The sequence below is a fragment of the Achroia grisella genome, unplaced genomic scaffold (genome assembly GCF_030625045.1).
Source record: "Achroia grisella isolate CSIRO2021 unplaced genomic scaffold, CSIRO_AGI_Agris_v1 utg558, whole genome shotgun sequence".
In the NCBI taxonomy this organism is placed as follows: Eukaryota; Metazoa; Arthropoda; class Insecta; order Lepidoptera; family Pyralidae; genus Achroia; species Achroia grisella.
This window is the reverse complement of record NW_026712938.1, coordinates 1752674-2005933: the sequence shown is the minus strand read 5'-3', so window position 1 is coordinate 2005933 and position 253260 is coordinate 1752674. Positions and strand designations below refer to the sequence as shown.

At 31.9% G+C, this 253260-nt stretch overlaps 18 protein-coding genes across 32 annotated transcripts; 11 read left to right on the top strand and 7 right to left on the bottom strand.

Moving 5' to 3' along the window:
* Window positions 1-22481: 22481 nt before the first annotated feature.
* Window positions 22482-25740, top strand: LOC131848449 (fungal protease inhibitor-1-like). 2 transcript variants are annotated; one of them, XM_059198316.1, is made up of 3 exons: window positions 22482-22591; window positions 24263-24462; window positions 25546-25740. In XM_059198316.1, exons 2-3 carry the CDS (start codon window positions 24264-24266, stop codon window positions 25665-25667), a joined length of 321 nt encoding a protein of 106 aa, XP_059054299.1. In that variant the 5' UTR covers window positions 22482-22591; window position 24263; the 3' UTR covers window positions 25668-25740. The 2 variants fall into 2 exon arrangements, with proteins under 2 accessions (XP_059054299.1, XP_059054300.1); XM_059198317.1 differs by having other exon boundaries at window positions 22539-22591; window positions 24250-24462.
* Window positions 25741-33196: 7456 nt separating this feature from the next.
* On the top strand, window positions 33197-47207 carry LOC131848425 (sterol O-acyltransferase 1). Of its 2 annotated transcripts, none has more exons than XM_059198274.1 (10): window positions 33197-33276; window positions 35279-35510; window positions 36279-36430; window positions 38575-38711; window positions 41568-41710; window positions 43196-43325; window positions 43800-43817; window positions 44472-44609; window positions 46137-46314; window positions 46965-47207. In XM_059198274.1, exons 2-10 carry the CDS (start codon window positions 35287-35289, stop codon window positions 47120-47122), a joined length of 1278 nt encoding a protein of 425 aa, XP_059054257.1. In that variant the 5' UTR covers window positions 33197-33276; window positions 35279-35286; the 3' UTR covers window positions 47123-47207. The 2 variants fall into 2 exon arrangements, with proteins under 2 accessions (XP_059054257.1, XP_059054256.1); XM_059198273.1 differs by having other exon boundaries at window positions 43800-43946.
* Window positions 47208-49407: 2200 nt separating this feature from the next.
* Window positions 49408-53042, bottom strand: LOC131848489 (syntenin-1-like). The gene is made up of 5 exons (XM_059198370.1): window positions 52955-53042; window positions 52545-52796; window positions 51432-51763; window positions 50639-50902; window positions 49408-50277 (listed from the first exon to the last, which is right to left on the bottom strand). The coding sequence occupies exons 2-5, from the start codon at window positions 52773-52775 to the stop codon at window positions 50229-50231; spliced, it is 876 nt and encodes a 291-aa protein (XP_059054353.1). The 5' UTR covers window positions 52776-52796; window positions 52955-53042; the 3' UTR covers window positions 49408-50228.
* A 5846-nt stretch (window positions 53043-58888) lies between these two features.
* On the top strand, window positions 58889-64290 carry LOC131848416 (uncharacterized). 2 transcript variants are annotated; one of them, XM_059198260.1, is made up of 6 exons: window positions 58889-59048; window positions 59132-59328; window positions 59638-59748; window positions 60382-60582; window positions 60669-64099; window positions 64185-64290. In XM_059198260.1, the coding sequence occupies exons 1-6, from the start codon at window positions 59011-59013 to the stop codon at window positions 64194-64196; spliced, it is 3990 nt and encodes a 1329-aa protein (XP_059054243.1). In that variant the 5' UTR covers window positions 58889-59010; the 3' UTR covers window positions 64197-64290. The 2 variants fall into 2 exon arrangements, with proteins under 2 accessions (XP_059054243.1, XP_059054244.1); XM_059198261.1 differs by lacking the exon at window positions 59638-59748.
* A 4794-nt stretch (window positions 64291-69084) lies between these two features.
* Window positions 69085-117690, top strand: LOC131848524 (guanylate cyclase 32E). The gene is made up of 26 exons (XM_059198423.1): window positions 69085-69280; window positions 80668-80803; window positions 81534-81649; window positions 89155-89262; window positions 91274-91396; window positions 92915-93116; window positions 93652-93729; window positions 97063-97307; window positions 97753-97898; window positions 98151-98268; window positions 99522-99612; window positions 104833-105009; window positions 105797-106047; window positions 109406-109510; window positions 110878-110949; window positions 111346-111517; window positions 112012-112234; window positions 112747-112881; window positions 113136-113248; window positions 113802-113953; window positions 114453-114551; window positions 114842-114986; window positions 115467-115565; window positions 115633-115900; window positions 116337-116445; window positions 117093-117690. Exons 1-26 carry the CDS (start codon window positions 69257-69259, stop codon window positions 117360-117362), a joined length of 3777 nt encoding a protein of 1258 aa, XP_059054406.1. The 5' UTR covers window positions 69085-69256; the 3' UTR covers window positions 117363-117690.
* Window positions 117691-117778: 88 nt separating this feature from the next.
* Window positions 117779-146364, bottom strand: LOC131848522 (receptor-type guanylate cyclase Gyc76C-like). 5 transcript variants are annotated; one of them, XM_059198419.1, is made up of 25 exons: window positions 146175-146364; window positions 145737-145901; window positions 133319-133520; window positions 131956-132153; window positions 131594-131659; window positions 130919-131159; window positions 130182-130328; window positions 129691-129890; window positions 128928-129105; window positions 128126-128286; window positions 127282-127572; window positions 126981-127100; window positions 126283-126423; window positions 125824-125895; window positions 125177-125266; window positions 125026-125101; window positions 124438-124596; window positions 123924-124113; window positions 123424-123564; window positions 121646-121868; window positions 121237-121381; window positions 120489-120691; window positions 119985-120120; window positions 118891-119104; window positions 117779-118668 (listed from the first exon to the last, which is right to left on the bottom strand). In XM_059198419.1, exons 3-25 carry the CDS (start codon window positions 133490-133492, stop codon window positions 118122-118124), a joined length of 4113 nt encoding a protein of 1370 aa, XP_059054402.1. In that variant the 5' UTR covers window positions 133493-133520; window positions 145737-145901; window positions 146175-146364; the 3' UTR covers window positions 117779-118121. The 5 variants fall into 5 exon arrangements, with proteins under 5 accessions (XP_059054402.1, XP_059054403.1, XP_059054404.1 ...); XM_059198420.1 differs by having other exon boundaries at window positions 145737-145910; window positions 146206-146364; XM_059198421.1 differs by having other exon boundaries at window positions 145737-145910; window positions 146265-146364.
* Window positions 146365-146903: 539 nt separating this feature from the next.
* Window positions 146904-152427, top strand: LOC131848430 (corepressor interacting with RBPJ 1). The gene is made up of 6 exons (XM_059198279.1): window positions 146904-146967; window positions 147224-147411; window positions 147956-148050; window positions 150596-150846; window positions 151543-151798; window positions 152131-152427. Exons 2-6 carry the CDS (start codon window positions 147340-147342, stop codon window positions 152183-152185), a joined length of 729 nt encoding a protein of 242 aa, XP_059054262.1. The 5' UTR covers window positions 146904-146967; window positions 147224-147339; the 3' UTR covers window positions 152186-152427.
* A 96-nt stretch (window positions 152428-152523) lies between these two features.
* LOC131848480 (T-cell immunomodulatory protein) lies at window positions 152524-155745 on the bottom strand. Its single transcript, XM_059198359.1, has 2 exons — window positions 154256-155745; window positions 152524-154170 (listed from the first exon to the last, which is right to left on the bottom strand). The coding sequence occupies exons 1-2, from the start codon at window positions 155589-155591 to the stop codon at window positions 153740-153742; spliced, it is 1767 nt and encodes a 588-aa protein (XP_059054342.1). The 5' UTR covers window positions 155592-155745; the 3' UTR covers window positions 152524-153739.
* Window positions 155746-155864: 119 nt separating this feature from the next.
* Window positions 155865-158494, top strand: LOC131848426 (MOB kinase activator-like 4). The gene is made up of 4 exons (XM_059198275.1): window positions 155865-156097; window positions 156708-156871; window positions 157331-157540; window positions 157798-158494. Exons 1-4 carry the CDS (start codon window positions 156044-156046, stop codon window positions 158042-158044), a joined length of 675 nt encoding a protein of 224 aa, XP_059054258.1. The 5' UTR covers window positions 155865-156043; the 3' UTR covers window positions 158045-158494.
* Window positions 158495-158571: 77 nt separating this feature from the next.
* Window positions 158572-160079, bottom strand: LOC131848427 (ribonuclease P protein subunit p25-like protein). The gene is made up of 4 exons (XM_059198276.1): window positions 159954-160079; window positions 159681-159865; window positions 159051-159170; window positions 158572-158724 (listed from the first exon to the last, which is right to left on the bottom strand). Exons 1-4 carry the CDS (start codon window positions 160047-160049, stop codon window positions 158601-158603), a joined length of 525 nt encoding a protein of 174 aa, XP_059054259.1. The 5' UTR covers window positions 160050-160079; the 3' UTR covers window positions 158572-158600.
* A 2310-nt stretch (window positions 160080-162389) lies between these two features.
* Window positions 162390-168051, top strand: LOC131848494 (uncharacterized). Of its 4 annotated transcripts, none has more exons than XM_059198382.1 (4): window positions 162390-162820; window positions 165162-165340; window positions 166511-166680; window positions 167548-168051. In XM_059198382.1, the coding sequence occupies exons 1-3, from the start codon at window positions 162577-162579 to the stop codon at window positions 166670-166672; spliced, it is 585 nt and encodes a 194-aa protein (XP_059054365.1). In that variant the 5' UTR covers window positions 162390-162576; the 3' UTR covers window positions 166673-166680; window positions 167548-168051. The 4 variants fall into 4 exon arrangements, with proteins under 4 accessions (XP_059054365.1, XP_059054366.1, XP_059054364.1 ...); XM_059198383.1 differs by lacking the exon at window positions 167548-168051 and adding an exon at window positions 167404-167539; XM_059198381.1 differs by lacking the exon at window positions 167548-168051 and adding an exon at window positions 167404-167539 and having other exon boundaries at window positions 162391-162820; window positions 166511-166672.
* Window positions 168052-174227: 6176 nt separating this feature from the next.
* LOC131848441 (tyrosine decarboxylase) lies at window positions 174228-188096 on the top strand. Of its 2 annotated transcripts, none has more exons than XM_059198299.1 (10): window positions 174228-174617; window positions 181986-182037; window positions 182335-182405; window positions 183336-183572; window positions 184685-185224; window positions 185311-185500; window positions 185630-185694; window positions 186400-186608; window positions 187284-187364; window positions 187979-188096. In XM_059198299.1, the coding sequence occupies exons 1-10, from the start codon at window positions 174303-174305 to the stop codon at window positions 188091-188093; spliced, it is 1875 nt and encodes a 624-aa protein (XP_059054282.1). In that variant the 5' UTR covers window positions 174228-174302; the 3' UTR covers window positions 188094-188096. The 2 variants fall into 2 exon arrangements, with proteins under 2 accessions (XP_059054282.1, XP_059054283.1); XM_059198300.1 differs by lacking the exon at window positions 174228-174617 and adding an exon at window positions 181311-181367.
* A 1689-nt stretch (window positions 188097-189785) lies between these two features.
* LOC131848445 (methylosome protein WDR77-like) lies at window positions 189786-193231 on the bottom strand. Its single transcript, XM_059198312.1, has 6 exons — window positions 193119-193231; window positions 192862-193031; window positions 191795-191968; window positions 191128-191293; window positions 190418-190589; window positions 189786-190067 (listed from the first exon to the last, which is right to left on the bottom strand). The coding sequence occupies exons 1-6, from the start codon at window positions 193228-193230 to the stop codon at window positions 189860-189862; spliced, it is 1002 nt and encodes a 333-aa protein (XP_059054295.1). The 5' UTR covers window position 193231; the 3' UTR covers window positions 189786-189859.
* Window positions 193232-194983: 1752 nt separating this feature from the next.
* Window positions 194984-199698, top strand: LOC131848444 (probable cytosolic iron-sulfur protein assembly protein Ciao1). 3 transcript variants are annotated; one of them, XM_059198309.1, is made up of 6 exons: window positions 194984-195075; window positions 196686-196904; window positions 197392-197523; window positions 197753-197929; window positions 198823-199016; window positions 199491-199698. In XM_059198309.1, exons 2-6 carry the CDS (start codon window positions 196696-196698, stop codon window positions 199673-199675), a joined length of 897 nt encoding a protein of 298 aa, XP_059054292.1. In that variant the 5' UTR covers window positions 194984-195075; window positions 196686-196695; the 3' UTR covers window positions 199676-199698. The 3 variants fall into 3 exon arrangements, with proteins under 3 accessions (XP_059054292.1, XP_059054294.1, XP_059054291.1); XM_059198311.1 differs by lacking the exon at window positions 196686-196904; XM_059198308.1 differs by lacking the exons at window positions 197392-197523; window positions 197753-197929; window positions 198823-199016; window positions 199491-199698 and adding exons at window positions 195249-195525; window positions 195606-195793 and having other exon boundaries at window positions 195875-196878.
* Window positions 199699-199734: 36 nt separating this feature from the next.
* Window positions 199735-218713, bottom strand: LOC131848439 (homeobox protein 2-like). Of its 2 annotated transcripts, none has more exons than XM_059198297.1 (6): window positions 218343-218713; window positions 204282-204440; window positions 202601-203957; window positions 201665-202328; window positions 200125-201102; window positions 199735-200040 (listed from the first exon to the last, which is right to left on the bottom strand). In XM_059198297.1, exons 1-6 carry the CDS (start codon window positions 218397-218399, stop codon window positions 199989-199991), a joined length of 3267 nt encoding a protein of 1088 aa, XP_059054280.1. In that variant the 5' UTR covers window positions 218400-218713; the 3' UTR covers window positions 199735-199988. The 2 variants fall into 2 exon arrangements, with proteins under 2 accessions (XP_059054280.1, XP_059054278.1); XM_059198295.1 differs by having other exon boundaries at window positions 200129-201102.
* A 2040-nt stretch (window positions 218714-220753) lies between these two features.
* On the top strand, window positions 220754-221037 carry LOC131848447 (small integral membrane protein 4). The gene has a single exon (XM_059198314.1). It carries the CDS (start codon window positions 220819-220821, stop codon window positions 221035-221037), a length of 219 nt encoding a protein of 72 aa, XP_059054297.1. The 5' UTR covers window positions 220754-220818.
* Window position 221038: 1 nt separating this feature from the next.
* On the top strand, window positions 221039-221916 carry LOC131848448 (ubiquinol-cytochrome-c reductase complex assembly factor 6). Its single transcript, XM_059198315.1, has one exon. The coding sequence runs from the start codon at window positions 221039-221041 to the stop codon at window positions 221243-221245; it is 207 nt and encodes a 68-aa protein (XP_059054298.1). The 3' UTR covers window positions 221246-221916.
* A 44-nt stretch (window positions 221917-221960) lies between these two features.
* LOC131848440 (atrial natriuretic peptide-converting enzyme) lies at window positions 221961-250378 on the bottom strand. The gene is made up of 12 exons (XM_059198298.1): window positions 250040-250378; window positions 241734-241926; window positions 238540-238750; window positions 233156-233312; window positions 231394-231654; window positions 230070-230253; window positions 228765-228977; window positions 224512-224707; window positions 223984-224177; window positions 223396-223574; window positions 222573-222938; window positions 221961-222393 (listed from the first exon to the last, which is right to left on the bottom strand). Exons 1-12 carry the CDS (start codon window positions 250103-250105, stop codon window positions 222208-222210), a joined length of 2406 nt encoding a protein of 801 aa, XP_059054281.1. The 5' UTR covers window positions 250106-250378; the 3' UTR covers window positions 221961-222207.
* Between the last annotated feature and the right edge of the window lie 2882 nt (window positions 250379-253260).

Below are 253260 nucleotides of genomic sequence, written 5' to 3'. Positions count from 1 at the left end.
TTTCATTTCAGAAAAAGCTACATTGTTTAAATTTGTTTATATATTAGCTTATTACAGTAAAAAAATAATGAAGTAAATATGGTCAGTTTGTATATATTCACTCAATAAAAAAACATCAAATACATATTGATATAATCTATGGTTTAAGTGAGAATCTTTAAAGTTGAGCAAATACTTGCCTAACGGAATCGATATTTATATGAATACCTAGTATTAGTTTCTAGAGTGAGTTAAAAACAAACAATGACAAGCATCACAAAGAGAATATGTTCGTGACGGCGTCACCAGCAGTGAACGCAATAAATGGCCTTTGTAAGACATTTAATCCACTTAAGAGTTTGTAGCCCCTGTCAGGAGATGCTGACCGACTTGTACCCATTGTCGCTAAAAAATATTGCTTCCAATTGTGTACGCTCAAACCATTATCTCCCTAACTGTAATGACTTTAATATCTGTCTTTATCAGATCGTAACATGATATATGACTTCCTATCTATAAATATAGGTAATACTCTAATAAGTTTATTAGAAAAGCAAGTGATCTACGGAGTACTGATAATGCATGAAACATTAGATATTCAAGGTCGATCCTGATACCTGTGTACCTACTTATTGATCAGCTATAAAGATACGGCGTATATACTTCCTGAACATACTCTGTACAAAAAATATAAATATAAAACGTAAAACTTGACTTTTAGAGATTGAGTTGGGTTTTATTTTCTTGGATTATTGAGATGTCGGTATTTCTATAGTTAATAAATGACTGTTCTCTCTTTCTTTTGTGTTTAAAACTTTTCTATTTAATCTGCAACAAATCGATTATTGGCTAGCTACTTTTTAATATTACAATTTTAATTACATACGTTTTTGTGGAGTATGAAATATAAAACAGAAAACTTTGTTGTTTTTTTATTTGTATCCTCAAAATTATTAGTTATCAATTCATTCCTTTGACAACCGAATAGTATTCGTTGATATACATATAAGCCAACAACTATGAACTAATTAATATGCTTTATTGATCTATATTCGTGATTAAACAATCTGTAAAACAGATAATGTTTAAAAATATACGCAAAAAATATTCTGATTAATAACATCAGTTTTGTATAAAATATAGTTATAAGTGACAAAAGAATTGATGGATGAACAGAGGGTAGACAAAATTTTACAACAAGGAACTCTTGGTATTGATGTAGTGATTTCATAGAGGACTTTTGGTTCGGAACCCTAAAAATCTCTACGAGTAGCAGAAAAATATTTAAATTCTCCTCAGCGGTAATATTAATACCTGGGATTTATTTTCACACTGCGCTGCACGTAAGCTGGATTATGAGTCCCTCAATTCTAAAAATTACAACGTGGCAATTTTTAGATACTTAGATAAATATTTTTATTACAAAAATTTTAAATCTATTTACTATTTGTCGTCCGTAGATATAACACTTGTTTTATTTCAACATTTTTTTGTACTTGTGTATTACACTTTAGTACTTGTGTGTTATGATTATGTACTTGAAGTATAGTCTTCATTTTATAATAAATATATCATTCCATACGAAACATGTCAATTGAATGAACGTTGATGAATTAATTGAATCACTGAAAATTCGAGCACAAATAGAGCTCCTTCCATTAGCGAAATGAAAGATCGAAATACTCTAAATCGAATTCAGTCAACATACATACGTTGATGTCTCTGAAAATGTTGGAGTTCACTGTAACAGAGTACGCGACCTTTGCCATTTTACGAACCATGGAAGGGAACCAACTAAAACTTGGTACAGGCCGTACGGCGCGCGGCGCGGTGCTATGTATGTGCGCTCCTCCGTTTAGAGCCGTGTACCGGGATCGTATGCTCTGAATTATTGAAGCTCACATATAAATACTCAGACATTCTCCTTACTTTGCACTTATACAAGTGAATATACTTTCCTTTTTGACATAGATACCCCTTTATAAGCTAACTCAGCTTATAAAGGGGTATCTATATACCCTAGGGGTATCTAAAAGGGGTATTGGACATTAAAATTTGGTGTAAACAAACTTTGAGAGTAGTCTCTAATAATCTTAAGTATTCATTCCCGTGTTAAAAAATCTAACTTAGAATTTGTTTTCAAATCTGAATAATACATAACAAAGATAGATAAAGCTCTTTATCATCAACCGCTATTTTTTCCACCCAAAACCAATCTCACAAGAGAAATTTTAGTCCATCTGAAAAAGATTTATTGGTGACATATCGTTTATTTTTTATATGCAATAAGTGGTCAGATTATTGAGTCATTGTTTCGATACAGAATGAACATATACCATTTGTAAGTTTGTTGCTTTGAATAAAGTTCAATATTAATCTAATAAAACAATAACTCAATCTAATAAAACAAAAAATCGCAGCATAAATAAATATAACATATCCATAGTACTTAAAATTATTTATTTATAGCCCATTATTCTCAAATTTAATAAAAGCTCTGATGTATTTCAATAAATATTTCCTAAAAATTGCAAAATTTCACACCGCGTATTAAAAGAAATTAGATAACAAAAATATTGATGATTTTATCATTGTAAATGAAATAATTTTAAAACAATAGTCAGATTTATAGTGATCCACTAAAAAACTGAGTGATCGGTAATTTATAAGATTTGACGGCGAACTGCAAATTTCCAGTAGTGTTCAGACCTTTAAGAATAAATAAATCCAATATTTTGTACAGCGTGTTTATACTAATTACCACATTATCGTTGTTTGTATTAAATAGGCTCACTCATTAAATATTGGTACTTCTTACATTCACAAATATATACCTGTGCTTTTATAAATACCGCCTGTATTTATAAAAGTTTATTATTTTGTGGTAGTAAAGTAATAAAGGATTGGTTTAATAATTTACGAGTAAACACATATGAAGATGTATAGAAACTGAAAAAAGACTTTATTAAAATAAACTTAAATTTAAACACTCTTGAATAATTACTTTTTTAATATATCACTCATTATAAAAGCAATACAAGAAGCACTAGCAATAAACTTGCGTGATACTCTTTTGTATTATTTTTTTTTCGGTGTGTGAATACAAAGTAACAAATAGCACTAATTAATTAGAGTCAGAATAATAAATATTACGATAGCTACAATTTACTCCAAATAATATTAGTGCTCATTACATTCGGGTAGGAGCCTTAGAATAGTATAGGTATATATTGTATCTTTATAAATTATCATTAATGCTTGTCTGTTCCCGCTCGAAGCATTTCTTTAGAAATTATTACAATTTTGCGTAAACCGGTAGAGATTAAAATAAAATACTATTAAATTAGTGTAGTATCTTTAATTTGAAGCTAACTAACTATAAACAAGCACTAAATGCGTGTCAAAGTCTATTTAAAACTGTAACAGACAATATAAAAGACAGTCACCATTTAAATTACAGTGTATTTAATAAAATATAAATATTAAATTCCAGATTAATCCTTAATCTAGTAATACCGTTTTCGAAGCATCGACATTTAAGTCTACAGGCACAGACAGCAGAATTTATAGTTTTTACAGAGTAAACTTCATATAAAATCTGTGTGAGTACTTCTATTTCAACCATTTCAATATCCGTATATATATGTATCTCATAATAGCATGCTATGGATAAATATGGCAATAACATTTCATGGTACGGAGCATGACACCATAGTCCTCCAGAATTTCAATACACTAAAGGTACCGCGAGTGTTACCTGATGACGTGATGTTCAACAAAGCTGTTACTTTATTTAGGTGGCCGTTGTCATTTTCAATCAGGTGGGCCAAACTAGATTCCACCTAGATTGCCAAAAAACATATAGACCTCAATCGTTGTAGATGGATACCTATTAATGGTAGCACATTTTGTATCACTGACTATAGCATTAGCCAAACGAGTTGTTTGTAACGAGCTACGATATGGGCCATTAGACGCAGCTGTGGGAATAATAACCATTCGTAATGGCATGCAACCGTACCTGACAGCTTAAATTGATCCCGTAAATGACTTCACATAAAATAGACAAAAATGTAAAGAAGGATGGTAACTGACGCCATTCTCCTTGCGAGACTGACAAATTTGCTGTGATTAAAGTACCATCTCTTAGCTGAGACTGCAAAAGCTAGTGACGACAGTTTTATTCGTGTAATATATAGGTACCATCAAATTATTATCATTGATGAGGTAGTCATGGGTATTGTTAGTTATTGATATGGTGAACGCGACGCTTGAAATTGGATATATCTGATATGGCCTTGTAGGGTTGCCTCTGCTGCGTGGGATATATCTCAGAAGATTAAATTAGTAATGAGCAGTCAGAAACATAAATTGAAAATTTGGAATCTATCAATTTTGAACGCATTACGCCACAACAATTAATATGTGTCAATCTTATATGTAGAGTATACAAAGTACATATGTTCATAAAGGTTTAAGATAACTATAAATTTCAAGTAATATTTAGAAAACTGTAACATATCCTTATTTTTTAAGATATCGAGATGGAATACCGCGGAATATGTAGTAGATCAAACATGTTATAAATTATGTACGAGAAGAAATAAATCTGATCAAGAAATCTCATGTACATTACGTGTTCACAACATAAGTTACGCTACAGCATTCGGCTTTCGTAAAATTCAAAAGGAATATGTTTAGCAACGATGAATGATACGACTTCAAATCCGCTTGCCCGAAGACATGTATTTCATACAAATTATGGTAATTATGATGAGTATGTATTCTGACTTATCAGACGGAAATTTTGAAACCTGACCGGACAACCTTTCAGTGCTGTATGAGTTGAGAATGTGTGATATAGAATTAATAGTATTGAATTCAAATTTTATAATCATTATTACATAGTACTACTATAGTACTACTAGTAGTCACTATCGCTGCTTGTCCCTATGTATGCTTAAATCTTTAAAACTACGCAATGAATTTTGAAGCGGTTTTTTTAAATAGATAGAGATATATTTTAAATTTCAAGATGAAGGTTTATATATATATATATATATATATATATATAATACATGTATTCCCGTGCGTAGCCGGAGCGAGTAGCTAGTAATTATGTAAACATAAAAAATATTTGTGAATATTTATTCACACTAATCTTTAATATCGAATAATGTATAAGGATTCCATGTAAATTAAGTTATACTATTAGTATTATAGGTATGAGTTTGTATAGATATTATTTTGAATGTGTATTATGAAATAATAATATACAGATAGATCAACCTGTTGTAAGTATCATATCTTGTATTAACATCCATATTTTTATTCCGATTTATTCATGCGAACAAAGCTATCAATTGCAGGCAGGCATATAAAATTACTATGAACGTACGCTTTTATCAGTACGCGGGGCTCGTTTCTATGTTATTGAAGATTTATTATTGAAAGACCGATTCAAAATATCTTTTCTTATGGGATGAAAGATAATCACGAAGGATCGGCGAACAAATCTTTTAGAGAAAGAGCTGTAAATATCAGTTAATGTTAGGAAGATGCTGCAAATATTTGTCCATGCCAAAACATTCGTATTAAAAGCCCTATATACTATAAATTTGACATGGCAAACACACTATGTTACATCGACTCTAGTTTTGCTACCTTCACGGCCCTCAGGGAAGCGATCCATAGCGCTCCTCAACACTGCTCTGATATTGCCCCTGATTTTAGTTATCATAAATAAGAGAAGAGAGATGAGCTTTATGACGCTTTAATAGCAGAGCGCGAAGAAGTATATGCTATAAAAACAAATTTAAAAGGAATATTTTTGTCAAGTACGGATAAACAAATATTCAAAACTGCTAGTGAATCTCATCATATTTAAATTTATAATTAAATTTTGTATTCCGTATCACCAATTCCCTGTAAAGTCAGTAAAATGTAGTTGCCTAAATAGATTGATTGATTATAGTTGCATAAATTGATAACATTAAGAATATTGTATTAATTTATGATTCAATTGATTCAAACTTTCCATTAAAACTATATAATGAATGAAAAACTATGGTTCTAATTAAATTTAGACATATTTTTATTACTATATATATTTTTACTACTATATATTGTGAACTTATTTTTTACATTTTCACTGTAGGTATACTCGTATTCAGTAAATATTCAGATTAATTTTGATATCTAAATTATATAACTCTATTTGTACAACCAAATTTATAACTGTAATATATTCATGTACATGAGTAGATACATCTAAATAATACATAAATAATCTTGTAAAATGCTAACCAATTATTACAAGAAACTAGTTTTTATATCTGAAGTCTACGAACTGACAAGGGTTATAATGTAGGTACATATTCCTATGTTTAAAACTTTCAGATTAGCTACATGTCAAATACAGTACCCGCCTACGCATAACAAAATATTTTCTGGGCGTACTGGCGTACAGTGAATAACATAAGGTTGTACCTGTATCATCACACAAGACTACATAATACAGAGTAAAAATTTCAGGCACTGAAAAGTTTAAAATACCAAGAATTTAATTAATTTTACTTACTTAGGCCGATAGGTTGTGAGGTCAAATCTGACGCACCAAAATGCGTATAAATTTATATTTCAAACTAATACTGCGGTGATGGAAACTCAGGTAATGAACCATAAATTAATACGAGCAATGGCTGTAAATCCAAACTCTACACGCTAGTCAAAATCAAATATATACAGCGAAATATGAGTTACAAAGTCTTGCAATTATCAGAGATGTATAGACCATAATGGGGATATTGACGTTATTGATCAGTTATCGTAAGATAGAGACTAGTATCATCAAATAATCATTATCACAGTTTCATTGAATATAAAATATCGACTTCCCATTGTTATAAGAAGGTAATGTGAGCCATGTGAAAGATTAGAAGTTCGTATATTTCGGACCGCCCTGGACTGTTCTGGTCTAATGGGGTCGCCGCTTATGGACCTTTCTTCCCCATCATTTATCAGTTTATCAAACTATGTCCATCATATTGGTCATTTTGGTTCTACTCTGTATAAGAGATTGATTTATAACTTGGTATATCTTACTACATATGACCAATAGTTTCAGTTGTTAAGGTGACCTACTTTGTAAATTATGGACCAATGACCCCATATAGACCCTTTATCAAAAATATAATACATCCTATTTTAAATGCGGAAAAGGTTATTGTCCCATACATTTATTAGATACCTTTTCATAAATACGAGGAAATGGCTGAATAGATCTTAATGAAATTTGATGAAGATACATTGTACTACGAATATGTAGGATATTTTTTACCCGAATTACCGTAGGCAGCGCCACGGGATTCATCTAATTATAAGATTTCTCTCCTTGTTACATTTATCTTATATTGACCTAATACTGAACAGTGTAAATACTTACTTGTTTTCTTAGCACTTTTCACTACTAGAAGTGTGAATCTCTTGAAATAGAATTTCCACTATTGTCCTCTTGCCCCCTCTTACGGAGCTCTTTACACAAAATGGTGAAGCAGTAAAAAGATAAAACCCCCTTGAGCGGAAACTAATAAACCGAAACCATTTAGGTACTTTTCGGCCGGTTATATCGAGCGAATTTTATTACAATTCCGGGTTATTAGAAATTTTCATGTTTCAATTACCCTTATACGTTGCCTAATATTGACAACAAATATTTTATACCTCAAGTAATCAATATGATGGCCGTAAATGCATTAAATCCGTCTAGAACGTTGACTCTGGTATTAATTATTTCATTTGCTTACTATATCAATAAAACGTAATTGTTTTCCAATGTAGTAAAATAAATTTAACTTAGCATAATAGTATAATTTAAAAGAAGATTAAAACGACTTTATTCTATTCATGTGTTTGTCTTTATTTTTAATAAAATAGCCCTATAATAATTAATTAAATGTCTTCATTTTGTAGAGTACTTAGTATAACTTCAATTTGATTTAGATTAAAGACGTTTACAGTTCTGTTCCACACCTTTGTATGCTGAATGCATATTAGTGTGGAGGGGAAAGTTTTACTATGTAGTTATGGGACATATTATCTACAATGTACGATAAATTGTGATAAATATCTGGTGATTTCGTGACGAATTCGTTCGTTTGTCTTTCACCTGTGTCCCTCCAGCGTGTACCATTTAAACAAATACAGGCCAATATTAGCCCATCATTATTCAAAGAAAATTGTTAATAACATAATATGTATTTAAAAGGTATCACAAAGAAAACCTACTTATTTAACTCTAAAACAAGATAATAAATATATGCTATTTGATGCAACTAAATTAACAGAATTGAAAATAATTAATACGCGAATTTCACTGACCCATTCACCTCATAAATTGAAAATTATTAAATACAAATTTAGAGCGAACGTATTTGATTTTTATGCATTTAATCATTTTCAATTTTGTATTATCATCCGAATATCGTTTATTAGAAAATACAAAGATAGGAAGTAGTAACCCTTTTACTATGGAACCTTTTTTATTTTTCCATGGAAAAATCCTTATTTCCATTAGTCTCGAGGAAACGAATGGATTATGCCGGATACCTTCTATCAGCCAAAACCCCACGGGTGTTCCTCCTTTTCAGATTTAGGCTGTACTGTTATTACACACCTGTATCATTTATCCCTTTCGATTTAGGTGTCGTTAAATTTTACTTTTATTACTTCAAATATTAAGAGTATAATTTATTACTTTTTTAGTAATTTACTTCATTGTTACTATTAACACAGATAACATAATTGCTATTAATGAGAAAACTTAGAACATTTGATAGATATTTGTTTTTCAGTCACTAGTCAGATTCGAATAAAATTACCCGTATTTCCGAGCAGCATCGGGGTATATAACTAGCATACAATGACACATAAGTATCTGTGTTTAGGGTAATAACAATCTAATATTGCGGTATTTTTAGCAGGATGGTGCGAATAGGAACTTTGTAAAGAAACAATGTTGAATTTGAGCTCATTTGATTTGTAATAATGAGAGTTGACAGATCTTTATGCGATTCCCATTACGAAGCCTGTACGGATCATGGAGTCTTATAAGATTTCCGTATAAAAGGTGTTGTTTTTTATTTATTTATTATATACTCTGTATAATTACAACAATGTTTTTCACATTATCCAAATGACGGATAAAAGACTTCATATTTAGTCTATGGACGCCTGTAATACTAGATGTCGCGTCATGTCGACTCTTAAGAAAACTTATAAGCTCTTTTTGAATAACTCCATTCTTGTAGTCTCAAGGGAAAATCGCTGCACGAAACTCATTCCACAACCTGACTCTCTCAACATTTCTTATTATAAACAGTATTTCAAAGTTTTTTTAGCTCAGTGTTATTCAAATAAATATCTAGACTATAGTTTTTCTAGTAGATATTCCCACTACAAAAGGAATAAACTGGAATTCTCTTAGGATTCAACGTCTGTTTATCAGAATCCTGTTTATACCAGATAAGCTAAGATGTAATTAATTTGTATTTTAACTTTTCTGAAAATGTTGATAAAAATGTAAGTATCCCAACGTATATATATGCATATAACAACGTAATTATAAACGCATTGGTTTTTCAAATGTCTATATAATTTTTCTATAGTAGTTAAATCTTGGATAGATTTAACTACTATAGAAAAATGTGTCATGTGTTTTGATATCACAAGATTTCATTAATCTTGAAATCTATAATTATATTAATTATAAATAACTAAAATTTAAAAGTTCGTAATTTTAAATTTTGAGCTTTTTACTGAATGCATATGAAAGTATGTATATATATATATATATATATATATATATATATATATATATATATATATATATATATATATATATATATATTTTTTATCATACTTTTCATTATGCATTCAAAATATCTGGACCGATTTTGACGGGACTTTTACTTATTGTTACAAGGAGGTTACTTTAGGCTGCTAGTTGTAAATAAAGGAATCTCTGAGACGGAATAAGAATCGGAGACTAGATAAACAAGCTATCTTCTAAATATTTATAATATAAACGCAACAAATTAAACTAGAAACATTTTGTATTCAAATAAATCTAATGTTAATCACTTTTCAATAGTCGATTTGTGAAATGAATTTCATTCAGGATGCAGATTAAATGGAGAAGAATGTGTTAGAAACTTACCTAGACGTAAATATTTAATTTATTTTTGCATACGAGTTATTTACGAGTTCGTAACAAGGGGATTTTTCATAAATTCGTTCGTTATGTACTATAGTTGTTAATGACCCCAATTTTATTGGTAAGTAGCATGAAATTGGCCAATAAATATATTTTACGATAAACAGGACTGGAGCAAAAAGCTAAATCAGCTTGTTAACATATTTTTTACGTAAAGTGTCGACCTGCAAAGCCATCTTGGACTAGCGAGAGTGACAAGGGTCCCGTCGATGTCATCCGTGGTCCTTTTATAAGAGAAATTACTAGAAATGTGTTCTTTTTAGTAAGAAACTTTCTTAATATTGGTCGCCTGATAGATCACAAATTAATACTCTGAATAAATCACGTTAATCTTCATTAAGAAGAAAAGTAAATTAATTAGCGTGCCGTGAAATTTATTTAACATAAGATTTAAATATGTCCTTAGCTTAAGACTAGATTTATTATACTTGTTGTTTAAGAATTGTTAATCCAATACAAGTAAAAATTTTATTACATCTTTGAAAATTAATTAGAGCATCGTAGCGAATAATTTACTACCAAAAACTTAGTCTATTTAAATTTCTAACCTTCCGGTGAACTGTTTAGTTATCAGATACTTAAAATAGCTATCTTGTTTTTCTAAATTTATATATTTATATTAAAATAAAACACAATTTTGTATGCAATATACAAAGTGATATACCTATATAAAAAAACAACACTGCAAATAGATTTGTATTGAATAAAATGATCAACTTTATCGAATCTCTATGCGTATCTACCAGAATTGTTAGAAAGACATATTATTATTACATTAGCCTGGAATTTGGGAATGAATTTGATAAATTAATATAGTCGATTAGCCATTTTAATTTTTATCGTAAAATAAAAAATAATGATACCTACACTTATAGTCGTAATTTAAATATGTAATAAAAATCAATCGTCGAAAGCACAGAAGCGCATAAATTCAGAATGGCTACTTATTTTATTATATTATTTTTGTGTCTTATAATTATCAGAGCAATGTTTTAATATTTCAAACATATTTTTTTATTAATGAAAATGTTTTAAAAATTGTAAGTACAAGAAAATGAAAAATTTTTGATTAAAAATCTCCTAAAAAGAAATATCAAGAGAATTCATAGTTTGACATTGAGTTGTCCGTCCTGGAACGGCAAACTTTGTTCTTATTTTCTTTATTAGTTATACATAGTTTAATACTATAGTATGTAGTATGTAGTACTAATAGTACATAGTTTAAGCAACAAATTTTTAAATAAATGTCGAATGCGTTTTATTTGGTGAACTGTAACAGCTTCATTTGGTTGACGGGATCACACATCAAGGAGACTGTATTTAGATATTTAACAAAAAAATCTCTCTTGTCATTATTGTTAATTGTCGGATTCCAGATTTAAATAATTTGTATAATTGTATGACGTTGAATGATGAACATAAATAAAATGAACAACATGTCACAATAATAAATTATTGTTGTCTATAATGATAAAGTGCAAAATACTAATACTAATTTATTATGATTATAAAATTGATACTAATCTAATGGTATTCTATAATTTAGATGAATATATATATTTCTAGTCATTGATTGGCTGGCAAACTCCAAAATATAGTTGGCACAGTTAATAAACGAGGGAAGGGGTTGTTTAGTGATGCAGATCTTTATTTTCCCATTAGCTAGCTAGCTAATGGGTGTCAGGTAGACATCATTGTAATTAATTGTTTGTTTGTAATTTCGTCACAAATAGCTTATATATATTCTTTGTAGCCCAACAACAGATCTGATTTTATTGTCCGACACTGGTCACTCGTCAGTATATACCGATACTGCAAGCATGTCTGCCACTTGCAGTTACGGTTATTAAAAAAATCATAGACGATATTCATTCTAGACCCGATGAATGCAATATATCAGGATGCTTAATATGAAAACGAACGAGACTGAGGTCATGTCTTACATTACGCCACTTTCTAGTTAAAATATAGCAGTGATATTACTGTGTAATTTATTGTATTACAGGATATTATATCCTGAATCTATTTTTGCCAAACCAATCTTAGTAATATAAGTAGAAGTATTGTGTCTAAAAATATACAATAAAATAAATCGACGGGGCCACGCTAGGTAACTCAGATTTATCCTCTCATCTAAAATGATACAAAGTGGGAAGACAATAAATACTGCGTGGTCACATCTCAGATAACTAATACAGTCGTAGGAGGAAAAGTTCACCACCCCAAAAATGTTATTCGATGAATATTAATGATTTAAGATCATTCTTTGTAATAAATTGACCGTCCTTTAAATAATAGACGATGAATTAAATATGAGTGAATGTCGACAAATTTAATTCATGTACACCGCCTTATTTCCTTGCAGGATACAAGCATTTGTATTCATGATTTTGTTTGTATTGGTCTGAGATTTTTTTATTAACATGTTTATAAAAAATATTTCAAGTATTTCTATCAGTTCTTTAGAATCTGTAACACAAACTATGCTTGGCTTGGGTCTAGATGGCGCTGTGTCAATTCTCCAGAGTTATTACTATTATTCATATAACATCTTCATGCGTACTATTTCCGAGATCTACAGTTATGCAATCTGATAACTTAGAATTTGATGCCAGTACTGTTTACGAAAACTGGTAGATAATCGTACAAACTCCACCGATGCCTTGAGAGTAGAGAACATCTGTTGTTGTGTGTGTCCATTGTGTTTTCCCTGTATACAGAAATTATACTCAACTATATAGATAAAGCAACATCGCAGTTGTCGGTTGTTTATTTTTCAGCTTACTTCTTCTAAACCACACAAAATATTTTGATATGGTTTTCATGTTTTTAGGTTTTAGGTTTGATTTCATCCGGAAGGTTCATAAATACAGTGCTATAATAGAGAAAGACTAAGACTCATACTAACAATTGCACCAACGCGGAGGCGAGTAGGCCATCTTATATATATATATGTATATATATACATAATATATATGATAACAATAGGTTACGTATACTTTGATGATATAAATAGCGTAAACTTTTTTATTACAATTTTGTTAGGTTCTGTAATATTTATCATATAATGCTATAATTGGATATGTATAGAAAAATCAATATTATGCCTTTATCTTTGATACGCGTCAAATCAATCATCGTGTCATAGATACGATTTTTTTTTAAATTGTAATGATAATGCAGATAGTATTGTACTGACATCCAAATTTCTTTACTCCTGTGCAAATTGATTATGATAAAAATTGGTTTAATGATAGTAAAGCGATAAGTTTATCTTGGTTAGCATGTAGAATACTCGATGTAGGTACTAGCAACAGATAGGTATATAAAACACGGACATATCTGTCTTCTGACTCGAAGTGTTGTCATAAAAGCAAATTGTCCTCTTATGCCGTCTTTTTATGTATAATTCTATACCTACAGCACTATGGCTACTATTAAGTATACTTTAAGCACGGAGCTCTGAAACAGGGTTGCCAGTTGGCAACGTGTATCCTCGTATAAGTACCAGATGTTTTATATATAATACGAGGTGCGAGAACATCATGACTACAACCAATTTTGGAAGAGATTTTAAGTTTAAGTTAGTGTAAGTTTCCTTTTTAAATAATAGTGAAAATTATTCACTGCAAATTTTTAATGTTCTTTATTTATGATTTGTACATGTATTTTACATAGTGTACACAATATAAACTGTATCTATCGCATCGTTTTTATTTTTATTGGTAAAAATATGACGATGTCAAAGGTTAGTGTGTAAAATTTTGTTATTAACGAGATTTGTTACTTCATAGAAAGAGGCACAATTTTTAAGGTAGGCAACCCTACTCGGTAGTGACATGCTGCTTTTATACTTCATATCTCCAAACTCATTCCGCTATGATGTAAAGCTAACAGCTATTTTATGAACTTTACAATGTAGACATTTAATTAAAACGAAAAAAAGTACCTACTGGTTTAATTTTTTTTTAAACGTAGTATCTCCAGACAATATTAATATATCATGTATAATTTTGATATAAGGATTTCATTATCACTTAAAAAGCGGCAAATGCTTAAAGATAATCGATATTATGGGAAGTATAGAATAATTTAATACACTATACTGCTTTGCTTCGAGGATTAATGCGTTAATCTTTATCTGTCGGTACATTGTAAACTTATCTTTCAAATCGTATATGAGTGCAAACACATAGTTCCTTAGTGATATCTAGAAATAATAATGGGCAAGTATAAACAATTAAAATAGTTTCATACAAAAATACGCTTAGGTACATCGTGATAAAATTAATAAGGGCTTGACAAATACCTACGCACTACTGATTGCAAATAATCGCCGAAATTAGTACTCCTTATATCTCTTATTTTTTTCAACTGTGTCGTGTAGATACTTAATTTAGATAGACAGCCAAGTCCAATGATAGTTATACATATAGTTACAGCTACAACAAGACTGGGCAGCGGGTATACCTATATCAAATCATAAATGTACGGTATAATTAGTGCATTTACTTATTATTAACATATGATGCTGATGTGACCTACATTCACAATATTCACAAATCTGAGCTGGTCAACTGAATTCATAATTATTCCAAACGTCATAACTTCATCATCTTAATCGATCAATTATTTGGCGTAGGTGTCCTTTAATCCTCTCCATTTTATTTATTTTTGGCCAATTAATATCCAGTTGGGGCCACCACAGTAACTGTGTCATCTTTCCACCTCATTTGTGGCCTTTCTATAGTTATTTCATCACATGTCCTCCATCCCCAATAGCAATTCCAAACATAAGAAATTCGTGCACTAACTTTCACATTGGGGGAAGGGGATCGTTGATAAAGTGAACTTATAACCCCATTGCTAGCAATGTACCATGTTAGGTTGGTTCCCCCTAGAAACCAACATGATAAATTCATTCACTTACCAAAATGGGCTAAATGATCTGACCTCATACTCATCTTATTATCCTCCACAGGAGCCAGCGTGAACGCAAATATTGCTGAAAATTCTTATTTAATAATAGTAGTATACTTACAATACAGTATAAGTGTTATGTATGTAAGCATGGAATTTGATCGTGGTTCTATTATTAGACATATTGTGTCCCAATGCCCAACATTTCTCGTTTTTCCAATACTTAATATCCGTGTCATAACAAAAGAAACCACGAATTGGATTATTATGAAAATAGTACCTACCGCTGCTACAGCGTTTGACATGTGTGGTTGCTTTAGCCAACGACTAATATTGGATTGGAATTAACTTTTACCACCAACACTTTTTCCGAAGAATATCAGGTCGCGTGTGTTATGTATCACTTCTTTTCAAGCCCAAGATTTCTTAATAGACAAGTAGAGAAACAGAGTCGCATAGAATACGTATACGTAGCGGAAATTAATAAAAAAGAAGAAAAAGTCGAAATAAAACCTTATTTCAAATTTACTGACCAGTAAATAATAATAATAATAAAAACTAGTATTCTAGTATGATCTAATTCCTCCACTTACGAATAAACATTAATTCGCCAATGTGACGATAATGGGTTGTTATAATGTTGATGACCATTAATATGTTTAAATAAGAATACATATAATGCTTGAAAAACCACCTTATTAGCCATCAATATGAATAGGTACGAGTAGCTACTAATTTCATTGTCTTAACTTACTGTTTAAACTGGTATAAAGCGAACTGCTTGAAGGCATAAAGTCGCATTTATTCTCTACTAGCTGTACCCGCGACTTCGTCCGTATGGAATTTAACTTAATTTTTCTAAATCTAAAGAATTTACCTAAAATAAATGTAGCCTAAGTTACTCCTTATTACATTAGCTACCTGCCAATAAAAGTCCCGTCAAAATCGGTCCAGCCATTTCAGAGATTAGCCGGAACAAATAGACAGACAGACAAAAATGTTATTTTGGTGTAGCTACGGTATTTATATTCATATGTATGTAGTAAAAAACGGTTATTTCAATATTACAAACAGACACTCCAATTTTATTTGTATGTTCCATACATATATATGCAAAATAAATATTGTCGATATAAAATGTTTAACTATACTATGGAGTACTGTAATAATAAATCTATGAATATAATAGTCTTTACAGGGCGAAACATATTCAACCACCAAAATGTAATAATAAATCTATTGTATATCAAATCATTGTTACTATTTTTCATCACAAAACTGGAACCTACAGAGATTTGTTTGACAATTTAAGTTCCATGAATGAGATATAAATATAAATCAATATTTTATTCCACATAAAACTAAAGTAGATAACTTATTTGGATGGAGCTATCGTGACCATTAGTAACACACAACAACAAGTACCTAAAATCAATTCCATACATTCTAAAACCAAATTTACAATGTAGAAAGATAATATTATAAATGATGGCCTCTCCCCAGTTAAAATTAAACTACAACATTTTTTTTTCAAGAAGTACTCAAGAAAAATGGTTACATAAAGTTGATAAGCGCGTAATGGAATGGTACATGACTTACTTAAGAGGAATAACGGACAAAATGGAACAGCACTAAATAAATACTCCATTAAGACTGTATTTATCGCTCAAAAGTAACGCGCTCCAGGGTCTACACCAGTAGATATTGAAAACGATCAAGAGAGAGTCAAAGAAGCGGTTAAAAATCGACAACCACACAAATCAGGATCATCTACTGAACGCAGGAACAAATCACTGGATTGAACTACATGCCCATCCCACGAATGGTCAAATTCAAATTTCAACAGAGAGGAATTTAACATGATGGTTTAAATAAATTCAAGCAAAGTTCAGTAGCATCAATAGTCAATAAGTGTACGGATACCGTGAGTGCTGTGTGTCGCGAACTTTCGTTAAACAATCTAGTGACGGTAGATGAAGAAAAAACTGCTGTCACCTATCTACATTGACATCGCTGTTACTCCAGTCAGCTCGTGACCACGGCTAGTGCAACCTAGTCGAAACGTCGAGAGAGGTAAATACCTTTATTTGCCATAAAATTATTCGTGTTAAGACCCGGTTAATAATTTAAATAATAATAAATCTATTGTATATCAAATCATTGTTACTATTTTTCATCAGCTAGTTTGTTTGACAATTTAAGATGTAGATATAAATATAAATCAATATTTTATTCCACATAAAACTAAAGTAGATAACTTTCTATCGTGACTTAATTAGTATTGATTCAACAATTTTTCAAAGTACCCACACACAAATCAGTTTCAATGTAGTAATATTATAAATGCCTCTCCCCAGTTAAAATTAAACTACAACATTATGTTCACTAAGTTTTGATTGGTTTATGACGACGTGTGTTAAATGTACAAACTGATACTTAAATATAACGATCTTCATATGTTTTAAATTGTATTTATTTACTTGCGTTATAAAGTTTACAATTTAGCCAATGTAATTTAATTTACTTTAGTGTTTATAGTGAATTATATCCACTGTTCGTTATAGGTATAGAAAGATATTCAATTTGAAGGCAATTCGGTTTATTAAATAAATGTGGATCATAATATCGATAGAACTTTATGCCTTTCCTTTTAATATCATATCGCCCGCGGGGTTACTCGTTTAGGCGATATTTGTTCAGCTTTTCCATTTTAATGGAATATAAATGTTGTCATATTTAATTTATGATATTGACTAAATTACAGACAACATACATTTTAAACCAAAGAATGCATGATGAGTTTACGAGGTATACAGGTACAACAGCTGAGTTTTCCAAAATTGAAATTAATGAGGGATATCATGATCACGGATATCACGGTTTCCTATCAAGTTTTGTATTCAAAATTGTATAGAAACACGATGGATATATAATTGACAAGACGTCAATTACATATCCTATAGGTATAATTGACAATCTATACAAACAGTATATTTTTATTTCATTTATTATTAATATGTACACAGGAGATTAATTCTTATCTAATATCCATTTTATAGCTTAGTACTAATTTGCAAATAACCAAATATTAATGTTGAATGAAGGCAATGAAGTAACAGAATACTTAATTAAAACACTTAAAGTTTGCCAGTAAACGACTAGATAGATATTCATTAAAATTACTTCCAAAACTTCTAACTTTGTTAACAATTTACATACTCACCTCAAATATTATTAACACAAGCTTACCGTTTTATTATTACAAATAAGTATGAAGTACATATTTCATATACTACTAAGATAATCTTGGGAAAATTTTAAAAGGCTCATGAAATAACTACTAGTGTTTATTCTTTATATCTGTACTAATATTATTAATGCGAATGTGTGTCTATCTATCAGCTTGTCGGTTATCTTTTCAGGAATAATGGCCAAACGGATCGAAATTAAATTATTGATATATGCTATCTTTTAAATTACAACAAATCTGGAAGTCCAGATATCTTCCAGATTTGTTGGTTGATACAATATATGGGAGAAAATTTTGTGCAGATGGCGTAACCGATAACAGATGATAATAATAAAATAACGGATAATATAACATTGTGTTATAAAAAAATTCTTAAGTATACCTTCTTTAGGTAGATATATGAATATTGAATGAATTGTATTGAATACGATATGTCGATTGGTACTCTGTTGAGGACCGGTACACAATTTCATTACGAGGTACATAAAAGTCCATTAGGCTCCTGCGACACTATGCCAAGAATAGCAAGGGTCAACCTTGATAAGCTACAGATACGTTTGTTGAAATGGTCTCCTTACCTACTCATAACTCGAAATTACCTACTCATAACATAAAAATTTTTTTGACAAATTGTTGGTAAGTATTTACAAAAACTAAAACTTAAAGACTAAAAACATATAGATAACAATTAAAAAAATATTCTAAATACATATATTAACTTTAAATTATTCTTATTTCAAATTCTACTAATGTCATACACATAACATTTTACCATCCATTATACCTTTTACCATCGCACCGTTCGCCATCGACAGGGAATTCATCCCCACACACTGAAACCTAAGTGGTCTCGGACAGTGCGGTTTCAGAGGAGCTTCCTCCCGCGTACACTTAGATTGTGGAATGAACTACCTATAGAGGTTTTCTCGAGAGACTACAGCATGGGGTTTTTCAAGAAGGATATATTAAGGTTTCTTAAGGGTCGGCAACGCGCATGTGACACCCTTGGTGTTTCAGGCGTCCATAGGCTGCGGTAACCGTTTACCATCAGATGGGACGTATGTTTGTTTGCCACCTACGTGGTATAAAAAAATAAAATTGAACCATTTGTGTTGCTCATTCACACAAAAATTACTTAACGATTTTTATGAAACTTTAGAATAAATAATTTATACATCAAAATAACATAGTCAAAGTGAGTCGAAAAAATAATAAATCTTAATAACACACTTGGATAATGTATGGTGGAATGATTTCTCTAAACTGTTCTAAAAATATATAAATAAAACTACATGCATACATGCAAGTCAAAATACTGAAATATACAAAATAAGTCATACCTATAAAATAAGTCTCGAAATAAAAACTAAAAAAAATTCAAGCTAGCCAAGCTATTAGGCCTACAAATAATATACATAATTAATTCTTGCAAGAGATTAATAAAAATACATACACATACAAAGTTGCGTGCGTCAGCATGTATAGAGTGTTAAGTTCGTTTAAAAATGCACGCAGGCATATCTAATGGTTTCTGTTTGTGACATCTATCGCATAGGTACGTTGTGCTTGCAACAAAAAAATAATTAATATTTTTTTACTGAAATAATTTTTGCAAATTTATATATTTAAAACTAATATATCATTGATTATTAAAATCCAGTAAGACTTGCATGCATATGAATATAATGAAGATCCATATTAATATTATTATAAAAATAATAAATAGTATATGCTTAATAGTCTGTTACCTTTTCATAACTAGATTACTATATAGACCTTAATGAATTTTTATATGAATTGAAGATTGAATCGTTAAAACAGACGTAATTGCTATTTTTTTTATAGAAACTATAGCCAATATTCTCATCCTCGTAATATATACTAATTTCATGATATTTCATAAGGACCCGTGAAAAGGCAATAAACAGATAGACACTTTCACTTTTATAATATATATGTACCTAATATGTATAGTAAAACAAAAACTAAAAAAAAGTACGTTGCTATTCAAGTTTTACTTGTTTCGAGTACTCAGAGTGAATAATAAATGTATGTATAGTTTATATTGGAAAATAATCGCATCGCTTGTTGACACAAAATTAATCTACATTAACCTCTAGCCTTAAATATCTTTAGAAGTGGTAAATATTATTAAACGTACGAATATTACAAAATAGATTGGTAAATAAGTATACAATACAGTACATACTATATTCTTTATAAGTCGATAACAAATCTAAACGAATTTTTTATCATTATTTTGCATTTGCTAGTAATTACAATCGAATCGGTTCCAATGTACCAAATATATCATGATAAGGATCTAATTATACTGATACATTTAAAAATCATATGATAGATATATATTTGATAGAAACAGATATGCTTTACACTTTTTTCTTATATCTACAGTGTATATACCTAAAACTATTATAATTTATATATTGAACTACATTATATTAAAAGCCCAATTGTATTATTTTTATGTGACTTAGGATGCAAAGAACAAATTTAACAATACGTGGCTATAGCTGTTTAAACATGACATTTCTTCAAATTTAAAACTTATATTTTATCATCTTGCATGCTAACGTCATGTCCCAGATTCGCCCGGGTGCTCATAATTTTTTTTACTATAAATAATACTGTAATAAGTAAAAAAAAATTACTATATCACTTCAATCAAAGAATTAGTCAAATAGATGCAGTAGTTTACTTCTAGCAAAATCCATTCGTACCAAAATCCTCTCTTTACAATATTTAGTATCTATATTTTTTTTTTCTTAGCCGCAATATTTAAAGCGGTAAGAAATCGGCTATCTTATTAAACGCCAGAGCCTACCACGCTATTCCGTCCGATAAAAAGAAATTCTTCTCTTTGAATATTGTAGACCAAGGAGCCCTTTAACGGTCGCCTATTCATTCGGACTTTTTCATGATCGTTTATTTCCTTTTCCTCAACATCACAATTATATCTAGAACCTTCGATATTTACCTAGAAGGTTCAAACAAATTGAATGTATCTATTTGAAATATTGACTTCAATGAAAATGTCCTCGTAATTGGTTCCATTGATGGTCTATAAAAAAGTCCGAATGGAAAATAGTAAGTCTATCTTATGCAAACTATATTACTTTTAAAGACGTACTACTACCTACGTATCTTTAAAGTATAATTATTTAAGTTATGTACCGGCCATAATCATGTTCATATATATTCTCATGCTATTAAACTGACTAGAGTATACTTAATTCTTCAACTCCAATGTTACCAATATTAGGAGTAACTTTATTTTTTTATGTAATTGCAATGACACGCATGCTGATGGTAAATGGTAACCGTCGCCTACATACGTAGATTAGGAGTACAAACGTTCATTATCGCGTATCATTTGACTTCAAAAGCCACCAGTGCTGTTGTTGTTCGCTTTGAAAGTGAGTTAAAGCAAAAAAATTAACAGGAGGACGCCGGTTTACTATTTCAAATATCATAAAAAATGTTTACATTTTTATCAATTTTATTTATTATGACTTACATAAACTATATAATCGGTACGTTACTATTGTAATGACTCATCCGTCTAATCATGTAGTCTAGCCACATTACTACGGGTGACCCCCAATAATTTAATGTGACAATTATGTAACTATCTCTCTGTACAATACCAAAACAAATATATTACATTTAGATAGGTACGAATAAGTATGCTACGAAAATTTGTGTTATTAATATATATATTAAAAAAAAAACAAATTTTCAATAATATACATAATTGTTATATACATAAGTAAAAGTATAGAAATACACAGGGAATTCTTCTGCTGCGCATTCACAACCATACAAAGATAAGACAGTCTACAACATCTTGTACACCGCCGACCAAGTTACATTAAATACTTCCAAGAATTTAATTAATTAAAATTATATAGTCTTCATAATTAACACAGTACGTATATTAAACTCAGAAAAATAAATATTGAGTTCCTTTTCTATGTTCTTGACAACAAGCAGATAGCGGTGATAAAGCGAGCTCCGAGAAATCAGTAAATAAACACAGGTTGAGAGGTTATCTTTAGATATTCGTTTAATTGCTGTACTGTGCTTTTGCTCTCGACATTCCATTAGATAATTTGGATCTAGACGGAAACGTTTACTCTTACCCCTCTCAAGTAAGTACTGACATTATCATTAAATTTAATATTCATTTGAAATATAATATCGGCAATAACAATCATCACGAAATAACTCTTCGAACTGGCCTTTTTGTTAAATTTTAACGTAACATAGATTTTATTGATTACCCCATTTTTTAAGATATACTAATTAAGTTCCATTGGTTAATATCAAGTAACATTGGTTAATATCAAGTGTGGTATTACTATTTACCCTATATACCTGCAACCTATACTTTATGTCCTGAAAATTGATATATTTCACTGAAGTTTCAAGTTAATATAATACCTGACCTGTGCACAATGCTATGTCGAGAAAAGGCACAAAAGTGAATCGTGCATACAAAGTACGAGTATATAAAATACTTTTTTTATTAAAAGTATTTATATTGTAGTGGAGTAAGGTTAGGTAAATTATACAGATATCTATATTATGATAATAAATAATATTTAAAAAATCACACAGGACAAGGTTACAGGATAATGTTATAAAAAATCGTTTTGATACAGAAATTTCAACTATCACTACAATTTACTATTCAGGAAAAAAAATCTTATTATACTTAATATGCTAGTATACATAAATGATCATAACAGAAATCTACAGTTAATACGTTAATAATATAAGATGAATTGACATCGAATATCTATTAAAAACAGATCCTTTACAAATAGTTAAAGTTTCCAATATTGAAATTAAATTTCCCAACTCCCACATGATACAACTTCGTCAACAATTTTACTACCAAATTATTTACCTATCATGTTATAATGAAATACCTTTTAGCTAAAAATTATTTCTAAATTTTCGATATGAATATATTTTCACTTAAAAAAATTACGAAAAGAAATTCACAAATTGCAGTTCAAAATGCATTTCATTTACAAGCAACATATAGTTCTCAGATTTATTGAATACTATGAGATTTAATGGAAAATCTGAATAATTCTATAATATTTACGTTTTCTTTGAAATTAACTACAAAGACAATGGGTTATAGTACTAGGTAATCCTTGTCTATTACTAATGTCTGATCTTTAGAGAACCAATAAAATAAATCCATTTGGATAATAATAATTTTACAAAAGGAATTTACACTATTTCCTACAAAAGTACTACTGAGTCGCACAAATGTATTGATAATAATAAATATGTATTCGCAGTGATATCATCGTGTAACATACATCTTCCAATGCCAATCCGAAATAGACATGTAGTCATTGAAATTTATGCCAATATTGTCAAAAATTTATTCTTATTAATAAAGAATGATAACGTAGAAAGCAAAAAACTAACTTTCGCTTAATAATTAATATAAATTAAGTCAATATTAGTTAAGATATTGTGTGTCCTTACTAAACCTACCGAAACTAAAAATGTATCATTTATACCTTTGTTATAGGAAAATAAGTTTTATAAACGTAAAATAAATAGCATTCAAAGTCGATTTATAAAAAGTCGTAGTCTGCGGTCTCACTATTTCAATCGCCAAGCTGCACTGTTTGATAGAAATGTTTCAGTTGAAAAGTGAGATAGGGTAGTGAAATTACAGAATAAGCGAAATGAGTCTAAGTCTAAGTCCTCCGAAGTGGAAACTCATGGTATCGTAAGGTGGGTCGTAAGCTTGTTTACCATTCTAATTTCATTAAAAAAGTTAATACTTTCAGTATGAAAGCTGTGATAATACTGGCGCTATTGGCGTGCGTCATAGCTGTGACGTACGGTGATCTGGTCTGTGGTAGCAGTTACTGCAAGAGCAATCCCTGCAACACCCGCGTAGCCGCAAGCACCTGCCGTTCACCATCTGTGTACCGCCAGAATCATTCAGGCAAATGCGCTTGTTGTCCGGCTTGCGTTACTCTTCTACGTAAGTAATAAATATGACCTATTATAACGCTATACGGCCGTAGTAAATAAGCCATTTGCTTGTTAAGTTATGAAACAAAACATGAGATTTTTTAATTTATCTATATACCATAAAAATCCATAGTCAATTGGAAGACAAAACTAATGTGACTAACATGTTATTAATAAAAGCAAATAATCGTTAAATACTATACAGCTTCGTTTGTCGCAAATATAGTATTTGACGATATTTTTTTTAAAATATGTACAGCAAAAATTTATCAAATATAGAATATCCTATTTTTAGTCCGTTGAAAATTGCCTAGGAAAAATTGAATAGATCCAATTCAATATTAACTACAACAACAATAATTAGATTCAAAATTACGTATAATTATCCAATTGAGTAGATACAAGTGCCATTTTATAGATAACGAAGGGTTTGTCGCATTGTAAGAAGGTCCGTATGATATCGCTCATTTTATACATATTTATTACAGATTTACATATGCAGTTAAATTAGGCACTTTAACAATTATATTTTATTTCCTATAGCTGATTAAAAACAATATAGGTATCTAACAATAAGTAGGTATCTAATAGCCTTGACTTTTGTAACATAATTACTTATTTATTTAGACTTTGGGTAAAATTAGTCAGCCTAATGATTTTAGTAGTATGTAGGTAATACGTTTAAATTGTATTTGTATAGTATACAGTATCAGAACCTAATCAGCATCCCATAGAGCACTTGTAATAAAACAACGCTAGACAGATGCTGCCCAGGCTTAGCCCGAATGCTCTTCAATTTCTGAATTTTATATAAATTAACACAACCTTACCTTTTATTTTAGAGACACTGAAGTGAGAGAATATCTCAAATCGATTCAGTGGTTACTAAGATTACTTTTCTAATGACAAAATCAGCTTTTTTCTCTTTATAGTATGTTTCAGCTCATAAGTATTACTGCAGCATTATATATTTCTGAATTACAATCTATAAAACTATGTACCATATGATTATCACAAGTCACTTTCGAAGTATAAGGAAAGTTTGGAATTATATCGATACAATGCCATTTTATTGAAAAATTTGTGTTTTCAGCGGAAAATTCAGCGTGCAAAACTTACAGCAAGGAGCTGGGAGAAACACCATCAGCTGTTTGTAGTGATCCATTGAAGTGTGTAAATGGAGTGTGTATCAAGGTTACACCCAGATCCGGCTAGATGAAAAAAACTTTTTTTTATTAATTACAAATGTTAAACAATCCTCAGTGGAAATAAAAAACTTGCAACTCTATTACTGTAGAGAAATTTATTTTAAACAAATATCCCAAATTATATTATTTCCTTACTTTATTAATAAAAATTTATTAATCACGCTATTATGAGAGCTTCGTTGCCTAATTAATGGTTTACGAGTATAACTTAGACAGAAAGGTGGACTGAATGACAATTTGACTGTCAACAAGAAAAACATTTGTGTGTTTATTTACATTTTTTACTAATTCTCCGGTGATGCAAATACCGATAGCATAATTCCTGATACGGCGGTAAGCTATTTTGCCATGATGAATTCAAATATACATAAAATATAGGTGTGTCGACCATGACGTTGACATTTTATAATTAATCTGTCAGATGTGGGAGATATTCCATACTATATTGCGTATATACAGCCGTACCGGATCAATATATAATTATTGATTACATATTTTACATTATCACTAAATAACATATTACAATTGGTATACCGATATCTCGTCATTTTTCCAAAAATTGCCATTGTCGATGTATCAGACAAGTAATATGTAATTATTATTCTTCATCCTGAAGCCTGAAGATTATCTATATATACTAGTTTTTTAAAGATTTAATATATATTTAATTTTAATATGATGTCATTACGTTGTAATAAAACTTAATGCTGGTATTTTTTTAAGTATGATATTGGAATGGTGCACCCGCCTGCGCTAACGACGGGCACGAGTGGAGGGTGATAAGATGAGCATGAGGCCAGGTCAATTAGCCCATTACAACAACAAATTTGCCAAGAATTTATCACGATGCTTTCCAGGAGGAAGCCTGGAGATTAAACTGACATGGTACATTGCTAGCGATATGATATTAAACTGATATACAAACACTCACTCTAGCAACTTATTCAATAATGCTTAGTAATAATTACAGCAATATTTGGGAACTGGAATAATCATATTAATTAGTCAAAACACGGCGAGATAAGTTACAAACGAAACGTTAATGGCTGTTCGTAAGCGATAAAAGCAAACAACAAAACTCCTCGACTCGAGTGATTCTACTTCCATTCAAGTGCCTTATCCTTTTCAACCATTTTTCATCTTAGATATTCGTCTGTACAACGTGTTCGTCTATATAAATATGCTTTCAATGAGATTGCGAACGGACTAGTTCGAGAATACGTTGAATAATAATTTAATGGTATTTAGATATAAGACATTACTGTAATATTTATGTTTAGACGCATAATAAAAGATTTATGTCGTTGTCCATTTGTTTTGTCGCAAATTGATGAATAATTGTTTAGTTTAATACAGTTTAATCGACAACTACAACAACAGTTTTGTATATAAAGTTTTAGGTACTTTGGACTTTTCAATGTAAAATAAGTAGGTACACATTTTTTAAATTCTATTGAATATTAATTTAATTATTGCAAAACCGGTCTGAAAATTTTTCACAACACGGATTTTTTTACAATTATCTGCAACATATTTTAAAAAGACACATACAAATGTGAATAAAACCGCACAAAAATAATTTCACAATGAAATCGGTGTTATTCTACGTTTCGTTGTTACGGTGCGAATAAAATTGAACCAAATGTTTTGTGCAATACGTAGAAAATATATCATAATTATGTGTTAGTCATTATTTGTACTGATATCTATTTCCATTAGCATTAGAAGTAGGTACACTTACTAAAAACTAGTTAAAATAATAGAAAGATCACAATATATTCACAATGTAAAATAGTTATTTAATGACACGTAATCCTCCGGGATTTAAATTCGTGTAGCTATAATTTGTTCTCCACATTCTCTCCTACCTAGTTATCTATAACAAAGTGATAAATCATCATATCTACCTCTACATTGTGTTAAAATATTCCGAAGAAGATTGTTTAAAAGTAGGACCCTTTTTCTTCGCGTTGTGAGGATAGGATAATTCATATCAACAAAATTATTTCTTTTGACAATGAATGTAGTGAAACAGGTTCTTTGAGTCTGATCATTCTACATAAAGTAAATCTAACACAGAAATATATATATCGGCGCTGGCATGATTCGATAATTGTACTGTCATAAAATCTTTGAAAATAAGAGTTTTAATTATTATTATAATGTTTGCTATTACTGTGAAATGTAATTGTAGAATTAATGTTTATAGAAACCATTATGATTAATAACACGATGTAATATTTACCAGTGCTAGGTTTGTTTTAAAGCTGTTCTGTTAAATTGTAGTTACTTTCAAATATCGAGTAAGAGTGAATAAAAGCCGCATAATTAACACTGTATAGTTTCTATTACTTGAATAATTTACTGATTTTATAAACAGAAATTAAGACACACAATTGTCTGCCATAATTTATTAGAGAAATTAGGGCAGTTAATTGACTGATAACATTGTTAACATAAATACTAATTATACTAACAAAAACATGCAATTTAATAACTATCATTCTTAATAGTATTTTAGAGAATTATAACAAGCTCAGCTTGTTATAATTATGAAGCAATTAGGTAATTACGAAATCTATAATTATAAAGAGTTGTTAAACTGTGAGCGAGCACATGAGCATTTGCTCTGATTGGTTGGCACACTAGCGCCCTCTTTGAGGTGATATACAAAGTCTTCTTGTACTCGAACACGGTTGAGGTGGTCAGTCACTGAGTTACCAAGTTATCGAGTTACCGAGTTACGGAGTGACTGAATTACCGTGAAGCCACGAACAAAGTCATGTCTGCTTAGAAATAATAATAATAATAGTTAATTAAAAGAGCAACACACAAGTTTCATTGTTCTTGTGATGAAACTGCGTTCCGAATGAGTGGTAGAATCTCTAATACAATAACTATTCAAACGTGATTATATTAATTTTGTTTCATTTCGTTTAAATATAATAACCTACGAGTTAAACAATTGAGATTGAGAACGCAAGCGACGTCACAGTAGCTGACATAACTATATCTAAAACCTACGATAGTGCATCTGCTCCGACATATATCATGGTCCGATATTAAAAAGACAAATGTTCTAACGGTGCACGAGCAATACTACACATTTTAGATAGTATTTAATATACTTTTTTTCAAACAAACTCGGCATTTCACTCGAATATCTGTTCGAATATATATATAGCCAGTTTTTAATTTTTGAAGGCAATAATAAATCATTTGAGACACTTACTTTTAAAGTCCGTAGTACCTACATGTCAAAAAAACAAATCATCAATCATCATGTAATCATTCAAATGTAGTATTATGAAACTTAAAACTCCACTATCAACTTATTTTCAATACCACTGCAAATACATAATTACAGTAAGTTGGAACTATAAAACAAATCAATGGATATATCACACTCAAGTTTTTCTTTCTAAGGTGAAAAACCGTTTAACCGTCCCGGTTTTATTGGTGTAGACAGATAAATCTATTTATAAGACACATTTTAGAGCGAATGATAACAGCAACCTCAAAGTTGGGTACTTCTTAGTATGCAAGAGTGCATGTTGACTTGATTTAGTGAGTGAATTTCACCGCCATTAAGGAGCAAATAGATATTTTCACACCATGCACGTTTTGTCGATTGTTTTTGTCTAGACTACAAGCGACAGTAAACTCCATTTCGACGTTTGTCATTATTTACTCTTATGTAGGTATAGGTAGGTGTCGTCTGTTCTTTGTTGCATGTTTTATTTTTGAGCTTGAAAAAGCTGTCAAACTATAAGAAATTAATGTTGTATAATTATTAAATAATATATAGATATACTCTGAAATTGTCAAAGAAAATAAAACAAGTGGTAAATTAATCGTATTATCTTGTTATCATAAATATGTTAATCGTAATGTAGGTTATTTATTCTTATATAATATATATAGCCGTGATATTCGTCTAAAATACACCCATAATAAAGTTTCATTATCTCAAGAATACTTAGAACAACCCTCTAGGTATATTATCCGGCATATAGGGTGGAACAATGCCAGCTATAAAGTTTTTATGATCTCACTGTTTACAGTGGGCCACCGCTACAGACTTTAGCTTCAGCATTACAAAACTTGCAGGAGTGCAAACGAATATAAAATTTGAACAATTTCATAACATCAGTTATCTGTTTATTAAACAAAGTCAGTGAACACTGTATATGTATTTCAATTTTATAAACATTTTAAAAGTAGTCTGCAGTAGGTGCGTAGGACAATCCGATTGCGAAATAATAATGCGAATAGTACACATATCTACATGTTTCAGTATTTTTAATGAAATTTGTGTTAATAATGTTAATACATACACACATAATCAAATGGATTTAAAAAAATTACATGTTACGTTGATTGAAATTAAAAATGTAGTATTCATTTTTACAATTTACAATACTTTAAGTATATTTGATTTACGTTGTACTTATTATGCATAATGTTACATTAGTCGATGTCTATTGAGCGGTCAACACAAATCTAATACGAACTACAAGGTGCTACGTTATGCGGTTACAGTACATATAACTTTCTACTCCAACTTCATGAATTTATATTGATGTATGAGTAGATATGATAACTTTCTGTTGCTACATAGTAATTGATTCATTTGCAAATATTACTTAGAACTACAATCTAGTTCGTAAGTAAAATAAATAAACGTAAATAATTAGCAAACTCATTTATTGAAGAGTGTATTTATAATGCACCAGGTCAAGAGAAGGAAAGAAAAAAGTACCTACTAGATTTCAATGCTACGTGTTATATAAGCATAAAAGTTGTAATAGGAAAGCAAGATTGTTCAAATGCTGCACTGGGAATGTAAAATATACTTAAATTTATTTTTTAGACACAACACAATTACTTTTCACGTATACGTTGTAATTTAAGTCCTGAAAAATAAACTAAACACCACCACTAAACATTACCACTTATTGTAAATAGATTCGCAGAATTATTTGATTATTTTCTACAAGTTTATTATACTTTCAACGAAGCGCTTGAATCCAATAAATATAGAGAATATTGCGCATCCTGCGTAGTTGATGTGATCAGTTTTACGATATATCCTGATAAACAGACATAAAAAAGCCATGAAGCTGTATCTGCCATAGATCTGACACTTTTATTACGAACTATATGTTTATCATAGCAGCATAAGTCTATTGGATACAATATCTCGTCTATATGAAAAAGGCTATATATAATATGACTTTTTAGGGCTCAATCACACTTTGAAAATTATTAAACTGCGTAATTTTGGTATAAATGTTATATATCATAGTCATGGACCTGGCATGCGGTACACAAGTGCTTACACAGCCTAATAAATGCCTCCTTTTTTGATAGCTTGGCATAACTTTCTACAAAAAACGTTGCTATTGGATTCTGTTAAATCCTTAAATCATATCCTACTTAACTTATATTTCTGGAAAAATCCTTCATAATATTCAAACTTCATATAAACAGCAAATTACCTGAATTGTATTTCTACACCTATAGGTACTAGGTATTGTAACTTTCTGTTATATTCCTCTTAAATGATATCTCGTAGTTCTTGAGTTATTCATCAAACGCGTATTCAAACTCCAGTAACTCCTTTATTGAGTTAGTTTATTGGAAACCGTAAATAAATCGTAGATCTAAACGTTTATTGTCCATTTCACCGCCTTTATATTAAACATTTACGAGAGAATCAGGGAAAACAGTTATATAGAAACGGGTGTGCTGTTACTACACATAATTGTGTCTATCAACGGTGTATACATACCTCCTACAATTCTTCCCTTTCGAGCAACAAGAAAATTTAATAAGGGTATAAATATAATAAGTATTCATTGAGATGCCTCCTATCTTTATATCAGATAGCGAAAGGAAATAGACACATTTGGTATTCTTCTGAAATTATTTAACCGCATAAATGAATATAAAAGGTTTGGTTAAAGTCGAATGACGGTTTATTGGTTCTTTTATATTTTAATGCCCGTCCAACCATCGGACGAACTCATTTTAGCTTTCATTTTGAGTGAAAACTTGATACGGATGAAGACAAAGGACGGCAGGGCAAGTCCTTGAGTCCACAATTGCGCTTCCCTCCAAAATGAATAATTAACTGGACCCACTTTTCACTTTTTCCTACATAAAAACTTTCTAATGCTCAGCGTCCTTTAAATTATAAGTTTGTTAGGACCTAGCCCTTTTAATCCAGAATAACGCTGGAACATTGATTTTATTGATACTTAGAATATTTTTACTTATAATTTAGCAGGACGAATTAAAACGAATTTTAACAATTTAAGGCAGTATACGTCTACATCAGATTACATTTTATTAAGTTTTGGTGGCTCTTTGCTTATTTTCGATTAACTCTACCTACGATATCTTGATGAAATCTTAGCGTCTTATATCAAAGTACTAGAAGAATATAAAAAATATAGAAATATATATATAATATAAGATTATATATAAATATTTTTATATATCTACATCTCTTCGATCTTGAGAAAATTTGTCGGAGATCAACAAGAAAATATACCGCATCAATTGCAATAATATAATATTTAACTTACATACACACACATAACACTAAACATCCCTGTTTTTCTTTGTAAGTATTTACGAGTACATATTCCAATTTAATAAGCGTCCCGCAATTTCAATAGCATACCCAATAATTTTACTAGCATTAGCACTATTATGACATAAATTAAATATTGATTTTACTACGTTATTACGAAATATTTACTTCATCTATCTAATAAATATTTACAGTAATATCAATTCGGAGAATCTGAATCAGATAATGTGGTAATTATGTTACTCGTTGTAATATATAACTATTTTGCACCAAATCACTCACTTTTATATATATAATCATTTTAATAATAATAACGAATCATCGTTAATCTATAAAAACACTAGCTCCGCTGGCGATTTCGTATCGTACGTATGGTATTTAGAATACCTAATAAAAGATTTAAAACTTTATTGTTTGTGAATCAATTGGAATAAAACAACCACTAAATGTTACGAAAAGCTTTTTATATTATATCAGTGAAATTGAAATTCAAATAGTTTATTAAGTCATTTTTGAAATTAGATCGACAAAGGGATATAAAAATGAAAAAGTATCTAAAAACATTTCTTTATTCAGATATACTATTTTTTTTAAATACAGAATGTACAGACAGGGCGGATTTTAAAATTATTAATTAATTAATTAATAGTACTCTAGTGACAGGCGCACTTGTAACAATTTTTTTGAGATTAGATCAACAAAGGCATATAAAAATAAAAAAGTAGCAAAAAACATTTTTTTATTCAGATATACTATTTTTTTAAAATACAGAATGTACAGACAAGACGGATTTTATAATTATTTATTAATTAATAGTACATTGGGGACAGGCGCACTTGTAACAATGTTATATCGCCGTTTCCAATGGGGTAGATAGTGTGTAATAGATAAGTTTATGATATATATTATTATCATAATGTGTTGTTTAGTAGTGGAAAGACTAATGACTGGGTCGGGTGTGTGTAAACAAATATATAACTAACAAGAAGATCACACACGTTTCTATTCACGCTAGGTAAGTTTAACTCATTGTTGTTATTTTCCCGTATTTTTGGGTAAATGCAAATAAGAATCTCCTTGATACTGATCCACAGAACTTTAATCATAAACAGACTGATCGTAGCACGAAGATATTATCTACTCACTATAATATCTGATATATATAAGTACTATATACTGGTAGTTGAAGTTTAATTTTATCAAAGCACGTTAGTCATCATTAAACTAAAAGTTAATAAAACATTATTTTCCTATTGAGAATATGAATTACCTGTATATTATTAATAATAATAGTAAAATGTTATAAATGATTTTAAATACGAGATAAACTAAGTAAATGATATAGTTAAAAATAAAAAAATATCATCAACAAATGTTTGTAATTATCTATAATTCATATTTTGATTGTGTGCAATATGCATAGATAAGTTACAATGGGGAGAATGGATATACTATAATAAACGGGAAAGTAGATACGACATACGTATGATATGGACACAATACTTGAATAAATATAAGTATATTCCCTTACTTTTTTTATCCTTAATATTTTTTCATAGAAAGCTTCTTATTGCTAGCAGCTTGTCCACCATTCTTTTTATAAATGTTTATATTATATGTTACCATTGTTTTATATGTCACTTTTGACTGTCTTACGAGCCCTCTAGAGTAATATATACACGTAAAATTGCTCCTAGTTTCTTTTATAAATTCATTTATTCCAGTCACACTTGTCCTAGAAATTCCAGAAGGACTTCCGGAAGACTTAATCATGTCTCTATATCATATAATTTAATTGCATCACCTCACCCTCAACTGTAACACAAACAAGCTGTTTGGCAGCAAAATATATGTACTAGATTTACTTCGGTGAATAGGTACAAAAACGTACACAAGTACATTTGCACCTATGTATTTTGTGTTTCAACACTGTCAATATTACGATTACAATAGACAATCGATTTTATTAACTTAATACTATAACATGACAATGTACAGAGATAGTATTATATTTGCCTACTAACTATTTGCCCGTATGAATTATAAATCATAATGAACTTAGATATATATATTTGATACAGTACACAAAACTGCCTTAAATATTCGAAATGGGTAAAATATTCTATTGATAGATTCTGTTATAAACCTTAAACTTGCCTACCTAGGATTTCTTAATACCATTAATATCATTAAATTCTATATATTTACATTTAATTCTTTATAAAATACTAGTGGGTAGTAAACTAAAACTATGACATACCACCATTTTCCTTACTCAAGTCTTCGATTAACTAGTTAGTAAACACTGATAAAGTATTCTATTTCAAAAATTATATCAATTCAATTAAGGAAGAAGTTAACAAATTTTGATGTGAAGTGAGACTTTAATCGTATTACACGTATATGTGTAATACAGGGCGTTGTTACTTCTATCCGTTATTATCTCATGTGAAAGGTTAGTACGATAACTAATAATGTTATGTGGCGTGACTTTATCTGTTTCAACAATACCTCATTTTGCAGGCACTTTGATTGTTGTTTAATTAGCAATATTCTGCATTGTGTTTGATTGAAATATTAAGATGCTTTTCTAGAAACAGAAATAATCTTTATTCAAATAAACTTAATATACACTCTTTTGCTAATAGTACTTTTTTTTAAATTTATATTTTCGAGTCCGTCCAATAGAAGGTTAAGTAACTTTGAATTATTGATGTAATGTATACACAAAACTTAGGTCGTTTCTAAAAGCAACTGTAGTCAATAAAATACTTGTTGGAAAATAATAGGTACGTGTATTAGATGGATCGACGAATTTATATTAAAGGGCATAAAAATCTCATCTATGAAGAACTATACTACATTGCATGTAATATAGTCCATTAGATGTTTTTAATAAAAATAACAGTTCAGAGGATATGTTAAGATATTTACCATGATTCCATAAAATGCCTGAATGCCATCGCAGTATAAAGATAAGTTACAAAATTTATAAACCATGTAATATTTTCTTCCAGAGCCAAACATGACAGAATTACGTAAACGAACAAAACCGTCAGTGGACCAGACCGGATCGGAGAAACATGCAACTAAGGAGAATAAGAAACCAGCGTTCACACACCGGGAATCAACTCTTACAGTATTGATAGAAGACTCCCTTCACATACGTGCAATATACCACATATTTGTCGCTATACTTATCATGTTATTGATCGATACAGTCGTATATGACTTCATAGAGCGCGGAAAGCAAGTAAATTACTACAAATTTTACTCGTTGTAGATATATTTTAACATTAAAGTTAAAAGTTAACATATTTTAAACCATTGTAGAAATAAACACGCATTTTAATCAAGAATTATAGATAAATAGGAAACTGTATGTTAAATGCTAAACAGTCGCCGTATTGCTAGAATGAATGCTGTTAGAAAAATACTGGCATTCCCCGAAACTCTTTGTTCAGATACTATACGTAGATTCTGCCACAGATAGTCAAGATCTCATAAAAGTATCTATAAACAGTAGATAATGTATGCGAAAAATGTGGCATGAGAATTTTTTCAAAAAGTTTCAAAGCAAATAAAAAGTCAAACCTTTGTAGTTAAAATACCTTATAGACAAAATATTTCACCAAATATTCAATACATACTTATGTCTAATATAGCCGAATCTATGGCTTATCAATTTTGTTTGCTACCTTACCTATCCTTATAGAAATCTCGTTTAATTATGTTTCTGAGATGTTACAAAAACATAAAAAAAATCTGATACCGCCAAATCTAATATAAAATATGTATTCCGATATATTTGTCTTAGTTTTTTGATGTCATATACTTAGTACGTATTTATACATAGTCTGAATATAAAATTAGACTATTAAATTTCATTCAGTTTCCATTTCATAAAATTATTTCAACAAACCATCAAAACCTCGGAATTATTGTATTTCAAGAAATTTTAACTTTTTATTTCTTTGATTAAGTTTGCCTATTAATATATAAAATTTTATTTTACAGGATTAACATAGGATTGAACGCGATTAAATATGGTTTTGGTGAAATAAGTCGAGGCATAAAGCTATGGCTGTATGATTTATCTGTAGCTCTCGCCTTTTATCCAGCACTGAAATTTTATGGAGCTGGTGCAATATCATTAAAAAAATCACCAGGTATGGATAAAAAATAATATATATGTAATATCCGACTATATAAGCGTGCAACATTTAGAGATTATGCACTATTCAAAGATATATGTACTATGGATTAAGCTGAGATTAAGGATACAAATAAAGGCAGTTTTAGAGGAGTTACCTCCTGCGTACACTTCGATTATAGGATGAATGCGGTTTTATAAGAAGAATACATTTAGGTTTCGAGAGTCGGCAAAGCCCATGTGACACCTCTGGTGTTTCAGGCATTCATAGGCTATGGTAACCATCAGACGGGCCGTATGCTTTTTTGCCATCTACTTAGTATAAAAAAAAGTCATTATATTAAATAGGTTTAACAACATTTCATAATTTGCGCTCACAGACTAGCAGATTTATATGAAGAAGAAAGAAAAATGATATTATTCGCATTCTTAAAATTTATAAATGTAGACTTAATATAAGATATTAATAATAAAAATTAATAGTAATTTTATTTATTCGGATAACAAGTTTCACATAAGTTAGTAAATAGAGTTATTTAAAAATAAATTTATTTTAGTAAAAGTAAATCATTAAAATGATTTAATTATTTAATAAGTGCTATGCAAAAAGTTTTTTTATAAAATAACATCTAATGAAATGTGTAATTTATACAAAAAGGTGACTGTAGGTTTAATGGTATCAATGCTGAAATAATAAAAAAAAACGATGCAATAAAAAGGCTATCAGAGTTCCTATAATACCTACTGCCCTAATTATTCTGTCTAATAATTAATTCAAAGAAACAAAAAATGTTAGTAGTTAGTTATCCTAGCTATTTACTAATTACTCCTGTTATAATTAAGTGAATGTAACTCTAGATTTGTCCAAATATTACGTATATATGTATTTGGACAAGTCCAGAGTCCAAATATAAATATACGAGTATTATGTTATCTTTGCACGCATTCATATTATCTGTTTATAGTAAGTAGATATATCTGTGCTCCTTACTGTGAGTTATGTAGTTGTTGGTAGTAATTTTAAATTGATATAACAATAAAGATAAAAATAAGTAGGCTTTCTGTAATGCTATGTCTGCATTCTCTAGACATCTTGGGGTGTTACCATAAATCATGTTTTTATTAATTAGTTATGTATATACATGACTAAATTATTGCCGGTGGTTTTGTACGTTTGCTATCATAACATTTTAAATAATTCATTTATACATATTAATAAAATTGGAGTGTCTGTTTGTAATATTGAAATAACCGTGTTTTTACTATATGCATATGAATATAATTACGGTACATATATCAAAATAACATTTTTTACAATTTTTGTCAGTCTGTTTGTTCCGGCTAATCTCTGAAATGGCTAGACCGATTTTGACGGGACATTTATTGGCAGGTAGCTGATGAAATAAGGAGTAACTAAGACTACTTTTATTTTAGAACAATAAGGAATGTTACGGACTAAGTCGCGGGTGCAGCCAATTATAAATAAACATTACAACAATTATTTTCGCTTTAAATTTAATTAATCCGTTCAGTTGTTTTGTCGTGAAATGGTGTTTCCATTTCAACAGACAGACTGAAGGACTATGTCCCCTAATTATATTTTTCTATACGAGATAGTCTTGGTTATGCGTTGATAGTACATAAGGACAAATTTTAATATTTCATTTATCAATTACCAATATAAAATGACTAAAGTGAGGTGTTGAATAGGTAGCGTTTAATAAAAATTGAAATTATGCATTAAATATATAAAATGAAAGAAAAGAGGCACTTAGTAGACACAAGAGGGTGAATTCAAAAAAGTTTTAATTAAATTTATACGCTCTTGTTTCAGTCCTTTTTAACTGACTTCAAAAAAAGTAGGAGATTCTTAATTTATGAACATTGAATATTTTTACACATGTACAAATTTTCCTTTGTTACCAAATTTAATAGTACCTTCAACTACGATTGAAGTCGGTTATTTATTTTGTCAAACAATATTTATAAGTGATAAAATTGAAGTTCAGATATTGTTTGTATTACACAGACCTTATGCTGTAGCTCATTAACGGAGTAACAGACTAACTCTTGTTACGATGCGTCGTCTTGTATTATAAGTATTTCATATCACTAGTTTATCAATCCTTAATTTAATGGTGATTAATCATATTTTTTCAGGATTACGACGAATCTGGAGTGTATTGGGATTATTTGGACTCATTGGAATAGAGATTTTGTTAATAGCTGTACCAATATGGGATCTCGGCAGAGAGCACTTGGCAGTAGCATCTTCAGTCGCAGTCACATGTGAAATGGTTAGTTAGTAATCTATTACTCTACTATGTAGTGTACGGAACTGCTTCTCACAGGTTTTCTAGCGCACAAGTCAATGGTCCCTATTGAGCCGATAATTTTGGGTCATTTCCTATTAAACTGGAATGGAAAACAAGCTCACGTAGTAAGCCATAACCGTCTGCTAAACATTATGGCGACATCCTGTGACACCTGCGGTACGTCAAGGACGTATCCTGTAATTTCACAATGACATATATCTCACCTTCACCGAAACGCACCCTCCAAACTGTAACTATAATTGTAACCTCACACCTCACGTAAATCTTTTAGTTTTAGTTTTTACTTACATAGTATTCGGCGTCTATATGCAAAAATGTATGTATATGATATAATAATCATAATATTTATGCTTTCTTTTTTATTTTCTGATGGACAACCACGAAATGGTATACCCTTCTGTGCCAATTAATGAATGAATGATTATATTATGAAGATGAAGTCCGGTTAGTTTTTTTTATTAATAATCGGATTGCATTAGCTCATTGTGGGTAATTGCCCTGGAATTAACCACAATGGTCTCTATAGTTACTGCAGGACAGTCAACCTCACTCACACAATTTGAACATATACCTACGAGTACTCTCATAAGCTGGTTAAAATTTGCTATGGACTAGCTTTTATTTAACCAAACATACCAAACAACATATATTTTACTAAAGAGGCAAACCGTCGCTACCTACACTCATAATTCAACGTCAAAGTAATTTGTTACTGTAAACTGCTAACAAGTTTTTATTAAAACTAAGTAAAATAATGTGAATTTAAATCTGCCTCGGACAATATAAATTCTTAATATTAATATTATTAAATAGCTTTTTCTATTTCGTACCATATTTATTTAGCGATTTAGAGATAGTAATGGTTTCATAAAATGATTTAGTAAAACTGAGTACTATTAGTTTTACATACTGTCGGTTACAAAGTTCTTAAATATCTTATTCATGTTGTTATTTTTACAAGTCAATTTGATATTTTTTCTACACCGTCTGTTGGTTATTATAATCTTCACATATCTGATTATAATCTACGTTATCAAAAAATCATATACGTTGTCAAATATATTATTTGCAAAATAAATATCATATAATATTACAATATCCCAAATAAATAGGATAAGGAAGAATCAGATGATGATGATGATAATATTACAATTTTAGAACAGAGTAGGTATAGAAATACAGATAGGGTAGTAGAAAAAATTATTAAGCCAATAGAATTAATTATTCATTTGAAAGTTGCTGAATTATGAAAAAAAAAATTAACTTGTCACGATGTATTTTTTCCAATTTATATCGACGAACCTATGAACGACGACGACGACGAACCTAACCTATAATATATACGATATTATATTTATAAGCCAACAAAATAGGAACGGTACCAAACAAAGACTCTTTTTGTGTACCTTATAGATTTGATAGATGTACCTTATTTTTATTCAGTATAATAACCAAATATATTATATATAAACATTTTTTTGCCATAAAAGAATACATCCTATACACGCAATCCAGTGGCTAACTAATAATACCTATATGTTACCACTACTTGGATTTGGGTTTACCCATGGGGTTAGCCCTTGGACCCCAAGAGATTACTGAAAGCTACATATTGGAGAAACTTGTATAAGTCAGTTTACATCAAAAGTCTATCCACAATTGCTTTAATCTAAGTTCAACTCTACAGCAGATAACTAAATCATAATTCTGTAACTCAGAAATGAGTTATGTGTGATGTGAAATGAATCTAAATTCTATATGTAATTTAGTGGGATAAAATTGATCATTTGGTCAAGTAATTGAATATAATTGTTACTTTAAGAAATTTACTTTCATATGCCTTTGTAAATAAAAATCACAGGAAATAATCTCATTTCACTGTTGGACTTAATTAATAAGAGTACCTTTGCGAAAAACACTGGAGTTAATGTTTTAGAAAAATAGGATACAAGGGATTGATGTAAACGTTAAGGGCAAAACATGGTCGAAAGTGAAACATAACATAAATCACCTGAGACCCTCGTCAGGACTGGTGGCCGGGCTAGTAAATAACGCCATCCACCGCTTGACACTGAAATACCACAAGATATGGTCACCTAAATTAAACCATATTGTGATACGTTAAGGTTTAAAATTCGTTAAATATGTTATTCTACCATCTCGACACTCACCGCCACCTGGCGCCTGTCGCCTGCCGAACACTCAAGCCATTTGTTATTTTATTATTAATAACTATTGAACTTAACTATATCATTTTTCTTTGTATGCTTATTTTTACTGAATTTCCAAAATTATTAAACTAGTCATGTCTGTCCGCTACCTTCATTTTAGAATTTCATGAAGATTTGAACACCATTTCAACCTCATACTATCATATCTCTTGAAGACGGGGAGTCAGAGACGTCCATATCGACTACTACTGGCTCTGAACTACATAAAATTACTATACCCATATAAACGCTTTCAAAATCCAATAATATATTCTACTACTCTCGTTGTATGCGTAACAAGAAAAGGTATCACAGTATTATTGAGCTTAACAGTTAAATGGCTGGAAACGGTTGGGTGGGCCATAAATATTTTCTCCGAACGGCCATAAAATACTAATTCAATTGCGGGTACATTATTGTCATTGATGGTCCCATAATTTATCATTATGAAAACATTCTTTATTTATTTTATTACTCTTATTTACCTCCATAACTTTAACAGTTTTTTATTTCAACAAAAATATCAGTCCATTGAATTAGGTGCCTGATAGGCTAATTAAACAGAGCGCCACGCACATTTTTAAGTCAAATATTTTTATATTTTCAGTTCAGATATGTAATGAAAATTCACGCTGTTGCTGTTTCATGTATACCTCGCTTCAGTGATGAGAAAATACCTCTTCCTACATTCAAAAGTTACCTGTATTTCTTGTTTGCACCAACACTAGTATACAGAGACGAATACCCCAGGTAAGATTTACATAAACAAAAGTTGTGCATTAAGCATTTTTTAAATTCATTTTGGAATGTTATCATTTGTACTTGAATACTTTTAAATTTCGACTTATTTTTAATACTTTGGTGTGTACTTAAACTGAAAGGCAAAAGAAAATTTAAAATTTATCTTTTTCCATAAGTTTTTAAAAGGAAGATAATAAATAAGTAGGTATAGAGCTTGGATGTTGGCAAGACAGGCATGACAAGAGACACGGACACAGACATGTTTTTATATATTTTTATTAGTTATTATATTATATTTTTTAAGCTTTTTAATTTTAGGCTACAGTTGTACAATTAAATTATGTAAATGATATAATTAGTTATTATTTTTGGACATACATTTTTTAAATAATGTCATCTAAAGAGAGTGGTACGTAAAAAACAACCCCTCCTTGGACAATTGTAGAGAAATACACCTAACAGGCTTCAGGTATCCAAGTAAAGTTTTACTACAGCAACATTACCCTATTTTTGTCTATGTACTTAGTAGTGATTAATTACAGTTAGCAATCTAATATCAAGATTAATTAATATTATCAGATAAATATTAGATTAAATATTTTGTCCAACAAACTGACTAATAAATTATAACTTTAACAAACATAAAAATTGTGCAAGAAGTGTATCCCAAAAGAAGGAAGGTTTCTGTTTCGACCATAAGTGAAATAGAAGTCTTAACTCGGTATTACTTAGTTGTTAAAAACAAAAATACAACTATAATAATATCTGAGTATTTTACATCTTCTAAATATACATAGAACATTCAGAGAGGTACCTACTGTAGGTAATTTCGCAGTTAAGGAGAAGATAAAACGATAATTATGATTTAATAATGAGACTAATTAATCAGAGCGAACGTTAATGAAATGTTAATAAATTGAGTCAACAGAATAGGTGTACTAGATATTAGATTGCTGTGCTTAATAAATTATGGTTTTGGGGAAAACTTGGACAACATCTAGGATTTAATCATTCTTATTATTTTTACAATATTTATTTATTTCTGCTGCCATTATTGGCACTGATATCTTGGTCAGTCAATAATAATAATGTAGGACAAACATTATTATTATTGATGACAAATCGCGCTATCTAGTCTCAAGCTAAGCAGAACAAGTATTGTGGGTACTAGACAACTAAAATACAAATATTAGCACCCCACGAGGAATCGAACCCGCAACATCGTAAATAAGGCGATGTAAAAATACATCCATACGTCGTGTTCAACTGAGTCACTAAAAAAATTGTCTCAAATTTTATTTATGTAGGTACTGTATGTTTTTTTTGTTTAACAAATCAGATCATCATTATCGCCGATTAGACGTTTAGTTTATTGCATACTTAGTAGCTAAAAATTAATGTTCATTAACTATTTTATTTAACTTATTATTTAATTATTATTTAACTATATTATTGTAATGTAATAATTTAATATTAATATGATGCACATTTCAGAACAAAGAAAATTAGATGGGGAATAGTCCTGTTTCATATATTGGAAGTATTGGCCATTATATTTTACAACAGTTTCCTGTGGGAGCGATTTATCCTACCTTATTGGTCGGATTATGGAAAACAACCCAAAGTGAGTCATCTTTTTCAAAGATTACGTTTGCTTTAGTGTCGCATATGGAAAACCTAAGTATACAGGATTGAATAAATCGATGCCCTCTGTATGAAAAGTGACTGAATGTTAAAGATTGAAATTTTACCTAGAAAATATTCTTTATTTTATTGCGAAGTAGTTTTACGATTATATTGACATGAAATTTTCTACTAAATTGGCGATTTAAGTAATTTGAAAACGGGAGCCTAGTGATTTAGCACACTGCTTTGCTACCGATGGTCGCGAGTTCAATTCTTGTACAGTACAAATATTCATATGCATAAGTACATTGTTATTCTAGGTATATTATATATTTATAATAAAAATGTATTTGAGTATTTCTATCAGTTGTCTAATACTGACAGCGTTGTGTGAGTTAAAAAAACAGACAAGCAGAACACAACACAATAGATACGCAGGAAAATTAATTTACTCTAATCTCGCTTTTTTCAGGTAGAGGCCGGAACCGTGGTTCGTAGCATGTTTGCTTGTGTACTACCAGGAGTGATATCCTTTTTGGGTGGCTTTTATTGTCTCCTTCATGCATGGCTTAATGCTTTTGCGGAATTACTTCGATTTGGAGATAGACTCTTCTATGAGGTAATATATTTTATACTTGTAGTTTCACTTTATCGAAAGAATATCTTTCCATTGTTGTAATATTCTAGCTGACTCGCTCAACTTGGTCTGTATCACACTGCCTTGACATTTATCATTATATTTCGTCCAATTATCATAATATCTTTTTAAATTATAGCTTATATGTCATTCTGATCAAAATCCGTTCAGAAGTTTTTGCGTGAAATACGCACAAACTTTTGCGTTTACAATATTAGTAAGATTATATAATTAATTTTGTACATAAAGGCATTACTATCTACTTCAAAATATTTTTTTCGCCAAAATTATAGCCATAGTCTTTTATATAATTTTAATAATTACGATAAATTAGTATCTATGTATATATAATACATACGCTTAGGTTACATGAAGTGCCAATAAATTCAATGACGTAGGTATTTCCGAACACTGAACCATATATTATTTTACAAAACTAAAAGACAGTGACGTAGGCGTTTCTTAATAATTTATTGTTTACTCATAGTATAAAACTATATTATACAGGACTGGTGGACTACATCCCGGTTTTCAAATTACTACAGAGCATGGAATTTGGTAGTCTACTCGTGGCTTCGAGATCATATCTACAAGCCAGTTGCGCCCGCAACAGGAACTATGCTTGCCACATTTATTGTGTTCTTTGTAAGTGGGTACTTAAAGTTGTTATTAAATTATTATTTGTTAAAACGTCACCGAAAATAATTGTAGGTATCTTTACGTACCTAAGTATTTTCTACTATTTTCCAAAATAACCCAATTGTTAATTTTTTATAATTTCTGATATCTAATTATGTCTGCTACAAATTGAGTCCCGTACTAATTTTGCAATGATTGCACTTTTAATCGATCGTCTTTTTAAACAGAATATCTTTAGGTACATGCCATATCAATTTAATGACAACGTAGAAATGTAAAAATGTACCATTAATTACCAGAATTACCGTTACCATATAGGAGTATTATAAACTAACGTCAATCATAAGTAGTTAGATAAGAGGATTCTAAACACAAACGACTGACAGCAAAGAATGAACAGGAAAATCTACCGCGAGATAACACAAAAAGAATAGATGGTAAACAACATTCAACCAAGAACCCAAAGCCAATTTAGATAAGTTAATTTCGTAAATTAGCCCGATTCAGATTCATGCGCGTTTGCGTAATGCGACGTAGCTAGTTTTGGAGGACATCAGAAGAAATAAAGTAACCGAAACTAATTGAGACTCGGCCCACTCGATGTTCAATAATTATCAATAAATTAGACGTCAAACCGGGCCCCAGACTACCCACATCCATTTTTAATGTCGATATAATAGAAAACAGCGATTAACTTCACACTGAGAAAAGTTGTAATGATCCATTCTGCAAATTGTTATTATAAAGAATAGATGGATATTCAATTAATGATAATAGGTAGATGGATATCTAATGGTTATAAAACTTTTTACCTAAGTAACAATATAATATGATAAATATAATTTTCCATAACACTCTCCTGATTAAATAATTTAAAATTTATAAGGTCTCTGCTTTACTAATGAAATTTATTTCATTTTGAGAGAGTACCGTACTGAAAATTTCTTCCTCTTCAAATAACTTAGTTTAATCACGATAAAACTTAAGCTGTAATCATAATTAAAGAGACGGATAAACCTAAAGTTAGCAAAATTGACTAAAAACACGTGCGGTAGTCAGATACCACCTAATTTGAAAAAACTACCTAATTAAATTAATTTTGAAAGACCGTCAAAGACGTTAAATTTTTCCAGTACACAAAATACAGGTACTTTTATATACATAACTAGTAATAATTACCCAATGATAAGATACATTTAAAAGTAGTTTGATCTACCTATCAAAGTGAATATTTGGAATAGGTACGGTTCAAATTCAAATTCAAATTCAAAAGCTAGCTACTTTCAAGTAGATAGGTACAATAGTTTGATTTTAGAAAAGCTGCAAGTAAAGGAATGCTATGTGAAATATTACTTTATGATATTATGTTGCAAGTAAGGTATGACGAAAAAGCACATAACTTATTTCTGTCTAGTGTTTAATTATAAACTTGACAGACAAGACATGGAAGTAATAGGATAACAATAAAAGATAACAGGTGAAATACAACATACTGTACGTTCATTTCGGGTAATACCTATTTCAATTTTTTAGGCTTCATCCGTGGCGCATGAGGTAGTACTGGCGCTCTCATTTGGGTTCTTCTACCCAGTTCTTTTAATAGAATTTGGTGTTTTTGGAGTTCTGTTGCTACCTCTCACAGATGCTATAGGTCGTCGATTCCCCCACACCCTAAATTTACTCATGTGGGTGTCCTTTTTCTTTGGAAATGGTAAGCAATATATAAAAATATTGAATATAAATCTTATCTAGGTGTTAGGTGCTATTGTAAAGAGCATAATAGAGAATTTTTTAATCTTATCATAGTAACATAAAATTTCATCTTTCAAGTTTATTTCTTTATTTGACGACCTCGGTGGTCTAGCGGTCTAGCACACCGCTTTACGTCCGATGGTCGCGGGTTGGATTCCTCACACGGCACAAACATTTGTATTTTTTTTTTTTTTTATGGATGATCATGGAATGGTGCACCCGCCTGCGCTAACGGTGTACGCTGGCGGACCAGTGGAGGATGATAAGATGAGCACGAGGTCAGGTCAGTTAGACCATCGTGACAAATTCACCAAGAATTTATCACGATGGTTTCCAGGGGGAACCGCGTGGAGGTCGACCTGACATGGTACATTGCTAGCAATGAGATCATTACTCCACATTACTAACAATCCCCTTTCCCCCCAAACATTTGTATTCATGAGTATGATTGTTTGTATAATATGTATGTACCTATTTACGAAAAAAAAAACTTGGGTCTAGATGGCGCTGTGTGAATTGTCCTGAGATTATTAATAATTAATAATATTAATCTATCAACTTCATTTTTTTTTAATTATATAAGGTATTCACATAAGTCTATCATTTTAGGTCTATTATGGAGTTTGTATCCAATGGAATACTTCGCTCGTCAGAACTGCCCACCTACGGAAAATGACAGCTTTTTCGTACCAAAATCGTGGTCGTGTCCGGAGATCCAATTAAAAGCCAATTGGACATTCCAAAATCCATTCGATATTTTACATTAGTACTATGTTAGGTATAGATCAATTGAGCGTGAAAATGTTATCTCAGCGATAAAAATAAAAGAAATTCTTACATATTTGTATTCACTTATTTACCATTTATACTCATAAGTATCGATCGATACCTTCCTCTTTACTAGATACAATCTTAAAACTTACGCGGTTAGACTTCTTTAAACTACGCTCACGATCAACTTTGAATTACAAGTAGGTATAATAGGTATACCTACATAGAAATCGCTAGTAACAAACTACAATAGACTAGTTGCTTCTCCACAAATACCTAACAAATAAAAGAATACATTATTATTATTTGTAAGTTTCGCTTTCTCAGCCTTTTTGCTGGGTTTTTACGCTTTGTGGCGTATATATATTAACGCGCTAACGGTTTACGCTGACGGGGCACCAGTGGAGTATGATAGGATGAGTAAGAGGTGAGGTCAGTTAGCCCATCATGGTAAATTCATCAAGAAATTATCACGATGGTTTCCAAAGGAAACCCCGTGGAGGTCAACCTGACATGGTATATTGATAGGAATGCGGGGAGTATTGCACATTGCTAACAATCCTTCCCCTCCTATATACCTATACTTATATACTTTTTTAATAAAATTTCATGACAAAATCATCAGCTGTATGCCTGTACTCATACTAACTAAATAACTTGTGATTAATAGAAGTGACGAAGTCGTCATGGTATTCTATAGGATACACGATTAAAATACGTATGTAGATTAAGGATAATTGATGCCACGTAAATAAAATTAAATGATAATAATAAGAAGCATATTTATATCATATTCATATTTATTGATATTATGGAAACTCAGTATCTCGTCTCGATTCTATTTTAGTATCTACGTAAATAAACTATGTATAGTACCAGCTTCCTATTATTAGCATTTAATTTTTATCTACTTATTTCCTCTCTAATCCATACCACTGAACACATTCACATGGGTTTATTTACATAATACATGACTTACGCAGTGCCTTATCTGATATTTTCCTTGATTTTAATAATTTTATTTTTCTATGCTATTTATTACCACTAAATATTTTTTCTCATCTTTCTACTTTGACTGAAGGTTCCAATTATACTAGTAATCAGTCAAACACGCCTTTACTTTAAATAACATTTTATTCACATAAAGAAATATAAAAGTTCTCTAAGATAATATAAAATTGGTTGCTTTACAAAATAATTTTATAGGTTTTATTTTATATAGGTACGATAAAAATTAATAAATACTTAACGGAAGAATTACTTACCTATAAAAATAATTAGATCGTGACATAAATGCTTTAATGCTGGACAATAATTTAATGAAATGCAATATCCAACCTTTAGCCTTCAGGTACTAGACTAATGATGTTTAGCCAATGTCTAACTAAGAAGTTGTAACCCATACTTCCTGGGTAATTTTAGGTTCACATTAATCTTCTCTGTGTAAGTACCACATTGTCCTACAGTCTTTATTCACTCCAACGTAGGTAAAGGGATTATAAAATGGAGAATGTATTTTTATGATAATATCATCCTAAAACAAGGCTGGACAAATGACATGTATAAAATCTTTATGCTGTCGTGGATAAACGCTCGCGGCTACACGCCCAATTATTTTTGTAAACGTATGGAAAATAAATTAGAACACACAAAATTAAGTATATGGAATTAATAAGAATAGTTGTAAAAGTCGAAAATCCTCAACGATTTAAAAAAAGGATTATAAGTACACAAGTTACAGATGTTGATAAATATATTTTACTTGTGGACATACTTACGATATATCCATACATTTGACACTTGAACATTAGACCGGACGAATTAATGAAAACTTCAAATAATACCTATACCATTTAATTTTTCAAGAACAACTACTTGACAAGAAAAGGATGAAACATGAACAGTACTGAACATATATGATGATATTATTGTAGTCTTGTCGAGAGTATGAATCTCATATCTAGGATATGTAGTCACAAGGGTAATTAATATATTAGCAATTTTAATACCAAATTACTCCTTTCTAATTTAAATGCTGAAATTGTGTTAACTATACTTAATCCCACGTGGGCGGTGAGCTAAATCCCTACATTTTGGCTTACATTATTAACGTCCTATAAAATTACGAGTTTCTTAAGATACTATTCACATGGAAACAATTTATTAAACAAGTAAACTGTTTTGTGTTGTTAGTTTAATAGAATACCTTTTATTTCCATTAGCTATAATAATTCATTTCATTTTTAAATCTTAATTGTATTGGACATATATATATATATATATATATATATATATGATATAATACATAATTACTATATCGGTTTATCATATAGGCAGGAAAGCTACACTTGTATGTCTGTAAACAATGGTCTAAAGGGCCGATTGCAAAATATATAAAATTAATTGTCTTATTGCATACTCACAGCAGTGTAATATAAACTAAAGTAACTGTTGTTTATAACTAGTTGTATAGAATATATATATATTATGTTATTTAATTGAAAGTTGCTGATTACTACAAATGGGTATTTAACTTATAAGGTGCAAATATAAAAACATTTATTTCTTAATACTAGTTAATATTATTCTCTACAGTATGAAAAAATATAGTAATTAAGAGACTTTAATAACCACTATATTGATACATTCTCAGGGGTCATAAGATAAGAGTAAATAGAAATTAACATAAAAACCTAAAACTATAATATAATAATAACATACACATAATAAATTGTCCATTATTATAATACTATAATACTGGAGAATTTATTCCTTACAGCATTACTATCTCTCTATAGGATCTCCTGCTTTCCCTCAATTTTATGGCCATACAGTTTGGCACCCTACAATGGCAGAATTTGTATTTTTGGTCGTGACATATCAGTTTTACATTTCATCTTTCACAGCCCTTACTGACTAAGGTACATTTACGTGTAACATGAACCTAAATTAATAACATATGTAATAGTATAAAATTCTAAAAATCTTACTATAATAAAATTCAGTGCATCTATATAATAATCAATATAAAAGTGACAATTATGTGTAGTAAAAATATATAATTGCTACAACCATGTTACTGGATGCATATTTTATTAATGTCTATACTGCAGGTGTACGATCCTGTTCCTTAAACAGTGATGTGGACATTCTGAAACATGAAAATATGTGTATAAATATAAATAATTTCCATAAGGAACTCAAATATTATAGGTATAAATCGACTTGTCTGCTATTGATCAGACAACACTAAAACTTCAGAATACATTTTGAAATTAAAAATAAAATTGTTTCCCAAAATTTCCACAAGTAACACAGGATTGAATTTCCAGCAGACAATGTCACAGTTAACGAGATATATAATATATTCTTAAGGGTTGGCATATGACATTCTTGATGTGATTACTGATTGACAATATCATTATTACACAATGGCTTAGTGTACTCTTATTCATGTTATTACAATATCTAGGAAAATTATAACTCTAATTAGTCACAATGTATTTACTTACTTGCTTATCATGTGGTCGTATATGAATGTTGGTATAACAGTAACATTTACAATGGATGGACTGGCGTCAATTACTCTAGAAACTTCCTTATCTTTCATGCCTACAACATTTATCGTGTTAATTTCCAGTATTTGGTGCTCAGTCAGTAAACCATTGCGAGCAGCAGAAGAGTCTTTAACTAATCCAATAATTTTCCCATTCTTGAACTGAAAACCGACATGACCAAGGGAATCCTTATGAAGTGTCACAGTCCTCTCAAAGGGCCTAAAACAATAATATTAGTAATAAATAATTGTGTTACTTTATTAAAAGAAACTGTTAAGTTTCAATTGTTTTACACAAGTTAGTTAAAGCAAACACTTCAGTTACAGCATCTTATCTACCATACCTATAGTAGCATAAAGTAGGTTCTAGTACAATAGGTATATAGTATATAGGTATGGATTATAAAGGATCTGTTTTGTACACATTATTCTAAAAGATCTTATTCCATATTGAAACAGCAAATAAAATGATAGTACATTTTAAGGTAAATACTATTTGCTTCTAAACATAAATAGCACTATACACATCTCTTTAACAGCTATGATATTACCCATAATAGATTCCAGAGGACTAATAATTATATATGGCCAATAATTTAACCGACATATACAAGCTTACAAATACTATGCAAGTATTATATCATGATGTTCATGTATAATAGTTGACAATTACTGCTTACCATCAGGTGAACCATCAGCTTGTTTGCCATACCAATTACTTAAAAGTATATAAAATAAATTACATATACCTATCACGGATAGCCATTGTAATGCCATTAACTGGGGCCTTCTTTAATAAACCATGACACTTATCCATTGACATGCCAGCAACTGTAACATTATTGATTTCCAACACTTGATCTCCGAATCTCAGGCCAGCTAATGCTGCTGGACTGCCCGTGGCAACGTGACACACAAAGATTCCATTATTGACTGAATGAAGTCTCAAACCACATCTACCATCTTTGTCTTTGCAGAGCACCACTTGTCTGATAGCCTGTGTGACTGTTGCTTTTTGTATTGTCAGTGACTGAGATGAGATTGGTGCTATCAAATTTGCAACTCCACCACTGGATTGGACCTTAAATATGTAACAAATATGATAAGCATGCTTGTTGAAATAGTATTATGATTATATAAATTTTTTTGTCAATATTCTACTTCCTTTTTCAAATTCTAACAAGATACAATAAAAACTATAATTGATCACACTGATCTATATGGAATATGACTAATATGAATATGATTGACTAATATATGTAAGCTTCTCTTGAAATGTAGTGTTTGTTTTATTTTTATCAATTTAGAAACAAATAGGCATAAACTCTAGTTGCAAAACACAATAGAATATACTACTAAAAATATATATATATATCAACTATGGCAATAATATATCTGTAATGATAAGCTATCAAACTTTTTTATTACCTTTGGGCAGTACTTTTTCCAATTTTTTTTAACATATATGTTAACACATATTTAACAACAAATTCTGTTAAAATTTTGTTATTTTTGTTATTTGCGGCCTTTTTAAGTGAAATATTAACACACAGCAGATACTTTTTGTCTTGTTAATATTTTATGATTGCATTACATGAAAAGCATATTTAGTAAATAATTTAAAAGCCATATAAAAATTTATAGTTTTATATTAGAGTTTAAAGTTTTTGTAATAAATTAATTTAAAAATAATAATATACAATAATCATAATTGACATAAACATTTTTACATAAGCTTTATTGTTCTGTTCATGTACTGTTATCACTTTGCCTACAAGTCAAGACGAAAGGTAAACAAATTAATAACAGACAACAATCAACAATAAAGAATCACAAATGTCTATAAAACAATAGAGACTTACTGGTTGTAACTGATATTCAGGCATGTTGAGAGCAATCACATTAGATGATAGCTCAAGACCCATATAATCTCCAAGGGCTGGATACATGTGGTGAGCAGGCGGGTTTGCTACAGGAGCACGAGATACTACGGGTGGGTACGCCCCACACGATGGCTGCATAGACTCCTGACTCAGTTGAGCCCTAAGCATATTATCCACCTTCATGTCTTCCAATGACGGATACAAAGCCATTATTCTGATTTATTTCTGAAACTGATATATAATAATAAAATATTTTAGGAGGGCGTAATGTACAAAAACTGTAATTTATTGCACAATAATCACAATTTCTATATGTGTATAATTAATAAAGTTAATGCATGTGGTGTTCATAGATTATGTATTTGAATAATCAATGGTAAATTACTTACGTATATTATTATCCGAAACGAATGAGTTAGACACGAATTTTTGCAAATAAAAATAAACTAAAATGTTTAGAAATGAATCATAGAATCACAAACATTTTTTTTTTTTAATAATGCTTTATTCATGAAGAATCACAAACATTTTTTTTTTTTTTTTTTTTTAATAATGCTTTATTCATGACCATGGATACAAGTCCTTCAGTCGAATACATTTTTGTAATGAATTGAATATAAAACATAAAAATTAAATCATAAGAAATAAACTATTACATAAGCTTAGACAGTACAATTTTAGTAATAATTCATTAATATTAAATTTTTCCACAGTATGTACAATGTAGTTATATATTGGAATAAAATATGCAAAGTGAGATAGCAAATCTTGAACGCGGCGGGGAATACTTTGTGAGTGTTCCTTTGCGATGTCACTAATGTCACTGACAAGAATCAACCGTTGTATGTTGAAAACTTGGCATTCAAATATAATATGGTTTATGTCAGCATTTATCTTGAAACAGTGGTTGCATCTGTTGTCATTTGTGATTTTAATTCTGTTGAGATGAGATGGAACTAAACAATGGCCGAAACGTAGACGATTGATGATAGTGATAAATTTTCTATTGTAATATTTGAATTTGCTGTACCAAGGTGTCACTGGTAAGTCTGGCTGTAATTCTGCATACCATTTTCCTTTATTTTCTGTGCTTATGGTCCAGTACTCTTTCCACACTCTTCGTAACTTACTTTTAAAATATTGGTAGTAGTCGGTAAATGGCACTTTCAAAATGTCTGTCTGATCTTCATCATATTGTTGACGAGTTGCCAAGTCTACAACCTCATTTCCAGGTATGCCACTGTGTGAGGGTACCCATACAAATTCTACATTCTTATTTTTACTTAAAGTTATTAACCTATTTTTTATTTCATATATAATATAATTTTGTTTATATGTACAATTGCCACTGGATAAAGTCTCCAATACACTCTTCAATCAGTAACTATTAGTATATTTACATTATTTACAAGGTTATTAACATATAACAAAGCACTTAATATAGCATAACTTTCGGCTGTAAAGATGCTGCAATTACTTTTGAGTTTAATACATTTAGTATATTTCTTTTGTGGATCATAATAAGCTGCTTTAACATCATTTAAATTTTTAGAACCATCGGTATAAATAACATAAAATTCTGATTTCTTATTTAAAAATTCTGCAAAGTCATATTTGTTATATATTAAATCTAAATGAAATGTAGTGTCAAGGAAACAGATTAGTGAATCATATGGACATTTGTATACTGGCCATTTGTCATTTATATATATTCCACCTGTAGCATTTTTAACATGTGTCATTATTATTGAAATTTCAGGTAATGATCCTGAAATAATAACAGATGCTGATATGGGGGAACCTACAACTAACTGAGAAAGCTGTGCAGGATATAAAATATTTTTAAGCACAATACTATTACTGGAAGATAATTCCTTTATACAAAATCTTTCTGCCAGTTGCAAACGTCTTAGAGACAATGGAGGTATACAATTTTCAACTTCCATACTATTTATAGGCGTGGAACGCATAGCTCCACTAATGATTCTCAACCCTATATTTTGTATAACATCTAATTTCCTCAACAACGTGGTACTAGCAGTCATATAGGCTAAACTACTATAATCAAAATGACTTCTGACTATGCTTTTATACAGTATATTGAGTGTTTTGGGATCAGAGCCCCAGTAAGTTCCTGCTAAACATCTCAAAATATTTATGCTCCTCATTGCATTTTGACAAATGTAATCTATATGTTTATCAAATTTTAATTTATTGTCCAAAACTATACCTAAAAATTTGTGTTGATGGACAATGGGTATTATTTTGTTATTATACATAATTTTAAGATTAGTTTGTGTGAATGTATCTCTACTAAATACTAACACAGAGCTTTTTTCTGAACTGATTTCTAGTTTTAGAATATTTGAATAATACTTTTGTAATTGATTTAGTGCAGTATTTATATTATTTATAGCCAAAGGCAAACTTTGACTCTCAGTGTATAAAAGCAAATCATCTGCAAACTGTAGTATATTAACTTTTGTAGTATCCACATAATTGAGGATTTCAGATGTATACAAGCCATACAATAGAGGGGACAGGGTTGCTCCCTGCATTGTTCCCCTGTTAACATATTTAGGTCCATGTAGGATATTATTATACTTAACATAAACAGTTCTGTTTTTTAAAAAATTAAAAATCCAGTTTAATATTTTGCAGGGGAAATTTAAATTATGTAGCACATGAATTAAGGATTCTATATTTACATTATCGAAAGCACCTTTAACATCTAAAAATACACACACAACATTGGAATGACTTAATTTTGCTTTTTTTAATAGGGATATAAGAGTTACAAAGCTTTCAGAACAACTTTTGCCTTTTCTGAATCCAAACTGAATATCTGGCAACTTATTCTGTGTTTCAGTAAAGTAGTCCAAACGTAATTTTAACATGTTTTCAAATAGTTTGCCTAGACACGATGACAAGGAAATGGGCCTATAAGATGATGCACAGTTAATATCCTTATTTGGTTTCAAAATTGGAATAACACACTGGGTTTTCCAGGATTCCGGTATTATTAAATTCTCCCAAAGTTTATTGTATATATCTAATAGTATTTTAATTGCATTTGGATGTAGCTGTTTTATTAATTTATATGTAATATTGTCCAAACCTGGTGTTGTATCTTTCCTACTCTTAAGCGAAATATGAAGCTCGGCCAGTGTAAAGGGTCTGTTGAGAAAGGAGTCACTGTCATTTTTATCAGATTGATTCAATATATCAACTAAATTTGCATCATTGCATTGTGATGGAGCTGTCAACATATCTAAGAAACTTTGTACCCAGTCATCATTAAAATTTTTGTTGGAAGATGTACCTATCCTTTTAAACTTTTTAATGGAACTCCATATTTTTGAAATAGGTGTCATTCTATTGAAGCTACTACACAACTCTTGCCAGGAATCTATGCGTTGTTCCTTTAGAATTCTTTTTTTTTTTAGCATCAACTTTTTTATAATTTATGAAGTTAACAATTGTTGGGGTAACTCTATATTGTAAAAGGGCTCTCTTAGACTGTTGAACAGCATCATCACATGTTTTGTTCCACCAAGGCACTGGTTTTCTTAAAGTGTGTATAGTTTGTTTAAACTATGATTTTGGTACTGTCTTGTCTCTGATGTCATATAAAATATTAACAAAATTATTATAAAATTGTAATGGTGTGTCATTATTTACATTATTATGTACATTTAAGTGGGAAAAAATACTTTCTGATAAAGAAAAATATTTCGACCAGTCTGCTTTATTATATAAAAATTTTTCTTCTACAGGTCGGACCTCATACACTGATGGCCTCACATTTACACTTACCTGAGTTGGATAGTGATAGCTGCCCATCGGGTCATCATGGACTTTCCACTCACAGAGAGGAGCTATTCGGGGACTAACTAATGTTATATCTATTGCTGATGCCTGCCTGTTTGGTGATTGAATGGTGGTTGGACTACCATCATTTAACACACATAAGTCAAGTTCATCTATGAGATTGTATATGTTATTACCTCTACTATTGTTTGTATGACAACCAAACAAAATATGATGTGCATTAAAATCACCCATAATGAGACATGGCTTAGGAGCACTAAGTAGAACTTTTTTTCAGTTTCTTGGTATCAAATCTTCCATTAGGAGGACAATACACACATAGTATGTTTAATTTGCCTATGGATGTTTCTATTGCAATACATATATTCTGAACTGATTCATAAAAAGTAGTAGTTATGATATTATATTTAAAATGTTCTTTTATTAAAATACCCACTCCATTGTGTGTATTTACTGAGTTTTTGAATATGAAATTATAGGATGTAAATTTAGGAATTTTACTGTTACTTTTAAGCCATGTCTCATTAATGAGACAGATATCAATATTTTGTTCATTTATGTATTTTTGCAACAGAGCTTTTTTACTCTGTAAGCTTTGTATATTAAACTGGGCTATATTTAAGTATGTATTCATTAAATTAAATTTGACAACAATATTTCTTTTATTGTCTTATTAGTTATTGACATTTTCTCTTTGTTGTTACCGAGAGCAACAAGAGATTTAACTAATGCATTAATTATAATTTCATTATTTACAATTTGATCTGCATTGAATGCAGTATTATTATTATTTACATTTTGTTTAAATTGTGAATTATATACATTTAAAGATTTCTCTAAAGTGGGATATACTTTTGGGGTTGTACTACTTGAGGGCATACTCACAACAGCGGCATAGGAGTGATTGACATATTTACTTCTTTTTTCTTCAATTTTCTTCTTTTAATGGGACAATCTCTCGAAATTGCTAAGTGGTTACCACTACAATTGATACAAACGATTTCTTCTACATCACATTCTTTGTATGAGTGTTGACCAGCACATGATGAGCACATCTGTGAGCTACGGCATACTTTAGCTGAATGGTTAAACTTCAGACATTTGTAACATTGGACTAATGGTGGAATATAAGTGTGTACAGGATATCTAAATAATTGTATGTAGGCGTATTGTGGTAAAGTGGTAGCTGCAAATGTGACGGCTACAGTGCCCAATGGAGATAGTTTTCCCTCTACTTTTTTCATAAAACGTTTGATGGATATCACTTCGGTATCACAACTAATACTTTTATAAATATCTTCGTTGGACATGTCTGTCGGTACGTATCTTATGATACCAGTTTTTTCTGTGATATATGCTGGTACAAAAGCCTTAAATTTATACTTGTTTAAAAAATTGTCCATTTTTAAAAAATTATTGGCTGGTGCGGGCTTTCGAAAGGTCACACCTATTTTATAGGCGTTTACTTGTGTACACCTGCAATGCCTTTCACATTTTCGGTGAATAACTTTGTTAAAGTAATGGGGTTTTTATTCCCAACTTTTTCATTTTCTGTAGATTCTACATAGACAACACAATCTACACTATGATTTTCAGGAAACTGTCTTTTGTAATTGGGTTTTGTATACATTTTATAGTCCTCGGATATAATTAAATGATTCGGCGACATCTTCCGTTTTTTGCCGCGTTGATATTTTCCACGGTCGACGGGGTTTCCCCCGTCGCTACTATCACTCATTTTCTTTGCTTGATTTACTATTTAGGTATTTACAATAAGATATACAATATTTACAATAAAATTACAATTAAAATAAAAAAATCAAAAAGGAGAAAATTTAAAACACCCGCTCAATTTGACTTCCCGCCAAAAAGTCAATCACAAACAAAATTAATAGTGTTACCAAATGACTCAGTTGTCTCCTTTATTTTTCCCCAGGTTTTTCCTACCAGTGTAGCCATATGACAATTTTGCTTTCTAACCGAATTTTGCCAAAATCTCAATAATATTCAGGTTTTTAGAAAAATCTCCGTCACAAAGAAAGATATAGTGACAATGTAATTTCTCAACATACTGAGTATTGTGTCTTATTTTTATCGCTTTTAAGTTATTGTTTTTATACACCATATGGTTTTAAGTTTGAATTGTACGGGGGATCAATCGGACGGGTGTCCCCTGTTGTTAATTTGGCACCACTACATTGGAAAACAAATACAAAATAATTTGCCAAAAAGCGTTTTTTTGGATCGGTTTTTCCCGTTTCACAGATACAAAAAACTCACGATACTCAATAATAATTGCTGAAGTTGGAAAAGGACTTGTATCCGAGCTGAAAGGATAAAACATATTAATAAAAAAAAATTGTGAAACTGTAAATATGTCAAAATTGTCACTTGCAGTACGTCAGTTATATTTATCAGTTAAGTCAGTCTGTCTCAAACTGCAGTTCATTCATTAATCATTATCATTTTTTTTTAATATATTTATACATTCATATTATCTTTTTTACTATAATTTTTATTAACTTAAATAAAAAATGTATATTGCAGTGTTCTTAATATAATTATGCATTGTTCTATTTTTAAGATAATCTGTTATATGTTTCACTGAGTTTAAATGGCTATGGAAACCACTACGAAGGCTCGCACCCCAAGGTATTCCAATATCTAACATAAAATGTTCAAATTTTAAAATGAATATAATGTATCTAACTATTAATTTATACGTATATCTTTAGCCGTTGCCGTGAATGGGAACGTCAGCGACGTAATAAATTCAATGAAGCAATATCGAAACTTGGAGAAGTCGTGAAGGCCATAAATAAAGCAAATGAAGCCTCAGACCACGAAGCAGATATACAATATCCTAAAATTGAAATTATCCAGAAGGCAATAATTTGTTTAACAAATTGTGATCAAGAGAAAACTCAATTAAGTGAGTTCAATGTGTGATATTGTTATCTTAAACACAACATTAATAGAATTGCCTTTATTGATGTTTACCAATTTGAAGTTTACATATTATAACAACATAATTTGTTGTACCTTATTTTTAAATATAAACTAAGTTAACAAGAAAGTACATACCAGAGTTTGATTATGTTTTATATTGTTTTTTTTCTATAGCATATTCAATAATTATGTTATTAGCAAAAGTAAATACAACAACCGAACTAGTAGTTGACGAAATTTATTTCATATTAATGTAAATTGATTAATGGTATTAACATTTCATAATTTATAGAAGCAGAAATATTGGCATTGCAAGTTAAACTGGATGATTGTATAAATAAAAAACTGAATTTTAAGGATGCATCTACCCAAGTTTTTGTGGGAATCAATAAAAAAAACCAAAGTAAGTATCATTTAAGCTTTTCTATATAATAACTTGCCCATTAGTTGACAACTGATATCTTTTGTTACATATGCAATTGCATATGTATATGTTGATTTTTATAGTTTGTATGGTTGTTTGTTTCTATTAACACAAAATAAAAAAGTGATGCAGTCAAATTTCTCGACCTTCTGGCAAAACCTATTCTATAAATAATAATAGGATTTAATAAATCATCCTAATATTATAAAGAGGACAATTGGTTTGTTTGTATTATACATATATAACGATTTGAAATTAATTTCATTTGAATAATTTTTTTTATAGATTGATCTTAATTAAATTACTTTTTGTGGGATTTTTAATACTAGAGGTTTTTAACTTAAGTATATTGGAAATAAATGTTAATAACATTTATTTAATGCTATCTTTACTGGAAGTATTAAAGTGATTTTAATAGTGTCCCATTTTTTGATAAATTGTCTGTTTTATTTGAGCCTATTTTTATATGATTTATTATATTAAAACTAATGATTACTATACCATGTTTTTTTTTATTCAAAACCAATATTGTTAATTGCTACTATTTATTATAATTAAATTTATATTTAATACCTTTTATATATTTCAAGTAATTTTCCTCTTCTATTACAGGTAGTAAATATATGAAGTTAATGATGCTACAGAAATCTAAACGTAATGCATTAAAAGAAAAATCTACACTTACTACAAATGTAACTGTTAAATCTAGTTCTGAAAATACACACAAAAAGTTAGTGTCCAAACCAGTTACACCAGCTATTATTTCACATAATACACCAAAATTGTTACCAAAATTAAATATTGATAAAAAAGGTATTTATTTAACCAAAAAATATAAAAATAGTAAGGTAATTTAGTTTTTGCTAATTTATTTACTTTATTTGCTTCTCATTTTTCAGGGCCAGAAAATACAATTGTTGTGTTACCTGCGACACCATATATTTTTCCACAACGACCGCTAATATTTCCTACTGTTCCACCAGCATTTGTGATTGTAGACAATTTGCAATCACTAAATAAACCATCCGCTCCCGTTGTTAATAGAAATAATGGAGATATTACAAAAACAACCATGGTTAATATATTACCTATATCAGCTTATTCTCGTCCTTTATCCGCAATCGATATCACGAAAAATAAAAAGAATAATGTAAAATCAAAAAGCGATGTTTATAAAAAAAGTCATAAGAAAAAATCTACATCTAATATTGAAAAAGAAATAGCTGTCCAAAATACATCAAAAAGCCACAAAAGTGCAACTGATAGCAAAGCAACTAACAAAAAAAATACTGAAAAATATCAAGAATCCAAAAAAGTTTCTGAAGAAACATCTAGCAAAACTATTACACAACCTGCTACTAATCAAGAGTTATCCATTCCTGTTAGTAAAGACAATGAAGCCAATTCTAAAATGAAATCAAAGGAATCTGATTTTCCATCAAAAATTGTTGAACCAACAAAAACTAATTCAGAATCAGTTATAATGACAAAATTACCTGCTATTTTAGAAAAGAATACTAGTGAAATTCAAAATACAGTTGAAAATAACAAATTTACTAAAGTTGCGTCAGAAATAGAAACTCTTACAGAAGATAAAGATAAAGAAAATAAGCTACCTAATATTTTAGATACTACATTATGTGACAATGTTGTCGATACGGGAAACGCACGCCTAGAGCTCGCAGAAGAATTCTTAGCCGCATCACCGACAGCCGCATTTCTTATGTCTTTTCCATTAGTAAGTGGTAATAGAGCAGATAGTCCAGCAGAAGAACCACAAAGTACTGTACAAACTAGTATTAAGGATAATAGTCAAAGAAGAAATGATGCTACAACACAGCCTGTTACTTTTTATGAAAAAATGAATGCTACAGATATTAAAATGAAATCTACAAATAAAACTCAAGCACCATCAAATATTTTGAATAAACACAATGAACAACAAAAGTATACAAATACAACAGACAGTGGAGACAATGTCAATTCTAAGGAAGTCAATGTTACATGTAAAACTACCACTACTGCCGTTTTAAACGTAACTCATGAAAATCCTTTTTTAAACTTACCAATGTCTACCTTAATATCAACTAATTGTACGTTATCCGACTCTACATTTGGCTTAGATTTTGATTGTAATATTAGCAAATCAATTTCAAATCAACCGACAAGTTACGTTAGTACTAACAATTTTTTTTATAAAGGTGACCCTTTTAATACGGTTAAAAGTACTATTTATAGCACAAGTAATATTTCGTCTGGTCATGAATTTAATAGCCTTGGCTTGTATCCTTGTGCAATGGAAAAATATACATCTAAAAACAAAACGGATTATACAAATGTAGAAGACAATTTGATGAAGATTGGTTCATCGAGATTAACATATGATATAGACCTGGGATGGTCTCATAAAGGCTTCGATTTTGTAAATTGTACTACATCGACAAATACATTTAGCAAAGATATACTAACCACGGTATCCGCACCATATTCAAATTCTTATAATCCTTTTAACCCTGAATTTCAGTTCCCTCTAGTGACAAGTTCTAATAAGAAAGATTCAAGTAAACCAAATTCAACTTTTACTGACACAATAACAAGTTTTTACTCACAGCCCACTAATTTATGGACTGATGATGTACCATTTTATACCAACAATAACCATGTTCCTAAAACTTTGAATGCCAAACATCAAAACTATTTACCTTCAGAAAATATGCAGACGAATATCAGTTTGAAACCTAGTAATAAGCATTACGAAACGAAGCAAATTTCGGAAACTGTGGTGGAAAATGGTACAAAATGTTTAACCTTACCCCATCAAGCATCCGAGAAGTATACTAAAAAATCGCCCAGTAAAATGCACATTAATTGGATGACGTCAGAAACAAGACCAATGACAAATCATTTTATCCCAAATCATATGGATGTAAAAGAAAACCACAAGGTTTCTTATGGGCAACTGGATCCGTCTCAAATCACTAAAAAGCAAGAACATAATGACACCAATTACTTTCCTATTTCCATGCATAACTTTCCTATGCAGAGTGGATTAGAAGAATTACAAGTATGGCCCTCGACTAGACCGGTAGGACCAACGGAAATAAGTATTGAACCTCCACCCATAAATTTGCCAACTTTAGTTGGCGATCTGGCTTTAGGTCCTCATGATAAAAAGAAAAATTCTGAACTCGGAAATCGAGGAATACCACAAACAGATATACAGAATTGTAGTAATTTTCTGTCTGTTACACAATTAATGAACCGTTCATCAGACAGTATTCCGTCTCGTTATCAAGCACCAAATATTGATCTGTCAAAATCAATTGCATCAAAACAATCTATAACACATTTTACAAATGAAACGAATCGTAAAGCTATGTCTACGCGAATAGAGAGTCAAACACAGCCCTGTTATACATTCAATGATTCAAAGACAATGAATTCTTACGAGAATGTGGTACAATTTTCACATAACAAGCCTAAAACAAATAAAACTGATAAGACTTCTAAATCTCAAAAAAATAGTTATTCGGCAGAAGCCTTAATACGAGGTGGTTCTTGTACACAAAAAACCCAAGATAGCAGCGCCGTTAAATTTATGATGCCATCACAAAAATATAATAATTTCAATGGGCCGCAAGAAAATAGTATAGCACAAGTTTCACACTTTCCTCCTATTTTAGATTACACAGATAATAGTTACGCCGGTCAACAGCTTTCTGGGACCACGTTGTATAATAGTACCACAAATACGATATCAAATTCGTTTTATTCTAATTTTATGCCTGGCAGCAGCAATTTAATGTCTGGGAATTACACGAGTGGCCCATTTCATGGTGAATTTATAGATTATAACCAGACTCCAGAATGCAGTTACACTAATCATAAGTACGAAGAATTGAAAATGAGAAATAACCCGGCTGTGTTTCAGCAACAGGATAAAGTGCCTTCCAATTATAAGAGCTCGAGACGAGAATCCGCTGCTAAACATAAATTAGAGTGTCCTAAAAAAGAATCCAGTAAAAAATATCAAAGTAAAAGATCTAAACTGAATAATGATGTAGATGAATGGAATGACCCGTCTCATTCATTATGGCAGAATAAACCTCCATCTAAAAGGCATTCAAATTTGATGACAGATGAATTAGGTTTTCCCAACTATGTCAGTAATCAAGTTCCTACACAATACCAGTCCGATTTCTTTAACAGTCATTTGATGTCTTCAAGTATGCCAAGTGTAGGACACAATATTGAGCGATCACTTACAAGTCTACCAGTTACATCACGGGCTAACTTCAACCTTAGCTCAATATTTCCAGAAATAACTATGGTGAGGAAAATGTAATGTGTTGTTTTATACATTCTTGTTACTAATTAAAATTCTTAGCAATAATTAAACGTATTTTTTGTTTCAGAAAGTGCAATGAAAAATAATGAATATGAAGAGATAGGAGAATTTGCGCATCTGTGATTATGTTGTCTCTTATTATTATTATAAAGAAATATTTTATTGAAATTAAATTATTATTATAACAGAATATAAATGCTTTCTTTCATATCCTGTATTAAGAATAGTATTAATATTGCTGAACATATAGGACTTGTCACCGTTACATGCTTTTTTGCACTCATGATAGGAAGTGGTAACCTTTCCGATACCTATACATGAACAACACAATTGACATAAAGTTATTATTTTACACCCAAGGTAGTACTCATGCATTTTATATTACACTACACATTCCGAAGGACTAAGAGCATTTCTGCGCCGTTACTCATGAGGCATTACGTTATGTACCTGGTATGCTAGTATCTATAAACACTATGAGCTATCTTTTACACATTAAATTACCATCACGTAATGTGCAGCAAATAATAAGGTACCTATAGATTTTGTAAAGGCATCAAATGATGCATAGTGACAACACTATGGTTTGATAACCATAGTAGACTAGCAATCTCCTTCCCCGTAGCAGTGTTGTATTTCTAAAATAATACATAATATCGCAACTTCCAACAACATTATTATTTTATTTAGTAATTTCTTACATATGAAATAACGAATTGTGAACCCTTGTTGTTGGAAGTTGCGATATTATTTATTATTTTAGAAATACAACACTGCTACGGGGAAGGAGATTGCTAGTCATGTGGACTAATCATCCGGTTCATCATCAGGTTAACCTCCACGCGGTTCCTCCTGTAAAACATCGTGATAAAAAAAACTGGTAACTGTGTCCTGATGGCCTAACTGACCTGATCTCATTCTCATCTTATCATCCTCTACTGGTGGCCCGCAAGCGAAAACTAGGTAGGAGCAATATTACATTTACATCAATTAAAGAATATAGGTATACAGATACCACTGCTGTAACCTTTATCTACATAAACTTAATCCTTAATCGTTAACAATATTACCTATAAATGCAAATGTAGGGATGTTTACGCTTTCATGTAAAAACTACTGAACCGGTCATCATGAAATTTTTTACACATGTTCTTGGAGGTATTAGAATGAACACAGGATACAGTTTAAAAAAAGCCTTTTTAGCCAGTTTTATTTAATGCGAATGAAGCCGCGGGTAAAATCTAAACGCGAAAGTTTCTGAGTGTATGTTCATTACTCTTGCGCGCAAATACTACTAAACGGATTTTGATGAAATGCTATATTTTATTTGGATATGGATAAGGAAGGATGAAATTAATTAATTAACCTACATTGTTTTCAGTATCGGCTAAATTCGATCTTATGGCGATTTTAACGTTTTGTGTAAATACCTATGCTTGTTCATACATTCATTATGTTTATTCTTAGTAGCGTAATTTGGCAAGAAATAATTCTTGTCTATCAATACGCTCATGTATAAGCTAATTCTTATTTAGCATCTGCTTTAAAATCAGGAGCACGACGTAAACTGATCAACTTTAAATTAACTTGGAAACTTTCTATCCTTAAGCAATTATGTAGTAGGGGGTAATGTCCACATTCTTAACGTAGTTTACTTACAAGTTGTACAACTTCCAGTAAAGTGTAAACTATCTAAAAGGATAAGGGTTACTTTATTACTTACAGGACATTTATTTATCTTGTGCACCTGTTTACTCCGGCATCGACTTTTGTAATTCCATTCTCGTTCTGGCGATAAAACAAATGTGCTTTAAATAGACAAGAAAATAATGTATTTTTTTAGTAAATGATAATAGTACAGTGCACCAGGTTGCGTAAATGGTATAGGCTGGCTAGGAACCAGTGGAGGATGATAGGATACGTGACATCAGGTCAGTGAGCCCATCGTAATGAGTTCATCATGAATTACTAACGATAGTATCTAGGGAGAAACGCGTGGAGGTCGATCTGATATGGAACATTCCTAGCTAGGCATTAGTCCTTATTACTAGGAATACCTTTACACTCAAATGAATAATGAGGTCCGATTTCGTATTTTAAAATCTAATATAGGTATTTAAATTTAGATACAACATAAAATATGAATTTTAACGAAAATTGTTCAAATGATTAAATATCCCAACAGGAGGGGAATATTCACAAATATTACAATAATTTTACAAATATTACTGTGATAAGAATGTGGGGAAGAATTAAAAATCCTGAAAATAGTGTGATGTAATTTCTGGAGGACCTGGAAGGACTTATACAAAGATACCTATAGCTTGTCTTTGCGCGAACAATAAGTGATCATTGCTCATATGGTATACTACAATATATTATATTTCTAAACTGAAACAAATATTTACTTACCTAAATATTTAGATGTAGGTACATAAAGCCAGTCGAGATGATTTGTGTTTATAATACCTAAATTATATATTTAAGGCAAGAAATTGCTTCACAAAGACTAACGATAATTTTTATAATGGTTCCTGACTCGCACAGTCTTAGAACAATCCAGATAAAAACATGATTAATGATTGCCTCCATCTTCCATATTGTCTGAAGTTTTGGAATGAACCCAGCTAGCAGATAACGAGGTTTTTTGATTTACATCCTCTGCTAATCCACAATCCAGGAATTTACCACCACCACAGTTCACGTGACAATTTCACTAATATAAATAATTGTAGAGGAATCTTTATGACGATTGGTTGACCAGAATGCTAGGTGAGAAACACATTTACACCTTAATATCAGGCATAAAACGAAACTATGTTTGTTAATTAGTTAATCTTTCATGCCAAACTGTTATTATAGTCAGCAGATTATAATAACTAATCTTTTTGAAATTGATAAATATGGAATGGCACTCTGTGCTCGTATGTGTACTAATAGTACGCTAACAAAGCCACAGTAGAAGATGAAAGAATGTCGAAATTAACCAAAAAGCATAGTGGTGAATATACCAGTTATCAACGACAATAATTTTCTAGGGGGACGAGACAGGGTAGTATACTACAAACCAACAATTATTAACTCCCGTTACGTACAATCTATAGTACCATTGACTAGCAGTATACTAGTAGTATAGCATTGACTCGAATATTTGGCAATGCCGTGGCTCACTTTTGGTAATGGCAGTGTCTCTTGAAGACGAATCAATAAACTGAGCTACTGACTGAGACGCTATATGATTTTTATTTGTTTTGTCCATTAACTCATTTCAGTTGTATTGCATCTATTTTTGTTTTGGTGTATCTAACGCATTAATGTGAGCAGTTAGAAGTTAGAATTTTAATTTTAATGTTAAAATTATCCCTATCCCTATGATGGAAATTCTTAAATATTAACGTATTAATGAAAAAATAAGTCAAACAATCATCACAAAGGGTTGGTCAGTTACGTTGATGGACATATCAAGTGTTGCATTTATCATGATATTTACATTTGATATTGCTTTTAACTACTCCAGAGATAACAGTAGATAGGTATACAATTTTATTTCGTACCTGAATGATTTAGAGTTCTTATCATAAATATTTATCTATTTCTATAGCGGTTATATGATAATTCTATAGACCACATTAAGGTAGTATATGGTGATTAATAGAAACAGCATGAGGTATACCTCTTATTAATATATAGAGGTAGGTAAGTACTATATCTACAGGCTCCGTTTACGTTATTACTTAGTCACCAACTCAAACAAGTATCTTGCCTAATGATGCATATGATGTGTTTGTATGTATGTAGTGCAACAAGCATGTTTACCTTGACCAGGCTTCGTACTTTGTAATTCATTCATGCTAACTTTCTGATAATATTCTCTATCATGTCATTTTCCCGAAGGTGTCCTTAAGTAAACGGAAATTGCTAAATTAACTACATTCTTTGAACTTAACGTCTATATTCGATTACTTCATCTTAAATATTTTATAATAATTAAATAATTACTTTAGAATAATAGGTATTGCCTATTATTGTACCTACTTGCTTATTTATCTGTATATAAGTAATATAAGGAAAATAGTAGATGATAATAATGCATTAGAACTAAGTTTAACTTACCTATTTAAATATAAAGTAAAATTATTAAATATAAAATTAATTGTTATGTAGATACTTATATAGGTAGTAAGTACCATAGCAATATTATGATATTAAATATTGTTTTAAACACAACTAATAACTAACTAATTCTAAGTAGTATTTAAATATTGAAATAGGCTTCCACCAAATAAATAAAGTAACGTTTTGTTTTCATTTAATAGGAATTGAACCACCTTTTCATACCTACCTATTTTGCCACCCTTTCTTTCGTACAGTAAACAAAGTCATCCGGCATATGGAACAAATGGTATTAAAGTTACACTATACACTACATAAGTGATAAATCTTTTTTGATAAACAGGATTTATGACATTATGATATTATTTATATCATAATGTCATAAATCCTGTTATATTTTTAAAAGAAATTGTCTTCATATCAGGTTTCTTTCGAGGTAGGGACAATACCGGCCTAGGCACAATACCGAAGATCAACAAACGACGTTTATTCCTTACATTTTATTCTTTGACTTTACTTATATTCCGCATCCTACATCATCGGCTCTAATTCATACATATGGGTAAAATTCAAATAAAAATAAAATTCACATTTTTATACGTTTACAAATGTATTGTAAGTTATTAATTTTATTAATTAAAAGACACTTATGAAGTGACATATTTAGTACCACCCATATTGCAGGGTTAATAACTGACTGAGTCATAGACAGGTAGATCATTTTCGGCTAACTATCGTCACCGTCACCAGTCCGACCACTTCACCAGTCAGTAACCCACACGCACTCAACACTCGGAGTGGAGTACTCCGACAGTCAGTCGCGAAATATCGGCAGATGTTAACAGTCGCCCGCTGAAACTGAACATACACGCCGCGATCGCGGTCTAACTTACGATATGGCGGGAAAGTAATTAACTAACTTTTCAAAAAATTCATGGTCGTGACACAGCATTACATAAGTTATGATTTAAATAATGAACTAATTGTTATTGTTGAGTGAATTTGGAGCAATATCTTTGTTAGAACATGAATGTTTCGACTTTGAAAAAGGTAAGACTCAAGAAGTACAGATGCCTAAGTAAATCTATACAAGCTCATAAAAATATTGTATTTAAAAGATATAGATAACAAATTGAATGGAATAATTGAACTAATTACTGAAGGATTATAGTTTAAGATTTATAGGTAGGTACTGCAGAATTACTAACGTAAAAAATTAATTATTCTGCCAATATTTACTTAATCGACAATACACACATCGATATACAAAACATAAAAGGGCAAGAATTAATGTTTTGGACCATATATAATGCATTTAATTTTAAATAAGACAAAATTTTAATTATTTTCACCAAAGCTTTTACTTTTAATCAATTTATTTGGAAATATCTATGACTTTATCTGACGCTTATTTACGAAGGTATTAGGTAATGCTTTATAATTTATACAGGCCTACATCATATACAAAATATAACATTCATAAAAATCCCTTGGTGATTAAGATGAGAAATATTATTTATATTTCTCATCCTATTATAAGTAGGTACTTCATTCATTCACATAGATATTTAATTTCGAATGTTGCTTTGTTGCATAACAATATCAATAAATCAACTAAAACTTGCTCATTTGTACAAAATAAAGTGATCTGAGCGAGACCTCATTGATTTATAGTAGTCATCTGTTACCTACGACTACATTAGACATGGCAGGTTTTAAGTTTAACGAAGACTACTTAAGTAACTTTACTAGGCTTATGTAACTATATTTTCCATATTGGTGGCAAAAAACATACAAAAAGAAATTAGATACTTTCATGTTCTGTTAATTGTTTTTTAGCAAATTATTAAATTAAGTACCTAAGTGAATAGTTAGGTAATCAATAATTGTCATATTATACAATAAGGAAGAAACAATAAACTTGCTCTCTGATGGCGAGTTGTGTGATAAAAAACTAGATATAAAAGTAGACATAAGCGTGTTATGAAATCCAAAGGACATTTTATAGAAAAATAGGACTCAAATATGACAAATAGGAAATAAGTAAAGACTGTTAATTATTTTAAAAGAGCGCCGTTATATATACATATATATATATATATACACGTATATTAATATGTCGTAACATAAATATTAGTAAATTCAAGCATCTTGTATTAGTTCAACGTATAACAGAGATACATATGTGTTCATCATATGATGTCAGTAAATCATTCATATCTCTATAGGATTTATTCCAGATAGGAAGTAATTGTTTTTATTCTCTGGAAGGTCAATATTTATGTTATTCAAAATCGGTTGTAAGGGTGTTTTATTATGTAGATAAAAATACTTAGATATATTTTTACAGTCTTTATTCAGACAAAAATCTAAATTCAATTAAATTGTTGATTTTTAGCAAAAGCGTCTAAAGTACAGGCCTGTCATTTGTACCTATACTGCTGTTGAAATATGCTACATCAATTCTATACGATTTTAAAAGTAATTAAATAATGTATTTACACAATTATTTATATCAATATACTTACTTATATAATAGATATACGACTAAAAGTACCCACGGTTATAGGGATATATACTAACCCACTATCTGACCCGCGCAACTTTTTCTGCATGACACCTACTAGACATTAACATTATATTTCACCCAATTTAGTTTCATTAAAATTCGTTCAGTAGATTTGTGTAAAAGTGTAACAAACGTCAATCCGTCCATCCATACTCACAAACTTTCGCGTTTATAACATTAGTAAGTTAATAATATGGTACTTAATCTAAAAACATCTAATATCCCACTCCAAAACATGTATATAATTACTACGCCCTCCTTTCTATGATTTATTTTAAAGTTAAACGAGTTCAATATTGGAGAGATATATATAGTTTCTCAATATGTAAATTGATGAAATGAAACATGATTCTTATAAAAGAATAATGGAATTTTTATTTTAATTATTATTTGTTGCAATGCTATTAAATTAAAATTAATTATATATCGAAATATCGTTTTTCATGTAACTACCTATACGTAGCTATTAAGAGATTCATGATAAGTAAAATCTATCGTCAGTTCGAAATGTACATACATTTTGAAATATATACATGTATTTGCTTTATAAGTAAATTGTGAAATTTTACAAATAAATTTACTATACCTTTGTGCTGAAATTTTGAATACTTAGGTATAAAATTTAAAAGAGATAAGTTGTCACAATAATTACTTACATGTTTTTTTTATTAACCTAACCTACATGGTTGCTACTACATTTTATAAAACGATAGAAATGTATTAATTAACTATCGCTAAAAAATATTTATTTATTTAAAATCCCCGTTGCCTGATGTTAAATGTTTCTAACCTATTTACACCATTCTCCAACTCCTTAACTGTAAACTTTAGTATATCTCGGACAAAATTACTGAGACACATAGTTCTATAATATAGAGTAAATAAGTACTATGTGTCTATACTACTATTGTACGTGCACAATCATGTAATATCTAAAACAAGTTAAGGCTACATGTCCCAGATCTCTCATACAAAACGTTATACCAAAAAAAAAATAGACATTAACTTAATGAACTCCATGAAATTTGTCCCTAAGATAAGGCACTAATATCAACGTTTCACTTTAGTCAGAATTTCTTTAAACGACTTGGTTTTAGATATACGCGTAACTGAAAACTAAAGATCTTTACTAAAAAATATATGTTTTTACCTCATAATATGATTATGTAATATTATATTATCTGTGGTATGATTAATCCAATACAGTATAAGTATTTAAAAAAACGTGCGAGATATTGTAATTACATTTTTTTTTTAATTTAGTGTAATAAAAAAATTATCCATGTAGAGCCGGCAAAATATCTATTCAAAATATTGCTATCGCGCTTGTGTAAGGGAAACGAAAGGTCTGTAAAGGTCTGTGAATAAAACATTGTAATAGTATTGTGCGTACACACTCCTCTTAACATGCATTAATATGTATCAGGCGAGGTAATACAACAAGAAGGCTGCGCGGGCGCCCGCTATCTAATACAACTACCGTCATCATACGAATACATTGTTCGTTCATGCGGGTCCGTTCGATGGTACCGACAAGTGGAGCTCAGCGTGCATACAAATGACGTCTTTTCTCTTGCCAAATACCAAAGCGAGTGTAATTTACCTTTAAATTAACATTTTTGCCATTATGTACTTACGTGTTGTCATGAACCGGAATAAAGTATCACTTTTTCTATGTCTATGTGACAAACTACCTCGGAGCCGTGATGATCCAACAACGGGTTGTATTAATATTAAATTTAGTCTGATTTCTCTGTTTTTCAAAAAGTATATAAAGTGTATAAATAAAAAAGTATAAAAAGTATATAAGTAAATAAAGTGAATAATTTAGAAGTACGAAGAAAAGTGACAAAGCCGTCAGCGGTCTCACCTATTTTAGGTCCTAGGCAGCTTACTTCGTAAGCTATATTTCGGTTGTAGGTTGAGATTAGGCAGTGAAATTACCGGATAAGAAGGACGACATCTTCGTCCTCTGGAATAGCAATTTTTGTATTACGAGTCTCATATGTCTGTGGTGTTGTTCGCGTATATAGGCGACGGTTATCGAGTACCATTAGTTGGGCCATTAGCAGTTTGATTGCCATTCACATATAATAAAAAAAGTTAGAACTGTAACTGTGTATAGTCGGCTCTTATAAACATCTATTTCTTTTATCAACTAAACTTAAAATATTACAAATTGTGACGAAAGTCGCTATATAGCACTTACCTATAATGTCAAGATATAAAACTAAAATTAGGTATAAGTAAGAAATAAATCATAGCGATCAGAGCAGAAAAGTCCTTAACAAGAGAAAGGATAGAAAATGCAAACAAAGCTCGTGCACGCTGTTTGTCTTTGTCTACGTAAGTAAATATAAATATAATATCACAGTCATATGTATAGTCATAGTCATCTGAATTTTGAAAATCGCATCGGTAGTAGGTACTGTAGATTATTCCAGTCAACCAATCCAACTCCCAATTTTACTTTTTCTATTATAATAGTATAAAATATAATTCACATAGTACTCTTTATAATTACACTCGAAATATTATGAATTACATTTTCCTCTTTGGCGAGTCTTATTTGTAGAAACATAATAAAAAAGTATATTTTTATTACGATTCTACAAACTTTCTCCAACTTTTTTATATTTCCACTCTTTAATTTAGATGCTACAATCACGTGGTGGACATCTTTGGAACAAAAATAGGGTTCTGTGGAACTGTAGAAATGGTTGAGAACTAGATAAATATTAACCTACTTATTAATGTATATACATATATAACTGTATAATATGTAGCACACACATGTGACCTATCATCAGGTATTATCTATTATGAATGTTATCTACTTACAGACTGACTCTGAATAAATTAAATTATTTGTCTAGGTTTCGCTCTCGGAAAGGGTTTTATCTATTTCGATATACAAATGGGTCAATTGTTGTCATTGGTGATATTCTCAGTAATTGTAATCAATATAATAAATCTATTATGTCATGGTCTAAAATCTAAATAAATATTTATTCCTTTAAATCAAAAAATATTTGTTTTGGCCTCCAGTTACACCTGATATAAGCTCTTATGCTTTTTACTAGGTAGGTATTTCTTTTAAAACTATATATACATACAAATTTTATTGACATTTATTAAGAAGACCTAATATTTGATATTTAAATACAATAAACCGACGGGTATACTTACATTTTAATTACCGATATTATGTACCTCTATAGGCAGCTATAATACATATGGCTGCGCAATATGATTTGTTCCAACAAACTTGCTTTATTTAGAAGAAAATTAAAGCAAGCTTGTTTCTTGTAGTCAATATATACTGGTTTTTGAAAATATTTTTTAGATGACAGCTACATTTAAGTTGAGATTGTTCACTAGCTATCTATACCTACTCACACGGCTGATTTAACTCGCCTAATTCCACTAAGTCTGGGCGTCTTCTGGCCCACATCTCTTACGCCAGTTTAAGAGAAATTTAGCAACAGGAAATCGATCTTGTTGTATAATATTGCATATAATTTCATCTCACAACAACTTACTAAGAATGCAAATTTCTAAAACCACACATTAGAAACAATACATGTTATTTTCACAAAACTATGTAGCTCATACTTTTATCGGGTATCGTGCAATGTAGAAGTTCGCGTGCGTGTGCGCATGTTGTGACGATGCAACTATGTCAATGCCGCGCTTGCGGCGAACACTATCGCATAAACTCTTATCGACCTCTTCGATTATTGGAAAATTACGTAGGTAGCTACTAAAACTCCACCAACTAGATTTAGACCCTGTAAATTCATGTCAACAGCAACGGTTCATGTGCAGCAACAGATCTATTATTGCATACGTAGCTAGGCTAGTTAGATATATTGATTACGTAAAATCCTTATACATCTACATGATAATACAAATATTTAGATAATGATCCAAATAATCTCTACCACTGCTCCGATATTGTACTTGATTTGAGTGTCTTGTGTAGAGTGTGTGCTGTTTAAAATTTGTTAACAAACGTGGTAATATACACAATATTAGGTATACGCACAAGGCAATCAAGGAAGTGATCCAGGACTATATCCATCACTACTCCGATATTCAACCTTACTTTAGTTATGTGTGTACATAATTTTATTAATCATATACTTATTAATATTACAAAGATTAATAATCTATCTCTAAGTTGTTTACCGTAGTTTAGTTTTATAGCATGTAGTAGTAGAAGCTTGCGGAATATAAAGTGAAAAATTAGCTACCTATATTTTATTATATCTATATGTGCTGTAAATAATTAAAAATATGACAATATTATAAGGTGAATGTTTTCAGAATCAAGAATCAAAACGAATATCTTAAAAATACAAAAAAACATATCCTCACAAAATAAGACAAATAAACACGATTAAGTGTAAATGTTTCGTAATTCTTATATGAATGAAACAAGTTTTATCTTCGGTCATTATCTATTACGAGATCCGTATCTAACTATATTCCAAGGCGTGAGTCACATAAATCTTTAACAGGCAATTGATTGCGAATTCACTCACTTATTCTCTATCCATGTGACGGAGCCTGCAGGCTTTCCTTAATTGCTTGTTAGATACACCAATGAGCTACCAATTAAATACGAGCTTGAGCAATTACTTACCTTGAGAAATATTAAAAATGTCCAAGTCAAAAATCCGCCTGAGGGAAAAAGCTCTTCAGGAAATTGGTCAGTTAAAAGCAATTTCCTTCTACCTGACCAGTGCAATTGCTGCGTTAATGCAATCTTTACCACTGGTTTTTTATGTACCTACAATATCAAGAACAATAATTTGAATTTGAACTTTAAACATGATTGATAAAGAATCAGTTTAAGAATAACAATGTTAGAATGAGAATAGTCATACCTCATTACATGCAATGAAATTTTTATGTGAGAAAATAACCAAGGAATTTCCTTCCAATTGAACAAAAAACAGACTTCAGTAGAAGTGCCACGACGCTTGTCGGCTGTCGATGGAAAATTAATTCGACCAGTAGATTATCACGACTGTTATATAGTCCTGTACATAATACGTAAACACTAAGTATATTTTTTTTATAGTCTTCTACACTACAATAGAATAATGATATAGGTAAACACACTAAAAAGTTAGCACTACTGTTGAAACCATTAGAAAAACCAATTACTTTTATTCCAATGATCTCTGATGGTTGTTACTACTCTATGTTGAATACCATTTAGTAAGCTGAGAAGTAATAAAAGTAAGTAAATATGAAGCAAAAACCTTATAGAATTAAAAAAAATAGATTATAAATTAGAAAAAATAATTATTGTATTACATACTACTACATATCATGAACAATCCTAATAGCTCAAAATCAAATTCTTAATTACACAATTCTAAATTCCAATTTAAATTATCTCAAATACATTTGACATGCTCAGAATTTCCTTTATCCGCTTGAAATTAGTTAACGGCCCCCCGCATAACTAATTATTAACATAAGCCTTGAGCATCTGCAACAAAATAAATGTCATGTGTATTGCTGAAGAAATGTAGAGACATAGACACCATTTTTGTAGACTCCCATGGTTCATTCAGTTCAGTACATAACATCGCCGGAGGTAACTTCTCTGAAGCCGCCAATACGCGCTAATTACATTAGGTACATTTGGTAAAATACACAATGTTTTAAAGTCGATGAAATGCGAATTAAAAGCCACTGAAGTTTTTTATGGGAACGAGCAGTAAATCATTATACACCACACGCTATATCATGGTGCGTATGATAGCTTATATTTCAGCATTTCCTACTATAAAGACTTGAATTAGTAAAATTTTTCGAGTTAAGATTAACGTAATAGTTATTATATACCTTTTAGGATAGACAGTAGTTTTAAGGAACGCAGTTGACGTAAATAATATACGTACTTATATTTGTGTTTTAAATACCTCATGGTGTAAAGCGTAATGTATATAATAGGTAGATAAGCCGCAATATTTCACTAAAAAATTAGGGTCTTTTAATAAAAATTTAGTTTAATGAATTTCATCAACGGGGACGTAAAGTAATAAAAGTTTGTAACTTAATTATTTGTTTACCTTTGCGAGTGCATCCAAAACAAGACACGTAACCGTAATTTGTGACACCCGTCAATTTAACCCGGTCATAGACACAAATATCTCCCACGGGCACTATTTATAACAACATTGTACAAATCTCACGTGTAGAGTGCCACAGCCGCTGCCGGTTCAATATACGATGTCAACCGTACGGTGACATGTTTCATTTCCATTTCAACATGTTTTAAATCTTTTATCATTTTATTATATTGCAACATCTGGCATCAGTTTCCTTTTATTTTGCAGCTATAATTTACGACGCGTTTTACTATGATACAACTATAATTTATGTCTCTATATGCGATTAGTAAAAAAATTAAACATGTTTTAATTTGAAATTATAAAAACCTATGAGCGTTAGTGAAAAGAAGTTCACGAAAGGCAACACAAATACAGTGAGAAGCAACTTCTCAGTTGATGGAACGACTACATGTATACGATTATAATGTTTCTAGGAGTCTATACAGACTAGGTACTGGTACAGGACTGTTGTTCATTGGCGTCTATTCTTAGATATCTATTTACATCTCTTCCTTCGTTTACTTTAATAGTTTGTTGTACTAAATCTTAAATAAATAACATGAGTCACTGCTATTAGATTAAATATATAGAAAGAAACTATCTTAAAATCTTTCTTTAGCGTGTCTTATCTAGAATTTCAATTATATAAAAAAAAGTAGCAATGTTATTCTCAAGAAATAAGGAAATATAGATACCTATTTAAACCTTGCTAGATAAAGTCAATAAAACAGTTTTGTAAACGACATTATGAAGAAATTTAGGTTTATTTATTTAATCTTATTTTATTAATCAGTTATAAAATATGTTATTACTTTCTTAACTTAATCAGCACCCTATTGCTGATTAAGTTAAGAGAGACATACTTTACTACCTACTATCTATCCTATAAGCCCATGCTCTACTATATTTATTCCCTAATTTATAAAAACTTAAATATCCTAAGAACCCACAGGTGAAGATCCTTGATTTCATATATATGTATGTCTTTGTATTGAAAGTGCAAAGACAGATTGCCTATACAACACTTTCACATACAATAAAACAAATTATATGCATATAATTGTAAGTACAATTTCGCACTCGTGATCGTGAACCTGTCTCCTGTCAGACGAGTTTCATTCGTTACCTAATACCGTTGCGTAAGGATTTGGTTTGGACGAGTATTCACGTGGTAGACGGACTTGAAAATACGATGCGAAGTTCCCACACATCAATATGTATGTATCTATCTGTGCACAGACATGTTTCATTAGCATGACACGCCGTGTATAACAGCGCAGTATGATTGTATTGTAATACCAGTTTGGAGTTCCTTCCTTTAAAGAACCTTCGATTCCCTATTTTGATAGTTGGCCTACTTAGATAACTTACATTTATAAGTAATATTACTGGTAACACAAACAGGCTAATTATTCCACCTGACTGCATGACAAGTGGTATGCAATCAATAATCTTTTTGGGATTTAGTACTAACAGTATATGCTGGCGAGGTATCAGAAGAATGATAGGATAAGCCTATTAAATTGGTGTTAAATAACTTTCCTTTTTTATTTCTTTCTTTAACAGATTCCATTGTATATTGATAAGCCAGATAAGTTAATTCTCATTTTGAGAATTTGCCTATCCAAGTAATTTACATAGCAAACAGATATAAGGTATATAATTTTGAGGCAATAAGTTTGGAAAACAATAAGGTTTTACATAGAAATTTGTTACAGCTGTACCCAATTTCTTGTTCATCTATCGTAGTTGCATTGCTTATCTCTGAAATATTACCCACTAAAATATTACACAACACAAACTAAATATACAGGTTTCCCTGACTTTACATAGAAGCATTGTGTTTAATTAATTTCAAGACAATTCACACAGCGTAATCTAGATCCAAGTTAAGCTAGCTAAAACCTGTGTGGTGGGTACTAGATAACTGATACAAATACATAGACATTCTGTTTTCGTAAAACTTACATATTATACATAGAAAACACCCAGAAGGACATAAAATACAAATGTTTGTGCCATGCGAGGATACGAACCCGCGACCATCGGAAGTAAAGCGGTGGGCTAAACCGCTAGACCTTCTAGGTCGTCAAATATACATTCTTATTTTAAATAATATGAGTTAGTGATTATATTAAACTAATATTATGTTGACGTACCTACCTACAATATCAAAATACAGATTGCGGAATATAATGCCAATAAAATGAAAAAGGAAGTATGAAATATATACGTGCAATATTATTGCAATATCAGACCTATTTGGATGTCAGTGGTCGTAAAAACTTTGGGGATAAATCATCAATTTTCTCTAAGTCTCCGTCTTTTCCGCCTTGGACTTCCCGTAATATTTATATGGCAAACAAAAAATATGTTACTAAACGCGCAACTCTGTTTTCTTATTGCCATAAATACATGCGTTTCGCTCATGCAACTGCAATATACTAGTATTTCTTATAAATGTTGATATTACATGCGTTTCGCTCATGCAACTGCAATATACTAGTATTTCTTATAAATGTTGATATTTTGTTTTATATCTATAGAAAAAAATCCTAAAATCAAATATTTACGTTTGACTTATTAATGGTAGATACAGTAAATTTTAATTCTTTCATTCCGTGGTACTAGTTTGTAATCTGAATACTTTTTTATTCCAGTTTATTTCCATTTCGTCATGTCATAATTTAAATAGTAGATACTGAAACATAAATTCGATTAAACTTTGGTGATTAACAAATTTCCTACTAGTCATTATCAACGTAAATAGTTTTGAACATATTTAGGCACTATAGAAGAAACCGTATAAGCTTACTAAATGTAAATTACAAAAACATACATCGAATTAAGTCATCGATTAAAATATAAGGAACATAGATTTTGTATTTCTGATAATGGATTACAGTCCAGGCTAAAAAGCTTTAGATAAAAATAGATTGCAATATATCTATATATTATTTTTTATACATAGTCGCTATACCGTCCAGCTTACGGGATATTCATTCCCCCTTCCCCATTCATATCGTAATCGAAGAGAGATAAAGGATTGTATAGATAATCTAATGGTTCACCATCCATATAGATTTTGTCTTTCTTTTAGATAATAATATAACAGTTGTCATATTTTATACGGATGGCATGGCATAAAAAATAATGCTAAAAGCTGATATGATATGATATGTATAGGTACTTTTAATAAATACCATTTAAGGAAGTATAATACTTATATCAATAATAGATCCATTAATTTAAATGTTGTATGGACATAATATTATATGTTACACGTAGGTTACACATATATTATATGTTACATTATTTTTTAATAGGTTTTACACACATAGACAACAAAAGTTTTGTATGGATCTGAGAGCGTGTATTAAAATCGCTAAAATTTATTACTATATACAGTAGGTATGGAACAGCAGTAGGTATTGGAAAAGTGTTGGCCACACATGTTCCTATAAGCTATAACTTATAATACGTACCCACTTAGCGACTATATGAAACCAGCGGTTAGCCACCATGCGCAAGTGTGATTAGACGGATAATCATGGTTTTTAAAATAGTTATGTACCTACATGTTCGTGAAACTAAAACAAAAATATGAACATTCAGTTCAGATTTTTCGTTTCCCGCGAATAATCTAGTAATACTAATAATTAATTACAAAACGAATCTTCATGCAATTTAGATAGATACTTTGTTAGAACTGATTTAGTTAAATTGTTTTTCAGTGGCACTGGTGTTGGAGCATGCTGATATTGGCGCTAGATAGTTCACAAGGCGAGAAATATACACTAGGATACCTGACTGGCTCGAAGCGTAGGCCTGGCGACTACAGTTATTCACGACCAGGGCGTGTTATTTCTGGTAAGTTGGTATAAAGTAATAAAATGTTTTACACAAATTCCGTCATTTAAGGTTTTTTAATATAATGAAATTAATTTCATAATGAGTATTTAATTGATTAAGTTAATAATGATAAATAAACCACATACAAGTGTGGTAATCGGCAATCGAATGGTTTTTATCGTCTGTGGCGATATTTTTTGGGCGGGAAATTTATCAAACATATTTTTCAATGAATTTCAAAAACACCTTTGATAATTTCCCGCTTTCAAATAGACTTTTACTATACTCTACAAATAGACTTTTCTGAGTCTTTTTCTAATAATAACATTAAAATTATACTTTATCTTCATACTGGTAAATATTTACTTCTTCAATTAAATTAAATAAGTGAAATATTGTTACTTAAATATAGCAAGCTGAAGTAAGCTATTGTTTTTAAAATAAATTGTGAATAATTAAGAATGAACCTCGTACAATACCGAGGTTTAAAATTGTCATTTAGCAATAAATTTGACGTGCCTACTTCATTTAATATTAATTAATTATTTTACAAGAATGTCTCAAGCAAACGTATTAAGTCTAAAATACTCTATGTTTAACATTTAACTGCCAGAGCGATCTAGACCATAGTAATTAATTCTTGACGGCACTTGGCGGCACTCGTGGCGTTAAATGATTTCAGTAGCATGTTACGCATACCTATAACAAATTAATTATTTATTTAATCATTTAATCTCCTTGTTCACAGGGGCGATATCAATGGCGGTAGAAGAAATTAACGACAAATTACTAGGACCAATGGGCCATTCTTTAGATTTTGTCGTCGCTGAAACGTACGGACAAGAAGAAGAATCTATAAAACAAGTACATGTTTTTATATTTATTTTCCTCTTTCGAACAGTGCTTCAAGTAGTATTGTATAGAAGTTTCCTAGACTACTACTTTACTTTGTTAGAGTTTTGCTTTCAATTTTATCTATTTGTCAGCAGTCTTTTCTATAAAACTTGTTTATATGTAAAGAATAATAAGTAAAAATATACAATAGCTAGTATAAACAACATCATCTCATAGAAGATCGGTCATATACTACATATGCGAATGTCTCAATAATTATCGAATATATCTCATATAAAAAACTATTTGACAAGAAAGGGAAGAAATGTACGTCGACATGTGTAATATTATTTAATGTACGCGCACCTTTGCGATGTCTTCATATTAAATTGCTGACATGATATTACAACTAAAACAATATTTGCGTAGACGTCCTATATTAATATGAAACGAATTTAATTCAAATGTATCTTTGAGTATGTTATATTATGGAATTGCTAATTATTTCCAAAACGCTCATTCCTAATCTCGATTGTTATTGCTTAAAATTCATGGCTGATCTAACCAAAAGTTCCAGCCCAATTTAGAAAGTTCCTTAATCGTCACGACCGAAAATCATTTTCGTCTACGTGACACAAATCCTCAATGCGCTAAAGACAAACAGTAATAAATTATGATGAAAAGAGCTTTCTAAACAATCATTGTTATCAAGCGTTAATCTTATAATGATCCTACATTATCTGTTAGTTAATTACTCATCGAGACAAATCTAACGAGTTAAAATTCTGCATGTAAATCAGAGGAAATCCTGTGCTTATTTTTCATGTAGGTACATCATAAAATCTACGTTAGACCATTGTCACTGTACTACATTGTCACTCAGACAATAATACACTTATTTGGATTATTTTGATAATATGAATTATAATTAAACATTTACTTAAACAATAAACGAACAATCAGAATCAAATAATACTCTATCGATAACAATAAGAATTACAGTATCTGTATATTGTATATAATATTCCAATATTCAGAATCAATAAAATATTACATAAGATACAGTTGAATACAGATCCCCCTCCCCTTTTTAAGGTAGACTTTCAAATCCGTACAAACAGATAAACGATTTATTACAACTATCACTCAGATACGACAGTAACGGTATGCGTGGCTAGCGCAAATTTTATGGGCCATAGACCGAAGTTTACAGTGGTCATAACTTCATGGAACAGAATGGGAGCTACATCCCGTATATAATAACAGATGTTTCATAACAAATCTAAAATTGGTATTTTAATAGTATTATAATAGTTATTTTATTTCAAAGCTTTTATATTGAGTATTCATGTATATAAATGAATAAAATGCCTACAGATTAAAAAATGAGTTAGTGGTTTGTTATTAATAGATATATAGATTGATCAGGAATATATAATAATAGTAAATATGTCCCATTGACTATCTCAGAAAATAACAATTACCTACAATTTGTCCCATGTTGATGAGATATGTGATGTCAGATATTCTATTTTTCACATTTTTAATCGTAAGTGTAATGAATAATATACCGGCGGCCCTCATGATGATCACAAACACATCTTACAAAGCAAGCTGCTTAGAAGCTGAAATAGGTGAGACTGAGGTGTAAATACCTATAGTCTGCTTTTATTTATCTCGAGAACTAAATTAATAGCTGTAGCGGGGTAGTGGTGTACCTGCAAGAACGATTTGTTAAATCGCACACGACTTGTAAATTGTACCTATTTAGGTATTTACCCACACTGGCCACTATTAACAAAAGTCTTCTTCGATAATAATACTACTACTGAATTTATGTACTTATGATATTTGTTAAAGTCTAATAACAATTTATTCACAATATAGATAACAACAAGTACATATGTTTCCTACAATATGGCGTTTTATCGCATTCTATAGGTAGGAACCTGATGCATTATGTAGGCATTGCATTATTGTGTCATATAGTCATAATAGATGCAAAGAAAATTATCAATTTACCTATATTATTTAATAAGTGTATAATAAACTACTGTGTTATACCATATACCTACTAAGTACTAAATAAAGTACATTGCATAATTATTGCTCAATAGGTACAACTTATATTAATATAGGTATAACCACAGATAATATAATATTACATAGTATAACATTAGATTCCTGTAATGTATTGTGTTGTAGTAATAACAAGACGACTATCATATTCGCAAATCAAATATCATTAGCATTATTCGCAATTAGTTGTAATAAGAACAGATATATCAACTTTCACTCGGAGTAAGTTTATTTAATTTATATTAACCTTGTAAACATCTTTTATATGCTGCATCAACCATTTAATAGGTTATAGTAATGTCACTTTAATAGATATTACTAAGGTACCTTTGCACCATCAATTGTACCGGTTTGAACTTTGTCATTTCATAGGTATCTGTCTCTGTGTCATCTATTTCAGTATTTATGCTTATGTATATAGAAGCGACGGTAATTACTTACAATCGTGTCTTACCACATACTACTTACATTCAAAATATATTTTTAAAATAATCGCTAAGATATACTCTCATTTTGTTCTACTGTCCTATTCTGCTGTAATGATACCAGTTGTCTGTTGGATTAAAGGGCTGAACCAAATATGATGAGTGCTGTATAGATATTGATGAATTGATGTTTGTAGCTTCTTTAAACATGTATAACTCTGTAGATAAAATCACAACTAATAATATAGACTATTATGGGTACTATATTGATGTTAAAAAATCTTTCAGTATGATTTAGATTATTAAAAAATAGGAAAAAATACTAAATGAATGAATCAAAAGTCGATCGGCGAAAGATGTTATAGTAAAATAGTAAACTTATGTAATTGGTCAATAGTGACAGCACAGTGGATTATGATGGTGACAACTCTTGCATAAGTCAGTCATATTTACATTCGCAATTAATAAACTAAAACTGTCTACGTACCTACGTCACAATTTGGCACACGAGCGAAGAGATGCTCATTAGAATCGATATCTCTACATATCAATCCAACTCACCTACTAACTTTCCTGTTACATGACAATTAGAAACTCTACCGAGATAAGCTCCGCCGAGTTTATGCCAAATCGTATCTATACAGGATCACGGCAAAGGAGGAGTAAGATTTATATTTTAAGTTTAATTCTAAAGGTACCGGTTTTTTTACAAATAAAATAAAACAAAAAGCATATTACAAATAAAATTTAAACTATAAGAACCATGTTGAAAAGAGAAAAATGTAGAATAAAGTACAAAATATTAAGTAGGAAATCGATAGTGGATTAAATAGTAGTTGATTAATTTCCCAATTAGTAGTATTGCTTCCGATGTTTATTGGAAATCCACACATTCCTGAGAACTAAGAGATACGGGTTCGAATTCTCGAATAGGATTGTCGAAAGTTAAATTCCTCTACAACAATTTTACTCGTACTAGTACTGGTTGTGAAATATTTTTAAGATGTTTAAAAATCGGAACATATTTTATATATATGACTTCGTTTTATAAAATACACAAACACAAAAAAAATGATAATTTGTAAGATCGAGATTCGACATCCTCCTCTTTGAGATTCTCTATAAAGTTACGATATGATTTAAAACCAAAGTAAGTCGATTTGACTTTACGGGCGCAATGGTTTTATCCTGCCTTAATTTTAATACATAAAATTATTTTATTGATACTACTTTCCGGTGTTTGAACAGTATTTCATTACTTTTATCGAAGTAGAGCACATTTAATATTATTCACAAATATAATGAATACTGGTAAAGATTATCTACATTTTTCTAATAATAATTCTTAATTATATACATTGTATTGAGGTTCTCAATTTGAAAAATCAACAGTAAGTAGCAGAGTTAATGTGTTCTTCAGAACCCACAATTAAAATTGACAAAATATTTCCTCAACATCAATATAATTGCTTGGTCGTTCTAATTCAGTTATAGATTGCACTTACAAATAATGTTTTCTTATGTATCTATAACATGTTTATGTTCTGGTAACAACCGTAATTGCGAAATATTGTAATTATATCAGTACCTCATCTGTGGAATATCAAGTGCATTATTATTATAGTTGCACTCCAGAAATAATCTAACGCGCATTCGTGCGTTATTCCTGAGACTTACAGTGACCTAGTAATGACGGCCATCAGTAGCCACAGCACGTTCTACTGTAATTTACTACGTAAATGTCTTATTAGTTAATTCACTTGCGTAATTATAGTGTACCTTCTTTTCAACATCACCGTTACTGAAATTAATTAGACATAAATTAGTAATTGTAGATATTGTTTTATCTTCAGCCGTGACATAATTACAATGCGACCTGTAAAGGTATATGCGTTGCATATAATCCATTGGAAAATAAATCACCAAAATTTATATTTATAACATCAGATAGTATATAGATAAAAATGTCGTCAAATTAAGAACTCGGTCTTCCATGGAAATATATTTCCCAATTACTTTTCATTTTTATCACACTTGCACTAAAGGCTCTTGAATTCTGCTTTGTACAAAATAAACATAATATACTAATCACATATAAATGACCTACATTATCTTTCTCAATTATACTTAGACCGTAAAGAAAGTGAGTTTAAAATCTGAACTGTACCAAAAACTTCTTATTTCTGCATGATTCTTTAGTGGTGGAAACACTGACGTCAATCTAAAGTAATCCCAAAGAAAGCAGTAGGTTTTCTTCTTCCTTCCACATAGAAACTACATCTTATAATGCTCCAAGAGCTTTTCTAAACTGAACTTTTATACATATTTAAAATTATGTAACTTGACAATGGATCGGATCCTAAAATGGACACTGGACTTAGTGTTAATCGCGTTCATAAATCTCCATAACCCAGAACCACGAACTAAATTTTCAAGCGTTTTCAGTGATTCATATACATTATTCATACGAATTATTGACTTTTACTAGAAATGTTTAAAACTATTGAATTAACGAAGAGGAATTGAAGAATTTCCATTGCCATTCGAAAGGTTTGCTTACCACACTAATTAGTATGTATTTTATTATCATACCTAAATAATTTATATTATGAGTTATCCGTTACGTGGAATTAGTTTCTTTTATTTTGACTTCTTTCATTAGAATGCAGTTGCTGTAAGACAATTTCATCAAATTTATTATCATTTCCTCATCATTTTTCTTACTAAATTTATAGAAATAGATGTGTATGTGTGTGTATGTACTTTAATTGAAACGTATTTAATTTACAGTTTAAAGAAAACTGTACATATTATGTTAAATGTATTAACATAATATGTACAGTTTTTTTACTATAGTGTAGTTAATAACGAAGTAAAAAAGTAAATTTTTATCGCGTGATATAGCGAAGTTTGATCTTTTTTTCTAATCTTGGTCTTGGAGAATCTTTATGAGCAATGAATATCTGTTTGCTATCATCTATAATGTAAAATCAAACCTTCATAAAATCAACTTATTATATTAAGAAAATAAACCAATTTCAAATATTTGTTCGGGACCCTCAGTATTTAAGTGTAAATAGCAGTTTGCCGGTTCCTTTTATCAAAACAAACTACACTTCTCCTTAAACATGCAATAACCAGCGCCATTATTGTCTACTACAGTAATTTTTCTTACGACACAAGCAGGAAGCGAGGGACATAAATTTTTCCTCTTGCTACACGTTATCCGTAAATACAAACTTTTTATCAAGTAAAGAATATTTGTCAGAGTAATTGATGGTGTCCAAAGTTATTTTAAGATATAAAAGCTGGAAGAGGGGTGTACGTAAAAGGGTGCATAAAAAAGCGAGCATATCAGTCGCTGTCAGCCGCAAACGCGTTGGTATTGTTGTTTATAATTACTTGTAACAGGCGGAAAATGTTATAAGTATAATACAGTAGTAGTATTACAGTAGTAATATGAGATATAATAAATAGTATATATTATTTTATTCGATCAGGTACTCAAAAAGAGATTAAATCATTAGACTTCAGTTTACGAATGACTTCCCAAAAACCTTTCTTATTGTACCCTATATACAAGTACCTAATCGATACGTAATAAGGAAGTTATCTTTGGTCACGCTGGTCATCCATTACTGCTTTAAGAACAATCCGGATGTACACATAATGTGTACAAAGCCAACAGATGCCTACGTTGTAGAATTGATCTGTCTCGAGTGTGGAGGCTTTGATACATGATGAGTGAGTTGAGACGTGAGTACGTGCGTAGAAAACAATTAACACAACTCCAAAGCTGGCTACAGGTACAAATGTGTAAACCACTTCAACATTTTATATTATTTTAATTCTTGTTTGCAGTTCGTCTTATTTGTCAATTATAGGATTCATATGAATTTCACTACAAGAATGTGCAGATGTCACGTTTCAGAAACCATTACTGTAATACTTATACATAATATACATAGAATGCAAAAGACTAAAATAAAAAATTATAAACAAAAACCTTAATATGATCATACTCGAATTTTAGATGATGCCAGAATTTAAAAAAATAGTGAATATCTAATATTATGTTTAATCTTTTATCTAAATAATTTGTAATAAATTGTCCAAAATATTACGAATATCAGATTCATGCCGGCGAATGCCGATACAAATCCACGTAAATTAATGTTGCTGTGTGTACGTTATGGATTTGAGATTTATCCACTAAATAATAGCATAAAACATAAATGGGGCATTATTCTTTTTAGGCATTTTCGCTTTTGTATTTTAGCAAGTCCACATAATAATTATCACTTACTGTACCTTTCTGCTCTCTTTTCCTTAGTCAGTCGGCAAATCAAACTAAAACAATAAACCAAAGTTTTTCAAATCTCGCTTGTGAACATGTACCTATATACATAAGAATATTTAACATTTCAGAAAAATAATGGAACAGTTAATTTATTAACAAGTATTTTGTATACAGTGGATGTCTTTAAGTAGACGACAAATAGCTAAAAGAATATTGTGAGCATCCTACTACTCAGCCGTGCATCTTATTAATTTTTCTCCTCCACTTGGTGGGAGTTAAAGGAACTCGAGTACTGATGTTTATTCATTTCCTTTGCCTCCTCATTACGAGTCGCTTAGTATACAAGGAAACTTCCACATTCCGATGTTGATTGCATTTATTGTTCGCAAAGGGGTTGCAAACTGGCAGAAAACCAATGAAGTTATTTAATTAGAGCTAAACACCACAATATTGTTAACATGAAATGCGCAAAAGTCTATTAAACATAAAGTTAAATGACACTTAGCACGTAATTGTAGTTGTTTCCTGCTGGACTTAATAATTAATAATAAATTCTTGGACGTAATGAATATAAAAAGTTTCATAAGTTTTTATTTTCTCTTTGCAAAATAGATTGCTTATCTTATGTCTGGGGATATACATATACATGTAATGTCTGTTTATTAATAGAAACTTAAAAAATAATAATACAATTGTTACATTTTTATTAAAATAGGTCATACTCCTAACAGGTGGCGGCTTTGTGGGCAGCCAACGTGTCCGCATTTATAGGCCCGCAAGAGACATGCGTCCACGAGGGTCGTATGGCAGCTGCCTTTAACTTGCCAATGATCAGCTACGTAAGTAATATTTTAGTATCAAATTTTACCTGCAAATTTGTCCATGTACTGTATATTGTAACAGCAATGAAAAGAACTCGGTATACTCGGTGGTCGGGTAATATCTGTGCTCTCTGCCTACGTTCAGTACTACGAGGTAACAAACAAACTGATTAGACAATATATAATAATATTTCAGAAGAAATGATATTTTGAGAAAATAATACTCCGAATAAAGGTCTTCAAGGTTTTTACTAGGATTATACTTGAAGAACTATTACTAAAATAAACACTTAGTGCAAGGTTATTTTCGTTCTGATTTATTTGAATCATGGAGAATGTCTAAAATAGTTAAAGAAAGAATAGTCTATTGCTTGCTACTTCAGAGGTCATCTTTACCCACTTATTTTTCTTATTGTCCAAAGTATGAACGAAAACGTATATTCCTAATATATTCATGTTCATGTCTCAACTCCCCATCAGGTGGTCTATTTACTTTTGGTATTACTGTGCAAATACTCGACAATATCAATACCAATAAGTGGAAGCGATCAAATCACTTACTGAAGAGTAAATATCATTTAATTATAATAGTTACGATTATTATTATTATTATAGTGAACTTATATAGCATTAATGTATTAATTCATTCAACCTACCCTACTTTTAACTGATTTGTATCAAAATATTGCAAGTTATTTATACTAACTATATACTAAAGTAATTGAATCAATATTTTTATTCTACAATCCATATTCATAAATTCAAATAAGCAAAGTCGCCTTCGTTATAAGAAAAGCTTTGCGCTCCGCTAACTAATTTCTCGTTATCTTTAGAATTTCCAACTTTTTATAAGTAATTGCATTTTCATTAATTTTTACACTTAATTTTTATTTCATATATATTTTCAATTTAATAGGCACTATTAATAAATTTTAAGTTATAATTGCTTTTCTACTGACTTACTTGAAACGGAAAGTTTTCGTATACCTAATTTTATGCAAGATCAAGTGGAGATAATGTATCATAAGGCACGTAGGTCGATTCGAGAAACTTTCAGTAGAACCGATTATAATAAACTATCTGTTACCCGTGAGTTTGCGTATCTGCAAGAAAATTCAATAATTAGTTTATTAAAAAGTAAATAATTAGTTTATTAGCATACAACGTTATAATTTTATTTTCTCATTGCTTTCTTGATTTAATTGATTGATTTTAGAAATATGAAAGCGTAGCGGTTTTTGTATTAATTGCCGCATGCATTCTTATGTAAAATGTGAATACTATAACTATCAGATGGCAATTGTGAGTAGCTTTGACGTGGTCTAGTGTTTTGAGTAGTCATGCTCACTAAAACGTCCAGACTTGTGGCGGCGTGGTGGGCCGGGTCATTGGGCTCCCTAAAATATGGTCGAGCGCAGTGATGGCTGGCTCATCCGTCATACTCGTGAACGGGTGCTGCTTGTAGGGACTGGTCTGCTCTAATCACTATGACTGATTTCATCTTATTAATTGTTTAACCAGTTGGTTATGTATTCAATATTTTTTCTTTTTGAGTATTTAATTGAATTAGTGCTAATTGGTGGTTTGTATTCACACATTTAAACTTAAAAATGTAAAGTAATAATAATAAAATTATTTAAAAGAGCAACACGCAAGTTTCTTGCTCGTTCTTCTTGAGCTTTCCGAACGAGCGGTAGATTAAAAAAAATGTAATGACTATTCAAAAGTGCTTCAATGTAAGTTTATTTGAATAAATGATTTTCTATTCTTATTCTATTCTATTCACCCCTTTCTAGTTTATGTTTTGACATAATTTTGATATTCGAGTACGAACATAGGTTTTTCACCTATTTTCGTCCTCAAATCAAATTTCACTATATATAGATTCGTTTAGCAACAAATAGACACTATTGTTACTAAATGAATATACAAGAGATTATTACACTTTTTTTAATAATGTACTTAATTCTAACTAATGTATAAAATTTAATATATTGTCTTTATTCTATATTTAAATTTTGTCCCACAGTATTGCCGAGACGTGGCCAGTTCAAACAAACGGGTGTACGCGACGTTCGCGCGGACCCGTCCCTCGGACATCGACATCTCGCGGTCGGTCCTCGCCGTGCTCACGCATTTCAATTTCAAGCATGTAAACTGATTTATCTCTAATATTCCTAACTGTTAATTTATTTGCATAATCTTCACGTCCTATTTATTTTTTTATTTTGTCAACGGTACAAATGAAAGATGAAGAAAAAAGGTTTAATTTTTCTATAATCCGATGTAGAACAGAAACGCATGTAAATACAGGGCTAGGCTAGGCTAGGCTCCGAATATGATTTTGTCCCATTCGGCATCGAGACCCTTGATCCGTGGGGTCCTGGCGCTATAAGACTTTTCAAAGAAATAACGAAAAGGTTAGTCGACATCACAGAAGACCGAAGAGCTGGCACTTTGGGCAAAGAATTAGTCTAGCTATTCAAAGAGGGAACGCTGCCGGTATCTTCGGAACTTTGCCTAAAGGGACCCCTTTTAATAATATATTTTAGTTATTGTATTACATTTTTTAGGCTTTTTAATTTTAGGTTGTAGTTGTACAATTAAGTTATGTAAATGATATAATTAGTGAACAAAAATGCAGTTATATTTTTTAAATAAAACTTTTAAATTCGGAACACAACAAAGGCACTGTTCTAACCGGTTAGTTAGTTGACTACCGGTGGATATTTTATGTTATTAAAATGAAATAATGTTCTATACATTATTAGCTAACTTTCAACTTGAAATTATTAATTTCTTGTAGTTTGCATATTATTTACTTACTGTGGTATGTTTATCTAATTCAAGTTTAAATGGATATTAATAATGCCCTGTCTCTCACAAATAATTAAGGCAAAGCACTTAACGTGTCAAGATTTATGCTTCAACTATACATTGCTTTATGTTTCAACTAGTACATTTATTTAATAGACTAGAATATAATAGAAATAATACACTAGATACATTTAATAAATTTTAAAGAAAAAATATTAAGTGCTTATGATTAAAGCATGTAGGTATATGAAGATATATCTAATGGACTCTTAATTCTGGTTATGATCATTACATCAATAAAATTTCGGTTGATTACTGGATCGTACTCTACTAAACCGCATATAAATTAAAGTGTGGAGTACATGAGAAGTAGGAACCTTGAAAAGCATTTCGTCAAACATATAAATATCACTCTTATTTTAAATGTACCACAAAAACTCTTTTAACGATAACATTTAAGTGCTTTAGTTTTAATCAAAAGAGGAGTGGTGATGTAGGTACCAATCAGAAATTTCCTGTTGATTTGAGCGCTATAACTATGAACCTCAACTTCATCTGCTTTTTTTTAGATAAAAGATATATTATATATGTCCTCACATCAAATAAATCATCACATCAAATTTCATGAACTTCGAACGGATCCCGTCCTGAATAGGTAACAAATGCAATACGCAGACGCACTTTCGCATTTTAATATAGGTCTAGGATTCTACTATGTTCCTTAGGAAAACTTGTTCAGTTTGTAACAATAATTTTCAATAGTTTTATGCATACTGAGCGTTGGTTTTGTATCGGTATAAGTTAGACCGTACATCAAGTACAAATAACCCAGTAGGTATAATGTTCTTTACAGATAGCAGTAGTCTACCTCAAAGCACCAAATCATGACTTCTCTCGATTGGCCCTTGCTATTATGTCGGCGGCAACTGAGAAACAAATATCAGTACGGAAAGTACAAGTGTACAGGCAACCATATTATAACGAGAATAGAAGAGAAAACTTCAGTCGTAATCCCTTCCTGGACATTGTTAGAGAGACTTATAAGGACACTAGAAGTAAGTACTGGGTTATAGTAATGCAGAAGTAATTGTTATTAAAGTAGTCTCTGTATTACACTTTATTTTTGTAAGTTACGTGATATTTTTACTAATGTTAATACCGAAAAAAAGATCAGGCGACGTTGTGGAAGCTACGATGGCATATCTCTATGAATTGATTAAGAGTGTAATGATATGAGTATATATGCATAAGTATCATATTCCTGATTGTAAATTTAGACAAAACTAAATTATATGTCTTACTACAGTTACTAAAATATATAATCTCTGACCATAACTTTCAGCCGTTTGCAACTGAAAACGGTGGCTGGTTTATGATTAACAGGCATATACTTATTCTGTACGTTAATACGAGTAATATATAAATTATGTTATCTGTGGCAGTAATTAAAATGTCTTTGTTTAGGACTATATGCATAGGTATAGAATTATTTTATAAAAGTATTGAGAATAATAATTAATTATGTATTGTTTGGTATAATTATATAAGTATCTCTTATCTGTGGTATCCTGTAACTAAAGTTTTTTTTAGTTTATGTATGCGTGGGATATTATCACGACCACATCGGGTTAATGTTGGCCTTGGATGCTATGCAGCTGTTAGATTCAGGTATGTGTACAATATAAATAATACATACATTTAACATCAATTATTTTGTAATGAAAACCTTCCACGACATCATGTGAATAATGTTATATTAATTTACTCTAGTTTTGATGCGCAAATCAAAATATCCAATATGTATTGTTATATCAATATATTTTAGTTTGCTACTTCTTATGCAAATAGTAGTGAAAATATATAGTAATAGTTACACTCAGTACACTCAAATTCGAGGAATTGGGTTCGAATTAAAATATTGTTTTAATTGTAGAACAGGCACATATAAGTAAGAAATTACCATTAAAATAATAAGAATATAAATAACAAATTACAAGTAATAAGTCCAAAAATATCTGATACTCCTATCAAACCCCCACCTTTCTACCTATATCTCTTTGTTAGACAAAATTTTCTACACCGTTCTGCGCTGTCCAATGAAGATTCCACGAAGTAACGTTAACACACATACATACATACACGCCTAAACAAACATTCTGTACTTAAAGGTTCAGAATGGCTATATGATGGCGAACATATAATTCAGATTATGTGAACATAACGATTGTAAAATGTAATGCGATGACATGATAGCATTAATGCGATAATAACAGAAAACGTATGCCAATAAAACATTTAGTCAGTACGTAAAAATTGCAGTGTGCGAATAATGCCTTCGAGCTTCTTCAATCTAGATTCCCATCGAATTAACTTTTTGGAACACTCGTGCTCGTATTCCGACCTCGTGAATAAAACATTATCCAATATCGAGAAGGAACAAAGCATGTATTTTTATCCTTGGATAAATCAGAAGGTTATTTTACACAGAAAAGTGTTTTTGTTAATCTGATCCCTTTTGGTACCCGTACATTATTCTGGGTCGTTACTTATTATTTTATGATCATATTGAACTGTATTGTAAAGGTCATTTTTATTTCAAATTTCAACTTATTTTATTGTATCAAACTTAACTTTGTCGCTAAAATAAGCATAGGTACCAAGTACTTATTTATTCTTTTATATTCGTACTACAAAACCATGGTCATATATTTTTCAGATACTGAATCTTTGAATGGGGTTCGGTTCCTGAATAATTCCTATAACCCAAGAGTCATAAATAAAATCTATCTACGTCCTTTTAATGTCTCTCTATATCCTTTTATTGATAAATTATCTAATTTCTATCATAATATGATTAGAATGGAAACCGTTTCACAAGTTTAAGAAAAAAAGCTTTATATTTTAAGTCAATATTAAACGACTGTTCTTTAATTTTATATTATAATATAATCATCGTCTTCATTTGTCTCAAATAATGAAATGTTACAAATGCTGCGTATAATAAAATTAAAAGTTATTGAACAAGACAAAACGGTATACTACTCAGAGGGCGAGACCAACATCGCTTCTATTATAGCCTTTATCGGTAAATTATTAACGATTTATGGTTTGTATTAATTTGTATATTTATGTATCTAATATCGTTATTGTGTGTACTTTGCTGTTACCATAATTACCTCTCACATGAGTGAAGCGAAACGCCATCGATCACGTGACAAGCAAATACATCACGCCTCAACACTCAATGACGCATTCACTTGCTAATTTTCGAAGATTCAATAGTTGTATGTATATATAATAAATAATAAACACCTACTATTAGTAACTTGGTAGGTAATAATTTACTTAAATATTTTTAATAAAAGTGCTCTTATTTCTCAATGACTATAATAGGAACAAACTTAACTTTTAAGTAGTTTTGAGTCTTATTCGGAATGCCAATTCAGGTTAAAAGAGAGAAGCTGATAACAATCTCAATAGCATCAAAGTATATATAAGTATACATAGATGTCATCAATAGAAATTTGTTTTCGATACCCATGAATACAATCACTTAATTCTGCACCGCATGAAATACATAAAAATTACTAATAAGTGGCATATTATAGATATACAGATAGATGGCTGCTGTCTTTCCATTTTTATATCTTTTGAAAATAAATACAGCAACCTACTTAATACCATTTTATGTATTCTCTTTTCAATTACTCAGTCTAGATATACGTACACATTCCAAGCAACGACCCAATTACCGAGGAGTTTTGATCTCTCCGGATATGTATGAGTTTTCCAGAAATATTTGTGTTATTTACATTATATTATATAGTTTATTATCTGTTACTGTGTCACTCACCAATAAAAAGAAGATTTAATTGTAGTAGCAGCTTTATTAAAAAATCAAGTAGTTTAGGAATTGTAAAGATTTTTCGTATTAAATTTGACATTGTACATTAATTGTACACTCTCTTTTAAAATGTACATAGCTAAAACGTTTTACCTAATGTACATTTTAGAAGATTTTGTTGTAGATATCTTTTGAGGTATTTTCTAATAAATATAAAAAAAATAAAGAAGGAAAACACTCTAATAATAAACATAGGTACTTAGAAGATTTTTTATAAATGATTGTGTCGTGGTTTATATAAAGTATTACATACCTACATTGTGCATTTTTAATAGACCTTTCCACTCAAACTTACTTTAGTCGTTAATTGAATTCGCAGTAGTACCTATCTAATAGTAGAAAACATCAGAGACATAAAAATAACATGCCATATTTAGAAAATACTGCTATTAGAAATCGGTTGAAAAGAATTTTCTTCAAAGAAATATAGAATACCCCACAATGATTAATTGAACATGCTTGATCGGTTGGGAAAATTTCTCGGATAATCACAATACAACCGCTCCATCCAAATATATTACGTCTAAAGGGCTAAAAGTAGGTATTAACACTAAGATAAGAAAATGTTTATTTGTCTACATCTTTAAGGTGTATATATGACGCCAGACAGACTAATTTATCTAACGGTTATTAACGTTTTATCTATTATATAAGCTAGTAATCTGAGTTTTATTAAATAGGTACTAGCTGACCCGCGCAAATTCGCATGCATCACACTTACTTGATATTTATCATTACATGTCTCCCAATTAGCATAATAGCTCTTTAAATTATAGCATATGTATATTATTCTATTGTATAAGCTATATTTACTGTAAAGGTTCAACGAAATCCGTTCACTAGTTTTTGCGTGGAAGAGTACCAAACATTCATCCATCCAGAATCACAAACTTACGCGTTTATAATATTAGTAAGACTATATATTTTACATATCTAAGTTGTTTTAGAGAATAAGTCTCAAATACAACTGAGATATATAGCATAATAAGTTTTCATATAAATTACTGTCTCTCTAAATACACTACATATATGTATATTTAAGGCTACTATTCTAAAAATGATTATAGTAAGTATTATAGCAATTAGGATATCCACAGGGGAATATGCAGCAATCGGCGTGGACGTAGAGAAATATGAATCTGAAGAAGCAGTCCGGTACTTAGCTGGTCCTCTCCGTAAAACACCTTCACTGAGAGCTATCAGAGCATTTCGCTCATATCTGGCAGTGGCCCCATCCCCTTCTCCTTCTTACCCAGCATTTGCCATAGAAGTAAACAAAAGATTGCAAATGCCACCATTTAATTTTACGAATCCATTACTTGTGTTTGGGGCTGGGAAAGTGGTAAGTAAAGTACATACGTAATATACAAACACACATGTCAGAAAAATAATTTAATTAAAACAACTGGATTTTTATAATTAATGATGATGTACGTAGAAGTTTATACGATTCACTTATGTGGAGACTTCTTTGATATTCTGCCTTGATTCAGCAATAAATTCAGCCTTCAGAGTCGAATATCACCATTGATGCCACTCCTAGGCACTTTCTATGTATCTGGGTATTTTGTATGTATAATATACTTATATGTATTTACGAAATATATGTGTATATTTGTTTCATATTTGCATCAGTTATCTAGTACCTATAATACAAGCTTTAGCTAGCTTATCTTGGGTCTAGATGGCACTTTGTGAATTGTCTTGAAATATTATCCGGCGGATCCGGATGTTTATTTAGCTCAGACTTCGGGCAATCTTGTTAATCATTTATATTAATAATTCAGATTCCAGTAGAGGCAGCGTGGCTCCATGACGCTGTGTGGGTATATGCACGAGCGCTAGCCTCAGTTCTGAGCAAAGGTGAAGACCCACGCGACGGTCGGGCCATTGCTGCTCATATGAGGAACACCACTTATCACAGTGTTATGGGGTACCTATCACTTACTTATCGAATCTTTGTATCTCTTTATTCTTTTCACCGATTAAATTTGATTGAAAATAAAAGTCTTCAATAATAATAATACTCACAGAATATGATTATTAATACAATTTTCTGTAAGAAATACATTTTTCTGCCACGTAATCATACTAGATCTCGTATACTCCTAAAGGTTGTTTTTGGAAGCGGTGTATTCTATTTTCATCTATTGGCTTGTGTATGTAATTATAGAAAATTGTTTAGGTATTGGGTGCATATGGATGAATCTGGAGACGCAGAAGGAAACTACACTTTGCTGTCATTTGATCCAACAAAACCTCCTGGGCTCTATCCAGTTGCTGTACTGCACAAATCTGCTCCCGTGAGTTGGTCAAGATTCCATATTTACAAATTGCGATTTTTTAATTTACTTATCAAATTTATGAAATTTGAAACGTAATCTTAACCGTTGTTATTTAGAGATTTACCGAGGTAGACTTTGTAAAACAATGTCTGTTTGAGTATCTCTGCCTCACCTATTTCAGCTGCCAAGCAGCTTAATTTTTATTGAGGCATGATATCATAATCCGCCGGAATGGCAAGGCATGAGTAGTAGGTACAACGGACAGCACATAGTTACAAGATATCTTAGTGCTTTCTAACAATTGCCACATACTTACGTAAGCCAATGTTTTCAGTCTAAACAAAAAACAATCTGTTTACTCTTTTTAATTAAATAATTTAAAAATCTAGAATGCACTTTACATAACAGATTTATTCGTTTCGATTCACGTGTGCACTATTTGTTGGCGATTTTATAACATGACATGTAATTCTATTTACAAAATGCTTACGAAATGCAAATGTATATATGGAATTAAACAGGCGATACGCGTTTGCATAGCAAATCTGGACGTGGCCCGAATATATTGTGTCCCTATAACTGTAGCCAGAGAGTTTACGTCACAAGTTGGCGTGTGAGATATACTCATGTGCCAAATATCATATTGAATTTTAAAATTTCTTACGTTACTAGTTAGGATGATAAAATCCTGTAGGTATAGTATATATTGTAGGTTATAGATAAAAGACTAGCTGAGATATAATAGATGCAAATCCTTTAACCCCAGCATTTGAAACAATTTTCAATATAATTTTATCTCGATTATACTTGCGTAATTAATAAAAACTGGCACTTATTCTAATTATTAATAAAGGTAGGTATCATAAAAAATGCTAGTTTTTTCACATATAAATGCACAGAAATAATTTGCTTCCACACTGATTTTATCTTAGCTTTCGCTGTATACATATATAAGGATATACATACATATATTACATTGATTCAGAACAAGATACTTAACATGAGTAACTCAATTTATATGAGAACCAAGAGCACTGCGTGCTACAAAGGCTAAAACGACTCTTTTTGTTAACCTTCGTTATTTTTTCAGTAATTAACTTTACACAAAACTTCAAATATTTTTATAAAAATTTAAATGATGTATTAAAATATTTGTCTACCGTTCGTTTTTAAGTTACCTACAATATTTAATACATCTTAAAATGATTTCAATATTAAATTCATTTATATGTTTTCAATGTAATCACTACTAATATTATGTGATTATGTAGGAGGTGAGACTGTTACGGGAATTGAAATGGCCTGGTGGGCAGGTTCCCCTCTCTGAGCCACCGTGTGGCTTCCGGGGGGAAAAATGCGTCAGTAAGTAAAATATTTTAATTAAATTCCGCTTTGCATATACGACCGTGGCTTAACACTATAATTACTTTTTTAATGGCGCTGTGAAATTTTGTATACAGTTGTATATCTCTTGCAATTAGTGATGCACACATGAGCTGGATGAGTGGTATGAAGTGGTGAAATGTTTCTTTTAATACGTTATCGATTTCTTATTTAGAAAATGTATTGAATTTATTTATGCTTTTTATGTGAGTACAATTGTACAGATTACCATTTGTAGTTATTTATGTATTTAAAATTTAATAATATTTGATTTGTATTGTTAAACTATATATTTTACAACTATTTCATACACATTTTGTTTCACAAGTAAATACTGTCAATGCTAACAATTTTTAAAATGGTCTGACACATTTAATTTTACCGAATATAGAGTATAATATACGCTCACAGAAAATAAGTGGACCTAATTGATAAGCAGCTCGTTTTAGTTGAACAATTTTCAACGTAAATAAAATACTTTTCGATAAAATAAATTAAAATTAAAATCTTCATTTTATTATTTAAATAGATTTATTTTATTTCAAATCTATCTTAGATAATAGAAACGGCGAGTGTGTCGAAATGTTCCATTAAAGGCGGTCGATACAACGGACTGACACATTCTGTTTACTGGCGATCTAAAAAACTAATATGTTGTGTTAGTGCTCGAGGCGGCATTAAGCGCAAGGTTTGTACGCGACAGTAAGTGGGGTGGGTCGTAAAAGTGTCGTAACGGGACCGGCGACAAGCAATGCGCAGCAGCCAGCCATCGGCCGCACGCGACACCCGCTGCGTCCGCAGTCCGCACCCGCCGACATAACACGCTAATACCACTTACAGCACTACATAGCCTGCATTACACTACATATACCACTGAAGTGTATAGCCTGCATTACACTATGTATACAACTCAAGTGTAGCCTGCATTACACTACATATATCACTCAAGTGTGTTCACAATTTCAGTATAAATATAGATGCTGAAACTGAAACACTTCAAATAGATTTTTATGAAGAATTGACTTTGTATTAAAGTTTTTAAGCCCACCGTACACTAAAACTAAAAAAGTTTTAATGTTTCATACTGTTTAAACTTTAAAGCAGGTTCTATGGTTTTTACTTATTTTCTACATTAGGTACAATGTATTATATGTACTGCTTATTTCGATAATATCTTGTATTGTATACACGATATTATCGAAATAAGCAGTACCTTTTTTACCAGATAAACCACGTAATTACTATTTCCAATCCCCGAAGTACAAATTTCTGTTAAATTACTAGATTAAATAAAAAAATATTATTAAATTACGAGATTATAATTATATATATATTAAATTAATGAAAATGAAATAGAGCATCCGACTGGGCTAACGGCAGATTAGTTAGCCCGTTTTAATTGGCTAGGAATTAATTACTGTGGTTTCTGGAGGAACCGTGTGGAGGTCGTCCTAACTTAATGCGTTGCAAATAATGGAGCCACTAGTCCTCATTACTAACAATTATTACATTTATATGATCTACAATTACAATGACTCCGGTGCTATACAAGTAGCACTTGTGCATGTACGAGTGTATATCTATGTATAATAAAGAATAGTTGTCCATAATGCCAACACGAGAAAAGCTTTAGAATCATAAATTGCTCTACTATATAATAAATCTGAGTAGTAGGTACTACATACACATCGTTGCTTGAGTGAATTCTGTAGATAAAACTTATAAGTTTTACTGCCACTGAAAAATGGGGGTACAATTTATTACAAAATAACACTTATCGTGGAGGAGTAGAACCTTTTAAGGGGAGAATATAATCAATAACGTCATAGTCTCTATACACATAAATTTATATTTGTTTACAAGTATGATCAATTACCAGTTTAGTTTTTATTGCTTAATTTCTGGTACATAATTTATAAATTTAATAATATATAGGTACTTTAAAATATTCGTATTGACAAAAAAACTATTAGAATATTTGTGTTTGACAATTGAAGTTTTTTTTAAGAAATGAAAATGGAATGGTGCTGTCGCCTACGCTAACGTTATGTTACGTTGGCGGGGTTACAGTGGATGATGATAGGATGAGCAAGAGGTCAGGTCTGTTACTCAACGTGGCAAATTCACGAAGAATTTAACATGATGGTTTCCAGGAGGTACTGCTTGAGGGTCAATGTGACATGGTGCAAGCAATGGGGTTATTAATCCACATTACTAACAGTCCCCTTTTCCCTGATAATTACGTACTTGACGTTAAAAATCATTATATACTCTGATCATTCTATTATGCATATCAGATTATTAGGTAAAGCACAAAACTATTAAAGAGAACATACTACAAACAATTTATTGTAAGTACGTACTGTATACATGTACATAAAGATATAGCAAGTCAGTGATTTACTCGACTCACTATATAGGGGGATAGCACTCTTGTTATTCTATTACACTTTGAAAATGGTGGATTTCCCGAGTGTATGGCTTTGTTCCACGCCAGTTATTCCAATTTAATGCTTCGCCTTGTCTCTACCCACTTTATATCATTCGTCGTCGAGAATCCTTTTAACTATATAAAATTGAATACAAACGTTTAATGTCTTCGACACCAAACTCTACTATTGTCGAGTTAAAAAGTGCCGAACATTCTTTTGTAGAAAAGAGAAGTGAATATACATGACATGGACATTTATTAGTCTAACACGATCTTAGCATTTAAAGCGGTGCTATATCTACTGCCTAGCTTCATACTATTTACTTATATACATATCATCTTAGATTATCAAACCGAGAGCCGTGATAATTAGTAATAGCGAGGTGAAGAATTCTTGAAAAAAAAAAGAACTATATTCTTAGTTAGTTCCTGTAAATCGTTCTAGCTACTTCAGATGATGATCTTTTTATACTTAATTTCAAACCCCAGACTCCTTGGTTTACTTTGTAGAGACTATTAACTATTAACGACCTTCCTTGTCACAAAATCTAGTATATTAAAAGAAAGTGTTCTGTAAGGACGAATATTACAAAATATGAATTTTGATGTTATAAATTAACCCGGTGTAATTAAAACTATTGTAAGTATTTAAAAATGATATCATGTAATGTATGTATGTTGGACTCTATTTTCTATATTTTGCGGCGCTTTTGGGCCTTGCGATCGTGTATCTGTTTTGACTAACAACGTAACATATTATTAATATAGTGCCATATCTGTAAAATGTGATGCAATTGCAATACTACATACATACAATATTTAAAAATAAAAATAAATAACCTTTTTAATTTTATTTATCATTATTAAGTAAAAATAGTGAACAAATTATATCAGTATTTAACAAACATTTTACACTTTGACTAAAAGCATAAACATAAACATTAATAATTAGTTATCTACGTAGGTATATTAAGATTATATGTAGTTAATTATTATTTTAACGGTATTTGTATACCGTTTTACTAATGTATTGTAATCATTTTTAATAAGGTACTAAATCTGTTATGAACAACATTGTTATTATCGTGTCCTATTCGCAAAACGGTAGCAGGAATGTAGGTAACATTTTAAGATTTGATGATTCGATACATGGGATAAACCTATACTGTATTTATAAACATGCAATCTACGGCTTTTGAAGTATGAGTATATGAGAAATACCGTTACTCAAAGGAACGTAAACAACTCATAATCATGAAAAGATCAAGTGTTTTGCCCAGTGTTAGGTACTTTTCTATATGCCCAATTTAACGTTAGGTGCCTATTTCTGATGTACAGTTATTATCCCCAATACATTTCTGAACAAGCTGGTGTACTTAATAACTCCTTGTTTTGATACTTATTAATTATTAAAAATGGTCAGAACGACCTAGCAGTATGATCTGATAACTATTGAGGTCAATTCAGAATATTTCGCGTAACCGACTTATTATATCGTCACATTTTCGTTATCCTCACGTACAAGAGTACACGATTCCATCCTAATCGACGACTAAACTTCACCTTACCGTATCATCACAAATCTGCTTACAAGTCATTTAATTAACAACACATTCTCACATTATTTTGACCTCATATAGATAAAACAAATCCTGTAGAGCTTAGTAATTAGTAAACTGCATCTGTGGTAGAGCTTTGTGTAACTTTCCATTTTCTTATTAAATTCTCTCTACTTTAGCTGTGTAGAGGTAACGTTTAATTTTATAAGCTCTTCAACTGACTTTTAGAAGAAGCGATTGTATCTGTATTAGTGACATAGGTAGTACTCGACTGTCATTACCGATATTTTCGTTAAATCTGTAGTGATGAGTCTTTTTGCAGCGAAATAAAGTTATAACATCTCGAAACGAAGTCTAGTTACTATTAGTGGAATAGACTATACATAGTTATCTATTTCTCATATAATTTCTTATTAATATATTAAGTCATATAATTTATACACTAATAAATATTGCCGTACAGTAGTACTACCTGGAAAGAGTTGGAATATTATTATTTATTATTATTTTAAAAAGTAGTGTAGTTAGTTCTTTTAAAAATGTAAAAATAACAAACAGAGAAATATAGATAGTGAAGATTATTTTACACTCAGTATTTTTAGTCTAAAAATGAATTCTATAACCATAAAAATATAATGCTTCTGTTTATATTCGATGCCGGTATTACTTTTGTAATAACGATACCATAAAGCCATAGAAATCTATTGGTAATCTTCTGAGATTATCCATTACCGCACCCATAAATAAATTCATAAACTTATTTTGCCTTAAAATTTGTAAAAAATTTATAATAGACAATATCAAACCAAAATACAGATATTATGATCTATATTCGAATAAAATATATGGCCACGGATATTTTTCCACATAGGGTAGTCAGATATACATATTCTCAACTGTCGATATTAAGGTGACATTTGACATTGCATTTTGCTGAGTAAACTTGCAACTGCCGTCTCTCAGGCTTTTTTGTTTTATATCAGCGATTTCTTCATTGTAGCGTGAATGAAAAATAGAAATTGACTTAATCATTCTTTGATATCGAGTACATTCGATCTCACAACCTCTTGGTTCTAATTTAAGGTAGTAAACTAAGCCACGATATCTATATTTTTTTATATAGTTTAAATGTAATACATACGTATTGTATACCAAAAAATATAATTATATCTTCCCATACTTTATATGATATTATTGTGTCTCCATAAGGTCACATAGGTGCTTGGGCATTAGGAGCATCAGGCGCTACATTGGCACTTCTAGCTCTAGCAGCGTTGGCGCTGTACCGCGGCTGGCGATATGAACAAGAGCTAGACTCGCTTCTATGGAAGATAGACTTCCGGGACCTTCACTTGCCGGAAGATGAGCAACCTACCAACAAACTGAGTAGGTAAACTGACTTTGTAATTGATATTATTAGTTAAATAAGATCACGTTTATGTAGAAACTATATTTGGTAACAGTCATATTTTCTAAAGGTACAATTAGACTAAAGTTTTTATAAGTTATTCAAACTTTTAGAAGTATTTAAGAATGTTGTTGGGGACTTAAAGAATACTGATTAATCGCTTAGTTATTACTTAACACATTAGCTGTATTAAACATTAATATTGCATTCATGATACTCATCTTAGCCATTAAAATATAGATAAGTTATTACAGTGAACTTAACTACTAAGAATTGAATTACAAGTACGAAGACGACTTAAAATAGATGTAGGTACAATAATAATAATAATAATTCTTTTATTCCAATAAAAGAATTATTATTATTAGTTCCAACTAAAAATATATAATATTTTACAAAGTAGGGTAGTGTAACGATAACAGCCACAAATAGTAAGTAGATATACTTACTATTTACTTTTATCATTAGATGCACTTTTTTATGACGAGTTACTGAAGAATGAATATACCCTTTCAAATCTTTTTCCTTTTCCCTACTGTTATGTTAGTAAAAAAATAGTTTTTCTAGATTAATTACAATAAATTAACAGAATGTAAAACTGTTCCAAAACAGTATTACATACCCAAATATGCAACTAAGAGATGGGTGTACAAAGTATTACTAGTACATTTTACATGCATTTTAGTACTATCTGAAAAAATGTTTCTATTTACCATGTCATATTTTTATGAAACAAATTGGTCAGAAATGATTTCTTCCAGCAAGATAGCAGTACAGGCGCCAATATGAATACTTCAAGTAATGCCGTGGGATCGTCGGAGAAGAATGCCGCAGGTGGGAGTACAGGAGGAGTCCGCTCCAGTCAAGTGTCACTCAGCTCCAACCCGGACCTGGATTTCAGATATTCCGCCATCTTTACGGAAGTGGCTTTTTACCGTGGACGATTACTCGCCGTGAAACGCGTCCGAAGACATCACATCGATATCAACAGGGAAATAAAAAAGGAGCTTAAAATTGTGAGTAATGTAATATATTTTCATAATTTCATTCATTGTGTACTGTTCATAAGCAATAGGATTATCTACTATACCTAAACTTCGTAACTTAGTAAGAGACTCTATTCATCTATAGTATGCCTAATGCTGAAATTGTGGTCATTGTCCAATACACAGTGTATTGTAGAATGACCACAAATTCAATTTGCTGGCCCGGCTGGTCGGCTGGTCGCAATTCTCTTTTTTTAAATGTAAGATAGTACCGACTATAGTTATTTTTAATTAATGTATCACGATATGAAGCTCGTCATCCAATTCATGTTAAGAAAAAATAATCGATTATATTTTTATGAAATAAAGTCTAAAATTACCCACACAAACTAGTTAATAAATTTAAAACATAATACATATATGTCATAACATAACACAGGATATAAAATATCCCCATGTATGAATATAGATACGTATTTGATAGAATAGTAGATTTTGTAACATTTACTTGCAAAGTTTGCAATAAAGGGGACATGGCACGATACCCATCGTTCCATAGTTCAATTTATCAAGTGATATTAGGGATCGTTGAACGATGTTCTGTAGTTGGCAGTGTAACGTGAGAAAAGAATATCGTATTCTACAATATGAAACGTTCTTATGCAAATACGATTTGCTGTAAAATGTACAATAGATTTATTGTAACATAATATGTACATGTAGTAAATCTTTATAAACTCTGTCAAAATGATAACTTTGATTATTACCATAGTTTTCTGAGTTGCCTAGGTTGCCCGTTGAGTATGTTCTATTTACCATTAGATCCAGGTACTATATTAAAAATGTGTAGTAAACTATATAATATATATTTATCATTTATCTCCGCTAGTTCCTTCGTCATAAGCGAGGTTCTGGAATATTTGTTGACTATTTGCTATATATATGTGTATTTCAATAATAAGCTATATGTTTTTTTAGAATTAATAATCTAAATAATATTTTTTCTAAATCTACAGCTACGAATTATGCTTTTTGAATTGATTTATCTACTACAAATATTCGTATATACACAAAAAATAAAATTACCATAGTATATACATAAATAGAAGAAAGTACATAACAAATAAATATATTAATATTATGAGTACACCTATAGGATCTATACGAATTATATCTCATATACTACCACCGTAGCAAATAGTCAACAAATATTTCAGAACTTCGCTTATGACGAAGGAACTAGCGGAGATAAATGCCTCCCATTCATTCAGCTTTACTATGCCGCAGGTAAAAATAAAAACAAATAACAAGATTACATTGCTCTTTTTATCCCTAACTCAGCTCTACACAATCCACACAATCAGCAAAAAACACAAGTTAATTTTGTGATTCCGAGCGTCTTTCAAAGATTACTTTGAGAGCTGTCTTTAGATTTCTGATTACATATATTTAGGTTATTTAGTTATGTACGGACGGACCGGATTGAATACAAAATAGCTTTATCTATTCGTCCGTACAAGGAGAACTGTAAATTTGATAATTGACGATGTTTTTATTGTTATTCATTGGAGACGCACTACTGTTCTACTTATTTGCAATATTTTTTTTTTATTAATTTGAGACAGTCGTGGTGGATGAGAACTGGTCGAAAAAAATAAAAGAAATAACGTGATTAGGTCGAAACCAAAAAGTAACAGAAACTGTTTGTTAATTTATATTTATGACTGACTGACTGGTAGAGGAAACACGTTTAGCTCACTCCTTGCCAGATTAGATTAATGTATAAGGTGTACATGAATCTAACGTGGCAAGGAGCAGCAAAATGTGTACTTATCATAATGTTTCTAACTACCCTACATCTAGAATAGTTATTATTTTATTTATGAGGGTATGTTTATTTTAGTTTCTTTTTATTTCATTCATACTTATACTTTATTATTTGATGAATGATATTTGTACAGTAAAATAAAGATTGAAATTCAAGTAAATATATTATCTACAATTAAACATTACTTACTCAAAATCTATTGAAATCCGAAGTAAAACATTTTTTCAATAAAATAATGTTAAATATTTTAAAGAAGAATAAAATTTTATATATTCTCAAGTATACTTTAAACGTTATTGAAGCTAACCTTAATGACATTAAATAAGTTGCGTATAAACTTTCAATATGTGGTACCAATTACCGGATGGGAAAAACACAGTGAAGCTAGGATAGGAGATATTGTTACCGACTGCAAAAACATCGTTAATTTGTTCAGCTGCAGAAGAACATACACCTACGCGAGTTCGAACAAAGCAAGCAACTCTATACCCCTTTCTTTAGACGAGAAAATTACTTTCTCTAAAACCATTTAAGTTGTAGGTATCTACAGATAATACATAGCGGCTATCTATTATTTAGTTATCTGTACAAATAGCTAAACAATTGCAAGCTATTAGTTTCATAAAATGTCATTGCTTATAGGTATAAACATTTAAATTGTTGGTATATAGGTACATACTGTTGATAGAATTTCGGTATTTATTAAATATAAATTTATATATTTAAATTTAATAAATACCGTAAATTAAATTAAATTTGGAACTCCTTTCGCCGTGTATTGTCAAGGCACTTCATTAATCATCAATTCAAAAGCTTACTTAACTTTATTATAATTTTGACGGACTCTTTGAAGATGAAAGATTGTCTATTAAAACAAACACGATTCCCACGATCTCGCTTCATGGTGAAATTTCTATTTCATTTAATCGAGTCCCTAATAATATAGTCGGGGTACAAAGGGACAAAGTCCGTGATATGTCATTTACTTTGCCTTTGCATAGGTACTCGTACGTATACTACGGAGTGATATTTTCATACAGAATGTTCTTATGTTTCTTTTACATGGGTATATATACTACCTGTGCCCGCGGTTTCACCCGCATGAAATTTATAGCCTTTATATTATTCTGATGTATAAGCTATATTCCTGTAAACTTTCATCAAAATCCGTTCAGTAGTTTTTGCGTGAAAGACACACACATTTGTTTTAATATTAATAACATACATAATAAATTATCGATAATCGTTAATGAAGTTCACGGAGTAGTGTTGTGAATTCCATAGTCTGTTAAAAGTCTGTATTTTATAGTTTAATAATAGCCTGTCCCAACATCATCCCAGTGTTCATACGTTTGTGAATTTTGTATTTTTGTAACACAATGTATACCGTACATCACTTTAATAATGCATCTTTATGATAGAGAAATTTCTTAAATCGGTGCAACGCGCTCATAACAAAGGGCGCTCTCTCGCTTTATACGTTCTATAGTATACGTTCATAATTGCTCTACTTACGTTAGGTGACCTAATTTCGCTATAATTTTATGTCATATTTCACAGATGAGAGATCTACAACATGACAATGTGAACGGCTTTGTGGGCGCGTGCATTGAACCACCCAACGTATGCGCTCTCTCCGAATACTGTACTAGGGGCAGTCTTAAGGTAATATTTTAACCCCTTTACTTATAAATAGCAACCAGCGTTGGCTTTGACATAATTACTAGAGGGATTTTTCATATTTATGAAAATACAACAATATTATTTATTGAAAATGTACCTTTCTATAATTAAACTTTATTTTATAAATCATATAAGTGTATTTTAAAATAGTTTAACGATTACAAAAATGTTTATTATTTCTTTAAGAATATTTTAGTTTATAAAACACACGACTATTATGTACTAGTTTATCTATTAAATTATTGTTTGAATTTAAAATAAATACGAATATAATATTTACATCTGGGTTTGTTGGAGGTTTTATTATAATTATGCATAAGGGGAGAGGCAGCTTCAAATTTCACAAACGGCGATGCATGCGATGGAAAATGATATTATTTTCTAAGTATCGATTGTGAACATGAACATCATGAATATTTTCCGGTACATAAAATCTCTATAGACACAAAGAGAATGATGTAGCACCGCCTACTGTGTAGTCGTAGCAGTTGATTTATAAGCAGGCTAGCGACCCGCCCTTACTTCGCACGGGTGTTTCAGTATATTGTCATAAGTGTATGAGACAGAGATGATATATCTACTATTTAGAGATCTAATACATGCATTTTCATGTAATAGTAGTAATTTCTTCCGGAAATTATATGTACCTATGGGTATACATAGAATTTCCTGAAGAAATTCTCTAAATAGTGTCTAGTGTGTAGTCGCCAAATAATTATTTTTAGACTTTATCCTTTCGAAGTTTTAATAAGGATTATGATGATGATATCCAAATATGGATAGTCTCCAAAAACTAAAACATAAAGGGTATCAATATCTTTTACGTAGTTTAGAATAAGTAGGTATATAATGGGCCCTTATTAACCATATTCTCTGTTTTGGATAATTTGTGTATCTTAATAAACTGAAGATAATATACAATTATATAGCGAGCGTGGTACATTTTTAACGAGTTATTGTGTGCTCACCATCTACTACAACTATCTTAAGTATGTGTGTCTACTCTACGTAGATATCGATGTCTAGATCGGATTACAGAAAGTACACAGTAGCATCATTAATTGCCTACTTATTTCATTGTGTAATACTATTATTAAAATGGACTGTCTATAACTTTGAATTTATAGGATAGGCAATATACGGAAATATTCATACGCTTTCAAATATTATTTCATCAACATTTATACATTAACCTTAGAGATACGCTTAATAACTAAATCATACGGGCGAATCCCCATGCATAGCCAGTATTTAGTATATTAAATAAGAATGATGATGAATAGGCATACTTATAAATATGTTACATATATATAGAAAACAAAAATAATTAGTAACGTGTATCTTTCCAGGATATTCTGGAGAATGAAGATATCAAACTAGATAATATGTTTCTTGCCTCCCTCGTTGGTGACATTATCAGGGTAAGTTACTATGTACCTGCCTTGCCCTTACCTTACATTAAGCTTACCTGCTACCGCCTGACTAAGTCTGGCAGTACAGGGTCATAATGCAGGCACAGCCCGAAGAAGAAGAATGATCCACTAAAAAAATATCTTCCTGTTTAGTAGTCTTCAATCTTTTCATTCATTGTATCTCAGCTCTAGTAAAAGAGAATATTTCAATTTTGGACTAGTTACTGTCATTAGAATTAATGACACAGACGGTATGAATAGTGATAACAATTTTCATGCATAAGTGCCGAAAGAGTCCTATACAGGAGATATCATACTGTCATGTACATGTCCTTACATGAATATTATGAAAGATTTCAGCACGTATTATCGATTAACTGAAAGTATGTAGTGCCAATGTTCTAGGGTATGATATTCATCCACGAGTCACCACTTCAATTCCACGGGGCACTACGACCGTCCAACTGTCTAGTGGACGCGCGATGGGTGGTCAAACTAGCCGACTTCGGACTTAGAGAATTCAGGAGAGGAGAACTTCCACCCTCTGAACCCAATAGTTTGCGATCTCATATAGAAAGTAAGTTTCAGCTATAAACAAGTTTTGTTTAACGCTTATTTAAACAAATACAAAGAACTATTCAGTTCAAAGTTCAGAACTTGTTTGATATTCATAAACTACTAACATTGTTCTAATGTAACAACTTTATCTATAAAACTAACAAACATTTTAACACTATAGTGTTGTATATTTAAATTACTAGTAGATATATATTTAATATCCTTTGTTATTCGGCCCAGTCTTTCTTCATCAGGTTTTCTGATCCAATGATAGTGGATTGCGCAGTATAGCACCATTTTATATTCTTGCTTTATACACTAGCGATTTGATGTCATTTTATACGGTCACTGAATTAACTAAATACCATTATTATCTATATATTTGGTTAAGTTCTAATGGATTTTTTTATAAGATTTAGAGATTTTAAAAGAACAGACTAATTCTAAGTTACCTATCAGTATAGGCGGTATAATCGGTGTAATTAATTAAGCTATTAACTATTTTATATCCAGATTTAATGTACTTATCGCCGGAGCTGCTCCGCTCGGCGGGCTGGGGCAAAGATGTCTACCCAATGTCCGAAGAGCATCAGGACGGTTCTCCGGCTGCGGATGTGTACGCTTTTGCGCTGGTCCTGTATGAGCTGCATACGAGAAGGGGCCCATTTGGTCCGGACCCCCTACCCACACCCACGCTGTTAAGACGGATAGCTGTTCCCGACCAAGCACCTTACAGGTAGGTACGTGTCATCCTTTAGGTTGCATTACAAATTGTAAAATCATATTCATTATACATTACACTCATTTGAATAATATTAGGATTTCATATAGGTAACTCAAATATTGTATCCTGATTTAAATATTTATCTTTGAAGGGGTTGGTTTTAAAAGTAATGAGTATATTATAGATAAGGTTGGTATCTTTGTCAATTGTAAACCTATTTTCAAAATTATTTATTTGTTATGTAGGATATCTCTCGAACTGGACCCACTATCATCAAGTCCGGATCTGGTAATGTGATCTTAGGGTAATTAAGGAAAATACTCAAATATTGACAGTAGATATTGTTTGTATGCTTTATAATCAAGTTGTTCAAGCATTTACCTATGAGAAATATTACATATTAATTAAAAAAAATTTAACAATTGAAGTCGTTTTTTCGTAGTTTCAGCACGCATATCATTTATACGTATTCACAAATACCAATATCACAGGAAATAATAATTGGACACACACTAATATTTCAGGCCGACATTGGAGCCACTGTCGGGACGGTTTGATTGTGTGCGTGAATGTTGCAGTGATTGTTGGGCCGAGGATCCTAATACTCGGCCTGACTTTAAAGCCATTCGCACTAGGCTTCGACCTCTACGAAAAGGAATGTATGTATTAAGATCTTATTATTATATAAATAACAATACTTGGCTACTTCTATATCTACTAATTTTTAAGTTTTATACTTAAATATTAGTAACTTTTTGGTATTGCCAGAATGATATGCAAGGTTATATGCCATGACTAAAAGCAGTAGGTAATAGTATTTATCCATAAACTTTCCTCAAGAAGTAATATGGTTCTTATGGTGGAAATATTAAAGTCGGAAATACTCATACTTATGAATATGTATTTTTTTCAGGAAGGCTAATATATTTGACAATATGATAGCTATGATGGAAAAATACGCAAATAATCTGGAAGCACTTGTTGACGAACGGACAGACCAGTTGCAGGAGGAGAAAAAAAAGACTGGTGAGTTAGACAAACTAAATCCAATAATTAGTAAGGTCTCCGATTTAGAAATTATTTAAATTAATTATTATAATCTCACCTAACTCGTCCTAGACGACTAGACCGCTTTGGATAAAATTTTATGTGTGTATTCTAACTGGTTCCTGGATGATTTTAAACCACATTTGGACCCAATAGGTGACGTTGCTTCACCAGGTAGGATGACGTCTGCCGGGTCCACTAGTCCATATGTAAAATATTGTATCTATTAATAAATCGTTGCATAATGTATGTCAAATGTCAATTGACAATTATTAAATAAGATATCTAACTAGAATGTTCATTTCACGTTATCTTTAATAATTAGATTAAAGTATTTTTAGAGAAAAATATTTTAAGGAAAATAACAAGAATTGGTAAACATTAGTAAAAGTGTAATTCAAAAAGTACAGTGATGATGAACGTCATATTAATAAAAACCTACAACGCAACCATTGAGGTTACATATTCCAAAGTATACCCTCTTAAAATCCACTGGATGAATGTGTACGCCAATATTTGACATCTTTTACAGAGGCATTATTAGAAGAAATGTTGCCAGCACCAGTAGCAGAACAGCTTAAACGAGGGCGACGAGTGATGCCCGAGAGTTACGATTCCGTAACTATTTACTTCAGCGATATCGTAGGATTCACAGCCATGTCAGCGGAAAGCACTCCGCTTCAGGTTCGACTTACTATTTATTTTAAGTTATACATACAGCAATTTTTCCTAGAAGTATAACTCTTACATATATCTTAATGATATAGATATGCTCTACAGATCATTATAGGGATCTGTGCTTAATATAACATAAAAAAGTAGTACATATATTATTAAAGTAATAATATTTATGGACAATTCACACAGCGCCATCTAGTCTTAAGTTAAGCAGTGCTTGAGATATGGTATGGGGACTATTGATATAAATACATAGATCCCTTTTTTAATACATACATACTTTTTTTTACATACAAATATATAGAAAATACCCAGACTGACACAATTTGTCACACTGTTTGTGCCGCGCGAGAAATCGAACTCATGGACATTACATGGAAGTAAAGGGCTGTGCTAAAACGTTAGACCACCAAGGCCGTCGTTATATCATTCTGTTAGACATAATTTCCTGTTTAAAGTATTATATTATAATTTTATCTATATACTATACCTACTTTCATTGCAGGTTGTGGACTTTTTAAATGATCTATATACATGCTTTGATTCTATTCTGGAAAACTTTGATGTATATAAAGTGGAAACTATTGGCGACGCTTACATGGTCGTAAGTATACTTTCGATTTTAAATGTAGACATGCTCAGATACTCTGCCGGCTTCTTTAGTACCATTTAGCATTTCATTAGAATTTAAAAATACTGATAAATATTTATCTAGAATTTATATTTGACATTAATAATAAAGTACTGAGATTTTATTTCTATTTCATTATACTAGTATATTATTATTATATTTCATTATAATAGAAGGGTGTCGAGTCTGGATAAAAATATTACAAGCATAAGCACAGACTTAGTTTTGGCGAGCTGGCGACCCTAATAGTGCGACATGTGCAGGTGTCAGGATTGCCAATCCGCAACGGGATAGTGCACGCGGGCGAGGTGGCGTCCATGGCGCTGGCGCTGCTCGCCGCCACGCGCGCCTTCCGCGTCCGACACCGCCCCGACCAGCGCCTGCTGCTCCGCGTCGGCATACACTCCGGTAACAAACTCATAGATACGTCGAGAAAGGATTGTTAGTGAAATTTACACGAGTAATGCTGAAAATGACAACCACTCCACATACTTACCCATATATATATTTTTAAGAATGGTTATAGTATTGTTCGATGCATTCAATCCATCATGCGGTCAGGTCAGGTATAACGTGAGGTCAGATCAGTTAGACCATCGCGGCATCGTGGCGAATTCTCAGGACTTAATAACGAGGTTTTTCAGTAGAGATCTCCATGAGATTCTCCTGGACACCGCCTCATGCTAAAATATCAGGTAACAATAGAACGCTTAATCCCCAATCACTACTACACACAATTACTAACAAAAACTCGCGGTTTGTTAGTAGATAGGTACTCGGTCTCTTGGGCATAAAATAATGATTTGCCATTATTATTATTATCATTGCGATCATATGTCTTATAGTTTTCAAACTGTACATGTAATTAGTATTATTCGTTCTACCTAGGTCCAGTGTGCGCGGGAGTTGTAGGTCTGAAAATGCCAAGATACTGTCTTTTTGGGGATACTGTAAATACGGCCAGCCGCTTCGAATCTACTGGAGCACGTAAGTTTCAACTGTCTATATATAAATATAAGCATCTTGGAAATACTTATATTTCTTTCAATTTCAGCTTTAAAAATCCATTGTAGCGCGGCGTGTAAAACTTTACTTGATCAACTGGGAGGATATGTTCTTGAGGAGCGTGGTATAGTGTCAATGAAAGGGAAACGCGATCAGATCACATACTGGTTGCGAGGCGAGGAACCAGCTGCGGCGGCAGCACGAGCCGCGCGCCGCACTCAGAAGGAAGATGTACAACCCACGCCCACCGAGAGACGCGGCCAGCGCAGTTCACTCAAGAGTAAAAATTGGAAGAATCACGTTGGAGGATTACACAGGTCAATTAAAACATCTATTTCACATTTATTTACGACCTCATTGATCTAGCGGCTTGGCACACCGCTTTACTTCCGATGGTCGCGAGTTCTGTTCTAGCACAGAAGATTAAAGAGAGAAAAAGTTGCCATTTCGAAAAGCTGAGATGTTATGCCTCTTATATAACTACCGAACTTACTACCGAAACAGTCTACAAAGCAAGATGCTTGTCAACAGATTAGACAGAGGTATTTATGAATGAAAGAATGAATGTCTCTAAAGTTCACTGCCTTAAACCATCTTTGAGGGGGGCTAACTGACCCTGACCTCATACTCATCAAGTCATCATCCTTCATTGGTGCCCCGCCAGCAGCGTAAACCGTTAGCGCAGGCGGGTGCACCATTTCATTATCATCCATAAGAAAAAATCATCCGTAACAAAGAACAATTTTGCTTCAGATGCTGTAGTTTAGAATCTCCGAAGAAGTTACGATTCGCTTCAGGAAATCATCTAGAATCACACACAGACAGCGTATTACACCACAGAAGTGACGAATATCTTATGGAGGTAATCCTGACCATATTATATTAAATTGTAAATTTCGATGTTCAGTTAGCAGGTAAAATTCGAACATCATTAATAGACATGCTGAAGATGCCCTACGCAACACTGCCCTAAAACAAATAGAATAGAAAATCATTTATTCAAATAAACTTAATTTAAGCACTTTTGAATAGTCATAACAATTTTTTTTAATCTACTGCTCAATCGGAAAGCCGTGTCTCATCACAAGAAGAATGAGCAAACTTGTGTGTTGCTCTTTTATAAGTTCACATTTTACAAGTCGAAACGTGTGAATACAAACTACCAACCAGCACTAATTTATTAGGGTCAAATACACATACACAATAAGATAAAATCAGTTGTAGTGATAAGAGCAGACCAGTCCTTACAAGCAGCACTCGTTCACGAGTATAATGGATGTGCCAGCCATCACTGCGCTCGACCATATTTATTTGTACTATAACTTTATTTTATTATATTATCGTGTGGATGTCCAGCATTTTTGAGAATGTAAATATTACTATACATCAGTTCAGATAAATAAAATTGACAATAGGCGCAAACTCAACTAAGTTTGCACCTATTGCTCTATATAACTTTTGTGTAATTGTATCACTGTACTATTGTTTAAATAGTTTATTTATTTTCAGGTGGTCGGCGAGGGTCGTCTGACTCCGGCACAACGCGGAGACCTACTGGAGGCGCCCAGCTTGCGGCACGAATACACGAGCGTGTCTTGTCCCATTATAGAGCAAGCAGAGAGTTGCGTGCCGCGGTCGCCGCCCCCGCGGTACCCGTCACCCGCCGTTCCCGAGCATGACTCCGCGGACCTCCCCGAACCCGACGTCAAACTCGTCATCAACGGTTGCACCTATGATGAAAGCGATGGAGCGGGTATACCCCTTCTCGCTGACACGTGAACGGATTCCTGTACTTAATTAGCGACCCACACTAGTCAATGATTTAGTAGATCTGTAAATTATATATGTTTCAACTAGTTTACGCTCTCTATTTGATATTACTGCCACAATAATTATAGTGAGCGACTCTTCCTCTCGTGAAATTAAACGTCTGAACCACAGATATAGATAGAACTCGATAACAGAAGTAAATATTTTTTGGTACAATCTATAATATTATCAATAACGTTGTTCTTGTCATTCCTTTAAATACTTTAAACAAAATTAAACCTGAATAATCTGGCACTAAAGCGTCTTATATAGACAATAAATGACATACGGGTTTGATTGTATTTATATCCATGTCTGTGGTTTAATTCGTTTGGTATGGATTTAGCATTAATGTGATCTATGTCAGTATTATTAAGAGACCTATATTCAATAGAAATTATTTAATAACATTAAACTCTTATTTCACAATTCACGGTAACATCGTTTTACTTACACATATTATATTTACAACATCATTTCATATACACATAATCTAATATACATTTATATGGAGTTGGTCGATTAGGCCATAAAGCACAATTTTTAGAGCCTCTCGCATCGATAGTTCAATTTGATTAATTTGTGCCTAGCGACGCACTATAGACGTCACACCGATATTATACCAATGCGGTACAGTAGTTGCGGTCGTACCAGCGGCGGCGATCACACTGAGCCATCGCTAGCTAGATACGACGATCACACCGCAAACTCGCGGTCCGGCGGCGGCGGTCACACCGCAGACTCGCGGTCCAGCAGCGGCGGCGCGCGGCGCAGCGACGAGCTGCTGCTGCGAGTGCCGCCGCCGAAGAACCCGAGCAGCCACGAGCGGATCGTGAACCGCGAGTTCTTGCGCACGTCGGCCTTACCGTCGGCGACGTTCTCGAGCGAGCGCCACTTCTTGTAGAACTCTATATAGTTGGCGTCGTGCACCTTCCGCTTTGGGCGGTCGAGTTTGCCGTAGAGACCGCAGTCGTGCAGCAGCGGGCTGTCCTCGGTGCGGGAGTCGTCGGTGACGATGCCGATGATGGTGCCGTTGAAGATAGGGTCGCCGGAGACGGTGGAGACGGGCACGTCGGCGTCGAGCGAGCGCGTGGTGTGGTGGCGCGCGATGCGCGGCTCCCTGCGCGCCGCCAGCACGTCCAGCGACTGCGCGCCGCGCAGCGCGCCCGCGCGCTCCGACCCGCACCCCGAGCCCGCGCCGGAGCCCGAGCCCGAACCCGAACCCGAGCCCGAGCCCTCGCCCGCCGTCGACGACGCGATAGAGCTCAACGCGTTCCTGCATCACGAACATATTTTTGAGCTACTCGACGGTCACGACGTCAGTATTCACTTCCAAATTTCAAATATACATAAATAAGATCTCCTCTGATTAGTTGAACGCAAATGTAGCTGCAATTTCACTAGTTGTGAAAAGCATTGATTAGCTACCTGTGATTTAAAACTAAAAAACCTCATTAACGATTTCGAACAAGTTGCAATTAATAAAAGAAAGATGAACCTGGTACGTGACGCGTGGTCGGAGCGCGCGCGACGAGTGGTAAGGGCGTCGTCAACAGCGGAAGCGGGAGCGGAAGTAACAGCGGACGCAGACGCAGGCGCGGCGAGCGAGAGGCGAGATCCTCTCGCGCCCGACGAGCCGCTGGCCGACCTGGTGGCACTGGCTACCCGCTGCCGCATCACGCCACCGCCGACACTACCCCCGCCGGCGCCTCCTAACCGAACAGTGTGCTTTTTATTACTATTCATGAATGATGATGGAATGGTGCACCCGCCGGTTTACGCTAGTGGGTCACCAGAGAGGATGATAAGATAAACATGGAGTTTTGGCTAGCCAGCCCATTGTGACAAAATCTCAAGGAATTTATCATGGAACTGCGTGGGGGTCAACATTCTATCTTCATTCATTCTATCTTCAACATTCATCTAATTACACCAATAATGAGTGCGTAGCGATTTCTATGTTGATTATCGCATGCCTCTTACTTGTTATACTGTAATTATTTATATAAAAAAAACCATTTATTAAAAAGAGCAACACACAAGTTTCTTGCTCATTCTTCTTGTGATGAATCTGCATTCCGAATGAGTGGTAGAATCAAAATATGACTATTCAAAAGTGCTTGTAATGAGTTTATTTGAATAAAGATTATTTCTATTTCATTACTAACAATCCTCTTCCCCCCAACAATGTGCTTTTATCATCCGCAGTCCACATGTCAACTTGCGACCTATGCTATATACTATAAAAAAAAATGACCTTCAGGAAAAATTCCATCCCCACCTTAGTGAGCCGACAGTATTAAACAGCGAAAGATAACTGAAAAAAATTACTTCTAACAAATTTATGACATTAGAATGTAATCAATAGACCATAGACATATATCATAATCAATGCATAATCAGACATATACAATTGCTATTATAGATAGAACTATATATAAATAATATATAAATACTTACTTTTATCACAAGTATTATACATATAGACATCACTCAGATTAATACATCTATAGTAGTCAGAATACTTGTTATGTATTTAACTGCCAAAACCTTAACTATATACCAAACATAATGTAATATGTAAATGTTAACCTGAAACCGATGGATGTCGCGAATCTGCCAGTCTTGGACTCCTCCTTGGTCGACAGAACAGAGGTCGTTCCTCGCCTTCTACTGGCCTTTTCTGTATCGCTTTCTCTGTAGCGCTGACTAACCAATATGTTTGTAACTGAAAATGAAATTTATTTTTCATTACCACTCTTATTATGGATGAATGTAACAGACAATACAAAAATAAAACAGTGGGATTTAAAAATATACTTGAAATTGTATATGTAGTACATAAAAAAAATCACAAATACATCAAGACTAATAAGCTATTATCTTAAGTATTTGTGTAAATAGTACTTAAATAGTTCCATACTGATAAGTTGATAGATCACATTATTTAATTAGGACTAGGGTTAGTAATTCTATAGTTCATATTAAAAATTCAATTCAATTCGACTACTTTGTACTTTATATACTAAACAAAAAAATATTACTCAAAGAAAAGAAAGAAAATTAAAATACTTTAAATAAATCTTATTTACTTACTTGTCCCTTGCCCTTGATAGGTATACTGCCTCTCGGTTCGACGACATACCCACCGATCTTATCAAGCGCCTGCTTGCAGCTCGGTGATATGTGTATACGTAACGGTTCTCCGTTGGATTCCATTCGGGATGCTGTGTTCACAGTGTCCCCAAACAGACAATATCGAGGCATTGTCAGCCCTACTACTCCCGCTACAACAGCTCCTACAAAAAAATTACACCTGATATAAACTACAAGTTACTATATTCCATTATTGGGTATTCTCTTTTGAGATATCATTTAAACAATAAATTATACAATATTTTCATATTAGTAATAGGATATATTACAACTATACCATTTACAACTATAATTGCTATGCTACATACATGACAAATTTAATCATATACGGATATAATTAAATTTGGCATTTATTACAGAAATGCAATGCAACAAACGAAACAAATAAATACACTTTCATATCTATAATATTAGAACAGATTACATTAACAAAATTATTCCAGTTATATAAACACTTTTGACCAGTTCTATAATAGTAGTAATTCTAGTTATAAAAAAATAATTAAAAATTGAAAAAGAGTAAATTCTATTATAATTTTAAATTAGACAATATTATGTGTTTTCTTTTCACAACGGTCTTTCATTTGACACAAAACTTGCCCAAACCTCAGGTTTGTATATATTTGCAATATTTTTAACATATCTATAATAAATTATACTAATAGATCCGTAAATAAAGATAACATACCGGTGTGTATTCCTATCCTTAATTTGAGAGTTTCATTTGGTCTGTGTGATATTTTGTGAGTTTTTACAGCATTCAACAGCTCGAGCGCCATTGATGCAATCTCGCCAACGTGTCTATCGTTGTTTCTTATAGGCAGCCCCGATACCTAAACGGAACATAATTAAAAATTTAAAAAAAAATAGCTATATTTAATATACTTAGACAATTGTGTCCACACTGAACTACACGAATAAAATTAGAGAGAGAAACCTTTCTCTGAAGTGTCTATAAAAGTGAAAAAATGAAACAAGTGGAATGAATTAGGAAAATTACTTTTGACTGTTGTCTCTCTACTAAACTCTACAAATATGTTATTCTGATAAAAACAACTCTATTGTTCTCGAAATCATGTATAGTATATAATGCTTACCACCATGTAGGCATCACCGATCGTCTCAACTTTGTAAACATCATAGCCTCTGATAACCCTGTCGAAAACTGTATACAGGTCGTTGAGAAAGTTAACGACTTGCAGCGGCGTGCTCTCCGCAGACATGGCGGTGAAGCCCACGATGTCGCTAAAGTATATAGTCACCGAGTCGAAAGACTCCGGTTCCACGCCCTCGCCCGTCGTCAGCCGCCGGGCCACTGACCTGCAACAATTCGTAATGATTCCTCCATAGACTCGATATCGCCCTTCATCGATCTACGCATTTAATGTTGAGATATGTTAACAATATATTATAAAAAATACAAATGTCGTGTTAAGCTATGGAATGCATGCTTATATTTTCAGTTTATTTATTAATAATATGAAGGTAGGTATATTTTTAAATCATACAGTATACAGTGCAATAATAGGACACAAAAAATATTGAATTAAATAGTTCCGTAGAAATTAATTCCTCTCCGCCGACGGGCTCTCCTGATCAATTAAAAAACATAATTCAAATAGGAAACTCTCATTGCAGTGTATTAGTTTTACAGAAATTTTCTACAATATACATATCCTAACTACAGAAAAATGTATTAAAACAGCATGCTTATTCACTATTCGTAATCAATAAAATTACAAAGTGCAATAATAAATACAAATAAAAAAATATAATAAATAATCGGCCGATACAACTGTCGAATAGCATGAAGACGCAAAGGAGTCGGTTGCGATAAGCAAAAAACTGTGACTACGTTGATAGAATCGCCATCACCTTCCAGGACGCGAAACACCATAACCATCACAATATCCCAAGCAAGCTCTACTCTACTAGTAACCTGTTAAATGAAATAAGTTGGTTACTTATATCACATTGTCTTAACATAAGAAAAGGCAATGTGTACTCCTAAAATAATCGTGTAAGGCAAACCATATTAAACTACAATCACCAGTAGAGAGTTAATTACCTCAAGACATTTTCACGATATTTCTATAATGGATTCAACCTCCACATCTGTAAAAGAACACAAGTACAACAAAGTGAATACATTTACATTTTTAACAAGAGAATGTACCACTGTTTTACATCAAGTCCATGTCGATAATTTATAAGAGTCCGATAAACAAACAACAATGTATTGTTATAAATGATACATGTTTTATATATATATGTACAAATTTTCTATATTTAGAAAGATTTTCTTTAATATTCTTAATGTCCTGGACGCGAACTATACTTTGCCTAAATTAAAATTTCATGTAAGCAAGTGTACATTCCAATATCCGAATCCATAATAACAATTGACGTTGAGCAGGATCACGTGGAAACATAGAAAAAATTGGACTAAATGTAAAGCAGCGCACAATACAGCGTCGTCCAGGTAATCGATAGCTTGTTGTATTTGTGTCTTTCTCTATTGTGCTCACATTAACATTAATTCTACTAAGTACGGGTTACACACCTTATATTAGTGACGGAACAGGAAGACAGCTTACACATAATACTAACTTTAAAAACATTTAAGGATTGCTTACATATTGCATGCACATATCATTATATTCCTAAATTTTATGCTCAGCTCATAATAGACACGAATTTCAATAGCCTAAACAGTTTCAAATCTAAAGGGGAAAACAAACTTATTTAATAAAACGCATTAAGGTCGAACATAAACTTGATGTCGTGGACATAACTCTCTTTAAAATTCTTCTCTGGATGACTGAAATGTATCCATGTTGTACTGAATGAGACATGATCAATTAACCGTACTCACTTTGGCAGCATTCTGTGTAATAGGTCTTCTGTCTTCTGTTTTTCTTCTATCAACAGCCTCGTTCTCTCTGTGACTAGTTCTTCCAAATTGTTCGCATACTTCTCCATCATATCCATCATTTGATCCATTATATTACGTGACCTGAGAATTCATCAAATAATGTTTATCCTTTGGCAGGTAATAACCGAAACGAGTATCTGCTATGATAGCCGCGCAATCTGCACTGGTTTACTGTGCATAGGCTTCTTTGGATTCCATCGGACCTTAACTTAATAAAATTATAACAAAAACACAATGCTGTCACATAAGGAAATTAGAAGAAATAAAAAACTCAAATTTACTATTAATTTAAAAAGATGCTTAAGTAAATAGAATAAGCAAGCAACTTGATAAGTCGTAATTGTCATCTACATACATAAACAGAACAAGGACATTCATAATCATGTAACGTCCATGTCTCCACTCATATTTTCATATACTCCATCTTTTTCGATACTCACTTGCCAGTTTTCATTTTCTTCAGGCGGCTTCTTATTGTAGGAAAGTCAGGTCTGAGATTCGGATCTTCGGCCCAGCAGTCCTTCATAAGCCCGATCACATAATCATCACTCAATTCCTGAATGATACTAGTGTCAGGTCGAAACACTTCTTCACCGTCCAACTTTGGTCTTTTGACTCGCTCTACAATATCTGTGTAAGAAGACATCGTAGATATTCAGATGATTTTACTTTCATTATAAAGCATGTAAGTAGGAAATGTAAAGTACAAATAGGCCATAGCTCAGTGTATTTTTTTATCCATGTACCAAAACCTGAATTTTTAGGGTATTATATTTTTTAAAGTACAAAATTTATTGATAAGATACAGAACAATATATGAATAACCATGATAATGTAAAAGAAGAAATATAATATGCTATTAAAAACTATTTAAATTAAACCAATTGTAGGATGAGAAAAAGTGAGTATGATTAACATAATCTACATTATTATAATAAAACAAAATCATTATACCTTTAGGTTCTAATGGAGTCCCACCAAAAGGTCCTCTCCTGGCTATTATTTCATACAGAATTATGCCAAACGCATACACGTCACCCTTTTGCGTACCACCGACAGTACCGTTGGGATTATCTAATTCTCTTAATAATTCTGGTGATTTCCACAACAAACCTAAAATATAGAATTATTAATTCATAGGAGGATCTTACTAAATTAATCTTACTTTTACAAGGTAACATATTATGCAGTTTACAATGCTCCGCCAAATAGACGATGTGTTTGGTTGAATGTTACTTTTGTTATATTTTCTTCAAAACTTGAATGATTCTACTTGTGTTCTAATTGGTGCTACTCCCGTGTAAGTCCCATACTTTTGTCATGATTATCTTTTTTTATGTAAAAGTAATCAATCTGACAGCTTACCTGATGGTAAGCGATAACCACCGCATATATACGTGAACGACTATATGGATCGCGTTATCACGTGACACCCGTGACATCACTCCCATTCTAGATGTCTAAGATGTAATGCCTCATATCCTGTAGTTCACTATATTTTTATATTAAATGAAAAATAAAATAATATAGGTAATTAATTACCTCTGTAATGTTGATGCTCGCCTATGTATTCGTTTTCTGCACTATAACGTAATTCGTGAAGACCAAAATCTGTGACCTACAAAAAGAAAACAGTTGATAAACTGAAACTCAATAATTAATTTAAATTATATTTATTATTTCTCTATATTACCTGCAGCATCCACCTGGACGTGACTACACAATTCGAGGATTTAAGATTCCCGTGGAATATTAATGGCGAAGTATGAATAAAAGTCATACCCTGCAACAAATTTAACAAAGAATCAGTATGTAAGCCTGTCACCCGAAAGTTGTACACCAAACACTTAGGCAAATAGAATCACAGTAATGATCGCGGTTCTTTTATTCTTTTATTTAAGTTCTGACGATGATTATTATTTTAATAATTGGGTTGATGCAAAACAATTTTTTCATACCATAAAAAACATACAAAATAGTAAGCAATTTATTTTTTACAGGTGCCTACAAAGTCACGATACATGATAAGGGTATTTGAGTTCTATATGGATATTCAGACATTTGCATTTCCCATCCCATAGCTATTTCCTCATCATAGAATAATGTTCAGAAATGTGCATAGTGTGCTCATTTGGCAAATGTCAGTACCGAGGGAAATTATAAGCATGCTTTGGAAACATGTTTCCAAAGAATGTTAGGCACTCTTCTGTTTGTGGTATCTTGTTTTTCTAATCAACATAAAAGTATAAGTATGAATTCAAATTTTTATTCATAATTTAAAACAAACTCGGGCTCCAGTCTGAAATTATATAATATAATAATATATAAATGATATTTTACCTTTATGAGATCATGAACCAATGACGATATAAACATCTTGTCTAACTTTATATCTTCATTTTCTATTATATCCTGGAATAAAGACAATTTTCATTCATTTGTACATTAAATAATAGTCTAGTAGTTGACTACTCCGACTTAGATACCAAGGGTTCGAATCTGGTCGATATTAAAAAAAATGTGTAAATTTTTATTCTTACTACTCTTCGGCGATGGTAACACCGATAACAAACAAAATTATTTAGTCATGCTGCGATAGGATTTAAATATGCCTGGTTTTCTCTATTGGACAAGTCAAGTTGACAATTAATAATGACTACCTCCTCTGGGATAAAAATCGTAAGGTACAATTAGGAAAAAATCACGTTTTATTTATTTTATTAAAACAGTATATAAAAATTGTAAGGATATATCGTATTAAACTTTCTCAAGATCGAAGTGGGTGTTTGTTACACTTACATACAAACTTCCTTTGGCACAGTAATCAGTAATGAGTAACACCCGGACGGGCTCCACAACCGCGCCGATGAACGAGTTGAGATTATCGTGGCGCAGCTCTCGCAACAGACGCATCTCCTTCATCACGTCGCGGGAGATGTCCTTCAAAAAGTACTACTATATAACACACCATCTATTGCTTATGTAAGGTGCTACCAAACTATCTACAGTTTCTATGCTGCATGGTACAGTTTACATATTATATTCATAAAGGAATTTCATTTTGTGGTTGTATAATTTTTTTTATAAAAATTACAATTATTCTATACCTAAAATTTATTTACTGTATGTCAACAGGAATTTACTACATTCATTCTATATGTACTATAGTAGTAATCAATACGCTTATAGTATTGTGACTGCAAATAAGAAAATAGTAAATTTCACAAAACAATAAGGAACCGTCGACAGGCATTATAAGAACAAAAAAATAATATATTATTACGGAGTGTCTAAAGAAATGTCCACATTAATGTTTGTGTTTTAACAGTTTCTGAAGGACGGACTATGCGCATTATTCACTTGCCATCAAATAGGTCGTAAACTTTTTTTTAAATGTTTGCTGTATAAAATTATTAATATACAACATTAGTAAATATATATATATATATATATATATATATATATATATATATATATAAAATATTCTAATCACTTACCTTCTTTTTGGAGAATTTTAATTCCTTAATCCTAACTACATTCCCTTTGTATTGTGCTGTGGTTGTAAAAATTTGTGTACAACATCTACTCTCATACGACAAACCACTTGCTAAGCTGAGCTAAAAATATAAATATACTTTGTTAATATTTAGATTGTAGACACTGACAAAGACACTAACTCAAGAATGTAAAAGATACAATCTGATTTAAGTGTTTTTCAAATTTAGTGTTTTAGTTTATAAAAACTAAAACCTACGTATGTCTAGTAGCAGTACCAAATTTTATGATAATATCACTTACTTTACTGGGAGACCACACCAGGCCGCTACCAAGGTACCCCGCTATTTCATGAGGATCAATCTTCCACAGCAGCCCCTCGATTTCTTGTTCAATCTTCCACTTGCGATATATACTGATTGTGACGACTAAAGCGCAAAACAGCGTGACCGCCAATGTGCCAGCTACCACAAGCGACGTAATCTGCGAGTCATCTTTCGGACATTTCTCATTGAGAAAGCCGCAAGACGGTTCATCTTCAGGTTTAACATTATCCGGCCAGTCAATTTGTAGCCGTGGATTTAATTTGTATTCCTAAAAATTACAAAATAAAAATATATTGTTCTATTCTATTATTTGTTTTACTAAGATTAACCAATGCATATTAGAAATGACAGATAGTTATAGAAAAAATAGGATAAACTATTACTACTTAATAGTCCAACATTTTAATAAATACTTAATACCAACAAAAATAATAAACTAGAACATGGAAAACTATTCTACCAGTGAATATTCTGTGAATTTAATGCACATATAAACTACTAGCTGTCCCGGCAAACGTTGTTTTGCCTTAAAATAAAATAAAAAAATTTAGGTGTGGACTACCCCTAACATATAGGGGGATAAAAATAGATGTTGGCCGATTCTCAGACCTACTCAATACGCTCACAAAATTTCATGAGAATCGGTCAAGCCGTTTCGGAGGAGTATGGGAACGAAAACTGTGACACGAGAATTTTATATATAAACTATAAAGACTAACTATCTGTTGTCGTCTAAGTAAAGTCGATGAAGTAATGAAACAGCTTTGCCGGCTCTATTTTGGAGAAAGAACAATGTTTATGTTTTAGTATGTAAAACTTACAGGAAACTGTCGGGAGCTCTGCTGGAAATGACCGACGGGTATCATGGTGTGCGAACAGTTCATGTCTCCGTCGCTGAAAGTAGTCGGTTTGAACGCCAACACAGAAAAATTGCCCTCAGAGTCAGCGCGCTCGTCCAGTCGTATCGACATACCTGCCACACCTATGACAAACAATTACAAGTATTTAAAACTAGCCGTGCCCCTGTTTTGACTCGCGTTAAATTTATAGCCTATGTGTTGTTACGATAAGCTACATTAATGTAAAGTTTCATTCAAATCCATTCTGTAGTTTCTGCATGAAAGAGTAACAAACATCCATCCATCTCAAACTTCCGCGTTTATAAAATTAGTAAATAAGATAAATTTATATTTAATTAAAACATACATTATTATGGTATATTGTTACAAAAACAAGGGATTCTTTGTTCATTGTAATATGGATGGTATTTTATATGCGAACATACATGCATATTACATTATATGGTGTTGGTGGGGTTACCACAAACGCCACTTAAAAAAGACCATTAGAATTAGTTAAATCCATGGTGTAAAACATATATTTATTCAATTTTTTTTTATATATTTTATACTATAATAATAATAATATAGTAACTCTTTGTTGCACAGAAAAAATATTTAAAAAAAAGAACTTTATATAAATGTGGTAAACAAAACTCGTCCTTATCCCTTAAAGTAATCTCTTACACACTATAGTATAATATAATGTAATATTAGTATATAATACAGTAGTAATTCTACTTTCATACAAAAAGATTCTAAATGCGAAATCTTTGTAACTTACTTTTAAATGGAGTGCTCTCAATCATTTTAGCGACTATACGAGATCCATTTGTGGCGATGCTCAATAACTTAGTGTATGTCAGCTCATCTTTCTTAGTGTCCTCTCTTATTAATTTATCTAGAGCCGTCGCATATAGTTTTACGGAGTCATATAAATAAGCAGCATATATGGACACAAACTGTAAAAATATATAAAAAATATTACAAATTAAAAGTGAGCCTGCAAAATCAAAAATGTCTAAATCCAAGCATATTAAGTCATTCAGGAAGCTATGAAAACCGATACATTTGTCAAGATATCCAAGATAGTCCATGTTTAATTAAAATCATATTGCTAAGAAACACACTCTCTCCATATTTGATTACGAACTGAAATTAAAATCATTTTACGACTTGTATTCTACTTGAGGCTAATAAAATGAAAGACAGCTCAGGTATAATGTAATACCGTTTACTTGTTCACATAAGAAATTCTTTCTTTTCTTGTCTTTCTTCTGTAATGTATTTATTTATGTTATTCCATGATAGATCAATTAGTCTGCACTCAAGGGAAGTCAAGTATAATTTAACACGCCAAACATAAAACTGAAGTACAGTACTGCATTATAATTTTTTTACAAAATATATAAAACCAGGAATATTGTATTATACTTACAGTGTAACACAAAACCTAGACTTAATCAAACTTAAAAAAATATATGTCATAATGAGTCACCTTCCTTGTTACAAAATCATGTTGACCAGTATAAATAATAATAGAGTACCTTATTAAATTTATTCTCAAAGACAGCGGGTAATGGGAACTTGAACGGCTTCAATGTGTTGTAAAGGCGCACTTTAGCTGTGAAGTGTTCGTAACTGCCGGTGGGCTCCGACGAAACCACCACCAGCAGTGACTGTGAACGTTTGCGGAACTCGTTCGTGCTCGGACATGCCATTTTCAATGAACCGCGATCTTCAGTTTCTATAAAAAAAATATACATATACCATAAACAAAGATATACAGGAGTAATAAGAGTGAGTTAATGAACTTACAAAAAATACGGGTCATTATAAATATACATAACGCTGGATAATTCACACAACGCCATCTAATTACAAACTAAATAGAGTATGTACTATAAACACTTTATTTTGTAAACACATAGGTGGTACGTAATATACATAATAATACTTGTTAATATCTTACATTCCTAATTTGACGTGTAGGTAGTATAATAATGTTATATGATAATGCAATTGCAAAAATACTCACTAATTAAATATTTCAGTGAATCCTTGGGGGAATAAGTCATCATATCGACGAATATGACCATGTACTTTCCATTCACAAACAGTTGCAATGACTCCATAGCCGTCATCATGTCAATAAGACCAGATGTGGATCCCAAAAACACATAAACTAAAAGAAAAATACTGCAATTAAGCACATATATCTTTGTTTAGTTACAAAATCTATGTATTTTTTAACAACGTACGAGCCACAACACAAAGCTGAGTCGAAAAAAAATACGAATATACGAAATAAATAAAATGCTAAAAAGAGCATGGACCTTAAGTCTATGGACAACAAGACTTACTACAACTTACTACTTTTAAAAAACGTAGTAAGTTGTAGTAGGCGAAATACCATACAAGTTGACGGCCAACTTGATGAAAAGTGGCAACCGTCGCCGTCGTCGTATATACATAAACAATACTAATATTAGGTCCTATGGTGCCAGTAATATATGCGTTGCCTATATACCTTGTTTTTTTTTTACTGTAAACCATAGCACAACTTGCTACAATAGCTGTTTAACAACGGAATAAGACAAACAGGTGCCCACGAAGAAGTCTATAAGATATACTCAATTGTTGATTCTCTATCAATAAATAAATAAATAAATATATATTTCTATAAATATGTACCTACTTTATAGAAATTAGATTTGTATACTAATATTAACATCTAACACTCTACTTTCAAATAAATTTGAGAATTAAACTCACTTCTAGTCCTATTTTTGGTATCTTGTATAAACTGATACCAGAAACCGGGCGCGCAGCACGTGAGCTTCTCCTCGCAGCACTTGAAGCCATCAATGACTGGCCGCTGGTGATTCACGGTCATATTATTCCTCTTCGCATGGTTCTCCAGAGTGAGTGCCACCGTCACCCATGGCTCTTCATATAATATAGAGAATTTGTTCCATCGATGATAGCGCAGAAGTGATATTACTGATTTTGTAGCCTGTAAATATTATGCGTATTATTTAAACACTAGAGGCCCACTTCGATTTCGCACCGGAGTGCAGTATACAAGAAGAAGGTCGTATAGCAACATACAAGTATTATAGATATAAACTTTCCGGAAGAAAGTCTTGATATGTTAGTGAAACCCGTAACCATCATTCAAAAGAATTAAACGAAGCAACGGACAGACCGACGGATACAGTAATAATAATAAAAGTGACTTTCTTAGATACCGATGATAAATAGACATAAACCTTTTGATTGATATATCTCTGGAAAATTATAAGTTTTACCAATAGATATGAAACAGCATATTGCAGAAATACATTTGTAATAATAAACTACATTGTAATAATAAATACACAAGAGAAAAGTGTACGGGTATATTGTTTCTTAAAATAATATTATTAAATAGATCAGCAATATTGTTACCTGCGTATCCGGAGGTTCCAGTCTAGCAAATGTTGATAGAGTAGAAATTTGGTAGTCCGAACATTTCTGAAAATATAAATATATAATATTTATTATATTATACTTTAAACGTCTAAACTGTGAAAAATTACTTTTAACCTTTCATAAAAAGTTAGTGAAATCGATACTATATAAAGTAGAAGTTAATACCATACATAATTAAAGCAGAATTACAATAAACAATAAGCTATTTCAGTTTTCTTTCTGACAGAAAAAGATCCACTCAAAAAATGTATTATTAACAAGAGTAGGGTCACTATAACTTACGTAAATGATATAGACTTAGAGTAAGGTACAATAAATTTAGTATAACAATAACTCACATAGGAGATCATCGGTAGGTTCCTAGACTGAGCAATTATAGCCTCAGTGTTGCAGCGTCCTTCGGGCCCGAAGAAGGCGACCACGCCCGAACAGCTCATGTCGGTGAGCAAGCGGGTAGCTGTGATTGTGTCGAACTTTGTGTCGTTCCATTGTAGCATAAGTTGCACATCTGGAAGTATGTCTGTACTGTTGTTGATCTGAAAGCATACAAATAAATAATTTAACAAATGGCAGTTTATTATAAGTCTTGTAACATAGTTTAGCATAAAGAGCCTAATCAGGTCAGATCATGGAACACTGTTTATAGATAATAGACGAGGCTAAAGAAAATACGCAAGAACAATTACAAAATTGATTGACATTAAAAAACAATTTTCTTGAATGAAAAAGCAATGCTCACACCTAAAAAAATTTTTTCAAAATTATATTATTAGCTGTACAATTTCATTAATACTTAACAGTGTATGCACTGTTATAGTAAAAACATGTAAAAAGTTTAATATTTCTTCTAATTTAACACTATGACCTCTATTTTTACTTAATTTCGTATATACATGTCGAGATTTTCTTATAAGTATGCCCAGAACTGTGTTAAATTGTAAACACAGACAATAAGCACGAAAGCGACCAAAATTTCCACAAACACGTTGGTCACACAAACCCAGTTTCTTATTCACACAAAACGTTAGGTGAAAAAACATAAATATTAGTTCCTCACATATTTTTCATTAAAAATACTCTTTATCAAGATGGTCTAACTTGAAAGTAAATTTTATAAACATGCAATTTGCAAAGATATAAGATACTTTGTATTAAGTTGTCTATATGGGTATCCCAATCTCAGATATTTCAGCTAGACAAAGCAGTATAAGTTGTGTTGTAGTTTAAAAGATATGGCAATGAAATTACATGATACGCAAGTATGACAACTTAGTCCTCAAGAATGGCAACGCATGAAGGGTACGACGGGCGACGTAATGCCATTTTCCATCTGGTTGTCCGTCAACTTGCTTACCATTCCACTTGAAACAAAAAAAAATAAGTGCGTTACTATTTTTGAATTTTGTAGCAATCGAATAAATTATCCATGTGGATAAACAGATAAGATCGCACATCTATGCCACTAAGGCTTCGTTTTAATTCGTGCCAGACTTCGATGGAACAGCGAATTATTTGGAGAGAGCACTCGTCCTGTCGAGTGATAATGAACTATCGCTGTCTCTATCGTTCGGTAGCTTACAACATGAATCGCAATATAAAAGTTATATTCTTAGTTGTACACCAATACCCTTTTTCCTGGCCATATGAAAGACCGTAGTGTATATTTCTTTACTTTTAATCAAGGTACTTATCAACACCAACCTCCTCGAGAGCCATAGACAGTGCTCCGGAAATAGCGAGGCCCTGCCTGTCCCGCAGTTCGCCTTTTATCGAGGGCAGGTATCCGATGGTGATGTTAAACTTCTTGGTGGCATGCGAAGGCCCGGCCAGTAGGCCCAGCGCCACGAGTATGAGCACCCGGGCGCCGCCCCACATGCCGCCGCCTTCACCGTAGCACCCTCACCTAATGGCCAAAACAATTACTATATTAAAAATAACAACCAGTACCTCCTCAATTCTAATCAATCGTATCTTATCATTTCTGATCACAAAACAATACATAACATAATTAAAAAAAATATACTATTTAGAATTTTCAACAATCGATCGAAATCCGTTGTGTAGTTTTAAAGATTTAAGCATACATAGGGACCGACAGACAGCCACAGCGACTTTGTTTTATACTATGCAATGATGATGTATTTGTTAACCAAAAGATTTACTTACACTTCATATTTCGTTTTAAGTATATATTATTACAACCTAGAGATGTTAATATAATAAGACATATCTATCAATAATATGTACTTTTTCTACAAGGTCGACTAGCTTATAGCAAGCTAAAATAAAGTGAAAATATAAGAACAATTCTTAAAACTTCCTAAATTGATCACAGCACCGCGTGGTTTGTATGAAAGCTTGTATAACTATTCTGATATTTGATTTCTACTTCTTGGGTAGTGTAATACAGCTCAGTTTCAGAAAAAAACCTGACCCATACACAAATACAAAAAATATAAAGGTACAAATATCAGGTTAATTCCGTAGTTTAAATGCTTTCCTTCCAGTTTATTGGTTACTTTACTTTAACTGTGTACTTTATATTCAACACTTGTCGCAAAATTACCCAACGAGAACACGTGGAAATACGTTCACGTCATTGGCATATTATGGTTTAATTTCAATACTGACGACTGACGTCATGCCTATCTTGTCTCCTTGACTATAATATGTTATATAATACGTTATAATATGTATACGTCACCTTGTGTAATTGCAATAGCAAACTTAAGAGCAAGCTGGGGAGGAAATGCCGCTGGTGGTTGTATTACTCTTGCAAAAATTAAATATCTCTTTTGGAAAGTATACACTATAACCTGAGGACATGAAGAATATCATTCAATTCTTATCCCTGACGGATCTAGGTAGCGAACTAGCGAATACACGAGCCCGAAGACAATAGCCCAAACCCCTCAAAATATCATACTTCTGTACACTATACTTTTTTGTCATATCTATCCCCTGATAGTAGATATACTCTAAAAATCAAGTCGCCTTAAAAATTACCCAATGAGAAAAAATGCGACGTCATTGGCATATTATGATTTTAAAACAATATTCTGACGATCAATCTTGTCTCCCTGACTATAATATATTACACCTCTAATTCTATAATACCACAACTCTTACTTTTAAACTTATTTAGCTGTGACTATATCATACCTATTCATCGGCTATTTATTAGGTACGTGCTATTATAATAAGTAAATACAAAGGTGTGATTTGTGGCTCGGATATTCTCGTATACATACTAGAATCATATCAATGCATTGTTAGGTAACATTTTATTCATAGTGCCTTTATATCAAGTGGCTTATGATAAATATGTGGAAAATTCTATTGTTTATGCATTTGCGTTTCATTTGGCTTAATTATAGTAAACTGGCTATTACCTGTTTTATTTTTTGTTTGTTTTTTTTTACACACACAAAAGATAGCCTATCTCCACTTTCGTGATGCAAACTATGTTTAAATCAAATTTCATTAGAATTTGTTCAGCCGCTAGTTGTGAAAAGGTAACAAATAGATAGACCAACTTTCGAGTGTGAGTAACTTAGGATCGTAGGATAATTCCAAAATTCTATACAGTTAAGTAACAAAGATTTAATATAATTATATTCATTGTTATTGGGACACTCTTAGTGTCTGTTCAGAAAAAGTGGAACGAATGAATAAATGAAAACAAATGATTCAAGTAAACATAAATTGTAAATTAGTTTTATAAATTAGCAATGTACAAATTATCCGTCGTTATATTTATATTCCTACTCGTAAATAACACATAGTATAAAAACCTAGCAAGACTCATATATTTTATAGCTTTATTATTACTTATCTAGGTGCTCACGTAGATCGTGAGCAAATGTTATAGTAATTATAAATATAATGGCCTATATATGCATTTCCGACATTACCAATTCTATACTTAGATAAGAATCGTGAGAAATCCTATAGATTTTTCAGTACAAGTCATTGTCCTATTGCGATAAGAGGATAATCGGTTGATAACAACAATTGTTGATAGTGTATACATTGACGACGGTATGCCGTTGCAAGATCATCTCATTCACTTAGGTACTCATCTATTTTTAAGATCGACCCAATTGAGGGTGGAAAGGCGGCCGGTGAGTAAGAGAAGGGACAACACGCGAACTACACAAGCCTGTATTGTAACAGGCCTGCGCAGTTTGCGAACAAATTATAGTATGTTTTTTTATCACAAAGATAAATTTGACATTACCTATGTTGCCAGCTTTTTGCCATTTTTATTGTTATGACACTATCGCAAATTAACATGTATTACTTTTATAGATATTAGATTTTATAGGTAATTCAGAAATAACTTGTGTGTGTTTATTTAATACTCTTTGACAGAAAATTAATTATGTATAGGTTTTAATAAAGATAGGATTGATGTATCAAAATAGTTTTTTTAACGACATATATTTCCCTAAAACACAGCCTGAATGCCTTTTTTATAAAACAAAAAATGACCCTTGTATAGTGTTATATTTCAAAAAACATAAATCTATTTAAAATATTTAGCTGTTGGAAAGAATAAAATAGATAGTTTGTATTTTACTACCGTAAAAATTACAATATGTATGGAAACCACATGAAATATATTTTACTGTTGTTTAATTCAAAGACAATAATGGAATCACTAGTGTAAGTAAATATGTTGTGTAAACTTCGTATAAAAATTTAAAACTAATCGTCTAATATAAAATATTACGATTCAACAAATCGATTTTGACATTTACACTTTAAATTGAGTCTCCTAGATTAAAAAACAGATTATCGTAGACCGGTCACAAAACGAACTTTGTAAAAGAAGTTCGAAGAAATAAAAACATTTAGGAACAAGAACAAGGCTTAAAGGTTGGCCAGCATATTGCCTTTCTATGACTCCAGTCGTTCAATTGGGAGAACTGAACGACGAAAAGACGAGCTAGTTCGCAATAGAACTGCGAACTAAATTGAGCGTTCCGAATGGCGAACTGTGTATGCACACAAACCTATATGCAAGACTATATTGATAACTATATGTATACGTGTAGTATACATCTAGTCCTTTTGGATGTAGTGTATACTTTATATTTGGATTTTTAGCTCCTTATTGAAAATAACAATTTTTCGACAAATTAAAATTTGGTTGGTTAATTTGTTGTGCTTTTAAATAAAAATAAATAATCGTATAGTCACTTCGAAAATTCTACATCTAGAACACTAGGGATGAATACAAGTAATAAAGTGACATCATATTGAAAGTGAATCCCATAAAACTGGTACTTAAGTTGTCAGATGGAGACTAAGAAAGCAGTTTTTAAGAATTATTAACAATTACAAACAGGACTATCTTTAGGGAAGTGAAATAAGAGGAGAATGTTTACAAAGTAATACATTTTCTTCACAGGACAGTCGGAAGTCTTTCAGCATTGGACAACAGGGTGAATTAAGTTGATGGTCATAATAATAGCTCATTATTCTATAGTCAATACTATAGTAATTTAAAGGAACTGCTAAATTATTCAGTTTAAAGTTTATATTCATATTATTAACCCATACCAAGCTCGAACTGATCAGTTTAGTGAAAAGAGGTAACGTCGGCAATGGTAAATTTGTCTCAATGAAGATTGGTTGAAATTTTTCTTTAAAGTCATCTAAACTCCATATATGAAAAATACTATATAATATTTCTTATACCTATATTATTATGTGTACTCAACTTAGGTATTGTGTACACAACGTTTACATTGTAATTTTATTAAACCGATTAGGTAACATTTGCTAAACTGTGCTTATTTATAGCCTACAAACTAAAAAATAATCTAAGATTATAGAAAACCGATAAAAATAATATATGTACATTGCTTGTATATGTATGGAATGAAAAGTACTAACATTTCCTATCTAGCAAAGTAGCACCAACTGGTTGTGTCGGCTTGAATGTTTACTAGTTATATAGAATATATTGAAGATTATAATAATATTACAGTTCCAGAAACGTACAGACAAGCACATATAACATAATTAGCAATAAAATAGTGAAAAATAAACACCAACATTCGGTTAGGATATTGCTCCTGTTAAAATTCAAGTAAAAAGAATACACAAAGCAGCTATATATGTCTATTATTCTTATGATTATAACTCACTGATGTACCACTTCTTGTTTAGATTCATGTACATACTGTCTATCAACTTATGAATAAAAATTGTAATATAACTTTGGTACTACTGAATATAAATAGCATACGAGTTCACGGCGCTAAATAGTTATCAGGCACACGATGGCGAGACTGACCTTCTAAAATCGAAAAATCACTACAAGTAAACGCTACAGGAAATATATATATATATATATAATTGTAGAGAAATCGTCAAAAACCATGCAAATAATTATGAAGTCCGATTTAATAGTTATACATATCGCCTAAACCAAGTAAATACTAATTGCAGTGTATCGTATATTTCTTATACTTGTAAAACTATTGTTACATTATTTGAACGAAATTGTGTATGTGAGAATGCGACCAGTGAAGAGCTCACTAGTTTTATTTCATTACGTCCATCCATCTAGTTCTCGACCTTACTCTGGATCTCGATCCGAGAACGGACAGATTTTACACTTCATAACCGATGGAAGTGGGAGGTCAAATGTATTACAGACGTATTGCATTGAAGTTCGGTTTTAGCTATTTGAATGCAGAACACAAGACTTCTTTTTTATCTGTGGAGATAAAATAAATGATTTTATCTGTATAGATAGATGTATATGTATATATAAATAAAATGGAGTGTCTGTTTGTAACATTAATATAAACATTTTTCATGAAATACACATATTCAAAAAATGTTATTGTGGCGTATTCATTTTTTACAATTTTTGTCTGTCTGCCTGTTTGTGCTAATCTCTAGAATGGCTGGACCGATTTTGACGGGACTTTTTTTGGCAGGTAGCTGATATATAAGGAGTAACTTAGGCTACTTTCGCTTTTTAGGAAACTTCGCGGGAACAGCTAGTAGTAGATAAAATCGGACAAGTAGGAGATGTAAGCAAAGTGATCTAAAGAGATATATGTACATAATATCAGACAACAATGCAGACTGTTTATTTAACGTTCTATCAGACAATTGTTTTATGTTGAAATTGTAGTACGTAAACTGATTTAGATTAATAGTATTTTTAATAAAATCTTAAACAAACTACAACGTTTATTTCATTAATAACTTATTCAAATATCTATAAGTTATTCTTCATAGCAATGTTGAACATTCTAGGAAGATCACATTTACTCATGAAGAAATATATATTATATATTGTCCCTACATATAGTGATATAAATTGCAGACCTAACCAACTCAACAAAGACAACTCTCTATAATAAACTACATAGATATGTATAGTATTATATGTCTAGTCCTAACGACAAAGGTAAAAGACGAAGGCGACAATGAGCGTATCTATTTCTGTTACTCAAATAAAGGGAAGTCTTCCTGCAGTGCGCTTTCCGCCCTCAAATGTAAGAATTGCTTCCATGCTGTCAACTAAGTAATTGGCTAGCAGCCGGCGACCGATTACACTAATTGACATACCGCTGTTTTGACAACACGCTCTGCACCAGTTATATATATATATTTATGTATGTACATGTGTGCATCTGTTCATTGTACTTTATAATGCGAATGCCCGAAATTTATAAATTATACCGAATGACTTCTTGCTATAAAAAATTAGGTTGATGGTAATGCTACACAAGCAAATTAAAGACAAAATGGGAGTCGCGTCATATTATCATTTAAAGAGCATGACGAAAGATCGCGGAAAGTGACAAGAGCTCCACCGACAAGAGCGTAGCTCTTCAATTATGAATGAAGTACTATACATAGTACAACTAGAATTATAATTTAATCACCAATCGTGTGACAATAACAATGATAGCAATGGCGGCCTATGTGGTTTAGCTGTTCAGCGCACCGTCTAACTTCAGATGGTCTCGGGTTCGATTACCATACAAAACATTTGTATTCATGTGTGTTAATCTTTATATTAGTTTGGGCGTATACTATGTCTTTTATATATAAATTTACAATAATAAATAAATATTACTTGTTTCATATCCATAGTACAATCTCTTCTTAGGTTGGTACTAGATGGGGCTGTATGAATAGGTATGTGTTTTAAAAAATATACTGATAAAAATAAAGATTTTTTCTGAAATTATATTAATAAATCCAGCTCTAAAGACATACAGCAAATTATCATATTTTTTGTTATTGTTATAACCTAAAATAATAGCTAATTTTAAAATCGTTTAAATAATGAATTAAAATCGCAAATAAATATAGTAAAAAAAGTTTCAATATTTTATTACCAATTAGATCGTCTTGTTCTTATGCCATATTTTTTTCCGCAAAGTAAAGTCATCCGGTATAATAAAATAAGTTCTTTTACGATTTCGTATTAAAACAAACATTTGTGCAAGTTCATTCCAATCAGTTAACGATAAAAAAAAAATATTAATTACCATCCGCAGCACTAATCTTCATCCCAGCTAGATTAGGACATATTTAATCTATAAGATAGTTTATATCCATGGGTAATTATGTACTAGGTACCTACTCGTAGGTACCTACTAATTCGCGGGCTCAACTAGTTTATACATGGAAATATGCTATTTTTATATTATAATACACTTATTAATCGCGTTCGGGGGCGGGCTAAGTGGCTATATATACATATATAGATAAGAGTAATTGTTATATAACTAAAATTAATAAAAACATATTGATTCATATAAATAGTGGCGTTCGCGACTTCCTGGGCGTGTATATTTGTGGGTGGCGTATTGAAAATATTTAAACTATTTCTTAATCTGATTGAGTGCTAAATTAGACCAGTTTAGCACACCACTGGTTTCCCTCGAGAAGGCTGAACATATTCTGAGAAAAATTCTTCATCATCCTTATTCTTCGAACCGTTTTTATGTGAAAGAGTAACACACACCAACAGACAAACTTGTCACAATTCTATGATTTAATTATATGATTATTCATGGCAGTACGACAGCTTATTTTACTTTATTATAAATTCAGTCTCAATAAAAAGGGTATCACTTATAGAAATTAGAATAACTTGCCGATATTTTATTAAATGAATATAGAATTGTGTCTGCCTGCCTGCACTAACGGTATGTAGGTACAATTGGCTTAAAATAGTGGTCAATAGGATAAGCATGAAATCAGATCAGTTAGCCCATCGTGGCGTATTGTCCAGGACTTAACCACGACTAGGGAGGGGAATTTGTAATACATTAATATCAATAGGATCACCCGGGGCGAAGGGATTTTTAATAACGTGAACTAATTACTCCATCGCTAGTAATATACCAAGTCAGGTTTTTTAGAGCCAAGATTTTGTAGAGCGAGCGGAGAGTTACATACTCATCCCCAAAGTATAATAATATTATAAAATGCCTATTAATTTTGTTTTTACTTTGCTCTCTCGGAAATACAAGTATTACAAAACCACAGTAGAAGAATTTTATCAGTTTTAGACCGTTTATAACATTTTAACTGACGATAGTTACTAAAAATACGCAAATATAATATGTACATCTATACATTAATAAAAATGTAATTTGCCACTGTCTGTACATGGTAGATATAAGAAAACTATTGTTGGAGGACCTTATCAACGCAATAGACCGCAAAACAATGATTGTTAGAATTTTTGTCCGTTTGTCGTAAGAGTTCATTTGTTTCATTCCAATTGGTTAACAAACATAAGTTATACAGGTAAGGGTAATTCAGCTAGTATATTACTTATATTACAATAAGCCGATGTTCAGAGTTGATGGGTGTCGTCGCTCTACAACTCTACACATCACACATGACGAGAAGTGGCTACAACGCATGCGCCGGCGCGGCGTGATCTCGCCTTGAGATAACGTCAACGATAACGCTCTCTCAGTTTATTTTTAGAATTTAATAAAAAGGTAATATGATTATGATTACATTTCGCGCAATCACAAATATTTCCGTCAGTCACAGCGACCAAGGGAGAAAAGTTAACTAGTGCGAAACGCGGAGCAAACCTGTCAACATTTCTATTAGCTTTTGACCTAAAACATGTTATATTCATTAGCTCTATTCATATACTTAGGTTATATTTAATAATTTGATGCTGTAACATTATTTCAACAGCGATAACACTATTTTATGTACACTTATGGACACATACAAAATAGGACTTATAAATGACTACGTACAGAAACAAATAAAATATCTACTGCTGGTAAATGTATACATAAAACGTTGCGTCACACATATACAAATAAATAACTTTAAGTTGGAGTAAATAGTTGTAACCTCGTCTTTGGGCACATATTTACTAAGTTATTAATAGCAGTCTGAGTAACTACACATACAGGAAGGTCGAACAGTGGTCACATCTACAAAAAGGTAAAACATAAAACTATTCATAGATTTAATCCATTTTTCATATTCGACATTTGTCAGTATAAAACAATCTCGTATGGTTCGTAAAGATCCGGTAGTTCATGCATGACGTAAATATTTATAAGATGACACCGACTATCTATGTACCAACCTTTTTCAGTAATTAAAAATAACTAATACCTCCCAATTTTGGTTATATATAAATTGTATGTACCTAGTAGTTCTCTTATCAGTGTGTAATGCGAAAATACGAATCCTTATCTGTAAATTCAAACTATAAATAAAAGTGTATATGTGGTATTTTTGTATTTTCAGATTCTAAATCATTTTTCCATTTGTTTATTTGACGTTTAACTACAAGACAATGTTTATTATTCCTCTAGGCGCAGTTCAAACGCCAAACTTTTGAATTGATACATATTAAGGCAATAGTCTCGTGAAAATAGCTATAATAAACAAGTTTACTCATAACTACGTCTATTTATTTGCCCAATTCTACTAATAAAAGAGACCAGCATCGTGAGTACAAATCTAACCGACACAAAAATCTTTATTGGTCAGTTTACATAATTGACTTATTTCTCTAGTGATGGTAATACCGATAACAACCCAATTTAATCCATAAGACCAGTAGGCTCGCCGCTCTGCTACGTTTTGTTGGTAATGATGGTGATCTAACTGAATTTACTTTATCTTCGTGCTATCCCCTCCATCAGTTTCATTTCTTATTTATCAATTGAAGAAAAAATGATATTACTCCTTCCCTATCTCGTCAATTCTCTATTCCGAAAAAGTTAAGATTATGGACCAAAGTTTTAATTTCAAATATGCAAACTGTACTAAATATATCTCCCATTTAAATAGCTTTTACTTAAGATGATTTCCAGATGTAGATCTTATTTGACAATCAATTTTCCATAACTCTACCTTTAATATTTACATTTTGGCTTTACCAAAAGCAAAAAACACTTTTGTCTTAGTCTGTTCTTTGGATGTTTAGATATAGGTAAGTAAGCGGAATAGTTCGTGGATAATATCGATCTCCTTGGCCAATGTTTGGCCTGGCACTCCCGACCGCACCCACACAACATAATAAAAATCGACCAAACTACAACTCACACCACAGCCACAGTAAATAATATTGTACAAAAAACTTATAAGTATGTAGGTACATTATGCAAAATCAATACAAATATTACACATACGAAATTGTGTCTATTTGTAACCTATTCATGACTAAACGGACTTTAAAGAAATTTCACATGAAGATAGGCTGTCTATCTGACTATCACGAAGACCAATATCGACTATTTTTATCTCGAACACTAAGAAAAGGAGTGAAATAGTAGGTGAAAATCCGTGCAAAGAAATTCTCGGACAACAGGTTTATCAGTTATAGATTATCAACCACAGGATTGCCATAAAATACCTATTTTAATCACTAATATTGCTCACAGAATTGTACATAAATATAGAAATAAATATTTTTGTATTTTTTTGTCTACGTTAATCAATTCTTATACGTGAATCAATTTTATAACAGAAAATGAATTATAAAAATATTTAGTAAGTAATTTACATATTTTGTCGCTGCATTTGCCTTAAATATAATTTGTAAACAAATATTAACAATTTAACATTTGTCGAAATAAATTATTTTTGCTGACAACCAAAGACCATGATTTGGTCCGCACATGGGTGCGTCTATTTATTTGCTTTGAACAGGGCTTTACTTAGTACCTACGCAATATTCCTCCTCGACTACTTTGTTGCTAATCTGGGACAATATTTAAAGCAACTTATAATTAGATCACCAAAAAGCAAAAAGAATATGTACGTGATTTCAGTCTTGAAAAAAGTAATAAAGCTGATCCCTTATTCATTTCTTCAAATCACGATAATAAATGTAACTTTTCTGATTTTTAGATATGTAAGTTCATACATATCTAAAAATCATATTTATCAATAGTATTTATTGTACCTGTTCTTTGTCCCTAAATTTAAATTTTAGCTTGAAATATTCGTCAGACCAACTCTATGCGCTGTGATCATGATGTCTATAGAAAAACACTAAATAAAAGGTTGATTTAATAAATTAAAAACTTTTAGCTAATAAAATGCTTTTTAAAGAAGGGCCCTGTGATGTCATTAGTGTGTGATGTTTCCATGGATTCCACTACAGGATGAAATGAAATAAATATATAACATACATTACATAATGGATGATTTAAAATAGCTAAAAATTTTCGATTTAGATCAATCTATGGTATGGTATCTATTGTATACATGTAAATAAAATTGGAGTGTCTGTTTCAATATTGAAATAACGGTTTTATTTACTACATGTGACCATATTCATATCCATATGGAATATAAATATGGTCCATACACCAAAATAACATTTTTTATAATTTTTGTCTGTCTGTCAGAGAAATTCTTATATTTTAGAAAAATAAAGTTAAATTCCATGCGAATGAAGATGCAGGTGCAGCTAGTATGACTATAAAAGCTAAGGGTAGAATAAATTCTATTTGAGGTGGATTATTCAGGTTTCCCAAAGACTATGGTAGTTAGAAAATGTTCATGCAATGATTACAAAAAAAAATTATGTTACAGTATTCAATTCACTTTAAAACTAGAGGGTCGGGTGGTGTATAAATTGTTACATTGTCCATAATATAAAAACTATGAAAATTTTAGAAATAAGTCTCTTATAAAAATATAATCTCCTAAAACATATTTTTTCATGGATGATAATGGAAATGTGCACCCGTCTGCGCACAATGGTTTCCAGGGGGAACCTCATGGAGGTTGACCTAACATGGTTGCCATCAATGGGGAGACTAAACCCCATTACTAACAATCTCCCTCCCCCCAATCCAACCAAATATGAATGTAGGGATTTATTTTATTAATGGTAATGGAACTGTGCACCCATCTATGCAATATTATATGCTTACAAGGCTCCAATGGATGATGATAAAATAAGCAAGAGGTCATGTCAGTCAACCCTCTTTATATCCTGCCCATATATGGTTGTAACGGGGGGACGAACCTTAGTTGTTTAGTAGCACATCAGTTATAAATACTTCTCTTTAACCCTGATCTAGCATTCATTCCTCATTTTGTGGGTTGTTCAGGTCTATATATTTATTTTTGTTTATTGTTTCAATTAAATTAAAATACCTACCATTTCCATTAATTTTATGACAATATATCAAGTTCATCAATTAAGTAAAGTTATTATATACTTACATTGCATTAGTAATACAGACACAATAATATTTCAATCCAATATGTATCAGCTGTACCTATGATCAATGTTGCTTGTTATTGGTGTTTTATATTATTAAAGTGCTACTTAATAAGACATTTTAAATGAGACAAAGTTTAGTATTGACCTAACTTGATGTCACAACCCTGTGGTTTCAAAGTACATAAATAAGTCACTACACTTCAACACTCTCTACGTCGTAAATTTATTACATTCTAGGCATACTTCAGAAAACAAGTTGAATGTATATTTAATTAAAATTATAGTAAGTATGTGAATCCAAAATTTTTGTTTTAAGTTAATATAATGTTTATTGCCATTGACCCAATATTGTCTTATATTTAAAAAAATATATCTACCAAATTAGTTAAATTAACTTACCATAAATCTCCAATTAACTTTTTTGAAGTGTTTTGCACTATATTTCATAAGCTCATAGTTCATCACAGTAACAATTGTTATACAACAACAAAATCACTTTGTATCAATACAATAAAAAGCTCTGAAGTTAAAAAACATCAGGCTTCAATACCAGTAAATTGAATTCTAAAAATACTTCACGTGATAAAACAGTATCAATGTGTTAAAATAAAAGGCAACACAATAATGGCAATAAGGAAATGTGGATTGAAAATCCGGATTAACCACTTTGCAGTGCGTCTACAAATGCTTTACAATATACACAAAAGAAAACCGCAAAAAATTACATTAATTAAGTATATAAAATATTAAAACACAGAAAGGAAAATCAACAATGTTATCCATTACTGAGCGAACACTATTTATTGGAGAGACACTGCAATTATTTTAAAAACTAACTCTAGAAAGTCTTATGTACGTAAAAACCGACTTTTAACTACGCAATTAAATCATTCATATACAATAGAAATAGAAGCAAATGGGTATCACTTTTAATAATGAATTTAATATGTAGGTGGTTTAAAAACGTATTTAACTTGTTGCTTTTGAAAAACAGAAATAAGATTTGTAGAATTCCAATTGTCCAAGTACCTAGGTCTGAATGCTCCTTCTAATTTGACAAATTGATTTACTTGATTGACTTTTTTCGACAGCATGATTGACATAGTATTCATTCACTCATATTTTTTTATTTCATTTTATACTTGATCATGGATACAAGCGTTTTAGTAGATAAACTGCTCGGAGTTTAGTCAATATGTTGCCAGATGACTATCTTTTACTATATACCTAAACTTTGTTTAGAATCCCTAAACAAACTGTACTAGGTACTTGCCGTTATAAGTATATAAATAAGGGCAATACTCCCGAATAGGAATACTCTACCTGTTCTTTAGTCTTATTTATAGTGCTAAAAATTGCGCCCAACTTCTAAATTAAAGTCATATATTTAATTTAACTACTTGACTTTTTTTATCCCAAAATAAAGCCAATTAACACTTAAATGCAAAGAATATACTACTCAAGAGCTTAAATGTAACTTTTAATGAAAAGAACCATAGATTATAGTACAAAGTATAGTGTAATTTTGTGAGATCTGTGTATCTATGTTGTGAACTATCTTGTCTATTATGTTGTTACTGTGTTTCAAGGAGCGTAATAGTGTTTGTGATTATGTGTCGCATTTTGTAATGTTAGTAATTTTTAATATCTCACTAAATAGTTAAAAAAAACCCTTATATTTAGTGATTGATTCTAATCAATCACTAAATAATGTCCTAGATAGACATACTTGCTACATATTTTTTTATTACCACATACTTTTTTAAGGAGATAATCACCACCTTTTATTTGTTTATCATCTCTTAGGAATGAAAAACCAAAAACCAACAAAATCTTTACATTTCTTCAGTAACTTCCTGTTTTATGTTTTAATTTTATTTTTATAGATTCCGAGTCTACTTGAACTTGACGTATTGAAGACAAAAACAATAATTGTGAACATAATCTTACTATTCTTTACTTGAAGGATATATTGTTTTTAAAACAAATTTTAACTCTCATCATGGGTAAAGGATTTAATAATTATATGTGTAAGAAATTCTTTCATCCTGCTTCAAGAGATAACTTGAAACGGGTAAGTAACAGTATAAATTCGATATTATATGTTCTATATTAATAATTAGTAATATCTACTTACATATTCATTAATATTTCATCATTTACAAGATTTTAATCACAGGTGGAACACCATCTACATTATGTAAAGCAAAAACAATGTAGATGGTGTTTGAAAAAACGAAAGTAATTCTGTTTACATGGCCTATCTAATATGTGATGGAAATGATTATAATTAATATTAAATGATGGTGTTTAGATTGTTGCCATCCATTTTATTTTTCATACTTATAATTTTATAAAATACTAGGTGCTCGCCCGGGCTTTGTATGGATGTAGATGTATTATATATATAGGCCTTCCTCTAGAATCACTCTATCTACTAAAAAAACTGCTTCAAAATCCTTTGCATAATTTTAATGATTTAATCATACATAGGGACAGACTGCAATTGCTACTTTATTTTATACTATGTAATATTGATGCTGGAACATTAGCATTCAACATATATCTAACTATACCTTCTTTGCTCCTTTGTCTAATTTTTAAGTATTCTTTTTCAGGTATGGATGGCAGAACAGAAAACAGAAGCATACAAAAAAAAACAAGAAGAACTAAGAGTCCAGTATGAAAAAGAGCAAGAATTACATGAAAACAAGTATGTTTTATATTGATTACATCAGCACTATTCTATGACACACTTAATAATAAATGTTATATACTATAAAATTTCAAATGTTATTAAAACTTTAAACAATATTTTTTTATTTAATAGGCATTCAATATACTTTTCGCATTGAGTGTTAGGTTAGGATCTTAAATTTGATATGCAATCAGAACCATAATAAAAGAATCCTCGATACTTTTACCATCTACATTGATTCTGAATCGGGTTTCTAGTATTGCATTATTAGATATCTGTGCCTAAAGAAAAATAAATATTGTAACTACATTATTTATTTTTCTTTGGGTACCAATTACAAATATAATATTCAAATTCAAATTCAAAGCCTTTATTAATTGACACAAAATAATATAATCGATCATAATATTTGATTACAAGTTTAAAATATAGAAGAAATATTAGTTACTTATATATACATTTTATGTTACTTCTAATTCTGCACATCAGTCTCTGAGTCAACGTGTCCTTTAGACACAAAGGCCTCCTCCAGCGTTTTCCATGCGTTCCTATCTTTTGCCAATCTTTCTAAGGTCATCAGACCATCTCTTGTACTGTCTTCCTCTTTTTCGTTTCGTTTTATGACGGGGAATCCACTCAGTTACAGTTTTCGTCCATCTCATATCTCCCCTTAGTGTGTGACCTGTCCATTTCCACTTCAACCTTTTTATTTTAGTTGTAACTTCATCCCAACCTGTGAGAACTCTTATGTCCATCGCTCTCTTTCTATCTCTCCTGTTATAACCCAACATGCTTCTCTCCATACTCCTTTGGCATGTTACCAGTTTTTGCATATTTTTCCTGGTCATTGCCCATGTTTGGCATCCGTATGTTAGTATTGGTAAAATACAGGTATTAAAAACTTTCTTTTTTAAGTTAATGGGGTATTGTTTGCTTTTCATTATAGTTTTCAATGACCAGTATCTTTTCCATGCACTTGTAACTCTTCTTTCTATTTCCTGTTCCATTTGGTCTTTTATTGAGATGAGTTGTCCAAGGTAAATATATGATGTTACATAATCTATATGTTCGTTTTCTAATTTGATTGGTACTTCATTTTTGTTGGTCATTATTTTAGTTTTTGTCTTATTTATTGTTAACCCGACTTCTTTACTCACTTTTATAAGTTCTTCAAGCATCATTTGTAGAGTTTCTGGGCTATCTGTCATGAGTACCAAATCATCAGCGAATCGTAAATGATTGAGTTTTTTTCCATCTATTTCAATACCTGCATTGTCCCAATCAAACGTTCTGAAGACCTCTTCCATGTGAATATCTTGGGAGATAAAGGATCACCCTGTCTAACGCCCCTGCTAATTGGAAAGACTTCCCCTAGTGATTCAAGTTTGACGCGTGCTGTGCTGTTCTTATATACGTTCCTTATGAGTCGTATGTATTTATTCTCTATTCCTTGGTTCTTGAGGGCTTGCCATATAGCATTATGTTCGAGAGAGTCAAACGCCCTACTATAGTCTACGAAAGCAAGGTACAAAGGAAGTCCGTATTCTTTGCATTTTTCAATTATTTGTTTTAATGTGTGCATATGATCTACAGTGGAGAAACCTGACCTGAATCCTGCTTGTTCGATTGGTTGATGTTCATCGAGTTGTTTCGTAATACGATTCAATATGATTTTGGCAAAGACTTTATAGATATTGGACATAAGGCTAATTGGACGATAGTTAGCTATGTCTTCTTTATCTCCCTTTTTGTGGATAAGTATTATGTTGCTTGTCATCCATTGTGAAGGAATATACTCTGTCGCCAAAATGATGTTGAAGAGGCTCGTTAGTTTTGGTAAAGTTTCAGACAATGTCATTTTTATAGCTTCATTTCTTATGTTGTCAGGTCTCGCTGCTTTTTGATTTTTAAGCGTATTAATAGCGTATTCTACTTCACTTTCTAAAATAGGCAAGATGTTTACTTCATTTTCTACATCTAGACAGATTTTTTTTTTTTTATATACAAATATAATATATGATATGTTAAATATGGTGAAAGAAATTTTCAAATATGTGCAATGGCTGCATAGAATATCTTTGACATTTGACTTATAACTTATAGTGATGTATAATGTTGTTTCTATTTATTGATTTATTTTAACCAACTTTAAGACCCATATGATATATAATTTACAGACTCAAATACATATAAAATAATAACAAAAATAATTGTTTCTATGGTTACAACACTGTTGGCGGCAGTCTTCCTTTATAACAGTGATGCATCACTCCCTTGGGCCAGTATTCATCCTTCATTAAGAGCTGTACAAAAAGTAATAATTTAAGAGTATAGTGTGTAGAGAATTATTGTATCAATTCAACATGTAATGTTCTCTGCTGAATTGGTCTTTCCAATGTTATTGTTTAATATATGGTCCTCCAACCATTAGCGCCCATTGATTCCATAGAACAGTATAGTATAACAACAATAAATTACAGTATATTAAAACCATTATTACCAGCTGCTTACAGGGTGAGACTAACAGGCTTACATTATATATAACCTTTTTTTATTGCAGAGCATTATTGAGCAAAGATAGCAAGGACAAACTCAGCCTCAATTTTATGTATGAACCACCACCTGGTGTAAAAAAAGAGCGTGAACGAGAAGATAATGAACCAGAGTATAAATTTGAATGGCAGCGAAAATATAATGCCCCAAGAGAGAGCTATTGCAAGGGTGATAATGAAATTCGTGATCAACCATTTGGTATACTTGTCAGGAATGTAAGATGTATTAAGTGTCATAAATGGGGTCATATTAATACTGGTGAGTAATAAATGTAACATATATTATTCATATAAAATACAAAGTCCTGTGTTTTTTTACCATTAGGTAACAAAAAAGCATATGGCCTATCTGATGGTAAATGGTAAACCATAGCCTATGGTCGCCTGAAACACAGGGGTGTCATGTCTTACCTGTTTCCTATATTCTAAAAAACTACTGAACTTATATTCATGCAGTTTTCACTTATCCTTAGAGTAGCTGAAATGCTGCATAATAAATTTGTGATATAGCATATATCACAAATTTATGTATGTTTATGTTATTTTTATGTATGGTATTATATTATTGTTAGTTCTATAAAAAAAGCGTAATGGAATATTTCCTTTTTTTTTTTTGATAGCCTATACACCTCGGTATAGTCTCAGAATGGGTAGTGTGTAACTTCTGAAAATTATCCCTAAAACAATATTAATCTTCAAAGTAAATGTTACTTAGCTTAAGAATTTCATATACATTACTCTTACACACATACACATTTATAGTAAATTAGAAACTGCTACTAAAAATCAGTCTTACATTGAAGTGAGGACTAGACTTGCTCACATCTCTGTCTGTTTAAGCATATAATATATGCTGTATTGGCCGTCTTAAACTTTGCGGGTTGCTAGTAGTATTATTAGTATATATTGCTTTTATTATAACTATTTATGCTCCCTTTGTCAATGTAATCCACAGATAAAGAATGTTCAATGTATTCACTGTCTATGAGTGAGGCTCGTGCCTTACAAGCCTCTACATCAGCACCTGAAGAAGAAGAAGCCAAACCTGATGTACCCACACTCATGCAGCAAATGCGTGATACTGGATTAGTGATGAAACCTGGGGCTATGCCATTGGCTGCTACAAAAGTAGAAGATAATGATGCATCTAACTTCACTGAACTGGATCTTATCAGCCAACTAACAAAAAAACAAAAGAAGAAGCTGTTGAAGTATGTACTATTATGTTTTTATTTTTATGGTAACATTAATATAGTTACTCTGATAGTTTCAGATCAACAAAAAAAACATATGTATAATAAATGTAAAATGGACTGTGATTTGAGGTAATTAGAGACCATTTAAACGTGTTGAACATATTTGAATCCAATGAGTTAGTTGTTACCATGTTAAAAAAATATGTTTCAGAAATATAACACAAAGGTTTTTACATACAACAAACCACAACCATATTTGAACTTGTAACCTTTATATATTTTGTACTTATTTTTATATTTACTATATACATTATTAAAATGAGCACTAATTGAAAATATTGTTTCAGAAAACTTGAGAAATTGGAAAAGAAGAAGGAGAAAAAACACAAGCACAAGCACTAAAGAATATTTTCGTACAAAAGCTAAATATTTGTTATATCTTTATTGTATTTGAAACACTGTGTTTCTTAATATTGCGTTCTAATCCTTTTCTATAAAAAAGGAGTTTCCAATTATATTGGACATTCTTGCATGTATGTGACCAACTTTGATTGGTTCTTTTGTAATATAAATTATATTTAATTATTATATTTATACTTAACTGTATTACAAACACAGGTACTAAACCAGGCTATAATAAATAATACAACATTAAAATTAGTTTTAAATACGTTTTGTTTTATTGTCCACACCTTTTAATAACATTATCAAATCAGGGGCGTAACATAGTAGGGGTAAAATCGGTGTCGATTTCACAAGACGTCGTAAATCAACTTGCATGCACCGAAGATTGAACGAAAGCCGCAATGTCCCAATTTCAATATAGTAGTTGGACAGTTTTAACAGGAATATTGTTAAATTCGTGACTTAACAATATTCCTATTAAAACTCCAACTGTTAAATATTTAAAACACTATGTTTTTGTGGCAACTATGATTTGCGTTACAAATTCTGATGTATAATTGTTCTAGCATCGAATGGTGTCACACCTACTTGAGTTATAGTTTGTTACTAAAAATATATTCTATTAATAAATTAACAACATTAAAACTTCCGTAATTAGCATGAAAAGTTGTATGTTAGGTTAACCTCTTCACAATACGGCCTGTAAACCAACCTGATAAATTCCTGGAATTTGCCACGATGGGCAAATAACCTGATCTTATGCTCATCTTATCATCACCTGGTGTCCCGCCGACATAATCCATTAGCACAGGCATGAGCACCATACCATTATCATCCAGTAAAAAAAACAACTATACAGTAATATACCTACATACTATCTAAACAGAGAGGAAAAGAGTATTCACAAATATAAAAAAATAATGGTCTAATAGTAATCGAATCAAATAGTATGATCATGTAAACAGAATAAAATTTAGTTTAGACAAAGACAGTTGATACCGTAACAAAATAGTACAAAATATTAAGGACAAATACATGCAGCTAGACTGATTTGGATAGAATTTTCCATGGTTTAAAAAAACAAATGGTCCATTAGGTATGGCATTTATATACACTATATTACAATTTTTATATCTTTCTTTACAACATTTAAATTACAGCATGTTTATAATTATGAAAATCATTATCAGACAAAAATTATATCACATATATTATTAGATATTCTATATTACATATTTATAACAGCCTCATTATACTTCAATACCTTAAATACAAAGTTTTTATAGATCACAGTTTGACAACATCCATATACATTAAAGCTTATTTATGTACAATATATGTTATTATATTTATTTAATTTCACTAAAGTATTATAGCTTTTCTCAACTACCAAATCATAATCTCCTGAATAATTACTTGGACTTGGAACAATTTATCTTCAATTATAATACAATACACATTTAATATAATTTATGCTTTAGAAACAAAAAAATCTGTAGTAATATAGTAACTAGTGAACATAATTTAATGTAAATGCATACTAATTAAGTGTTATATTTTCACATATGTCTTCTCATCAATTTCAATGATATCCTGGCGGTCATTTCGCTCTTTCCAGTGCAGATAAAGTACAAGAGCTGTTATTACAATTAAAATAGCAGATAAAACAAAAACACTTTTAAGAATTACTTTACTTGGAGTAACAAATAGTTGAGCTTTCCATTGCGAAGAATCAAAGGGTGGTGATGGTATTACAACTATTTGAGAATTTGGAATGATTTGAGTCCAACTTTTAGAATAACCTGAGAGACCTACAGATAAGGTGTCAACAAAATTTGGTGTACGGTCTAGTCCAAATATTGAGTATGGAAGTTGGAGAGCAAAGTATGCAGACTGGGGCAGTTGTGCACACACTCCTGTTCGGTAGTTGCCTTCTTGTGACCAAGTATTGTAGCCAATTTTGGGTCCTGGCAAATTGGTCCCTGAAAAAAACAAAATTTTTATAAAATAATTTAGTGGAATCATGATAATCACTACATCCATCATAATTACTTTATATAGTCTTACCGAATGTAACTTTTCTGTTGTATAGGGTACCATTTATAACTGGTACTCTAGCATTAGTCAATCCAGTTACAACAATTACTTTTATAAAGTTTGTATCATATTCTAGCTCATTCTTAAAACCGTGCATAGTATAATCTTGTGATGTGCTATTTTTTTTAACATATATCACATCAAGAACTCCATCCATATAGAAATCATAAAATGTAGCCATAACTACATCTTTACCAAAAGTATCAAAGTTATGCCATTGAACTTCAAATGTTCTGTAAAATTTACACCATGATTGATCACATGGGATATTGTGAAGTAAGAAAACTCTAGTATCATTATTATTTACAGGACTTAACGTCATCAATATATCAGGATATCCATCCATATTATAATCACCACTACGCATAGTTATAGTATCTAAGTATATTTCATTTCGTGGAGGTGTGAATCTCCATAATGTTCCTTCGCCATCATTGAAGTCTATTTGCAAGTCATGCCATTGATTATTGTCATAAATAAATACAGTACTATTCAAACATTCAGGATCATAACACACAGGTATAACTAAAAAGAATTGACCGGACAGTGCAACATCAATAAAAAGGGCTTGCCCATATATCACAGGATGACCAACTAATAGTTCTATGCTATTGTTGTACTTGAACCCAGTAATTTCATCATTCAGCCACACTTCAATATCTAGTGTTGTGGTCAGTAACAAATCAGCAGCATCATCAAAATTAACATCTAAAAATGAGTGTGAATGTGGAAGTTTTATTTCTTTTTGTATTCCATCACCCATTTTAATCTCTTTGGGTAGAGATCTTGATTCATCAAATATCCAAAACACACGTTCATTATTAGTGTTAATACCAAACAAATCTAATGTCATATCACGATTATAATCCATTACTAGTGGTTGTCCCACACTTGTAGCTTTGACAAGGAGGGCATCAGTGCAGTTCAAACTAGGCATGCCACCCCATATTACTCTCACTTCATGTAAATTAGAAGTCTTATTTTGTATCTGAGTGGTCAAAAGAATATCCATGTATGCATCGCCATCATAGTCCCCAGGCACAACGCTTGTTATTACAATATTGCTAAAATTACATGCAAATGACGATGGCCTTAAAAAGGGTTCTTTATCATAAGCTAAAAAGACCACTATGTCTGAACTATTAGTGATAACAAAGGCATCTGTTAATTCATCCGAGTTAAAATCACCAAATGCAGCTATGACTCCCTGTTTAAATTTACCAAAAGAGCTCTCTGTCATGTCACTTGACGACCAAACATATGCAAAGAAGACACTCAGAATAACAAAACATATTTTTATATGCATTATGTTTTATTTTGTCCGAAACGGTAACGAAACAAAATAAAAGTGTTGGAAATCATTAAAAGTATCTGTTAATTGAATCTCAGATCAATTAATATTTAAATTAATCTATAAACTTCACAAAAACATTAACATACAAAAGCTATAATAACAAAACAATGACATTCTTACTGAAAACTCAGTCTGTGAAACTAAGACTGAAGGCGAGAACTGTAGTCTGTACTAAGATTCGACGTCAGTCTTTTGAGTTTGTCATTGTAATGTGACAGTTTTATTACTTACAGTTTGTCATTTAGTTGATTTACGCTAAAATTTGTTGTAATATCTGCTTCTTTGATTTACTTACTTTTCTTTACAGTATTCATGTTTTTCTGATTCGTAAATTATTAATATATATACTAGAATTTAAGAATACAAACTTAACATTCAGTGTTTATATATAAATTACTATCAAAATGACTGAAACTGTACAAATACTAAGGCGCAATCGCCCAGGATCGAAAGCAAAGGTAACGGGTATTTTATTTATTTTTAATTCTGGTTCAGTAAAATTATGTATGAACATATTATAGCCAGATGTGTTAATATATTATAAAGATTACAGTAAACTAAACAATGTCCCAATAGTCCAATATCTAAATAGTACACTCCATTTGTCAATGTAAATTGTAAAAACATGACCATTGTAGAATGGTCTTCTTTTATTATTATTTATTTATTAATCCGTTTACTGGTTGTTATCTGCGATCATACGCATGAAATAGACTAAGTAGGTAAAATAAATATAAATATATTGGCATAAGTATTAGTAGTTGTGTGGTTGATAATGATATAACATTTATCCTGCCTTTGTGAAATGAAGATAAAATCGGGTTACTTAGCCAACAATGGCAAATAGATTACAATTAGGTTTATACCTAATTGCCAGCAGTAACTTATATTGCATATATGAATGAACAGAATATCTCATTCTCTTGTTATATGTTACTATTATCAGATAGTCAAAGATAATAATTTAAGGTAGGGGCCTTTAGAACTAAAGATATATTGAACATAAGAATGTTGTTGAAGTATATAATTAATACATGGACTGCTGTATACATTATACATTTGTTTTAGGATTTTTGTCGCTGGCCAGATGAGCCCTTTGAAGAGATGGACAGCACATTGGCAGTACAACAATTTATACAACAAACTATTCGACGTGATCCATCCAATCTGGAAGCTATACTGAAAATGCCTGAAGCACAGGATGAAGGAGTTTGGAAATATGAACATTTGAGGTAAGGTTTGAAATATTGATATTAACAAACATTGCTACTTATATATAGTTTAAACTTATTTATATCCCATGTCTGATTATTTTTGTACATACCTACTTTTATGGAAGCACCATGGTATGCTTTCGAAAAAGTAGATTACATTTTAAGAAGAGAAGGTAGGCGAGTTTCTACATAGTTACTTACATGTTTCTGGAGATTTTATGTACTATATCTTTGTTCAACTTGGAAGTCAGAATAAGCTTCATTTAGATTTATATCATCACTAATTGAAAATAACTACAACTCCAATGTTTTCTTCTCATAAAAAAATCGCACAATTACATTACCATAAATTTGGCCACTGAAAAATATAGATGATATTTTACAGATACATTTGAAATGACATTATGATGCTTAAAAGAAAGTTCAAAAACTTAGCATTTAGTAGCAACTGAATATTCTGTATATTTTTACTTTCAGACAATTCTGCATGGAGTTGAATGGATTGGCTGTCAGGTTACAAAGTGAATGTAAGCCTGAGACATGTACACAGATGACTGCCACAGAACAATGGATATTTCTGTGTGCTGCTCACAAGACTCCCAAGGAATGTCCCGCTATTGACTACACCAGACACACTCTTGATGGTGCAGCTTGCCTGCTGAACAGCAATAAATATTTTCCGAGCAGGTATTGAATGTTAAGCATGTTCTATATATAAATATGGTGATATATAGAACATTAAATTAACATTTCAAAAGTGACATCTTTCAAGCAACCATATATGTACATTATGACTGTAAGAAAGTTATTTGTTTTCTTACAAAATTTAGTGTGTGGCTGATAATGGTGTATTAGATGTGATTAGTGAAATATCACATCAAATTGATAAAATCATAGTATTTGTTGATATTTGTGAGTTTATTTCAATATATTTTTTATTTCAGGGTCAGCATCAAAGAATCTTCAGTGGCGAAACTGGGATCAGTATGCAGAAGAGTATATAGAATATTTTCGCATGCTTATTTTCATCATCGGGCTATATTTGATGCCTTTGAAAAAGAAACACATTTGTGCAAGCGATTTACTTACTTTGTTACAAAATACTCTATAATTTCGAAAGAAATATTGATTCTACCTAAACTTGATGATGAGACACCAATAGCACCACCTGTTGGTGAATCAGAAGCCTGAGATTTAAAGAAATAATTTATTTTTTGTCTACATAATATTCTTATTTATAGAATTTATTCGTACTATTTATAGTCATAGTATCCACTAAGCTCATAGAATCTTACCCTTACTGTTAGGTAATGAATATAGATGTACCTAGTAGTAATTATATTTCTATATCAGTGTGTGTCTGAATAGTGTGTTATTTGAGTATTGACATAGTATGTCTATTATATGCATCCTAAAGTACTAATATTTTGCATACTACTGACTTGAGAATTCAAATAATCATAGCATTTAATAACTATCAAGGCATTTGAAACTTATGGATAATCAGGACTCACTGTTATATAAAACTTGTAATAAACCTTGCACTGTAATAACTCATTGAGTAATGCTGATTGTTGTTTGAAACTGGTAGATTTACAATGTATATTACATTTACAAAAATATATAATTGTAGTCCCACAAATGGTTTTATTTCATATTTATTGATATATATATATATATAAAAATAACAAAATATATTGAATAATATAAAAATAAAGTCAAACTAAAAGTATTGTTTATTTACATTCTATGAATTCATAACAGCTTTCTTGTATTTAAAAGGTTTTTTAGATTTATATGATTGATTTGGCTTTGTATTACTAGTAGTAACCTCTTTATGCCAAAATTTCTTTCCTTCTATAGTTTGATATCTGAAACATAATTATATAGAAATAAATTAACAAAGTTGCATAATACAACTTCCTCTGACAGAATTGGAGTGGAATCTAATTTGTACATCAATTAATAAAACAAATTACTTTTCAATTTAAATGATCATGAGCATCATTTCTAATAGCCTCATATTTTAAGGAATAATATTTCAGTATTAACCTTCATGAAATTTTAACAAAGGCATTCTAAAATATCAAATATTAAGACTAATATTTAGATACATCTGCATGTCATAGAAGTTATATCACATAAAGATTATTTTAATCATGTTATAAATGATATACCTCAAATGACATATACTTACCCAAGTTCAGTAGTATCAGTGATTGGAGTGACAGACAGTAATATGTGTATTACAGGTATTTTCCGTTTGACTATAATTGTTTCAAGTCCATCTAATTTAGGTTCCCAATATTCTTCTACACTGAAAGCATTTTAAACCATTTCTAATCTGCATATTACTTTTGAAGAAATAACTTTTTTGTTTAAAGGTGCAATTTTACAATTACAAGCATACAAGTACAACAAAAATAGGTAAAGAACTTTTGGCTAAGAATCATCATAGTTATTTCATATACAAGTTCAAATGAACATTGAATAATTTTATGTTAATAAATAATAATTTAATTCAAAGTTAATGACATTTAGAGTGCCTAAATTTTTTTAAATAAAGTAATTAGGTTTTAGGAGGTTGGCATGAGACTGGTAAAAATACATAGTTTTTTTTAATTAATGGAGGAATATTGAATGATCTATCCATAACAGTCCAGAAAGAAAAACATGGAATTAACCTGATAATGTCCAAGGCTAGGAACTGGGTTCCCATTATTGACATTCTTCAACTTTTAATTATAGGATCTAGAAATTATTTTTAAAGGAATTATCAAACTACAGAGCCATAACGATAAAATTATGATTATTACACTTTGTTTACTTTTTATGTGTCAATTTGGTAATTTGATATCCGATTGAAAACTGTCGTTTTAAAATTTCTGCACAAGAAATAGCCTTTGGGATTCCCACTCCTGCAGCACTCCAAACAATCGCTGTTGTCGTTTTATCCTCCAATATACCGGATGCATGTGCAAGCAAATTTCCCATTTTACTTCCACCTTTAACCTGTTAAATAATATTTAGTTTACATTAGTATCAAATTAATAACAAAAAAAAAGTACAGATAGTCCCAGAAAACACCTTAATATCTTACTTGCATCCAAAGAAAGTTTACCGGCAAATCTTTAATTGGTATCTTGTCTCTCTCTAAGTCCTCCTCAACATTTTTCCCTTTATAATAATTTTCCATTTTAGTTATATATAATTAACAACTATTAAAAAGTTAAGTTATTACAGTATTTCATTCTTTGTATTATTTTTCGTCGTTACAGGACAGGCTCTAAACTTACAGCACAGACTAATCTGCCATTGCAGATGCATGAACGATTGTTTGTTTCTGAATAAAATACTAAAATCTGTCTATCTATGACAGCTAAGAAACTATCAAAAAGCTGTCATACGATAGATGTTTAACATTTCAGACAGCAACCCTTGTAAATATCGTTATAGTTTTATTGAGTGGAGTAAATATAAATTTATGTTTCGTTACATCCAAATATATACAATTCTTTTAAAAAAATACAATAATTTTTTTGTGTAAATTATCTATTTTAATAAGAAATATATATTTAATTTTATGAATATGTTTTATATTACAGTGTTTTTGAGTGGGTACTTTAAATTAATTTCTATTGTAGTATGTATGTCTTTCTATTGTAAGTAATAAGTCCGATGTTATATTAAAGTGGGCAATCTATTTAATATGACACCGGCTGCTTAAATAAATATTGCAACGTAATCTCGTAGTATTATTTATACATGCTTTAAAATTGCGAAGAATCCGAATCTATAGACTTCGCGACTCTTTTTTCTTGACGGAAACAGCGTGCTGGATTAAAAAAAAAACGTTAAAGTGGTCGTGGGAAAATATTCGTTTATTTGAATAAAAATTCCTGGGACAATCATTAGGATGAAGCTAAGTTATAAAAATTGAAACACTATAGCGTCTATTCTTTCGGAGATTGAAGACTAGCCAAGTATATGCATCCTTCGCATTGCAACCTATATATTTTTTAAAATGTCTAAACTCTTCTAGTACCTCCATCATTCACCATCTGTGTACATATTGATGGCTTTAAAATAATTTAAACATTAGGAATCACTAAGTGAATAAGGAATATCCCGTGTTCACTTAGAGATTCGTGAATCTTGAATATTATACCTGAAGTTTTACAATATTTTCAATTCAGTCTTCTTCACTGGAAGAACTTTACAGGCCTTTGTACAGTTTGGTTATTTGTAGGTAAGGTATTTCTTTTCAGAATAAGATATATAATCTATTAAATAACTATCAACGCTTCTTATTTGAAGTTTAAAATGCAAAAGTTTTAAAAGTCACCACAACGTCCCACGTAGATTTAATGAGTTCAACCCTCAGCACGGAAGGAAGTGGTTGTAGATATATTCCACATCAGGTAGACCTTCACACGGTACCTCCAGGAAACTGGGAATTCTGCTGAGTTAACCACGCTGTTTATCACGCTTATAACTGTCCTGACTTAATGCTCATCCAATCATCCTTCAAATGTGCCCCGCCAGCGTATACCGGTAGTGCAGACGGTACCCCCGCCTGCACTTCCATTCAAGTGTTACCCATTAAATAATATCCTACCACGGGTCATATTTTGAAGTGAATATACACAATAATTTTACTTGGTGTGCAGAAAACCAAGTAATCGCTGTTAACCTGTGTGCCTAGGTTGACTATGAGAAAGATCACTGACTCTACAGAAAGTTTATCTGCTATGGAGACGTTGCGGCAATGTCGAGTCTTCTGGCGATTTCCTGGTAGGTATGTCGTACTATAGAAGTAAAAATATCTCTACGATGCTGCAAGACGAACCGTTTAGGTACGAGTTCACATATTCCAAGCAATGCAGGAGAAAACATTTAGTATGCTAATGAAAATAATGGCATATCTTAGATGCCTCTGCAAATATACTCAAACATGCGCAACTAGATTTTCTTATAGCCCAAACTTGAGAGCAATTGTTTTGGTTATATCTCCTCTTTTAGAAATTTTAATGACAGGAATAGACTCTTAAATTAACAAACTGATTCAAACTGTGCCATTGACTAGTAAATACAACACAGTATGGTGCGAAGAAAATATTACATCAGTAAGAAATTCTCGATATTGATGTAATTTTTTATATGAATTTATTTATTGTAATAATTACCCTGGACAATTCACACAACGCCATCTAGTCCCAAGCTAAGCAGAGCTTGTGTTATGGATACTTGGGTACTAGACAACTGATATAAATAGTTAGATAACTTTTTTTATAAATATATACGTAATACACAATTTATGAGATTCTAATTATGTAGTAGGTTCGAAATATTGTTGTTAGTGCTGTAGATGTTTATATTTATGATTCGGTATAAATAAAGATGTATAAATTTCGTATCAATTTTGCTATCAGGTTTCTTCCTCGGAATAAAATTTTTCGTTTAAACTATCTACTCTGATACACATTTAACGTGTCTAAAATATTGTACTTACCTAGAGGTATGTGAGGTTTATTTTCTATCGATTTATAGAGCTGATTTAAAATGAGGACATTTTATTTACATTATTGCTAAAGTACAGCATAGGGGTTATCTATTGCGATATAAATATGTCATGGTTACTTGTATCGGTTACAAATCAGTAGTACAGTGAATATACACATATCCATTAGTAAAGTGCCCGTTTGGTTAAATATCAAATAATTATGAAAATGTTCTTAATTATCTTTAAAATTTGGTTAATGTCTTTATACGTAACGCCAAGTTGGACTCGCAATGCGTTCGCTATCGATGAAAGTTGGGTGTGCAACGTAAAGAAATCATGCGTGGACTGTTTACGTTTAAGTCAGTGTTCTTGGTGCCCCACAGATAACAAATGCTTTTCAAAGAAACTACCTAATTTCGATGCTTTTTGCATTAACGATGCTATAGAACACAATGACTTCGGATGTGAGTTATTATTGTCCCTAATTTTGCACTAACTAGATGAATAATCATAGAAAACACATTTTCTATAGAATTCCCAGTTTTAATTTAATTAGAATGGATTTAGCGTAGGCTAACTCTCTACCGTAGAGTTGTCTCTAACCATTAGATAATATATTATATAATAATAATGTATTTAATATCAGGCTTAATTGCCCACTTTGTTAGTATTACAGATTTCTTATAATTAATGTTAGTACGTACAGACTACAGACACAAAATACACACACAAAAATAAAATACAAATAATATCAAAAATTAATATTAAATTAAGTTAAAATATAAATTAAAACAAAATATAAATTAAAATACATTCACCTATAAATATAAAAAATCAGTATAAAAATCAATTATAGCACCATTAAAATTAATTCAGAATTGCGAAGTTACCGTAGGATACAAACATTTTTATATGTTTGTAAGCAGATCTACTGAAAACTATCTCAATTTTAATTTAATTTAACTTTACATAAAAGTCCTGACTGAATAAATGATCTATAAATGCACAGCACGGCCGAAGCGGGTAGTCCCTTAAACTTGAAATATTGTGAATTGAAATTGAACATTATATTTTAACAATTTAGTTTCAAAACATACTTGACATAGTATTGTTTGCTGATGACACATCACTTATTTTCAAAGTGAAAAGAAATACAAAGGATTTTAATAATATAAATATTGCTCTTGAGGATGTTCTAAACTGGTTTACATCAAATAATCTAGCGCTTAATTCAATGAAAACAAAATGTGTTAAATTCTCTTTACCAAACGTAAAACAAGTAACGACAACTGTTAGTATGAATCATCATGTTTTGGACTTTGTTGATGAGACTTCGTTTCTTGGTATTGTAATAGATAATAAATTGCAGTGGGGTCCACATATATTCACACTAGCCAAAAGACTAAGCTCGGCTGCTTTTGCTATCAGAAAAATTAGGCAGTTGACTGATACTGCAACAGCAAAACTAGTGTATTTTAGTTACTTCCATAGTATAATGTCGTATGGTATTATATTGTGGGGAAGAGCGGCTGATGTAGAATCATTTTTTATATTACAAAAAAGAGCAATTCGTTCAATATATAATTTACCGTGTCGCGAATCTCTTAGAGAACGCTTTAAAGAAACAGGTATCCTTACTGTTCCCTCTCAATATATATATGAAAATATTATGTATGTACGCAAAAACTTAAATTTATTTCCAAAAAATAGTCACTTACACGCTTTTAATACAAGGAATAAAAATAAATTAAATATGCCTAGTTATCGTCTCAAAAAAGTAAGTACAACTTTCATGGGACATTGTATACGTTTTTATAATAAATTGCCAGATAGTATTTTAAATTTAAGTGAAGCCAAATTTAAGATACATGTAAAAAAAACACTTTGCTCTAACAACTACTTAAATGACTATACAATGTGTGGACTTAATTACAATTTTAACTTTTGTTATGATATAATTTTTCCCATTGACATGGATAATGTAATAACATTAAAGAAACTTATTATAAATTTTGTAATGACATATTGTAAATTAAATAATGTAAATTTAATATTGTAATGGGTGAAAACTGTGATCGGTACAGCCTATGCTGTAAATAATATAATTGATGTAGTGGAGTAACCTGAAACAGTCATGCTCGCTATAAAGTTCAAACTTGTGGCGGCGTGGTGAGCCGGGTCGATGTGCTCCCTCAAATATGGTTGAGTACAATGATGGCTGGCTCATACGTCATACTCGTGAACGGGTGCTGCTTGTGGGGACTGGTCTGTTCAGGTTGTGAACACTGATTAAATTTTTTGTTCTTTGCGATAGCATATGCTGGTGGTCACTCTATTCTCCCAAATTTGAATTTTAATAACTGTATTTATCATAAACATGTTCCATTATTATTTGAAAAAAAATACGAGCTGAGTTTCTTGTCAGTTCTTCTCATCTCAATATCATTCCGAACTGACGGTAGATTTGACATATCATAAGAGTCTGTAATAGACCTACATGAATAAAGATATTTTGAATTTGAATTTGAATTTAACAATAATTAATAATTACTAATACAAAAATTGCGACCTACACTTGCAGGTATCATCAGTTGTACATTAGTTTTTTTTATAGATCAGTTTAGATATAAGTATAAGCCTAGGTAACTACTTAAAAAAAATATTTGCATATACTTACTTATATATTCTAAACCTTCAGTAATATTGGCTGAAGTGCTTACTTAGACTTACTAGCTTGAAATATAGATCAAATCGCCTATTTTTCGAAGATTGACACATAATATTCTGATAGAATAATATTTCCAGTTAGCTTGGAAGAGAATGCAGTATGCGCGTGCTCTAATTCTAATGAAACTGAGTTAGAAGTACATCAGAATTGCCACCCGCCGGGAGTATCTGAAGGCGAACAATGTTCTGGACGCGGACAGTGTGTATGTGGACGCTGCCTTTGTGACCATACTCCTGATGTTGAAAATCCCACAAAGGTATATTAACTACTAATTATGCATTATTTCGCAGTATTCCTATTGGTCTATACAGTTTCATTTGATCTTCATCTTCATCAAGAGTATATCGATATTAGTCAATCTTCTCCAATTAAAATTATCACTTATACTTAGAGATAGCAATTTCTTGTTGTTCTCATCCTATAGTATTTTATGTCACAATTGTCTTGCCATTTTTAATGAAATTTACTCTGTTTTTATATAATGAATAAATAATATTAGGCACTAGATAATTACTAAAAAATAAGAAGTGCGGTGAAATTAGAAACCGTGTGTTTAACAAAATTGTCGTTACTTAATGGCTTTATATTAGTTTGTTTAATTCGGTTACCATTAGCATGTGTGTGACCACACTTATTCAGAGCGGAAACTTGACTACCGCTACTGAAGCATAACGACGTTATTGGTGATTAAATTCCGATCGTTATTAAGTCTAAAGCCATATTCTTATGTCTACGACATCTGTTTGCCTCTAAACGAGACATCATCAGGCATTGAATATTGTTGATATTTCGGCGACCAAACTGCGACCGAAATGAAATGAACTTCCACAAAATAATACCCAATTAGAAGAAAAACAATAATGTCGCTGTTTAACTATACAAATTGCAAAGTGTTGTTACGAATTACACATTACTTTCTGTCAAACTATAGTATTGTCCAAACTACTACTAATTTGTACTAAACTACTAAAGTGTAGTATTGTAAAAAATCGTGTAGAGATACATAGATGTGGGGTATCTACACCTCATTCAGTAAGACACAAATTTCAGCTACCATGCAGGTTGCTTTGTAAGATATGTTTCGGTTGAAGGCAGTGATATTGCAGGATAAGAGGCATGGAATCTCAGTCCTCCCGAATGGCAAAATGCGAGCGATATGCCAGGTGCTACAGGTTAAGGTTATATGGTTATACGTGTAGTTACATATATGGGCACCAGTTACTACTTACCACCAGGTACGTCTTCCCCTTGTTTGTCAAACCAATGATTTAAAAAATACTACGAAACTACGTAGGTAACCACTAATGAGTATTGTGTATTTCCGAAAAAAATTATAGGACTTGAGATACATGGCATTTCCACTGCGACAAAATATATCTGTTTATTACAATAAGTACATATGGGTATACATTTGTTTTTATTTCAGATGGTGTTAGGAGAATATTGTGAATTCGACAATTTCTCTTGCGATGGGCCCAAGTGTAACGAAGGTCCTTATTCACTGGTACAATCAGGGATTGACGACGATGATATTCCTGAAGTTGGTGCAGACATCGAATTTGACGAGGAAACGACCAACGAGCAATAGGTTAAATAGTATGAAATTATTAATCTTGGTTTAAAATAAAGGTTAAGATTTAGTTAGACAGATATATACAGTATTGGTGTGATTTATAGGTAAATGTAAAACTATCTGAACATATTTGGATCACATGCAATGAAGATGAAATAAATAATTACGTTATGAAATTACTACAATATTTGTGCTATAATGTAAGCAGTCATAGCTAATACCATTAATACTTATGAAGCTTTTGCCCTACGCGTACATTTACGTATAAAACTGTTTTTAGTAATAAGTATGCAGCGATTCTATTCTTGTACCTACTCTGGCAGATCACGCGGTACACTGTTAAACTGTCCTGTTTATAATGAATTTATCACAATGGGGTACTAACCATTTATCATTTTATCTTCGTCCGTCATGTTCTACTACTGGCTGGCCAGCGTATGCAGTTAGCGTAGGCAGATTTTACTATTCCAAAAATAATAAAAAATACAGTATTTAAAAACGAAATACAGAAAATATAAATACTTACCATTTTCAGCAATAGTTATATTCTTTGAATAATGAAGAAAAACTAGAAATATTTAAATATTTCCACGTCTAGGTATTTACCTCACGATGTTCATAACCAGTCCTAAATATAAATCCTTTCTTTAATTAATAATAAAAATAAATCTCAAGTCTAGGGTAGGTCGCTTTCAACAGTGAGCGATAAAGAATTCTTAAAGATTGGTAGAACTGTATGTTTTCAGAAAGCTCGCTCGAGCGAAGGAGCCATGCCTCAATTAAGGAATTGATATAAGCTGGGCGTCTGCCGCGGATGGCTCATCGCTCTCAAGTGTCTGCCCGTTATGGTTACGCGAAATTAGATTTCAACGAGTCTATTTTCTTCACAGCTTCACCTTTTATTTCCTTCAAGATCCATCGAGAACATCTACTTCAATCCACGCTATCATGTCGTAATCGATTGCGGATGTCGTGAGTGGGCGATGCTGTTTGCTTTTTACTATTGGACCAATAAAGATCGACCTTTAATGTATGTATAATTTAACAACAAAAAAAGACTTAAGTTATGGAAAATATAACAGTTCTTGATGAGTATTAACATGTACTAGTAGGTACGTAAAATCCGCGACTTTATTCTCCTATTTTTTTTATAATATCACCTCATTACAAAAACTAAGTAATATTACATACTTACATCTTCATTATGCGCTTAATTGCTATGTTATATGTAGTATATAACCATTACAACATTATCTATAACTAGTTTGTAGTCTCTGCCTGTCCTTAGGCTATCTTTACTGATTATTTTACAAATAGACATAGATAAATTCATTGAAAGTATGATTTAGAAGAAGATTATTCAATTTCTTTAGAAAATTATGTTAACCGAATAAATGAGAATAATTAATTAATTTTTAGATATATCCATACATACTAGAAATAACGATTAATTAGGTATAGTTTATGTTTCTAATTGAGTGAATTTAATTACTTAAATACCTACCTGTTAGTATAAAATTATAACTTACAAAGTAATGTTGTAAACTTTTTCATTTTACCGCTCTCCGCCTTATTATACCTACTCAAGTTTGACTTAATGAGCAAGTAACCAAATAATTGAAGTTATTATTATTCTTAGGTTAAATCTATGAGTACCAAATAATCTTATAGCAATCCCAACAAAGCAAAGTCGGAATTGTGCTCTAAAAATACATTTTGGTACTTTTATAATTCAAATAACATTTATCTAAATAAAAAATACTGCACAGTAAGTCAATTTGCGTCCAATAATTGTAGCGAAATGTCGCCTCGGGAGCAGAAGCAAAGAATTAAATTATGGAAAGAGCACCTAAATTGTTTTAGTGTTGACGAGGTAAGCAAGGCCTTCCCCCACAAATGCCGCATTTAAAAAATGTGCACAGAATATATTACTTGCAAAAAAGACGTACGTTTATACCAATTGTTAAGTTTTTTTATACTAACTATATATTCACGTTAGGTTTTTAAGAAAGTTATTGTATCTGTGGTTTTGTACATGTACAAGAACTGTTTAGTTTTCAAAATACCTATTGGACAAGTCTACTGTCATAGATAAGGTAATAGAATACACATATATACATTTTTTTTCTCTTCAGATAAAAAGTGGTCTGAGTTAACTTCACTGGAAAATGAATAGATAATTACGGCTAGAAACAAATCTTGCGAAGAAGAAACACAAAAAATAATCAATTCTCAATACGAATTCAAATTATTATTTTATAAAACATATATATAGAACATAATTCGATGTTTAAAAACTATACTAAAATTATACTAGCGTCTAGGTATATAAAAATTTAAATACTATTGAATAATTCTTACGTACGTGGGCTGCATCGCAAGGTCTGAATAAAGATGTCAATAGAGGAGTTTCATAGATATATATCCAACAATAGGGGTGGATATCAGACATAATAATATGGCATTGGCATTCTGGAGTGCGGAAGAATGTGCGTTCCGTTGCGGATGGCGACTGCCTGGCGTGCCGGCGCACCGTATTGCCCGGAGCGTAGGACCCAACTCTACGCCTTAGCTATTACGTCTCACATTGCCCGCTTCACTGAACACAGTATTTTCTATTAGACAGTTGATTTTTCAGTATTCATATCATTTTTACAATATTTGACATAATTTAAAGTACACAGACACGTACGCGGCTTCGTCTGCTAGTAATGCGATATCTTTTGTATTTTGGTCTTATCTTTTGTAAAATAGTCTCAAGTAAGGACTTTATATAATAAATTTTATAGTTTATATACAAAGTTTTAATTAAAAATGTTAGATTTGAATTTAGTAATTACGTAAATATTAGATATAGACTGAATCGACTAACACTGCCTGGCTCTCCTACTTGTTCTCAAAAATATTGTATACATATATTGCTGTACCTAAGATAAATTGGTAAATAGGAAATAGTAAAATATAAGTATAATATTAAGAAAGTTCAGAAAATACGATATATTCGTTACTTTTAGTTACATTCATTTTAGCAGTAACCAGTAGCCAAAATTATTGATAGAAATTATCCTAGATAAAGAAAAATTACTTTGAAAAAATATAATTATAACCTAATTCATGAAATTATGCTGCTTAATTTATTTTTATCATACACATAAACTAAACTGAAATAAGCATAAAAGCTGCTTTAAATATTTATTGCCTGTTTAATAGCATCATGTTTATTCGATGTGAAAGGGTTTTTATTACAGTATTGACTGCAATTTATTTGATAAATGTACCTACAAGATAACAGATTGTTGAGTTGATTCATGTATATATATATATATGTTATATATATAAGTAAGTATAATACACGATACTTCAAAGAAATATATAACCAAGTGCCTAGATCGCATATGGTCATTATATGCTAGGTATTTCAATTATATACAGCGAAAGGTCCAAGATTTGGTGGTAAATTGTTGGTCTAGATTTGAAGAATACGGATTTTAATTCTAGATTATTATATATTTTTTGAGGAATGTTCAATCTACTATTCAAAAAAATATATTTGTTAGACTTGAAACTTCTTTCCAAAAGTTATTCAATTCATTTAAGGAATTAGATTTCGGATAATGAATACAATATTAATTATTCACATAGGCATCGATTACCACTTTGTATCAGAAAAGTACTTACAAAACAATTATAATAATCGTTTAGGACTGACTTTACATACTTAGTAAAATGTTAATCTATGGATGATCATACCAATGAAAATTGACAGGCCATATAACTCAAATAAACGATAAAGAAATGGGAAGAGGGTTTCTCGAGTGGGTCTCTTTATATTCAAGAGCAATGTTGGATCAGGATCGTACTCATTTACAATATGTGAGACATATAAATATGATCAGCATTGAATAATCTGTAATTTAAAATAATGAGACCAATAATTAATTTGGTAGGGGTGTATTTTCGTTTGAAAACTAGTAAATTTCTTAACTTCCAAAACAATGAGAGTTTTAAATAAAAATGTAGGTAAATGTGACCGAGCTAGTTGAGCCTGCGACTTGTGTTTGTTAATAAATCGATTGGAATTTAACAAACAGAAAGTTTTATGACAATATATTAGAGAAAACTGCATACTGTTAAGCTGTTTCTGAGATTAGCGAAATATTAAATATTAGAAATATTTTAAGAACCATTGCTTCACCAATGGGTTCTATTAATTACGTTAACATAATCTCACAATTATAGTTTTTCTTACATCTTCATGTATAGACAGCGATCTGTTACATTTTTATTATATGTAGGTATATACATACCTATAGTAAAAATGTGACAAATATTATTTAAACATAGTAGCTCACGTTGAAATTAAATGTACTGAAATAAAAAATGTTTGTTCAAATCTACCAAGCCATCTTTTATAAACACAATTAAATAAATTGTCTGTGGAGGTATTATGTCAAGTGTTCATTTTAAGTTAAAAGGGCAATTCATGTCCATAGCTCCAGGTTGAATATTCATGAACTGTCTAAAGAACAGGGTACCTCCTTCACTTTCAGCAATGGTTAAATATATAAAATGATCGAGGTATTCAATACCTAACTAAAAATAGGTAGATATTTGGCGAGAATTCCTCATTTGACTAGGTATGCTTTTTCTAACCGACTTAAAAAAATCCTTAATGCTCTTTTTCGAGGACCTACAGTTTATGTTATATCTTTGTGACTTGTACAAGGATTGTGATATTCTTTTAGCAAAATTGTCTTTTACGTGTATCAAAAGCAGTAAGGTGTCTATATATTAAGACTTACATTTTATGAAGATTAAAAGGTAGTTCTGGTATCTGGTTGATATTACCTACACCAAAATAACGTATTGCACTAAATCCAAATAATTATTTCCATTTTTCGTAAGTTAACTACTGTACTGACTTTAATGATGGTTGCAGTTTATTCTCGTCGTAACCTATAATTTTCTATTCTATTTTCTTTTGAAAACTGAACGAAGTCGATTATTATTTACACTACATCTTAAAATTATTGATTTTCTATTCACTTTTGCACAGCACGGTATAAATTAAAATTTGAACCTGTAAAATTTTTCATGACATAAATGATGAGACGCATTCAGCTGACATAATTAAGTGGCATCGAGGGCGGGCGATGTACATGTAGGTACCATTGACCCTGCGGCCGACGATGACGACCGACTGCTATGAAGATGCATACCACAGATATATTATGTAGGTATTGCATATAGTAGCGAACGCAGCGTTGTTGACAAAAATAGACAAGTCACAGCTTCAGTTTTTGTACCACCTTATTACAATAATAATACCGTACTATAAGTACGAGCCCCATCCGGTCCTCGAAAGCGACAGCGTCAGGCTCTACTGGGACCGATCCATCATCACGGACAGGACCGTTCTTGCGAACAAAGCTGATATCGTGGTGATGGATCGGGCACTCTCGAGGGTGTTTTTGGTGGACATCACGATGCCGCATGACGAGAACCTCATGAAAGCCGAAACTGAGGAAAAGAGAAAATATCTCGACCTGGCTCGCGAGGTGACCGAAATGTGGGGGTGGTGTCCACCGAAATCATTCCAATCGTTATATCGGTGAACGGTCTTATCTCAACCATATCTGGAGCTGTTGCTCCAGACTGGTTGACATCTCAGACGGTTGGGATTCCGAGGCGGCTCACTCCCGGGAAAGATGCAGAAAGCGGTGCTCTCCTCAGGGCTCCAGCCCTGAACCCCGGCCGACTGTGCTTCTGCCGGGGGTAAGTTGCCATCTCCTCTCCTTAAGAGGGGAGATGAGATTTTTTTTTGAAGTTTAGAAATAATAATAATAATATACCGTCATGCCTGTTATGTCAGACGAGGTAGTCAGAACTGTCAACTGTCGATATTATGTTGAGTACAATACTTGCCATGCCCACATTTCGATTGTTATAATTAAATCGAATATGGCAAGGGGCGAGCCAACCATAATTAGTAAGGGAAATCCGGGAGATTTGCTCAGGTGGGAGAGTTGAACCATCTTTTAAAACTCAACTTAAATTAAGCTCTAATGAAACGTCAAGACGGTCATTGTTGGGGCACGGGAGGCCAAACACATTTTCGAACCTGAGAGGCGATTTAAAAAAATGGCGGTATGTTGGTCATACCGCCATTTTTTTAAAGCCGGTTTGTTTGACTCTCAGGTTCGAAAAGTTAGTAGTAAGTTTTTGTCACAGCGGAGTAAGTTTTATTAATTTATGTAATTTTGAGTTTTCGACCCTATTTTTAGAGGTATGTATTGTGTGTTATTACTATTGTACTGCCTGATTATTGAAGTTAGACGTGTGCTAAGTGTTTTTCTGCTAAGACTGATTGTTTTTACTGGGAGTAAAATTTAATATCAAAGTAGTATATGCGGGAGGCTTGCACCATGGCGGGTGCGGGAGATATGCTCAGTGGTATTAACAGTATTACATACAGTTATAGTTTTATTTTATAGATGTAGAAAATTAAAATATATTGACTATTCGGAAACCTTAACAGGCGAGTCCTATTTGTATTTTGTTTCTTTTTTTTAATGTTTAATCTTATTTTATCTCACAGGTTAATTTTAGCCTTTTTGATATTAGCCTTCTGAAGTAACACGCAATTTTTTTTTCTTTATAACTGTGTTTCTTTATAATTTTAACATCATTTTGGGATGTTTTGTTTAATATATCTGTAACTTATGCTGCAAAATGTTTTTCCCCTTTAAAAAGCAATGTTTAACTCTCCCCAGACCCCGGTTCAAGTGTTCCTTGGGGTGGAGAGAGTTGACTCATATCCCATTTTTCATTAAAATGTATGTAACATGTTTCAGTATTATAATATAGAAAACGTAATTATGCTTAATAAATAAGCTACTGTTTATTATTATAATTGAATCACTAAGCCTCATTTATAAGAAAATACGATACTTTAAACTAAAGGCGGTTCAACTCTCCCGGACTTCCCCTAACTATTTGTTAGATATTCACAAAAAATTTTGGTGAGATATTTTTTATATTATTCTATTCTGTGTATCCTTTACTACAAAATCAATCATAAACATAAAACTGTCAAATAATTTTTAGTGTCAACCAGTTTTGAACTCTCGACCTATTGTCTGTAAGACGGGATAATAAACCTAGAGCACCCGTATTTCATAGGCGAGTTATAATTTTTGTATAAGTAGTATTAAATAAGTAAAATAATAAGATTTTATTTTATTTACTTATAAGAACCTATTGAGCATATTATTACTTTCTTTTATGTATGATGGTATAAAGTAGCAATAAAAACAAGCAATCTCACTTTCACATATCAAAAGCGAGGATTTAAACTGCATACACCTAAGCCAATGATTTGACCATTTACGTATTAATCGCTTATCGCATGCAATAAAGTGATACCTTTATGATTCGCCATTCGCGGCCGTTCGCGATGCCTTCACGCCCGCCTTCATCCGCGCCGCCGCGCGTCTCACCACCCGCCCTCTTGACTCGACCAACCGGGATGGTGGTTACGTTGCCGTCGAGTCAGCCGGAGGCCGTCGCGGCGCTGACACTGCAGCTACCGTAGCTACACGACAAAGTTAATTCCTAATATCACTTGTAACGATCAAACTATACGATGGACGTAGAAGAGTTTCGAGTAAGAGGGAAGGAAATGGTGGACTATATTTGCACGTACATGACTACGTTGCGTACGCGGCGAGTCACCCCATCTGTGGAACCGGGATATCTGCGGACAGCACTGCCGGCTGAGGCGCCTCATCATCCCGAAAATTGGGATGACGTGATGAATGATGTAGAGAATAAAATCATGCCAGGAGTCACGCACTGGCAGCACCCACGTTTTCATGCGTATTTCCCCTCGGGTAACGGCTATCCGTCCATTCTTGGGGATATGCTGTCAGCGGGTATCGGATGCATTGGATTCTCATGGGTAAATTTTATTTAATCGTAATATAATTTAATTTAGATTGCTGCACTTAACTTTAGCAATAATGAGACGTATTAAAAGTTATTTTTTTGTTATTGTTACTTTATTTTAATACCGCTACGAGGATAACCTACGATAACTTGCGCTACGATGGTGTACTTGTATTTTATTATATTCATGGGCTAATGCCCATGAATATAATAAATATATGTTATCTGCCTTATTTAAATTATTCCAGAAGTTTAGTAGTATACAGACTCACTCTTCCAAATATATAATATCAGTGAAGGTTTATTTTACAGAAATATTCGATACTACTTAGGTATATACTATGTTAATAGCGGATGCTCGTAGCTACAAGTCATTTGTAGTAGGTTACAGAATACCTGCATTACCTGTAGATTTTAATAGTTATACCTGATCAAATTAAATCAAATAAAATCATTATTCCATGTATTCCATTTTACCGGCTTATCTTTTTAAAATGTATCAGTATAATCAAAAATATTTACGTAATTACTTATTAATTTTCATTATTAGAACTGGCTTGTTATGTTTTAGGGTTTAAATATAGGAACAACAAAAACAAATAAGCTATCAATATTAATAAGGCATCTAACAACTCTTGTTCGTTCGTACAAACATGGCTTAAACTTATACAGATTTTCAGATGAGATAAAATGTTTCCATAGAAATATAGGAAGGTACAAATTGATATGGTAAAATTTTTTTTTATAGCTCCCGAGTCAGAAGCTAATTTAGTCATTTATTTCTTCCTAATCGAAATATGTGAAGGTGAAGAAGGGTGCTCCAGGGTGGGTTTAAGGGCAGCACCCTCGCAAACATCTAAAAAAATTCTGCCGTTTACTCCCGGTTCAGAATGCTGTGAAATCTTATATTGAATATAAAATATAGTCAGCTGGCTATGGCGTGGATTATATGTTAGCTGTTAGCATGAACATGTAAAAAAATATTCTATGATTTCCTGTCACTCCAAAATTCGTCCGATATTATTTTATTGAATAAAAAAATTATCAGCTGGCATAAACGTAGTGGAATCTCTACCAGCTGAGGTTGTTAAGTCATAAACGTAACAAAAAAATAGCTTCTGGATGTGATACTTCTTTGTTCAAAAGATCTTTATAGCGATTGAAACAAGCGGGAAGACATATATTAAACTTGAGAAAAAACTAAGAAGTATGGAGTTAAAGGAGAGTTTAAAACTATATTTATATTTTGAAAAGGTGGGAAATGTAATTTATTGGTTTTAATATAACAATTTGACGTTTGATAACCTTATAAGCCATAAGTTTTTAGTCCATTTCAGTTCGTCTTTAGGCAATTTATTTTAACAAGTAACTTTGTTCAGGAACCACCAAATGAAGCCATACAAAATATAGATCACTCTATCAAGTTGTTGTTTGCTTTGCATAGAATTCTTATTTAGACAACAAATCATAAATTTTGGTGAACTAATATTATATAATAAATGCGTATCCATTCGCATTTAGAATATTAGTTTCTCAAAATTTAAAGCACATTTGTCTGTTTTAATGTAAAACAAAATTTGTTTGTTTACATAAACAAATCGTTAAAATGATTATGATGAATTTTGTTGTAGTGATAGATGGAATTCAAGACATTGTTTTGCAGAGGCGCAAACGGCTTAAGGTATAGGCGACGTAAGCCCCAGCCCCAAAAACTGCGACAAATTAAAAATGCTCTTCATAAAGAATTATAAAATGGCAAATATGTATATTAGTATGTATATTAGTATGTATACCAACATTGTTGATATTTAATCATAATTTTTGTATATACCTAATTGTTTATTATGTCGTCGTATTTTCTTTATTTTTTTATTAATAATTGACAGAGAGGGAAACTAGGAATAAATGTAGTTTTCGTTCGATGTATGTAATTCAATGTTGATAATTTATATAAATTTAATTCATTTCATGTTCGTTATATCACAGATAATATAAAATTACATAGTTATATATAGATTTTTTTTAACAATATCTCAATCGCCAAATTTTTAAACCTATATAGAATTTTAAATAATATGAACATTTTTTTTCATATCAACTTCATATCAAAAAGACAAAACTTTATTTTTTGCCAAGAGTTTATAAAACAAATAAAGGCACGAAGTGTAAAGCTTAGTCGCCCCTGAGTATTTGTGTAGGAAATTTTTGAATCTGAAATGTTTTACTGTTTGATATAAAAGTTACATTCCAAATACATAGCTGCTTTGAATGTTCTCTTTGCATTTCTCATTGCCTCACGAATTATTACAAATCTGTAAAGCTAGAGGAATTTATTAATTCAGCAAAATAGTTCATTGTTCTCAAAGAGTTCAACTTCTAAGATTCTCAAAGAAAAGTCTGATAAGAGACGTTGTATTCTATTTGTATCTAAATGTTTACTTAATTTAACTAATTTTGTTAAGTCTCAATTTTCATGATTTTGTCTAATTTAGCATATAAATATCCTAATCATGAATAAAAATATATTATATTTATTTGAATAAAGAATACTTATACTTTATCTACACTTCACAATCTTTGATTTTTAATTATTATTTTCATATATATATAAATTACGGTTTAATGACGAACATATCACTGTGATACACGCTGTGATATATAGATATATTTCGTTTAAAAACCCACCTCTAATTAGCATAAAATAAGACCATAGGATACCTACATATTCGATTATCAAAATTAAACCCTATTTATTATGTAAATAAGGTATTCAACAAAATTAGAATTTTTCCTATAAGCTAATAAACGCATTACTAATTGTTATGTTTATCTTTAAAAATCATTGAGCATGATACAATAATATAACAAGCCTGCGCTAACGGTAGAAGTAGGCTAGCGGGTATCAGTGGAAAATGATACCTAATAAAAGAGGAGGAGATAGATTGACTTGACATTCATTGTACCTGATATGGTAACTTCGCTATAAACCTACCATGGTAAATACATGATGATTCGCTAATGCACATCATACGAATTCAGCAGGACTTTTCTTGTTAGTTGTTACTCTACACTGTACCGTACTTGATTCGCTGGATATTAACGATCTACTTTACTTATAGCTGGATTGTGTCACGGATATGATGGATAGACATTACAGATACATAAAATATTATGGACACATTAGGAATAGGTAGTGGGGTGATATGATAATAAAATTTCAAATAGGTTTGTGTCCTTAATGTCTTTCCGAAATTCTAACACGGGGAATTTGTCACTAACGCATAGAGATAGATCTCTATTATGTAAATTGTATAGATATTAGATGTTAGGTACATTAGATATATATAATGAATTAAGTAACTTGCTTACAACAAGCTGAACATATTACAGTACGATATGTAAGTATAGTAGGTACTACTAGGTATTTGTTAAATAAAATTTCTCTGGTCTGAGGTCTACATTTTAACTATTTATTTATATACTCCTTTCTTCCATATATTAATGATTTGCCTGACATTGTTAACTGTGAGTGTGTATTGTATGCAGATGACATTACTTTACTTATTCAGAATAAAAACGAAATATCTTATGAAACAAAAATAAACAATCAACTAATATCGGTAATAGACTGGTTAGTAACAAACAATTTGAACATCAATATGAATAAAACAAAGATAATTCAATTCCAAACTAAAAAAAAAACTGATATAGATTTGAATATATCCTATAAAAAAAACAAAATTGAATCAGTAGGCTCCACAGGATTTTTAGGAATAGTAATGGATAAATACTGTAGTTGGAATGAACATATTAATGCCATATGCAAAAAGTTAGACAAATTTGTATACGTTCAAAATCGTATTACAAAGACAGTAACACTTTCAGCAGCACTTTCAGCATATCGAGGCTACGTTGAATCTAACCTGCGATATGGAATAATTTTATGGGGCAACTCAGTAGAAATGCATAGGGCATTTAAGACACAAAAGAAATGCACAAAGCAGCTCAGATCTCTTTGTTGTGCCAAGACGCGGGATAGTTGCAAGCCATTATGCATAGCAAATAAGATATTACCATTACCCAGTCTATATATTTATCACATATGTGTATTTGTTCATACTAATACAAATTCATTTCAGAAAAGCACGACACTGAGCAAAAGGAGCACTAATCAAAATCCTAGACAGAAATTGACCGTTTATTCAAACAATGTATATTGCATGGCGATCCGTATTTATAATAAATTACCAGACAATTTTAAAAGTCTCAATACCACATTCTTTAAAAAACGTGTATATTCATGGATACTGGAAAAATGTTATTATTCAATTGATGAATTTCTTAATGACAAGTAACGGCTAGTAATGTGATTGTGATGTATTTCGAAATAGTATCAATGTATTGAATTATTTAGAATTAAAATAAAATGTTGACAATTAATGAAATATTGACACTCTATTATATTCCATAATGTTTTTAAAGTAAGAAGTTATGGTGAATGAGTAATATTTAGAATTTATAATGACTTGATTGATTTAATATTTGTACGCTGGAAACAGCAGAATATGATGAAACATATATTATATATACTTACCACCATTGTACATACCATATTCTGACAAATAAATATATTATTATTATTATTATTATTATTCCAGTAACTTCATCGACGTGCCTATGCATACGATTAACTTAAAAAAAGTGGTACTTTTTCCTTAATTTCATGATGATTGCTTAAGTGAATAAGAAGTACGTAACGTAACGTGGTACGTAAGTCGCTTTTCTCCCTAGATATCCACAAGTCCGCGTCTTTGCCGGTACTGCTACTCTACAGGTGTAGTCCCGAAACTTTGGAAGACGGCTTTGGTTCATCCGATCCCTAAGAAGGGAGGACGCTCAGATCCAGCTAACTATAGGCCCATAGCCATCACCTCCTTATTCTCAAAGATCATGCAGTCGATTGTCAACCGTCAACTCCTACGATACCTAGAAGTGAACCGCTATTGCAGAGGCTATTGAGAGTAAGGGGGAGGCCCTATCTGTTAGTCTGGATATTGCGAAGGCCTTTGATCGGGTTTGGCACAAGGCTCTTCTTTCAAAGCTACCTTGGGTTGCCTGCGAAGTTATGCAAATGGGTCGCCAGCTTTCTCGCTGATCGGAGCATCAAGATCGTTGTCGATGGTGCTTGCTCCGACCCACACTCTGTGAATGCTGGTGTTCCACAAGGCTGTGTGCTATCTCCGACTCTGTTCCTTCTGCATATCAAGGACATGTTACAAGTCAACAACATTCATTGCTATGCGGATGACAGTACCGGAGATGCCTTGTACAGCGGCCATGCTAATATGTCGCAGGCAAAAGTTATAAAGTACCGGAACAAACTTGTGTCTGAAATCGAAACTTCACTCCATCAAGTTTCGGTTTGGGGTCTGAAAAATTGTGTTCAATTCAACCCCAAGAAGACACAAGTTTGCGCGTTTACCGCTAAAAAGATTCCATTTATCGTATCTCCTCAGTTTCAAGACACTCTCCTTGATGTGAAGCCAAATCTCGAGGTCCTTGGCGTTGATATATCCAGTGACGTTCAGTTTTGCGGTCATTTGGAGGACAAGGCTAAATAGCCTCAAAAAAGCTTGGTGTGCTCAGTAGAGTGAGACGGTATTTCACGGCGGCACATCGCTTGCAATTATACATGGCGCAGATCCGGCCGCATATGGAATACTGTTCTCATCTCTGGGCGGGAGCACCACAATACCAGCTACTTCCATTTGACCACATTCAGAACCGAGCAGCCAGAATCATTGGTAATCAACGTCTATGTGGCAGACTCGACCCATTGGCTTTGCGGCGAGATATTGCATCTCTGTGCATTTTCTACCGCATATATCACGGGGAGTGTTCTGAGGAATTGTTCGGATTAATACCAGCTGCTGAGTTTCAACACCGTACCACCCGCCAGAAACTGAAATACCATCCTGTTCATCTGGATGAATGGCGGTCTTCCACAGTACAGTTTTCTAGAAACTTTTTGCCCCGCACAACCACATTGTGGCATCACCTTCCAGCAATGGTATTTCCGAACCGATACGATATTGAAACCTTCAAGAAAAGATCTTATTCCTTTTTAAAAGGCCGACAACGTACTTGCAATTCCCCTGGTGTTGTGGGTGCTCATGGGCGGCGGTAATCACTTACCATCAGGTGAGCCGCATGCTCGTTTGTCCCCTGTGTTATAAAAAAAAAGTAAAACTATGTTATATTAAAGTGCCATAAAACCAAAGTTCACAGTGAACTTTTTGGGATTTGTAACACACTTCAGAGAAATCAATCGTGGCTATACAACATTCCTCTTTAAAGAAAGGATAAATTAAAAAATTCCTTACTTCCTTACTTATTCAAATAAATTTAAATTTATGCACTTTTAAATACACTGTATGTATATTTATAATTTATAGATTCACTTCATCGTTTTTTATTTAATACACTGCTAATTGGTTGGCATACGTAATTATAACTATTTTACGTAGGTATCTGTAGTAATTGTATAAATCGGATAGTGTATATTGATAAACATTTACATTTCAAGTAAATCGACATTCATAGATTAGTCGACTGTCTACTACAATTTTGCTTTGATATTTATCTATGTTAGTCTATTATTGACTACCTAGGAACTTACTCGTATTTGACAGGCATTGATGGATCGGTCACTAAGTATGAGTGTATTCATAAGATATCGGCTCTATTCTTCATCCGAAGTAATGTAAATATTAAGTACTGAAGTATATTCAGTAATCTATGCTCGTTTAGAATAATGTACATATGAATTAATAAAAGAATATTTCAAAGAGGTGTAGTGGTAACAGGCGCTGCGATAACTCAAATAGGTAAATAAAGGTAAATCCCGGTTGAGACATGGAATATACTTGGCTAAAATTATGACGTAAAATTACTATATTTATAAATATTTTTATATGATATTATCAAGTACCTACATAAAACATCATCTGCATATTTTAGGGACATGATGTTTATTTTAATATTAGTATATTATATTTTCTTTTAATTATACATAACTCGTCAAACTGAAAGCCCTGTTCACCCCCAGGGTGGTATAAGATGTAGATTCTTTACATTACATGTACGGTATTTTTGTTAGTTTCAAATAAATAAAGAAAGCATTAGCCAGATTATGACGTGCATGTTGGAATAATATTCCAAAGTTACAAAATGAGTGATTTTTTCTACGAATAGTATATATTCTTAGTCACACATAAAGAAATGCCTGTATGTATAAACGCAGACGTTACTATTTAGTCTTACCTACTTAGGTACTGTTTACTGTAAGATACGTGTACTAAATCTTTTCGTATATTTACAGGCAGCGAGTCCTGCATGCACAGAGTTGGAAATTATTATGTTGGATTGGATGGGTTAGTAATTTTTGCAATTTTCAACAAAAGAGGCTTTTCATTTGATTACTTTTTATGTGTCCTCTTTTTTTATTCTCTCATTTTCTTCGCCGATTTGCAATCGATGGATGTTTTTCTCATAATAGCGATATACTAATTCAATTGGTACCGTTGTTATACTGATTATATTGTAATATCTAATAGTCAGTGTATTTTGGCTATTACTCCATTAATTAAAGATTGTACTAGATACTACAGAGTAGCATAATTGTACACATAACCTTATTAATTATGAATAGTTAGTATTTTGTTTTGCAGGCAAAGCAATTGGCCTTCCTCCGGCATTTTTAGCACTTGAAGAAGGCAGTAAAGGTGGCGGAGTAATAGAGGTGCGTACCTCATAGTGTTATTAGACTAAAACTTATTTTGGCAATGCAAAATCAGATTAGAAATTGTATTTATCTAATACTCAAAGTTTTTCCATTGCTTTTTTTATAATTCTTCGATTATGCAGATAGACACCTATATGAGCATCGCCGAAGAAATCATATCTATATGTGCCCCTGCGTAATTTGTCTGCCATATTCTCACTCTTGAAACCAATACGTAAACGTTAACTTGATGGAGTATTTGCGGTATAGTTTTATAAACACAATTATTGAATTTATTTATAATTTTATGTGTAAACGAACTCGTTGATCTAGCGGTAAGAATGGTCATTTTTCACGCATTGACCGCGCAGATTGGTATGATTGCTTATTTGCTTCGTTTTTAATATATTTCTAGAGTGTGTGTACCTACTGATAATTCATAAGAAAACTGACTTCAATGGACTAGACTTATACTTATGATCTACTTAACATACAAACACACGGCAGTACAAAACCTACGAATTGTAATGTTAATCACCAACATTGGTTTACTATTAGCGATCATGTATTATCATGTATCATGTGTGATCTGCAACTACATACATCCGACCCGTAAACGTCATCCCACCCAGAAAACCAGCGCTGCCATTCCGGATCCAATTATATTTTACAACCAATCCATAGAAATATATTACTTACTAATTACTACTACTAATTACTTAGGTGACAAACACACGTACAGAAGAATTACATAAGATTGACCATTAAGTATGTAATCGTCATTCATAATCCCCAATGCTCTACCTAGCGACGTGGATTAATAGGATAAATATACCCACCCGTCTTAATAGGCCTCAAGATATACTAATAGGCATAATTTGTAAAAAAACTATTTTAATTAAAGTTAATATTTAGGATACCTACCGCAATAATTAATATTATTTATAGGGATCAGCGAGTGAATGTGTTCTTGTCTCAATGCTGGCAGCTAGAGCAAACGGCATCAAAAGATTAAAACATCAATTTCCAACTGTGGACGAGGGGTTGCTGCTCTCAAAACTTATAGCATACTGTTCTAAAGAAGCCCATTCGTGTGTCGAGAAGGCTGCGATGATATGCTTCGTAAAATTGCGAATTCTGCAGCCTGATGAAAATGGATCGCTCAGGGGAGAAACATTAAAGGAAGTATGTGGTACTTAAATTTAATAAAAAGAAAAAAATACTATACCTAATATATAATAAAAATAGATAAAACTATACAAAATCATTATGTGTCATTCATGTAGGTACTAAAGAAAGAAGAAGGTTCTTTTTTAAATAGGGTAAATAATAAATAATAACGGCGAACAAATAAAACATTTACCTACTCTAAAGATATTTTTGCGGTATTGCATAAATCTAAGTTATTATCGATTATTTATTTATGTTTCGTATTTTGTAATTGATATTAGAAAATAAGATAGCGTAACATGGGGTGTAGATAATTAGACGGTAATTGAATGGTTAGCTGCTAGGTGGTGCTAAAGCCTAAAGTCATCCAGCTACGCCGGCGCGCGTCGGGCGCCGCCATCCTCCGTTTAATGACTCGGGCTTGGATGCCGGAAATACGTGGCGAGCCGAGCGGTAATGGACCGGCATTGTGTGCCATTTCTATGCTTCAAATATTGAAATTCGCGACACGACCCTCTTATGAGAAATCTTTAATTACAAACTCGAAATGAATTAGAAAAATTTAATACAAATTATAAAAGACCGTAGCGTACACATTCTTTTTGTATTTATTTATCTAAGCATGTTGTTATCCGAAATTTTACTCTCCTGGTAGTTTAATACGCAGCCTCAACTTTCGGTATTGCAGGGTCGATTCCTACACAATGTCTACAAACATATGTATTAATTGGGTATGGCTGTTTATATTGGGTAGAGTGTTTTTATACGTAAGTAGGCATCTACCTATATATGGACTGGAAACTGGACGTCATTCACACAGTAATTTTGAGATAATTAGGGAGTAATAATTGATAAATAGATCGGCAGATATGCTTTCATAGTTACAATATATACATTTAAACCTACATATAAATACAGTGTAATTAAACGTAGGTAACTATTAGCTGTGTGTGAAAGATATATAAGAAAAAATGTAATTTGGAGACTATTCATGTAATAGCATCCGAAACAATGATTGTTAGAATGTTTGTTTGTTTGTCTCTGCGCACTACGGTACGGTTTTCAGTTTGTTTTATTCCAATCGGTTTGAACTTCAGAACATAATTATATTACGATTTCTTTTGCAGGCCATGGAAGAGGACGAGGAGGCCGGACACGTGCCATTCTTTGTTTCAATTACGTTAGGCACGACTTCATGTTGTTCTTTTGACAACTTACCGGAAATAGGGCCTGTTGTAAGAAAATTCCCGTCCGTATGGCTCCACGTAGACGCCGCCTATGCCGGTAGCTCCTTTCTATGTCCAGAACATAAACACCATTTAGCAGGAATCGAGTATGCTGATTCTTTCAACACTAATCCGAATAAACTGATGCTTACTAGTTTTGACTGTTCACTATTGTGGGTTAATAATCGGTATCTATTAACATCCGCACTAGTCGTAGACCCCCTCTATCTCCAACATTGTTATGACCACACAGCAATTGACTACCGACACTGGGGTGTGCCACTGAGTCGCCGTTTTCGATCATTGAAGCTTTGGTTTATGCTGAGAAGTTATGGAATTAGTGGTTTGCAGAAATACGTGCGTCGGCATTGCGAATTGGCAAAATATTTCGAGCAACTCGTCAAAAAGGACGATCGCTTCGAAGTCTGTAATCAAGTAAAGGTATTTATTTAATATATAATTCAATTATATAATGTTATTGCAGTCCACTCTAAGTAAAAAATATTTTCTTCTGTTACGTTATCCAGTTGGGTTTGGTGTGTTTCCGTTTGGTTGGAGGACCAGATGAGACGAATGAGCAGATTGATGAGATGAACAAAAAGCTGCTTACAAATATCAATGCGTCGGGAAAGATCCATATGGTCCCGGCATCGGTACGTGACCGATTTGTGATTCGTTTTTGTGTGGTTCAACAACATGCTACGCGGGAAGACATTGGTAATATATGATTTTTAAATTACATAGGCAATATATATAATGAAAATGTTATACAAATAAAACTTATAATACAATTAATATTAACATGTTATTGAAATCATTTGTTAACTAGAGTTTTTTTTTTAATAGAAATAGCATGGGATATCATAACGGACTTTGCTACAGAGCTTTTAGAGGGTCCAGATAAGGAACGGGTAAGTCTATAAACTTATTCCAAGATCGCATAGTCGCTTCCGTAATTAGGTAATATCTGTTTTACTACTATACTTTAATGACTGACTTAGATTCACGACGGCCTCGCATATCGTCTTACTTCCGATGGTTTTTCGAATGGCGAATTCGATTCCTCGCACGGTACAAATATTTGTATTCATGAGTAGGATAGTTTGTATTGTTCTGCATTTTTTCTATTTATATTATGTATGTTATATCAGTATAACACTATTTATATCAGGTGTCTAGTAGCTACCCATAACACAATCTCGGCTTAACTTGGGACTAATGGCTCTGCGTAGTCTGTCCAGGGATATTGTTATTTATCAATATCAGTTGTATTTTAATTAAATTATAGGTATATATAGTGGACGAGGTGTGGTCAAGTGCTTAGATACTCGGTCTTAGACATATAGCTCTAGAATTCAAATGTTGCCGAACCAAAACCCTTTGCATGTCAGTTTTATAATCTACCTAACTGTCCGTTGATAGAAACACCATTGACTATCCAAAAATAATCAGAGAGACAGCGATAAAATCCTTTTCGGGAGACTGTCGGCATAACGGCCAAATGCGGGTATCGCAAATTGGTTCCCTAATAACAATACTTACTTGTAGGATTACCTTTATACCATAGTTTACATGTCTACCGTTACCAACACTCCTTTTTTGTTTTTAATTTGCAGGATTTGAACGAAGAGCGCACTCGAAGACACCGCGCGGCGTTGGCTCACAAGCGTTCATTCTTCGTGCGTATGGTGAGCGACCCCAAAATCTACAACCCAGCTATAAACAAGACACCACCACCGGCTCCTACGTCGCCCTGTTCCCCTCCGCCCGTCGTGCCCACCACGCCTGATACACCATCTGAAACGGAATTGCAGCCAACGACACCGTTAGTGTTGTTATATGTATTCTATTCTACTCGGACTGTGGTTATCAGTTCCTCATTTCTTCATACTATTCTTAGCACAGTGGTCGAAGTTCGACCACAATTTACCGATACCGTTCGACCACACAGTAAGACTATTAATATTGAAGACAAATAATATTAATCTATTCTCAATTTGACCACGGACTAACAATAAAAAGAGTATGCATATACTCTTTTTATTGTTGGATTGTTGGACTAACAATAAAAAGAGTATGCATATACTCTTTTTATTGTTAGTCCGTGGTGTGTGTGTAAAATACATGATAGTGTAATTTTTTTTTAATAATACAATAGAATTTTATGAAATTTTCATAAATTAAAAAAATATTAGCATTTGCTGCTTCTTCTCTATATAAACTATACTTGTTTGAAATTTAATACCCACTGTCCGCGCAATTTTCATAAAAAGAAGTAGAAAGTTCTAGCCGCACCTATTTTAATTTCTTCATTCTTCAAATAACTTCCAACTTAAAAGTAAGCGGTCAATTTTGTCAACTTGAAGGTTTTTTTTTTCAAACTATTAGTTTGTCTTTTTAGCTCTATTATAGAGTGCTGTATTTTTCCCCCAATTTTTATTGTTCAAGCAGGGAAATGCTATAATACTTAATTTAACTTATCTCTTAATATCATTTTCAGAAAACAATCTTCTTGGATCAGCTGGCCACTAGCGTTCTTCTTCCAGAGCGTTGATCATGATCCGAACGATTTACCATTGAGGTAAGTTTCTATTAAATACTAATAAGTCTTTAGTGATATGGATATACAACTACGCGCACTTATTGTTACCTGCGTACTAGCAGGTGGGAGTTCAGAATTCAGAATTCCAGTGAGCTTTGAGTAAGGGAGGTGATTATATGTAGGGTATATACACTATATACATATTATCTAACGTCATTAATTTCATTACTGTATTAAGTCATAGATATGTCATATACTTTCAAACAGATATTCTAAAGCATGAAAATAGTAATATAGACCGTAAAGCCCATCAGAATTTATTACGGGCTACTAAATTTTAAATCTATTTATTACTGGCTGTTATCCGCGACGTGATCTTTTTAAGATAGCTATCTATATACCTATCTAACTTTATTAAGATCAATGTCAGTTATTTAGCCGTGAAAATGCAAACGAACAGGACAGAAAATTCATACTTATATTATTAGTATAGATTCATTGGTAAACCACAAAAAACTTATGACACAAAAAGTGAACTTGTCAGTTTGTACTAAACTATTGCCACTTTATGTACTTCGAACATCGAAGGGCGCCATCCGCTTACTAGTATTAGTAATATTACAACGAATTATAACTTCAGCTTCTATGTACAGATTCCGTCATTTGGATACGATGGTGCGTCTGAAAAGTCCGGGGACATCCAGTCGCCGTAGTTCGTCGCCATGCGCGTCGCCAGAACGTCGCGCGCCTTCCCCCTCCGCACACTGATACTCAAATGCTAATACAACTCCAATATTCATAATATGTTCTGCCAAATAAAATAATAAATACCTCCTTTAAGCATTGAACATGTTTTATTCATATAACTAAAATAATACATGCTAGATTTAAAATATAATTGGAAATATTTTCCAGTCTAAGAGATGAGATTAAATCCTATTGGATAGAGCTGCAAGATTTTTTATTTTTATTTTGGCTATTAGATGATTAGTTTCATTTTTTTTATTATTTGCGCACATTTTTTTATATTTTTCCTTCCAATCTTGTCCAAGCTTTTTGAGAAGATACTTCTGCGAAGAATCCATTCTCAACTTGCACAAAAAAAAATTATTCCTGATCACCAGTTCGGTTTCCGGCATCAACACTCAACTGTGGAACAGGTTCACAGGGTCTGTGATAGAATTCGAATGACTCTCGAAAACAAAGAATACTGTTCGGCTGCTTTTCTTGACATACAGCAAGCGTTCGATCGGGTATGGCATGAGGGACTACTATATAAAATCAGGAATAACCTGTCACACAGTTATTACCTCCTACTACGATCTTACCTGCTACAAAGACTCTTTCAGGTAAGGGATCTGGAGAAACATCATCATTCTATGAGATCAAAGCTGGAGTGCCACAGGGGTCAATTCTCGGTCCTATGTTATACCTCATATATACAGCGGACATTCCGGAAGTGAAAGGTGTCACTATAGCCACCTTTGCGGATGATACTGCATTGCTAGCTAGTAATAAAACACCTGACATGGCTTCAACCATTCTCCAGAATGGCCTGGATCACATCTATAGGTGGTTGCAAAGATGGAAAGTCAAGACCAGCATTACAAAATCTGTCCAAGTCACCTTTACTCTAAAACGTGGAAATTGTCCACCAGTAAGATTGGGAGATTATGCTCTACCACATAAGGACAATGTTAAGTATCTTGGAGTACACCTTGACCGCCGTTTGAATTGGAGGGAACATATTAAAACCAAGAGAGAATGCTTAATGATTCGCTTTAAAAACCTTTACTGGCTTATGGGTCGAAATACAAAACTGTCTATTGACAATAAACTACTGATTTATAAGTCCATTCTAAAACCTGTATGGACATACGGCTTACAACTTTGGGGAAGTGCGTCAAAGTCAAATGTTAACATCATTCAAAGGGCCCAAAATATTATACTGAGAACAATATCGGGTGTCCCTTGGTACATCACCAACAACGAAATTCACAAGGAACTTGGCGTACTGACAGTAAAGGAGGAGATCCTCAATTGTAAAGAAAAATATAAAAAGCGACTATGTGACCACCCGAATCAACTGGCTGCTCAATTACTACAAATACTTTACCCCAAGCGACTAAAAAGAAGCGACATTGTGTAATGTTTGCAGCATGCTTAAGGAGTAGATTCGCCCGCTGGGGTGGACACTCCATTCTTAGATCCCACACCCAAAAAATCTGCTCATAGTTCCGGGACTGATTGCAGATAAGAAAAGAGAAAAAAAAAAAAAAATTATTTGCGCACAAACAAAACAAACGTGATGCATTTAATTTCAGATTTTTTCTGTAATTTGGGAATAAATTCAACAACTCATCAATATATTATGTATTTTTTCCTGTGTATTATAAATAATAAAGAATAATGTAAGACAATTGAGAAAGGATCCGGTGTTTGATCCAATCTATCGGAATCATGATTGAAACAAATAGAATGGTGGGATACTTCATTTATTACTATGAAAATATATATTCCCCAAAAAGGTGCTATTATTCCCATACTATATTGTGTGTTTGTATTGTTCCATCCCATCCTAATGTGTGTAATACATTGTCTTCCTTAATATCCCATGCCATTCCTCTTACATAATTCTTGTGCATGTGCCTGTCATGGTACACAACATTAGCTATACAATCTTCACTTACTGAACACACTGATACTATATTATTATCACAACATACTCCCATTTTATGAGATCTGCAAATGAAAATAGGAAATAAATATTAGTACCATTAAAATGTCTTACAAAGGTACGACTACTAAAAATATTTAACAGCATCCTGAAGTATTATATATATACATATATATATATAAGTAGTATAGAAGTAATATATATATATATATATTATTTACGACTCTGAAATACTGGGTGTATTTACTGTGAGATCCTGTGTTCATTTCAGGATGAGACCAAAAATATACTTTGTGAGTCAATTAATATTTCTGACTGCACATTTCATTCATATTAATGACCCAAAAATAAAAACCAATTAAACTGAGACAGATATTTTTCTTAACTTAAATACTTACAAAACGAATATACTTACTCTCTATGAGCAACCAACTTATGAACAGCAGCGGGAAATTCTGTTAATTTTGTAACTTCTTGAGGATTTCTAGCATCTACTAAACTTAACACCCCAGCCTCATCGCCAAATACTAGTCTATTTTCATCTATCCATTGTAAGCAACGGATGCCACAGTTATTTTGTACTAAATCTGAGAAAAACAAATATACCTATACATAAACAAATATAAATATACCAATAATACTAATAATATATATAAATAATACTAACACATAGCATTATATAGTGAGAGAGTTATACTATTATAGTTTTGACAAATATACAAAAATATTTTTTCTCTGTAACTAGAGTAGAAATCAAAGTGACATTCCACCTGGAGAAAATAAGCCAGATCAATGCTCTTTACAATATGGTTGAGTGCACTGATGGCGGAACAAGCACTTGTGAACAAGTGCTGTTTATAGGGATTCGTCTGTTCTAATCTATTTAGTATTTTAGCCCTAATAAATTAATGCTAGTTAGTAGTTTGTATTCACACATTTTGACTTAAAAATGTAAAGTTACAACGATTATTTAAAAGAGTGACACACAGGTTTCTTTCTCATTCTTCTTGTGATGAGACAGATTCCTGGATGATTAAAAAAACTATGACTATTCAAAAATGCTTAAATTAATTTATTAGAATAAAGGTTTTTCTATTCTATTCTATAGCAAAACAAATAACTTACCCAGGACTGGTTTGGAAACATTTTGATCCCACAAAGTTATAAATTCGTCTAATGAACCAGTTGCAAAAATAGTGTTGGAATTGGACTTCACTGACACACTGTATATGGCTCTGCTGTGAGCAGCGTTATAATTTGTCATACATATCATTTCATTTATATCCCATATCTGTAACATTGAAATCAATGATAATAAAATAATGTACTAAATTTACATTTTATATTTGACATCTATATTGTGCAATATTTAGAACATTTATGGATTTCATAAGTACAGCATAAACACAATGGCTCAGATGAGGGTTAAATGTGGAGATTAGAGTCCATAATATAAGTACAACAAAAAATATGTTTGTCTGTTTGTTACAACACTAAATTTCAGAAAATATTAATGGCCTTGACACTACTGTAGACGACTACTGTACTGTACTGTATTTTACAGGAAAGAATATATTTACACCAAATATATTTATGATTTAACAATTATTATTGTTATATCCATCCATACTCACAAACTTTAGTGTCTATAATATTAATAATAAGATTTACATATTCATAATCACAAAACTTCAATTTCTATATTGTTATTTTATTTATAGATAAAAAAGTAGAAAGCATAAAAAGAAGTAATGTATATAATACAGCGTCTATGCATGTGTACATGTAGTACCTTTACATTTCCATCACCTCCTACTGTTATATATTCTTTTTCTGGAACTAAACACCCAACAGCCAATGCAGCATCATCATGTTCAGCTGCAGATATATCTTCATTCCAGAGTTTCCATGCATCACATGTAGTTGACCATATACTCACTGCACCGCTGTCTTCACATAATAATACCTAAAAAATATGAAAAAGATATTTCTATTATCTTATTTATTACATTCAGTATATAAGTAATAGTAAGTACTTAATTAAAATTAATGTGAACATAATAAATAACACAAATATTTTCCCTATAAAAGAAGTAATAAAGTCCAATGTAAAACTACTCAAATACCAGAGGTAGAGTGTAAAAAGTTGTATGAGTAGGTCTCTAAGTCTTTCCTATCTTAGCTGCCAAGCAGTTTGCTTTATAAGCTATTTTGGTTGTAGGGTCAGATTAAGCAGGAATTACATGATAAGAGGCATAATATCTAAGTCATGGGGAATGGAAACTCATGAATGGAAGCACAGGTGTCATATGATATTATCATGTCCATAGTTCTGTTCATGTATGTAGTTACCATTTACCATCATGCAAATATAAGCATCCGATAAATATAGTTTGTCACCAAGCTACCTAAGAAAATAATTTTATAAATTTCTTCGCTAGTATAAGTATAATAATTATTTTATTGACCACTATAGCATACTATATTTTCTCTTACTCATGTTGATGTGTCCTTTGATTTCCCATTTCTGTTATGTCACCCTAGGAATGAAAAGGAGAGGTCACATATTTTTCCACTCTGTCAGAACACAGAGAATTTATATGAATTGACAAATTTTACATAATGTAAAAAGAATGCCATACTGACAGTAGATTTGATATATCATAAGTCTGATAGACCTACAAGAATAAAGATATTTATATATATGTATCTAATTTCTCTATAAACCTATAGCAATTGCTTACTACTGAATCTAATAATACTTACAATAATTCTTTTAAAGAAAATAAGTACCATGTGGATATAGATAAATGTATGATACATGCAAGTGTGGACTAATCTCTGAAATTACAACCTCACCTTACTAGAATTACCGATAAAACATCCATCTGCAGTACCACTTGTCAAATATATACTACTTTTTGTACCATTGTGACATTTCAGGGCATCTTGAATGTCTGTGTAAACGCTAGCACCCCCGTTCCAGTAACGTCCAGTTAACTCTGAGCAACCTATAAGCACACTGCTATCTGCAATAAAAAATAATACCTAAAATGTTTCATACCATTTATCATCAAGTATTAATATTAAAATAAGTTAAAACTGTGTGTACATACCTTTCTGAATAAGAATATAATCTAAATAAGAGACTGTGGTGGTACCGGTAGTGTCTGTTCTGTAAACTTCTGCATTGAGATGCGGTGGAACAATTTTATTGCTATTCTCCATATTAAGGACACCACTTTGAATATCACAATTTATATTCAAAAACAGTAATTAGAACTAATAAATTTTATATTAATTTGGTAATATTTACAGTTTGAAAAAAACTACATGTTTGGTTATGGCATTAGAGGTTGTAGTTTTTTTTTATTTTGTGATTAGTGTTGCCAACTATGTTTAACCAGGCCCACTAGACAGAGCATTTCAATGCAATCATCTTAAGTTTGTCATTGTAATTATTCTTTTATTTGTACTTATAACAAATAGTATAATTTTTGCGTGTTTATAAACCATATTCTGGTTACCCATTTAATATTTGCCCACTAAAGTAACCACAAAGCGATAGCACAGATAACATAATATTACATAGCGATAGAAACAATTTTTATTAAACATTGTGGTACAATTTTTTAATTAATTTCATATTTTATGGTGCCATGGGGTTACCACTGATGTTGTTGATTCTTGTAAGCAAACTATATAGTTATATTTTAAGCTTCGATTATTAAGGGGGTCTTCCTATGTGATGGGTTGAAAAAATCGATTTTTTTTTTCATAAATTGCTCCCTTAACATGTCTAGAATACGGTAGTAAAGCTTCCGTTTTAAAGATGTGATGGGTTGAAAAAATCGATTTTTTTTTATATTTGTTTATACAAGTTTAGACACGTTTCTAAGACTTAAACAGGAAAAGGAGCAGGTAAACTTACTGATAAAGTTATCCAAGAAATTGCAAAATTCTACGGATTAGCAATTCGACGCCATCTAGATTCGCTTGAAGATATGAGAAAGGAAGTTTGGGCAACGTACTATCACAAATGTTCTTCTGATGAAAACCCTCAGCATCAATTTTGTCATTGGTGTAAATGGCTAAGAATACGGACCAATTTCATCATAAACCACCTCTAATTCCGCAAGTCCAAGCAAACCGGTTTTCGAAGATTTATTTTTAGAAAATTCATTCTGAAGTCGTTTTAAAGATACAATGAAGGTTTTCAGGTATAAAGAAAGAGCGGTTCGGAGCGGTGAGTTGTCGTTAAACAAGCCAGGATTGACTCAAGAGCTGAACAATCTGCTTTAAAAGAGTTTCACGACTCTATGGACCAGGCATCGCCGATTGAGAGTTTGATATTTTAATAGTTTTTAACGACTTGAAACTTTAAACGCGTTTTTCTCAAAACTGTGTTTTTCAAACTTTCCTCCATTGTATCTCAGAAACGGCTATTGTGTTATATGTAAACGCATGCTGAAAATTTTCATCTTTTTTTAAAACAAAAAACAAAACGCCTAATTTGCAACTTTTATTTCAAATGTCTATCAAAAATCCAATTTTTTTTATATTCATTTGATTATAGGTCATTCCGTGCTTAAGCCTACAAATTAAAACGCCGTTTTTTTTTTTTTCAGATAAGCCGATCTCGTGGAGACATGTTAACTCTAGTTTGACTGAATATTTTTAGCTGAAATTTTATATTTATACTGTCCAAAAAAAAATGAAAAAAATCGATTTTTTCAACCCATCACATAGGAAGACCCCCTTAAATTTATCCACATTCCTACAAATTTAGGGAGTAAACCCCTAATCTAGGATTGGTGCATTCCATTACCATCGATTGTCAATGTCATTTTATTATTATTTATTACATTACTAAATTGACTTGGCTGTATGAATATATACATTGCCTTTCTGAAAAGATGAAGATAATTTAAAACAATATTACATGACATATTGATTGACTTAACCGTACTTTGCAGACGACAGTCAGTATTAGTCAGTAACATTGACTAAGTTTAAATAAGTCTACTATATTTCATTAAATTAACCTCTAAGTCTAATATAAACATATATTTGGTAAGTATTATATTTAATTACAATATATTTTGTACCATAGAAGATTTAAAATTATAACTTATCTTTAAAGAATATCTATAAATAGATGTTTATACTATATCAATAATAAATTAAGAAGATTTGTCGACTTAAGCAATAATTACTTAAAAACTATTTAATATTTTGATGAACAGAATACCATGGCAAATTTAGATTTGTTGCAAACATTACATGGCCATAAAGGCATCGTTTGGAATGTAGCATGGCATCCATTAGGAAATATATTTGCATCTTGTGGTGAAGACAAAACAATAAAATTATGGAGCAAAGAAGGACTGGAATGGACTGTAAAAACAGTTCTTGTGGATGGCCATCAACGCACTATCAGAGAAGTAGCTTGGTCTCCATGTGGTAATTTTTTGGCATCGGCAAGCTTTGATGCTACTACTGCAATTTGGGACAAGAAAAGTGGTGTGTATAACAAATTAAATAACCAATCAATAACATAATGATATAAGTTGTTTATTATTACTTGCACTCTACTTTAATAGGTCAATTTGAATGTAATGCTACACTGGAAGGCCATGAAAATGAAGTTAAAAGTGTGGCATGGTCCCCATCTGGACAACTGTTAGCGACATGTGGTCGAGACAAATCAGTCTGGGTGTGGGAAGTTGCAGGAGAAGATGAATATGAGTGTGAATCAGTTCTCAATGCCCACAATCAAGATGTTAAAAAAGTTTGTTGATCTCTATATTTGTATGTTATACAATTTAAATTTAAATGGAATTTCAATTGATAAGATATATTGTATTTATAGGTTGCTTGGCATCCTTCACTAGATATCTTGGCATCGGCTTCATATGACAATACTATTAAATTGTACAAAGAAGATCTCCTAAACAATGATTGGACTTGTGTAGCTACACTTATCTCCCATGAGTCTACTGTATGGAGTTTAGCTTTTGATAAGACAGGGGAGCGCCTAGTTACTTGCAGTGATGATAAAACTGTTAAGATTTGGAAAGAATATAAGCCTGATAACCAGGAAGGTGTAGTGGTCGCAGACAAAGAATCCGTATGGAAATGTGTGTGTACATTATCAGGGTATCACACAAGATGTGTGTATGATGTTGCTTGGTGTCACAAAACAGGATTAATAGCTACAGCATGTGGGGATGATATTATAAGGATCTTCAAAGAGTCTGAAGACTCTGATCCTAATGCACCAACTTTTGAACTAATATGTACAAAATTAAATTCTCATTCACAAGATGTCAATTGTGTCACTTGGAATCCTACAGGAAGTCAAGAACTGTTATCTTGCAGTGATGATGGTGAAATTAGAATATGGAAATTTTCTGAGTAGGACTAATGTGGTTAAGAATTATGTGATAAAAATTATGTAACAAATAATTGTATAACTAAATTTAGTTGTTTGTAAATAAGGTTTTTGATTCCTTGAATATATATAAGGGAACAGATATTTTAGAAATAAACAAAATGTTATAGTCCATGTATTTTATTTATGCAAAGTTATTTAAAATATTGTTTTTCTATGATCACAATGATTAAAATTGCTATCTCAGTACAAAACATGAAAACCGTGAAAGTAATCTCTTAAATTTCAGTTCATATCTGATGCTTTTCAAATTAGGAAGATCAGTTAGTTCAAAGAAACTATTACTATTAAGTAACTTTTCATCTATTGTTACATCAAAAATGTCAAACGGCAAATTCCCTGGAGTGTCACTGGTGGATGTTGTATCGGTTCTTGAAAAGTTCGCACCCAAGGAGCTGTCAGAGAGTTGGGATAATACGGGCTTGTTGGTAGAACCATATTCTCCTAGGTAGGTACTATATGAAATTATATATGTATTTGGAAAAAACACATCCTAAATTAAGAACTTCTAACAGTTTTTGTGTACATAAAATAAATCGTTCAGCTTATCTTGTGACTAGATGGTGCTGTATTATTATTGGGATGGGCTTATCATTATCATATTTAAAGTTTAAGGTTAATAAAGTAAACCTTTATTATGACGGCCCCGGTAGTCTAACGGTTTAGCATACTTCACTTTCGATGGTCGCAGTTTCGCTTCCTCATATGGCGCAAACATTTGTATTCATTATGATTGTTTGTATCAGACTGGGTGTTTGTATGTATTTACAAGAAAAAATATCGTATTTATATCGTTGTCTAGTACCCATAACACAAGCTCTGCTTGCTGACGCTGTATTAATTATCCAGGGTTATTTATTTATTTCTATTTGTTTAGTCATTATATTATTTATTTGAATTCTTGAAATAAATTAATAATACACTACTTATTCCAGACCGGTAACCAAAATTTTATTGACAAATGACTTGACTGAAGATGTGGCTCTGGAAGCAGATGGTAAAGAATGTGAAATGATTATCTCATATCATCCTCCAATATTCGCGCCTCTTAAATCTGTTGTACAAAAGTGAGTAGTATTAACTTAAAATTTTACAAACCAGTAAGTACTACATTAATTATTTACAGATACAAATTTCTGTCTATTCTACAAAAATTTATACAGGTATTCAAAATTCACTAAGCTATTCCTAGTATACATTTTTAATTTGTGAATAGAATAAAAAAAAAGTACTGAAGAATTATTCACATTCAGTTAATTTTAGTGCATTATGTATAAATGTTTAATATTCTTTTAGGTCATGGAAAGAACGCGTATTGTCTTTACTGTTAGAAAAGCGGATATCGTTATACTCACCGCATACTAGTTGGGACTGTGTTAAAGGAGGTGTAAATGATTGGCTGGCTAGTCCTTTCTTGGTTGCAGAGTCTGCACCAATCATAACAAGGACTGACCCCTCTGTGGGTGCCGGAAGGTATGTAGTGATTTTATTATATATATATTTATATTTGATTATATTATAGTATTATCGAAGGCCTAAATTATATTTATTATGTCTCCAGCATTTTTTTATTCTTCTAAAAATAGAGTACAAGTAAAAAAGGCCGCGCGAAAACGTTATTTTAACGTTAATAAGTACTTGCAAATGTCATTTCTTGATAAATTGTAAAAATCCCTTAAATCTTAGAATGAACTAACAATTTATGTACAATAGATCACTGTGCTTAACACCCACAGGTACAGGTACAGGTCTTAACACCTGACAATAGCCAAAAACCCTCAAAAAGCAGCAACAATTCTTATATAGCTAAGATTGATCAGGTGCATCTTAAGTCTATGGTATGAATTCCTGCTCCTTAAGTCTATGACATTATGTATCTTGTTATAAAGGTTTCTTATCTGATACTTTAATACAACTGTCACGTATTTTTGCAACACATTGAAGCATTTTTAAATTTATTATGCCGACAGCTTTTATTGAAAACAAAATAAAATGAGGCTTTTTTTGGAGAAGTAAAGGAAAACGTGTAAAGCGGTTCACCACACCACTGTACATGTACCGCATAGTGGGTTTGATTCCTCCCATGGTGCAAACATTCGTATTCATGAGTATGATTGTTTGGCCTGGTTATTTACTATATTATGTATTTATTTACAAACAAAATAATTTAAATACTTCTATCAGTTATCCATAACACAAATTCTGCTTAGCTTGTAACTAGTTCACGTTGTCTTGATTATCCTGAGTTACAGAGAGTCCAGAGACATCAGTCAGATGTTAACTCTTCAATTCCTGGACGATATAGAAAACATAAAAAAAAACTTACTTATTAACTAGCAAATTTGAAAGAATTAATTTATTTTTAGGATATTGAAACTACAAACAGGCATATCGTTATCTGAAGCTATTTCGAAAGTGAAGGAAGTCACTGGTCTGCAGTACGTGCGTTTTGCTATAGGCAGAAATAAATTGTTATCTGATGAAGTTCGAACCGTAGCACTTTGCGCTGGCTCGGGCAGTTCCGTTTTAAAGGGAGTTGTTGCTGATCTTTATTTAACAGGTAAGAAATGCAACTTAATGTTAAGTAAGTTTATATCAGACGGAATCTATGGATTTGTTTTTGTTTACTTCTACTGATATACTGATCAATCTCTATGTTATAAGTAAATGTTCCTGTAATAAGTACCTAAGGCTCGGAAGACTATGTCTTCTTAACAACAAGCATAAATTACTTAAATGATTGATAAAAATATAATTGGCACATTGAACTTCCTATATCTAATTAATTTTTGTTATTTAATATGAAATAAAAAAATATTGTTCAGTAGAGAAAGTAAGAAAAGGCACAGAAATATAATCTGCCGAGTTAAACCAAAGATACTGGTCCAAACAACAAGAGCAAGTTTACCGATGGATTAAAAATAAACTATATATCTTGTCTAGATAAAATCCCGAAAAATATAGTTTGTTTGATATTTGTAATTATCATTAAATTGTCGAGATAAATGACAAGAATGTATATTGCTATTTTTAGGTGAAATGCTCCATCACGATGTCCTCGATGCTTCTCAAAAGGGAATATCTGTTATTTTAACAAACCATTCAGATTCCGAAAGAGGTTTCCTACGCATATTTTCGTCAGATCTACAAAATAGATTAGATAAGAAAGTACAAGTGCTCGTGAGCAACTGCGATAAGGACCCCTTAGTAACAGTGTAAAAATTACTCATTAAATTATGGAAAATAAAATTATAAACATTTATAATGTTGTAGTTTGTTTATTATTTCTATTACATATTTATAAATATACGGAATGTTATATTGTTAAAATTGGTTAAGATTATTTGACTTTTAGAAACTAACTCAATGTGAGATCATTGTTAACTAACCACACTAAACATAATACAATGCGTTCTACACAGTATACAGGATTCCGATGAATACAAAGATTCATAATTTGCTAAGACTAGTAACCTTATTACGTTACAATAGTTGGCAAGATCTTTGTATATGTATTTTTTTCTTCCATTTCTTATTTTCGTAATTCAGTCCATTTCGGTTCCATTGTCGATCTGGAAGCTGCACTGAAATTATGTTCATTTTTAATCAAGTAATATTTGAAGGCTTTTGTTACAATGTTTAATAAAACATGCATGCAGACGACTTACTTACGCAGTGGAGTTTTATCTAAATGTTTATTTATTGTTTTATATTCTTTCGGAGTTTCTTTATTATTTTCACTTGAAACTATCTTTCTTTTTGATGAGTTATGTCCAGATTTGATTTTACATATGGAAGATACAGTTCCTTTTTTATCATCGTAATTAATTACGTATTCGCTGCGTTTGGGCGTTTTATGGCTGCCTTTTTTTGGACTAAGATTTTTGTCTGGGCTATTTCCTTCTGTGTTATTAATTAGTTTCGTATTATACACGTTGGATGATTTTACATCAGATTTATGATTAGCTCTAGACGATTCTTTATTGACTTTATCTTGTGATGATTGTCTTGTACGATATTTGGAGGTATCTTTCTTTGTTTCATTATTTGTGTTAATGTTATTTGTAATATCATTTTTTATTTCTGCATGTGTTTTTTCAGGCTTAGATGGTTGATCATGAGAAGGCCGGCTTCGATTTTGTTGTCTCATTTTCGTTGAACTTACAGAGTCACTTTTGCATTCGGTTTCTGTTAGAATTTTATTAGAGTCGTGGTTGTTTCCATTTTGATTGTCAGTTTGATAATTAAGTGAATGCTCTGGCGTGACAAGTTTTTTTGTTCGGCGTGGTTGATGTTTCTTAATTGAAGATTCTTCTTGTTTTTTTTGCAGACTGTGAGTTTGATTTTCTGTTACAGATTTCGGTATTTTTGCAATATATTTTTCATTGGATTTCTGAGCGCATTGCAAATTTGTTTCATCTAATTTATGTTGTTTCCTATGTGTAGTAACATTTATTTTAGATGTATTTCGTCGTTGTTCTAACTGTACCTGTCGTTCTGAATCTTGAGTGCAATTGTTTGTTTCAGCTTTAATTTTTATATTAACATAATGTGGTATCTCATCTTCTGACGTGCTGGTTTTAGGCGTAGGTTTATTCCCTGGTGATTCGTTTCGTTTTCGCCCAATTTCTCGATTTTGTTTCAACCTGCAATATAAAAGGTTAATCTTTAATTTCAAGAAAATCTGATCGCATAGTATTTAATCTTCAAGGACTCTTCCACTTGCATGTGAAATTTTTGGTCGTTTGATACCCAAGCTTAATCGATAAAAAACTTTTAAGGAAGTTTAGTACATAGATTCTACTACATATATTTGCTCTTTGCTCTTGGAAGTGGTGCATGATCAGCATGTAAGGTGCAGGACCTTACATTATGACCATGCAACACTGCCAAGAATATTTCGTTTGCATAATAAGTATCTGTAATTTTTCCACTTCATATATTTCGATGTAATGCCACAGAAAGCGGTAACAAATTTTGTAGAGCACAGTATTAGAGTGGTATTCGTATTTAGATTATTATTCTCATTGTAATATGTATAGTTGCTGTTTTCTATTTTTATATTACTGTTGTTGACGCAGCATAAAATCGAGTCGAAATCCGATCGTCCATTCAAAATATATAAATAGCGCTACTACTGGCTTGATCAGACTATTATAATTAATAGATCATAGAAAAAATGTATATATGTATTATTTAATGAAATACCTTGGTGGAGGAGAATTTTTTCTTGTACTGTGCGAGTAATATTCTTGCTTATTTCGTGCTAAAGGTTCATGTCTATGACTCTTTGCTGGTTCCGAGCGACTTCGATTTTTATCGGAGTTTAAATCTACCTGTTTTCTGATCTTTGAACGCCGTGATTCATGATGAACATTTAATGGAGGATCAGATTTTTCTATTATGGGCTGTAGTACCGTTATGGATTCGGTTTCTTTAGATTTGTCGTATTTTGATCTTGGTCTTGGGGTGGGAACAGGAGCCAAGTTTGTTTTGAAGGGAATGTTTTGGTATTCAGCCATATCATCAGACTCTGCTTCGCTGTTACAAGCACTACTCGATATTTGTTTTATTAACTTAACAGATTTGAATATATTATTAATTTCATCAATTTGTGTAGTCAATGAATTTTCTGTAAACTTCGGTCTACTTTTATTTCTAGTCTTATCATCAATTCCAAAGTATGTCAGGTCACTGTCTCGAAGTTGTCTTGTCTTAGGTTTTGGAATCGGTGACATTTGCAATATATGCAATTTGTTGTTCATAGAACTACCTGGGCTGCTAATAGGTGGTTCTCTTTTAAGTACAGGCTCACTCGTCTCGTACTCTGAAGTATTTTTTGATATAGTCGAGCTATTGTATCTCGATGAACCTGAAATAGTAACAATTAGTAAATATAACAGACGGTACCATATTATGGTTATAAAGACATCTATTAGATATTGATTTGTGACATGATATATTACGATACGTATTTTCTGAATAATATTTGAGTTAAAAACAAAATGTAACATTATCATAAAAATCATAAACGTAAATGGGTATAAAATAATTAATGTAAATGTTAAAAAATAATTTATCACTATAGTACCTATTTAATTTTGAGTAAGTAATTTTAAAAATGCTTAAATCTATGCTACATACCTTTATTGATAGCTCTAAATGAATTGCTTGTATAGCTCGTATTAACTTCTCGAGAAAAATCTACGTTTGTTTGGTTGTTATATATTTTTTCTGATTGCAATTGCCTATTTATCAATGAAACACCCGTGGGAACACTTACATTACTACTTAATCTATCCTTATTTGAAAGATTATCCGTGATCCCAAATGGCATATTCTCTCCTAAAAGATATGGTTTGGGTTTGGGAATTTTGTTTTTGAGAATACTTTTTGTAGCTGCTGTATTCTCAAGTTCTTCAAATTCACCGATCTCACTATTATTACATATCAAAAAATCTGGATTTATTGTCGCAGAAACATCAGGCTTTTCGCCAAAAAGTGTAATTGGCTTTTCAAATGTACTTTTTATGGGCACAAAAGCGCTCCTTCTTTTCCGAAAATCATTTGAAGGCGGAGGTTTTTCATCTGTCGCTATTATATTTACTTTTCCTGATTCAGCAGCAAAATGTAATTCGGTCTTACAAAACTCAACCCTTTTTACTTTTCTTTCACCGTCGTCGTTACTGCTTACATTGTCTTCTTTTTCAATAGTTATAGGTACTGTTATTGATACCTTTCCTGATGATTGTAATGTAATATTATTTCCCATGTTTTCATCCATCACTGTGTCATATTCTTTGCATGGCTTTAACTGTGTACCTTTATACAACATGCTAGGTCTATTTTTAGAGAGCCAGTCTTTAAATGTTTCATCTTGATTATTTTGTTTTTTATCTTTTCTTTCCATAAATGCCGAATATGTATTGATTTCATCTGCGTGGTCGTTAACTCTTTCTGATGATTTACAAATACCGCTATCTGTAGAAGATTCCATAGCTAACGTATCGTTTTCATGCAAAATGGTTTCATTTAATGGACATGTGTCTTCAAAACTGTAACTCTTTCTTCTATTATTCCAATCATTACTTCCATTCAAAAGAGATTTGTATTTGAGAGTACTTAATGTTACCGGGGGATCTAATAGCGGTGATGCTCTGGACTTATTAGTCTTGTGATATTGAATATCACTGCTTTCTGAATCGTAAGAATATTTTCTATTAATATTCTTATGCGGTGATTGAACATCAAGATCTATTATACTGGCATTGTCTGTAGATGAGGATTCTTCACTTGGTAACCGTATTGAGCTGCCACTAGCTGCTCCTTTCCACTTAGACGGTTCAGATATTTCTGAATCATCTGGCTCTGTGACTTTATAATTTGTAGTTTCTAAATTTGAATCAGCCGCTAATTCTAGTGGAGTTGATGATAATTCTAAAGGTTTGGTAATTGTGGGAAATGATTGTGAATCTAAGAAATTGAACCCGGAAGAAAGTACCTGAAAAAAATATCACAAATTACTTATTATATAGTCACATCAGGGAATATATATCTATGTTTAATATTATTATGAACGAACTGCCCGCCCCGCCTTCCGACAGATGTAAGGACATGTAATATACTTACATATAAACGTTCCTCACGTATCACTTTTTCTACATATTGCTAAAATGTGTTGCTTAGATTAAAAGATCAAAATGTGCAGAGAGCAAGAGCGACTTTATTATATACTATGTAAAAATGTTTTTTGTCAACTTGATTATTCTTAACCCAATATTAAACACTAAGTACTCAGAAAATAAAAAAAAAATAAAAATCATACCCTCCGAGAGGAGTGAAGCATGTAAGAGGAGGCTGGTATGCCCGGCCCGGCGGAGGAGTGGTAGGCGGCGCGCATAACCCGGACGTGAGAACCGGGTCCGTTCGCCTGGAGAACCTCCATTGCACGAGCTACTCTACGTGTCACGCCACCTTCTGTCACCTATAAAGAGAATAATTAAGATCATTCTATGTATCATTATGACTACCTATCTCGATAAAGGAGTCTAATATATACCTTAATTAATAATATACCACATCAGGTCAACCACACACGCTCCTCCGTGGAAACGATCGTGATTGAATAGACACGATTGCTAATTGATCTGACTTCATGCTAATTCTGTCATCCTCCATTGGTGCCCCGTCGGAGTATATTCTTAGCACTGACGGGTGCATCAAATAGTATTCATCCATCAAAAATTATTTACGTTCCTTGGTCTTACTTGCCTTGGTTTCGTTTATAGCAATGCCTCTGAATATTCCGTGATAAAAAGTAGTTCTGACTTGGTCAGTCAACACATAACTTGTTTCACCATAATGATGGTTGCTACATCTATTGCATATCTTGAGAAAACTCAAAGCAACTTTAAACGATTTTTAAATTTTAGAATCTATTTTTATTTCATTCTATGTTTATGTAATATTTTCTAAATATTTTGAAAATCGGTGTAGGTCGTACCTATCTAAAAAAATTAAACGTAGGATTAGGAGGATAATAGGATAGGGAGTAGGTGAATTTTTCTACCCATATTTTAATACCGCGTTACTTGAGCTGTTTCATATATTGTAAATATTTTTTTATTTATTCTTTATTGCACTTTTAAAAATTGTACAATTTGGCGAGCTTAATGCCATATGGCATTCTCTACCAGCTAACCATTAGGTAAGAACAGAAAGCGGTTGATGGTGCTTGACGGCAATAGTGGGAAAGGACTAACCTATAATTTTACCTAACATAATATTTAAATATCTACCAAATTAATAGATAATATTAATTTACAATAATATAAACGCTGTGATCTATGCCCGACTGTATCGACCTTCATGTCCCTGGAAACCATCATGCATCATCAGCCCAAGTGACCTAATTTCATGTAAATTCATTCATTGACACTACCATCGCTCAGAAACCCTGTCTACCTACTAACGTGTTTACCGCCATTTAAAGTCGCTACAGTTATCCCACTGATATTCTTATGTAATACTCATGGTTCAGTAAATGTTTGATTGTGGTATATGCCATTTTATAAAAAGTTAAGTATACCCTAAGGATATACAAACTGTAACTACCAGCTATTTATATGACATAATGCTACAGTTAAAACGAGGACAGCATTTTTACCGCATGTTAAGTGTAGATAAAATACTGTACCAGAGTACTGGACAGTTATAATAACAGTTTTCTGTGAGTGTGACCATCAAAAACTCACCGTCATGAATATTTCATTATGCGATATACATTACCTATGTACCTACCTATTGTAATAAAAACAAACTCATTCATAATTTATACATTTCTTAAATATTTGACTGATGTTTCTAGGTTGTCATTATTGAAATGTACAGTTATGTGTAAGTACACTTATTATATCTACTAAAGCAGGAGAATGACACAGTAGCCAATTTTTTATAATTGGTATGTTGACATTAATTATTAAAAAAAAAACAGAACCGCTAAAGTGCGAGCCGATCTCTCACATCGATGGTTCCGAACAAAAATGATGCAGGTATGAATATGTAATGGGTAATAATGTTACCTACAAAAACAAATTTTATTATTGTACCATATATATGTATATATGGTACAATAATAAAATTTATTTTTATTTTATGTACTTATCTATTACAAATAGATGCTTGGAATTAACGCCAATTATTAAAATTTCCTTGATTTAGACCAAATATGACTATAAATATAATCTAATAAATAATATAATAAATAATCTAAGTTTGTAGAAAGTTTATTATTTCTCAAAAACTGTGGTAGTTAGAAATGGTCTACTTTCTGTAGGTAATATTTCTATATTACGCCTACTTTATCAACAGTAAGTGTTATATATAAAATATCTAATCATATTTTTGTACGTTTAAGTGAATAGATTATATTGCTCATTTTTATGGATATTATCACTGAATTTCGGCTTCATATAGTCCTCACTTAGCATTTTATAGGCATATACATGCAATGCTCTTTACGTAAAAACTGATCCAGGGATAATAACCTCTTTAGCGTTAACGGTATGTACTTTGCAGTAGGCATTTATATAATTACAGGCATTTTAAGGAAACGAGAAGTAATTCTCTTAAGGTCGAACGTTATTTAGTGATTATAAAAACGGATTTACAAAGTAAATGTAGCAAGAATACGTATATATCCGTAATAATATAACAGTGTACGTACGTATGTATATCTGATCTGCACTAGTCGCGGCCTTCGTATTAGCTATTGTATTTATTTGTTACAGTGACGTGATCTCAGATGTGGGGGCGAAATGAAATTGCAATGTGGAGATTGTAATCTTTCCAATGAACGTCTCACTTTTGTGGTTTTGAGTGGGTGTCGAACATATATCAATGTAATATTTATGACATTTTGAGAGGTTTCTATTAAATAAATATGTTGTTAGTGAGGTATAGGTATACGTATACCCGATGCAAATAATGAAATTGAACAATGTAAGATGTTGAACAAAATAACTAGTATCATTTGTAAATGAAACACAGATTAACGACTATTGTTACAGATATAACTGTACAGGTAAAGATTTAAGCGATCGATACCATTGACACTACCTCTCTCTCTCTAAAAGTAGGGTGGTGAAAAAAATTAGTGTTGACTGAATAATATTTAAATAACTAATTACATATTTAAATAATATTACGTTATCCTGTTTTAGTGCGAACTGTCAAACGTGGAAAGTTAAGTTAGTTGTGCAATTTTATTATCCTTTCGTTTTATCTATACCTTTAGAAATGTGATAAAGTTGAATGAAATCGGTTAATCGTTCTAAAGGTAAGGTCAAGTAAAATCTTACACACATACAAATATCCTTATATAAGGAAGATTTAGTATATGTGTAAGATAATGAGAGGGTTGATACTACTACTACTAATCATATGTAGGTATCTACTACATATGGTTTTAGTGACATACAATACATTCCTTCTTTTTAGTGTTATTGTTTATTTATTGGTGCACTACAATATTAATTGTAGCTACTACCGGCAGCCTTTTACCAACTATAATATTGGATCAAGGCGAATTATTTTAGTAGATATATAAAATGACGTCAGCCGTATTATCGAACGCCGACCAAGACCAGAAGTAAGGTCGCTACCGCAACCTACTGCCTCAAGATCTCACTTCAGAAGTTGATGGTAATAGACGTTTTGACCTCCTCGTTTAGGCATAATAGGCACTAATAATATAATAAATAGTTGATGCGATAAATGACTATCAATAATATGTATAAATAAATTAGTTTTCAATAAGTTACAAAAAAATATAAAATCATATTGACTGTTCTTTAGTGTGTAGATCATATTAATACCTGCACAATAGTTTCGACAATTCTGTACAAATTTTAACGGATTCTTGATAACAGTAAAAAATATTGTCTAATGTCGATTCCGAACTAAATAATTATATAATGAAAGATGTCTTTTATTCTAGAATAAAATTAGAAAATATTTAAATGTACTTTAATATTTGACAATAAAGTTTTAAACTAGGCCGTTGTCGGCATATAATCGATTAAATTACAATATGTAAATTGAAATTTAAAATAGCATGTTATGACACGTATTGTACATGGAGTGGGGGCCTATGACGTGGCGTATATATGCGGTCGTCGACACGTACATACAACCTTCGAGAGTTCGAGAGCAAAGCTATCATGCCTACTGATTTTTCATTAGAAACTCCACGGGAAAATACTAATTAGGTGCCTACGTATACTCTGATTAAACATGATTCATCAAAGTACCTATATGGCTATAATTTATTTACCTTGATTTGATATAAGTAGACAGATATTTAATGGAACCATAGAAAAAATTTTTAACGTTAATACTTAACTTATCATCATCATTTCTATGATGAAACTAAACAAATAAAGATAGTAATTATTTGTTTAGTGGGAGTCAATAAGTAGGTAACTCTTAACTTTTGAATAAATGAGATTACCTACTATTCGAATACGGCATATATGTAGATAATAATTATACCAGTTCGAAATTTTAATAACTGGAGATTTCAAAAGAAGTTTGGCTATTATAGCCATAAAAATAAATAATACTTTTTAACAAAAAAGCATCTAAATTGCTAGAAATAAAATAATAAAATCTAAAACTACGAAATTGTAAAATTTTCGGGGTTTTGTTAATTGTTTGGCAATGATTTTTCAATTATAGAGCATTGATCTCTATTACCTCATGACCAACAGAAAATCAAATTTTGAAATTCAATGCAATTTTATAATTGTGTAAGTATTGAAATCTGTATTCCTGTGATACAGTTTGAATGCTGAATTGCATGAATTCCCGAATATATGTAATTGTAATCCTTTTAGTCATAGTCGTACTATATATGTCGCATAAACAGTTAGTAATAAATATGTTTTATTTAAGCATAGATAAGGATAATCAATAGAATCAACGGTATTGATTCATCGCACTGGTTTATGACGTATACGAAGACGTACAAGACTTGTTACGATTCATCAAAAGACCAGGTTTTCTTGCGTTCTTAGTATAATCAACACCGACTCAGCGTTTTTTCCTCAGCACATAATTTATTGGCGAGGAAGTGTAGAAGTTAATAAAGACTTAAGAATTATAAAAGAATCTTTGTTACATAAGACATATAGCTTAACTCGTACCTTTTGTGTTGATCAGAGACTGGACCGCAAAAGTTTTTACCAATTATTATATTACAATGGATCCCAATTCATAGAAATAAATGGCGGGATATGCTAGTTTCATTTATATTTATACTTGTTTTATTAGTTAGGTATATCTTTGGAGGGGTTAGAGAATTATATATATCATATCACCCTTGTCATTTAGGGGTACAAAATAATCTGCGACCTATTCTCAGATCTACCATATATTCAAGAAGAATATTGGTCTTGTCGGGAGTGTTGGATCAATTCGAATCCAAAGACTATTCTCTGTACCACCTATGGTTGATTTGTAGAAAATAACGCATGATGTTAAGTTAATCAAATGTAGGTACTATTACTTTTTGTACTGTTAGCATTAAAGTTAAATAAATAACCAAATCCTCTGAAAACTACAGTGATAATTTCTTAACTTCATCATTATTCTCTGGTACCCGCTAGCATATACCGTTAGCGCAGGTGGGAGCACCATTTCATAATAATCCATAATAAAAACCTGTTATCCATTGCAACGTAGTGACTTTTCAGTGTGAATTTAGTAGATGGGCAGTTGTCACTTACTCAAAGTTACTTATTTTGCAATGTGAAATTAAGATTTCGTTACGGCACGCAATTAAGCTTAAAACAATACAGCGGAGGTAATCGTAGGTGTCATGACCAATTTAAGTAACCGACGTCAAAAGAGAGATATGTTTCTGAAAAAAATCGATAAGAACGTAGATTAAGGGTTCTGTCTTCCAATTCAATCACTTAAATGACGGATGCTATGTGTATATTTTGTGGATTTAACAGGAAATTTCTACATAGAGATTTGCATTGGTTCGTATAGATACTACCTATACAGATAGATAGATCGATAGATGCTATAGGTAATTACACAGAAAAGTGCAAAAGATATCTAAAATGTTTTTTCAAAAAGTTTTCTTTCCATTAAACCTGCAAATGAGCGGATATGCGAGAATCTATTAATTTAGGTTTCTGAAGTATATATAATACTTCAGAAATAAAAAAAATTCATAACGAGGTGGGTAATCCACAAGAATGGTCATGGGTGTCACACAGTATCTACTGTTATAACAAAACCATGAAACAAAAAACATACTTCAGTTATCATGGTAAGAACAAAAACCCATTATCTAAATTTTCAATTGCACGCGAAAGACACAAATATAGTGTTGATTTGTGATTGCTTTTTATGTTGATTGAAAAGTTTTCCCTCTTAGGCTCTTACTAAATATGTTGCTTAGTGAAATAACAATAAAAGTAACTATTTATTAGCATAAGAAAGTTGTATGTACTACCAAATATTTATTTACATTGATTGATTAGGAATCGCAATGGGTATATTGCACAATTAACATGAAATATTGCAAGCAATGAAAAAATTGTTAGCATTATGAATCATTTGCTGTAATTATATTCACTGGGTATCTTAATTTTTAGAGTAGGTAGGTAAATGTTCTTTTATTTTCAATCCTAGTATGTTAATTTTATGGTTATACCTACCCCTTTTTACGAAAATTGCACCGACTCAGGAGTATGAAATTTCAGGAATTTTCAAGGAAAATGCTAGTATTTTTTAAACATTATGCATAAAAATACGATAATAAAAACAAAACACGCTACCATGTATTTGACACACATACGCATATAGCTACTTTATTGTTATTGTTAATTAGTGATCAAATTGAGATTAGATTAATATTGTACAGACAAACAATAATAATCTAATCTCAATTTGACCACAGTCTTACTGAATGTTAAATTTCGAGCACTAGTAGTATAATAATAGAAACTTCATAGTGATGAGTTCATAGTAGGTAACACAAATAAGAGATACAGCGCAACGGAAAATGCGCTGAAGGTAGGGCGCAGGCGCGGGCAACCTCGCGGCGCGGCGTGGCAGTACGGCCTTAGCACAGGATTTCCGGCAACTTGCACATGAACCGCGAATCCAAACAGCAAAGCCGAGCCAACAACCTCTCGCGAATAGTGAAGTATCACGCTTCGTTAATTTAATAACAGTATGATTACCCCGTTGCCGGTGACGGAACTAGCTATCTGAAATTCTTGTTTGGAGCTCTCCGAATTTAAGTAATTTGCAACTAACAGGAAATTAAATGAAGATAATTTAGTAGATAGATGATATGACAGAAGGTTCTCTGCACTATTTTTTTATTGTACAACATGACTAGTACCTACTGTACTAAACCAACTTGATATGAATTTAATGAATAGCCGAATAATAGTTTCAATGTTCTGTATCTATACAGTAGATACAGCTCTACTAACAAGAAAATACTATCACTGTAGTGTTTTTGCTGCGATAAGCAACTCAGGTTATAGATTAATGTATATGTCACAATTAGTTAAAATCTAATGTACGTCGGTACTATGTTGCAATGGCTACTTGTAGTGGAGGATCTACTTTTAAGGAGATAAGAACACTCTCCTGAATTTATGTTACAGATCACATGATTTACTGAGTAGTTATCCGTACTATTCATGAATTTGAACATTTACTGTGATGTAGGCACATGTTTATGTTCGATGTAGAATAGTGTCGATAATCAGTTAGTTTATGCAGTCTTGAGTAAATTTTTAGCGCTATATTTTCTCTATTCCGCGTTATCGCGACATTGAACAACTGGTTTCTAAATATCAGGGGGAATGAATGTGTATTTTTTGCACAATCAGATTATTTAATAAATTCATAAGTCGTGCCGTTGCATTACGAAGTAACTAAGTATAGCTAATGTCACCTGCGTAGTTTAGTTATCTACATATATGTCAAATACTACCGCATTATCTATACAGAATTCCGCCGTAAATCCTAACTAAATATAAGAATATAAAATAATTGTACCGTTAAAGGTATGTTCTAACTAGCACAAGTTGTGAGAAATCGTCAAAATCTTTCCTCAATCAAATTTAGTTTTGCTTTTGGATTCGAAGCTGTATTTGATTATATTGATAGGATAAGGAAATCCTAGGTTATTCTATGCCTTTAACTAAATTAATTACTTCATGGGTACTTATCATAATAAGAACGTAGCAAGCAGTTTAGGAGTAGCTCTTCTCTAGTTGTATGTTAGTTTATACTTACATTACATATGTACCTACATACTGTGAAGATAGGTACAACGAAAACTATCGTAATGTATAAATATCAACAACAACTATCATAATGGAAGAAAAAAGACTATAAATACATCTAGACACGCGGCAGCGTGTCAAGCCGAGTTTCAAGTAAACTGGCCTGCAGCACCGTGTGTATATTTACACGAACCATTTGGAGCCACTTTTGACCCCCTCATAACTCAAAAACTCTTTCACACAAACCTATCAAATTTGGTTCATATATTGAGACTTGCGAGATAAATATGTGTTCCAAATTTCATAAACATATCTCAAACGGTTATTTAGATATTAATGTCCAAAAATCGTCATTTTTATCACTGATCAACTATAGATCAAAATTATAACCCACTTCCAGATGACCTAGGAAGTTCAAATTTGGTATGCAGATAGGTAATTAGGTGAATATAAAGGAAAAAATCTGAAACTGGTAAATTGTTATCATTTTACTACAATTTTTCACTTTAATTGATTCTATTTCAACTTATACTGGACGAATACTAAAATTCTATGAAAACGTCGATAGCCACCAATTGACATTGATCCCTGGCGAAAAATCTCATCTTGTACTGGACCGAAAGTAATATTGTATGAAAACGTCGATCATTACCAATTTACGTTGACCCCTTCACATCAGTGTCGATAACTAGCAAACTTCAAATATTGCATTGAGCGGTAAACACTAGTTGCTATAATTAAGATTCTGTCTAAAATATACTCGTACTTATAACTAGGAGTATAGTCGAATTTCGTATTTATTATGTTATTAACTGAGATTTGGTATTAATTATTGTTTCAATATTTAGCGCACATCGATAGTGTAAAATCATTATTTTTATAAATAATTATTAAATAATAGGCATTTCGGTATAGGGCGCCGCGGCGGCGCCGTGTGGGGGCGGTGCGATAAAACTCAATGTTTTGTTTCTGGATATCTAACCTATAAGGTTGCGATTTATGCTACGAAATTTATAGCTTTCTTAAATTATACTTATATATTTGTGATTATATTATTATTACATTATTTTAGTAAATACGTATGGTATAGACAATAGTTTAAACCAAAAATTAATAACAATTTTAGTATAGTTATAAGTAGGAATGTACAGTTAACTCGAGAATGAGAACTTATTGGTAACAAATTGTTTTCTTGAGAATTCAATAGATAACAGTCAATATGTTACATAATCATCTTTACGAACTATAACGTGTCAATAACAAGTTTCAGATATTAAATAATGTATATGTTGACAGGGAACAATTCCGTATTTGCTTAACATATGCTATTACTATCCACAAATCACAAGGCCTTAGTTTTGGCAGTCCTCTTCTCAACATAGCCTCCTCTATATTTTATAAAAGGCAGGTTTACGTTGGACTCTTCAGAGTTAAAACCTTAGATGGGGTACGTCTTAACAATTTTGATCCAAGTCACGAGAGCTCTATTGTAGAGTACAACCATCTGTGGACGTTATACCGCCCCGATTTGCCCAAAAATTCCTGATACTGAATTGGCATTGCACTTGAACATTTAAAAGTTACAAGAAAATATAGAAAATAACACAAAAAAAAGACAATTATACCCCGTAAATATACGAAAATACAGTAATTTATCAAAAATAATTTGGTATTAATTTAGTTATAAATAAGTACCTCGTATAATTTATGTACAAAAAGTAATGATATCCCATCAAAAACATAAATGTGAAATGATAGCCGAGTTTAATATTATGATATATGCCTTGATTGTTGACTTCTACGACAAAAGAGATGAGATCTAAATGGGTGCCAAGTTCAATGGTCTGTCCTGAAATGTATTTATAACAATATAAAATATCATTTCTTCTTATAACTTAGGATAATATACTGTAGCCTAAGGTCTAACTTGGCCAGTTCTCATATACCAATTATTACTTTCTATTGCTAGTTACTACTAATATTAAAATAGGAACCGACAAGTAACATGTTTAGAACTTGCGAAGGCTACAGTATATTATCCTAAGTTATAAGAAGAAATGATATTTTATATTGTTATAAATACATTTCAGGACAGACCATTGAACTTGGCACCCATTTAGATCTCATCTCTTTTGTCGTAGAAGTCAACAATCAAGGCATATATCATAATATTAAACTCGGCTATCATTTCACATTTATGTTTTTGATGGGATATATTATACACGACTGTACCTACATACTTTTAAGTAACACCTTCGCACTTAAACAAAAAGCACTGATCATGACTTTTTGTCACGGTCGGTGTTATTTACTTTTTTATATGTAGGTTGAACCTATCTACTTAGAGCAGGGATTCTTAGTAATAATCGACCCCCACGCTTCCACCCTTAATTACCATCGCTTGTGAATTTATCACGAAATCTTGAATTGGCCTGGTGCCGAAACCGTAACGTATATGAGACCAAATCTAGTTGAAAGTATTTCCATTAAAAAATCCATCCTCCATTTGAAAATACATTCGAACTCTGTTTACATTTCACGAAGATATTGATTACCACACCTACATATATCTAAATAAAAGTGCCAAATGACAGTCACAAAAAAAATCTACTATTTTGATAAAAAGATATATCTATCTACTAAAATGATCTAGTTTGAGTACCTGTATGTATACTACTTTATATCTACTGTTACCGGTAAATTATAACTTCTAATTAAGCTGTCGATTATCTTGTTTAAACTTGGCAGTCATATAAAAAATAATATAAAGTTATACATTAATAGACGATAGATATTAAAGTTGTAGTTCGGCAAGCTTTGTAATTGAATTCATTGCAACGTTATAGGAAGTGGTTTCACAATATAATTCATTATACAGTATATTTCATTTTGACAAAGACCAAAACGTAAGATACCTAATAACAATCTTAGTGACGATATACTTCGAATATGTGATGTAGACATGTATATATCTACGTATCTATATAAATGTGTGTGTAATAACTTCTATGTGGATATACATTAAACAAACCTATGTTGATCAAGGCTGAAATATAAAAAGAAAATAATAGCACCTACGGTCTGCCAAAATTGCATAAACAAAAGAAACAAATAAATGCCAGTTTCTATAAATCTATTTCAGAAACGTAAATTAGATACCAACTACATAAGAATATCTGTAGGATTCTAATCACTCTAATATTATTTACACTACTGTTATCTTTGTGTAAATCGATTGAATTTAGAAATTTACGAAGAGACTTATTATTACGAAGCTTCATTTCAATTTGAAACCTACATACCTATAATGTATTTATTATTTATTTACACATATAATCAGCAGGCAGATAATATAATTCTACCTGCATCCCGTGGCTATGCCCACGTGAATTTAGTTTTAGAGTATCTTATGTCATCAAGGCTGAATGGTCCAGTAGTGTAGGTACCAAACAACGTATTTGAAACGTTTAGTCGTTAACGTGTGATTGAATAACAAATATACACACATATTGCGTGTTACAAATATTTAATTTACATTTATACACACTTTATAATACTAGACGAAGTGCACGCTAGAATACCTAAACTAGGTTAAAATTGATTACCTCTGTTGTTGGCACATTTATATTGTAATTTCCTAACATAGTTTATATGTTGTTTACTAATATAATATGAATGGATATCTTAAATAAATGAGTTGAAATTAATTTAGCATAGAATCCCATGTATTAATTAAATTATTGTAAACTTAGTAAAAGTTTAACTTCACGGCGCTGTTGATTGAGATTAAATTAACAAGTATTCTGTGTCACAACACCGCCAACTTGGTTGGATTAAATTTGGTACACATATAGATCATATTCTAGATGCCACAATAGTACCTATAGTTTTACCTCAATTACAGAGAGATGATGCGCGGAGAGATGACAACCAGCAGTGTTTACGTGAAAGAATATCACAGACGTCTATCCTCAAAAAGTTAATTTTTATTAGCAGTAAGAAATAGCAAAGACGGGATTTCTAACTATCGGTATTCTGGATCTACACTCACTACATAGATATCATATGCCGAAAGTGACAGAAAAGTGGTAATTAAGGTTTGTAGTATATAAAGATAGTATTACAGAAGTTACTGTGATGTAATTCTACATTCAACCAAACAGGAACAAATAAATATGTAGGTACATATCGGTAGCTTCCTCACGTCTCACGGCTTTCACCGCTCGTTAAGGTAATTGAGATTGCTATTGTGTCTACAGACAGAATCAGTATATTTCCTTCCTGACAATAATACCACCAGGTACTAAAATCTACTTATAAATGTTACCTCATAGTACATTTTACAAGCTAATTCGTCTCACGTCTGGTAATATATTTGTTTTAATATGTAAAATAACGGTTTTGTTATATTGTGAGTAGGTACTGACAGTTAATATAATATAAAATAAATACCTACGATTTATATCTTATACCAGAATAGTGGCTAACACTAATGTGGCACGTCTGATGGTAGAAGATTATCGTTATCTTACAATTATTAGATATGTATATCGTAATGTTGTGATTCCAAAAATGCATACAGACTGAAAAATTTGGTATTACTAATACACTATCTAACAACACTGAAATCTTGCAATATGTAAGTTTGCAGTAACTAGATACGTATAACTTTAATTATATTATTGTAGATTATATTAGAAACGATGCTATAAAAGACATCAACGTGCAACAAGGATAATGGGATAGCTTCATGAATGGATTTGTTTGTTTGTTTATACTACCTACATTCAGTACAACGTATAGAACACATAATTACATAATAAAAAGTAATTTTATTATAAACGTGTAAGCTTAGATAATGTTTGTAATAATTCTCCAAAGAAATTTGTTGAATTTCCCTATGTAAACAGTAGCGTATGGCAATATGCGAACACTATAAATCTTTTTATTTTATGAAAAACCTTTGTTTGGTACATATTTATCTATATATAGTAAATGTAAATGTTTAGTAAGATTTTCAGACTTTTGTTATACCGTCACGGCGGGATAACTTGTGATAGTAAAAGAGTAAAAAGTAGTGTCATACAATTTATATTGATAATAGATTAAATACCATAATAAATTAATATAATTATGAAACAGAGGAAATAAATGGTGAGCAAGGGGACATAGATTTTCATAAACACATCGATATATTTCATTTAGCAATGGTCCAAAACAAATTTTAAGATTTCAATATTAATCCATTCTGTTTCTCTCATATCATCAGAAGAGTACACAGTTTAGTAAGTTATTAGCGCGAATAAATACCTAATTTATTTTATGTATTAAGTAATGTGTTAGTCGATGATATTTTTACCCAAATTATAAAGTAGACATAGGTATTTTTAAATGCTGAATGTAGTCCCTATTTAATGAATTTACGACATGTTGTGAAAATTATAAAAGTATCAATGGCGATCGCATATAACTGCAAATCCCCGAAAAAAATGAAGAACAAAGAAAAAACTGGTGAACCGGACTAGACTGGTTTTGGTAAGAAGGTTCCTTTCCACATTGAACTTTACTTCTGGGATGCACAAGTGCTATTTTCGACATTCATAAATAAATTTAAACCTACAGCAAAAGAAGGCATGACGCTTAAGTTTTAACACCGTATAAGGAAACGACAAGTTCATTCTTTTGGCAATGACCGCTTGTTTAATCGGAAGACCGTAATACCAGGAATAGTTCGCGATAGCTACACACAAAAATCGACAGCTATATATATACTAAGAACTTACTGTAGGTACCTACTAAATCACATAAATGCAACAACGGCAATTTTTATGCAATAGTCATAACGTAGAAAGCTCTTGTATATGTCTTGTTCATTGTAAGTAGGTGGGTACGTATTTATAACTGAATACACATAAATAAATTAATTTGAATAGAAATATTTTGTACATTATTAAATAAAAATTATTATATTACAATAATTGATTTTGTGTACAAAATATTTTTTGATTTATTATTCGGTAAGGTGTGCTGTGCTGCTCGGAGGGGTAGCCGGTGGATGTCCTCACCTTTCCATATTCGGCAGTTCCAGCCCACTCCCGCCGCCATTGACCTGCTACTTCCATTTCAGTGAGTGGTGTCGGTCGTGCGATCGCTGCAGCTACACTCGGGTTCGCCGGTGTTCGGTCGCCGTCGCGCGCGGTCACGTCAATACAGTGTGCCGGCTCGAAGCTTACTAATGCGCGAGCGCAACTCACCCCACCCACTTGTCTTTTAGGCCACAAAACAAATTTGAATATCGTTATTGCCTTCCGTTGGCAAAAAACTATACTTGATGTCAACGCCCACTCTCGATTTTAAGGTACCTATTACTTATCCTGCCACCCAGACGCATGTGTTCGCGGCCCACGCTATACGTGACGATTGCATCAAGAACCAAATGGTGATTAGTTTAGCTTAGTGCAATATGCTACCTACTGAAAACATTCAGGGTTATAGTGTATAAACAAATAATCAATGTATTTATTAAAGGTTGCTCATTTCTAGAATGAATTGCCCAATTGTTTGTATATTCACTCCACACCCTTGTTTACCTTATTATTAACACAATATGAATTGATATTTTAAAATAAAAATAAAATCTTCAAGCTTACACTTGGTTGGTTAAATTTTCAATTATTTAATATATGGATATGCAATTATTTTTATTTGGTAATAAAGAATAATTGCATAGATCAGATAAAAACAATTATATCATTTTATTATTTAAAATTTATTTGGTAATTTGATACATAACATTAAACAATAATTGAATACTACTAATACTATACATCACCTATATTAAGAAAACAAATTAGCAATGAATATATGCACATTTAATAAAAAATTAAGTTTGTGATAGTCAAACTGATTTTTATGATCAAAATATTCTTACATACAATTTTAATTCATTTAATATCAGCAGTTAATTATAATAGCCTGTTTTTTATTGTAATTAAACATAGTAAATTCTTATCAAAATGAGAAATCTTAATAGAAATTGATTGCAATTGAACTGTCATAAAGTGCCATGTATTTTAAATTGCATTTTATATAATAGTATTTTTGATATGAAAATATTAGTACTAATAAATCTAATAATGTCAATAAGACCTTTTTAGATGATCTATATATATATCTAAAATGTATGTGTTACACTTCCTTAGTTCCATAATTTCTAGTACAGGATGACTCTTGTCTTTGCTTCTTATATTTCTACATCTTTGAAATACCGCTACAAAAACTTCTTTCTTTTGATTGCAAAGACAGAAATTATAGAACAACTTTTCTTCATAGCTGAATTTTTCATTTATACCATCTTTAAAATATCTATAAAACAATTGTTGGTCATTGTTGCATAATTTTTCAACATGAAGCCATTCTTCAGCAGATAAACCAAACAATAAACCAACGGTTGGTCCTCTCACAATGCACACCACTTGACCTGATACATCGCCAATTTTCAATGTCGCAACTGTCGATGCTATTCCATTTTTGGAACAATTGATTTTAACCGACTCTAAATAATAATCCGATAGTAATCCCCAACTTTTTAGATGCAGGTTTAGTTTTCCGCTTTCAGTTAATTTTATAGGCTTTATAGTTTTGAAAAAATCACTATAAATTACTCTCAAGGTTTTCATAACATTATATTTGCAGTCATAAATAAATGTAGGGCGAAATATGTTCTTCATAAAATTAGGTACAAATTCTTGTAAATTCAAGAAATTTTATACTCACAAATTCACTAATATTTTCAGAAACTGTAGTAGCCTAACAAATTGATAACTGAGTCTTGTAGGTAATTTATATTACAGAATTGTATATTTACAAATATAATATTTATATTGTATATTTACTCCAAATAATATAATAATTCTCGCGCCTAAGTAGAATTCTGTTAGTTGTCTTGTTGACATTGACAAGTAACAACTTGTCACTTATTAACAATAAATTCACATTGTCAAGTAAAAAATGGCGAGTAGAGTCTATCGATCAGTGACAACAAGCAAAATCGTTATATAAAATGTCAGTTAATAATAATAAATAAACACAGTTTCACAATAGAATTTCACAATTTTTTAGTTTTCTTTCCGTTCGCATCACCAGCTTGTATTGTCGTTGTTTGTTGACAAAAACAGTATCTGAAAATAATTTAGTAATCGATTTTTTAGGGAATAATAATATATGTAAGTTGAAAAAGTTTTCGTGACAAAAGATTCTATCTTGTACTGTTAGTCAATCAATCTATGTCAGTAAATCATATAGTGACATTGACAGTTGGTTAGGATCAATCAGTATATGATTTACTGACGCGGCATATAGATTGATTGACTGACAGTACAAAATATAATCTATTGTTATATTGTTGTATAATTGTAATTTTATTTTTTATTTTTTACGAATGCAACTTAATTTCTATTTATATAACTATTACCTGATTATGTAAATAGAATATATTTCAATATTTGTTCGTTTCTATTTTATATAAATAGGAATAATGCAATGAGGATCGGCTGGATTCATAGACTTGTTAATAGATGGCCTGGAAAAAAAACATTCGGTATATATAGATTTCTTCCAATGTTCTTTGTATTGGGAGCTGCTTTAGAATTTTCTATGATTAATTGGAAAGTTGGAGAAGTAAATTTTTATAACACGTTTAAGAAACGTCAAGCTCACGATATTGTAGAAGATAAGATCAAAAAGTACGCAGCCTCTTAAGATGCCAGCGGGAGTCACCTGGGGACAGTATATTTCATTTTCAGTAGCAGCGATGGTGTCAATGCTTATGGGTTCACAAGTTGTACATTTATATTATAAACCACTACAGGATTTAAATAAGTACATTGACAAGGAACTGAAGAACTTTCCAGATAATATACAGATAAAAATTAAGGAGGAATTGAAGGAGGAAGGTGTTTTAAAATAGTTCTTTTCATATTTATTTACTGTTGATCATAGTAGAAATCAAGTTTAATAAATATGCAATTAGCCTAATTCATTTGTCTTTATTTATTTTAATTCTCCAGCACAGTAAGAGTCCCGGCAGTGATGCAACATGGAACAAATAAGTTTGTGCAAGTCTGAAAACATGAAATCAACAACAAATAATTAAAAATACAATACAACATTGTAATAAAATTTATTTCATAATTTGGTAGCATTCTTAAACTTATTATTATTTACAAATATATTTATCCAATTACATTGTACATTCAGTTTACAATAAATTATCTTATGTCTAAACTAATGTGTTGTAAGCTTATATTTAGTCTGTGAAATTTGTGAAAGATGTTATTATTCCAATGACTGAATGATTGAATAAATAAATAATCAGAACATTAATTAACATTTATAGAAAAATAACTAGGCATATGACAAGCATAAAGAAGTATATATTGTACATATACTTAATCATTCGTGTATCTGTATGTTGTATATTCATACTTTTTAATTTAGGTTTTTTTAGCTATGTAAATACAGTAATATTGTTTCCCTAACATTTAACTTGAACACTTAGTATTTTGTTGACAAGACTAAGCAATTGTGTGAACTTAATTTCTGGCTCATGTTATATAAAGTTAGTAGAAATAGCCAGCAACTGTCTAAAGAACTAACTATGTTGATAAAAACCAAACAATAAAGTCTGTTACACAATATCATAGTTGATTTACTTTTTGATGTGGCTGAAAAAACTAATTATATTTTATGATCATCCCCACATCTTGTTATTTTAACAAATTATTAATAGCAGTATAATAAAATTTTATTAAATAAGTACATTATTTGCATCAATAACAAATTTTTATCATGTACAACTGTTACACGATCGAAATAATGGTGTCTATCCATTGCAGTCTTTGTTGAAATTCAAGTGACTTGAAAATTCAGTCACCTTGCGGAGTTAGAAATTGTTCGTCGAATCCAGTCAACATGCGAGGCGACGGCGTCATAGATGCGGGGTCTTCCGAGTCCTATTTTCGAACATGCTATCCGCCAACCACTAACACCTGTCAATGACCATCGTTTGTTTTTCTGATCGAAGCACATCATTGAACTGCCTGCATATTCTTCTTCCTGCATAAGAAATTAAGGACATATTTATTAAGTAATTGTAATTTACATAGTTATGTAATATTATGATTATAATTATTATTAAACCAATCATTGTAGGAGATCACAACACACCTGCCACCTACAGTTAAAATATATGATTTGTTTAAGAAGATTTGGTATTAGACTTATTTAATACTTACATCACAGTCATCTTCGTCATATAGAGGCTCAGCACAGATACCATTGACGGTAGCTATACTAACATTTTCACACGTGTTCATAGGACTAGAAACAACATGTACTCTTTGTAATTGGTCTCGGTTCCTCGTCCAACCAAGCGTATTACATACACTACTGTTACTGCTACTGGAGTCATCTTCCGGCAGACACAGTGGTCGTACGAAATCGGTCATTTCAACGGACTCTTCAAGTCGAAGCAACGCTAACATACTTCCTTCTACAGGCGACCGTACCATGCCCACAATACGTTGCTCTTGTTGCCATGGTGTAGTGCTCTGTATTCTCACAGTTCCTAGTCTAGCCGTCCATTCAGCTTTGGGCTGACCCTATAAATATAAAAATCAGATATAAGTAGGAAAAAATATCATAAGTATATCAACTGACTATGTTCCTACTGTTCGGAAGAAATCTCATAAGATGGTTCAGGCTATAGTTACCACACTGGCCTGGAGGCTTGATATAACGTTTTGTTGTCTACAAACTTAAAAAAAGATGGAGCTTTTGTGCTACTGCTCCTTTTTCCACTGTATTTTGTATGTGCTGGCGCTTCTCTTGATTTTTTATGAATTGATATGGGACCATATAATTTAAAACAAGATCTGATCAGTAGTTTTTCATTTTTTATTCTCTTGCACCATGTCTTTTCTTTTAGTTACGTCTAGCGATATTCTTGAGTTGAAAATAAATAAAAATGTTGAAAAATAATAAGAAAATGGGAAAAATAATGAGAGATCGAATTAGCTAAATTTGGCAATACCCTACCTACTTTAAACGAACACTTACTTGAAAACAAGACGCAGTAGTAATAAGCCACGACGGATGAATAAGTGTAGCGTCACACGCATGAATGTGAGATCTTAATAGAGCCGCATGCCACGGCCAGTCGCCGGGCAGTGCTGACCGAGACAGACCTTCCACGCCCTTCCTAGCACGATCACCTCGCGCTGATGCAATTCCACAATCTACCAAAAATATATGTAGATAATACAAATATAATCGACACACCGGTGGTAAAGTTGTATCTTAAATTTGCATATGATGACTTGTCACCATACGAGGAATCTGATAAATGTTTCATAATAAGTATCATATAGTTTGTCTGTCTGGTTCGTCGTATTAGATATTTAACGTAAAAATAATATACAAAATATAAACAATTATAGTAGACTAGAAAGAGGACACAGGTTACCTAATACGCTACATGTACCTTACACACTTGAAGTCATCATAACACCTTAAACGTGTTCAATTGGAACAAATTAATATACCTACCGTCTTACGTTCCAGATATTTTTACCACCTGTCATCATTTTTTTTTCTTTAGTAAATTATATACAGAATAGTAATAATATTACGAGGACAATATCTTACCTAACTGATCACAAGTTACTCGAATGACTTTACGCTGTGGGCATTCGCTTTTGACGAACGATATTTCAGGTGCGAAGGGATCTACTACTTCAACATACTCCGGCGTCTCCTTTTTATTCACAATATTTTCAGTCGTGGTCTCGTTTTCAATTTCTTCTTCACTATCAAGTACGGCCTCTGCGCTTGATGCTGCCCTATAATAAGCAGAATGATATATAGCGTATTACTATACGTATACCTACTTATTTATATCTAAGTAGGTTCCACAATCGCGAAACTAACAGTAAAAATTGAATACGCAAATGAATGAATAAAAAAATTAATCTAAATAAAAAAAAATTGCTAAACTACGCTATAAAAATTTTGTGAAAACACATTTTACTGTTTTATCTTACTTTGTCGTCCATACAATATTTTTTTTACATACCTAGTATAGTTAATTGATAAGTATCATAATAATGATTATACTTATCAATTAACTGTAATGAATGAAGGCCTCAAACAAATTATGCTTTGACGTTTTCTTACCTAAATGTTAGCGCCCTACAGAGTGATGTGGCGACGCTGGCGAGGGCTCGCTTGTCGTTCTCGTAGGGGGCGGCGCATATTTTTCCGTCACGACCACGTTCGGCCCAAACCGCATAACCAGCACGGCTGCGGACCGCACCTAATGTAGTTTCTGCATTTTCTCGTCTCCATGATGCTAATGAGCGAGAAATCCACACTAAAAATAGATAATTTAATCAATATATAATTCATGATTGTTATCTCAGATAGGGTAATCAGAGGCACTGTCAACTGCGGATGTTGTAATGAACGCAACACTTAACATAATCGTAATTCGTCAACTATTACGTAGAGTGTATTTAAATCCGAAGTGGCAAGTTTTGAGCCTAGCCCCATAAATCTCAAGTCTAGACTGTTAAGCTAGATAAAATGTATGGTAATACATATTTAGAGCGATGTCGTTATCATATTTCGTGCCAGAACCTGATATGCTTAGGATCTGGAACCGTCTGCATCGCCCTGACATCTTCCCTAACATGTTAAGGTAACAAATGGCGATAAAATTGCTGAATTGTAGACTTGCGATCACCTTATTAACCTCTGACGCATAGAGAATAGGGTCGGACCTCATTAAAACTCATCTTTCTAGTAATTAGACATTTCCGGCCAGATATCTAAAATAGAATGGACCCGAAACACAATACTTAAGCAAGTTATTTTGTGGCAGAAACAGGTAATTAAGATACAAGCACCGAAGCAGATTTTTACTTTTATGGTACCCGGGGAGGAGAGGAATATTAATCATTTAATTAATGCCATTTCCATATCATGTTGATATTTACACGGTACTCACGACATTTTATTATTTTCAAATGAGCTTGTACATGTTTACGGAATATAGTATCTATGTATCAGTTGGCTAGTCCCCATAACTCAAGCTCCGCTTACTTTAGGTCTAGCTGGCGATGTGTGTATTATTCTGACATATACTCGTAATTAGTAACTGATATACATTTTTTTATGCGTGTGGTGTCGCTGTAAGAATAGCACCACCCCCTCTCTTCCCGTGGGTGTCGTAAAAGGCGACTAAGGGATTCATCGACCAGTGGACGGGCAGCAGAGTCCTACTGAGTAGCTACCATCATACTGCGATCGCCAACCCGCATGCCAAGCGTGGCGATTATGGCAATATCCCCCCAAATGGATTTACACCCAAGGCTCCGGCCCCCAGTCCCCGGCGGCCCCGCTAGTCTTGACTATGGTAGCGGTCATGGAAACGGCCGGGCAGGGGGTGCGAAGAATCTCCGGGTAAGACCAGGCTACCACACACGACGACTACTGGCCCTGGCAACGTACAACGTTCAAACACTGCGGACCGACGAAAAGTTAACTGAACTGGAGGAAGAGTTGAGCAGATTGCACTGGCATGTCGTGGGATTATCTGAAGTCCGAAGAAAGGGGGAGGACTCGATAGTCCTGAAATCCGGCAATCTGCTTTACTTCCGGGAGGGCGATCAACTGTCCCAAGGCGGTGTCGGGTTCCTCGTCCACAAGTCCCTTGTGAATAATGTTATCAAGGTCGAGAGCGTGTCGACTAGGGTAGCGTACCTCATACAGAATTACCAAACGGTATTCGTTGAAGGTCATCCAAGTGTACGCTCCAACTTCGACGCACTCCGACGATGAGGTTGAGGCTATGTATGAGGATATCTCCAGAGCCATACATAGTACAAAGACTCATTATAACGTTATCATGGGGGACTTTAACGCAAAATTGGGCAAACGAAGCGGTGATGAGCTGAGAGTGGGGCAATTTGTTATCGGTGATCGGAATTTCCGAGGTCAAATGCTGGCCGACTTCATGGAGAAGGAGAGCCTCTTTATGATGAACTCCTTCTTCAGGAAGCCGGAACACCGGAAATGGACGTGGATTAGTCCCGATGGTGCCACAAAAAACGAGATAGATTTCATCTTGTCAACGAGAAGACAGATTTTCAATGATGTCTCTGTGATCAATGCCGTCAAAATTGGAAGTGATCACCGGATTGTAAGAGGCACATTGAATCTGAATCTGAATCTGAAATGAAATGAAATCTACGCTCCGCCCTACACCTATACAGATCCAAAACCCCGAAAGCTTTCAGCTAGATTTGCAAAACCGTTTCGAATGCCTTGGTGACTGCGTTGACGTGGACGATTACAACAACAGGTTCGTAGAAACTGTCCGTGCGGCTGGGTCTAAGCACTTCAAAACCCGCCGCGCAGAAAGAACCGGAAAAATATCTATCTATCCTCAAACTGATGGATGAAAGGCGAAGTATGGTCCTGCAGTCTCCGACTGACGCTTCCCCGTATCGGCAACTTAGCAGGCAGATCTCTAAGTCCTTGTCTCGTGACTTACGCCACTTTAACACAAATTGTGTAAAGGAGGCTATTGAGAGAAACAAGGGGGACTCAAAAGTCTTCAACAGGGATCTGGCTGCCGGACAGAGCCAGCTGACGCGACTTAAGACAGGCAGGATCGTATCGTCTAAACCCGAACTTTTAAGGGAAATTGAGAAGTTCTACAGTTACATACGACAACACGGGCACCTGTTAACAACACGGCGAAAGACTCTAAAGCCAAATTAACCCGACACTATACCGAAGATATCCCGGACGTCAGCCTGTACGAGATTGGTATGGCTCTTAAACAACTTAAAAACAACAAGGCGCCGGGCGATGATGGAGTTACTGCTGAGCTTCTGAGGTAGACCTGTTTTACGAATCCTCCAGAAGCTATTCAACTCCGTCATCCTCGAGGGCAGAACGCCTCAAGCATGGCAAAGGGGTGTGGTGGTTCTGTTCTTCAAGAAGGGAGACAAATCGCTTCTGAAGAATTTCAGACCCGTGACACTGCTGAGCCATGTTTATAAGTTGTTTTCGAGAGTCATCACAAATCGTCTCGCGCGCAGGTTTGACGACTTCCAGCCTCCCGAACAAGCCGGGTTCCGATAAGGCTTCAGTACCATAGACCACATTCATACGCTGCGGCAGGTAATTCAGAAGACCGAAGAATACAACCTGCCACTTTGCTTGGCGTTTGTGGACTATGAAAAAGCCTTTGATTCGATCGAGACGTAGGCAGTGCTACAGTCTCTCCAGCGGTGCCAAATTGACTATCGATATATCGAAGCGTTGAAATGTTTGTATGAAAACGCCACTATGTCAGTTCGCCTCCACGACCAGAATTCGAAGCCTATCCAACTGCAGCGAGGTGTCAGACAAGGCGATGTCATATCGCCAAAGCTGTTTACCGCTGCGTTGGAAGATGTCTTCAAGCTTCTGGACTGGAGCGGGCTGGGCATCAACATTAACGGCGAGTACATCAATCACCTTCGATTTGCCGACGATATCGTGGTCATGGCTGAGACCTTGGAAGACCTTAGCAAAATGCTCAAAGACCTCAGTAGAGTCTCACAAGGAGTAGGTCTTAAAATGAACATGGATAAGACGAAAATTATGTCAAACGTCCATGTCGTACCTGCTCCCGTAAAAATCGGAGATTCTACACTCGAAATTGTCGATCACTACGTATACTTAGGGCAAACTATCCAGCTAGGTAGATCCAATTTCGAGAAAGAGGTCAATCGTCGAATCCAACTCGGATGAGCAGCGTTCGGGAAACTCCAATATATCTTTTCGTCCAAATTTCCGCAGTGTCTCAAGACGAAGGTTTACGACCAATGTGTGTTGCCAGTGATGACTTACGGAACAGAGACGTGGTCGCTAACTCTGGGCCCCATCAACAAGCTCAGAGTCACTCAGAGGGCAATGGAGAGCTATGCTTGGAGTTACTCTGCGTGATCGAATCAGAAATGAGGAGATCCGCAGAAAAACCAGAGTGACCGACATAGCCCGAAGAATTGCGACTCTGAAGTGGCAATGGGCAGGACACATAGCTCGCAGGACAGATGGCCGTTGGGGCAGTAAAGTCCTCGAGTGGCGACCACGGACCGGAAGACGCAGCGTGGGAAGGCCTCCAGCAAGGTGGACCGACGATCTGGTCAAGATCGCTGAAAGGCATTGGATGCGAGCAGCGCAGGACCGATCGTCGTGGAGATCTTTGGGGGAGGCCTATGTCCAGTAGTGGACGTCTTTCGGGCTGCGATGATGATACATTTTTTTATAACACAGGGGACAAACGAGCATGCGGCTCACCTGATGGTAAGTGATTACCGCCGCCCATGAGCACCCGCAACACCAGGGGAATTGCATATGCTGCGATAACTTACAACATCCAGTTTCGTCGCTGCCGTCGGGACAGTCCGGGGTGCCGTCACATCTGAGGTGTGCGGGCAGGCAGCGGGCGTGTAGTGCGCACCGCAGGCCGCCACCACCGCCCCCGCAGTGCGAACAGCCGCGCTCGTCCTCCGCGCCCGCGCAGTCCGGCACGCCGTCACATGCTCGACGCGATAATGCCAAACGCTGAAGACCTCCGCTACAATCTGTTGTTAATATGCGCAATATAATGATGTTTACTGTTACATACAATAAGTATATTTAATATAAAAGGTATGATCGCTCAAACATATTAACGATCCTCGGCGGTTGCAATCTAATTGTAAATATACCCTAATAGTGATGTTTACTGTTACATGAAATAAGTATTTTTTAATATAAGAGAAGTTAACGACTTAAACATATTATTGTAATACTGTTAACCAGGGGCGGTTTCGAACTGGCCCAATATTTGAGGTTTTTCTTTTATTAAAACTAAGATATATCCTAAAGTGTTCGTATGTAAAAGTATGTGAGGGATTTTGTTCAAAATGAAATATTTATAATAAATAACGTATTTATTTGGATAAGGATTAATATCATGTTTATAAAAACACCTTCGCAAATAATGCGTTCACATAAAAGGTTACTATTAAAAAGGTTATATATTTCTTTTACAGTATGCAATATTATCTTATCTATGGTTATAGTGAGTTAACCTTAAAATAGACAGACATATATAGTTACGGACTTCTTATTAGAACTTTTAGAGAAAAACAATTCCGTTGTACATATTTTTTAGGTAACTTTAACCGTAAACACTCGAATTCACGCAGCGAAAGCATTCCATTTGTTTTTTACTACATTTTTTATGCTGCCTAGCCCCTATTCGTCGTAGCGTGATGTATATAGCCTATAACATAATATACCTTTCTAACAGTAAAATAATATTTAAAATGGATACAGCAGAATTGTTAGGAGATTACCTACTCCTAACAATTAAACATACAAACTTTAGCTCTTCATAATATTAGTATAGGCAGTATAGATAATACTGAGTAAAGGCTACGAGAAAACCGATATAAAACTTGTTATTAGAGACATCAAATTTCGTTTACATAAAGTTAATGTCTTTGATGGGTTTTCGTTTCTATGGGAATGGACATTATATCTATAATTTACTCTACATTATATCTATACTATGACAACTATAGTATGGTACCGTTAATAAGTTCACAAATTTTATTTAGATATAAACTTATTGAATAAAACCTATTAGCTACATCAATTAGTAGTAATTAGAAGTTATTAAGAATTACCTGGTTCTGGTGCACAGGAGCCGGGTCCAAAATAATTAGGAAACCGCGTGCAATCGAAATGTGGACGTAGTCTGTCAGGCAAGCGGGCGCCGCAGCCCGCGTGGAAAGCTCGGCAATAAGCGCGACACGGCCGCACCAGGCGATCATCAACGCATCGCGGTTGTAACATTTGACAAACGAAATCCTGTACATGGGAAATACAGACGTATGAGAAAATATATAAAACATATACTACTTACGTAGATCGCTAATCATAATAGATATTTTTATTTATTTATATATATGTATATGTATCTATGTAGGTGTGTGTATGTAAGAATTATTATGTAGTTGTACATAATATGTAATTTATATTTATTTAATAATACTTATAGTAATTAATAACTGTTATGCCTCGAACAGATTCTGTCATCACTTCTCTCCAACCTAAGGTTACCTGGAAGAAATCGCTATTTAGCGATTCCGCCCATTATTTTTTTTATTTTTTAATTTATGTAAGTAACTGTTTTTTTCTGTGAGAGGAACAATAAAGAGTTTTTTAAATTTAATTTAATTTCATAAGTGCTTAATTCAATCTAAACGGCGCTATATTTGCGTAGGCGACTGTGCATATATGCATATCAGCACAGTCGCCTACGAAACTATAGCGCCGTTTTCTAGTTTCTCAGGTATTAATTTAAGAATTACTATCACATTTTATGAGTTGTCTATGTTGCGTAGGCGACTGTGCATATATGTTATATCAGCACATCGTCGCCTACGCAACTATGCCTATAAGCCGATTTTAATCAGGTGTGCGTTTTAGCTTACAGATATATAAAATACTCAGGCTATTAATTTAACCAGAATATATAAATTACTAAATAGCAACATTTTATTTAATTACTATCACATTTTATGAGTTGTCTATGTTGCATGGTGTATTGCAAATAGTAGTAGTAGTGGATGAGTAGTAATTTGTTATACTATACCTATATTAATTATCTATTGAGATTGCTTTTATAACCAATTATTTATATGATCACGTGATGTTAATAGCGCTGTTACCTATCAACGGTCCATTAAGATGGGCCGTCCGCTTGTTTACCATTATAGTGCTATAAAAATCTTTGGTAATTCGTGAATCAAGTCATGACGTAACCTATGAATATGAAAATATAATTATATATCTCATACAGGAACTTGTAATATGTCTAATAGATCTCTAGACGTATGCATTATTACTTTCTAAATAAAAAAAACGGTCGGCTCTACCTACACCGATAACAGGTTTGTACATAAACATATTTTTTATTTCGTCTATTCGATTTGAATTCGAGGTTACCTGCGCTAGATGTGAGCATTCCGCATCAAGGAGTTCTCTGAAGGCGACCAGATCCCTCAATAGTGCCTCTTTGTTTGCGTGTCCCACAAGATTTGGATAAGAAGTCAAATTATATGGCAGATAGGAACACAATGGCAAACTGACTGCCAAACATTCGCGTAATTCCTCCTGTACTTCTGCCACTGTCTCTTCCGTTGTTGTAACATCCACTATAGTTATTTCACTTTCTTTTAGCTCTAGAGACGATATTGCCGAGTTTTCCTAAAAAAATAGATTTAGTATTGAAATAGGTATGTGTCAAATATTTTCTTGAACTAAATGTAAAGTATATAAAAAAATGCATCAAAATTAATTCATTTATAGTAGTAGATACCTACTCATACTAGCGTTTTCCTCGATTTTACGAGAGTTAATTAATATGTTAAATGAATAGAATGAGTTAACACGATTATGTATGCGAATTGTCATTCAAATCCATTTAACAATACATATCTACACAAATACGAAAGAAGAAATATTTCTAAGTTCTTTTAATCCAAGGCAAACACCTGTTTGAAAATATTTAGTATAATTAATTTATTATTTTCTTTAATTAAAAATAGACTTCATAAACAGACTAAATCAACCAATAATATTGATAATCTTGAAGCAAGACGTTACCGATACCTCATCTTAATACATTGCTGATATACCTATATCTTGGATGAAAAAAATAATCACCTTCAAATTTGAGTGAATATTCACACGTATTTACATTAAGATTTATATTTCTAGGCCTATTGCGTCTTTATTTTCTGTTTGAGGAGCGTATTCTCACGTCTAATTAATAATACTAAATATGTATACAATTACGAATGTAATAAAAGTAATTGGGCAGGTATATATTAACTAATATAATTAGATGAAATATTTAAGTATAACAAAATGCATTTGGATACCAACCTATTGTGAAAATATTTCATAAAAAATAAGTATTCTGTGAAATATTTATATTACGACATACGAACAATCTAAATAACAAACTGTTGTTCTGTTCGTGATTCAAGTTACTATATTTAGTTGTATTTAGTTAGTGTAATCGTGTTACTAAACCGCAATTTTTGAAATCGCATTGACTATATCAGAGATATTGCTAAAATAACCACAATAGGTATTAAGCCGAAAATGGAAAATTAAAATTGAATTTCAAATTCTAATCTACCTGACATTATAGTCAGGTGATTTCAATTCAACAAGTTCCGCAATATTTGCCTTTACTTTCGAGTAACACAATCTCTGCTAATTAATTAACTGCACATTGCCTTGTATAAATAGATATAGATATCAGATAACTGTACTTATCCGTCAAGTTTCTCTAATTGGCAGTGAATTTTAGTTGCCTACATGCTATTATGCTATCATGCTATTATGCCTGCATATAAAATTATTATTATGAAAGTATATAAAATATGAACAAGATAGATAATCTATTTTATTTATATAATACTTTTCGCTAACAAAAAAAATTATAAGCCTGTGGTAACAAGTATTTTTACTAGGCTTTCGTATTTATATGCAAGTTGCTAATTTCGTTTCCCCTTATAGTTTGTAAGTAAAATATATTGTCATATTAAAGACGAAATTTATTGTACTATGTAATTTTATGTTATCTGTGTATTATTCTTTATTTAACTATACTAAATACACTAGATACAATAAGAAATAGAAAAAATTAAATCTATAAAGAGATACAAGTATTTACATAATGTATTCGTTTCTATACCTCAATGTGTAGGGTGTCTGGCATCACAGTGACATTTAAATGACCAGCAGGAGCGTTGATCTCTCGAGCAAGCACCGCCTTCACCTCGCTTGTGCTTACTGCTGTAAAGATCGGCTCGAAAGACACTTCAAAGTGCACTCGCATTCCGTCCTCAGTACTGTAACGGAAACAATAAAAATAAACCATTAGTAACACATCACTGTAGCATTTAGTGTACAATTGCAATTGCAACACCTTAAATGAACGAGATGAAGTTATTGTTAGTAATGGGAGCTTATTTACCAATGTTAACAATGAAGCCTAACACTAGGCAGTTCTCCCTGGAAACAATCGTGTGGTCTAACTGACCTGATGTCATGCTCATCCCATCATCTTATAGTAGAGTATACATATAAATATAGTATAATCAGGCAAGGTAGACAAACAATAAATAAACTTTGCTACAACGCAACAAATAATAGATACCTACCTTTTTTTAAGTAACAACTTGCAATAAATAATTGTAATATAGAAATTACTGTAGCTTTCAACAAAAAGTAGGACAAAATATTCGTAAATACAAATTAAGAGTATGATTTCATTTCTGTCAATTTAAAGCCTCAGGTTGGTTGGTGTTTTTTGAAATTAGAAAGGTCACAGTTGAAACTGACGGCACAACAACAAAAGTTGAGTTATTAATAATTTTAGCCCCGTTAATGCATGGATAAGAAATAAGTAGGGATTTATTATCATTCGATTATTAACTGTTGTTTTAGAAGTAATGTATATTAGTATAAAGAGGTAAAATTTGATAGTTTGTGAGTTTGTCGGATCTATGAATCTACTGAACTGATTTTGAAAATTCTTTTAGGTAGCCTTTTTATTATGCAATCTGTAGGTAGGTATATATAAAATCACACTACGACCGCGAGTGTATAGGAGGCAAGTTAGCAATAATATGGGAGCGGAGGTGCTATGAAATTTATAGCCAAAAACGATGTAAAAGTGAGGAAACAAAATTGCGCAGATTAGCTAGCAAACAATAATTATAAACCACTACAGTAATCTAAAAATAATATCTATCATCATCTATAATAATATAATATTGCGGTCACAAAAAATAGTACTTTTTTTTATTGATTAAATAAACTTATTATTTTTTACAATAAACATTTAGATACACATCTTAAAAAGTACCTATAGTATGAAATGTAAACAGGATACATCCGACACTAAGTAGGTAGAAGAAATTTCTCACAACAAATTATGCATTTAGGTTTCCTATTTAAATTCATCGCTCATGAATGGAGAGGTTCGGAACATGGCCGGAACCTTCCGACAACTGCATGTACCTACAATTGACGCATCGGCCATAGAAAGTTCAGATATTAACTTACAAACAGAGCACGTATTGTAACTTTCTCATGTCGGTATCACACAGGAATCAATACATGGTTATAATAACTTCGTGTTACAGGGCTTAATGTCGAACTATTTCATTGTTGATATTGTTCTCAATAACACAATATGTGATATAAGATTATCGATTAGGTATTAAATCTAAATTTAAATAGAATTAACGGATTCAAATAAAATCGTATATATTTTAAAACTTTTAAAATAAGCAGACGGACGAGTACGAAATTTTGTACACAATTTTTACATAATTATTTTTATAATAATACCTAGAAATACACTATATTAATATATGTATAAACATGTATAAAAGTACGCATAACAAACACACGTATAAGTCTTTGAGAATAAAAACTTTATTCCAAATAAAACAAAAAATTATGGCCGAATCTCAATTAATGGACGACTATAAAATTATATGAAATAGTGAATGGTCTACTTCATACATAAATCATTAAAGTTAATACTATCTTTTTACTAATTGAATCTCTATGTAATTCGATAAAGTGCTGCATGTAACATGCATATGATTAGTCTAATAGTTAGTTACGAATTCTATTCAGCTTTAGAGTATTTTCACGTAATGACGGATTTCATGATCGACAAATAGGCGCGGTATGCTATGTGCAGGTTTCTACTAAAAAGAATGTTGAAAGTCATTCTAAAATCCAATAAATCTGTATGATTGAATTATGCGACCGTTTCTGAACTAACTACTTTGTGGCTTTTAATAGGTACTTAGTTAGTATTAGAAATTGTAAAGTAATCGTTTGTTTCTTGCTGCGTCATTCTAAAAATACTCATATAGATTTTATAAACAATTCAGTGAGTTCCAAGGGCATACTTTTTTTTTATTACCCACAGCCTAGAACTCTGGAAGTATGACGACGTAAAATAATTGTCTCCTAGCGTATAATTTAAATGGAAAGGGGATAATTTAAAATATAAATTACGAGAGAGCGTCGTGTAGTAGTCTAGTGGTTTACAGGCTGAGACCAGAAAATAATATACTGTCTCTCCGATGAAGTAAACACCGATAACAAAAACAGACATTATTTCGAGGGCTAGTCCCGTGGCTAGTACCACGTTAGATGATAATATACTCAGCGAAATGTAGGCATGTTAAACATTGCGTTTACCATGACGTCGATAATTGACAATGCCCCGTCCGGGATGACAGTCGTGACGGCAGGTATGTTAGGTTGTGTGTTGTCTAAATTACGAGTGACACCCGTTGAAATCTTTTGTTTCATCCACACAACTCGTGAATTCTAAGCAAGTAGAAAGGTTTTTAATATTTATGGAATGTCTAGGTTGTATTTTGTTATTGGTATATAAAGGCTTCGCAAATATCGTAAGAAGTATTTGGGTCCATGTGTAACTTTAAATAATTATGCAAAACTACTTTTTCTCATTTTACTTTAATTCAATATAAATTCTAGTAGGTACATATGTTGCAGTGATTAATTATGCAAAATTATCGTACTTTGATTAATTCTAATAACATTTATGGGGTAAGCAGAATTGAATAGGAGAAACCTTCGTCTTTGCACATACACGTGTTATATTTCCAACTCGTTGAAATAAGCCTATCTTTTATCTAAAAAAGCATATAGAATCAGTGATGAAGAGAAGCAATTATATAATAACAACTTTCTGTATTAGTGGCACACTCATAAGTGTGACGGATATGTTAATATAAATAATATATATATTCGGTATTATATAATGTTATAGTTTATTTCTGTTGAATTTACTAATTCTATTTAATATGTTTATTAGGTTGTGCCTACATAATAAATTATAATAATAATAAATAATATTAGTATTATTTATTATGTAGGCATGTATTATGTATCATGTACCTATGTCGGAAAGTAATCGGGTCCGAAATAAAAAATTTGTTACATAATTATTCAATTTAAATTATATAATATAATTGATAGTAAAACAACTCTACAGTATTTACAATATTCGTATTTCCTCTAAATGTAAGGCCCGGGTTCAATGATAAGGTGCCGAGATTTTGTGAAAGTTAACTTTCTCTAGGTTTGTGGTGTATCTGTATAGCCTACATTGATATGATTCACCGCATTTGTGGACAAAACTTGTCGATATGTATCTATGTATTAGTTCATTGTGTATCTGTAGTAATATTATAAAGCTGAAGAGCATGTTTATTTGTTTCAGCGTGCTAATCTCAGGAACTACTAGTTCCAACTGAAAAAATATTTTTATTCTGAATAGTCTATTTCTTTAAGAAGGTTTACAGCTATATAACATTACGCTAAGACCAATACAAGCGAAGCATCAGTAAAAAATGTGGCAAAACATTATTGATATTTGACGGCTTCCGATGCGTGCGCTGCGCGAACAAAGTCCCGGGCACAGCTAGTATTAAATAACGGGAATATACATTATTGATTTATTTCTTCATGTTATTAGGTATGTTATAGTTTAGATTTAGGTTAATAGTCAATCATTTGATATATTGTCATTGTTTCTGTCATATACTAAAGGTATTTTTTTCTATCGATTACAAAATATGTCTTTTATTTATCTATGCCTGTGTCGTTAATACCAAGTATTTGTACATAAATGGAATATAGTTCCAATATACATTTGATTCATTCTATTCTTGATAAGTTATAAACAAAAGTATGATAAATTACACCACTGGATACTAACGAAATCGATTGTTACAATTTTTGACTCGAAACAAAAATATACATAACAGTCACTTTTTGTAACACTCAAATGTTACTAAAGTTGACTGTTACACATAACGTAATCACCTGTTACAGAGCTCTTGAGAGTTTAACAAAGAATACTCGTACCAGTTCAATAACGGATAGCGTTTCAACCTATACACAAATACTTTGTTCATTACAAAAGAAAACAAAAAACACGATTATGTTTTTAAGAGATTTTTCTTTTCCTTTCATTTATGCTTACAACAACTTAAGTGATAAATATAGCCATTTACTTTCATAGTAAGAATTTTAAATAGGTATATTATTTATGAGCAAAAATGTAAAATTAAATTTAATGGTATACTATATTATTTATATTTAATGGTATACAGCATTGAGGGCCGGATATATATTAGTATTATTTTACAATAAACAAAATATATAATTATGTGAATTAGATGTAGGTACATTATAAATAAAGTACTTCATAGTATATGTAGTTACATATAGTTTAGTTTTTGACCACTGTAGCAGTTCTCTCAGAAAGAATGATTTAACGTTAACATTTGTGTGTTATTTCTTTTCATAGCTTTGTACTATGTGAACCCAATAAATATAAGCTCGGGCAATTCATATAGCGCCATGTAGTATCACGCTAAGCAGAGCTTATGTTATGGATATTAACAACTGATATACATACTTAATACTTTTTTTGTAAAGTATTGAATACATTTTTTTCAGTAATCCTTATAATTATGCACCCTTAGAATTGCAGACAGACTGTACCTTAATAAGCGTGCTTTGTGTAGGTAATACATATCCATCTAGAAAATATTAATTTAGTAGACTATGGTTAAATCAAGCAAATGGCCCAATGGCTTGAAACACCAGGGGTGTCCCGTGATATCATAGCCCTTTAGTAATGCCCTTCTTGAAAAACTCCATGCTGTAGGGTCTAGAGAAAACCTCGTTCATTTTATCATTTCTATATGTAGGTATATCTGTTTAAATAGTAAGTAGGTATCTTTATTTTATTCACTTAAGTAGATCGTGACATCTATAGTCTGTTTTTAATATCGGAGACTAAATTGACGGGTGTAAATATCAGATTTTCAATTAATGCTACTAGCTATAGCGGGGTAGTGCTGAATCTGGGATACCGATTTTTTAATAGCAATTATTGTATTTTAGACGAATTGCTTTAAAACTATATAAGAAACGCAAATAAGCTGGCGTACTTGTCTCCGAGATAAAAAAAAACAGACTATAATATAAGTATTATTAGGTATACTTTACCTGTCCAATGCAAGAATTTCATCGCTCACAAAACAAGATCTGAGTTCTGAGTTTTGATATAAATTGAAGAGTGCTTGTCGCAGGTATCGTTCCCTGGTGTTATTGCTCTTTGGTTCGAGGTCTTTGACTCTCTCGTTCTCTGCCCCAAAGTTCACAATGAATGATCCTCGGAATGTTTGTCGGTTTAATGGGTCTCCGAACAAATATAGATCTGAAACAAATATAACTTCATTACTTTGTAATATAAAGTATAAATCTTATTAAAATAATGAAATATAACAAGTAGATATACATATAATTATGGATAATAAAGATACTTTATTTGCATCAGATAACCGAACGAAATCTATTATTTATATAGCTTACTACATAGTATGCTATATATGTTTATAGTACTCGTAGGTGAAAGCAGTATTTTTAAGGAATGTATGTTATAAGTTAAGTATGCAACTCACGAAAATAGGAGTAATAGTTAAACAAAGAAGGCAAATATGTAATGTTAAATTTTATAACTTAGTAAATAAAACAAAATAAATAAATTATTACGAAAGTAATTTTTAACATAGGTATATAATTAATTCCATGTAATCATTTTTATAGTTTATTAATCATTATACTGTAAGTAAACTGTAGAATGTGAAATAAAGTAGAGGATCAATAATTATTTAGCACATAACTAATTATGTAACTCAAAATTATATGGATTTAATAAGTAAAACGAATTCGATGGAAATATGGGTATTTCATCTCTCTCAATAAAGCTACAGAAAATATCTATGGCATTAAATCTGTAGCTTTCAATGTAATTCCTATAGTTACCTATAGGTACTGGTTGGTAAATATAGGTTTTCATCTTATAACACGATCTCTTTTCCGCCGGTTTCGCATCTATCCTTCATATAAATTACCTATTATAAGTTACCAGTATAACTAGTAGGTAGGCAGATAAATGATATTATTTGTCATAACAGCCAGATCTCTTTACGATATAAGTCCGTGATACACTTGTCGCGGTGGTCGAGCTTAGTCGACCAGCGATATAGCAAGGCCGATGGGCTCGACGGCCTTTGGTGGTGACGGGCAAATATCGTTCGCTCACGCCTCTATAACATACTGTTTACTAACAATGGATACCAACTATAGAAGTTCAAAGTTCTATATCAATTTGTTGTTCTTTGTTGTATGCATTGAAATGCCTATCTTGATCATTTTTTTTATTAGAAACCTAGTTTCACGAATTTGAAAGTAACTTGATTGGAAAATTAGGATACACCTGCGCTTAGTTTTGCTTATATTAAATTCTGTGTAATGATTTTTTTAAAAATGTACAATTCTTACAGATTTTTTTTATTTGATTGCCTCCGTGGTGTTGCTGTTTATAATACTACTTAACTTCGGATGGTCGATTCCTCAAACGCTAAAAATATCTTTATTAATTAGTATGATAGTTTGTATTGGTCCGTGTGGTTTTTTTTTTACGGATGATAATGGAATGGTGCACCCGCCTGCGCTAACGGTTTACGCTGGCGGGGCACCAGTGGACGATGATAAGATGAGCATGAGGTCAGGTCAGTTAGCTCATCGAGACAAATTCATCAAGAATTTATCACGATGGTTTCCAGGGGGAACCGCGTAGAGGTCGACCTGACATGGTACATTGCTAGCAATGAGATCATCAGTCGACATTACTAACAATCACCTTTCCCCCCTGGTCCGTGTGGTTTCTATATCCATTTTCAAAATAATGGATTTAATTATTTCTGTTAGTTGTCTAATACCCATAACACGAGCTCTGCTTAGCTTAGGACTAGATGATGCCATGTAAATTGTTCTCGTTTATTTTTTTTATACTGCGACCATAGCAAACAAACATACAGCCCATTTAATAAAAAAATGTATATACATACATTGTATCTATGCAATCCTCGCTGGGTGTGTTTCTACACTAACATAACATTTAGCTCATGTTGAACATAAAACAGTCAAGTTGGAAAATAATTTACTACAGCTATGTTTAGGTGAAGGTAAACAGAGTGACTTTCGCAAACTATAAGATATACCTAAGGACCTACCTATAAATTCAAGTCCATATAAAACACTATAAACAGATGCTTACTAACTGGAAATTGTAAATTAATTGAGAGTGCATATATTGAATAGTCTATGTTGCGACATGTTATTCATGTTACATTATTCCTCCACGTAATACGACACTGTAGCAATTCCACAGAAATTTGTAAAAACAATAATACTATATATGGTTTTATTTTCTATGTATTAATAACTACCCAATTCTACAAACATAATTTGCAAAATGAGCCGATTATCCAGAACATACTGAAAGAGTTATGGAATCCACTGACACAACTTACCTTCATTCGAAAATACCTTCTTATACCAACTAATTATACGACGGCCTCGGTAGTGTAGGAGTCCTCGCACGCTACAAATATTTGTAATCATGAATATAATTGTTTGCATCGGCCTGGGTATTTTCTATGTATATTATGTATAAATTTATTAAAGAAAAAAATATCTATGTCGGTATTTACATTAGTTGTCCTGTACCCAGAATACTACCTCTGCTTAGCTTGGGACTAGACGGCAATCCTGAGATATTATTATTATATCATGTCGACGTATAATATAATATAATGTATGTAATTCAATATACGGCAGTATATATATTTTGCTGTTTGTGATACAGACATTTAACATATTATTTTCTTCTAGTTTTTATCCACGATATCGTCTGCGTGACCGGCACATATTGATTGAATAATATAATTGCACAAATTTAATTATTATTGCAAAACTTAATAATGGATATAAATGTGTATAATAATAATAAATAAATATAGAATTCATTATTTTAACATAGGGATTACTCAGCGGGAAAATAATATAGACTAGTATTATTTTCTCTCGCAAATCAAAAGCTCCACAGACTCTTAAATCACAGGGAGCGTATTCACGGCGGCATGACGAGCGTGTCATAGCAGTATGGTATATACAGTTTAATTCGCGTTCTGGTGAACATTTAACATGTTATTCTGTAAATTAGCGTATACATACGCTAATTTACTGTAAAGCTGCATCAAAAGCAGTTCAGTGCTTTTTGCGTAAAAGAGTAACAAACATCAATCCATCCATCCATACTCACAAACTTTCGCGTTTATAAAATATCAACTTACGTCCAAGGTAGGTAGCAACTGCAGCCAGGAGAAGTAACACCAACAGCGAGGCGATAGCAGCGCAGCATCCCCGGCATGAACGGCTTAGCTTGCGTCTTGTGAAGCGGATGTCGCTACCCACCGACATCGTTGACTCCGGTGCTCGGTGACGCGCGCATCGTCGTTGTCCACTCCGAGACCACCCATAGCCTAGCTATAAAATAACACTGTTAGTATAATATCGAATATAGAATCGGTTTTTTTTTTAATTGGAGTGGCAAATAAACTGATGGTCTCATGTGTTGGAAAGTGTGTACCGATGCGGAAAAAGGATTGTAGTAATGTGGAATTATTATCGCATTACTAGCAATGTACTCTGTTAGGTTGATCTCCACGCAGTTCTCACTGGAAACCATCATGATAAATTCCTGGAGAATTTGTCACGATGGGCTTACGGACCCGACCTCATGCTCACCTTAGCATCCTCCAAAATCCTGGCAAGACTACCAGCGTAATAATTAAAAAAAATTGATGTGTTTGTTTTTTAAACTAATTATTAAGATTCCTAATTTTAAGTTAAAAATTAAGGTAATTGCTTATATATGTATTGCGAGTACATATCAAAAATAATTAAGGTTTTTTTCCAATTCCAAGTATTTATAAATATTTATCATTAACCGTAAAGAAATACCAAAATAAATATGTGAATAAGTTATCTTATGAAGTACATTATAGAAATACAAGCTGTTGTGTAGAAACTGAACCGACATTACTATAACTGTAATATTATGTTATCTGTACTATAACTATAATTATGAGTGAAGTAAAAATTTTACTGTTTATTAGCATTTGCTATTTTAATAATACATATGTGTCGTATAAAACGTTTGGTTCCACACTGGTGAGTTTATACGGAAAGCATGCTATACAAACAATACATAATAATATACCAGATCTCTAATATTATAACTATGTCTCTTCCGTACATTTGTTGCGCAAACACAAGCATCATTTATGTCTTAGGTACTAACGTAATAACAATTTAAGTAGATATGTTTACGAACAACATCTTTAAAACTTTCATCCATATAAATGTGTTCCTTCCGTTGTTTATTTTAAAATATATAATTTATTTTGTTATGTCACTAGCACAGACATAATATTGTTATGTATAATATCGAGCTGAAGATAAATATGTATCAAAAACTTAAAAAAGGCATCAATCATTGTCGAATCGTTTTTTTAAATTTTATTTAAAAAACGATTGATAATTGTACTTAATGGATGCCATGCCAAATTCTATACAATCAGTACATAGTAAGTATTAAGCTTATTATATCTAGTAGTTATGGTTTTCAATTATTGTAAATAGTTATTTACATTGTATTATTTGTAATATCGTTTAGATGAAAAATATAATATTTAGGTATAGATAGTACCTACCTACTAAGTTGAAAGTTGCAACATTCTCACAACTCTAGCTAAAGTACAGATAAAGTTCATGGTGAGCTTGCAACATTTTAGCATAGAAATCTGGGTAGGAATGAAAATCCACTTACAGAGTATTTATGGAAAGCTTTACTGTATGTAGTAGTAGTAGTATAAGTACAAGTATCGATATGACTAACTGCAGAAACAAAAGATTATTAATTAATCGACTATTTTTGTTACAAAACCCATCGATTTTTTAAATTTTAATAAGAACTGATTGCTAGCAGTTTTTATTAAAAAAATCAATTATTTTCGCAAAATCCTTATTTTTGTCCACTTGACCTGTGAGTGGCTTGATTTATTTCCTTGGTACCTATTTTAGGACACTTGGATGGAACAATCAAATGAAGAAAAGGATTTTTTCAAATATTAAAATCGTTCTAAATTTAAAATAATATTAGTTTTTTTCATAATCTATTTATATTTCATATGCACACGCGACGAATATAACAAACACTCGATCCTTACCAACATTGTTACCAATTCAATCGTGAAATTATAGCACGAGACGCCATATTCCACCATGCTAATGGTACTAGGTTCATAATCTACAACACGTAGATATAACAATCGTGGCACGTCTGACATACAAATGGTATTTGAACAGAAACACGAGTCAAACAAAGAGTATATTTTACAATATTTTCGAGCACGTTCCTTTTCATTGGATTGGCAGTAGATGTACGGACAAGGTTGAATAATGGCATGCCAATTACGAATAGATGCTGTCGATGTCGTAAAGCAGTCCCATCTTTAGTTTATCATCATTAGCACTGTGGTCATGACATGGACATGAAATCGATACAACTTTATCGGGGAATAAATATATGTACCTACTTGGAAATTGTTTCGCTAATTGCGTGACGAGAAAAACGGAGATAAAAAAAAAGAAATATATGGATATTTCAAGTTTCAGTCGGTCAGGTATGATTAATTTTTACAGAGAATTAAATTGAACAAAAAGTATGAAAAAAATAATCAAATATTGTTTTCGATACCAGGTATGTTTCTTTTATGAATTATTATCAACATAGATTTGTTTTACATAATTTTGTTTCAAATAATATCTACTATTTAGTTAGGTACTCTCTTTATGATATTAATCTTAGAGTTTCTTTTGAATGTCTATTTAGAGGCCAACGTGCTTTTACTTCGTTATTATAAGTCAATTACTTTTAATTAATTAATAATAATAATAAACTCTTTATTATGCCAATAGTAGAAGAGACATAATAAGAAAAACAGTAATTACCTACTTTATTATGTAATTTTTTACCTTACATAACGCAATAGTATTCTGGAGATTATAAAACATATCGTATAAAAGAATATATTTCTAATACAATATACAGCAAAACCATGATATTCATATATTACTTCTAGGTAATATTTTCTTGTCCTACCTGTGTCTCTAGTTACTTCTATGTTCTTAGTTATTAATTGGAACAATGGGAATAAACAATAATTAAAAAAATTATACACTTCTGTATATATTTCTAACGATAGGTAATTGGTAACTGATAATAAAAGATATACCTTTATGACAGTTATCTCAGGGGCATTGTTAACTGCAGACGACGAGGTGAATGCAACACTTGACGTGCCCAAAAATCACTGTATATTTATTTGATTTATCGCTGTGTTTTTGCACAATGTTGGTTTATCAATCGGATTTCAATGAACGAAAAGTCAGCCAAAAAGAACATACAAGATTTCTTATTGTCCTCCAAGTCGAATTGATAACTTAGGGGTAGTGAACGGTTGTATAGGATACGACATTCTAACTCGACTGATAATTGAACTGCTTTGCTTATATCACAGATAACATAATATTACATACATATATTAATGTATTATAAAGTATTTAAGTATTTCTATCACTTTTTTCTTACCCATAGTACAAATTCTGCTTAATTTGTGAGTTAACGCATTTCTCTGGGTTATTAATTTTATTATTAGTGTGTTAGTCTTTATATATTATTTTGTAATATAAAATATAAAGCAGAATGGGCACGTGCAGCGTGCACTTGCCGCGACCCAGATATCGTCTCACGTTTTTGCTGCGATCGGAGTGCTGCAACAAAGGCGGCCGATGGCGCTGCCTTTTCGCTGGTTTCTATTAAGATCTCTAAGTCACAATGCGGACGCCCTCACTTTCATTCTGAACGTGCTCATTTACAAATAATAGTTGTTTGCTTCACTTGCTAATTTTATGTAAACATTGCCGCCAGCGAGTCGATTGTGATGATGTTATCTATAACGACTACATTTTTGTAGATTAACCGACCTCAAATTACAAAAGTAACGACTTTGTGACTAGCATAACAATTTCCTGCATGGTAACACACTTTTCTTTATTGAGATTAGACAATTAGCATTATTTAATTGCACCGTTATACATACTTTCCAATAATAACTGCTGTAGTGTTTTGATCACGAAAAGCTTTGTCGTTAGTAACGGTACCGCACAAATCCAGTAATTCGTCGCTCAATCGATCGTTCGATAAATAGATTCGATCTCAGTGGTACATATAGTTTTAGTAATACACAGATAAGAGCATTACTTAATATTATACTTTCTTATGGTCGCAAGTTCGATTCTAGCACAATACTAACATTCATTCATGAGACGTTGTACACGTATAAGAATTTGAAAATAAACATAGCGGAAGCAAATACATATTTCGTTAGTATAGTTATTAGTTTCGGTTATAGTCCTATAGTCCCCAAGCCAGAGCCTAATTTAGTCAATCATTTCCAAACAAATCCAATGTGCCAAAAAGGCAGAGACTTCTAAAATAGTTAAGATAGTTGTATTACGAAGCCTAGTGAAATTCAGCTGTAGTTCCGAGGATGGGTTGAGGAGCATGACTCTCGTTATAATGTTGTTGGACTTGTTATAAGAAACACATATTACATGTCGTTTGTTTCCATGTTAAATTATATAGGTATATCTCTATCTTCGTAGATGAGAACAAAATAAATTGTATCTCTTTTTAAAACAACAAAACACTAAGTTGTGGCAATGTATGCGAGTTAAACGGAGACTTCCACGGAGTCCTCCTTGAAATCATCATGGTTCGTTCCTACTGAATTTGTCACGAATATTATAATCTTCCACTGGTGCCACAGCGAATATTATTAGAGCAAAAAAGGCAACATTCCATTACAATAGACATAGACCATACCATAGGAAAAAGACCATATTTCTTAATATGACGTTTCAATATTTAAAGAAAAATATTATGAAATTCATCTCTAGCAAAATAACTAAAGCATTAATTTAATTTGAACGAACCTAATCTAATCAAAATGGTTAAAATAACCATTTTATTAGATTAGGACAGATACAATCAAATTAAATTTTATACTTCAGGTATTTCGCTACGGGTTCAGCGTTTAGTGATTTATTTAATAAATTAATAAATATTGTTGAAGAGTTTTTTATCCAGATATATTTATATATATACAGTTATTATTTTTACTATTTTGAATCATCGGTTAATAATGATCAAATTTAAAAATATTGTATTATAAAAGATTCAGATTAAATAAGAAATTTTCAAAATATACGATATGGTATGTATTTCAATTCAGTTAGAAAATTTAATACATAACCTACTATTGCGTTTACTTTGTCATCTTTATGTATGTTGACAAATGCATACATGTTTACCAACGTTACAATCTCTCAATCTGTATATGTGGGACATATACAGATTGTATTTTAAATATATTAGAATTTTATACTTATATAAGATATACGTATAAAATACTAGCTGTGGTATTTATATACTCGAGATTTACACTGAAAATAATTTAGTTGTACGTATGATTAGATCTAGGATCTAATCTTACTTATCTTCATACGTATAATAAATGAACAGACGCATAAGAGTCGGACGCATAAGAGTGAGCAACAAGTACGTCAAACATACACCTAGACAAAAATATATGGTGACTGGCATTATTTATAAATAGGTTATTTATATTTAGTACACGGACGATTATAATAAATATTTGTTACAATACTTTTTTACAAATATTTATAAATAATTATGTATGTATAATACTTTAAAGAACTTCTTGAAATGGGAATAGAAGAAGAATCTAATATAATTATTTTATAAAAGGAGAGCTTTTGATTGATGGAGAATATTATACCTATCTATGTAACGAGAGAAATCTACAAGTAGGTATAAAACTATTGTGGACAATTTAAAAAATATATAAACCTTCACTTGTATAAATCATATAGAGTGACAATGTTTAATTAGGTTTAGATGTACCTACGTTGACATTTCAATGTGGAGTTATTAAAAACTCAACGACAAAATAGATACCTACAATTGAAAAGTTCATGGCCTCCTATAAAATTCAACTACTGAGAGCAAGAGGTCATTTACTGCGCACATCTTTCATCATTCATTTATCAATATAAATAAATGTGCTTCGGCCGACTATTGAAATTAAACATTATTATGTGCATAGTTATAGATATCTTCTAGTAAAATCATATAATAGTTGCTGGTTAAAATCACATGGGTCATGTTTTTGTTTGTCAATAACAGTAGAATTAAAACTCCGGTAAGCAACCAGTGTCGACTGACGACCCGGATTACAGATCACTCTACTCCGACTCTATCAGTGTTGCGCGCCCGTTAAATCCACTGACACACTTCCATTCTTGGGTGATTGAAAATAATTTGAAATCCTATTGAGGATTTACGTTCCGTGACCAAAAATAATAAGTTTAACTACCGAAATCAATTGCACACAAAATCCATTTTCCCGTTACCTTTGGAAAGAAAAAGTTTTAGATAATCCATAAAACAGTTACATAGTACTGTTCTGTAGCTCTTGTTAAAAAAATTGGGTCATGCACATAAAAGTATACTTACCCCTTGTAACTTAGATTAAATTACTTTACGTGGGGTTGTATGCCTATGTTCGTTAAAAGATATCATAATTTTTGGAGTTTAGGTATTTCCTATTCATAATTAGATAGCAACAATCACCTATAATATAATCAGATTTTCAGAAAGATTAAATGGGTGCCATCAGCCATCAAGAAACTTACTAACATTCTTTAATCCAAAGCCGTTCTTATGAATGTATTATATGCAGTACCTGTACATGTCAGTTCAACTCGACATTTCCTGTTCAAAAGGTGAAACAGGTTGTACTGCCAGTGTAGATACCAAACTGTATTGATTTAAAGGCAACTAAGCTACCTAACTATAGCACCGTACTCATACTGTCCCTACCTAATGTTGTTAGTGAGAGGCAAACACAAAATTAGCAAGGACATATATACTTATTGCGGTTCTATTTCCTGCTACTCTTAGATTAGGTCTATTAACAATCAATCAAAATCAAAAGAAAATTACCTATTATTTGGATATGAGAAATAGGTATGTAGATCGTTTTACTTGATATTTATTTGAGTCATCGCACATATGACTCTTGTTTATCATCTTTGGTCTTAGAATTGTATCTTCAATCAAGTACACTAAATAGTTTATTAGTTTTAGATAATATAGTTAATTTTACTACCCGTTTGTAACTGCACCTGACTTCCTGTCTATTACATCTATATATCATGTCCACTTCATTCATCTATTAGGGTCTCTTCATTAATTTATGAAGATTTAGTCTGCTACTAGTTTTAATTATTTATTACATATTACTACGGTAAACTTATTTAACATGTTCTATATTTTGAGGCAAATAAAGATGATTATTAGATATTATAGAGATCTGTATTTAAGTAACTTAAGAATGTTAAATATCTACCTGTTAATTAATTAATACAGTAACTGTACACGTTATAAATTAAACCTACGAGTAGGTATATTTGAAATTATACATACAACTATTTCTTAAAAAACTACCTAACCACGAAATCTCTAAGTGGATTACAAAAACCGCGGCTTTGCCTTAATTTACCTGAGACATCGTAATAATGGCAATGTTTGAAATAACTTTCAAATTTCAGAATAGAAAATGTTTATTCAACCACTTTAGACAATAAATGTGTGTGAAGCTTGGGAATTTAGTTACTGCTAAAGTTACTCAAAGTATTTTACTATGGAACTTCAATGAACACATTAATTTCACTATTTCGAGTATATTTTAATATATCAAATTGTACCTACTTATTTCTAAGAATACTAGAGACCCCGTGAGGGAAGGAATTTTTAATAGAAATTGATTCGAAATGATATGGTGTCACGAGTTTTATTGTCGGATTAGGCATGTACTTACATATTATGGAGTCGAAACATTACGATTTGCAAGAATTAAATGGTTCATTAGGTCTAGTGGTTATGTTAAGTTTATAAGGTTGAGAGAAACTTATACCTCTGAAAAATAGCTAATAAATGAATACATTATTAATTTCTCAAATAAGTTGTTACCTATATTGAATACTGATTGTTTCGATACATCCACGCCAATTATGATAAATTCTAAACTCTAATTAATAGAAATTAAATTAGTTCTTGTCTTAACATTTTATAAAAATATATTAATATAGGTAAACTAATAAATGCTACAACAGAATTAACCAACTTACTATAGGTCCCTATGAATTTAATGTACCTAGTATTAAACGAAGAGGAAAATAAAAATTAATAAATTAGAGAAAGCGAAACATAAAAATACAATATACCTACATAAATGTCGCGCAAGATGAGAAAACTCTATTGAGGAAACTTTCAAATCTGATTGCATACAATAATAACAATGCACGATTCAGATCGGTAGGTACGTACTAAATACATCGTTAATTAGAAAGAACGATACAATAACGACAACATATGTATTCCCCTCACCTCTGACTCCCATGTGTCTTTGACGGTCCGAGACTTGCTCTCCTTCATGTTTCCAGAGAACGTCATCACGGCGTGTCCTTTATTTCGGCCGTTGCACTTTTACACTACGACTGGAGATAAAATGCTCATACGCGACAGTAATGCGCTTCACTTTTCACAGATCACAATTTAATTAGGCACTTTTATTTTAGCACTGTCGCTTTCTGTTATCTTTTCGCCGGAACGCTAGGCAGATTGTAAACATTGTGCGCACAACGGTCGTGGATATGAGTCCGTAGAGCGTGCGATCGCGCGGGTCAGAAGTCGGCGCGTACTGACGGCAAGCGCGGAGCGACGTCGTCGGCGCGCAGTAACGGGCACGCACTACAGTTAACTTTCTCTCAACCCAGTCGCACTATAACTTAAAACAACATCGAAAGTCTCCACCATAGACTCACGGGTCAAAGCCTTCATTCATGTTTATTACCATTTTAATTACCAATATGGAAATATTGTTCATTTTGTAATAAAAATAAAAAACGACACACTATTCGGACTGGTGACTATATTTGTGTTATTACCTACTTCCTAATCTTATTTAGTGTCCTGGTCCAGTTCTTTTCTATTGTGATTTGATGACAGATCATCGGTTAAACCCTCACCGATATACAAATATTGTATCTGTTTTATTGACATTGTAATTACAATATTAAATAATCGCTTATAACTGCATTATCTCTACTCCGAGCAGTAAATGATTAAATTAACAATTTAATTTTGCAAACAAACAAAATTGTGTCGTATGTCGTACGTACAGATCCATATAATTTATATAATATTCGTACAGGATGTGTTGCTTTTTTCGGTTATGTTGAAGACCACAAAAATTTATTTTTGATACAAAATATGGCCCACCTGCCACGTGGTTTCTGTAAGTTAATATGCATAACTAAAACTCACCTTTTGTTACACCTGGAAAATCCATCATAGAGTCGCATTCACCATAGGGTACGAATGGGTACTGCCGGACTCCTACCAGTTAATAACCTGATGGTATACCTCTCAGCTTCTGGCTGGCGAGGCTAGGGGAACTATGATTTGTCAATAATCCCGCTCAGATCTAAAACAGACCTGAATGAATTTCGCGTATACGTGATTGGTTTGAAATCTTTTCTTTACCGACCAATAGGATCTTGTATCGGAACTCATCAACAACCAAACCTACATTGCCCAAATTTAGCAATCCGATTCAATCAAAATTCTGATATAGTAGTCGTACTTGTCTGTATATTACAACAATATTTAAACAGATTAGATATAGTAAGTATAAATTCATGTATAAATTAATTAATGCATACTTGGCATGCATGATAGTTGGGTAAAGACTGGAGATAAAACAAAAACAATCGAGTATAAAACTTAATGTATAATCATGGTATTTACAGACTTATTTTATATAAAACAAGTAGTTTTATGGCTATCATTAAATATACTTATTACAACATGTCATTAATAATTTACACAATATTAAAAAAATAAAAGCAACAGTATATAGTTTACTGAAGATAGCAATAATAAACTGTAATAATAGCACAAAGGATACGCACGATATCAATGGAAATTAAAGAGATTCCATAATTTACATCATAATAAAATTATATACAAACGTTATAAAAAAAGAATGTTTATCGATATAATTGTTGTAGAAACATCCTAACAATAGGTATATTGAACATGTTAAATATATTTCCTATATATACTTAAGACGATACGAATTAGAAATGAAGTACATCATTATTAACAAATTAAATATTTTATAAGTAGTAAAAGAAAAAAATATTTACGTATTAACGCATTTGTAAGCATTTGTTCGTATTGTGAACAAGATATAGAATTCATTAATTACACATTTCCAGCCTTTTCCATGACGAATTTATATTTTATATATGTATAATGCTAACTGATAGCACCATTTAGCATTGAAAAATCAACCATAGCATCATCTACTTGAAATACATAACATAAAACACTATAAAATAAAATGTTGTATCACATTCAATTGGTAAAACAAAGTATAAAACTACATATCGTGTGATGTCTGGTAGGAATCCAACAGCGTATATGCGTCATACGCATACTAATCAAAAATGAAATTGATATATAATATTGACAATGGCAATAAGTAAGCTAGCTAAAAGAATTTAGTTGAGCCTTAGATCTTTGGAAATCTGAATGTCTTATAATATTTTTAATATACCGATAAACATCTACATTTTATCTTAATATTTTTAATTTCAAATCTAACAAAATCGTTTAGAAAAATAAGTCGTCATTTTTGGCTTCCACTTTAATATATAATGGAATGGTCTCAAACTAACCATTTTGTAACACCTTGTAGTAAGGTGTTGCGATCCTGCTTTTGCAAAATATACTGTACATCGATATAAAATGAAGTTTTACGCGAATTAAATATTGACATATACATAGTATAAAACTATATGCAAATTTGCGTTACCAAATTGACCTTAGGTTTCGACTACTTATTGTTTATAGTAGTGATATCATGGCCGACTGAAACTGCCACTGCACTTGGCGCCCGACGAGTCACTGGCGTGTCAATACTAAAATGCTGTTATGCACTTCTAACAACATTGTCACAGTAGTAAGTTATCACCAACCAAAGTAAACATGGCGCCAATTGCTGCGTGTACACGTATATACACTAATATATCAGCTTGGTGTCCATTTCGGACACAAAAAGCTATGTAACGTTTGGTTTCCGGAAACTCATAATGGCACCGCTACTGAACGCTGTTATAAAAATTATGTTATACTGATTCCTATCTATGACTTTATACTACGAAGAAATTACCTAATGTAAAAAATGTTCTCAACATCAAACCATCGTACAATTAATTTAAACAAACCGACAGTGGTATTATTGCTCATTATTCTATAGAGTAAATTCAAAATACAGTACATAATCACCTCGATGAGAAATAAATACTCAATGCACACACTAAATGATCACCATTATAATCTCAGAAGGCGTATATTTATTCATTAACACCTACATGTTTATTACAGAGTTATCATCATCGTTAATTTATTAATTTAATTCAATAGTTCGTTCAACTTTGAATAACTTACGCTAGAGCTAAGCTAGAGCGACAAGGTGATTAACAAGTTGTTCCCGCCGAGGTTGCTCATGTCGTACAGGATGGACAATTTATAAACAATTT

Coding starts and splice junctions, on each gene's coding strand:
- LOC131848522 (XM_059198418.1), bottom strand. CDS start 133,492: ATGTGGGGCGGCGCCCGGGTGCTCATACTCGTGGCGCTGGGCCTACTG. Junction 120,692..121,236: donor AAGGATAGGAATACACACCG/GTATGTTATCTT, acceptor ATTTTTTTGTAG/GAGCTGTTGTAGCGGGAGTA. Junction 119,105..119,984: donor GCGACATCCATCGGTTTCAG/GTTAACATTTAC, acceptor CTGTTCGGTTAG/GAGGCGCCGGCGGGGGTAGT.
- LOC131848440 (XM_059198298.1), bottom strand. CDS start 250,105: ATGACGTTCTCTGGAAACATGAAGGAGAGCAAGTCTCGGACCGTCAAA. Junction 224,178..224,511: donor TGTAGGGCGCTAACATTTAG/GTAAGAAAACGT, acceptor TGCTTATTATAG/GGCAGCATCAAGCGCAGAGG. Junction 223,575..223,983: donor AGTAACTTGTGATCAGTTAG/GTAAGATATTGT, acceptor TATTTTTGGTAG/ATTGTGGAATTGCATCAGCG.
- LOC131848489 (XM_059198370.1), bottom strand. CDS start 52,775: ATGGCTTTGTATCCGTCATTGGAAGACATGAAGGTGGATAATATGCTT. Junction 51,764..52,544: donor CTGAATATCAGTTACAACCA/GTAAGTCTCTAT, acceptor TACATATTTAAG/GTCCAATCCAGTGGTGGAGT. Junction 50,278..50,638: donor TACGACCACATGATAAGCAA/GTAAGTAAATAC, acceptor TTCATGTTTCAG/AATGTCCACATCACTGTTTA.
- LOC131848494 (XM_059198382.1), top strand. CDS start 162,577: ATGAAAATGTTCTTAATTATCTTTAAAATTTGGTTAATGTCTTTATAC. Junction 162,821..165,161: donor AGAACACAATGACTTCGGAT/GTGAGTTATTAT, acceptor TAATATTTCCAG/TTAGCTTGGAAGAGAATGCA. Junction 165,341..166,510: donor ATGTTGAAAATCCCACAAAG/GTATATTAACTA, acceptor TTTTTATTTCAG/ATGGTGTTAGGAGAATATTG.
- LOC131848430 (XM_059198279.1), top strand. CDS start 147,340: ATGGGTAAAGGATTTAATAATTATATGTGTAAGAAATTCTTTCATCCT. Junction 148,051..150,595: donor CAAGAATTACATGAAAACAA/GTATGTTTTATA, acceptor TTTTTATTGCAG/AGCATTATTGAGCAAAGATA. Junction 150,847..151,542: donor ATGGGGTCATATTAATACTG/GTGAGTAATAAA, acceptor TGTAATCCACAG/ATAAAGAATGTTCAATGTAT.
- LOC131848441 (XM_059198299.1), top strand. CDS start 174,303: ATGGACGTAGAAGAGTTTCGAGTAAGAGGGAAGGAAATGGTGGACTAT. Junction 182,038..182,334: donor TATTATGTTGGATTGGATGG/GTTAGTAATTTT, acceptor TTTGTTTTGCAG/GCAAAGCAATTGGCCTTCCT. Junction 185,501..185,629: donor TGCTACGCGGGAAGACATTG/GTAATATATGAT, acceptor TTTTTTTAATAG/AAATAGCATGGGATATCATA.
- LOC131848416 (XM_059198260.1), top strand. CDS start 59,011: ATGGCTATGGAAACCACTACGAAGGCTCGCACCCCAAG. Junction 59,749..60,381: donor AATCAATAAAAAAAACCAAA/GTAAGTATCATT, acceptor CTTCTATTACAG/GTAGTAAATATATGAAGTTA. Junction 60,583..60,668: donor ATTAAATATTGATAAAAAAG/GTATTTATTTAA, acceptor CTCATTTTTCAG/GGCCAGAAAATACAATTGTT.
- LOC131848439 (XM_059198295.1), bottom strand. CDS start 218,399: ATGGAAGTAGCAGGTCAATGGCGGCGGGAGTGGGCTGGAACTGCCGAA. Junction 203,958..204,281: donor TGCTTCACTCCTCTCGGAGG/GTATGATTTTTA, acceptor TATTTTTTTCAG/GTACTTTCTTCCGGGTTCAA. Junction 201,103..201,664: donor AAAAATTCTCCTCCACCAAG/GTATTTCATTAA, acceptor TTTATATTGCAG/GTTGAAACAAAATCGAGAAA.
- LOC131848427 (XM_059198276.1), bottom strand. CDS start 160,049: ATGGAAAATTATTATAAAGGGAAAAATGTTGAGGAGGACTTAGAGAGA. Junction 159,171..159,680: donor ACCAAATTGACACATAAAAA/GTAAACAAAGTG, acceptor AAATGCTTTCAG/TGTAGAAGAATATTGGGAAC. Junction 158,725..159,050: donor ACTGATACTACTGAACTTGG/GTAAGTATATGT, acceptor ATTATGTTTCAG/ATATCAAACTATAGAAGGAA.
- LOC131848480 (XM_059198359.1), bottom strand. CDS start 155,591: ATGCATATAAAAATATGTTTTGTTATTCTGAGTGTCTTCTTTGCATAT. Junction 154,171..154,255: donor CAACAGAAAAGTTACATTCG/GTAAGACTATAT, acceptor TGTTTTTTTCAG/GGACCAATTTGCCAGGACCC.
- LOC131848447 (XM_059198314.1), top strand. CDS start 220,819: ATGAGGATCGGCTGGATTCATAGACTTGTTAATAGATGGCCTGGAAAA.
- LOC131848425 (XM_059198273.1), top strand. CDS start 35,287: ATGACAGAATTACGTAAACGAACAAAACCGTCAGTGGACCAGACCGGA. Junction 38,712..41,567: donor TCGCAGTCACATGTGAAATG/GTTAGTTAGTAA, acceptor TTATATTTTCAG/TTCAGATATGTAATGAAAAT. Junction 41,711..43,195: donor TACAGAGACGAATACCCCAG/GTAAGATTTACA, acceptor TGCACATTTCAG/AACAAAGAAAATTAGATGGG.
- LOC131848426 (XM_059198275.1), top strand. CDS start 156,044: ATGACTGAAACTGTACAAATACTAAGGCGCAATCGCCCAGGATCGAAA. Junction 156,872..157,330: donor TGGAAATATGAACATTTGAG/GTAAGGTTTGAA, acceptor TTTTACTTTCAG/ACAATTCTGCATGGAGTTGA. Junction 157,541..157,797: donor AATAAATATTTTCCGAGCAG/GTATTGAATGTT, acceptor TTTTTATTTCAG/GGTCAGCATCAAAGAATCTT.
- LOC131848444 (XM_059198308.1), top strand. CDS start 195,255: ATGGCAAATTTAGATTTGTTGCAAACATTACATGGCCATAAAGGCATC. Junction 195,526..195,605: donor AATTTGGGACAAGAAAAGTG/GTGTGTATAACA, acceptor CTACTTTAATAG/GTCAATTTGAATGTAATGCT. Junction 195,794..195,874: donor ACAATCAAGATGTTAAAAAA/GTTTGTTGATCT, acceptor TTGTATTTATAG/GTTGCTTGGCATCCTTCACT.
- LOC131848448 (XM_059198315.1), top strand. CDS start 221,039: ATGCCAGCGGGAGTCACCTGGGGACAGTATATTTCATTTTCAGTAGCA.
- LOC131848524 (XM_059198423.1), top strand. CDS start 69,257: ATGAATGTTTCGACTTTGAAAAAG. Junction 93,117..93,651: donor GACTTATAAGGACACTAGAA/GTAAGTACTGGG, acceptor AGTTTTTTTTAG/TTTATGTATGCGTGGGATAT. Junction 114,987..115,466: donor CCGCGTCGGCATACACTCCG/GTAACAAACTCA, acceptor CGTTCTACCTAG/GTCCAGTGTGCGCGGGAGTT.
- LOC131848449 (XM_059198316.1), top strand. CDS start 24,264: ATGAAAGCTGTGATAATACTGGCGCTATTGGCGTGCGTCATAGCTGTG. Junction 24,463..25,545: donor GGCTTGCGTTACTCTTCTAC/GTAAGTAATAAA, acceptor TTGTGTTTTCAG/CGGAAAATTCAGCGTGCAAA.
- LOC131848445 (XM_059198312.1), bottom strand. CDS start 193,230: ATGGAGAATAGCAATAAAATTGTTCCACCGCATCTCAATGCAGAAGTT. Junction 190,590..191,127: donor TGTTTCCAAACCAGTCCTGG/GTAAGTTATTTG, acceptor TGTTTTTCTCAG/ATTTAGTACAAAATAACTGT. Junction 190,068..190,417: donor AAGTTGGTTGCTCATAGAGA/GTAAGTATATTC, acceptor TTTCATTTGCAG/ATCTCATAAAATGGGAGTAT.